At 41.4% G+C, this 263956-nt stretch overlaps 4 protein-coding genes across 7 annotated transcripts; 1 reads left to right on the top strand and 3 right to left on the bottom strand.

The window, feature by feature from the left end:
* Nucleotides 1-41035: 41035 nt before the first annotated feature.
* YAP1 (Yes1 associated transcriptional regulator) lies at nt 41036-120115 on the bottom strand (the record flags this gene model as incomplete). Of its 4 annotated transcripts, none has more annotated exons than XM_079542056.1 (9): nt 41036-41274; nt 41857-41969; nt 46449-46579; nt 55096-55137; nt 56628-56821; nt 68803-68916; nt 77158-77273; nt 117144-117391; nt 119798-120115. In XM_079542056.1, the coding sequence occupies 9 exons, from the start codon at nt 120113-120115 to the stop codon at nt 41036-41038; spliced, it is 1515 nt and encodes a 504-aa protein (XP_079398182.1). The 4 variants fall into 4 exon arrangements, with proteins under 4 accessions (XP_079398182.1, XP_079398183.1, XP_079398184.1 ...); XM_079542057.1 differs by having other exon boundaries at nt 56640-56821; XM_079542058.1 differs by lacking the exon at nt 55096-55137 and having other exon boundaries at nt 56640-56821.
* A 933-nt stretch (nt 120116-121048) lies between these two features.
* On the bottom strand, nt 121049-141096 carry CFAP300 (cilia and flagella associated protein 300; the record flags this gene model as incomplete). Its single annotated transcript, XM_079548017.1, has 7 exons — nt 121049-121174; nt 125742-125808; nt 131944-132116; nt 134279-134445; nt 138628-138700; nt 140534-140615; nt 140987-141096. 7 exons carry the CDS (start codon nt 141094-141096, stop codon nt 121049-121051), a joined length of 798 nt encoding a protein of 265 aa, XP_079404143.1.
* A 585-nt stretch (nt 141097-141681) lies between these two features.
* On the bottom strand, nt 141682-203889 carry CEP126 (centrosomal protein 126; the record flags this gene model as incomplete). Its single annotated transcript, XM_079548006.1, has 14 exons — nt 141682-141848; nt 165376-165437; nt 167946-168031; nt 168985-169049; nt 170901-171110; nt 171653-171740; nt 172052-172176; nt 173218-173379; nt 176594-178697; nt 189718-189916; nt 191371-191476; nt 192838-192983; nt 202987-203112; nt 203753-203889. 14 exons carry the CDS (start codon nt 203887-203889, stop codon nt 141682-141684), a joined length of 3783 nt encoding a protein of 1260 aa, XP_079404132.1.
* Nucleotides 203890-207017: 3128 nt separating this feature from the next.
* On the top strand, nt 207018-220245 carry ANGPTL5 (angiopoietin like 5; the record flags this gene model as incomplete). Its single annotated transcript, XM_079539438.1, has 8 exons — nt 207018-207116; nt 208882-209029; nt 209907-210010; nt 210577-210670; nt 212209-212309; nt 218160-218280; nt 219363-219548; nt 219926-220245. 8 exons carry the CDS (start codon nt 207018-207020, stop codon nt 220243-220245), a joined length of 1173 nt encoding a protein of 390 aa, XP_079395564.1.
* Nucleotides 220246-263956: the final 43711 nt, after the last annotated feature.

The raw sequence follows: 263956 nt of genomic DNA, 5'->3' as shown, positions 1-263956 counted from the left end.
CGGCAGCTCGCCCCCTTCAGGAAACGCGCCGTGGCACAGCCGGCTCTCGCCCGGTTCCCGTCACACGCGCAGGAGCTCCGTGCGCGCACAGCGCTGCGGCGGATGGAGCCGGCAGCCCGGCTCCCGCCGCAAACTGCGCGAACATCGCGTACTGAGGAAGGCACGGCCGTTCAGATGGCCTTAAGCCTAAAGGACCTTAGGCAACAGGGATTCAATTTTATTACACCGCCAGGTTAAAGCCACCAGACCCCCTCGTTTAGTTAAGCGCGACAGGCTCCACAGAAAAGCGTTGAAAGGACGGACGCGTCACGCCGACACAGCCCCGAAAAACCCCTCCGGAAGCGGTGGGCCGCTGCTTCCCCGCCGCCTCCGTTCTGCGTGCGGCCTCGGCTCGCCGCCGAGCCCCGATGACAGCGAGCCGCCAAGCGCGGCGGAGCTCGGTCGCTCTCCTGCCTGCCTAAAGCCGGCTGCAGCGGCAGGAGCGGCGCAGTCCGCGCGGCCCCGACAGCCGCCCCGCGGCCCCACGCTCCCGCCGCGCCGCTCCGCTCGCCCCCGGCCCTACCCTTACCTCCACGCCGACGCCGCGGCCCCGCCGGGTCCCCCCCCCGACTCACAGCCTTCCCCCGCGGCTTCCGCCGGCTGCTCCCAGCAGACGGGCCGGCCGCGCTCTATATGCGCCGAGGAGCGGCCCCCGGCCCGGGGAACTCCGAAGGAGCGTCAGGGCCGGGAAGCCGCCGGAAAGCCCCAGCGGCGCGCATGCGCCGCACGACGAAGGGGCGGCGACTCCGTCCTGTCCCGGCCGTGGCGGCGGCTTATGGCCTCGATGCTCCGCCCCACCTCGAGCCTCGGCCGCTTTCCCCCTCGCCCCCCTCGCCGTCCGGACCCCCTGGAGCCGCTGCGTCCCCGCTGCGTCCCCGCTGGCCGTTTGCTGAGCGGGGAGCGGTGCCGCGCGGCGCTGGGCGGGACGCCGGGTGCTTTCCTGGCGGTGCGGGGTTTCCCCGCACTCGACGTGCTTCCCCTGCGAGGCGGGCGGGGGTTTCCAGGCCGTGCCCCGGGCTGTGCCGCATGCTGCGCGCTCGCCACGCGGAGTTCTCCTCAGGGGGCTGCCGGTGCCTTCCTACCTTCGCGTTTGAACTTTTTGTTAACCTTTTCTTCGCAGCGTTGCCTGACACGGGCTGCTGTGGGAGAGGTTGAGTGGTGTCCGCTTGCGCTTCGGTCTCTGAAAGTCACGGGGGAACAACGGGAGGAAGGCAAAACCGAGTGCAAATTTCCAGCAGCGTGTCAGCGCATACAGAAAGCTGAGAACTTCCGCAGCGGGTGCTGCCAGATCGTGGTATGACATTTCCTCTGGAGAAACAGCAAGCAGAAGATGAGAAAGCCCCGCTTGGTTGTGTGGTGTCAGAATGATGGCAGGGCGTTCGCACCGCTGGGAGCTGCAGCGTAGAAACGCAGCAGGCGTTGCTGAAGGGTTCGTTATGACTCTGCCGGTAACCTCTTGTGGCTGTTCCAGTAAGGTGGATTTGTGGACGATTCATCTCTCTTCTAAAATGGGTTCGAATTTTCTGTCACGTGTGATGACATTGATAATATGTCAGATTTCGAACGTGTATAGCTGCAGTCAGGTAGTGCTAAAGCACCATGACATTTCACTTAACTCCAGACGTAGAAAAACTTCTCATTTCAGCAGTTAATTCAGAAAAAGCTTTTTTAAAGTAAATTTATCAGATCTCCGAGGTGTCACCTTAAGGAAGCTCCTGACATTCAGAAGACAACACTGATGCTGGAAAAATGGAGATAACTCCAGAAGTGCCATATCTGAAGGAGGATCAGGTGTGGGATTTCACATCTGTTGGACACAGGGAATTCAGTATCACATAAGGAACTGAGCTCTGTATGTGCATGTATGGTTTAAATTCTGCTTTCATGGAGAAAGATGGTGATGTTCCTATACTTCAGGCAGGCATTCCCAAATGAAGTTATACTGAATTCATTTCTGTCCATTCCAGGAGGCTTCTTGACTTTTAACCAAACATTCTCCAAAGTCAGTGTTCCTCTTTAACTCTATCCTGCAACTTCCTGCCTGTGCCATCCCAGCCACATCCCTGCCCTTTGCTCCTCCATACCCTTTGGCCTCCTCCGGATCCTGCAATAGAAACTGCCCTTTCCTCCCCTCCCAGGCTCCAGGCAAGCAGTTTCAGGCTCTGCCTTTCTGCTAGGCAAGCATCATGTTGCATTAAGGAAGAAGAGAGGGGGAGGAATGGAAAAGCAGGCTAAAACACATATAATAGCAGAAATAGTGTAGCTGGCCTGAGCTGCCAGCCTTCTTTTGCTTGCTCTGACTCTTGAGAATAGTAGCAGCTCCCCTAGTTCTCCTTTCCCAGCAATTCCTTTGCAATTACAAGGAAAAGAGACGAGGGAGCTTTTCCTGCCTTCTTAGTGATGGATGGTCCTTTCTTCAAAGGACATGAGCTCAGAGATAACTAAAGGTTTATTTTTAGGACTGAAATTCATGAGGTGTGATGCGTTATCAGCAGCATCCTGAGTCTGGCTTCAGCATCAGGCGAGGGAACTCCAAAGGCAGGGAGAGAAGCACAGCAGTGCTTCAGATGGATACAAGCTGACAGCAGTAGGCTTGAACTTTGGTTCTGAGCCTGTGGCATGGCATGATGGGGCTGTTCCTTTCACCTGCTGCCTCAGACTTCAAAGATCACAGTTGGACTGATAAACAAGATGCTCTAATCTGCAGATTATTTGCTCTGGAGAAGAGGCGAAAGGCTGATAAAGCTCTCCTCAACTGAAGAGAATTCTGCTTTCTGAGCAAGTCCCATGCACTCATAGAGGTCACAGTGCTAATAAAAGCGTGACTGCCACATTACCGGTGCTTGCGAAAATAAACCTAATGACAGTGTTGACTGAAATAGCGAAGGTGATATAGCTGGTTTCTGGAGGCGGAACACAGTGACCCTGCAGCATATGTGCATTAAGAATGCCAGCAATGAGTAGGTCGGACAGCCCAAGAAGCATCTGATACAACTGCACATCCAGAAATCTTCTCCAGGGGGCCTGATGAATGTAAATCTCCCCATGCTGCGATTCTTCTCTGCTCTGTTCTCCAGTTTGTTTCCACAGCGCTAAGACATCTTCCTTTAATGGTGCCTCTGTCACATATCCCTAAACAGCTCTGAAGAGAGGAAGGTGAAAAGGCGGTGTTGTTTCCCTTTCCCATTGCTACTGCTTTTCTCTCCATTACATTTGATCCCTTTAAGTACTGGAAGGCTGCAGTGTGGTCTCCCTGGAACCTTCTCCAGGCTGAACATGTTTAGTTATCTCAGCCCTTCATAGGGGAGACGCTCCAGCCCTCTGATCATCTTCGTGGTCTGCTTCTGGACCCACTCCAGATGGGGCCTCACAAGGGCTGAGTAGTGGGGACAGTCACCTCCCTTCTTCTGCTGGTCACCCTCTTTTGATGGAGCCCAGGATAGAGTTGGCCTTCTGAGCTGCCAGTGCTCACTGCTGGCTCATGTCCATCTGTTCATCCACCAGAACCCCCAAGTACTTCTCGGCAGAGCTGCTCTCAATGAATTCTTCTCCCAGTCTGTACACACATCAGGGATTGCCCCAACCCAGGTACAGCACCTTGCACTTGGCCTTATTGAACACCATTCTTAAGATGGAAACTTACCTGCATGCTCTGTGAGATCCAGTGCCCTCCTGACATCCCTGTTTGGAGAAGCAAAGCTGGAAAATTGCCAGAGTGAGAGGAAGACACCTTTTTGTAGCAAAGACCATTGTCACCAATTTAAGCAACAGGCACCCACCTGGCCTCAGTCTTTGACAGTAGCCATGAGGACTGAATCCCAAGCAACAAAGATGCTTTTGTGAAGAATGAATCACAGGATCTCAGTTATCCATTTCCCATGTCAGGAGGGTTCTGACATTCAGCCTCTTTAATGTATTTGTCTATTCTTTGCCATTCCCTACCAATAATCCTCCCATGAGATCCCAACCCACCCAGATGAAGAGCCACAATTCAGGACATTAATGCAGCCATTCCTTGGATTGGGAAGTGAGCCCACCATCAGTGGTCCTGCTGTTACATTCTGGGCAGCAAAAAAAATGCAACCTTAGCCCCACAGCCAGCAGCAAAGGATGCAGAAGAACTCTTCTGCAGGGACATTTGGGATGTCCTTGAAGAGGCTGCACATCCTGAAGAACAGGTTCCTTTATGCCTGGAGGGCTGACTGCTGGGACATGAGACTGCGTAAGCTCAGTCTTTCTAAATGCACTGGCCTTTAAGGTGGGAACCCCCTTGCTTGTATGTGCAAATATTAACATTGATTTTAATCTCAGATGTTCTCTGGAGATACAAGCAGCTCAAAGCAGCAAATTCATCATGTCTGTGTTACCAAGGATGAGAAACAACATAATCTGCAGTTTCAGTTATACTGCTCAGTCTTTAATAATAGTCAAGAATGTGCCCCTAGTTCCTTTTATGTTTTAGGGGAAAACATTCAATTAGGTGAAGAAAAAATACTCCCTAGAACTTAAGATGTATTACTTCAATTATATTTATGGCCTCCTTGGATGTCATTGTATAGAATCTACATAAAGTATCTAAATTCCAAGCTGCTTCAGGAGCAGGAGGCAAAATATTTCTCCAAAGCCTCACAATACTTCATCAGGAAGCCATGCAACCCAGCCAGGGAATGGAGACCCCGTGCCTGCTCTTTGCGAACCTAAACCCACCTATAAAACTCTGTGCTTGTTTTAAAAAGGACAAAGAATTGCTATCAGCTAGTGTTCACATTTTTCAGCTTCCAAAAGGTATCGAATGCCTCTGTGCAGTGTGTTCTGTCAGCTGTGCTGATGCTAATTATTTTAAATTCTGAGTCGGTAGCTGTTACTCGCAGTTCATAGGCATCATTGACCCCTTTCCAGGAGTACAGAGGGAGATATTGCATGCTAAACTGATCTAAGTTGGCAATTAGCATGCCAGAAAAGAACAGTGAGCAAATTTTCTTTGCAACATGTGGTTTCTCAGATGATGAAACGGGGGAAAAAAAAACCAGATTTAAGGGAAATTGAGGGTATGTCAGATTGAGACAGAATATTAACTCCAGATAAAGTATCAGGACCTCTTTGTTTTTCCAAATCCCAGGAGAAGAGTTCTGACATCTTGTAGGCATTACATCAGACAAGCTGATAATCTGTGTGAATGAAAACTGCTTCCCACTTCTCCAACTAAACACAGCAACAGGGCACCTACGTCTGGACCAGCAATACCTATTACTGTATCTTTTTTAATGAGACTATTAGTCACATTTGGGCATGTAGCAAATGAGAAAAAAAATAGCCTCGTGAAGGACAAATATATCTAGATAGAAGGGCATCGTGACTCACTGTAGTAACCTCAAATGTTTAAGCAAAAAACAAAAAAGAAGAAGAACAAAAAACCCCACAGCCTACATCTCAGCGCTCCTGTACTGAAGGTCAGTACATTCAACATCTGGAAAGTTTCTGCTAGCTTTGCAGCCCAACAGAGTTTTGCTTTGCACATCCTCCTACGCAAAAGATCGCAAGTGTAAATGTTAAAGTTTACCTAAATCTGTTGTGGGCTTTATTTTGTCATATTTACTGCAAAGAATATATTCTCCTGTAAGCCATAATTGGTCTCCAGAAGATATCAAAGCCACTCTGATTAAGCGGAGGCTTTTAAATCAATTAGAAACTCTTTCACTGTTACTTATTTGGAGAATAAAAAATGAGCTGGAATGAGCTGCAGGAAAATTTTGGCAAATACTGCAATAGTTTCCCCTTTTAGATTTTAGAGCTGTTGACTTTTCCAAGTTTCATTCTCTGTTTATAGGAAGACAATTAGATTCAGCAAGAGAAAAGAACATGAAAAATGCCAAAAGAGATAACTGCACTAAAGTGATCCGAGTTTAAGTGGGAGAGGGAACCATATATACCATGAGAATCAAAAGGCTGCTCTTTGGCTGTATCCATTTGTTGAAGTTCGGAGCTGCTCATCCTTAATAATACCTTACCCACAGGTATTATCTTTTTAAACAGCAAGTTGTCTGCTTTGACTCAAAGTTACTTCCTGCTATCGAATTAAGAACGTGTCTATAGGTCTTATTTCCTTCCATTTTTATTGCCCTTCATCTCTGCATGCTTTAGATCCTTCCCGCAGCCTTCAGTTTGCTTTAGCTGAACTAACTATTGCTATGTACAGTCTTGACAAGTGTTGTGGCTTTGGCTGGAATGGAGTATTCTCATAGAGGCTTGTATGGTGCTGTGTTTTGGATGTAAGATGAGAACAATGTTGATCACACACCAATGGTTAATTGTTGCTGAACAGTGCTGCACAGAGCCCAGGATGTTTCAGCTTCTCACACTTCCCTGCCAGTGAGCAGTGGAGGGTCACAAGGAGCTGGGAGAGGGCAGAACGCACACACTGACTCGAACTGGTCAAAGGGATATCCCGTACAGAATGGCGTCACACTGAGCAATGAAAGCTGGGGTAAAGAAGGGGGAAGGAGTTGTCATGGGAGTGATGGCATTTGGCTTCCCTAGAAAGCACTACAAGTGAGCCCTGCTTTCCTGGGAGTGGCTGAACATCTGCCTGCTGATGGGAAGTACCAACTGAATTCCTTGCTCTGCTCCGCTTCCATGTACAGCTTTTGCTTTACCTAGTGAACTGCCTTTCTTTATCTCAACCCCCAGTTCTCGTGCTTCTGCAGTTCCTGATCCTCTCCCCCATCCCATCGGAGCAGAGTGAGCAAGCAGCTGTGTGCCTGCTGGCTTTAACCTGCTGCCCAGAGAGGCTGTGGATGCCCCATCCCTGGAGGTGTTTAAGGCCTGCTTCAATGGGGCCCTGGGCAATCTGATTTAGTACTTGGACTAGAGGTTGGCAGCCCTGTCTGCAGCAGGGGGAGATGGAAATTGATGGTGCTTGAAGTCTTCCAACCCGAGCCATTCTGATTCTATAATTCTATGAATTACATCACAAGAGACCTTTTGACACCCACATGAGGCACAAAGGGTTCAAGGTGATGACAGATTGAAGTGTGCAGTATGTTAGACCAAATCTATAGAAGTTACAGCTGTTTGCTGCTAATTTGCAGGCTCCTGTCCTTGCCACAGGGCTTGCTTTCCTTACTGCATGTTGGAGTCAGTACTTGTTAGTGGCTGCTTTTGCTTCTACTGTTTGCTTCACTCCTTATCATCTTGCCTTTCTGTGCCTGGGAACATTCTGATAACAGCTGTGGCCAGGAGCCTGGCCTGGCAGCTGGCCGAGGCATTTCTGCTGCTCCTCTGCTGCTGTACTGGATGGCAACTGCAAACTGATCCCAAGTCAAGGGTCTGTGACCCACGGACAAGTCCACATGGGAGCACGTACGCTCCAATGTGATAAGACACAGATAAGTTCACTGTGGAGTGTGTACATGCCAAAGTGTCTGCGGCCATGGAGATATCCACGCTGCAGCAGGTATATACTTTGCAGTGCCTCTGGATGAGGCCATGCCAGGATACCTTGAAGCCTCTGTGGCTGTGGATAATACAACAGAACAGTGTCTGAAGGGACCTCTGAGGGATATATGGCCAATGGACAAGGCCTCGCCAGAGCCACACCTCCAAATGAATGTGTCTGTGGATAAGTCCATGCTGCAGAAGAGGTTGTGGTCCGTCAGTAAGCCCACACCAGAACAGGTAGACCTCAAAGCACCTGTGGATAATTCCATGATACAGTAGGTAGATCTCTGAAGGGACTGTGGCTCATGGATTAGACCTTGCCAGAACAGGTATACATCTAAGGAACTTTGGCCAACAGAGAAGCACAGGCTGGAGCAGAGGTGAAGGGAGGAGTTAATTGCAATGTTAAACCCTATATCCTGGTCCAAAAGGACAAAGGGTGGAGATGGTAATGGCTAAAGCTTTAGACTGTTGGAACCCATACTGTGAATTGCAGGACTTCTGTACTTCACATGCTGCCCTGCTGGTGAGGAGCTGGGGGTACGGCAGGAGCTGGGAGGGACAGAACCAGAACAGTGGACCCAAAGTGGCCCAAGGTGTATCCCGTACTGTATGGCATCACTCTGAGCAGTAAAAGCTGGGGTAAAGGAGAAGGAAGGAGCGTATATTGGGATTGAGTCATAGCTGTGAGAAAGTGTTCTGTTTAAAATTATGACGACATCAGAAAGTGTATCAGAGCTTTCAAATGTCACTTCAGTACATGGGAATTCACTAACTTCCAAAAGTCAGCATTAAAAGAGCAACTTCAGCTTTATGTTCCCATGTACAAAATAAAGCCCTAATTCCGGGAGAGATGAGAGCTATGTTCCTGAGTTCCCAGTGCAGCCATGGGGAACTGATCTGTGGTTTGAAACTACATACCAACGAGCTAGCAGAAATGCTCTTCACAAACTGATGACGCCATAAACCATCAGTAGAATCTACTTGAATAATGGTGCGCAAACATTTGTAGCAGATGTGGGATCTGATGATAGGAGTGGGAAATGCTTAGGTTAATTCTGCTAATGAACGACAGTAAAAGTGCAGTCTGAGAGAAGCTGGACTTTTCCTTTGAGGGTTCTGCTGTGTAATCCTATGTTCTGTAAGAGCATGTTGGGAAATGAGAAGAATCGCCATTTTAATGAAGAAAATGGTGAGCTGAGTTTGCTTTCAAATTTCCCCAGATTTGATATGAAAGCAGCAGAACGGGCAGATAGGTACATTCTCATATGAGAACAAACAAACAAAAAAAGGACGAGATAAACCCAATGCTAAAATCAGGCTGCACAGTCACTTTTGTTTTCCCCAGTGGAGCAGGAAGGAGGATCATCTCCTTCTGAATGAGCTGGTGTGCTCATTCAGAAGGCTCACTGCAGACTGAGTCTGGGTCTGCTGTTTAGTTACATGTGATAGTACAAAAGGTCACTCAACTTCTTGTTTTTTGAACAAAGCTTTGGGGGAAATTTTTTTTTATCCTAATAGAAACATTTTGGGGCCAGAAACTCAGAGTGGCAGCCGGAGTGGCTTTGTTCATTCCCCACAGTGCCACAGAGAGGATACAATAGCTTTGGAAAGGCAAAGGGCTGTTTATTACTGTGGAGCAGTTGTCAGCAGAGACCATTATTGGCTGGAGAAGTGCTGAAAATCTCTGGGATCAAAGTAGTGTTATCCTGTCCTTCCATTAGGTGAGATAGAAGTAACAAAACACCTCATTGCTAGCACAGAGAAGGAATATTTGCACCAAAAAAGACAGTTGATAAAATGTGATTGTACAGCACATAGTATCTTCAATAAGAAGCCCTGTCTCTGAGGCTATTTGATGTCCTTATTTTACAAAATACTAATATCCTATCCTCTAATCAAACTTTGCTAATAGTGGAGAGTTACCTGGTGGAGAGGTTCATGTGTCTCAATATCAAACGTTTCCAATCCTGGCTTGAAGAAGAGAAGGCTCCAGGGAGACCTCATTGTGGCCTTCCTATATTTGAAACAGGAGGGGGGATGACTGTTTACAAGGGTGGATAGTGATAGGACAAGGGGGAATGGTTTTAAATTGAGACAGGGGAGGTTTAGGTTAGATATTAGGAGAAAGTTTTTCACACAGAGGGTGGTGACACAGTGGAACAGGTTGCCCAAGGAGGCTGTGGATGCCCCATCCCTGGAGGCATTTAAGTCCAGGCTGGATGTGGCTCTGGGCAGCCTGGTCTGGTGGTTGGTGACCCTGCACACAGCAGGGGGGTTGAAAGTGGACGATCACTGTGGTTCTTTTCATCCCAGGCCATTCTATGATTCTGTGATTCTTCAGCACACAGCATCCTTTCTAGCACGACCTACACATTGAGAAATCAAAAAAAACTAGCAGTAGTAGGCTTATTAATGGCTGTCTTCACAGTTAACTTTCATCTCATCTGAAATTCTTCCCAATGCAGCTTTGAATGTAAAGGTGGTTTGTGTCTGAGCTTTGTCAAACACGTGCTGTAGGTCTCCTGAAAGCCATCTCCTTCCTTGCACACTTGGTTATGAATAAAATCAGCTACTGTGAGAAAGTACTCAAAATTCAGCAAGTTCTCCTCCTTTGAAAGAATATGTATCAATTTGGCATCTGCCCAGGACTGAAGCAGTTTCTCTTTTTTTCTGTGGGTCTGATTTTTTCACTTGGAAACAATGGCAGTATTCATTCCTGACCAGTTCATAAGGCTACTCCTTCTAAATAAGAAGCAGGAGTACAAGCTGCCGAGCATTTCAGGCCTTAGCACATTCCGTGTTGTGACAATGATTCCCCTTCTGCTCGCTTCCATGGGGTAATTCAAAAAGGACTTTGTTTGGATGTGAAACATTGCATGTACATACTTAGTTGCTCAATTCTGAATCCAGACATGTAGACCTATAGGCCAAGGCTTTGTAGAGCAAAATACATTTCTACTGTGAGCACTATTCTTTTATTTCTATCCTGTCAAATCTCTCTTTCCCCTTCCAATTAGCTCCTTTTTATCTAATGCTAATCTTCTGCACACAAAAAAATCCCCACTTTTATACAATATCCTGTTTTTTGCACACTGTTATCTCTTCATTTGCTGCACACAAGTACCCTTCAGCTGATGGGTTGTCAGCTGCATCGTTTGCAGGTTGTCAGGCCTCCCACAGCACAGTCCAGCCCCAGCAAGAAAGCCTGTAGCTTTTTTCATAGAAGAAGATAAGCTACAAAATTCATTGCAAACCCATTTCTTCTGCTCAATAGTTAGCAGAACAAAAGACAAGCCTATGCAAAGCAAAGTGTGTTTGTCCCCTGTAATACAACACTATATGATGACAGACACTACAGAAAGCTTTAGAAGGTAGGCATGCTACAGCAAGTCTGGAAACAAAAGGAACTGCCGACCAGAAAAACTCTTAGAAAACACCAGAAAATAGTGCAAAATTTTACTTTAATGCAAGAGAAGAACAAAGGTTACTGGGGTGCAATTAGCAAGAGAGAATCATCTAGTGAAATGCAGGACAGTAAGATAGATACCTCTGAGTTTGTCAGTTTTTATATTCAAATGGAAAGAAGAAAGGTCTTTTAAGATATTTGATGTGTTTTTCATTAAATCCAGGGTAAAAAAGAGAAAAAAAAAAAAAACAAAAACCCACAACACTTAAAATGTATTACATATCATGAAATACTATTTTCTCTCTTCAAAGAGGTGAGAGTGTTATGTCACTAGTAAGCCTATTTTGAGTCTGATAACAGAAATTGTTTTCATCTTATGTTTCTATAACATCAGAGGGAAAACAATAAAGAAATAAGTCAATGGTTGCTGCAGAGCTACATGTTTTTCAGTGTGAGGTTTGTGTATCAAAGGCAGGAACCCAATAACCTTGAAGGGAATCTTTGGTCTGCGTTGGTTATTCTACTGCAGTTTCTAGGAGCTGCACAAGGTACACTATGTCCTACAGCAGGAAGTTAGAGATAAGCACAACAGATCTGTAAATATGTTTGGTTTTTTTGTGTGTGTTGGTTTTTCTTTTTGTTATTACTGTTCGCTTTCACTTTTGTTTCATCAAGGATTTGATAGAACTGCAGAGAAATGAAACTGATCTGTTCGCTGTTGAGACAGAGAACCAGAACCAAAGAAATGACTGGTTTTTTAATGCACTGCTTTGGGATTTTTCTTGAGAGGACAATCTGGAAAGGGTCATTATTTTACTGGAAGAATGAGCAATGACATTTTCCTAGAAGTACGGTAACAAGTCCCTGTCAGTGTCCATTTGGCAGGCCTGGGCTCAGAGAAGACCATCTGCGTAACCATGGCTCCGGTCCAAAGGAGCCTCTACTTAGCATTGGGCATCCTCCCTACCACTAAGGGCATCGCTGTCCCCCGTACTGCTTGTTGGCTCCATCAGCTCTGATTTACAGGAATCAGTGAGTTAGCTCTCCTCTCCTGATACATCTCATTTTCATTCATGACCAGAAGAGAAATTTAAGGAAATTACAGAAAATGGTTCATATGCCATGTGTGAAAATCCAGGCACCCACCTGCTGTGGATGTTTTAGCAGCAATTCTGCTACCTTGTCCTCATCCCATATGTCTGACAAACAAAATGCAATTGATGTTGGCTGTTTGGGACAGGGAGAGAGAACATGGTGATAAACTGCAGGAGGGTCTGCAGGAAATCATGGTACCATACTTCACACATCAGGATTTTGGAAAGCTGAACAGTCTATGGGCTGGTCCACACACAGAAACTTTTAACTTATGACACACTTATGAAGCACTGCATGGTGCCAAATATGCAAAAGACAACTACTCAAGCTAATCAGAATGATCTGGCTATTCCCACCAAGAACTATTTTACAGAGCACGATCTATCATGCAGCATGACAGTGGCATTTCATTGCCAAACAGGCTTCAGTGAATTCATAAATGAGGTTTCAGATTGCTTTCTGGGGAATGAACTTTCTCTGGGATGGGGGCAGGAAATCTGGCAGGATTCCCCTCAAAGTTTGTGGGAATCATCTTCTGAGGCAAAAGGGATGTGAGAGTCCATGGACTAAAGATGGACCTCCCCAGCTTGTGGAACCAAGGGCTCATGGGGTGGAGGCACACCACTGTTGCAAAGCCAGACTGTTTTTGTTGCAAACGTGCTTTTCCAGCAGAACTATCATTAATGGGGAACATCCATCCCAGCAGTCGTCACAACTACTGCAGACCACGTATCTATGGAAAGCTGCTATGAAAATAGGGCAGCGACATTGCCAGGTGCTGATATCTTTCCCTTCCCCTCAGTGTTTATCCTACTCTAAGCCCTCACATCAGCACCTCCTGCTGCCAGTGCCATGGAGGCCATGGGTCCCTTTTTGTGTCCCACCAGTGAGTCACCAACAGTTGCCTCTTTAGGGCGGGAGACAAGGAGAAGAGTAGAAGTTCTGGAGTCTTACTGATCTGAAGAACAAGAGAAGCCAGAGTTCAGGTAAACCCATGCTTCCTAGGCAGCCTGTGAGCTGGAAGAAGTCCAGGCCTGGCAGAGCCCTGGCACCACATGGCTGCACACCCACACATCCTGTCATGTTACCCAGTGCAGAGGACAACCTGCCCACGTCCCCACCGAGAGCTGATTGCTGGGCTTCTCACCAGAGATTAAGTGGTTAAGAGGTCTGTGCGTAACGGCAGGTCATAAACTATAAATTAGGCCATTAACCCTGAATACTGCTTCTGGTCACAGGAAGTTAATAATCTAAACACTGGTATAAAGAGGAAGAACAAAGTGTAGCCTTGTCTGCAAGGAATTAACTGCCCATGTGCTGATTAGCACTGGGGATCCTTTTTTCTTAAAAAGGAGTCCAGAGAGATTGCTGCAGTTGTCCACACAGAGCTGTGCTGCAAGAGTTACTACAGTGAAAGTTTTTCTCACAGATTTTAGCTTCAAAGACTTTTCCTCTCAGACATGCTGGGCCACCCGCCATGTTGTGCATTTTAACCTGGAGAACTGGGGATAAGAAAGCCTTCTTGGCTGATCAAATCCTGACTGTTCTCACTGTGAGCTGCTTCGCATGAGATGGGTCCAGCTCTAGGCACAGGGCTCAGGCTCACCTTCCCCATCTGGAAATACCGAATTGCAGAGAAATTTGGGTCACAGGCAGGCTGGCTTCCCCTCCAGGACAGCTTGTAAATCCTAACTGAGAGGTCCAGGTCCAGGTGTAGCAGCTATGCTTGGGTAGAAATTGCTTAGCAAATGCAGTGGGACCAGTGCAGCTGGCACTGTCATGTCCCATCAGTGGCTGCACGTTCTGTGCTGCCTGGAGAAGGCTAGAGCTCCCACAGCCACTGCCTGCACCAGAGGTATGTAACAGCAGCCCTTTCCAGCAGAATGCCTCCCTTAGTGGTATAAACTGGCTTACAAATAATTGGACCTGAAGGAAGTCTGATGTGTCACAGATTAAATGTAGGGTTTTTACATCCATCTTTTTTCTTTTTTCTCGTCAGTTGATTCACATTTTCTTCCTCCCCCTCCCCCCCGAAACTCTGCCTTGGCCAGCTTTTTGAAGACAAAAATAATTTGGATACAACATTACCCCAGTCATTTTTCTTGGAAAACAAACAACACCAGATCACAAATTAATCAAATTCTAATCAGCAGCAGAGAAAAAAAATCGTGGGCTTCCCTGTGTGATTAGGCACAACAAGTGCATTGCATGGCTTATCTCCATGTTGCTGGAAGCAGAGAGCCAAGGCACAGGGCAACGATCGTCAGGTTTCCTGGCGATTGAGTTTGCAAAGGTAGGTCTGAGGCTGGAACTCGAACGTCCTCCAAAGACAGCAGACTCTCCCCCCTCGCCTGACACACGGCAGTGAGAAAATGCCAAAAAAGGGCTGGTGTTGTTTTAGCACCACCGAGTGGACAAATAAGGAAAAAAAGTTCATTTGGAAACTGGATGCCTAGGTGTCCCTGGGCCGCAGCAGCACGAGGATGGCTGGGCTGGAGCTCTGAGCAGTGCCCTCCATCCTGAGCCCCCCCTGTGGCTGTACGTCCCACATTCCCTACAGCTCTGGAAAAGACACTTGAGATTTCCGTACTTTTAGGACATATTTTTCCTGTGAGCTCAGCCTGTGACCCTGCATGGCCACTGGCTCCCACACCGAGGTTCACACACTCCTGCTCCAAACCCTTCCCCATGTGGCATCTCAGCAGAAGCAGCCCAAGGGCTAACTACAGAAATACCCTACTCATTTATTTAACATCTGCAAGAGGTCTCAAGAGCCTCAACACTCTGTAGGTCTTATTAATGTACTAATTGGTACCCATGTTCTTCTTATCATCCGGAGGTATCTTGGGAAACTTCCATACATCTCATCACCACATTCGTCTGCTTTGTTACTCTGCACGTAGTCCTGGAGTCTGGAAAGTGATTCCTGAAAGCACTATGCCTGTAACTATGAATGTAATATCTGTAATTAAAAAAACATAACAGCAGCATAGAGACAAACATAAAACCTGTAATTCATAATGCAAAATTTCAGCGTCCTCAGAAGCAGCCCAGATGCTGCGTGCTGTGCTCTGCCAGTTCTGTGCCCTTGCTGAAATCCACGCCCTGTTATCCAGATGACTGGGCTGTTACCTAAATCATAGGAAAAAAAAATCCTTAATGCAGTGTTTCAAAGTGTTCCAATACCCCAACCTTCCTGTGAGGTTTGAGGGCAGTAACTTGTATGGGTGGCTGTGAACTCGGGCAGATTTTCATGCTTTTTGCAAAAGGTCATGAAGACACATAGCAGCTATAGATGCATTAAGAGCTGCTTGCCCCTAATATCAGATAAGATAGCTTATGAAATTAGATGCAAGTGCATTCATCCCCCCTCTGATGTACTCTTTACCATCACAATTATAAATCTGTGTCCTGCTCTGTCTCTTATGACCTTTGGGTACTATTTGGGTTGCTCAAGAATGCATGTCCATCTCCCTGCTGGAGAGTTGTTGGTCTGCTGGGATAAGAGGGGATGGAAGGCACCCAGCAGTCTGTGTAGGGACAGGGAAAGCTGAGGCAGCCCTCCTAAAAAGCACCCTATCACAAGTTAGAGCTTGGAGTGGTGGCAAGCATCCTTTGGGTTACTCACCTGCAGCTCTTCAGACAACAGAGGTGTCCTGGGTCAATCACAGACACAGACTACACGCTTTTCACAAGTTCCACCTTTCATTATAACATTATAATGTTTGCTGCTTGCTTATCACAAGCTGGCTTAAAGTAGAATCATTTAAGACACTGCTGCCATCTTTGGCCCTCCCAGCTTTGAACAAAGGAGAAAAAATTCTTCAGAAATTGAAAGCAATGTGCTCGCTGCGTGCTCGCTGCTGAAGGCAGACACTCAGGGCCACATCTGGCAGCAGTTTCTCAGCTGCTGGAAGACATTTGAGTGCCTAAATCCAAATACTGCAGCCAAAGATAACTAGAGCCATGGGTCTAAAAGCAAGAAAGAGTCTGACTACTATTTTGCTTGTTACCACTTTAATATTTCCAGCTCTTCTCTTGGAGGCGTGAATTCCACTCAAGATCCTTTCTGTTTTACTCGATGACTGTTTCTTTGATATTGAGCTGATCTGGGAGAATCCACCTCCTGTCTGCCTGCCACTCTCCCATCCTGGGTGAGGCAATCACGTTCAGCCCAAGGATCTGCAGGAAGTTTGACAAATCAATCGTGGCACCAGTCACAAGAGTACAACTTTCAGGCTGAATATTAAGTAAAAAATTCTTCTCAGAGAGTGGTGAGGCACTGGCACAGGCTGCCTAGGGAGGTGGTGGAGTCACCATCCCTGGAGGAGTTCAAGAAACAGGGAGCTGTGGCACTGAAGGATGTGGGTTAGTGGATGTGGTGGTGACGGGCTGAAGGTTGGACTGGATGATCTTACAGGTCTTTTCCAGCCTTCACAATTCTATGATTCTGTGAAACTGTTGCACTTGGGCACTGCTGCAACTCATGGGACTGGAGATCTGAATACGTGGAGACACAAAATATTCAAAATCAGGAAGGTTGTAGAGCAAGTTTCTTTGATCACATGCAATACATCCTGTCATGATGACACCTACCATCTTTTCTTTCCTAAAATAGAATTGAACCTTTTCTCCTTGAACTGTGAGTAAACCCAGGCAGTGGAACCCTCAAACACAAAATCTTAAGCTCTGAACTACTCAATGGTTCATTCACACTAAACGACTTCAGATCAGGTAGCTCTTGCTTTTCATGCTGCCATTTTGGATCCCTGTGAGATCCTCTTGAGTCCTAAATGTTGCACATAGGCAAGGTGGGCACCTCAAGGAGTCCAGCTTCTACTCCACCTGGGAACCTCCTTCATGTCCAGCTTTGCAAAGTTCAATCTGCAAGCACATAAATAATCTTTTACATCTGGTTCTCAGCATCTGGGAAATCTATTACCAACCTTGTTTAGAAAACGTATTTGATCTAGGTTCTGGCTGGAGCACAGTGTCTGCATTTCATCCCTTCTCATCCTGTGCTGCCCAGCTGTTTGTGTACCAGCTTTCTGTGTAAACAAACCTGCTCCTTCCTGATTCATTCAGCAGTTTCACAACCCGGCATCTGTGACCTTGCAATTCCCAGGCCTTCCCTGGAACACAGCTGATTAAAGGAGAGCCTGAACTACCCCACAGCTGTCTCAGTACTTCACAGCAGTGGGAAAAGGAACAGAAAAAGAGGACCACAAATTCATTTGAATACAATGAATATATTGTTCCAGCTCACCCAGCTGTGGCAATGACATTAAGGAAACCAAGGAGTTTGTTCTTTGATTTTCATACTAGTGCAAAAGCTTTAAAAAGCACAGATGCAGTGTGTTGCTCTGGTCTCCCTTGATCCTTTTGCCACGTGGCTGGCTCAGCCTGGCTTGCATGCTGAAGGATTTTTTGGAGATGTACAAAGAGATTTATTTCCCTGCTGAACTCCAGTGGAAAATACAGCCCAGAGAGCAGAACTCCGTCAGCTCTGCAGCATCCTCTGTCCCACTGCACTCCCTTTGGAGACCTGCTATGTTCACCTGGTTCCCTCCCACCCTCTTTGGGCTCTGATCCTCCCCAGGAGGCACTTAAGAAGCAATTAAACATTCTCCTGAGCCTACAGAGCTGCTTCTTCTAAGCACCATCCAGTATTGTAGTAACAGAAAATAGGCATGGAAAGGGAACTAGAGGAGATGTGGCAGATGGCTTCCCTCAGCCCATGTGCAACACAGATTCCTATCTCAGTACATCCCTCCTGCACGCCACACTGCTGACCAGACTGCCCAACACTCTGCAGCCAAGGAGTGAGGAAAACAGGAATGTAAAGATGTAACAAGAGCTTTGAGTCATACAGAGTGTAAGGAAGTTCTTTAAAAAGAGCCTACAAGAAAGATGGGGAGACAGTTAGTCAAGGAATGTAGTGACAGGACAAAGGGCAATGATTTTAAATGGGGGAAAAAAAAAAAAAAAAGTTTCAGATCAAATATTAGGAAGCAGTTTTTCACAAGGGTGGTGAGGCACTGGCACATGCTGCCCAGGGGAGCTGCAAGTGCCTCATCCCTGGAGGTGTTCAGGGGGCTTTGGGCAACCATGGCATGGAGCTGAAACTAGACAATCTTTAAAGTCCCTTCCAACACAAACCACTCCACAATTCCAACTAAAACACCAATTTTCCTGCAGTTCCAATAGTTCAGTTTCAGGCACCTTCACAATGCCACCTGCAAACTTTGGAGCAGGATTCACCAGGTGTGTGAAGGCAAATGCCTCTTCACTTAAGTGCATTCTGTCATCTCAGTTTGTGGGAGAGAGATTTTCACCAACACAAAACCCAGGCAACCAAACTGATTAACAGATTGTAAATTAGTCGAGCAGCAAGTTACATCAATGAGCCTGCTCTTGAAATGCAATAAGCTATTTTCAAAACAAATGTTCCTCTTTTAACATCTGCAGTAAGTGGAACAGTCCACATCCCAGTGAGGAAGATGTTTTCCTGTTGGGTAACATCGATGTTCATTAGTGCTGCTGTGACAGCACTGCCAGGCTAGCTGGCAGCTGGATAACTGCACATCCCCAGCTCTCAACACCATTACAAAGGCGCCTGCTATTTAGGTAACTTCAAGTGCTCTCTAGTCACACCTACAGCTAATCTTGGACTGAAGCATTACAGATACAAAATCTGGGGGCTCATAGCTCTCACTGTGCTAAGTACACTGCACCATCCCAGAATTGTGCCTAGATGTTGGGTTTCTTTCAGGTTTGCTACAAATCAACTAAATATTGAAGGAAGGCCCAAGATTGAGTTGTGCAAGGCATCAGATCAGGTTTATAACATTGCGGGTTGGATTTACAGCTGGAAAACCACTAAATTCATCTTACAGCTGATGGGGCACAACTGTGTTGCCTGCAAACCTACGCAGACCGAAGCAGGAGTTGGACAAACCAATCAGTGAGTGGTTCCCACCCCTTGGTTGGTGAGCAACAGGCTCCCATAGATTTGCTGTTCCCATAAATGTGCCATTTGTATCTATTAGCATCTTAAAAAGAATAATAACTAGCAATAGGCAGTGAGGGAAGTGAAGTATCTGTTGGTGCTTCTGATTTTGGGAGCAGAATACAATTTTAGTAAATGTCTCTTGAAGATGGAGCTCTTCTAAGCTGAGATGTCCTTGAACTTTTGTAACTGATTTTTTATTTTCCCTTCTTGTAATTTAAATAATGCTTCATGATCAGAAATAGCTTTACATAAGCTCTCCACTGAAAGACAGCATCAAATATACTATCACGTCCATTTGTTAATAGAGTCACAGTCTCACAGAATCTTAGAATTGTAGAATCGTGAAGGTTGGAAAAGACCACCCCACCATGCCCATCCCCACCATGCCCACTAACCATGTCCCTCACTGCCATGAGCCTCCTTTTCATAATACTTTTTAAAACAAAATACAAATATTCTTAACTGAGTTGAGTAAACCAACTCATTACTCAACTTGAGTAATGACTACTAGGGTAGAATGAGGAGAAAAGTAAGAGCAAATGAGAAAGGCCCGTATATGTACATATACTTAACAGACAGCTGAAATTAGACAGCTGAGATAAGAATAGAGAGTGCTTTTCCAGATGGCAGAACTGCAGAAGTGGAAGAGCACAATGGCAAGGAGCAGCGAAGGGAAACTCATGGTGAATGAAGTAGGATGAGAACAGACACTGGAGGCACACTTCCAATTCTTCGGGGTATGTAAAATTATCTTTACCATTTTTGTACTTCCCTCTTTTCTTTCTGGGTGATGCATATTACAGATAGAGCGGGCAGTGCTGCTGGTAATTACCATCTCTTGACAGTTCCTGTTACAAGATCTCGCTTTTGGCTGCTCACGAGTTAGTTCAGTGTTACTCATCCAGGCTGAAATGTCTTCTGCCAAGGGCTGGCCTCGAGCTGATTCTTCTCCCTCCATTTTCTTTTAGGAGGAGGGAAGGGGAGGGCAGTTTCTGTAAAAATGGTTCTGTGGTTTCCAGGGCAAGATTAGGCAACCCTTTGTTTGAGCAAGAGCTTGAAAATTGGCGAAAGTCAAGGAGGTCACCCTGATGCCAGAAGACATAGCCAAGTTATAAATGTGTTTTTAAAAAGCCTCAGCTCACGTACTTCAGCAAGGACTTGTCAGATTGGCAGAGAGGCTTGAAGAGGGCTGTGCCAGCGCAGGGCATGTTCATCCCATGCTAGCATCCAGCCCTGGCAGGGCTGTCCCCAGCAGCCACCAGCCTGGAGCTGAGTCCCCCCAGAAATTTGGCTGCTGCTGTGCTGGGGGATGGAGGCTAAAGGGCTCCTGTGGCTGGGAGGAGGGGAACAGAGCTAGGTTACCAAGGTATAAAGGTGCTTGACTGTAATCTAGTGAGATCAAAACTGTGATGAAATACAAGGGCTGCTCTGAAAGTAGTACTTCCTATGTTATTATGTTGGCCCACAACATCAACGGCAGATGGTGGTGGTATAGCAGTAGAGATTGAACCTTCCCACCAGTATTCTGTTACATTTTGTTGCTGTGTGACAAATGGCAGCAGAAGGGCAGTCTGACAAATGGCATGTAGATGGAAGTGTGTACAAAGCAAAGATGTGGAAACGAATTCCTCTGTGTGGAAAAAATGGCACCCACTGACATTCATCAGCACTTGCTGAACAGTTATGGAGACCAAACAGTGGATGTCAGCGCAGTGAAAGCTCGACTGCATGGGCAGCATTTTCTTAGCAATGGCCCTGTCATAGCAGCTGTGAAGCAGTGGTCGTGTCCAGTGGTGCAGATTTTTACAAGTGTGGTATGCAGGCTCTCACTCATTGCTGGCACAAATGCAAAGACAGTGGTAGTGACCGTGTTTAAAAATAGTGCTTCCCCCTGATGGAGCACCACAACTTGGGATCAGGACAGACTTCTCTGTTATCTCCCATGCAATTTGTCTGCTCACACTGCAGTGGAGATGAGAAGGACGTGGGCGGGCAGTTGGACTGTCTGTTCTCCCTTCCTTGCTGCCTGGTGTGGAAAGCAGAGCAGCTGTTGGCAGTCTGGACTGCACAGGGATGAGGAAGGCCCTAATATCTCATGTTGCTACTCATTCTGATGAAAAAGAAGGAAGAATCCAGAGAAAGGCAAAAAGCAATGGCAATCATTTCCCGTATGTCCTTATGAGCTTTCACTTCACCCAGTCAACTAAGTCAACACTCAGTCTACTCTACCACCACAGCAGATCCTCACCCCGATATTTTCAGTCCATATGGTACCATATATCCCAGCATCCTCCCAGTTTCTCCACCCCAGTGACAGCACCCTGAAACCCTCCTAGCTCTTGCATTAAACCTGTCATTGATCAGCCTTTACACAGTTCACCCCCCCATGCTCCAGTCATCCCCACCTTTCCAATAACCCTGCTCACCTTATGAGTTATCTGTCTCACCCCAGTGACTTTCCAGCAGTCACTCTGTCATGCATGCTGCCGCCCACATCGCCAAGATCTAGGTCCCAGTATTATCCTGACACCCTTGTCCCTTGTCTGTTGTGCTCAGGGATGATCTGTATTGTCTTTCAAGACAGCATGGACAGTCTCCAAGGAATCAGTCTGCATGGCCAGCCAGCCATGGGTGACTTAACTCAGAGGGCTCCTGGTTGGACAGTGTCATCAGCACACAACTGTGCAGTACCATCTGGGGGCATAATCTTGGCCTCAAAGTATGGTGAAGAAGTCAGTGTGTTTCATGGTTAGGCATAGGAATGCTGTGTTGGTAAGCAATATTGAAAAAGAAAGAATAAGGGAAAGTTTCAGGCTCGATTTTTCCACAGTTTCCTTCCTTATTCCTAGAAAATGTTGTTCTCAGCCTAGTGTTACTTAAAATACATGTGCGACATCTTTTGTTAAAGTCAGTGTATTCCAGCTTGATCTGCTTGATCTGAGTGGTTTGAAAATTCTCAAGATGTGAGCACAGATGAGATGACGTGGAAAAATGCAGGCTGTGCTCATGCCTGGAAATCTCTCGGCAGTTTTGTCCGTCAGAAAATGATGGCGTAGGAATGTAAAGGCTCAAAGAAGAGCAGCAAAGTGGAGGAGGACCAATTTTGAGGAGAGGATACTTAAGGAATGAAATGAAAAACTACAGGTTTTTCATTTCAGAAATAGAGAGGACTAAGAAGAAAGTGCAAATAGAAATTAAAAATAAATAAATAAAGTAAATAGTAGTAGGAAGAAAATGAACAGGAAGCAAACATCCTCTCTTCTGACTCAAAAAGCATGACATCAGATGAAATGGACAGGGACATGAGAGACAATGGCTATTTGCACAGTGTGCAATTAGGCTCAGTGCTCTGCAACTCTTCACCACATGAGGCAGCCAACACTGACATGTTTGCTACGTGCCAGGAAAGCATCCAAAACTTCTACGCCTTCCCTCCAGAGCATGGTTCCTGATAACACTGCTGCATTCTGCACTTCTAACACCGTGCCCATCCTGTGCTGCTGGCGATGCGTTCCCACATCACAGAGCTCCGCTCCAGGAGTGCAGCTGTCCCCTGGGACACTGGGAGGGGTTGCTCAAAAATGCCTTGAATTAAATATAAAACAGAATTTAGAAACCAAAACAAAGTTTACTAAACTGGCACAGGCAAGTAGATCTAAATAAGATTTCCAGTTCTCAAAGTTTTACCGTAGTGTGAAACTCTAATAGTGATTTTCATTGTGCAGTGACACAAGGAAACCTGAAATACTATTATCTTTCAAAAATTAATTTATTCTCCATGTCTTTGACATAGTATGATTTGTTGCTCATTCAGTTTTCAGTATGCTTCTGTAAGGAGAATGATTTGTAGCCACATTTATTTGAAGGCTGCATGACAGTGACTAAGCATAAATACCTCGTAAGAGGAGGCAGTGCGGGATTGCCTGGCAACTTTCAATCTCTCAATCCCATGACTGATAACTTGGCAATCTTAACACGGCTCTTTGTGTAGAGCAATTTCTAAACCAAATAGTGTAATATAAACCAAACATACCAAACCTGAGATAAGGCTTTCATTGCCTACATGTTATTTTTCAATTCCATACAAGTCCTCAGTGCTGTTAAAGTGCCAAAGTTTCAGTCAATATGACTTTTATACTGAAGAATCTTCTTTGCTTAGTTTAGAATGGAGCTGTCACATCTCTGCTAGCAACAGGCCTGATGGTTTTCTTGAAGATATCAAAAACTATTAAAACTTCTTGAGAACCTGAAAATTTCTGCTGGGAAATAATACTGTTGAGGTGCCATGAGTCATTGCCAATTGGATAGAGTGAATTCTCAGCAAGTTTGCTGATGACACAAAGCTGGGAGGAGTGGCTGACACATCAGAAAGTTAAGCTACTATTCAGCGAGACCAGGGCAGGCTGCTGAGTTGGGTGGAGATGAACCTGACGAGGTTCAACAAGAGCAAATGTGGAGTCCTGCAGCTGGGGAGGAATAACCACAGGCGTCAGTGCAGTTTAGAGGAAGACCTGCTGGGGAGGAGCTCTGCAGGGAAGCACCTGGATGTCCTGGGGGACAACATGTTGGCCATGAGCCATCAGTGTGCCTTTGTGGGCAAGAAGGCCAAGGGCATCCTGGGGTGCATTAAAAAGAGAGGTCAAGGGAGGTGATCTTCTCCCTCTACTCTGCTCTGGTGAGGCAACATCTGGGGTACTGTGTCCAGTGCTGGACTCCTCAGTTTAAGAAAGACAGGGATCTCCTAGAAAGAGTCCAGCAGAGGGCCACAAAGATGGTAAGGAGCCTGGAGCATCTCTCTTATGAAGAAAGGCTGGGAGACTTGGGTCTGTTCACTGTAGAGAAGAGAAGGCTGAGAGGAGATCTTATCAATGCTTATAAATATCTACAGGCAGGAACCAAGGAGGATGGAGCCAGACTCTTTTTGGTGGCATCCAGTCACAGTACAAGGGGCAGTGGGCACAAACTGGAGCACGGAAAGTTCCGTGTTAACATGAGAAAGAAATTTGAGGGTGACAGCACTGGGACAAGCTGCCCAGAGATGTTGTGGAGTCCTTCTCCAGAGATATTCAAAAGCTGCCTGGGTGCTTCCCTGTGTAACCTACTTTAGCGAACCTGCTTTAGCAGGAGCTAGCCCACACAAGAACATCACCTACAAGCCAAAGCTCCACAAGGCTCCTCAGCACACATCTCCATCAGCACCAACCATGGCAGCTTTTCATGACATCTTGGACCCAACTCACTGAAATGGAGGGATATTGCTCCTTAATGTGCATCATCTGCTTTGTGAGGTGCTCTGATGCTTCCAGATGTCACAAAAAATGACATAAACGTTAATGCTAATTAAAATTTCCACTATTGAAAAAAAAAGCTAAAGGAACCACATCAGATTTGTAAATATCCACCATAAAATAAATAAAAATAGCTTAGGATGCTAGAAGCATTCCAAAGTAAACACAGTCTAAAAATAATAAAGCGAAAGCTAAATTTAACAGAAATCAGATATATGAAGGTCCAGAAAATAATAATCTAAAAAAACTTCTTTGCTTTGACTCTTCCAAAAGTTATTTCAGGATCATAAACAAAACTCAGATTTATACTGAGCTGGGAGTTTTGGGATGAATTACCTATATATATTCTTCTGCTTGAAGTTATGACCTTTAGACATTTAACCCTGGGCATTCATGAGGCAGTCACTTAAAATGGACACTTCCAACTGACTTACAGCTAGATGTTTTTTCTAGGAGGAAAACAATTGAGGAGAAAGGACATTCTTCAATTTAAGATACAGTCAGTTCAAAAGCTGAGCCCTGCTGCACGTAAGAGAATTTTGGTTACAGAATAACCAAATATTCATTTTGGAATAATGAAATTTTAAAACAAAGCTGAGAAATGTATGCTGCCCTCATATATACTTTCCCCTTGGTAAAACTAAGGCTCAAGCACACATTCAAGTCAATGTAATCATTGATGAGGATCTCTTCTGGCTTTCAAAACATCAGCAAGAGGACACTCAGGCTGTTTGTTCTGGGCCTGTGCTGATGTATGGCCTTCTCAAAATTAATTTGTGTGGTTGCTGCCAATATCTGAAAAGCACCAAGGTTTTGAATTGCTGTCAGAGTCATCTCATTCAGCTAGGGGCCCATGATTTTCTGGATGTACCAGCTATCCTGCTGCTATGTTTGATACATTTCCTTTTTCTTCTGTATGTGGGCAGCTGATGTGAACTCCATCTGCTTCAAAATTAGGCATTATGGTGTTGTTTGTTTTTTTTTCCTGGGAGACAATTTTTATCCATCCCATTACTGTCCGCATAGGTGGGATGAGGGCTCTGCTTGGTGAGTGGAGGGGGAAGACTTGTTTAGATAGGACTGTCTGCATCTACTTCAAACCCTTTGCTTGGGAAAAAGCACCAGAATTAGGCCAGAAGAAAATAAGTAAGGGAACTGCCAAAAAGTTCACAAAACAAAACAAAACATTCCCCCTACTCCAGTTTGTAGGCTGCTCCATTTATTCTGAATGAGAAGAAAAGATGAAATCCTGTTTTTTTTCCTGCTCCGCAGTGAATGACAGACAATCCCAGCCGGTTATACAGCAAATTTCCACTCCCTTCATCAATGCTGACACTCTTCCTGCCTCTCCCCCAGATACCCATAAATGTAAATGCCACAGACTGACCAAGTCAGCTCCCAGCACCCACTCTTACAGCCCTGTTCTGCCCTTGGCCTCATTTCAGAAGTGCTGGTGTTGCAGACCCGTCCCACCGGTAGGCCTTCACCAGAGGGTTCTCCAATCCACCCAGGCTGAGCCTCCTGGTGCTCAGCTCCAAGCTGTGCGGGTTTCTGAAACACTGCAGTGCTCTTCAGCAGAAGCAGCACTGCCAGAGGAGCCCTTCTCAGAGGCAGTTCTGTTTCCGGGGCTCAGGGAGTGACTCCCATCAGAACATGGGATTCCAGACCTGCACAGGATCTTCCGTCCACATGGGATCCTGAGCACATGTCTGGCATGGATTCTGGGGATGAGCTGCTGGTGGGTGAGGAGATCATAGGATCATGGAATGGCTTGGGTTGGAAGGGACCTCAGTGAACATCTAGTTCCAGCTCCCCTGCTATGGGTAGGGTTCCCAGCCGCTAAATCAAATCAGCTACTAGATCAAACTGCCCAGGGCCCCATCCAACCTAGCCTTGAGAACCTCCAGGGATGGGGCACCCACAGCTTCTCTGGGCAGCCTGTGTCACTGCCTCACCACCTTCTCTGTGAAAAAAATTCCCTGACATCCTCAATCATCCCTCTTTTAATTTAAAGCCATTCCTATTTTGTCCTATCGCTATCTGACCATGTAAAAAGTTGTTTTCCTTCTTGTTTATAAGCTCCCTTTAGTTACTGGAAGGCCACAATGAGGTCTCCCCATAGACTTCTCGTCTTCAAGCTGAACAAGCCCAGCTCCCTCAGCCTGTCTCTGTAGGAGTGCTCCATCCCTCTGAGGTCCCAACTTCTGTCCCACGTGTGTCTCTGCAGTGGGGAGGGCTGTGCTGGCAGGCTGCAGTATGCCTCACATGCTGGCAGCAGGACAGAGGGCTCAGAGCAGACTGGCATTGCAGCATTCGCATTACTTTCCAGTTTTTCCCAGATCTTACGAGCCAGAAATGGAATTTGTATTGTGATGTGAAGGTGAAAAACATGGGAAGGTTCATCATGCAAAACCAAATCCACTTTGTTGGAGGTCGTGTACTTGGCTCTGTGGTTTGCTTGAGGCTGGAAGCAGTGCTTAGAAGGCCTCACCATGGCTCTCCATTGCAGTGTGCAGAGCTCCCAGTCTATCTGACATTGCAGCAGACAAGTGTCATTTGTATGTTTAGGATCAGAGCAATCCGCTCAACAGCAAATCCCTCGGCTGGCTATGACAGCAGGGCAGCTCCAGCAGGATGTGCTGGGAGGCTGTTCTGCTGACCAGCTTCAGCTGCTGTTATGTTATTTAAAGCCAAGAGCAAGGAGTAACGTGAAGGTAATAAATGTAAGTGAATTACTGCTGTAAATTGCTTGGAAAAAATCCCACAAAATGGAAGAATCCCCTTTAGAGGATATATATATTACTGCTTCCTCAGCTATACTTCAATACAAGCGCCATTTTTTTGAGACAGAAAAATAAAATAGGAACTAAAACAAAAGATGTGTTATTAATTTGCAATTGTTGCACACCAGTGGTTGTCAGAAAGGTTGCTCATTTAACTACACTCATTTTCACTGGCCAAACTCTGTAAGGATGCACTCAATTCAGTTTTCTTTTAGTTTCGACTGTAGTCATGCCCTGATGATTGAACTAAACCAGGGACTGGGAATGACATGTACTTCTGACACCTGGCCATCACACCCTGCACCAAGGAATCACTGCAAAGATATCTTAATGATTTCTTATAAGTGATGACTGCACAATACTTACTGAATCAAGCAACTCACCTGTCAGCAAATGCATTGTGAGGTAGCTTTACAGGATTAGTAAAATCATGGGAAATAACAGATTAATGACTGCATTTGCATTGATATAATTGCATTGGGCATGCCTGCATGCTTAGTTGCACCTTTTCAACAGTGTTTTCAGTCGTGGGACTGACTACAGATTTCTGTTTCCCTTGTCTCACTGGACAGAACTGTATCAAACGTTTATGCTGAGCAGCAAGCACAACCAACATCCCAGAGAGAATGTCCCAGGGACAGTACTTCATGTTATCATTCATTTCTACAGCTGTGATTTGACTTAGCTGCATTTTGCTCTTGTTTCTTCATAGAAAAACATCCACTGTATGTAAAGCAGTACAGAGTCAAGGCGTCAGTTGGCCCAAAACGAGAGATGTCTGGCTTAGAAGACTCTTCTGGCATGCCAGGATTTCGTGACAGACCCGAATGCTGCCAACCATACAAAGGTGACACCACGGAGAAGTTAGGCCCCAAAAGCAGGCCCTTGAAATATCTCAGGAGAATAGCAGGCCAGGCACACCTGGGCTCCAGTGAGCCCTCTCCAGGTCAGGTTTTTGCACATTCAGGAAATATCTGAGTAGATCTTAGAATCAATCATAAAATCACAGAATTGTTTGAGTTGGAAGGGACACTTAAGGGCCATCTGGTCCAACTGCCCTGCCATGAACAGGGACACCTACAGCTCTGTCAGGTGCTCAGAGCTCCATCCAGCCTAACCTGGAGTGTCTCCAGTGACTGGGCATCCACCACCTCTCTGGGCAACCTGTGCCAGTGCTTCACCACCCTTATCATAAAAACTTCTTCCTTATATCCAATCTAATTCTCCCCTGTTCTAGTTTGGAACCATTTCCCCTTGTCTTACCTTAACCCTACAGTTTTGTTTTTTTTTGTTTGTTTTGTGGATGCTTTTTAGGAATGACTTGTCAGCTTTCAAGGGGAAAAAACGTGAACGGGTTTGATAAAGTGGGTCATCACAGCAACAAATGAGCTGTACCCATTTCACAAGTGGGACATATGAAGAGAAGAGGTTTGGTGAACTCCTGTGCTTCATCAGAGTTCAGTGCTGTGCTCCTGTGGGACACCCCCACCACTCCTCTCACGAATGACCACTAACTGGGCAGAAGTACAAAATCTCTGGTGTCACTTTTTGCTTTTCTGCACCAATTAAAAGTGCTTGATTATAAAACATGAGTATATCTTTACTCTCTTATTTTCCATATTAAAAAAAAAACACAAGAGAATCTGTGCATTCTATAGATCAGGCTCCTTGATTGCTGGCACCAGGTGTGGGTTGGGTATAACACAGTTAACGACTCAAAGGATAGGATGTCAGCTTTGCGCAAGACGGAAGCACACGTGTGCTGGCGAGCTCTCTCCTCTCTTGACTCAAACACTACTTGAAGGGAACAAAGCGTTCTCATCTCTCTATCCAAAAATAGAAAAGGGAGAGACAATACTTCTTCAAGTATTTGCCGAAGTGATAAGGGAGACCAACAGAAACCACTCCCAGCTGCTCAGCTTGAGTTTCAGCTCATCCAAACGCTGCCTCTCCTGCTCCAGTGCTGACGCTGCTCACCCCCCACATCCCGGCCCTTCATCGCAGGGGAGAGAGGAGCAGCAACAGAATCTTTGAGGAAATTTGAGAGAAAATTGAGAGGAAAATTTGAGGAAGAAATGAGAGAGGGCTCATGAAGGAAGCGACAATCTCTTTGACGGTGCGCTTATGCTGGCATGCCCCAGCTTGAAACCTCGCCCGCTCACATGTTGTTTGCTGCACGCTCAGTTCACTGAAGTACATCTTCAGGGAGAGGCTGTCTCCTGAAAGCTCCAAGATCTATCGCTTCCTGTCTCCCTCATCAGCTGTGCAGGAGGGTATATTTAGAAACAAAAGGGAGCGCGGCAGCTCTGGCAAAGGGGTTTGCACAGAGCCAAACCTGCTTTGGAAAAGTCAGGACGAGTCGTGTGTGTCCCAGCTCGGCCCATACTGCGGACTCGGAGCAGAGCAGTAAATTACTTGCATGCATTTTGCAGCTTTTGTCCCAAGAGGGCCTGAAGTGCTTTCCCTGACAGCAGCAGCTGTCGCGCACCCGCGCGTGAAGCAGCGCCCGCGGGGGCACACAGCAGCCATGTGGGCACGGTGCTGCGGGGCCCTCCAGCCAAACCAGGTGGGCACGTGCCTTACTTTGTCAGCTGGGAATGCAGCCCGGCACACAGGATATGAAATAGGCCCTGCTTGGCAAGGACTACAATATGTTACTTAAAGACCCTGAGCCGAAAACAGAGCATTTCATCTTAACTCCCTGGAATTGCTCCAGAGTCCCAAACAGGTTTATGTTCCAAAAATTGCCTTTCAAGTCTCTCAGGGCAGAACTGCAAGTGCCAGAAAGTCAACTACAAGAGAGAGACCTTCCTCGATGGGAAATTAAAAAGGAAAGAACAACAGAAGGGGAAAGTGTCTGGGGGGAACACACCCCTCCTTAAGGGAGCCAGATACCCATAATAAACGGTGCTGTGTCTGCAGGCCATCACTTTTACCACACGGCTCTGCACTGGGGAACGTGCCGAAGATCGTCCCATTAGAACAGACCACACACTTCTTGTGTTGGATTTTTTTCCCCTCTTACCCAGTTTGATGCTTTTGTTTTTGCCAAGATTGGTATCTGGGCTTAGCTTCAAGCTCAACAGTAGTTCCCTTAGAGCTGCAGCCAAAAATACAACTTTCCACAGAGGCTGGAGAACTTTCAGGATGATTTTTCTTCTCTGCAGGAGGTTTTTCTCCTACTAAGTGGGAGCTGTGCTCAATCTATTGTTTCTTGGCCATGCTTGGACTCTGCTCGCTGTCAGTTCAGGGGAATCGAACACATGCAGCGTGTTCGGCCAGAAGACAGATAACGCTAACATGCCCTTTACCACAGTGGAGATATTTTATCCAGTTTATTAAAGCAGCCAAGCCTAATTACAGCATGTAAGTGTTTCCAACAGAAGAGAAGAATCATAGAACACAAAATCATAGAGCGGTTAGAAAGGACATTTAAGGATCACCCAGCTCCAACCCTCTGCCATGCACTGGTTGCCCTACATCAGCTCAGGCTGCCCAGGGCCCATTCAGCCTGGCCTCAAGCACCTCCAGGGATGGGGCATCACAGCTCTCTGGGCAGCTGTGCCAGGGGCCTCACTGCCCTCTGAGTGAAGAATTTCCTCCTAACGTCTAACCTAAACCTCTCCTCTTTTAGTTTAAAACCATTCCCCCTTATCCTATCACTCCCACTCTATGTAAAATTCAGTCCTCCTCCTGCTTGTAAGTTCTCTTCAAGTACTGGAAAGCCTCAAACCCAGAGCCTTCTCCAAGCTAAATAAGTCCAATTGCTCTAAACTTTCTTCATAGGAGAGGTGCTACAGCCTTCTGAGAATCTTCGTGGCCCTCCTCTGGACCCATTCCAACAGCTCTGCATCCCTTCTGTGCACTCAGTTTGCCTACTGTGGTATATAAAAATCCTCTCACTGTTCTGGTAGCAGGCTGGATCCTAAGCAAGCCCAGCATGCAGTCCAAAGGGCTGACTCAAGACGTAAGGTCAGGGACTTCTGGCTTGCAAAGCACACTGGGCCAGCTTCAAGTACCTGGGCACCAGCTTGGCACCTGATACATCACTGCTGCTGTTCTACGAAAGGATGTGTGGGCACAAGGGCTGTGGCACAGAAATGGTTATACTTGAGCATGAAATAAATCCACATGTTAATACATTTTAAAACAGCCTGTGCCCACCCATGGAGGCAGCTTACATCCTCAAAACAAAAGAAACTCCAGCAACTGTCATGGGATTTGGGCGATGGAGAAACAATTCAACAAAACAGCTTAATCTCTATTTAAAAAGAATAACCCAAGCAAGTAGCACAGCATGCTCTGCATATCAGTGCATTGTGGCTCTCAGTTACATCAGGCACCCACTGAGGCCTCAGTCTCTGTCAGGAGCAAACATCTCACTCCATAACGCTCCAAGTCTCTTTGCTTTGCTTTCCTGTGCATGCATACATATGACCCTGCAGTTCCAGAACGTGCTTACACAAAGATGCTTGGACCATGTGTGAAGCCGGAAGGTAGACTTCAAGGTAGACAAATCTCACCTGAAGCCAACTTCCCTTATGTCCTAGAATAAAAACAACAGATATGCTTTCAGAGGAGAGGGAAGTGAGCAGCTGGACGGAGTGGCTGACACACCAGAAAGCTGTGCTACCATTCAACAAGACCTGAACAGGCTGGAGAATTGGGCAGAGAGGAACCTGATGAGGTTTAAAAAGAACAAGAGTAGAGTCTTGCACCCAGGGAGGAATAACCTCATGCGTAATTACAGGTTAGGGGATGACCGGCAGGAGAGGAGCCCTGCGGAGAAGGACCAACAACAGGTGGTCCATGAGCCAGCAGTGTGCCACTGTGACCAAGATGGCCAGTGGTATCCTGGGGCGCATTAAAAAAAGCATGGCCAGCAGGTCAACGGAGGTGGTCCTCCCCCTCTGCTCTGCCCTGGTGGGGCCACATTTAGACTACTGTGTCCAGTTCTGGACTCAGTTTAAGAAAGATAGGGATTTCTTTGAGAACTTCTGTACAAACATGCCAAAGAACTTCTTTACAGTAAGGGTGACAGAGCACTGGGACAGGCTGCCAAGAGAGGTGGCAGAGTCTCCTTCTATGGAGATATTCAAGACCCAGCTGGTTGCCTACCTATGCGACCTGTGTAGGGAACTTGTTTTAACAGGGGGTTGGACTCCATGATCCCTTCTAACCCCCACAATTCTGTGAACTTGGCTTCTCCTGCCCCAGTCCCTTTTTATTTCTTTTCAGGGGGTCCATAATTCCCCAGGATTTAAATTTATGTACATACATGTTTCTCCAGAGGCAGCACAGCTGATCAGTGTCTGCATTCCTCTTCTCTCGTTATTCATTTTGGTGTTAATTGCGACTGAAATGCTCCCACCTTGAAACCTGAAGGTTTGAAAATAAGCAATGATCATACAGATTGGAACAGGCTGCCCAGGGGGGTTGTGGAGTCTCCTTCTCTGGAGATACTCAAGTCTCGTCTGGATGCCTACCTGTGCGACCTGCTGTAGGGAACCTGCTTTGGCAGGGGGGTTGGTCTCGATGATCTCTGGAGGTCCCTTCCAACCCCTACAATTCTGTGATTCTGTGATTCTGTGATTCTGTGATTGCTCTTATTGCTTTTTTCTTTATGAGCCTGAATCAAGCGTCATGATGCACCTAAAGACCTGAGTTGTATTCAGGCACAAAATTAATGTACATATGTATGTGTGCATGGAAATAAACACTGAGAACTGCGGTTTGACATAGGATCATAGAATGGTTTGGGTTGGAAGGGATCTTACAGACCACACAGTTCCCATTTCCTGCTTTGGGCTGGAGCTCAGGCTCAGGCTGCCCAGGGCCCATCCAGCCTGTCCTTGAGAACCTGCAGAGATGGGGCATCACAGCTCTCTGGGAAGCTGTGCCAGGGCCTCACTGCCCTCTGAGTAATGAATTTCTTCCTAACATCTAACCTAAATCTCCTCTCTTTTAGTTTAAAGCCATTTTCCCTTGTTGCTTCCGTACTATACACCCTGGTGAAATTCTCTGCCACTGCCTTTCCTATAGCCTTCTTTAAGTACTGGAAGGCTGTAATAACGTCTACCTGAAGCCTCTTCTTGCCAGGAAGAACAAGCACAACTCTTTCAGCCTTTCTTCATAGGAGGTGCTCCAGCCCTCTGAGCACCTTCATGGTCCTTCTCTGGATCTGCTCCAACAGCTCTGCATCCTCCTGTACTGAGGGCCCCAGGCCTGGACACAGTTGTCCAAATGGTGCCTGATGAGGACAGAGCAGAGAGGGACAATGCACTGAGTGCAGCAGAGGGACATGTAGTAACCATTACCTCCCAGCAGTGTATTTGTGGGATTAAGAAATGCCCTGCTAAGGGCTGAGCAGAGCCCACTTCACGTAAGGCAGCACACCTGGCAGTGCATCTCAGAGCACATCTTCATCCTCGCCTCACCGTCACCACTGCGGTCACTTCAATAGCGTGGCCATCTGTTATAAGTTAATGACATTAAAAGTAAAATGCAAGCAAATGTGCAGGCAGCTCATTGGGACAAGCCCTGCAGATGTCTTCACTTCATTAGAGGCGAGGAGCTCCTACAGCAGCTGCAGCACAGCAGCACGGGGCTGCTGCCCTCACCAGACTTCACTCATTGCTTTGTTTTCATGGTGAGCGTAAAGCAAAACGCACGTCACAACAGCAAGCCTTGTCTGCACTGAGATTGGCTGTAATGAGCCCAAGCCTGACTGCCATCATGGATTTCTGTGTAAATGCAGCTTATTTCCCAAGCCTGGGCTAGCATACAGATGAGAGGAACTTGAGTATCGGTGTTGGTGTTTGGCTGATGGGTTTTTCTGCATTCTTGTTACTAAGCTGCAAAGAGAAATCTTTGGGTTTTGGCACTTCTTACATTCTGCAACTCAGAGGAACCTATATTCATACAGAGCCTCCCAAATGTGATCCACTAAGTGTCCCCAGGACGGAATGGATGCCTGCAGGTCAAAATCCTTCTGTCTGAGTAGGAATGCAGAGAATGCTGAGAGGAACGATCTCTCCTCTTGCTATTTTGAATGGGAACCAGGTACATATCTCAGCATCCAACAATAAATGTTTTTAGGGGAGACTCTGGGATATTTATCACTGAGAGGTCAGCTTTTCCTGAACACTGGAACAGGTTGCCCAGAGGAGTTGTGAACGCCCCATTCCTGGAGGCATTCAAGGCCAGGCTGGATGTGGCTCTGGGCAGCCTGGTCTGGTGATTGGCAACCCTGCACTTAGCAGGGGGGTTGAAACTAGATGATCATCGTGGTCCTTTTCAACCCAGGCCACTCTATGATTCTATGATTACTTCACACTCAAAAGGGTAAGACCGTGAAATGCCACTGACAGCAACCTTTAACAGCAGTCACATGGCAAAAAGCAAAAAGGAGCGAAGGAATGTGCAGTTTACAATCGCCCAAGCCTCCGCTCCAGTGGCAGCAGCACTCCACCACGACCACTGCTGTCACCTCTGCAGACATCCAGCTCACACCACACAGCACTGCCTGCCTGCAGGCCCTGCGCAGCTGTGGAGCGCTGCTGGGAGCCATGGCTCTGCCCCAGGGGCACCGCACTGCCACCAGCCCTACGGCCGTTTGGATCACAGAAACACCAAGGTTGGGAAAGACCTACAGGATCCCCCAGTCCTACATCCACCCATCACCAATAGTTCTCACTGCACCATGTCCCTCAACACAAAATCCAAACAATCCTTGAACACCTCCAGGGTCGGTGACTCCACCACCTCCCTGGGCAGCCCATTCCAGTGCCTGACCACTCTTTTAGAAAAGTAATATTTCCTAACATCCATCCCGAATCTCCCCTGGTGCAGCCTGAAGCCATTCCCTCTGGTCCTATCACAGTTACACGAGAGAAGAGGCCGACCCCCAGCTCACTGCAACCTCCCTTCAGGTAGTTATAGAGAGCAGTGAGGTCTCCCCTGAGCCTCCTCCAGACTGAACACTCCCAGCTCCTTCAGCTGCTCCTCATAAGCCCTGTGCTCCAGACCCCTCACCAGCTTTGTTGCCCTTCTTTGAACGCGCTCCAGGGCCTCAATGTCTTTCTTGCAGTGAGGGGCCCAAAACTGGGCACAGTACTGCAGGTGCGGCCTCACCAGAGCTAAGTCGCACAGTTTAAGAATGCAGTTCTGGGATGCTGCTGTACACCCACTAACTGTGGAGAATTAAAGCCCTGAATTACAGCAGGACCACTCAACGGCCTGCACATCCCTCTTCAGTAGTGGCTGATGGGGAGGAAAGGATTGCGGTGCCTGGGGAAGCCTGGCAGAGCTCTCCTGTCAGTCTGCATTACACCGCAGGTGTCAAGTGGGATGGATGCTTGTGGAGCTGTGGAGAGGAGGAGCCCCAGGAGAGCACACCTGGCACCCAGCGATCCTCCTGGCCAGAGCCCGCAGGTGTTACATCAGAGTGTGCAGGTGGGAAGGAAGTGTGATTAAAAGGCACTGATAAGTGGTTTGGAAAGAACAGGCGTAGAAAAAGGAGAAAGGGCATTTCAGGTGGGACAGAATATCCCATTTTTAATATATTTTGTTGTTGTATGATATTGGGGGGAAAAAAAACCTACTCTTAACCATTCATGCTTTTTCTTTCTTTCTTTTTTAATGACTTAATCAAAAGGTCAGGCAGCTACATTGCCCCGGAAATAGTAACTGGATCTTCACTGCTAACAAGGTATTGTGATGTGCGTGAGCAGCCCCATCCCCACACACAGAGCACCAACCGTCAGCCTCAGTTGTGGCCTTCACTGCTAGGACACCTTCATTTTAGAGAAGCGTGCCAGGAAAAGGAGAAGCTCTTGCGTTTCCCAGAGGGAGCTTTGTGAGATGTCCGGGTGTTTGTATCCTTATTCAACACACTTCCTCAACTTATTTTTTCTTTAGATGCAAACTCCCTCACTTGTTTTAAGAGACACAGAGTATGGGATGTGGTACATTGGCACACGGTTCTACTCTAAAGACTGGATTTCTCAGGTATTGGTTCTCCCATTTAAGGTCAGCTAGGATTCTCCTTACAGACATCGTCCTACGTTGCTAACACCTCTGCTCAGAGGGTGCAGCCACCATTAGCACTACGTTGTGATGGCAAGGGGCAAGCAGCAGAGCTCTCCTTTGCTAAAGGAGAACAGACTACGGATATGGATACTGCAAACAAAGTGGATGTGCCCACTTTACCTCAGAATGAACCTCCCAAACAGGAGGAGCTAGAAGGATTATAGCTTGATCTTCATTATTTTGTTAATGACCCTGGATGGAAAGTACTTTTTTTTCTCCTTGATAACTAGCACATTAGCATGAAGACTCAAATCTTCCTTGGAGACATACTTTTTCTGGCTTAGTAAAACCAATACTTCTTATTTTTGAACTGTTGAAAATATATCAGCAGGAATTCCCAAGTGAGCCCAGAACACCTGGACCAGATATCCTGCCCTGCTGTAATGAAGCATATTTAGGGCTGCCTCAGAAGGTCCCTCTGCTGCAGTACGTCACCACCTTATAAACAGGAGATAGTAATAGCAGCAAATAAGATCGGGGCCTTGCCACACCCTGGCACTGGATTTGTGCTCCCAGGAGTGAGGTAGAATAGGTTAGGTTTTAATTTAAAGGATCTGAGTGAGGCTCATGAGTAAAAGACACTGACAGAATCACTGAGGTCAGGCCCCTTATCATGGAATCATAGAATGGCCTGGGTTGAGAAGGCCCACAATGATCATCCAGTTTCAACGCCCTGCTATGTGCAGGGTCGCCAACCACCAGACCAGGCTGCCCAGAGCCACATCCAGCCTGGACTTAAATGCCTCCAGGGATGGGGCATCCACAGCCTCCTTGGGCAACCTGTTCCAGTGTGTCACCACCCTCTGTGTGAAAAACTTTCTCCTTTATCTGAGCTAAAGCACAACAGCACTGAATTTGGCAGGGTTGAGGCATTTCAGAACTGAGCACCAATAACTCTGAAGCTGCTAAGATGCAAAAATACAACTTCAGTTATCAAGAACTACATAGCATTAAAAAAAAAAAAAAAAAAAAAAAAAAAAAAACACCCTGAATTTCTGCTTTAGAGATCAAAATTAGTGTATCCCATCAAAACTTTTTAATTTGCACACTTTCAAATTATGTCATTGCATGTTTCGTATTTCATAAGTCAAAGCTTGAGGAATGAAAATAGCGTGCCTTTATTGTGTCACAAGTCACTGCATAGCTTTGAGCGAACCTTGCAAACCCATCTGCAAGAAATGGACGCGTGCTTACAGAAGGTGACAGATGTTCTGTCACCAGCTCTCACTGCACTGCTTTGCACAGCTGCAGCACTGTTTTATACCAACTGCACAAGGTTCACTGGAGTCGCTTTCTCTTTCTCACTGCAAGCACACTGAGATGAATACTTTAATGCTACGCCTTCACTGACTTCAGTAGGACTCCTCTGTCCCTTAGGTAAGCTTGCACACGATGCCTGCAGGACTGGAGTTTATGATTACAAGAGCTGTGACGAGGGGGACGAGAACAGAAACTAAGACAGGAATTCAACAGTTCAATGCATCTGTCTTGCTGGAGGAAATCAATGCCTTTACCTCCTACTGAACGTTAAAAACAAACAAAGATGTTTAAGCACAAAGTATATATTTATACCAAATAAAACAACTGAAAAAGTATTACATAAAGAAAAATAATGTAACAGAACGTACTTAGGTACCTAACTTACAGTCATGCTCATATCTAAAAAGTAACATTGGTAACTAATATATGTAATTTTTGACAAGGGTGCATTTAAGAGTTCTCTAACATACAACATTCTAAATGTGTAGAGTATTTTTTTTTCCAAGATACAGAAAACAAATTATTTTACACAGGCACACCTGTTAATTTGAATTAAAAAAAAACAAAAAACAAAAAAACATGCTCGTAAGTGAAAAGGTCACTTTAGTACTAATTTACCAGATGTGTGAAAGCTATGTAGTGTTAATCACGTTGAAACTGTCTCTTCTCCTTTTGCATTGGTGAGCGCCAACACTGAATGGTACAATATTTGATCCACGTGGTTTACTGACACTGCAACCTGTTTCCAAGCAGTCGCCCTGCCCAGGTGTTGAACAGCACAGCACGGTGCAGCCCCATCCGTCTGCATGTAGTGTATTCTGCCTAAAAGCTATTACAATTATTACAGTGATTTGTTTCAATATATACATCAGTATAAAATACTACCCCAAAACACTTTTGCATTTCAAACACTTTAACCACTTCATCAAACAATGCGTTTGCAGAATAAAAAAAATAAACCCAATTAGTGTTGATTGCCAACAGTACAGCATGTCTATGGTACGTTTCCTAGTAAATGAGAACGGAAATGTTTGAAAATCAAGGAAAATAAGAATCACAAAACAGAATTAGTGTTAGAACAGTTCAAGGATTCCCAGTCTGTCAGTATCTAGCCCGAACAGTGCTACCCAAACACAGTATAAGCCATTTAGTGTTTTCACAATGAGAAAAAAACACTCAAAATTAAAGCTGCGACAAACACACAAAAGCAAGGAAAGAACATCTGTTCTGTACACGTCTGCGTGGCACCAAGGCATGGCGTGCTGGGAGGCTGCACCCAGTGCACGGTGTGCTGTGATACCTGGATACAACTGTGGAAGACAACTGAAATGGAAACAGTTCTGTTTCCTTGCTGTTGTGGTTTCACGTTATACCATTCAAGTTATAACAGCTTCGTGTAATTTGTTTTCCTGAAGGGAAGAAGAGAGAAAAGTTCATAAGGAAATTTAAAAAATGCTACTAAAATCCATAAGTTGGACACAATATACTGCTTTAGGAGCTACCGTGTCATTGCACAATACAGAAGCGGCCTATCAACCGCTGAACTACTGGTGTAGTAGAACATGTTGGCCACTGTGTTTTGAAAACTGGGATTTTAAAACCTGCCAGCATTCCTTAACAAGGCAGAAACAAATCTGCGGGTTTCAAATACTACCATCCTTACGTAAAGTAGTAAATGTGCATTTCAAGTGGCAAAATTCAAATCTCTGCCTCTGCTGCTTCAGTTCTTAAAATGAGACTTTTATCAGTCTTTGTTCTTTTATATTATCCTGAAGCACGTTTATTTCTGAAGTATAAAAATGACAGTGATCATATGGGTCATTTGTTTTGCTGATCCATTCCTAACATGGAAAGGTAACCAGTTTCTTTAACAACAAAATAAAAAGCCATTAAAATCTCCCTCTGGGAGAAGTCCCCGTTAGCTGGGATTTTTCTGAAAACCGGGTTTCATGCTTACAGCATCTTTACAGTCATGTTAAACACCCTTGAAAATAAAGGCTTATGTTGAGAATAGCGATGGGCCCTTAGTTGCAGAGGTGCTAACTGCTGACTCGACTTTTAATTAGAAAAAAAACCAAAACCCCAGAAAATGTCATAGCTTATACTGAAAGTTTGATTCATGCTCATTTTGTTCATTTAAAAATACTCTTTGGAAACTGTCAACTCCTGCAGACAACTTAGTGATACATCTTTTCCTGTTAAAATAAAGATAACTCATATTCACCTCTATCCCATGCTAAGCTCTACTGCTAATATACACTTCATTACTTGCTCATGTCACCATCTAACACATATCTTTACAGACTTCTACATTGTGCCCAGGGCTTATTTTTCACCAAACGGAATTTGATAACTATTACACTTCAGAGTTTTTACTGAGGATTCTTGTTTTTTTTGGTGTTCTAGCCTTTTCATTGCAACTTACAGTGATATTCATAGTTCAGACCATTTTCCCACGCTCACTCAGGAGAAAATTTTCAGCAAGTTTTTTCCCATCAAAGAATCTAAACTCATTCAGATACAAAACTGAAAACCAGAAGAGAGATTGGACGCATCAGTCACTGTAAAATTGTTTCTGCTACTTTAAGATGCATTTCAGAATGGTAGATAGCACACTTAGCTTCTAATTCAGTATCTTGCAAAGAAACATGAAAAATAAGCCACTGGTCATGGATTCTAAGGATTACATTCAAAGCTAGCCTTTAAAAAAAATAGAAAAGTTGCAGGCAAAACGCACTGTTTTATGTACTCACTAGCTTATTGCGCTACAATAGCCATGGTTTGGGTATAAAAAAAGCAGACAATTCAGATTTAAATAAGACTATGTGAAATCAGAAAAAAATCTTAGATTTCACTATTTAAAAAAAGAACACCTAAAATTACTTCCCATCCTATAGCTACAGTTAAATCAACTAACAAAAATAATCAAACTATTTTTGACAAACAAGAGTTAGGCTAGAATAAGTGGCAACAATCAAAGTTCATATATGTTTCTATGTAAAATGACTCATGATTTACTATAACATAAAATATGAACAAAAGCACTTTGTGGCTAATGAAGGAGCTACTAGTGGAAACACTTAATGCCAGTTCTCAGCCCTCCTTTAAGTCATATCTCCAAATCAGTATTGACTTCATTTGACCAGATACATCATTTTTGGCTTGTCACCCAGTATGTCACGTTTTACCACTTTCCACAGGCAGCAGGAGACAACTAGCTGAGCAAACTACAAGCAGTGACATGCAGAAATTTACTCTCACATCTGAGTACTTAGATAAAAATGATATGCAAGCGCACACTAGGACAAAAGGAATGGCATTCGTCATTCAAATAGGCTCATCATTCCCTCCCCCACCCCCCAACAGTAGTTGCAACAGCAATAGAAAAAGGTCAAGAAGATGTCTGTTCTTCAGAGTCAACTGTGGAAAAAAGTCAGCAATATATAACAGCAGCGATGGACAAGGAAGAGCAAAATGAAAGAATCTTGCTGAATATTTGTTCATTTACTTTTTCTGAACACAAGCCAAAGTGTGCCACACTGACTTGTTCTGAACTTCAGATACAGATGTCCTATTCTCCTTAGATCCTTCACAGATTTAGAATTCAGTCTCCCTGAGGCCCCTATAACCAAGTAAGAAAACTCTCTTTATCTAGCTTGGTGGCTGCCAAGACAGATTCCATGTCATTTAGGATGTCAGAGCTCAAAGCCTCTTGCAGACTTGGCATCAGTTCTTCTCCTTCTATATTCATCCCATCTCCTTCCAGTGTCCCAAGGTCCACATTTGTCCCTGGAATGGCTTCAAGGTAGTCTGGGAATCGGTTCTGATGGGACGGTATGTTACTTTGGCTGATACTGTCACCTAGTTGTAACAAAAAGGAAGATGGATGTTCAATTTACTGGAAGTACCAAACCCACAATTTATCATAACTGGTTAAAGGTTAATCCTGGATCTCTTGCATCACTCGAGCACTGATTCATAGAAATCCATCGCAAAAACTGAAGATGACTTGGCTGCATGCAGATGTACAAAGAAGTTGCCTTTGTTTCAAACTTTGCATGTCTTAACCTGAATCTCTACAGATCTTTGATGTCTTTTAGCATGTTTTAATTTTTATGCTTAAAAGACAATACTGAGTCAAATATAATTTAGGTGCAACATTAGCAATAACGAATAAGACACAGTTCTTAGCTCAGAACAAGCTATTTCTTAAGAAAGCAAATCAGTATTCAAATTCCACATAACTGCAGGAATGATCCCAATAAAATTTACTACAAGGATGTTTTTCACAAATTTAACTGTAACAGCTCTGCGACAGAAACAGAAGGAAGTATAACAACTATAAAGAAAACATTGGAGCTTTTCAGAGCGCTGTTTTCACTGCAAAGCAGCTGAGCATTCGACACCAGCATAACTGAAAAGGATGTATTAATGAGAACAAACCTGTATCCATCTCATCAACACTGTTCAGGAAGTCATCTGGGGTTCTGGGTACACTGTAACTGCTCATGCTAAGTCCACTATCTGTGCTTTCATCTCTGGAGTGATATGTTCCACTGTAACAGAAAAAATGCAACAAAAAATGAGGGTACAGCAGAGAACTTAAAATACTTAGACACTTTGTTAGAAACAGTGCAGGGGTTTTGATAGCATGGCTGCCACAAGAAATGCTCCATTCTAATTAAAAGCTGAAGCCTGTGTGAGACAGCTGGTTTTTATTTTATGCTGACCTTTCTCAAGTAAGACCGTATTATTGAGATTCAATTTGACTCAGTAAGAACATACCTAAGCAGCTTTAAGAAACTGCCTATCAATGTTCCACACCGTTTTAACTTTTCACACCCACCCACAGCTAAAAACCATCAGAAGCATATCTCAGTCCTTAACCATTACAAAGTTTAATAATGGTGTACATTTCACACTTCAGTAAGGATTAAGAACATTCTGACCGCTAACGTCCCCTTGTTTAATCAGCCACCGAAGTGCATTTTTAGGTCAGTGCAGTTATAAATAGGAGCTACAGTTGGAACTCCTTTAGCAATTCTTCAGTTGCTTCCCGCTGTTGCATTACTACCAGTTCAGTCATACATGTCATGGCAAGAGGGCCCTGATATAAATCAAATACTGTACAGAAGCCATTCTGTAAACAAATCCTGTTCAGAACGATCTTGCTGACAGAACAGTTAGCAAGATGGCACAGGGCCTCACATATATTAGTTTTCTCATTGCCATCTTACTACCAGTGGAGCAAGCAAGACCAAGGGACTGCAATGGAGATTTGGGATGGGAGTGGGAAGAACAGGCCAATCAGATGAGCTACAGTCAGCTGGGGGGGGATCCAATTTTCAGCTGACTTTCTTGTAAGTCGCATAAACTATTTCTTTGAAAGTAGAACAATAGGAAAAGTTATATACAACAGTGAAAATCATTATCCTGACTGGAACAATTATTTTCAAAAGCAGGAAGGAGCTGCTACTTGTTATACATAGGCATACATCTGAAATATTTTGCTACAATAGCTAAAAGGATGCAAAGAGTCCCACCAGTCAAAACGGTCACGAGTGGAAGCAGCTGTAGAAATATAGCACTGCCTCCCTCCTCCTGTGTCTAACAGCCAAGCTTCAACTGGAAATATTTTCAAACAAAATTTCTTCCACCTGTGGTAGCATTGCTGAGAACGCTTACAGATTTTCCACCGTGAATCCTAAGTGCAAATCAGTCTGATGTACAAGCTGTACAATCAAGCTGTGCATTGTGTTGATTAGCATTTGGAGACATGCTGAGCTGTAGTGTATGCTTGTCAAGTATGCAGAAGCAAACAGAAGATAGCTGAACAGCTGTTCAATATTGGATGCAAGCAAAACACCATCAACCATGAACATATATGTTAGATTTCACAAGGTCGTCTTTGCCACACAAGAAATAAAGCTGGCATTTCTATATGGAGAGCCAAAGTATCACCACACATTTGATAACAATCATCACAAGTAGGCTATTTAAAACTTCTGTGAAAAAAAATTGCTGTTTACTTTGTGGGACAAAATACTAGAAATAGAACTGAGAGAACTGAGCCTATGCTGAACTGAATCATCCTGGTTGAGAAGGCTTTTTGGCTGGTGCTGTCACACTTGGAATGTCCAGACCTCCTCTTTCTTCAAATCACTCCTCAATAAACATTTCCAGCAAGGATTTCTTCGCTTAATAGTCACACCACCCAAAATTACTGCATGCAACTAAATTGCATTACCCAAAATAGAATGGATGCTTCTTCAACAAATACTTGTTAAAATATGTGTATACAGAAGAAGAAAGCCCAATTTAGGAGGGATACAGAATTGCCAACACAACCAGTATAAATTTAACAGTCAAAAACATATGCCAAGTAGCAAATCAAAAGCCAAAATCATATAATGTAAAGTCTAAATATTCTGCATTGCTGTCATATTTCACTTAAAAATGAAATATAGCATAAAGACAGAAGACATCAGGCAGAAGACTGACTACATAAATAAGAACATCACTGTGTACTTTCTCCATTTCCTCCAATGTAGCATTCTTTGATGCTTTTTGGATGTTCAGAGTATATAGGAAGTGGAAAATATTCAGCTACTTGAATTTCTGGAATGTAAAGTTAGGAGGATTGTTTCACCAGGAACTTTATCTACTCTGTGAAGAGAAAGGAGCATTTCTGGGTATCTGAATTAAAATATAAGGAACATCAAAACTACTGTATTGCTGCACCTAGGTCAGGGCCAGCAACCCACAAGTGTCCCTTAGAGAATCCCTTTCCCTTATGCATATCCCAGAATTAAACACAGTGATGTACACAGAATTCTCTAGAAGGGAACAATGCTTAAACTAAAATGTAAATTTAAAAAATTATCTGAATTGAGATGAGATACAGAGTTTTCAGTAGTCTGTGTGGGGTAAGGGCTACAAAAAACACAGCCAAGTTAAACATACCTGCAACTAGGCAAATGATAACTTCCAGTAAGTAGTCCTTGCTAATTATCAATCTGGCAAAAGTTAAAATAACTTTGTCCTTTCTAGCTTTTTTCCTACTTGTCATTAAAGACAAATCATTTTTTACTTCATATATACAGAAACACAACAAACTGCTTTAGTCCACTGCTGGAGTATTAGATGTACAGAGGAGTACAGTGGCAATCTAAAAACTAAAGATACAGAAAACAAGAGTAAGAAGTGAGGCTATTACATTAATTAAGGATAATATTCAAAATATACCCAGGCTTCGTGTATGATGGCAACAGCCTTCCAGGAATTCAGACTAGTTTGTTACTACAACATATCATGGTCTTCTATCTACAAGGACTTCTTCATTTATTTGTCACGCCACGGAAAATTACTGCCTGTAACTAAACTGCATTATTCAAAATGCAATTTGAGATAGATGGGTAGATAGTCACCTTTTCAGATTCCTCGTGCTTTTTATTCCTCGGCACAAAGCCAGCACAGCTGAAGATCACACCAAATTCCAGTATGAATTCCATGGAAAACAACCCCTCCCTCTAGCAGAAACTTACGCTTTCTAACCAGATCTGTTTTTGTAGGAGGCAGGACAGAGTATTTGAAGAGATGGACAGGACTTTTGGAGAAAACAGAAAATGAGCTCTCAGAATATCCGTAACTGGGAAAAGGTACTTTAGGCATCAAAAGCCCAGACAGGAGCGACAGGTAATGTTACTACAAGAAGAGATGTAGAATTGCAACAAAGGCTTACAAAGATTTTAAAGCTTTCAGTACCTAAGATGATGGCAGTTATTTAAGCTTGCCCAACTCCAAAACCATGTTAATTCTAACATGATGTGAATGTCCTTCCTTACAAGCAGATTTGAAACCCTTCTGGTAGCAAAAATATAAGTTACTCCTTGCACTGAAAGAATTTTGAATTTTATGTGAAATTTAGGTTAATTTTACAGGTTGGTTTTTTTTTGTTTGTTTTTGTTTTTGTTCTTTTTTTTTTGTGTGTGTGTGTGTGTATGTGTGTGTATAAGAGTGCACAATTAAAGAGAAGGATGAGCATATTATAATTCAAGAGCATTTACACTAAACATCCTAAAGTAATGCTAACATTTCAAAGTAATGTAGAAAAGCACCAATGAACTCTGATGGAATATGTAACTTTTCTCTTTTTTGGTAATGGATGCTGAGATGTTATCAGTTTAAACCACTAACAAAATATAGTTCAACAAAGCCCTACAAAATGAACAACTTCAACTACTGATACTGACAAAACTTAAATAGATTTTTTTAAACTCCATTAAATAAAAACATAGGTGGTTCAGAGATTAGATTATTTTGTCATTTTCATCTTTCCTTTTCAGCATGCTGAGTAAAAAATATAGATGCAACTTATCACAAGCTGCAGCAGGTTCTCCAAAACTGTGATGATTAGTACGAAGCATCTGTAAGCTGCAATTAGGACAGTACTTCCAAACAAACAAACACTCCTCAACTCAGAGGGATTAAGGAAAAAGTTATATAAAAACACTGGTCTATATTGTAAAATCCTAATTCTTGACTTAAAAGGTCCATACTTCAAAATAATACAGCTTATAAAATGAAACATGCCACTATTTGCAGTCCTGACGTTAACAGAGTAAAAATATTGCTAAATTAAATACTTGAAGTGATGGGGAGGGGTGAATGGAACAACCTTAAAATGAACCTCAAGGTGTAGTCCTAAATGTGCCTCACAGCTCATTTGATCTCATAGCAAGCTATTCACAAATTCTTCTGAGTCAGTAATTTGAAATGACTGTTAGTCAACAGATTATGCAAAGGCAAACATGTTATGACTTTGAATAAAAAACCTTCCTACAAGTCTGAACAGACTACTTCCTCCCACAGGAGACAGCTTTTAATCCTCAACTTTTACTAGACTTGCCATTTAAGGAAAGATTCATTTACAGCTGTGGCTTTTGGCATAGACAGATGTTCAAAATAAACTATTACATGTTCTGAACAGAATTTAAAATCAATTTTTTTTCCCTCCAGTAGCTACTCCTACAAACCTGTTAAGAAAGGGATCAGAACTATTTGTAGTCATTGTTCTCAGTTCCTGAGACATTCCAGGAGATGATACGGGATTTTGAGATCCACCATCTTGTTCCATTGTTGGAAGCTGGCTACGGAGAGCCAATTCCTAAAGCAGGGGTAAAGAGGAAAAAAGAAAAGATCTTGTTAGGCATTTGAATGTGCTTTTCAGATATGTAAACATATGACATTTCAGGATAATTGATGCTTTTAGTGTTTTCAGTTAAAAGATTTTAAATGCAGTTAAGATTCTGAAGACAAAGCAAGAATTTTTACTGGCTTCGTTGATAATGGAAGTTCAACCAGTCAAGCCCAGGACTACAAGGAATTCACTGTAAATATACATATAAATTTGTATGTGATCACATAAATCTTCTATGATTTCACTTCAACATTCTTAATAATTATTAAGAACAAGAAGAATTAGCACTACTCAATCCCTAACATATATCTGTTCTTTTTCGTGGAATGCAAGATGTATTCTACGTTTTCCTTTAGTATCAAGTTACACGTTTTGACTAGGTTTTCTCACACCAGCTGATTAGACCTTCACAGCAGAGTACGACCACACCATTAGTTTTTGGATCTGACACACCCAATTGCTTACCCAAGTAAATATAGTCCCCATCCAGCCTGTCCTGGAGTGTCTCCAGAGACAGAAGATGACCACCTCTCTGGGCAACCCATGCCAGTGCCTCACTGCCTGTATCATAAAAAACTTCCTTATATCCAATCTAAATCTCCCGTTCTATTTTGAGACCATTTCCACTTGCCCTATCACAACAGACCCTGCTAAAAAGTTTAATCTCTTCTTTCTTGAAGTCCCCCTCTAGGTACTGAAAGGCTGCTATCAGTCTCCCCAGAGCCTTCTATTCTCCAGGCTGAACTGCTCCAGCTCTCTCAGCTTGCCTTCGTAAGGGAAGTGTTCCATCCCTTGGATCATTTTTGCGGCCCTCCTCTGGACACACTCCAACAGTTCTATCTTTCCTGTACTGAGGACTCCACATCTGGACACAGTGCTCCAGATGAAGCCTCGCCAGCACAGAGCAGAGGATCACCTCCCTCGCACTGCTGGCCACACTTCTTTTGATGTTGGAGCCAGCGGTTGGCTTGCTGGACTGCAAGGGCACATTACTAGCTCATGCCCAGCTTGCCATCCAGCAGTACTCTAAGTCCTTTTTGGCAGGTCTATTCTATCCTTTCATCCCACAGCAAGTATCAATAGCAGGGGACTGCTGCAACACATTTTCTTACGTAATGAGACCAAGTGCATACACTACATGAGCTCTTAGTTTAAAACCAGGTTTACCAGTTAAATTCAGTTAAAACCAGTTTACCAGTCACATCAGACCTGATACAAAGAAGCTGATATGAAAAATTCGTTCTTGGAATGCTTCATAACTGGAGATCTAGGGAAGGTCTTTGATATCCCAGAAGAACTTGTGAACTGCAAAAACTGCTTGCTCACATCAAAATTTTTATGCCCTTCTTCCAGAGACCGAAAGTCTTCCAAACATCAGTTGAACTTTCCCTTCTCTGAGAAAATACCTTCATAAAATGCAACTACCTTTAACTAAGTCCATCTCAGTTTTCTGTCAAATGAAAAGCACAGGGGGTGGATATCACTTGGAATTGCAACACTGCTTTAAGCACCTTCTCAGTCTTGTATTCATACTTGGAATAAAGCACACTTCCATCCTCTACACTGATAGCAGATCTGTGCATCAGTGAGCCCTCCCCTCCCTGCTCCTATGTCTCTGTGGTAAGAACTCTGTGGCCTTCTCCCCTTACCTCAATTTGATCCCTATATTGCATTTTTATTTCATTTGTTTGCAGTCCCTGACTAGGATGAAGAAGAGGAGCCAAGTGCCTGCAGCATTCAAAAGAAGCTTCATCAGAGACCAGTGCCCCAAAGAGCAATAACAAAGCAAAATCAAAATGGAGTCATTCCTGCATATAGAGCATAAAGTGATATTTTATCTCATTGGGAAGACCTGACCTATCACACAGTCACAACCAATCTGAAAAGAGAAAGTTACCACTGTGTTTTCTAAATCTTTAGTGGGTAGGAGAGACTGAATGAATTACATTATACATATAATTTACATTAATACATTAATACATATAATAATGAATTACATTATACATATAATTTACATTATATGACTTTAAATAAATGTATTTCAGTTACTGGCCAGATACAAATGAAAAGTCACTTCTCACTTAAAGGCCTACCAAATAGGTGTCTCAGGCCAGGAGAGAGAACTACCTTTTCCTAGGAGTGAATGACCTAGTGAAGAATGGAATTAGTACTATTTTAGTCCTTATTTCAGTAACAGCACTTCTAGAAGTGCAAAACGACAACTGTTTGCATTAATGCTACTCATTGAGGAGGCAGAACTAGAGCTCTTCCCACTAGAGAGAATGTCATTCCATCATTCATTCATGTAAAACATTTATGTCAATCTGGAAGTCTGGAAGGGAAAGGCATTACCAAAAAAGCCAAGCTATTCAGAAACAAATACAGAATGATTTTTAATTCCTTAAGATGAGCACAGTTCTACAAGCCCTCAAAAGTACATTGAGTATATTTTTCCTTATAGATGCATGCAGTGGAAGCTAAACTTGTATACCCTGAAGAATGGTCCTTTCATTTCTTCTTCCTTTATAAAACTGACTTTCAATAAATAACCTTTTGCTTCCTGTAATTAAAAAAGACATACGGTAGCATAGAAGTCTGTCCTAGCTCCACATGAAGCAAAGTGAACTCCAGGCTTTTAATTCATGCTTTAAAAATATATCACTTAAAGTCCGAAGGCAAAAATAAAACCATGACAAAATTCTGGCTTAGATTTCTATAATTTCATCTCACTATATTTTCGTATGTATGCTAAACTTTTTTTTTAAGTATTTCTGGGTAAATAAAAGCTCAGCATAACTACTGTTAACACAAAATCTGAGTTTTGTATATGGTGTACAAGACCAAACGATCTGTCACCTCCGTAAGGATAGGAATTCAAAAAAGAAGGCCAGAAGTATGTAATTTTATCACACTGACTCTATCCAATTTTTTTTTCAGATTTGCATAGAGACACAGTTGTACATGGGGCTCAGGGTCATCTGCAGTCACTCTTCTGAGTGCATTTTTATTTTCATCATCTTTTATCACAGTTTTGAGAAAAAAAATACTCCCCTGTATATTTCACATACCATACTCTTACTGAATTAAACATAGAAGAAGGTGGTCAACTTAAACAGATACTTCAATTTATTTATTTATTTATTTATTTATTGTATACTCAGTTTACATGAGCTGAGTAACATTTCTGACTCTAAACACCATTCAAGAGTGAAAATTTTCGTGGGTTCACAGAGATGGAAGAGAGGTGTTAGGGGAATGAGGGGCCACTGCACGTTGAGCTATCAGTACCAGTTCTTCACTTTAAGTATTTATGTTCTTAATTGAGAGCCACAGAGTTAAAGCATATGTAGAAAAGAAAGAGAGAAAGAAACAGATGAAGACAAATGAATTCAGCAATGAGAAGTTATGCAATTAGAGAAGAGTAAAGGGAAAACTTAAATCATTCAGTGTTGCAATCATGAAAACCAGCAAAATTAATTCAAGAGGTGATAGTGATAGAGTGATAGGTAATTGCATTGTGTACACTTGGCATGGGACTCAATTCTACGTAATGTCTTCTGCGTAAAGACTCCAAACAAAAGCTTTTAAACAACACCTTTGCAAGCATGGATGGGGCAGCATAAACTGGAATCAACATCTCTAAATAGAGTCTGGTTTTGCAGTCCACTCTGTAGCACTGCTACAAACCCTTCTCACTGTGTATCAGCCCATGCCTCCAAACACTGCACCTCCCCAGTGTGTCCCCAGAGCTCCAGGAAGACAAGCATGTGTCAGCTGGAGTCAGCAATTAGCCAGAGCTGGATGGCCTCCCTCTCCAATTTCTGTTTGCTCCTAGCAAAAAAGGTGTTACGCACTGCCATCTCAGGCTCAGGTTAAAGTGACTCATCTTCTACTGACCAATTGCCTTAGCAGAACTGATGGCCTTTTTAAAATGCAAAAATCTTCCTTATAACTCTTTTTCTTGGGAGCTTAATACCCTTGATGAAACCAACACAGACCATTTTTCTCCTGTCAATCTAGGTCAGCTTCAGATCCCATGGAAGGATGGGAAATGAGAGCGTCACTGGATAACACTGGGATTCACTAAGAAACAAAACAAAAACATTTCAAATCTCAGTGGAAGTGGTGTACACACAAGTAAATCTTAAGTTGAAATACATATATGAAATTTAAAGCAGTTAAATCAAATGTACCAACAATACTTCCTACCTGAATCTTGCTTTCAGCTTTGGGATGTTTCCTAGGCCCAGCAAGAACTGCACTGTAATTCACTTCTCTCCCCTCCCCCCAAAAAAGAGGTGCAAGTAAGGACCAAAACACTAATCAAAAGAAATATAACAAATTAATGCTACTATTTTATCTTTTTTCTCATGAGATTTTACCTGGGAAAAAAACCTTATTAATACTTCCAGCTTCTCTGAATCCACGCAAGCTGACTGCAGAATGCAGAAGTGTTTGCTTACTAGAAAATGTCACAAACATGACAGTCAAACAGCTTTATTTTTGCATACGTGCAAAGTGACTAAAAATATTTTATTGAAAAATAGTTTCCTAGGAACACTTTCCTGAAATGCTTTAAGTGTTCTTGACTAAGCTGGTGAAAGGTATCAAACACCAGCTAAAATGGAAAAAAAAAAGAATTAGCAGAAATGGAAACAACATTTCAAAAACAGTCACCGTTTAGCACTACAAGTGCTTATAATTTATGCAGATAAGAGCAAACATGAAACAAGTAAACAGTGAAAGACAGGCCAAATGTCTGGGCAGATTCTTCTATGAATTGAGGAGTGTTCAGAACGTCCCTCTAAAGCTGATAAGAAATAGGCCTTGGGGTAACAGTACAGACAGTCAGAGAAGTACTTCACAAAAGGACAAAAAAGATGGAGATAACACCGTACACATTCCAGGCATACAGAACCACCAAGAAAGAAAGCAGCACAGAGGTACTAGAAAGGTAAGTCAGAGAAAGGAGCCCAGCAGACTGCACAGAAATTGGGGCCGTTTCTGGTTCTAAGACAGAACTCTTCGTTCAGAGCTGAAAAGAAGCATCAGACAGAAAACAAATGGCCGTATACAGAGAAACGGCTGCATAACAAGCTTATCTTATTAGAAAATGCCTTAATATTACTGGCAGAAAAATAAGAATCTCCCAATCTTAGCACAAGAAAGTAGACTGTATAAACATACAAGAGTAACACCCCTCTTTTTCCACTGTCTACTAGAAGGCAAGTATTACCTAGTTATGCATCCAATTTTATGATTTATACAGAAGTTGACTGACATCTACTTTAAATGAGATGTTGACAGTTGAATGCTAAATGTAGGAAACTGAAAGGAGAACTAATGGAGGTGGAAAGAAAGTCCTGTCATTCAATCTCTTAACTGGGACAGATACGCATCCTTAGGATGGCCACAGAGAAGTCACAATGATGAGAACAAGAGGATGGATGGTTGGTGTTCTCAAATTCCTCGGATAAAGCCATAGCCAAGAGTGCTTGCTTGCATGTAGTACAAGCGGAAGTCAATGTTTGCTTTAAATTCCTTTGAATTTGATGCTTTCAGAATTATAATAAAGCATGTCCTCGTTCAGAATCTTTTACAAGACTTAAGACGAAGGATGACTCTGAACAATTGTTTAATCTTTCTGGAAGATCCTTCAGTGTAAAGGCCTCCATACATGACACTGAGTATCAGTATCACTACAGGATACTACAGCATCATGGCAGAGGGACTACACCTAGCAAGGACGCAACATTTACTCAGAACCAGAAAACCTGAACGAAGATATCAACTTTGTATCCAAGTTAGGTGACAAAAACCTCAAGAAGCCCGGGCTACATGAAGGATGTTGAACTAGATGAATTCTGTCATTCCTTTCTAACATATTTGATGTTATGATTAAGAAAAGCTCAGAGATCCAGATCAAAGCTAAAAAAATGTTCTCAGTGTTCATTTATGTAAAAGAGATACCTTACAAAAGGCAAACTTCAAGAATGCTGGCGTGAGATAGTTTATTTACTAAATGAAGACTTTGACAGGCTCCAAAGTTAGACTGAATATAATTTAGACCTAATTCTGAGAATTCAGAGCACTGAACACTGGAAGATTTTACTTTTACTTATTCCTTAAAAGAACATACACAAATTAGCAAATGTGTATCTAATAAAAACAGAAAACTCCTCTAAGCCTCATGAATTTTATTCACGAAGGAATGTATCTGTAAGCAAGAAGAATTTGACTGGGTAATTCCTCTAAAGATTTTCCAGATTCACTAGGTTGACCGTGATCTAATGAGATGTACGCTTTAGGACTTCAATAACAGCACCACTACAGCAGACAATGTTTGATCCTATAGCATAAGGCATCAAGAAAGCAACTTCTAAAAATAGCTCTAATGGCTGTAAACTAAAAGAAGAAAATTTTAAGTTAGATATCAGGAAGAAATTTTTTTACTCAGAAGGTGGGTGAGGCCCTGGCACAGCTGCCCAGAGAGCTGTGGATGCCCCATCCCTGGAGGTGTTCAGGACCAGGTTGGATGGGGCGCTGGGCAGCCTGACTTAATGGGCGGCAACCGTGCACACAGGATGGGAGTCAGAACTAGATCTTTAAGTTCCCTTCCAACCTAAGCCATTCTATGACTCTAAACATCATCTTCCATACGCAGCTGATCATTACATTATTAAAATGGCTTACACATTTAGGTAAACACATTTAGGTGATACAACATGAATGACTAGTATTACAAAACTTAAGTTGACACGGTTACATACTTTTCTACCCACCAGAACACTCAAAGCTGGCTTGGCTCATTATCAAGTGCAGACTAAAACTGACCCCAGTCAGGTGAGTACAGATGGGAGCTTGCTATGAAGCAAGATTAAAGGTAACTGGAACTCTTCTGTTTACCTGAATCCTTTCACTGGTTCCTATCCCAAAGAAAATAGGCCGATCCATACATATTTTCAAATTACTGATAAGGTCCCTCGTTTTTACAGCTTTTTACTGATTTAAGCCAGAATCGCACTAAGTTTGAGAAATCAAATCTGTTGGAATTAAGTATGAAACTGATTCCAAAGACTTCCATTTGCTGCATATTTCTAAGCTGGCAACAGGAAGATGTTACTTTGAAAGAGGGAACAACAACATGATAGGGTTTCCAGGCATCCCAGGAAAGACAGAATCCAGTTTTGGCATTCAGCAAGAAAAGCATCACTCCTGAATGACCTAATTGTAGCAGAAGGTAAGGTGTTTCCAACTGGTGTGGAGGAGCATGTGTCTCTGCTTATTTCCTTTTATACCAGCAACCTCTAAGTAATTTTTCATCTGCCTTCTATAACCAGATCTAACAGTGATCGATGGGAACATTATATGATTAATACTCAGTAAATGAATCAAATAGTTGGGTAATGATTACAAATCAGGTTAAGTGCTTCGGTTTTAGTGCTCTGCTTATACTGTCAAAAGATGTTTTTCAGAACATCAGTACTGTCTCTGAAGTCTGAGTCTCTCATTTTGAGGATGACCTTCTCAGAAGAATTAGTAATGTATGAATTCTACAGCACACTTTAGAATGCGACAGTACACCAGTACTCATCACTTCCAAATACAGGGTACTTCCTTTTATTCTGGCTTTCCTGCATAGTGCACAATACTGTATTTCTTAAAAAAAAAAAAAAAAAAAAAGTACAATGCAAGCCAATATAAATATTGTCCTAAAAGCCAGTAGATTAAGAACAATGTCAGTAATAGCAAGCAATAAACTGTCTTAATATATCTATAAATCCACCCTTTCAGGGATTCATTTCATATTCAAGTGCCCAAAAGAAGCCCACTTTCAACTGTTTATTGTGCTACACATTTTGATCATTTTCATTTGCTCCGAGCTTGGACAGCTTCATAGAATTATTGTTCCCAGTGGAGAAAATGCATCTGTGCAAGAGCTGGCTAAATCTCAAAGTGGAATAATTATCTATTATATTGCCATAGCAATTACTTTATTAGTCTAATTTATTAAATGTTTATTACACTGCACATGCTTAAACATTTCAAGTGACTTTTTATTAACAGATTCACAGACACCCTTTAAGATCACACCTGCTTACGAGGAGAACATTCATATGAATAGAACTTAAAAGCCACAAACTACTACCTTAGCAACAATGAGAGGTTTGCTTTAAATACACATCTTGACGACGTCAGGACTGGAACAGCGGTACAGCGGTATCTTCAAGAATGCTAAACAAGAACACGGCTTTCAACGCAGAAAAATGTGCAATGAATTCCTCATTGCATTTATATATTGATATCGAGTTGTGGTAATGCAGCACTCTTAAAAAACAATGTTAGGGTTGTGATCAGAGAAATGGTTCAAAAATATGTATGGCAGAGCATGTTTTTTCTTAGAATGCCTTTACGTTCCTCAGCTAGTCTAATCTAATGCTTTCATGTTTCTAATTATGCTGAAACATCAGTTAAGAGCCTACCTGATGTTTTGGAGAATTTGCTGTGCTGGGATTCCGCATTGCCTATGAGTAAAAATAAGATGGATAAAAATTACTTTAGCTGCATGTTTTGCCTGTGCAGGCGGTCTTATAAACACCATCTTGTAGTATCAAGCCCCCAAGACAGGCCAGATGAGACAGGTTAAGGGAGTTAAGAAACTACAAAAATCATGAGATAGTGAAACAAAACTCACAGATTTACCAAGGATGTGTACTTGACAGAAAAGCTGGATGCCCAGAGAGAACAACATGAAGGGAGTTGGCTGTCACCTGGTCCAAAGTTAGTCAGGTTCTCAATGACAACTGAGGCAAGAAGAAAATTAGAATGCCTACCTAGAAGCATGCTAGCACAGGGTAAGATGTTTGTTGGTGGATTAATAGCAAAGCAGGAACAGCAGAGGCCCAAGTGCTTAAGCAGAGAAAGTCCTGACACCATCTTTGCAATGTACTCTTACCTAGAGTACTACAAAAACTAACAGCTTTAAGGATGACCCATCTTATACCAAGAGATGCTGAAGATTCTTACAAAACAAGCCTTGACTACAAGAGATAACGGGAGTCAGATTCCAGGATAGAATGCTGCAGGTGAAGAAGAAGGAGAAAAGCTGTCTTTGAGGACAAGATATTATTCTCTCCTGATACAAGACCCATCACCCAAAGTGAAAAGGGAACAGGGTAAGATTTTAAAAGCTTTTCCTCAAAGAAAAGATTAGTGTTTTCTTCAGTATCAAAAAAGAAAACAAAATCAAAGAACATCCTAAGTATCTTGCAGAATGGCAGTCACCTTTTCTTAAACACACAGATGGAAAAGTGGAAGTGAAAGGCTTAAAGTGAAAAGGAAGCCAAGCCCAAATACAAAATCCAGAGATTCCAATGTCCAGTGCTACACTTTGACATTCACTATGGCAATACTTGATATAGTAGAAAATGCTGAAAGAAACAGCTTGCAGCCTAATTATGAAATCTGAAATTGCTCGCTATAAGAAAAACAGTGGTTCAAAATGCAGCATGAATGCTTGAGTTGTTCCATGCTCTCTTCCACTGTTTCACAGATGAGCTATTTAGCAACAAGGTGTCTCTTCAATGTTTCTTACAAAAACTTAAAAAGTACTGTAGAATCCAACGGACTGACGTTCTTCTGAAAGTGAAATACTTTCCTCTACTTAAAAGGGAGAACTAACACAACTGTGGGAACCAGCTTCTTTTTGCATGACTCAGAACTCAATGACTATGAGACATATTCTCAAGAGCAATTTCCACAGTCAGACCAACGGTCCATGATGCCATCCTAACAGCGAAGAAACTTGACCTCAGAAAGTTCTGTTAGAGAGGGAGGAATGAGGGAGGAAGGCAAAATCCTTCAGTGGGGTCAGATGCTTTCACCACCAATCTGAGATCCACTAACAGAACGACTTCAGACCTTTTTAGATCTCAAAGCTTTAAGACTCAGCAAAACTTAGCCAAAACAAAACAAAATATAACATACAAAGAAATAGCGGAAGTAGGTGTCTAACCTGTGGCCTCACCTGCCGAAGCAGTTCTTGATGCTTCAGTCTCAGCCTTTCCTTCTCCATCTGTAGCTGCTGAAGTCTCATCTGTTGTTGCTGATTGGAGCTACTCCCACCCATGACGCCACCTTGGGGACTCTGAGGAGCCAGAGGGGGTGGCTGTTTCACCGGAGCACTTTGGCTGATTCGCTGATTCATGGCTAAGGAACCAAAACAATAAACGTTTAAAAATAAAATTCAAACAAATACAAGACAAGTACTATCCTCAAACAGGATACAGTAAGAAACTACAAGCCATGACCATACAAAACTTGCAGTCACACTGATGTTCAGCATGAAATGTATGCTCGCGTGTATTATTCCTGTGAAATCAACGCGACATTCTCACGTTAACATGTAATACTTGTTCTAAAAGCTCCTGAAAACAGAGTTAAATGTGCAAATTGGTGCAAAATGTCCAAGCGGTGGGAAAATAATTCCATTTTAATTAGAATGCTTACTCTCTCTTCTTCCCAATACATTGTTGTCAGCGTGGACACAAATAGTGCAAAAACACTTTTCTTGTTCACATGAAGTCTTAGAATCACCAAATGCACAGAATGACAAAAGAGATCTCACTTAGATCCAGCTACCTTGGTTACATGCTATACCTTTGCAATGGGGTACAGGTCAGACAACAACCACTCACATCATTTTTGGAATCAGTTTTGAATATTGCAGACTCCATTTAGACTTCTACTGCATCCTGACATGCAAAATCAGTGCTGGTAGAGGAATGGCAGATGAATTACACAGACAAAAATACTACCGTTTACACAGGAAATATTTTACTGATTTCTTCACTTTCTGCTTTCCCACAAGGGCTCCATGATGCACCTTTTCTGCTCAACTAATGCACAATGAGGATCCATGTTTCCTTCCCCCAGAAGGCAAGAGTTAAACTTATTTTGTTTTACAAAACAATGCATCTGCTTGACAGACATGATGTTCCCTCCACAAGAGTTGAAGTCAACAGAAGCACAGGAGTTCCCACAGTTGAACAGAAGGCTGGCAAAGGCTGAATACGTCATTAGGGCACTATTTTCAGAAGCTTTCAGTTTTGCAATTAGCTCTCCATCTTGTCTTCAACAGCTTGAATGTGTTAACATTAACAGCATGCTGCACAATGCATTTGTAGAAGCAGTCACAGGAGAGGTACCATTTTTTTTTTGTTCCTTCCGAGAATGAGGATTCTGGTTTATGGGAACTCAGAGGAAAAAGGAGTGTTTCTCTTAGGATGCCAGGTTGCTCTGGTGCAAAGAAAATCATATGCTGGCTTAGTTTGAATTAATATTTTCATCATAGAAAAGGGATTCCTGAAACATGAACACTTAAAGTTTCTTTCTTAAAATAGTTATCTCTGAGAATCTGTGTCACCTTTTCTCTCAGAAGCCCTTCAGTCTCCACTGTCTTTTGAGTGTTCAACTTAAGGTGCACAAACACCTTTCTTTTGCGCCAGAAAAGTCTAAAAATGTCTGTCTCACAGCAAAAATGGCTGTTGCTTCACAGCTTTGCTCCCCTCCCCTTGCCACAGCTCATCTTCCCATTGAGAGGCAATATAAAAAGAAAAATGTCATATTAAGAACAGAAGAGAGAAGAAAACAGTCAACAGCTATAGAGCCAACTCTCTAGTTTAACCATTCAATGATTCTCACAAAGACAACACTCTAAAGGAATAGCGAGTTCTATTATTTTCATCAGTCAATTCAAAAACAGCACAATGTGGAACTGATTCAAGTAATTTGAAATAATGTTTTATATAGTTACTCCAGAAAGAGTTTTATACATATGATCACAAATGAAATAAAAACTTCCTGTAAAGTTAAGTAAACAGGTGAAACAGGAATAGAAACTGCAACCAAGTGCAGCTAGAAGGAGTGAATACAAAAAGGCTGGAGATTCAACTGCAACCTGCAAGTCTCATCCTGAGCTAGTGAAAAACAAAAGAATAAGGGGCAATTAAAGATGCAGTGACTAGAGCTTAGAATGAAGCAGCTTGTCAGACATTTAGCACCTGAACTTCAGGAAGAAGTGACCAGAATCAGCCAACCTGCTTTACTGCGTGAGCTACAGCCCCTAGGACAGCAAAGGGAAGAGACAGGGTGGCTTGCTTCTCTGCTGAGCAGGTCCATGTGCCCTGAGACACCAGAAAATGCTAAGCAAAAGTTCCAACAGCACCAACCGCTATGCTGCAAAGGATGTGAGCAGCACACATAAGCTCCAGGAGCTCCTTAGATAATCTCCACTGGAAGAATGATAGCACTTAGGCTGCCTACATTTACCAACTTAAGGCAAAGTTGGAGCTACAGAACATGATGCAAGAAAGGATGTCCATGTAGCAGCTCTCAATAAGCTGAACGTGACACTACTGGACCAGGAAATGCATCTTGTCCTTCTTCCCTTTTTACTCAGAATCCAACACTGTCTAGAGCCAGGAGCATGCCTTTTGCTTTTTGTATCTTACCCTCCTCCTCTTTGAAAACAGACAACGATAGGGGCTTGTAGGGGAAAAATGAAGAGTCTTCTCCTGCTGTTACCTAATTCTGTAACTCCAGCAGAAGTCTGTGCTACACTTCAGAAGTTCCAGGACTCAAATCCTGTTATTAAACAAGATGGAAGTTCAATTACAGTTGAAAGGAAAGGGGAACAAAAGGTTATAAAATTAAAACTGCCCACAGAATTACCTGAAAAAGGCAATCTAAGTCAAAAGCAAACTACTCAGCTTATAAAAATTAAGTACCCAGAAACTGAAGAATATAAATTTTCATTTGGTTAAAAAGGCTCTCTTTATGATGTAGTCTCCAATTATATCATCCTGGTCCCAGAGTTCCTGCCTCATGCAGTTCACAGCCAAACTGTGTCACAGGTAACCTCACACACATACAGAAGTTTCTAACTTCAACTGGACGCTCAGGTATAATATTATTAACATCCCTTCAGCACATTCAACTGGCTTTTCCCGCTCACAACACACCAACAGTACTTCCATAGGTCTCTTCCACTAACATGTAACTTGGGGAATAATCCATTTTATTCCAATAAACCAGATCACTGAATTGCCTACTAATGTCCTTTATCTAACTAAAAGCGCATTTCAAACAGCAACATCACAAAATACCCGTAACTTCAGTGTATACTTAATATTCACCAATAAATACCTGCAGGCATTTAATTATATTATTTGTTAACAGAACCTGAAACAGAACTGAAGATCAAGCTTCTAAATTCCCATTCAGGTACTCACTGAAGTATTTTCTAAGTATTTTACCTACTGAAGAACAAGTGTAAGGACTTCAAATTCAGAACAGGTCACGGAGATGTTTTTCAAGCAAGGGGAATATTTTGCTTATGAAATTAAACTATAAGTTTGGAGACTGAAAAAGAAAAAGGACATAGCTAACTGAATTCTACTGACTTAAGAACGTACTCAAGTCAGAACCAGTGGGGAGAAAACACAGTCATCAGCCATTTTGACTGATTATGCAATTGGGCAATTTTCAAGATAAACAGGAAAAAGAATGTGATTTTCTATCATTTCCAACACAATATTTAATCAAAGGAAAGCAGGAGAACATCTTGTTTCAAGTGACAGGAAAAACAGAAGTTTTCATTTTTCTATAATTCTCAGTTATCCAGTACTTACTGAGGACGTGACTGCACAAATTTGCACTCTAGAAAATATGCTTATCAGTGGGATCTGATAGAAGCAGAATTATTTTCACACTTCATGAGTTTCTGATGATCCAGGCAGACACAGCTCTTTTAAAATACCTTGAATTCAAAGGCAGAGAGCTTCGTTCATCTATTAGAGTTAAGACTTATCAGATTTTCTAATGCATCCTGTTCCTTACCTTCCAGGAATATGGAAAACATTTAAATAAGGGGCTCTGCACCCACACAGTGAAGGCTGCAAAGACCTCACAGGCAGACAAGGAACAAACAAGTCTTTGTTTCTAAAAGAGGGGGATTTGAGGGAGGAGGAGGAGGGGCAGACAAGTTTAAAAAAAAAAAAAAAAAAAGGGAAAGGGGGGGGAGCACGGGCAACTTAAGACAGTAAAAAAGATCTCGCAGTCCTATAATATGGCTTAGATTTACATTCTGCAGAATGCAGTCAATCGTAATAGCTGCAATCTGCTTTTGGGAACAGGTTAAGAATTAGCAATTTTCAAACGTTAACACAATATCCGAACTCAACTCAGCAGGCAAACACTTGTACCATACTGTAGCAGATAATACTTGACAGTTACTGAAAGGAGTTTAGGCCACTGTCTATATCCTTAATGTAAAAAAACAGCAGAGAGAAATAATTACCAGGCATTGGTGCTAGAGAGAAAAGGCCAGCACACTGGTAACAACTCCGACATAAAAGGCTAATTCTCTCCCAAGATCTCATGCCAATTTCAATCATGTCCCAGGGCAGTGACAGTTTGTATTAACACAGTACCTTTCCTCTATGCAGAATTACATGCAATGGCTGCTGCAGAGCTCCCTTGTGGTTAACAGACACAGCTGAATATTTGATGGTTTTCCTTTTGTATTTATCATTCCAGTCACGAAAACTAAAACTAGTTTTTATCTCTAAATGTAAAGACGCTCACATTTATTTAAGCAAACAATAAAAAAAATCTTACCATCTGGACAAGCTGTAAAATTTACTGTCCTTAAGTCAGAATCAGTATTTTTGCTGAAGGAAACTGGAGAAGAGCACTTCTCCCCTTCAGGTTCACTTGGAAGTTACACAGGTTTTTTTGTGGATCGCTTTTAGCCATGGTCAGGTTTTTGAATGATGTGAGATTGCTCCACTACAACAGAGGCAAAAATTCTGTGTTCAAACTGGAAAGAGCTGTGACAAAAAAAAAATCACCGTCGGGATTTATAAGAATGACTCGTGGAAGAAATTCAAGCTGCTCTCTTTTTAGAGATACTTCATAGAATGGCCTGGGTTGAAAAGGACCACAATAATCATCTAGTTTCAATCTCCCTGCCATGTGCAGGGTCACCAACCACCAGACCAGGCTGCCCAGAGCCACATCATGATCACTCTATGATGAAAACACACTCAGACATGAGGTTTGGATTTTGGGTGGTCCTGCATGGAGTCAGGAGTTGGACTCGATAAAGATCCTTGTGGGTCCTTTCCAATGTGGAGCATCCTATGATTCCATGATTCTAAGAAGTATTCACATACTCCAGAGTTGGACTACCAGTTAAGATAAAAGCAGATGAAAACGTCATTTATTACAGAAGTGTGTCCAAGTTGTGGACTGGTAATTCTGTTTATTATTTGTGTTCAAATAAAATTAATATTTTTCAGTTTCTTCTTCTATCATTACAGTGCCACTGATAAAAAGTACAAATTGCAGTTCTTTTGTTCTCTTTTGATAAAAATCTTAGAAGTCTCTTTATATCCTGAAATGCAGAAGTGCACCAGTTTGATTGATTTAGCACCACAAAGATCTCCAGGCTGACTCTTAGCCCACTAGGAACTAAATGGAGTAAACTGCCGTTGTTCATGGATGTAGCTCTCTTCCCACAACAGCAGTATTTATGATACACTTTCGCTCAACTCCTATCAGATTCAGAACTGAAATATTCCACCCTCTGGCCCAAAGAGCAAATCTAAACAAGATTCAGCAGTAGCACAAATAGCTATAAGAAACTTCTGCTCAGTACACACAAGTGATGTTTTCCATTCTTTAAAAATTAAAATTATTTTCCTAATATTTGACCTTATTTTTAAATCTACATGCCAAATGAAACTTGACAGCACAATTATTAGTACTGTGGAAGAACTGCTTGGGACACACTGCATAGGACACATGATGAGGAGACCTCAGCTAATACCATTTAAGTTGAATGTATGAAACCCTGAAGACAGCATGTAGTGCAGGACTCTCAGCTGATCAAAGTCCATCCCTTTCAACTGAAGATGTGGCAAGGAGTATTTAATCAAAGCTGGTCTGCATTTTAGACCAAAGTTCAATCAGCAAAGAATATACAAACAGGCGGCGAACAGTTTCATTTCTCACTTTCCATACAATACTTGCTGGGTTAATTAAAACAAAAGACAAGCTTCCGTGTAACTTCTTGCAAAATTATATGGCTTTTTTGTTTTTTTAAATGCAGGTTTCCTTCAAATCATCTGTTCGCTGTTTGAAGTGCACATACCCTGTGTAAAACATGTAGAACCATCTACACCTTTTTTTCCCTAAATCTCCACCATAAAACTTTCCTGTAAAAAAGAAACTGAAATCGTGTTTCAACATGATTGAATTCAAAGAGGGAAAGAAGAAAGCTGACAGTTCTTTGAATTTTAGATTATATATGATTAGATATAGAGTATATAATTATTGTGTATATATACACTTAGATCACAGATAATGAGTGATCTGTTCAAAATGATGCATCTTCCATTTCTAACACTGTGTTCATTAACAGAGATATGCAAACTGCAGTGCTCAAAGAATATAGTAGGAGAAAAGACCTTATTAGGAGTACAGTTTTCTTTTACTGTCATAGCTGTTCTAGTTACAGCAGCGGAGGTACACTTTATATACTTTATTTATGCTTGCATAAATATATTGTTACCAACAAACCTCTCCTCAAACAGGCTTGAATAATTCTGAGGAAAAAGAATAAGCAAGTACAAACTTATGTAAACCTAATGCCCTGAGAAATCCTCAATGAAAGGGTTCTCATTTTCATTTTTAATTAGTATATGAAATACTCTACATCAGCTAGTTCACACAATAGTAGGGGACAGATTTAATGATATATTCAGTGAACTGTAGTCAGGGAAGATATCTAAATACATACATACTGCTTTTGAATAAAACAAGATTTCATTTTCTGATATGTGATAAACTAACAACCACTGACAATCACTACCATTTTAGAAGGGCAGCATCTTCAAAACAAAGGGGTGCTTACCAGTGAAGTTTCATCTGCCTTTGCAGATTCACATATGCTTACTTTGACAGAAGACACTAATTCAGTGAAAACTGATATTGCTCAGAATGAATACATTCTGACATGCATCACAAAGCAAGTAAGTCTTTCCCCATCCTAAGTGATGTCCTTAAATTGTTCTTCTGGAAAACATAAGTACGGAACAATCGAATAACAACAGCCCTTTCAGACGAGTAACATCCATTTTGTGTTAGTGACAGGGCTCATAAAGAGGTTATGTCACTGAATTTGCAGATCAAAACCAACTGTGGCTCACGTTCTGCTTTTATACGAAAATAGAAGGCGGAGCTCAAACTCAAAATCTGAAAGGCCACTGTGATCAGATGAAGGGTTTGGGCTTCTTTCTGACCAATGGCCACAAGAAGTATGGCAGCAGGAGTTCTTAACCTTGACAATCATAGACAAGACAAGCCAATAAGAAAAAACATGTACTAAACAATGTGTTAGACAAGGGATAAGAAAATAGCATTATGGAATACTTTTATTTTCTGTCAGCAATTCTTCGTAGTTCTTCTTTGTTTTAAAGATACAACGTTCTTCCATTACAAAAGAAAGAAGCAGAAAATGCCAATGTGTATACTGTATACTCCGACCTTAATCATCACTACTATTCCTTTTCCTACTTCAGTAGTTTAATCAGCTACTGGATACAGGGCCCCTGTGGCACTTTCCATAATGATGTTAAGCACCATCTTGCTATCCCTTCCCCCTCATCCAAAATTCATAGAGATCTCCATAAATTATTATCACGATCCTTAAGTGGGAGCGATAAAAATGTTGAGGCAAAGATTTCAATCTGAGGTCACACAATAACCCATTTGGCAGCTCTGACATATAAAAACCAAAAGAAAGGAGACTGGGATACCTAACACGAATTTGATCACTAGCAACAAACCTCTAAAACTGAAGTTCAGAATAGAACAACAATAAAATTGAAGGAATATTGTGTTTTACTTGAACTCCTGGAGACAGACTTGCCTAACTACCCGCATGGAGTACTACTATTCAAATTAAGATTTGTGTCAACCCAAAAGAGACAGACAAATCAACTGCCAGTTTCCAGTGTTTTTCCACTTCAAGTTCACCATCTCAGTTTTCAAACTAGGTACCCTCCAAAGGCAAATTATTTTTACTTGTGCTTCAAAAAAACAGTCCTACCATCTGCAAGCTGAAGTAACAGTTTAAAATCCCTTTAACGGGATTTGATACTAAAGCCAATTCTTGGAAACCTGTAGCAATAAAGCTGAATGATTCCAAACTTCCAAGTGGTTCTAGGAAATTTAATTTTATAGAAAAAGCAGATGTTCATCTACTTCACCCGTTCCAGCAACTAAGAATGCCTGCCTAGCTTCATACTGAGACATTCTTTAACTACCAAGAAAACATATCAGCATCATCTGGAAGGCCTAAGAAAAACATCAGGATCTATGAAGAATGACCAATGGACAATAGTGGAAGCTGGTAAAAGGCAAAGCTGCACAATATACAAGATTGATCTGGCCAGTTCCCTTAAAGAAACAACCTTATAAGTAGTAACATGAAGCCCTTTTCTAAGAGGCCTACAAAGACACTGAGAAAGGTTGGTCAGCATGTTTGTACCAGATGCTCCACTAGTACAAAGAATGCTGCCAACACAGGCCTGAGGAAGCCCTTGCCCATCCCCCTTCCTTTGATCCCATTAATCTTTTTATGATTGTCTGTGCTTGGCAGGAGAAGACCCTCCTTTAAAATCTAGGAAGGGACTAAATATGAGAGCTTATCATTTCTTGTACCTCAAAATTATTCTGATGCCAAATACATACACCTGAAAGACCAACATCTGAGCCACAAGACTTTAGAGTAGGTTAAGCGGTGCAGCTGACGACGTCAAGCCCACTTTGATCCAAGACTTGGGTCTGACAGATTTGAAGTTCTTATCTCCTACTTGGAGAAGTCAGATTTTAGACCAGCCTGCTGCATAGCAGGATATTCTCACCAAAACTCTTATCTGATCCATTAGTCTTAAAAGACTGCTTCAGAAATCATATCAGTGATATCATTTTATTTCTGTTTTAAACACATGAATGCAATATCCAGATTCTCTTCAGCAGTTAAATCCATAGGTGTGTCTGCCTAAAACAATTTCTTCAAACTTGGTCCTCCTTCTTCCCTCTTTTTTTAAGCCACTTTATGGAAAATTGCCAGCACTGCTTTTGAAAGGAGTATATGCACACCTACTAGGGAAAATAAGGATGAATACAAAGTTGCCATCTGATGATGCACATACAGAGAAATAAGAATGGTCTCCCTGGACCTAGGAATTCAGAATCAGAAAAGGCAAAGACTCTTCAAACCCTGTTTCTGAATACTGAAACAGAAGAGTGTGTTTGCCCATACCATTCAACAGCTTTGTTTTCAGTGGTTCTTCAGATGAGTTAAAGTGGCACTATCAAATGAAAAATCTTTTTTTCCCTCATTTTCAATTAGTGTTAGTATGATAATGATCAAAACCTTTAGAAATACAAAGCCGAAGTCACCTATGTTTCCTTCAGGAAGCATTAGTAGTAAAAAAAAAAATAAAAATAAAAATAAAAATAAAAAAATTTAAATCCAAGCCCGTACATTAAAACACATTGATAGAAAAAAAATGATGATGTAGGGATGAGGATTTTCAACATACATTGAGCACTGAAAAGTAAACTCCTGAGTCATTCATGTTCTATTTGGGGTCACAGCACATATTAGCTGAGATCTCTATGAGGGAAATAAACGCAAGCCTCGGTACGTTAGCTCTGTCAAACCGATTTTTCTTCCTTACTGGAGTAGCTTAAGAAGGTCACAAGTGCGAAAACATCAGGAATAAGATTTTCCATTTTGTTGGCTCAAATGACAAAAACATAAACCACAATACAATGTGTACAACTTCAGATTTCAAGGAAAACTCCTTCAAGCTCAACAGCAGCTAGCAGCTTGTCTCTATTTGCCGTCACTCCAGATCAGAAGAGCTCACATGCTTTTTTTTTCTTCTTCTTTTTTTTTTTTTTTTTTTTTCCTTTCCTGCCCCTTTTCAGTTACACTTGAGCTCTTTGACTGAAAAGGTCTGGAACAGATTAAAAGTCCGACCACAAAATAAAGAGCCTTGGCATGTACTCAAGTCTGTCTGGGATACACATACACAGTGGGCCCAAAAAGGGAAGCTATGCAGCAAGAAACCCTTATGCAGTCTTTTGGATATTTCTAACTTCTTACAGTTTAACTGCACAGCACATTTGATGGAGTTTCAGTATGTACAAAACAGGTTCCTTTCACCCTTATGGTTAGGCTGTACCATCTACAGGGCTGGAATATAGTTCTGAGAAGCAAGATCCATCTCATTCATGACTTCTGTCAATTAAAGTCTCTTCCCCTCACTCCTTTTTAATTCCAGCTGGTATGTCCGGCTCATCATTTGAAACTGCAACGTAATGCAAAGAAAAGCAATATGCTTATCTTGCAAGACTACTTAAGTAAATATAATTGACCTGATCATTTTGAATGCAAAAGGCAACACCGATTTTCAAAGTGACTGCTTCCTTTTCAGCCTTATTCACATATTATGTAATTGTGAAGTTGCAAGTTACCCACACGCTCCTCTTGCAACACGCAAACAGGTCTGCAGTTCTGACTGCTCTTAAAGCCAACATGGACATTTGCCAAAGTTGACAACCTTCAATGTAAGCCCCACCTTTGGCTCAAGTTGCACAGTGGTTCAACCTGTCTACAAACTGGAGAGCAGTTTATAAACAAAGTGTGACAATCCAGTGTTTACTCTAAGAGCAAAGGGATGTCTAATGTGAGCGCTGAAGCCTACAAAACAAAGGAGCTGAAGCTGCTAACAACCATTTCAGAAAAACAAAGACAAAAACAAAACAAAACAACCTAAAAACCAGAAAAGTGACTGTTGAGTTTTGCAGCTCTGTGTTTATATGGCATTCATGGAGTTAATGCCTCTCCCAAAAGGGGCCCACAGTTGTTGTTAGGTCAACCCCTGTAAAGCTTCAAAGGCTTTGTATCCCCTCAGCCTGACCTACTCAGTGATCTGCACACTGTTTTCATTTAGTTGCACTCAGTCCAAAACTAAAGCTTGAAAACCACAATGATCTCTTTTTTTTTTTTTTTTCCCCTCTCTCTTTTCTTTTTTTTTAACCCCTACTATTTCTTCCATGTCTCTGGAAAAATAACTAAAATCCAAAAGAGATGAAAATAGTAAGCTATTGGAGAAACAAATTAAGGGAAAATTAATGCATTCAATAAAGCTTACATACAGAGGTCATGACTTTAAACAAAAACTGAAGTTGTAATACTACCTTAAATACATCAGAATAACTACTTGGACTAAGAAACCAGTTTAGAGTTTATATGCTGCTGGTATTTCTATTCAGCAGTGCCAATATTTTATTGAAGTGCTTGCAGCTCTGCTTTTTCATACAGATCAAAAAATTGCAAAAAGTTGGTACCGGTTCTGCTTTGTTAAAAACTCACATCCAAACCTTGTGATCCCTAATTTCAGTTACTGTTTCTATTTTCAGTAATAGCAGTCTAATTAAAATATTTGTTACCTTACAAAAAGAGCATTAAAGTAGAAACCACTCAACACTTGCTTCTTCGTGGTTTAAAACAAAGTATCATCACGATCATCACTGTGACAAGCTGGAATTATAAGCTGGTATATGTTTCAAGTGTATTTAAAAAGAATGAATTATTATTTAACAATGCCCTTGTTAGGGTAGCATAAAGGAAAGTATTTATTTATTTGGGAATTAAAAATCTCTTCTGTTGCAAATATCTGCAAGTCTTTGGGAAGAATGAGCTTGGCTGAAACTGTGTTCACCCACTAAAAGGAACGTGTTTAGATAAATCATTTCTGAAGGCCACCAGTTTAGGAACTGTATGGATCATACGGCAAAATCCCAACCGCTAACATTAGAAACTTTGGTGACATATTCCTACAGGATGTATACTAATTCCTCTTTATGTTTCCTTTTAAAAAAAGGATTTAAATAAAGCCTATGTTTCAAATTAGAATACGTACTTCATATTATATTATAGTATAGTATATATACTGCACTATAAAGAGTTTTCAAACTATGACTGCAAAATTAAAGCTAAGTGAACTGAAGTGAATCAAAAACTCTGAAGTGAGATGAACTTTTACCAAAGCGTGGGTCAAGCCTTGGGTCTAGCCAAGATGTTGTCTTGTTCTTATGGTTTATGTAGTAAATTTCTCCATCCTGGGTCATAGCTTGTTCCCATCCATCGGGGAGTGGGCCTGCAATATAGAAGGAAGGAGTTCATGGTGGACTCTTGTTTGCTCCAGCTGAAATTGATCTACAAAAAATCCCAACATTTTACATATATAACAGTAAATGAAACAAAAAAGTTTCAGGTTTATGTCTAGCATTTCTAGGATAAGGACAAAGAAGTGGCGGGTGGAAAATCAAAGAACAAAAAGCACTTCTATCATCATTCTGATTTAGGATTTGGAGTTTTACTTATAATTTATGTCTTTTTGTATGCTTCTGACACTTCCTTTTGCTATGACATTACAGTACAAAACCAGCAATAAGTCAAGCCTGCCAGAATGAAACCAGCACCAGAAAAAAAGAATAAGCATAGAGATATCCCACCTTGTGTGGGAAAGTTTATCTAGTGATTGAGAGCAGCAGCAGCAAGAACACGACAAGACTCTGAAGTACTATTTCTCTGACTTTTCACAAACAGTTAAAAATAAATAAATGAAAGTGACGAGCCTTAATTGCACTTCATACCGTAAGCTGCGATGAAAGAGTAAGGCTTAAGCAAACAAAAACACAAGCCTGAAGAACAGGAGGCAAAAAAGCAACGAAATAGTAAAGGTAAGCACATCAGAAGCAGACAAGACAAAGTGCCAGGACCAGCAGTGCTATCTCTCTATGAGCAGGAAGGCACGCTCAGGGACACCTACATTTAGAAAACGGTGAAGGGTGAAGGGCAATACATCGTGGCAAAGTACTGGAGCCCAATGCTAATGTCTAAATACAGAGTTCTAAAGTGTTTCCATTACATTACAAAAGCAGCTTTGGAGAAAACAATCTTTTGCTCCTGTGCTGTTCAGAAACCACTCATTCCTGTCTCTATGTGATCACACACCTACATCTGTATTACACTTAGAATAAATAGTATTTTCTCAGCTACGTTCACCCCATTTTGTCAGGCAGGTGCTTTAAAAATACATGTTTTAGAATCAAAAAGATATGTACTTTAAAAATACCTGAATTAGAGGCAGGAAAATCTTGCCTGAACTCCTTTACATTTAAATATGATCTTCAGATGACACAGCAAAAAGATTCATTACAAATGTTAAGAAATGTAAAAGAAATTAGAACAGCATCTGTTCCGGGACACCATCATATTTCAGCCTCTCTTCTCACTTTTCCTCAGCATGATGTAACAACACACTACCAAAAGCCATCTGTCTGCCTGATTTAGACCAACAGACCATTCTGCACAACATAATGTTTGTGTTTATTTATGTCTTAAAATTTCACACACGAGATTCAAAGTACATACACCCAAAAATTAAAATAAATGCCTGAAATATCTACTACATCCATGTTCAAATTACATCAGCTCTTTGCCTGCCACATTGTTCTACACTCAAATTACTGCTGAAGATTTTCATTGCTTGAAGCCTTGGGGGGCAGGGACTAGATTTGTTTGGTTAATCTCAAAAGATGTTCCCGAAGGAATGTTTTAAAACAAAATAAATTAAAAGAGCAAAATCATCATTGCATTCCAGTAATACCCCAAGGCATAACAAGGACAAGAATTTCTTACTGTAGTCTTTGGCCCAAGAAATCCCCTGCATAATACATTTCTATCTCTAACTCTTTCATTTTGGCCCAGAATGCTATGCCTTTCTCTAGCACTCCACAATCGGAGCCACAGGCTGTCAAGTGAGGAAAAACAGCGCCCTAGCCATTGAATATTCCCTGCCTGCCCCTAATGCTCACAAAGCTTTAAAGGCTGCGTACAAGTAACAGCGGTACCTCCGCTTTTAGGCCAGTAAGCAGAACAGCAAGAGTGACAACCCTGAAAAATTCATAAACCCTAACACATCCTCAGTATAGCAGGACCCTGGGCTAGGTTACCGTACTCACAAAGCAGCCAACTGCACCATCAGATGCTATTTTATAAAATTCACAGGCACACAGTGATAGGCCACACATGATCCAAGTGCAGAAGCTGATGCAGGACCAACATTTTTTGCTGACCACTAAGCCCAACACCCTCGCCATGTGGGCAGACCTTCTCACTACCATTCTCCCTAGAGTCCTTCAAAGCCACAAACCCCTAGGAGATGAAACTCAGCAAGAAAATCTCTTTTGAAATGCAAAGCCAAAAAAAAAAAAAAAAACAAAAACAGCTGGCTCTAGGAAAAACACAACTACCCTTGGGGTGTGGGTCCTGCTGAACACTGAGTGAAGTGTATTCTGGTCCTGCATGTTTCTTTGCAGCAAATAAGAATAAAATGCCTTTGAAGCCAGATGCCAGGAGCTGATCAGTCCACCTACCTTCTGGAAGAACACTGCTTATTAGATTCAATGATCTGATGACTAGTAGCTTCCCAGAAACCAATGCAGGCAAGGTTCTCTGTCTGCTGTAGGTCTCCCTGCTCACCTGGCTGCCACAGCAGCTACGCTTCCTCCTTGCTAAGTTCCACCAACTGCTGCAGAAATAGAATGTTTTTCCTAGAAAATTTTTGGCATTAGGCACTATGCTGCTTTCTTCCCTAGCTGGTAATATGCTCCTATTTCTCTGCTGTTGTCGCTACGTGTTATAATGGTAAAACTACATGTTTCTGCTGTTGTCCCTACATGTTGAAAACTGATTAGTACCACCTTCTGTAATTTGTTCAGTTTTGTGAGCAGTTATGATACCAAAGATTGTCAAGACAAGCTCAGCATTACAGGCAAGTAACAGCAGAAAAACGAAAAACCATGATGAAGAGTAGCAGACAGAACACAGCGCACAGAACATCTAGGAAAATTCCTGCATCTCCATGTTTACTCAAAAGGCTCAACAGAAACAGAATTTCCAGCATTGCTCCAGTCCATGTTAGACAACAACAGCCATGCTGGGTGTAACCAGAAGTCTTTTTAGCACAGGCACCTGGTCTGAGTAGATGGACGTTTACTGTTGCTCAGTGAATGAAAGCTGTTTGCTGTCTATCAGACTCTATAATTTCAATAAAGCACTAAATGCGTATATAGATCCAAAAAGTATAGAGGCTATAACTTGCTTGGCCTCCAGGTATCTCATGTGAGTTCTGAGGCAAAATCATAGAATGGCTTTAGTTGAAGTGATCCAAGGATCAAGTCCCAACCCCACTGCCACAGGCAGGGCCACCGACTTCCAGATCTGGTACTAGACCAGGTTGCCCAGGGCCCTGTCCAACCTGGTCTTGAAGAGTCTGCCTATTTACTAGATGTCAAAGGGTCTCTTTTGCAAGTACTTTTCCAGTGTTTTGTTAAACCTTCATAAACATTTGGCATCCAATGGGAACCGGCTGAAAGAGTTGACTCTTCAGCTTGGCAAAGAAAAAGCTCTGGGGGGACCTCAGGGTTTTTTAATAGCGGCTTTCCAGTGCCTTGAAAGGGGCCTACAGGAAAGCTGGGGAGGGACATTTTATAAGGGCAGGCAGCGACAGGACAAGGAGAAATGGCCTTAAACTGGAAGAGAGTAGATTTAGACAAGATATTAGGAATAAGTTCTTTACTGTGAGGATGGCAAGACACTGGAACAGGTTGCCCAGAGAGGTTATGGATGTCCCCTCCCTGGGAGCATTCAAGGTTAGGCTAGATGGGGCTGTGAGCAACCTGGTCCAGTGGGAGGTGTCCCTGCCTATAGCAGGGCGGTTGGAACTAGATGATCTTAAAGGTCCCTTCCAACCCAAACCATTCTATGATATCCTTGTGGCATGGTATCCTTCCAGTTCTGTTTGATGCCTCCTTGGTCAACTGAATACAGCCACAAACTTACTTTCAGCTCTATTATGTTACTTGCAAAGGGAGAGACTAGCCTTTTAGTTCAACTCACCATTTATTGCCGTATTTTAAAAGAATGGTTATCCATAAATTAGATTCCAACTTCCAAATGGAAGCCATCCTTAGAAAAACACTGATAAGGCATTCCTCTTTAACTAAATATTTATATATTGCTGTAACTTAACATAAGTACATGTAATTTTAAAAGTCTTTGTGCATGTCTCTGTTCAGCTCGCGTCTCCATTCTTGATTGCACTTTCTCAATTTACCATCATTGCCATAAAAATGCAGAACTCACTGCTGGCAGATAAAAGGCAACAGAAAGAATAACTAAAGCAAAAACATAATATAAATTCAACCTATGCTGATATCACAAATAAATCTCACAAGTCCTTACAGTCTCTGATGTGCGGGTGTAAAATAAATGTAAATAAAACTGCATTTTAATTACAAGGTTAATGCATATTAGATAGCATCTCTAGCTATTAAAAAAAAAAAAAGCTCACAGATGACAAAGGAACTGAAACACCAACAGCAAGAATCACCATATGCAAACACTGACCTTCACAAACCTTCCTAATTTTCTTCTTTGAAATCATGGCACCATTGCAATTATCAAACTTTTTAAAATAGTATCAAACTGTACAGAATTTACCAGGAGTCCAACTTTATTCTGTCAGCTCAGTACAGCTTACAAAAAGCTACTATTAAAAATGGTAAGGAAGACATGAAACATTCATGTCATGCAGACACTTTGAAACTTGAATTTCACAATAGACCATATGCAATGCTGAATATACACAAAGTAGAATTTGTAGTATGACTGGTTACACAGAATGGAAGCCCACAAAGCATGAAGCATGAAACCATGAGAAGAGCTAGTTTTAGTATTGCTACATTTCTCTCTACTCCCCGCAGTGGGGAAAAAAACAACCAACAGCAACACAAACCACACAAGGCGACCTTAAGTTATGACTTTGAAAATTAATCTTCCTAACCAGTCTTAAACGTGGCGCTGCAACCTAACTTCAAGAGTCCATGGAATAACAGGGGGTATACAAACTTTCACCAGGAAAAGCAATGCAGAGTTGCAGTGCAAGGGAAGACGAGGACAAAAACAGGTAATCTGCTCCAGATCCAATGATCTGCTGTCTGCATGCAAGCAGAATAGGCTCAAGTAAGCAGCACTGTTAAGCATGACTCAAGAAAATAAAAGTAACTGAAGAAGGGAAGTGTATAAATGCACTTTATTTTATTCAATTCATATCAACTATCATTATTATAAGAAACAAGCATTGTTTATAATCAGATGCATAACTTCACTTTAGTTGGAACTGTACATTTTTGTTAGCGTTAAATGTGAATCAAGACAGATTGAGTATCACTTTTCCTGCATTATCTTTAATTTATCTTTAATTTAATTATCTTTATTTTTTAGAATTTAGAATTTAGAATTTAGAATTTTATTATCTTTAATTTAATCTTTAAAAATTTAAAATGGTTAAAAAAAACAGAAAATAATGAGAACATTCTAAACCAATTTCTATATATATCACACTGTTGGAAGAAACAAGCTTGTCTTCTTCCCATTATTACTATGAAAATGCAATCATATTTAGCAGAAGATTAAACAACAAATGTTATCTAAAAAAGCACTACTCTATACACACGGCACAAAACATTTTAGTAGATTGCACAATTTACTCGAGCAAGCCAGGTTCAGTAGAGCTGAGACAAAAACATACCAAAGAACCTAAAACAAAAACATTCTCCCATTCACACACTGATGCCTTGTGGTAGAGGATGTACGCTTACTAACACTCCTCAAACAGTCCATCCACAAAGTGAAAAAAAACCCTAAAAATCTCCATCTCATGCTAATCTACATCTTCCCTATGCCAGTTTCAATTTCAAACACTGCTGACCTGCCTTCATCCTTACCACAAATCTGTTTTCTCTCCTACTTCCTGAGCTCCATCTACCCTTCTCACCTAGAAAACTCAACAGGTTTACCTTCAGTATGCAGACAACAGATCTCCAAGTTCTGTTCTATCCCTCCTTCTCAGTTTGTTTTCCTGTTCTTAATTCTAGCTAATATACCCTTCCAGTGACTCTCATGGCATTTCCTAAAATCCCCGGCTTTCAGATTTCACCACAGCAACCTTACTTGCAGGCTACTACAACATTCTGCAATTCAATACACTAAAGATTGGTCTGCAGCTTCTGATGAAGGGCTACAATTCACGAGCACCATACAAGGATGCACAGAAAGAAAAACATTCGCTTGTGGACATTTTTATTGTAAGTCAGCGACCTCCAGCTGCCCCAGGACTTACACTTGCTTCTCCCAATCTCTCTCATGAAAGGCTCTCTCAGCACTAGGGCACGTTTCACTGCCAGCAGTACTTCAGAACAGGAAAATTCTGACTCGAAGAGGTCTCAACCTTATTTCCCAGTTCTTGAGGCCAAACTGCCGAATTAGAACATTAAGGAGCCCTATGTCTATATGACGCTGTCAGATTTAAATTCCACTGAGCTGAGTGGGTAATTACTTGATTTTTCCATTTTTCTCATTCTTTATGAGGCCATCAAGCAAGCACAAACCACCATAAACTCAGTAGTACACAGTGACAAAACCAAGTATAAGCAGCTTCAGTAGAAACAAATATACAGTTAAAGACTGTACATGAGGATTTACCAAATAAGGTATCAGAAATGGAATCATACAATAAATACGAGTTCAATATTATTTAATTCAAAACACTTGTTAAACACAATCAAGTTAAGCATTAGTGGGTGCACCCCCAAGAGCCAGTTCCAAATAACATTACCTCAGCTTAACAAGTACCCATGGAATCCCATTGCTAGAGTAACAAAATACAGGAGTTTCGCTTGCTCACAGACTTGCATCAATAACTTTTAATTTCTTGATTTTCTTTTTCACATAGCCCTTCATTACTAACTACTAGATTTATTTTTCAAAGATGCTTCCCTCTTAAAACAAACTATTTTGTTTACTTTTTTTTTGCTAAGAATGTTTTTTTTTTTTTTAATAAGTATACACAGCACATCTGACACTTCACTATCAACATTGTTTTTCTGCTAATACTATAATAAAATGGAAGGTTTGAGGAGTCATCTTAAAATACAGAATTTATGTCCGTAATAGACTAGCATATTCAAATAGACTAGTATCTACTTTATGTATAAATAAAATAAACCAAAGGCAAGACAGACCAGGAGAGCTGTTTCCTTTCTCCTATTTTCTGTTCTTCTGATGTGTCCCTACAAAAGCATATCATTCTCTTTTGCTACAGAAAAGAACAATAATCAGAGATTGTATTTTCACATTAGACACTGAGAGCTTAATTGTTCTGAATCATGACTTTCTGAATCTGAACTGAACTCTTTCATTTGTGCCGGGATAATCCAACCTCCTGGCCTTGCCAGCAAAAAGTTTGATCAGCTTCCATCTAACACCCAGTCATGAACAGCACAGATTGGTCATGCCTGTTAATCTTTTGGTATTGTCTAGAGCGTATGAATTGCAGCATGAAACAAAGCTGTCTAAACGGACAACAAAAAGCAGCACCAGAGAATAACTTTTGTGAAATACAAGAAAAGCAGACATACACATGAAAAATCAGACTGAAAAAAATGAATAACATGTCAACCTCAGTGACGAGACAGTGACAAAGCATAGAGAAGAGTGCAGCAGTAAAAACAGCATCTGCTTGCTCTCTGCACCATCAGGACAACAAAGCTATGTAAACATATAGCAAATTTTATAGTAAGAATAAGCATACCGTCCTGCTGTCGAGTAACAGACTCCCTTAGATCAGCTGAAAAACTATTCTATGTTCTAGGAAAAGACATCTGATTTCCTCAGCTGAAGAAATAATAATCAGCATACATTGTTTTGGAAATGATTGGAAAAGAAGAAAAAACAACTTTACTTCTAAACAAGACTTTCCAGGTGTTTGCTTTACTTGTTAAGTGAAGATGTCCATAACCAACGTGGGAATTATAAACGAATGGCAACACGCTTAGCATAATAAGTGAGCAAGGGAAGGCAAAACAAAACATAAAAACCAAACATTGCAGAAGCTCTAGCTTTGAAGCAAAATGGCAATACTTTAATGAAAATTCTTTTAATCAGTTTAACGGCATTTTCAGTCAGAAGAAACAGAGGCAGGAATTCTGTTTCTTCAAATGTTTGGATCATCCACTTGAAAAAAAATAAAACACAGACCCAAAACTTACAGCATGCTTTTTGCTGGCAAACACTATACGTTCTCTCACCTCAAGTGATGTTTGCTGCATCAAGATGCTTGATGCATCATTCTTCACAAATTTAAAGTTTAAAAATAAACAGACAACTGTGAGATTTCAACTCCTCTACCCCCCACAACATCTTCCCGATTAAAATAGCTAGCAGTATCTTCATTTGCATGACCTTCTGCACAAAAACAGTTTTTGCTTACCTGATGCTGAGTTCATTAAGTTCTGTTGCACGGGAGGACTGGTGGGAGCTGTAACATTCATCTGGGAAAGCATGGCCTTCCTGGGATCTTGCCATGTTGTTGTTTGATCAATATGACTACAGAAACAAAGCAAGAGTTAGGACAGTCATGCGTTCACAATAATGACCTGCTAGCACAGAAAGTTTAACAACAAAAGGTTAAGCATGACAACAAGAGCCACATTCAAAACCAAACAAGAGCTTTTTGGATTCTGTCCAAGCATTACTATACCTCGTATTCTCAAATACTTTACTCTGGTCACCATCATTTTCCCACCAAAGAGCTGCAGTGATTAGAGCTAGAGCAATGGAGAGATACAGCTCAGCATGAGTACTGGAAGCTAGACTGTTGTCCCATAATATATCCATGAATTAAACATTCTCTTCCTTTCCTTGCTGATTAGTTACTTGTCAGTTTTCAATGCAACTTGAGTGTCTTTCAAATCCAGCCAGTTATGCCTGGAATCTCAAGCACAGTCAAGTAGTTTGGCATGACGAGTTCATGCTCAGTGCCTGGGGAGCTGTAATGAACAGGCTGGTGAGTAATCATTAGTCTTCCCCAACATAGCCTACATTCTCAGGTTATTTGATGGAGTACTCCCCCCATCCCTGAGAACTGAACATCTGTGGTAACTTAAGTAACCAGCTGCACAAGAGTAGTAACAAAAAAAAGCAACTGATGTTCAGCTGCTTTTCTATTTCATACTAGAAGATGAGGACAGTTGGATTGTCAAGTAACTCAGTGAGCCCTCTCTAAAAGATAATCACAAAACTTTGGGAGCTTTGATGTATCTGTTTTGAAAAGAAAAACCAAAACCCTGGAAAGTACCTTCACTGTCATTCACAAAACTATTTAAGTCAATGAAAACACAAATGTAATGAATGATTACTTCATCTTCTGAGTATGCGATTAGCGTGCTTTGCCAATCTAATGAATAACAAATGCACGCTATTCACGAACAAGCATCATAGTATCTTGATGCCATTAATTAAGATTGCTCTGAAAAGCTCACATGGACAAAAATAAAAACCACTAACATGCAGTAAGCTTTGACGGTATCAATTCAAACTCATACTAAAATAGTTTGATTAACAATTAGAATCCAACACATCACTAACTTGATACCACTCTTTCATCATACTGAACACTCTTAAAGTTACTTCTTTGTGGATTAGTAGAATGTCCAGTTTCAATTTCTCCAATGAAAGTTCTACATTTAAAGTTGCACTGCAGATTGCACTGTGATCCAATTTCAAATCTCGGTACTCAATTCACACGCTTAATTTGTACCAATGTTTTGCATCGTTTTGTACTTTTTTTCATGCCTCAGTATGTGTACAGAACCATCAACTAGAGAGTACATTTTCCATCTTTATACTGGGATTTAAACAGTAACTGTGCAGAAACTCTTCCAGCTCAGAGCCGATATAACTTTCAGGTATATTCAAGTTTAGGAGATGGTGCTGTATTTAGACATGCTAAAGGGGCAGATAATTCAAATTTGGTCACCTCAACACTTACATCGATGAAAACACCAACATCTGGCCTTGCCACCCTGCTCTCCACTAACTAGAATGGAACATATGAGAGCACTGTTAGGATGCAATTCATTTGAGAAATTTAAGGAGGTGAATCACACCTATATTCTGCGTTGCAAAGGAAGCCTAAGGTAAGTGGGTTAAATACACTGACATTAGAGGTGGTGAATCCCAAACTTTGTTTGTGTGTTTGCATGACCACAGCATCGCAGAGTTAAGTCACATGTTAAGGCCTCATCACAGGTAAAACTGGACAAACAAAACAGAACATTATCTTCTCCTTGCTCTAAGCAATTAGCTACTATGACAAGAAACTACTAAGGAACCCTTTAATTCCAACTAACAAAAACGCGCTCCATCAATTTAGCAAGAGTTTTTAACATGTTCTTTGGTACTCAAAAATATTGCTTTTTTGTTTGTTTGTTTCTTAAACACCAAACACTAAGCTGTGTATGTGAGTATTAGGCATTTCCACTTGATTGAAATGAAGAAAGTACAATTTCAAATGATCATAAAATGGCTCATAGTCACTCAAACAATTACCTCCACGCAATTATTTATCACATTGGAACAGGAAGTCTCCTGAGCAGAAACTAGACAGTATCGCAAAGTGACTTGGACTAAGAAGTTTTATCTTAAGCCTTTTCTTCTTTCCTTGCATCCTACCCTCTTCAAACATACACAAAATTTCAGTCCAAAAGAGTTGTAGACATATTCCAAGAGAGACACAAAATAGGAAGGAATGCTTTTTCTACCAGAATGCAATAGTAAACAAAGCCTTACTCTGTGTGGCAAGTACTGCCTTGCATACAGGAAGCCACCCTGCTACAATAGGTTCAATTAAAATGGTGTCACTGCCACGTTAGTTTCCATGGCACACAATCATTACAGGTACTATTAGACATACTGTGCCTTTGCTTCCATATGTTTTCCAACATTCATCTTAATGAAGAAGCAGGCCACATGCAGCAAGGCCTCCTTAATTTTTCTTTTAACCTACTTATTTACAGAACAAGGAAAAGCATAGTAAAGACTGCCATATATACACCAGATCTTAATATGAAAAAGCAGTTTTCATTTTTTTGACGGTCAATTCTACAAGGCAATGAAAACAGGGAAAGATAATACAGACATAAGAACACAGGTAATGTTTCACAGACGGTGTGTTTAAGTTACAGCATCAGCATGCGCCACTTCTCCTCTCCATTTCAAATTTGATATATTTGCTCAGCTCCGTTCTGGGAACAGTGGAAACTGGGAAACCACCACTGTGCCCATGATTACACATTCTTTTGTTTCCATTTAACTCCTATGAAAATATTTGTAACACTATATGCTTATAAAGCAGATACCTATGGTACATATTCTACAGCCTTTGTTTTTATACACTCAAAGAGTGTAGAGTATAAAAAAAGAAGGAAAAAAATTGTCTCACTGCATTACAAAACCATTTGCACAGTTGCTACAGGAACACATGGAAGCAACAGTCACCAAGTTCTTCAAACATAACTGAGTAAGGAACAGACAAAGGAAGAAGCAATTTAAAAGTACGGCCAATTAGAGCACAGGGACAGCATTATCTGCTGCTTAATTACACGAGGCAAAGTAGTGCTCAGATGGAGTTGTTAATGTGGTCGGCTAGTTCAGACAGCAGCAGCTTCCAGCTTTGGCCTAGCTGGATATCCCTCGAGAAGTCAGCCAACAGAACTCCAACCAGCCTTCTTAGAAAAGAGCCACAAAAGAAAGGCCTCAAAGTAATCAAGTTGATTATGTTAAAATCACAGCAATCCCTAGGTTGGCTCATTAAGGCAACGTTGTCCCATCCCACACAGTTTTCTGCTTCCTGACCTACATACGCCTTTCCCTAACGTCTTCATTCAAAACCTGCCTCTTCAACTGCCTCCAAACCACAGTCCTCCCACATACCCCACCTCTCTATACAATGTCCTGAGTTTCTGAATGCTATATGGTAAAAAACTCCCCTAATACATCACAGCATATCAGTTCTCCTCCACAAGTTCCAAATTGTGCTGACCAACTGGAGGAACACAGAGCAGACTAATACTCATTAACATGGGTAAAATATTTAAGTAAATCTTAGCACGATGGTAAGGAATACAGGTCTATATTTTGGTGCAGCACATGCACCAAGGCAACTTAGTACAAGCATCATGTATTTCTCATAACCAACCATGGAAACAGAATGTTCTCTGCGGGTAAAGATCTTTCCCTCTGTTTTGAACATCAGTGCAGAAAAGGCCGAAAGAACTCTGACACCAGCACTGTGTTCTCTCTAGCTGCACCAAACAGATTTTTTCCATTGTAGCTTCACTGCATGCCTGCTGCCCCCATCCTTACATTTAGTATAATCACCTGAGCCACATTTTGCTGAAGTATCACTGTCAAATTCAAAAAAACCTTCATATATTAGTGACATATCAAATCCAATGAAATCCATCACCCAGCCAATACACAGCACTATCAAAATTAAAACTCTTCATGAAGTAAAATCACAGCTCTGAATTCTGTGCAAAAAATAGACCAAGTAAACCATCTCAGAATTAAAACCAATCTCTAGTATAATCAAAGAACGTAAGGCATTTTACTTCACAGGATAAAGTCTCAAATCCAGCATCTTGATACTTATCTCTAATTGTCAGGTCTGGTGTCAAGACGAACAACTGTTCCATGAAACACTCTCAGTCGCCCTCCACTAAGAGGCACTCCCAAAGTGCCATGGCATGCAAGGAGGACAAAGGACAAAGCTGCTACCATCACCTCCTATCAATTTCCAAAGTCATACAAATCACTTACCTCTTGACATGAACAGCTTTTAATAAAATGTTCTCATTTTATAAATACAAAGAGCGTTTCTACACTCACTAAGAACTGGAATTTCTAAGTGAAATAAATCCTTTTTGGTATTAGACATCATCACACACCAGAAAGATTCTTCAGATTCAATTTGTAACCTAATTTTGAAGTGTTGGGGGTTTTTATTTGCTTTTAAATCGTAAGGGGAAAGAAGCAGGAGATCTTAAAACAATTAAAATATATATATGCCAACCCTCATTGAAAATAATCTTTAGGTGTTAACAGATTGATAAAATAAAACCATTCCTAAAAACGGAGAACTGATCTGCCTTGCTCTGGGTGTGATGCACCTTCCCATTTGTCCTCCAGTTGCTTCACTGATGAGACGTATTGAAACCCACATCAGAAATGAATTAGCACAAAAAGGATGCTAAAAAATTTACTTTAATCCTTCAGTTAAAGGCCTCATTCATTAGGAACTATGTATCCATTCCAATCCAGGAATTACATGCAAACATACAGTTGTCAACTATAAATACTAATTTTGATATTCTGCATTGTTGCAATTAGAGTCCCTGTTGCTCAACATACGTTTCTCGAGGTACTCCCTTCACTTAATACAATTCTCAGTCGTGACAAAGCCATGATTCTTCGCTTACTCTTTTTTTGCCCTTATCTGCATATCTGCTATCATTCACAGGGATACTTCAGGGAGACCTGTCCTGTCGCAAGAAAGGTTGCTCACGGGAAGAACATTCAGAAAGGCAAGTTGTTATTCAATATTATATCATCATCATAAGATGCTTCTATGGCTGTACGTTTTAAAATGTAGACAGCCTTATGTTCTATGCCTGCATGAGAAAATTATTTCCAGTCTCTAGTAAAGTCACTGTGACTAACTTGGACTTCAGTGCTCAGAGCTTCGGGATGATTTTAAGAGTTCATTGGAAATCCTGTTTTGATTAAAAACCAAATAAAAACACAAGCACACACTGCTGACCAGACTGCGATACCAAAATTCTGCGCTTGGCACCGTGTAGTTTTTCTATTATATTGGGAGTGAATTGGGAAGTCTGAGTGACCGAGTATTTGTGCACAAACAAAACTAAACCCAACCTTCTCTAAAGTTGGTATGAAATTTCAGTTTCTCATTAATTCCCAAATGTGAACTGCTCCATCAACAAGCACGTCACCTATGATTCTAATTTACTTTAATCTTTCATATTTTTCCTTTTGTCTCCTTAACCAACTGGTTTCCTCAATCTACGTAATGCAGAATGATACGGAATATTTTCCCTTTTCCTTCCTCACTTAAGAGCTTCAAAAATTAGATGAACCAGAGTAAGGTACTCCTTGTAAATGGCATTACTGAATTATTTTAAAGCTCTTGCCAGTACATTCCACTGCATCAGAGTTTGAAGTAATATGCTGAAAGTTGGCTTTTCTCCTGCCACTGAGAGAAACTGAATGAATACATGATTGTGATAGGCTGACGGTTGGATAGATGATCTTAGAGATCTTTTTTCCAACCTTAATGATTCCATGATTAAATTACTATTTTTGCCCTTTAAATAAACATTTATTGTCAGAATCTCACAGAATGGCCAGGGTTGGAAGGGACCTCAAAGATCATGAGCGTCCAACCCCCCTGTGCCACATGCAGGGCCACCAAACTCCACATTTAATACTAGACCAGGCTGCCCAGGGCCCCATCCAATCTGGCCTTGAACACCTTTAGGGACTCCCTCTTCAAATTCAAGTCTTTGCTAAACATTATACAAACTTGTCCTGCACCTAGGAAGTACAGTTTACCTGCAAGATACCGACCGTGCTAGCAGGCAGAGAAGAAACAAGAGTGTGTACTTCTGCAGGGACCCAATCTCTACTGCAGAATCAAAACCGCGGTAGAGTGACTGTAGAGTCGTTGTGGAAGTGACAATATTTACTAATTCAACAAAAGAGCTGAAAGTAAATTCCTAAAAGAGCAGTTGGACTTTACAGATGTGCCAGGGGGCTGCACAAGCAAATTTTCCTAAGTTAGGTTTAAAAATGGGATAACATAAAAAGCTTAAGTAGCCTCAGTATGAAAAGCTTTTACCAGCACCCTCTAAAACTTGAGTGTAGGATGTAGAGCTTTCTGGGTTATGACTAATACAATACTCCTAGGATACTATTAAGCAGAAATAAATGGATTCAGCTTTGCCTGAGGGCAGAAGTTGTGACATTCTTTGTGCACTCTCTTTTCTACCCCACAAACACTATTTCAAGAAATTGAAAGATAGAAACGTGAAATAGCCTTCAGCTCTCCTGGTCAATTTATCAGGGGTTGCTGACTTAAAGGTGAAGTATGGTTCTCTGCAAATAGTTTAACAAAGTCACAGATTTATACCTTATCTAGCAATAAAACTCTGAGATGACAAATTTCAGTTCCAAGCAGCAACAGTAAAGAAAAAAGCCTCAAGGATAAATGAGACAGCTTTGTTGTTAGCAATTATCTCCATCTCCAGTTCAGTACTCCACAAACACTGTCCTAAATTTGAACCAGTTAGACCAGAAGATACAATTAAAGTGGCCTAAGGTTTTTTAGGAACTTTCCAATTGTCTCCTTAAATAAATAATTAAACAAACAAATGGAAAAACTGTTGTTCACAGCAATGAACGTCTGATCTGCAGCGACATGATATTTCACCTATTGCGTTGGAAAGCACTGTGTTTCTAGTTATCCCCTCCTGCTGATTTGCAAGGTTTCCCTAGGTCCCAGGACCATGACAGATTAATATGGAGCACACAGTAAAATTCACAGCATCTTAATATGACCTCCTCCCAAAACCGGCAGAATGAAACTGAGATCCATTACACAGTTTGTCTCAATAACAGTACTGCCTCCAACCACAGCCTAACTGCTTCAAAGAAATACAAACAAAATTTCTGAATATTGTTGTAATACATAATTTGGGAGCACTTTGAATTTTCCTTGTCAGATCTGTATATGGTAACAAAGCTTGCGTTGCACTACTCCACTCAGGCTACTGGAGACGTCCTCACCCAGCCATACCACAGGCATACGATGACAGAGCACACTTGCTTCCATGATGGTACAGACAGCTCTATCCTTTCAGCCTGCAAAAGCACATACAAAAGCAGCAGGCAATTGTTAAGCGTGCAACTGTGTTGTGTCACAGCTGTGATTTCAAATGACTCTGAAAAGAACAAAAGCAAAATTTATTATAAGAATGATGGGCACAAAAATCCTGTTGACAGCTACTTAGCCACTGATAGGACTTGATGATCTTTTCCAACCTTGATTCTATGATAACCAGGTAGAAAGAGGCTGTCAGAGCTCTATTCACTCCAAATATCGAATTGACCTCTGTCAGATAGTTGTTACCCTTCTAATGCCCTAATAGTCCCAGGCATCAGAAATTCATTCCACAAATTAAGAGTTTGAACCTCGATTAGTGCAAAGCAGCAAGGCAACTTAAATGCCTTAAATGTCTCTGACAAAAGTCTTAATTGGTGCAGAAATAGATTTTGTGAGAGTCAGTTAAATTCTTGGACAGATCTCTCTTGAATTCCTTCCCAAAGCAGGTCCAACTTGCTAAGAACTAACATCAAGTCCTGGAAGTATATCCCATGAAGCCATATACACTGGTATATGAAACAGAGCTTAAGATACACAAAATGCTGAAAATTATTCAATAGCAGCCTTTATTAGCACTGGCCTCCACACAGACAACTCTCACTACAGACACACTAAGGATTTAGTGTTCTTAAAAAACATGATTCTTGGATTCCTCTGGGGATCCCCCAGATAAAATATTATTGCTTTCGGAGTTTGAGAAGAAAGGAATGAGGACATTTTAATTTCCAGGGCTCTTTCCATTACTTTGAAAACTAGAAGAAAGAGCAGTATGTCTATAAAAAGAGAAGTGTCTATAAAAAGAGAAGTCCTAGCTTTTACATTCCTTGTGCCAACTCAGTCCTTTTCCAAACTCCATAGAGGACTAAATGCTATGCAACCCTATGGTTGATATCACCAGACTTGATTTTAAGCCTGCTCTCTCTGTTCCACAGAAGAAAAGGAGACTGCATTTAAAGGAAACCTCTCCTGTCTCTCCACCCTGTCCCCAAAGGTAAGAATTCTGTTCCCCACAGTTAAGCCACTCAAGACACTCATAATTCATGTTTCTTTCTCTCCTTAATTTCAAATAAAAGAGACCAAGATATCAATAAGGAGAGCAAATCTAAAGGAAGGGCTGCATCCACCTCTATTTCAAGTGAAATTAATGGATTCGTTTTAACTTTACAGTTGCCCTCCTACGCCTTTATTTAGGGAGGGAAAAGAAGACCTTCAGATGGAACCATTTTGTCTTCCATAACAATAAAGACAAGATTACACAAACACTAACTTTCACATTATTGAAGGCAGGACAGGCAATTTTCAGAAGTGATGGGCCATAGAAGCCCTTATCTTCTAGTCTTTCATCTCTGAAACTCCCTCTAATTTCTCACCCTATTTAGCTCTTAAATAGAGACAAAGAAAGCAACAGGGAAATCAAATGCATCTTTGCAAGATTAGGAGCCAAACAATCTTACGCCCCTTTCTACATCCCCTGTTTCTGGTTGCCTGAAGGTTTTCGAGTCTCTTAGGCTTGCCTAAGCATGCTGCAATAAAAGCTGCTAATAGCCAGCTCCCTTCGTATCTAAAGGGGGTTCCGAGCAATCCTGCTGAATAACCTTGAGGCTAACCACCACCAAGGAAAACAAAATATTAAAAGATTCTTCAGCTTATTTCCTTATTGCTCAAAGTAGGAAGTCTCAAAGACCAGTTCAAACTGTTTGCTCCAGTGTTCTGGCAGTGATCGCTCCCAGATGGCCCTAACAGGATGGGCTGACCAAAAAGCTGCTAGGTAGGACCTAATAGAAACAAACACACAGCTTTTGCTGAAAAACAACGGAAAAAAATAATCTGTTTTTCTAGCAATTATATTGACAACAATTCTTAAAAACATGCTTCAGAACAGCCACCTCACACTGCAAGACATGTTTAGATGTTCCTACTTACAGGCATATTAATAATCATATGGATGCATTAGCATTTTCTCATTTGAGATTGGGAAAAAAAAAAACAACATCCAAACCAAACATACTGTCATTTTCCTATGTCCTTTCTTCACACTTGTGATTTAGCAACTTCATCCATCCATGCATTTTATAATGCTATTATATAGCATTTTATAGTTTTCTTCCAATTCTATTGATGTTCTTTTCTTCCCTTTTTTCCACTTCCACTTCCTGCATTGCCATTTCTTTTCTTCCCTCTCCAATTTACTCCTACGATCACATCTCAGGTAAAGCTTGTCACACTTCCAATTCAGATAAACACTGAGGCTACTGAGGAAGGAGGCGATTATTTTTGTCCCTGAAGACTTTGCAGACAACCATGCAAAACAAAGAAAAATCTGCCAACAGCAAGTTGCTGCCTGAGTGGGTACGTGGCAGCTACCTGCACAGCCATCTCCAGGCAATCCTGCAACTAGATTTCTCACCAGCAGATTATTCTTTTTCATCCCCCACAGAGACAGATTTCCCAAGTTGAGAAGCATCAGAACTGATTTCTCAGCACCCAGATACAAAATAGTGTCCAAAGGCCTTGCTTTGAAAAAGTTAGTTTTATTTACCCATTTAACCTGAGCTGGCAATACAAGGACAATACAGAGCAAATGCACAAGAAAAGATTAAGGTATTTTAAACTATGTAAGCTAAATACTAGCTATAACAAATAAATGCGTAGTATTCAAAGCTATTCTATTTACTTAAGAATGGCCCAAAATGTTTTCAACCTGAGGATTTTCAAGTTCCAGGTTCTAGAGCTCCCTTCACCACTCAAAAAGAGAGTAAAAGCATTAGTTTAGAAAGTATTTTAGAAACCCACAGTGTTAAATTCAAGATAAAACTGATTTTGAATTCAAATGTCACTGCAAAAACTACCACGTGGAAGTTTTCCATTTGAAATGTCTGAAATAATAATATAATATATTCTACTGTTACGAATCTGAGGGAAACTCAGTGAAATCAACAAGACAAAAATGACCCCAAACAAACTTTCTGTCCAGAAGCAAAAAGCAAAGACCCTTGTAACCTCTAAGGCTAGTCTTTAAGAGATCTCCAATTTCAATTTATTTCAGGAAATGAACATTATAACACCAATAACGTAAAATTAAAATGGTTCTTAAAAAATGAGCTTCTTTTAGAGATAGGCAACATTTTCATCTCTGTAAAAAATGAATTACTTCACTATATGTGACAGCTACTATTCAGTAACTGCTCAGTCCTATCCTCAGATGCAAAGCAAACCATTACATATAGTGGATTCCAACTTCTACTGAATTTCAGGGCTGAAGTTGCCAATAAATCCTACATAATGAAAAATATCACCTTACTTAGAATAAGCTAATTCCAACTTTGGAATAGCTTTAATCCATCCCTTATCCCCATCCATCCCAGTGTTCAGTCATTACAGGCAGCTGGGGGGGATGCAGAAGAAGGAGGGAGATGAACATTCTATCCGCTTATCATCATTTTTTAAAATGGATTCATAAAATGTATGTGTAACATTTAAAAATCAGGTTTACTATAGCAAATTCTCCAATACAGTGAAGATAATTACATAGGTAAAGGTAAGTCCTCTCTAATACAACACATCCTAGACATAAAAGCAGGCCAGCTTAGAGGCTTCCCCAACACACATTTTGGGCTTGAATAGTTTGGGTTTTATTTTCCTTTTAGGAAGTGAGGCCAGCTCTTAAACACAAGAACACCATTCCAGTGTTTGCTGACCATTAGTCAGCACTTCCCCAGGACCCATCCCTTTCCTCCACTCCCTTTCAGTTCCAAATGCCACCATTATCAACTTCCAGCTTTTCCTTTTTGCCTACAAACCTCACTGAGTGTTTCAGAAAGTCCCTGGTCTGTGTAAAAGCTTTTTCCCACTTTGAACTCTGGGACAAACTGAGCTCAGTGTGTACTTATCATCATTCTACAGGGCTGCTTTTGACCTGGATTCACCAACCTCAAATCAAGCAAAACTGTAACTTCACAAGCTCTACAGTTTAAGTTCTGCCTATTTGCTTAGGTTTGGCCTATTCAATAACCAGCACATATTCTGAAGAAGAATGTATTTCCTTTATATTTATAAGCTGTGCTTGTAGAGGCACTGCTAGTGATTTCAGTAGTGCCAAATGAGCACTGTCACGTATCAGTGACTTCAGGAACTGAGTAATAGGACAGCACTCTCTTTAGCAGTGAATTAGAGATCCCAGTTAATGGACTAACATTCACACCAATTCCATTCCACCTTCTCACAGACAAGTCTTTGGACAGGTTATCTGGCACACACCTGCTGGGATGAGCAATGTGAACTGCAAACAAATGCAGCAACAGAGCACAAGCCATTGTCACAGCAAGCTTCAGAGTGTTTCCTCCACTGCCCTTTAAACTCAGCAACCTAGATTACTATCCAAACCGTAATCTCCAGACCAGATATAAACCAGTACTTGCAGGCAAAACAGAAGACATATCAAAGAGCAGAATGAAACCCACAATTTCTTTTTAATTAACATTCCCTAACAGTCACCCACAATCAGCCTGCAAGAGCCTTGCACTGAGCTGAAGTGATCCACTGGGTCTGACCTGCCCCAGTACTTGCCATCGTTCTCACAGGATGGCAGATCTGTTTTAGTAATCTGAACTAACTGCTGGCCACTGCATACTGAAAACTTTTAAAACAAATCCTATTTTCTCACATCCAGTTTGCATTCAGATATGGAAGAAGGAAGCACACCTTTCTGCGTTTCGACTCCCAGTTCCTTCGTTTTGAACTGAAAGGACAAGAAAGTAAACCCTGAGCTGACTGACTAATGCTCGCAGAGCTGTGCTTTAACGCTTTACAATTGCAGGCACTTATCAGGCAACTTCCTTCCACAATGTGTCACCTTCTCCAAGTTCAGCAGCAATCACGTACTGTTTAGTGCAACCTTAAAAATCTATTCTGTAATTGTTTTATATCCCTACAAAGGTCATAGCATCAAGCTTCACCTCAGAACTTCTTACAGTAAACTAGACATTAAAAAGGAAACAAAATAATTCCAGGTCCCACGACTGTAGTTCTAAAAATTGGTATATTGCAACTTCAAGTCTCCATTCCCTCATAGCTTATTATCCCTCAAACACGTTTTCAGAAATCTGTTTTCAGAAAGTTGTTACAAACACATTAAAATGAGGGACTGTTACAGATCTGACAATATCGCGTTCTTCTCTACAAGGAACCTACTTTTATATTTCATGTAGATGAAGAAGACAAAAATGTAACAGCATAACAAGAGACAAATACCACAGAACACAAAGAAAATACCCAATATAAAACTGTAAGAACTGAACAAAGCCCACGCGCTGAGCGGTTTTATTGCAGAGTCCCCATTTAACGTGCTTTGTTTCTCCTCATCTCTGACTTCCCCCACATTTGGAGCTCTTCAGCATTTCAGTCTTACCTGGCTAACTAAACAAGCCTTGACTGCAGCAGCCCTGTAATCTAGCAGTCTATCTTCTAACTCACATACTTTTCCTACAGGGAACAGCTGCCAGGATGGTGAGGAGCATGCAAACGACCCAATACCACCTTCTGTGCTGGAACATGCCCAGAGCTGGCTGAGGCTGGCACTGCCAGCACCGCCTCCACCTGAGCGAGGAGGAGGCCCGCAGGCACTGCACGCTCCTCTGCCCACAGACCTGGCCCACAACTGCTCTCTTCTGACTTTTTTTGTCGATGGAACTGAAGGGTGAGGCAGTAGGCAGGTGTTCCTGAATACAGTACCTGCAGAAAGACTGTATAGCACTGTTACACTGTAAGTACACACAAGACACAATCTCCTGGTGGGAGCCTCTCCGCTGCATTTCAATTAGAAACTGATCGGTGATGAGGGATTTCAAGCAAATAGATTTCTTATAAACCTTCATCAGATAATACAAATTTATCTCAATACCACTGCAGGTGCTGGAGTAACACATAGATGCCCTGCAGCTGAAAATTACTGAAAAACAGTTTGCACAGAAATAAATTGTCTTATTGGAAACGGAACTTGCACCCTATCCAAAAATGTGCAAGGATCTAATAAGCTGTTAACTCCAATACTGAAAACTTATAGCTGTTTTGCTAGACAGTGAAACTCATTTCTATTTCTGCACTTCCATAGAACTGAAGGGCACTTCCCCAAAACAATGAAGATACGAAGGCAGTTTACTTGGCCCAGAGCTGTGGAGTTGACTATTATCTACTTTCAGTCATAGAGAAAAATCACTGTCAGCCACTTGAGCACAGTACTGGGGTGATTAACCAGGGAGTGGCTGAGGAAAGGATGAAACATCAAACGAATGCGGATGGTGGAAGTCTTTAAGAGGAAATACAACTGGCACAGGAATCCAGCAATGTGGAATATCAACAACTTCTAAAGAGCCAAACTTCACAGGGAGAAGCTGAGACAGCAAAGGAAGGAGGCAGAAATTGGCAGAATTTACAAATAGCAGGAAGATTTCTTACCGAGAATGAACGAACTGTGAGTTCACAGGAACACACTGCTCAAGCAAATTGAACTGTGAGGCATACTCACTGAAATAGAAGGAAGTACTGACTAAAAACAACAGCAGCCCTCTCCTGCTCTCAGGCAGAAAAGCTTAAGCTCAGGTGAAAGAATTAACTCAATCCACTGAGCAGAAAGCTACTGCAGAGCAGAAGCATCACTTAGCAAACAGACTAGGAGCTGTAGTGGAAGGATACAGCTGCATTGGAAGATCAGCATCAGAAGAACAATAAAAAGAACACAAGGAAGAAGTGAAGCTAGAAGCTAATATCAAATATTGCCAATATAAGAACTAATTTTTCTTTTAAACAGTGGTACAAATTAAAACAAAATCTGACATACTTGCAAAGTAAAACCACTATTTCTTCCACGAGGCATCTGAAATGCAATGTAGGTAACAACTGAGAAACACACCACCATCCAAAGCCAGAAAGCAATATATTTCACAGTAAAAATATACACTGGCTGCATACAAGAAACACCTACTTCTCAGTACCAGAACTAATTTTAAAAGTATTGTGCAATGCCTTCTCTTTTGAAAATCTTGCCCCCAAAAATAAGAAAGAAAAGGTTCGCTCACTTTCACATTACAATCTAATAGATGAAACGCTTTCACTTTGCTGTAACTGTTAACAACCACAATTTTGCCTTACTTTTGAGAAGGATTTTCTAAATCTCAACACCAGATATCCCAAGACCTCAAAGAAACGTGCATGTCTTCTATTTAAAGTGGTAACGCTGCTCTCAGCGCAGAGAAAGCCAGCACTGACTTGGCAGTTTTGTGCACAAAGCTGCCCATTTACTCCTTGCTCTCCTTGTTTTTGCTTTGCTGATCAAAGCAGTTGCCAAGTTTTTTCTTTACCATTACAAGGCAGGAAAAATGGCTCTCCTCGGAGAGGCCCCTTGTGAAGGTCAGAAAGGTTAGCTCCACAAGCCCTGGAGTCTGCTCTGATGCTGGAGTGATTGGCTGGCTTCCCTGCAGTTACCCGGCACTTCCCCTCCTTCACAATAGTGCGCTGGTTATGGAAACTAAATATGAAAGAGCATGGTGGGGGAGGAAAGAATTTCTATGGAGACAGTAAAAACACTTCCAAAGTTCTACTTTTTCAGCAGCCTGGAAATCTAGCGCTCTGAAACATTTTATTGCTTCCTGGAAAACTCACAGAAAGACTTCAGCATACTCTTTTTTTTTTTTTTTTTTTTTTTTTTTTTTTTTTTTTGTGATCCTCCCTTCTTGACCAAAGTTGTAAAGAAAACATGAAAACATGTCAGTGAGTTCACTTTTTCTTAGAATGCAAACAAATGCACATTGCTCTGCCTTGGTCTGGAAAAAAAAGGTATTTCTTAAGATGTTTACTTGCCCCATCTTGGATTTAATCAACTGGATCCCACAGGTCACACCCTCTTAATGAAGCTTGAAATGAAGGCAACTAATCACAACCCAGGTTTGTGGCATCTTCCAGCGCTTCAGCAGTATCACACTGGACACATTTTAATACCTTACAGAATAATGGCAGCTTACTTAAAGGTACCAGACCCCAATCTCATCTAGGTATTAAAGACAAGTAATGAAAGCACCTTGGAACACCCAGCAAAACAACCGGTGCATTTCAGATGGTGACAAAATGCACTCCATGTACTCTTATAAATTCAAATCTACCACAACTATTTAGTTTTTCCTCTTAGGTTTCCGATACTTGAGTAGTGGTACAGACAACAAAAGATCTAGCCGCTCTGATGCATCCTCCTCAAAGAAACAGATTCAACATTAGTGTAAGTAAATGAAAATATAACCATTTTCTATTTTGAAAAGGGAGTTTGAGATTTCATACTTAGAGCCACAATTTTTTATCATTTTTAGAAATAAAATTGACTCTCAGCATTGTTCTCTTACCTCCATGAAAGTCAAGCCAGGCTCTCTCCACTCTAAAACTGAAGGCATCAAGTTGTGACTCCAGTGCCATCACTAAATGTTTGGACAGGTGTAGCTAATTAAAACCCAGCCATGCATGTGCTTGATGCTGAAAGCATCTCTGCAGCTGGTCTGAGTTCATTATGCTACCAGCAGTCCAAAGTACTTCCAGAAGGAGTCACGTTATGCATCCCTACTAACAAGGCATTGCAGTCTCATCATTAAACTACTCTCAGTATTTAACAACACAGAGCACCAGAGAGGCTGCACTGCCCTTTCTTCCTAGGAGGAAATCAACAGGCTTCCTGCTCTTACCACATCACCTCTGTTCATAACACATGTAGGAGAACCCCCCGCAATGGGAGGCAACACTACGTGACTGACAGTGACAAAATTCTAAAGCAACTAAACCAAAACCTGCAAAAATGTGTTGTTAAATAAGGAATACCATAGTTCATATAAAAGCAGAGAAGTGGGATTTTGCTCCAGTTATTTGGATTTGTTCATCTGTAAAAACATTTTGAGAAGTACAGACGCCTGTACTTCTAGAAGGATCTCTAGAACTAACCAGTCCACATTCAAATGCAGAAGCAACATTAAAGCAGGGAGAAATCTTCACAGTAGCCATACCATAATAAAAAGCCAAATGGTACACACAGCACAAAGATAGTGCATCTCCAAGCACAAAAAAAAACACCAAATTTTACTCTTCCTCTTTTGCGTGAGATCTTTTATGACAAACACTAGCACCTCTCAAGCCTCTTTTAGGGAGGGTACACCTTACACAGCATCATCTAGCTCCCATACAAATGTCACACACACAATTTGCTGGCCAGCATGAAGCACAGTCACCAGATTATCTGAACCATTTACAGTTCCAACAGATTGCTTACCCTCCCAACATGCCTCAACAATGAAGCCTGAGAGAGAGAACTGAGTCAAGAGTGGCACATCTGGACACCCACTGCCTTGCTAGCACACACACCTCTGATCACTTCAGTCTGGGACAAAAATTCTCACCTTTCTGCTGCTCTGCAGGCACAAGTCTCGCACAGCACACCCTGCAGCAGGCCGAGGCACTTCTGTTGGCCTGCCTCTGTTCCTCAGATGGTGCAGGACCTTTGGCAGAAACTTTTCTTTTGCCATCACCTACCAAAGTTACACTAGGGGGCTCTGCTGATGAAACCATATTTTTCTGAGAGGCACTTCATGATTTTGTTGACCCATGACTTCATTAATACACTTCTAAAGAACTACATGCGGTATACGGAAGAGGTAATGCAACATCACTTTATAGCGACTCCTGTATTCTTACAGTCACCATAGTTAAGAGAAAGAAAGAAAAAAACACTAACACTCCAAACCAAAGTACTTAAAATATCCAAGAGCATCAAATCCAACTGCAGAAACCAGAAAGTGAAAAACAGCAACAAAATCTCCATCGGCAGCAAGACCAGGACCCCACTCAGATCTCTGACATGGGAGAAGACAAATTCTTGGGACTGTTTTTCTAAGCTTTTATGTTAAAGGTTCAGATTGCAGTAATTGTTAAATGATGACACAACTGGGCCAAGGAACAGGCACATTGTAACAAGCCCTTTCTTTCTGCTCTGTGTAATGTGGGCAGAACTTCCAGGACTACTTCTGAGAGCAATCCCCTTCAGAAGTTTAGTTTTTAGAAAATGATGGGTACTTCCCTGATACAAGATGACAGCACTACAAAATCCATTATGTGAAAGTAGCACCAAGTGCTCTACAGTAATCCTGAAACAACAGAAGAAAGATGGCCAAAATGACTGCCAGTTTTTGAGCAAGTTAAAATTGGAGGAAAATTATTAAAAACAGCTTGAACGTCTTTTTTTCTCAACAAGTTATCTATCTGCAAAGCATTTAAAGTACGGCAAAAACCTTAAATATTTTGTTAGGTACCTCAGTTTCTTGTAGTTTTATGGCTTACAATGTAATCAGTGGCTCAGTAAGTTCACAATGTTATATATCTGTGTAAACAGATCACACTAAACATGAGAAGAGTAAGGACAGAAGCAAGGATACAGATCAAAACTGACTGGTTTCACAATTTCTGTTTCAGCAACATGGATGGCTCAACCTGTTATGTATCACATCTGCTCTCCATCAAGCTTAGTATTTTTTAAGTCAAACAATGCTAGGGCTTTCAGGTGGGTTTCTATTTGTTTTTTAAAATCATCCTGTGAACACCAGCTAAACTAACATTATGTTGTTTAAATGCAGCCAGTATTTCTTGGAAACGTAAATTCTCATATCATATAGAAATGCAGATAAAGTTTCCACACCAGAATAATGTAATGAATGAAAGCAGTCTTTTCACAATTTAGTTGTTCTTGCCAAACAATCCCACACATACCAGTGCAGGTGAACCTGATCAATATAAAAGCAAAACTGCAAAAAGTTTGCTCCCAATATTTTAAGGCATTAAGCTGTATGAGAACACAGAGATTTTCCAACAGCAAAGAGTAAAAGGATGCACCAACAGAAATGTGTACCATACTTGCTAGACCAGTAGTAGTCTGAAATATTTTGATCATGTACTCCCAAAATACATACATTTTTAACCTATAAGGATATAGTATGCACTTTCTAAAATACAAAAATAGAACATTAAAAAGCAGAAGATGTATTAAATACTGTCATTAAAAAATGTATCCATGGTACAAAAAGCATTTTCTTTGTGGAGCTCCTAGGAAGCAGTTTGACCACCTCGCTCTTACATATTACATAATCATTGACTAGGCTGATGAGAGCTGTACTTTAAATCAAAGATAAAAGCAGACATTTATTAAGAGAATCTTAGTATCAGACTTATCTTTAATGGGGACCATTTTTGTTACATTCCAACAAAAGTTTTGAGACTAAGTGGTGTAGAGAGAAGACAAAGCAAAGCTGGCAGCTGAGTACCATTTTGCTACAAAGCCAAGCCCAAATCCAGAAGACAAAACAAAAAATCACAGCCAACAACAAAGCCAGGCCTGACTTAAAACACGAAAAGTACAACAAAGACAAGGTTTGCCTTCCATTGTGTCTCTGCTGTAAAAAAGGAATCCTTTAGTTTGCCATGGTTTTAGTACCACCAACTCTCACCAGCTTTTAACTCATTTGCCTGCTGGGAAATACAGATGTTCTATTGAGGAAGCAGAGAGCTGACAATCTGTGCAGCTATTAAGCTCTTCTAGTCATTAATACTTCTTCCTTGATCAAATGAGTATGTATTTAAAATGTATTCAAGCTAACAAGAAGTGGGACAGGTGGATGAGTAAGCACTGCTGTTAGGGATTTTGAGTACGGGGTCCCAAGGCCCCATTTGTCCATGTGGATAAATAGAAAAATAGCAGAGTGGCACCACTGTGATCAGCTCCACCTTATCTTGATCCAACACTCCCTGGACATGTAGCAGTCCTACCCCACAGCAGTCATCAGAAAGACTCAAATTCTGCATCAGCACAGCTCACTCAAAACAAAAAAAAAAAAAAACAAAAAACAAAAAACACACACAAAAAAAAAAAAGAAAAAAGAAAGGAAAAAATAGAAAAAACCACTCTGGTAAAGTGGCAGGAGATATTATGGCCCACTTACCAAGCCGACGTGTTATGTGAGAATGCTATTTACAACATCACATGCTGGAACTTGTTCCCAAGCTAGCTAAACCTACATGCTTAATTGACTCAATAGACAATGCTGTATTGTCAAGACTAATCTTTTCCTACAGGCTACGGTTTCTAAACCACAAATGCTTTTATCCCTTTCTATTTTTCTTAGCACTTCCCCAACCAGAAAACTTCAAAATACACACATTCAGTAAGTATTTGGGTAAGTACTATATTGACTACTACTAAAATTCACATACCATGCTAACTGAGTCATCAGAAAATCCAAGCACATTGAAGAACAAGAGAGCCAACAGGTTCTTTAGGTTTGTATTTCAGAAATCCAAGACAGAAGGGACTAAGCTAGCAAGAAAGCCTGAAACCAGATGACTGCCACCAATATACACCACACGAGGCACGGAGCAGCAGTGCTTGCTGACCCACTTTTTAAGTATTTGTTCCGAAGTTACTTTCAAAGAGTCAGGTTTGGGAAAGAAGGAAATCTTCTGGTTGAAGATAAATTGTCTGATAAATTGTTCATTAAGAACTAATTTAAACAAAGATTTTCTCAGATGCTCCAGACTACCTTTTTTATTCATATTGATGACAAATGCTTTGAGGGAAAAGCACATTCAGAGAAAAAAATGCCTCACTCTAAAGACAGCCTTCAAAATGACAGATTCCAGTAATTGCAAGTTGTCTTGAATCCATAAGTGATACTGTTGAGGACGTTGTGCATCTAATGCACCACTGATAAAAACTTATATCTGATGGTCTGCCATCTCCCATACTCAATTAACTCAAGTTGAAAATAATCTTTTAAAACAATGGAGGGTTAAGTTAACAACCACCATGTCTTCATTCTACTGCGTTCCCTTCTGTCTCATTCTCCACACCAAAGAGTTGTCCTGTTTATATTGTAGTAAAAAACACCTTTGCAAATAAAGCATGCTACTCCCTTTAACAATGTGCTTAAGAGCATCTGGTTCCATTTGTTCCACTTTTCAATGATCTGCACAAAAGAAAAAAAAAAAACTATTATTCAACCTAACTGCAACAATTAAGAGAAAAAGCTGTAGATAGAAAATTATTTAAAGCACAGAAATTAAGACTCCAAAAAGCCAAGTCTTGTTGGAAAGATATTCTTTCAGTTGCTACAGGCTCTAATGATATTTTGACAAGACTGCAATTATGCTTCTGTTACAAGAACAGATCTCATTCTCCACTTCTTGCCAGGATAACACTGCTTTTAATTAATGCTTTTGTAGTGAAGTATGCCCTCCAGCAGTAATGAGTTTTATATAATTTCAGTATGCACCATGTATTCCTCCACATCATTTATTGAAAAACTCTCATCATTTGGTCTCCTAGATATTGCAGAAGCCTTACTTCCCAGAATTCTTCAAAACATTGTTAAACAGCGCTGTGCCTACCAACACACTGTTAAAACATGTCTTCACATCAACATTTTCCTCTGTTTCCCTCAAGAAAGGAACATTCTGTGCCTATTAGACTGGCACTACCACAAGAGAACCAAATTTGCTTTTAAACATTGGTCTCAGTTTCACTTGGGGAATCGGCACACACTGCTGAGGCCGCACCTCGAGTACTGTGTTCAGTTTTGGGCCCCTCACTACAAGAAAGACATTGAGGCTCTGAAATGTGTCCAGAGAAAGGCAATGAAATTGGTGAGGGGTCTGGAGCACAAGTCTTATGAGGAGCAGCTGAGGGAGCTGGGATTGTTCAGTCTGGAGAAGAGGAGGCTCAGGAGAGACCTCACTGCTCTCTATAACTACCTGAAGGGAGGCTGTGGTGAAGAGGGGTTTGGCCTCTTCTCCCAGGCCACGAGCAGGACACGGGGTAATGGCCACAAGTTGTACCAGAGGAGGTTTAGGTTGGACATGAGGAAAAACTTTTTGTCTCAGAGGGTGGTCAGGCACTGGAATGGCTGCCCAGGGAGGTGGTGGAGTCGCCGTCCCTGGCAGTGTTCAAGAGGCGCCTGGAGGTCCTTTCTAACCTTGTGATTCTATGATTCAAATGATTGATAAATGCTCTCAGTGTAATGTCTTTTAAACAGAGTTACAACCCCTGCCAAAGTGCCATAAGGTGCTGATTTTCAATTATGCTTACTGATCACCAAATGTGGATTTTATATAAATACATATACATATATACACACATACATACACACATGCACAACTGCAGCTTTTATTCTTAACATCCACTGCATAACCAACCTCTCCAATTTGAATGGTCTCACTAAAGGAAGTTTCAAACCAGTTTCAGCAAACAAACAGGCAATTACTGAAGCCGCAGAAATCTAGACACGTATTTATCCAAAGTGTGAAACAAGTAAAGTACTGTGTAGGAAATGTTATGAAATCCCTGTCAAGAAAGCTAGGCCTCAAATTTAATCCACTGCCCCTACCATAAACAGCTGTAAAGTAACCGAGTCGTTTCTAGGCATTATTACTTAATTAAACATGACTGTCTAATTAACTCTGCAAGAAGGTGGAAGTTCCAAACCGATTCTTATATGCTAATCAAAATTGACTTTAGAATACGCTTGGGTGGCTTGCAGTGACTTTGAGGAGTACAGTCGGTGCACAAGCTGCTGTCTTTACAGGCTGCAAGGAGCCATTTTTGTCTGCCACATGTGTTCTCTGACATTAAACAAGGTAAGAAATTAAAATTTTAAATCTCACACTGGAGTATTCATGCTATTTAAAATTAAAGGGGTATCTATATTTCAGTGGATTCAATTCTTCAGAGTATTCAGGCATTTAAACTCAGTATAAATTTACACCATTCTCAAAGAGGAGTTGACATTAAATACTATTTCCATTTCCTCTCCTCTACTTTTGTATTTTTCTAATAAACTGAATCCAATATCCTGCATGATCTCTCAAAAGAGAAATTAATGTCAGAATCCTGGCCGCATTTCATACAGAAACAATCCTCAGTTTCTTCTGCTTGATTCTTGCATTGCTTCACTGAAAGCAAACATTTAAGTAGGAAATGATTTGGTAAGAGCATTGCCAGAGAAATTCATAAATGACATTATTTGGCCTATATCAAGAAGTCCAAATTAGATGACAGCCATCTCTCCTGCTCCCAAACTCTCTTCCTTTTGCTGGAAGGTGCACCTGTCTGAAGAGAACCACTTGAATTCTAAGGTCAGGTGGGACAGTCTAAAATCTGACATGCCTGTAAAAATAACAGCATGTTGAACTCCAAGTTGCCTTAATTTGCAATTGCAAAAACAATCAATGCGAGAGTTCTAAGGCTTGCAACATCACAGAAAATGAAGTTATTTTGTCTATTTGAACAGCTTAACAGTTCTAAGAGTACTCACACATACAAACAATGGAATTGGGTATATGTTGATTTTTTTTTCAGAATCAAACCTCTCACAGGTTTTGAAACCTTAACTGCCAGTTTATTCTACACCTCTGAACCATTTGCCCAGCAATCACCTGACGGACTTAGTAAAAGAAGTCAAAGAGTAGCTAGACATGAAGACATTAAGTAAGGTAAGGTTACCTTACCTTAAGGTAACCTACCCTACCTTAAGGTAAGGCTTTCCTTACCGCTTGGACTACCACTATCAACAGAAAAACATTGGTTACCTCTGAACAGCATGCTGCAAGTATCAATTAAATAAGTTATCCTATGACCCCTTTTCTTGGAGAAGCCTGACTAGGTTACTCACTTCCAATATATTTCTTGGTATAAAGTAAAATGTAGTAACAGAATGCAAACAGATTCTTCTGACAGAAGCAGACTGACCAAGTACTGTTAAGATATGAGAATTCTGGTAACATCTTAGTAATTTTAATACTAAATCACTCACTAAAGAAGGTTTCATTAAAAGCAATCTGTAAATTAGTTTCAGTTAACTGTAAAATCAAGTAGTATCCGTCTTGACACAGTGCATTGTTTGAAAAGGAAATTAGTTATTAATTTTTTCTGTCTCTTACTAGGTGAAGCTTTTGATTTATGTATCTGAAAGGGAATAAAATATTCACAGCAGAGTTGAATACATCTTGTAATGAACACATAGACTGGAACTATTTGCCCTATCATCACGTAGTAGAAAAGTTAATTAAAGCACTCAAGGTTGACTTTGGTTTTACACAGCACAGCATTTAAACCAAGCAGGTCAACTGGAAGAACAAGTCATATCAAAAAAGGGCTGTGTTCGGAACGGAAGAGCTTGAATTCTTATTCTGGTCTTTGATATTAACTGTAACTACAACTGTTCACCCAAGGAAATGCACTGAACATCATACAATTTGTAAAACATTCTGTTTGTAAAATAGTAAGATACATGCTTGATTTCTTTGTTATTAATCAATTCCTCCAAGAATAAACCACAACCAACTCCCACACTAGCAGACCTACGCCTGCATATTCCTTGTTTTCTTTTTTCCCCACATCAACTCCCCTTGGTCAGCTGCTCAGTAGTTTTCCATCATTCTACCTAATAGGCCTATAGGAACAACAACAACTTGTATTTTCAGGAAGAAAAAAAAAAATGCAGCCTAAAAGCAGACCATCCCTCTTCTCAGGCTTCTAAATCAACTCTAACTCGACTATAGGAATAAAGCAGTAGTGTGCAGCTATGCCGCAGAGAAGAGTAACACACCGTATTGCACGGGCATAAGATTATCATTTTGAACTGTCATTTCTGCTTACAACTAAGTTAAATCATTGCCCATTTTATTGCTTTTGTGGAACAGTTTTGTTTCATACACAAGGGAGAAATGAAGAAATTCCAGTCCTGCCTTATTTCTCAGTTCCCTGTAAGCCCTTCCCACATCACCTGCTCTATGAATTTGTACCTTGCTCTACAGCCCAATTTAGCTGGTAGCTTTGCTTCGACAACCCGCAAGCTTCTGCTGTAGGTACAGTTACTAACAGAATGTGACTGCTCTTTCCTTATTAAAGCTCCATCTGGTTACTAATTGTTTTACTGACATATACTTCTATATCCGAAATTCTTCATATTCTCATCCCTCATCACAAGTTGTCTAACATTTCTTCTTACCAAGATTTAAAATCCCACTAAAGGGCTGAACAGATCAAAACCCGGTTCAACATTTCAACTCAAATTTATCTTCCTCCCAGTGCTTTTTATGAAAACACAGCATTTCAGGTCCTCCAATTTAGCCCAACTTCAGTTCCGATAAAATGCTGAAGAAAGTAAGGATTCTAGGCCAAGGCAACAAAATTTAGTTTCAGAGTTGCCTCGTTAGCAAATTAGCCATGTTAGCATAACACATTACACAGGCTAATAGCTCAATTCAATTCCCAAGGTTATTGCTTAGAATAAATATTAATAAATAAAAACACACACCTTGTTGACTTCAATTAAATTTAGTTCACACACCAAATTTGTAACCACAGCAAAGCCAAGTTTATGCATATAACTAGAACTATTTCAAAACAGCCTCAGACCTTGACATATCAGCTACAGAATGCATACTGCACACAGCTAAGTTTGTTTTTAAACTGCCAGTCTTAGAGTGTATATTTGTAGGACTGGATGAACTGAAGCTTAGTTCAGTTTCTGTGCAACAGGAAGGTGGTAACTGCACAGATGCGTACAATAAAACTTCTTCAGTTTCAGTGTACAAGCCAGACTAACACCAGTGCTTTTTTCCACGCAGCTGGTTAAGGACTGTTTTTACCCTTTATTTTACTTACTTAAACTACTTTTCACACCAATTCATCTGTACTATTTCCATTGTGATCCATGGATATATCACATATTCCCAGCAGATAAATGACATCTTCTGTTAGATGCTGAAATAGAACATCTCGTGCCACGTTTCAGATTTATCCATTCAATTAAATCTGTCATTCTATATGGAGCATGGGAACGTATATCCAACAACTGGAGGATCATTATAGAATTTGGATTCAAGAAGATATATATGTAATATGTATAAATGAGCCTGTTTCTTACTCTCGGAATGACTGTATGCAAAAATCACAGTGAGTTTGTTGACAATTAGCAACAGCAGAATACTGCTTAGAAATTGACTCAAGAATTAGACAGTGAGGTTTCAATAAAGTTTGCTTTTGAAATATCAATATAGCCTCTCCTGTACATGTAATTTTATCATTCAACTCAGCCATTGTACAGATGTTAAAAATATCGTTTCTCCAAATCACAGCACATGAGAGCTATGCAGGGCTCCTACGAAATCTCACATATCTATTGCAGACAATACAAATGCATCAAAACCTATTTGAAGCCACTCAGATGGAGCAATATAATACTATTCTAGTTCTCCATAAGAAATGGTAATAATAGGATGACTTGCAGATAGCAGTATTGGCAGTAATTCTATATAAGGAAAAAAAAACCAAAACAGACCTCAAAAACCTAAAAAACAAACCAACCCCTAAACAGCAAACCAACAAAGCAACTCCAATCTACTCACTATATCCCAAAGAGTAAAACGAAACTGTATTACTGGCTCCAAAACTGCATTTAGTCTTCTAGGAAATTATTACTATCAGTGCAAATGGGAAGGAGGAGACAACAACAAAAATCTATTGTACTCATTTACTACAATCCTGTTAAAGTCACTAATGCTGTACAATTATTTTAAAAGTTCCACGAACAACAAAAAAATGGTTTACAATGTCACTGGATATTAGATTAACAATTCTAAAATGCATTAGCAATACATTACAGTGTAGGGGCTTGTTTTGACTCAAGTAAAACTGGATTTCTGTATCAGATGGAATAACTCCACATGCATTTCTCCAACAGCCACGCTGTTTCAAGGGCTTAGGTTACTCTCACTCACAGCCTATCTCGACCTCGTCCTCCCTCCAAGCAGTCATGCCATGAATTGGTTTAGAGAACTTAGGAGGTGAAAAAAATTCCTTACCAAAAACAAGGTAATGTATGGTCCACATGACGTAACTACACAAGTAACCATCTCAGCTCAACAGCTATGACACTCTAGAGATGCTTTTGCAAAGTCTTTGCTGTTTTCCCATGAGTTTTATTCCTACCCTGTGCACTGTGACCCCCTCCCCCCCGCCTCCACTGACTTACAGGAAAAAATGAAGAGTAATTGTAGCAACAAGAAGCACAGATCAGGACCCAAGTACCTTGGCAAATGTAACTGCTGTGTGTGTGTTTAACTGCAGACACCTTGCACTATACAAACCCTGCTGGAACCCCCATACTGAATTCAGCTGTGAGGTTACACTTGAAGACTTTTTTTAACACATTAAAAACTAAGGGCACACTTTCTCAGTGGATTTACGTTTTTCTCTATTCTGTCTAGTCCAGAAACTCATAATTACAGTACACCAACAGTACAAATACGGAGGATGATTTCATAAACAAGTAGCAATTTCTTCTACAATTCCCTGTTATTATGACTTAAAACACACAGCACTGATCATTTAAGAACCATTTCACATGCTAGGTGAAATGTGATTACCAAGCTGCATATCCAGGAACCTGCCAGAGCTTCAAGTAAATTAAAACAAACTGCCTTAGTATGGTTACAATAGCAGGCATAAACCCAGAGAACTGATATACATCAATCAAGCATTCCAGGAAAGCATATGCAAGACTCTGGAGTACAGAAATCATTTGAACAACTTATTCTGTGCAAGATGCAAAGTGGGATGCCACCACACAATGCTATATGTTTGTACATCAAACAGTGATAAAGTTTCTTAATTTACTGCACTTAAAATACAAATGACCCGAAAAATCCTATCCAGATGTATGCTACTTCATGCACTTGGTTAGAAGAGAAGCTACATCTCATTTTAAAAGTCATTAGGTGTGAGTTGCTCATCAGGACCCGCACTAAAGGCTTCACTCTGTTGGAGAGAACCATTTTCTGAATGAGCACATTAATGGAAGAACAACGGAAAGCTCCCAAGCAAAATTAATCAACTTTCACAGCTGGGAGAAGAAAGCTTCCATCTCACCTGTACTTGAATTTCTCAAGATATATATTTTGCCCATCTTCCAAATACCTTGGTATCATTTACTTCAATGACAGTCAACATAATATACAGTCAATTAGAAACTTATACATTGTTAGTAGCAGCTAAATGGTTGATATTCCATTCTAGAAATGAATCTTTCATGGATTTTTTTTTTTAAATGATATAAACAATGCATCATTTTATCACATCACCATACTTCACTTTTGTTGGAGCAGCTCCCACACAAGGTCAAAGCAAGTACAGAAGATCTTTGCTTTAAAAGGTGAACACACCAACATTAAGTCTTCGCATCCCAGAGTTCATGCAGAAGACTCAAAATTCTGGAGACATAATCATAGCAGGCATTATGTTTCCCGAATTGGTGACTAGGAGATCTGATCTGATTAGTAACAGTAAGTTAAAAAAAAAAAAAAAAGAAAAAGAAAATCCACTTCCACAGGAGCCTATATACTAGTATATTTGCTGAAAAGATTTAGAAAAGATAATTTGCAGAATACAAGATCAATCCTGACAAGTACAGACAAGCATCAACTGTTCACTGTCACTGCCAAAATAAGAACTGAGCACTACTGATTGAAGCTGATAGGAGCCAAGTTTAAAACTGAAAAAGGCATTTCTTCATGCACTGGATAGATGACCAGTGAGATTTCTTGCCAAAGTGTAGAGTAGATGCTAAAAGCTCACATGGTGTCAAGAGAAGACAGCACAAGTCTTGGAGAATAGAGCTAGACAGAAATCGTGCCTGGATCATGATACTCCTGAAATGATAGTTGTAAACTGGAAAAGCACGCAGTGACGGTATCACGTATACTTACCCTGCTCTTTGTCCTTCCTAGAAATTTGCTCATGACAACTTGCCAGGAACAAGAAACTGTGCTGGACATGCACTTGGTCTGAATCAGCACGGGTATGTTTATAGATATACTTTTGTACAGGAGCAAAACTGGCAGGGCTCAGTTTTAAAACCTGAACATCCTATTGAGAACAGCAGATAAAAATTAGAATAGCTACTTGTAAATGCCTATATACTGCCAGCATTCCTATTTCCAAGCCAACCATGCACCTTCCAATGTATTTACTTTACATAATCACTATATTTGCACCTTAGACACATTACATAAAAATGCATATATGAAACAAAGCAACGTCGCCATCTGATTATGAGGTCAGCACTCCTATGTCTGTCACAAGCCAAAGACTGGCTCAGTAGAAACTGAGTAACAGTTTTTGTTGTTTTTTTTTAATATTCAACTTTTCTTTTTGGACCCATCAGTTTGACGAAGCGCATGCTTCCGAGAATTCACATCTTATTTAATTTTCTGTAGCTAGCAAAACAGACAAAGATTGTAGATGGAAGTCGAGAACTGAACCACATCATCTTCTTTTGCACAAAATGCATCTCAATTTGACTAAATCAAGCATACACACATGGATCCAAACACGGTAGGTGGGACTGTGCTATTTTAATCAACAATGGGTAAGTAACTGAATGCCTGAACTGAATATTATCCTCAGTGCTCATACCCTCCGATCACAACTGCAGTAGGGGCAATACAGACCAAGTATAAGTACCTATAGAGGTAGGCGGATGCTACCGACTTCAGCTACTTCTCAAGAAGTCTGCGATGGAGAGAATGAACCCCTCACGATACAGTCAGACTTGCTACTCCATGTGGACCGTCACAAGTCCATGGAGCCAGGGGAGATCCACCCGAGTGCGCTGAAGGAGCTGGCAGAGGTGACTATCAAGCTTTCCACCACCTATCAGCACTGCTGCTCAACCAGAGAGGTCCCAGAGGATTGGAGGCTTGCCAACATAACTTCTATCTACAAGGGTTGTGAGGAGGACCTGGGAAACTACAGGCATGTCAGCCTTACCTCAATGGTAGTGAAGGCTATGAAACAGATCTTATTGATTGAGATCACACAGCCCATGTGGAACAGTCGGAGGATCAGTCGGAGCACATTCAGAGAAGGGTAAGGAAGCGGGTCAGGGGTCTGGAGCACAAGTCTTATGAGGAATGGCTGAGAAAACTGGACTATTTAGTCTGGAAAAGAGGAGGCTCAAGGGAGACCTTATCACTGTACAACTATCTGAAGGGAGGTTGTAGTGAGGTGGGGGTCGGCCTCTTCTCCCATTTAACTAGCAAAAGGACAAGATGGAATGGTCTCAAGTTATGCCAGGGAAGGTTCATGTTGGATATTAGGAAAAAATTCTCCAAAAGAGGGGTCAGGCACTGAAATGGGCTGCCCAGGGAGGTGGTTGAGTGTCTGTCCTGGAGATACTCAAGAAACGCATAGATCTGGTATTAAGGAACATGGTTTAGAGGGCAGCATTGGATGGTTGCACTAGATGGTCTTAGGGTCTCTTCCAACCTTAATGATTCTGTGATTCTACATTAATTAAAAGCATCACATATAAGCAAATGTAATTCTGTAGATAGCTCATAAACAATTTTACAAAGTTACAGAAAAATTATGTGCAGATCTTGTCAAAGCAACAAGCATCAGAACCAAAATCTCACACATTTCAAATCAATCTCATACAAACTTGTTCTGTGTACACAAAAACATGCTCAGTGGCTTCTTTTGGAGATGAAGCAGTTTTTCAATTAAGTTTATTCACGTAAAGTCTACCCATTACAAAAGCCAGCATTTTCACTGTACTGACGTCCCTCACCATTTTAATAAGTTAGCTGTGACCTTGGTTTAGAAAGCACTTAAAATCCCCCTCCTTCAGTTTCACGGAGGGGCAGAAGTTGGCACTAAGTCTACACTCCTACTGCAGTAGGACTGCAGAGAATCAGTTAAAGCTCACAGGCGACCTCTACGTCGTTCACCATCACAGCATAAACAGATTTCAAACTGCAGCCTTGAGCAAAAGGCACACTAACTGCTGCACCAGAAGAAATGAACAAACTTCTGCCCACTCCTATTCCAATGCAACTTTAAGGAGATGGACAATGGAGGCCACAACTTTTAAACGGAAGAATATTTTTTTCCTGGAGACTTTTCCACACACAACTGTCCAGATTCCTCAGCAAATATCCATAACACAAAGCTGATCGTGTTAGGAGCCACCAATTCATTTAATAAATAATTATATTAAAAAAGCAGAAATATGAGTTGCAGAATATTTCTGATGAATATAATTAAGTTTTCCTTTGACCCTGCTAATAGATAGGCTAAAATGTTAATTCTTAACCAACTGTTTAAGGTCCATTTCACATTTTGTCTTCCTTATGACCTAACCAGTGACTAAATTATCAGGATATTGTAAAACATACAACAGATCTTTTTTCCAGCTATTAGTCATTACAGTAAAAACCACAATAAAAAAGCCCACAAGCATACAGACTGTAAGAGTTCTCTTAATCCTACAGATCCGAAAGTTCCTGTCTCTATGAACTAATAATTATTTGGTTCCAATATCTTAGTTCTCCTTCAGGACAGCTTCAAAGTATGATTCCCTTAAGAACGGAAAACCTGAAAGACCAGTTATGAAAGTGAACACTTCCTTCACTCCGAATCTTTAACTCACTGGATTGAAGAGTTAAGAAATTAAGTACATGTGTACTTAGGGACAGAAGCAGGAAAATGAAGCATAGGTCTACACTGATGACATGTAATTATGTCAACAGCAGTCTAAGAAACAGCTCTTAGAAATCTATCGGGATGCAAACTAGAATGCAGGCAATTTTAGCTTAGTCAGGCTCTTGCATACAAAGCATTGTAACCATGGAACGCACTGTTCACTGATCTCACTAAGACTGCAAGCCTTTAAAACCTTTTACTGTTAAACAAATGTAATTCATCCTGACCTAAAGACAAGCACAGAAGGGACGCTTAAAATGCAACAGTTTCTTTTTTCTTCATAGGCATATGTATTTTTTTCCTTATGTATCTATGAATGGCCTATAAAGTCGGATATAGAAGATCATATCTAAGCTGCCAGACTGAGAAGATTCACATCTGATATGGAACCATTGTTGCATTTTGAAACTCCAGCCAGAGACCAAAAAGCCGAGCACTGTCTCAAAAGGCAAACAATCTGCACTGTACCACACAGTCTACTTCCATTTTGTTTCAACAGTAAGACTTCCTCCACAAAATATTTTTACCAGTCTTCATTCCAAGAAAAGTTTTGTTGGCCACGATTCTTCAGTTTCACATTTTCTGTCTAATAACCTTTAATACTTCAGATTACACTTTTGTAAATACACCTCATTCCATATCCTTAATTCAGGGCAAAGCTGTTTACTCTGATAAAGTTTTCCAAATAACAGAACATTTAAAACACACCATTAATTGTGTATATACTGGACATTTACATCTACATCAACTATGCTATACATTCAGTAAGAGTGGAAGGAAGTTCCTTTGTGCTCTGAAGAGATCAGATGTTAGAATGAGCATAATTACAGAATGTGCCAACCAAACTTTTAAAAAATGAACGTCAGAATAGAAAAGATTTTTTGAGAAGCTGTGAGGAAAACATATTTAGTATGAAAACTCACCTATTGAGTTGCTCTTTTGTCCCCCTTTACTCAAAGAATTCCATTCTGCAGATACAACCTGTGCTCGTTTGCTTTCATATAATGTGTTAGTATGTTATAAATGTCTAATTTTACAACATGTCCAGAAATATGAAAAGTTTACTTAACAATTCAGTTACAAGTAATTAGAAAGGAAAAGGCATCCTTGAAGCAGTAACTATTTAAATAAACTCTTCTTACAGACAGAGTACCAAGAAAGCTCTCCATAAATCAGAACTGCTTAGAGATAAACTAGCAATAGTAAATGACCTTTATTTGACTTCCCTATAAAACAGTTCAGAAGGAAAAAAAAAAAGTCTGGATTCACAACCTCAGTGTAATAATCAATAACTAAACTTAGTGCTAACACTGCACTGAGCTAGCAAACAGCATGCCACAGTCTCAACAAAAGCAATCTGGTCTTTCACTATGACACAGCAAAGTCTCATTAGTAAAATTAAAGCAAAGTCCAAGACTGTTTTCAAGACAGCTTTGTTTCCTTAGCAACATCCATGACAGACAGGCAGTATACTGGTAAGATCTTACTCTACAAGGAAGCTTCATGTTACCTAGCTTTACTTCCCTGAAACACAGCCTGCAGTAACAGCGAACAGATTAAATCCCAGCTGAGTGAATCCCAGAGAAGAGACTCCAAGAAGCACTTCAGGAGGCCATGAAACAGTGACACAGTCTTGTTATGCTGGAACAAGCTTTGGGGCAGAGGGAGCCATCAGTCCGTGCTGGCCGCAGCCACCCTGTGCTTCTGTGTTCCTCACCACATCTGTGGGGCACTTGCCAGAGGACTGCTGCACACAGACAACTTTCTAAATTTCCTGCATGCAACCAAATGAAATTTTCTCAAAGAATTGCCAAAGAAGCCAGGCCATTTAAAAGTATGGGGGCTTACATAATTACACACAGCCTGATTGGAAAAAAAAAAACACAAAGCAAAACAAACACACACAAACAAGAAGAACCAAAACCAAAGAGGGGAGAACAATATATATATATATTTTACAAATTGCTTATACAAAATAGCAAAAGACAGTGAGTTCCACCATTAACAAATTTTACTGCATATGTATGCTTGTATTGTACAAACAGCAAATGTAATTACATTGGAATTCACAAAAACACTAGGAAAGAAAGTTAATAGAAGAACTGAGTAAGCTATCAGTTTCAAGAGGTTAAACAAAATCTAATTACATCATCTGAATTTGCTCCCATCTGTGAAGATAAACACATGCAGTGGTCTGGCCACATACAAGAACAGGAGAATCATCCCCATTTTGGTTGACGTCTCTCCATGGTTATTTACCTCAATTTTGTTTTTTTCCTTTGGTTGGATAAGGGAGGATCTATGCATCCATTCCAAATCAAGAGCCGAACTCAATCTGCTTGCAGTTAATATTGACTTGTTTTAATAGTTAATGTTGCATTTCAACACCAAGTAACAAATCTTCATCTCCTGGGCATCATCCGATTACTGCTGGCATCCAATACGTGGAAGCGTTTCCTCAGGAGCAAACTAGGATCAAATATTCTGCTTTCCCACTACATGTGACCCATTGAGGTCCTGCAGTCAGGCACTCCAGCGTACCCAGTGCTAACAAGTTACTTAGTCTGAGAGTCTGCTGCAGGAATGGATAAACTCGAGTGAAAATTTTGCTTGCTCTGTGTTAGCTTTTAAAAATACGCAGTTGATGTGCCACAAGCTCAGGGCTTTGCCTTTGGAATTTTACACCTACTGATTTTTCTCACTTGCAGAAAAGGAGAAATAAGGGAGCAAGAGACAAACGTTGTAAAAGTAGGCATGATTTTTTCCACATGCCACTCAGGAGTTCAACTGCATTTACCCATTAGGAATAGCTCTGATAAAAAGTGGGGGGGGGGCAGGCGTCTGTCTGGGTTTCACAGGAGATTTCAAACGAACAACATTCTATTATCTTACTGCTTTCCAGTGAATGGAAATGTTCATGATGAGACTAATAGGTTGCAGATTACCCTATGCCATAAAGGAGATGACTACAAAAAAAAAAAAAAAAACAAACAAATGACTGCAGTTCGTCATCTTCAACATTCACAATAAGAAAGGGTATGAAAGGATAAGAGAGTCTGGAAGATGCTCATCTTGATTGGTATTGGATTCTTGTTTGTATTTAGAAGAGGTCAATTGCTGAGCATTCCACAGTGGTACAATTGCTCCCACAGAGCTTGATGCTATTACTTCTTTTAAGAAAACAGAACTTGACAAAAATCTTTAAAACTGGAATAGAAGAAGCATGCTTTTTAAATATGGAATTCTAATTAAACCAGTAGTAGAAGCCTTTAAATACTAATCAGAGAGTCTCTAAGATTTGTCATTAAAAGAGAATGGTTAATAAAGATCTAGAATCATGATTACAGCTGTCAATGTATTACAGTTTTCAGACCACATTAAGATAAAACATCTCAAATCAGATGTAGGAGATAGGTGAGCATGACTACAAAGCAGTATTATGTATTTGAAGAATACAAAAAAAAAAAAAAATTACATTGGTGTTCTCGGTAGCAAAATAAGAGGCAATTCTGCCCAGTTCCATAACAGAAGTTGAAAGGCTTAGTTTTTATGCTTGATATTTGAAACAACCACTTTTTTCCATCTTAATGAAAACCGTGTTAATACAATCTTGCTCTGCCAGGTACGGTGCTGCCTTCGCTCTCCAGTGCGTGCACTCAGATCCTATCTAGATCTGGAAGAATTACATTCACCGTTTCCTGCAGCTGGCCCACGCTTCCCTCCAGCATTAGCAGCTCTCAGCACAAGTGTGATCCAGTGCCTTTTAGAAGCCATGGAAAAGTTTCAACAGGCACTGAATCAGACACTTACGCACAAAAGATTATTAACAGAGATACTACTGAGAGGCAAAACCTGAGGGAGGAAGAAGAGTACAGAACAGCAGACAATTAAAAAAATTCCTCAGAAACTTTGTTATCTTACAACTAACTGCCACAGATTCTGTATTTCTCTCCAGTTCTGTTTTCTTCTGAGGATGATTGATATTGATACACTTATAAATAAAAGAAAAATATATTAGTGAAAACCACAGAGTACGTTTTCTGTTTACATAAAATCACAACAGTTTATTAAAACTGTTTTTGGAACAGTCTTATGAAATTATCTTGTATGGAAGGGTACTGAATGCAAAGATACTATCAGTACATCTGCAATTTTTCTTAAGCAAAACAAAGCCAAGCACAAGAAAAGCACTGTGGGCCATGCCTTTCACTGATGCCCACCCACTAAGCTGCCTGCGCGTTCTCTGAACTGGCTGAACTGGAGGTGCACTTTCATCCTCCTCCCAGTCGCAGTATTAACACTAATCAGGAAGGTTTGCCCTTCTTCTTTCTCCCTTTTAAAGATACAGAAATCTCCAGTACGTGTTCAGAATAGTTAGTATCGTGGTTCTCTCAAAGAACAGATTTAAGAACTCAAGTAAGAGGCAGAAGGAAAAATATGCACTTAGTACTGATGTTCCAAGACCAAAAATCTAAAAATTGTCAAAAAAAGCCAACAGACCACATTCTGCACTACTTTAAAAGCCTTTTAGCTCATATCTCTCTTCTTTAGCTATGTTCGAAAATGACAGTGACTATTTTCCACAAATCTCTTGGATTCATTTTTTTTTGTCAGTCAATGACCTGAATGTTTTCGTAATCCACCAATACCAAAATAAAATTACTTTGACATTCAGCGAACAGAAAAAGCCTTCAACTTCTTTTTAAGCTAAAAAGTACAAAAATTAGTCAAACTCATCAAAAGCAGTGGTTGCGGCTTTGGTTTCCAACAGTACAGCTCTTTTACTGTCTAACTAATTTGAACCACAGAGCCATAAACACAAGAGCTCCCAGTAACTGATGATTCCAAACACGCACACATCGGTGCTCGGTAAAATGCACAAGTGTTGCAGCAACAGTTCCAGTAGAGATTTTCTGCCCTGGATGAAGATTAGTCTGGTGAGCTGAGGAAGAGCAGGAAGAAAGGCGCAGATGGTACAGCTGTCGCGGTTGGCTCCAGATAGGAACAAAAATAGAGATGTGAAAGAAATGTAACAGCACTGCTGGTTACTTCTCATGTAGGACAAAACACTCGCGTATACTTGGGGTCCCACGAGTTAAAGAAAGAAAACAAGTTATCAACAAACCTCCCTGCTATCTCAAAACCATTTTGCTTGGCTCCACCCAGCCATGCCTCTGTATGAAGCAGGTGAGAAATGTGTAACAACCATCTATTTCCAAAGCTTCTGCCAGATGGGTAAACACCTCCATCACACCCACAGATACTAATGAAAACCACCTTGGCCTCCCTCAGGAAGTCATTCAACACTTCACAGAAAAAAAATAGGAAGTTGTTGATAAACTGCTTGCAAGAACTACTTCCTGTAGGAAAAGTAATTACAAGACTTGTTTGCTGGACAATCAGTTAACTTTCCTTCACACCACGAAATGCAAAGCGTTGCACAACCTTTGTAAGAACCGAAAACATCACACTAAGTTAAAACTATACAACAGTAATTCTGAACCTGAACATACCCAGATTTCTTCTTTCTGGAAGTTGCTGTCTGCGTCTCCCCCAGAACGTTATCTTTTGCCTAGAGTGACCCGCTATCTTCCTCTGTAGTTCACTGAAATGTCAACCAGCAGCTGGCGAGCAGGAAGTGGTTAAAAAGCAATGCAGTTGACATCGCCACAGAAACCAAGCAAGCCTCCTTTATGGCATGCTTAAGAATGGGCTGAAGTGTACTGCACTGCAATGCTGAGATGACTCAGATGTGACCGCTCACAAACCAGGCGAGTCTCAACTGATCAGTTCTGTGTAAGTAGCAGTTTCAGTTTTAAAAAAAAATAAGGATAGTTTTACCAAAATCTGCATTTCCACCAGCGGAAAATTATACTCAAGAGTCGCTGTCATAACAATGAGATGAGCACTGAGGAGTGGAATTCCAGCAAATCTTACGTTGAGCATTCAGACATAACGGGGTTTATTTGTCTGGATGACAGACTGACTTCCCAGATCCTATACTACGACTCTCACCCTACTTTAACATGTACTAATGTGTGTGTTGTGTATCCTACCTACACACACATACACAGTTATTTGGACAAACAGCTATTTTCTTCCCCATTCCTACTATTATTTCACCAGACCAGGCTGCCCAGAGCCACATCCAGCCTGGCCCTGAAAGCCTCTAGGGATGGGGCATCCACTTTGACCCACTGATTAGTGGAAGTGACTAAAATCTTTGCAGTACAATACTCAGTTTTACATTACTCTATTTGCAATAAAGCATATTACGATAACTATAACCATAAGGCCTACTGACATCTGGAAAAAATCTATTACCATTACCTATTCTGCAAAGATCTTTCTAGAGCTTGATTACCAGACTGTTCACACAGTGGCTACAGAACAAATGGAAACAAAGAGCAACGCAGCTGAATGCTTGGAAGAGGCTGAAAAATCAGCATGTGGTAGAAGGAATCACATCACATTTATTCAGCTTCAGGATTTTCAGTCCTCGTGCTTTGAGCAGAAGCTTAAGGCACAACCAGACGAGACATGATTGTAACAGGTTTGCACATTTGAGACAGAACTTGTCACTCAACACTTGAGAAAAAACTCCTGAAACATAAACTTTCTACTTAAAATTTCTTTGAACTTCTTAAAAATCGAATACTAGCAAAACATTTGCTTTGTAATTTTTCTTTTATACAAATCTTAATGGACTCCAATGAATTTAGGGGATCTCACCTGCAGACAGCACCGAACGACCTTTTAGGGACAACAACCCTCTTCAAGCACGAACAGAACATAACAGTCTTCAGAACTGTCCTCATTAGACTCTCCCATACCACAGCATCACCCAAGGAAAGCCAAAAGAAAACAGCCCATTAAGCTGTTTAAAATCTCCAAGGTCAGCATGTGACCCAGCAGGGAGAGGTTCAGAAAGTACAGCCTTTATTTTCACTCCTAACAACCTGGTTTGTTTCCACTCCTTTCCCCTTCAAGACACATCCTTCACAGCTAGCAGCTCTTTCAATCATTTACTTTGGATGTCTGATTGAGAACAAACGATCTTGCTCATGCAGATGAGTTTGCCAGACTTGTGTGTACTTTCCAGTCTCAGGCTCTTTATTGTTCTTGTTGAAACCTGATCCTTTGAAATGGATACCAGAACACCAAGAGAGGACAGAAAAAGCTTGCAAAAAAAAGGAAAAGATTTTTTGGTGGCAATAATGAAACTGCAGAAAAGCTTTCCAAGATCAAAACTATCACTGATTTCACTTCAATAGCCACAATTAAAAAAAAAAAAAAAAAAAACCAACAACAAAATCAACTTTTACGTAAAGACACTTTGCACCTCTCAAACTGCTCCACTTTTTAAAAAAATGTTATCAGAAACAATTGTGACAGCAAACTTAAAAACAACTGCTTTCCGTGACTGGTAAGCTGCTCTTAAAGAGTTTTCACCAGCACAGTCAAAACAACTAAACTTGCTTTTCACTGAAGAACTCAGCCTGTGCTTTCCTCAAGGCCCAACCAGCTACCAATCTCGAATGGCACAAACTTGCATTGTTCCCAAAATTCTACTTGTGCCCACTGAAGAATGCATTCTGGAACACACTGATTTGTTAAAGTCTAGCAAAGAAGGCATCACATCATTGACATCTTTATGCAATTCTCATTTTTGCTTTTCTAACACAAAATTATTGTTTTCAAAAATTGGCTTTAAGGCTCAAACAATTTGACAACTGCTGCAACTCAGTTTGGGTTCTGATAAGTGATGTTAATTTCTCCTTATGAAAACACCACTGTAGGAATAAGAAAGAGTTTTAAGAAATTCTACAGTGTCCATTTTTACTGAAGGCAACAGATTAGTTTTAAAAGCAACATTTGATTGAAGTATCTGAGTTTGTATCAGTGATAGCTTTAGCAAGAAAGGTAGGAATACAGATATTTTATTTGGCAGAAGCAAGTTTTACGTAAATAACACACTGTGCTGCCTCTCCCCTCTCCCAGCCCTGGAAACGACACACAATGGATTATTTAGAGCCTTCCAGTTCAATAAAATATTCAAAATACAGTCAAAGTATCTGAAGGCCAATCACATGTCCTGGTGGGCACGCTTTCAGAATGAAGGACAAGCTTCTGTTGTTCTAGGGATGGAAAGAAAACCCAACGCTCCCCAATGGTCTGGCTGCCACGCGGCTGGCATATGCCACCTCTCCTCTGTTCTACGGAAGGTGGTAGTGATTTCACTGCACAAAAAAGCCACAGCCAGAAGAAGAAGAAACAGCGTTAGAAGTTCTGCAATTCCCATTTCACTGCAAGGAAGGCAGATGGGTTCAGAGTTACAGACCCAAATACTGTTATCAAACACATACGTTCATGTCCTCATGAGTACAGAGCAGGCAAAAATGTTTTGACTCTGCGTTTACACAATTGTACTTAGTGATAAAATAAGAAGTCCTGACATATTCCCGCCACAACAGAGTCTAAAGTTACTTTATTAGTTTTACATCTGTAACATAAAAATAAGGTATAATGTATTTTGACCCAAATGAGAACGCTGGCAAGATCCAGCAAGTGGAAGAGTCACGTCGTTCAAAAATCTCTACATGCATTTCACTCGTTTTCAGTGCACAATGTAACAGACAACATTCTTCAACCAAGATTAAGATGGGATAAATACTCATTGAGCATCACACAATTTCCAGAAAGAGTAGAACTGATATGGGAGAATTCCTAAGTGGTAGGATCTTTTCTCCTACTAAAAATCAGGAGGTTGTTTTTAAAACTTGTATTTCAAAGAAAAATTCAAATACTTAAATAACAACGACCAAAAAAGTATACTTACTTAAGGAAGTATCTCTGTCCAGATGGTGTCTTGGCCATCTCCCAGCCCGGTGGCAGAGGTACATCATCAGGGATCTCAAACGAAGACTGGCGGAGATGCTGAGAAGACGGCGCTCCAGGTCCAGTCACTACTCCAGAGGGTGTGAGCGTGCCAGGGGACACGGCCCCCAGCTGCAGGGATGCTGGAGAGGAATGAGCACGGACGTGCTGAGGGGTCAGGGCTCCTGCTGTCCCTGCATCAGTGCTGGCCTGTAGGGAGTGAAAGGATTCCCATTCAGATTTCTGTACTTCAGCAGAAATGCATCTGTCCTGTTGCATTTCTGTCCAAAGGCACTGCCCTTTCAAGGAATCTTTCAGATGAAATTCCCGAGTTGGTCTTTCTAAAGTTACGCGTATTTTGCAGTTGGTTAATTTGCATCAGACAAGTCCCCGTACAAGCCAAGAAATATCAACTATAAGTATTCAGTAACTGCTTTAAGTTCTGTGTTGAAAACTGAAGTTCTTGCCCCTTGGTGCAGGCTTCGGGCAGCCTACAGCCAGCACACTGAGCACGGCACGCTGCGTGGCTCATTGCTGGACTGCACCCACCCATCACCATCACTTTCTGCTGACGGAGGTAATTTTCCATCCCCTTATTGAAATGGGGGTGTGGGGTGCAAGGACACCCACACATAAACCTTCTGCATGGGTTTAAGGAACGGGCAAAGAGAAAAGTAAGAGAGATGTGTCCACTGATGGCAATGAGCTCCAAGAGACAGAGAACTCCTGAACTCAACCACCAGAGCTACAAAAGGCTGAGCACAGAATTTCCTAACCTGCACACCAACTGCTCTTTAAGGGCACTCACAAAGAGCCTGCCAGTGCTTTATCTAAAGAAAGCTTCCGCAAACTGTTTGACCAGTCAATCAGAAGTGACTCAGAGACCATTCACAGAACTGCCAGACTGAAGCACGAGAGCTTCTTTGGCAGTAGGAAATATATGTCCAAAGCCAAAAAGACAAAGCAGACCTGAAAGCTGGGTTTAAATCCTTTTTTGTGTATTTATCAGTTAATTAAATCTCATAGATATCCCAGAACAACACGGCCACCTGCATTAAGATGCACACAGCAGTCCAGCCACACCTCTCCATGCCGGTATTGCACCATACGAGGCCCCACTTACACTCTCCTATGGGGACATTTTGACACATCTGTATGTGAACACAACATTGTTTACATTGGAGCAAGCAAGCTTACTTTTACATTTAAGCATTTACATACACTTTACATTTAAGTGTAAGAGATGCAACTGCATGGAATTTGAGGAGCTTTAATTCTTGAGAAAAAGAGAAGTAGGAAGTCCTTTCCTGATTAACAATATTTTATGTCACACATGAACAAACAGGGAGAACTGGAACTATCAAAAGATGGCCAACAATGGAGTAATGGTTCTCTGCCTTCAGCTGGACCTCAAGGTTGCACTGTTGGAACCCCCGAGTGGGATGAGAACTCAAGGAAGGAGCACACACAGAGAATGCGGAGCCAAAAGTAAAAGCGCAACACCTGCATGAAAATTAAATGTTTTCTGAACACGATACTTATTTAACTGCAGGTAGATACTGTGTTTACTAAGACACAGCAACAAGTAGCAGCTGAGCATGTGCAGCCCACACTTCTGCATAGCCGAACTGCGATACAACTCACACCAACGAGAGCAATCTGAAGGAACCCTGTTCACTGTTGGATTCAGAGTGCAATTAGGAAGTCTGCAGCTCAGAAGCGAGGAAAAAAACCACAGGAGCAGCTCAGCCCCACCCCTGCTATTCCCTCTCCGGTCTCACGGTGCGAAGGCCGGGCTGCTTTTCGAGTAGGTGGGAAATGAATTAACCCGTGCCGCGGCACGAAGCGCCGGGAGCGGAGCCGCGATCGCAGCAATAGCGAAGGCCTTCGAGAAGCGGGCGCCGCGACACGGAGCGAGTTTCGCTCCGGCTGCACAGACAGCGCCAAGGGGCCGACAACAAAACCGACTTTGCAGCTCAGAAAGAAGGTCGTTACTTCGCAGTTACGGCTGAGCGGCACCGGGGAACGGCGGCGGAGCGCCGCTGCCCTCATCGCGGGGCACGCGGCAGCCCCGCGGCCGGAGCCGACACAGCGCGGCGACGAAATGGTGGAAGAGCCACATCCATATTGCTTGGGGAAAAAAAAAAAAAAAAAGTTTGGCACGGCCTCACGACACCCCCCACCGGCGGGCCGTCCCGCAGCGCGGATCGGAGCCCTCCATCGCGGCGCTCCCCGCACCGCTCCGAGGCCTCCCCGCGCTTTTCCCCCCGGCCGGGCCGCGGGGCGGATGCGGAGCCCGAGGACCGCCCGGAGCCCGGGCCGGGACGGTGGCCCCTCGGAGGGGCGGGGGGAGCGGGGAGAGGAGGAGGAGGAGGCGGAGGAAGGCAGCGCGCAGCCGGCCCGCGCCCCCCGCCCGCACTGAGGGCGGATTCCCGCCCCGGCCCCTTCCCTGCCCCGATTCCCTGCCTCCCTGCCCCCCCAAACACTCACACACACACTCACACTCACTCACTCACGGGAGGAGCCCGGCGGCGGCGCGGAGGGAAGGAGGGAGGGAAGAGGGAGGAGGGAGATCCGAGATCGCGGCGCAGCGCCGGGCCGGCCGCCCCCCCTTACCTGGCGGGAGTGAGCCTTAGGCTCGGGCGGCTTGAAGAAGGAGTCGGGCAGCTTGCGGAGCCGCATGGGCAGCGTGTGCGGCACGTTGGCGCCCTTGGGGTTCATCACGGCGTTGAAGAGCGCCTCCAGGTCGGTCTCGGAATCGCCCCGCACATGGACGATCTGGTGCCCCGCCGGAGGGGGGCCCGCGCCCGGCGGCTGCGCGGCGCCTCCCGGAGCTCCCGACACCGCGCCCGGGGGCTGCGGGGCCGCCTGCTGCGGGGCCGGGGGCTGCGCCGCCTGCGGCGGCTGCTGCGGCTGGGGCTGCCCGGGATCCATGGCTGCGACGGGACCCCCCGGCGCTTCCTCGCGAGGCTCGGCGGCTCAGAGCGTGCGGGGCCGGCCCCGCATGCCCCGCGCCACGGCTCGTCCCGCCGTCTCCGGCTCTTCCTACCCCTCGGCGGGGACGGGCGAAACGGCTCCGACCGCGCGGCGCTGCCCCGAGCCCGGCCCAGCCCGGCCGGCGCCTCCGTCCCGGCGGCGGAAACTAACTCGCGCAACACTCCAAACAAAAGTTCGCAGTTACGCCCGCCCGAATCGCTCTCGGCGGCCGACTCCGCCCCTCCTGAGCCCGCCCGCACCGTATCCGACCGAGACGGCCCTGCGCCGCGCGGCCCTCCTGCTCGCGCCCGCCCGCACCGCCTCCCGCCCACCGGGCGCCGCGGAGCACGGGGAGCCGTCCGGCCCCCCTCCCCTCGCGGCTCGCGGTCTCCTCACGGCCGGGCTCGTCCCGCCGGCACAGCGCCGCTCTCCGCGCGCCCGCCCGCCCCGTCTTCCTTCTGCCGCCCGCCCGCCCTTCCCGGCCGTGGAGGCGCGCCGCCAACCACAACTTTTATTTCTCCCTAACTTCTCTCCCAACTTCCAAGCTCCCGCCGAGGGGGTGGGGAAGAGCTGCGACGTTCCCCTCCCCCGCCGCCCCGGAAGGGGACAGCCCCCCTCTGTGGGAGATGGGGGGGGGGAGGAGAACGGGGGAGCGCGACGCCGCCCGCGGGAGCGAGGCGGCGAGGCGCCGGGCCTCGGCCTCACCTGGCGGCGGGGCGGGAGAGCGGCCCTGCAGCTGGAAGGGACGCGCGCGCCGCCACATCTGGAGAAGTTACTTTTATTAGGTTGGCCAAAACTCGGGAAAAAGTAAGGAAAGACGCAGGAGGGTCAAACCCCAGGAAAACAGCAGCGAGGGCCGTGCCTGACACGCGCCTCGCACGAAGCCTTCTGTCACCGCCCGCCGCCCCCGAAGCGGTGGTACAGCGCGTGCACGTGGCGCCGGGCCGGGTCCAGCAGCAGATAGCAGAAGGTCTGGGCGTGGGCTGTGCGCGACGGGTAGCACAGGCCGCTGCCGTCCTGAGGGGAGGGAAAAAGCGGCGGCGTTACGTACAGCGTGGGTCCCGCCGGGAGACTCCGTGAAACCGGGGTGCGATGCAGCTTTATGCTCAACTCCGACGAACTTACGGCGCAATGGAAGGAACGCTGTGGTTTATGGCAGTAGCTTTTTGTCTCCGTTACAATACTCACAGTACAAAATGCAGATCATCAACCTCGATAACTTTATAACCTTGTGATGAACGCGATGTTAATACAAAATGTAGAATTAAGCACATAAGCGTAGGATTGGAGCCTAAAGTCCAGCTGATTAAATACACAAAGATCCCATCATATACCATTAAAATACAAAACATAGGTTTGCATATTAATGCATAAAGCCCTTCTACCAATGATTGTTTTTCACTTGGCACTTAAGGAAAACCCCTCTGTAATGCTTTGAATGTCTCCGAGCTGTTACTGAAAGCAGTTTGTGTGCCATTGGTCACAAAGTATGCGAGGAGAACCTGGACACCCTGCTCTGAACCCAATTCTGGAAGAACTCCCTCAGCTGACAGCAGGCTGCAGTGGGTCCACAGGTCAGCACCCACTTCTGCTGCCCGGCTTCCCGGGCAGCACAGCCCAACACACAGCACAGCCCAGGACCCTGAGGGGATTGTTTGGAGGTTCAGTTGGTTGGGTTTTCATGCATTCAGTCTGGCGATTGAGCAGCCAAAAGATCAAGAGATATGTAGCTCACACATCATGTCTCTGAAAACACAATATGGTTTCCTCCTGCCCCACAACACCTTTTTGGACTAAAGAATCAGGAAAGTTGCAACCTTCCCTTTGTTTATCACTGTCAGCTCAGAAGGAAAAGATTTGGGTTCTGATTTCTGCTTCCAGGACCTTCTGTGAAGTGCATCCAGTAGCTGTTGCAGGCACCCCAATTTTGCTCCTGTTATTTCAGAGGATGAAACCCCTGCTATACGCTGTGATGTCTTCCTTTGAGTGATTATTCAAGACCGTAAATCTTAAATTAAGATAAGCACCACCATAAAAGCATTGTTGAAGACAGGTAGAGATTTGAGATGTGTATTCACAGCATTTTCTGATGGTAGGCAAATGCTGCCAGCTAAAAATAGCATTCTATTTTTAAAGAACCCAGCACACAAGATCCATAGCTGTCAGGTTTAGACACCTAACTCTTTATAGATGTTTTATGGGGATCCATGTGTATCAGATACTGGATTCTCTATTGCAGTAAAGAGAGCAAGCTTTAAGACGTAACATCATTCAGCATCACAGTGCCTTGGAGTGTAACCCAAAAGTGACCTCAGCTCATGCACAAAACAGACGTAACTCAGAACACTGACACTGGGATACAACTGCTGGTTACACTTATTTGTATTGCTTCTGAAGATCCCAATTAGCAGTCCTTGCTGAATCAATCAATCTCCACTCCATTTTTTATTGTTTAAAGGCAGCAGCTGCACACTGGAAGTTTACACATCAACTTAAGAACAAAAATAATTAAGTTCTGATGGTATTTCATAGAATCACCAAGGTTGGAAAAGACCTACAAGATCACCCAGTCCAACCATCCACCTATCACCAATAGTTCTCACTGCACCATGTCCCTCAACACAAAATCCAAACGTTCCTTGAACACCTCCAGGGTCGGTGACTCCACCACCTCCCTGGGCAGCCCATCCCAGTGCATGACCACTCTTTTAGAAATGTAGTATTTCCTAACATCCAGCCTGAATCTCCCCTGGCACAGCTTGAAACCATTCCCTCTAGTTCTATCACAGTTACACAAGAGAAGAGGCCGACCCCAGCTCACCACAACCTCCCTTCAGGTAGTTACAGAGAGCAATGAGGTCTCCCCTGAGCCTCCTCTTCTCCAGACTGAACACTCCCAGCTCCTTCAGCCGCTCCCCATAAGCCCTGTGCTCCAGACCCCTCACCAGCTTTCAGGAAATTCCAGAATATAACGTACCTGGGATGAGGAAAATAATCTAATCAAGTTATTAAATCTGTCCTAGTTAGTTAGGGGGCTATTTAAAACAAAGAAACAACAAGAAAAAGCACCTAAAAGACTTGAGTGTAACAGCACTAGAACGTACTAGCGTTACTCTGATCATTATAGGAAGGGGTAGGTGTACGTGGACTAAGAGTCATCCCAATTCAATCTGCAGTTTGGTTCAGACATGCAATGGATGTAATAGCTGATTTACTGATACAGACTAGGATCTTTTTGTTTTTAATTCGTAGGCATACAGGTAATCTGCAGATGGCTGAAACGTGCAGCATACAGCTGAAATAAGGATATTGCTGAGCATCTCAGAACAGCACTGCTTAACCGTCAGTTCAAAAGAAGTGTTGAAGGAGCCATTTATCACATCGATTCCCAGCACCGCTACAGTTGGGGTTCAGGTAAAGAAATTTGCATCCAAATACTTCAGCTATAAGACAGTTTCATTTTATGCCAGCACCAGAGCTTACTCACTCTTGCTAGTGTTTGCTCACAAGATTCAAAGTATTTCTCCCATGATGATCGGTTCTACAAAGTTTTGATGCCAAACAGATCTACAGACATTCATAAAGACACCCTACCACTCTGAAATATTGAGATCCGACTACTCTGTTCTAAACTGCTTTTAACCATGCCATACTCCTTTCATCATCAGTTTCCATCACTGTTTTTGATACGATCACACTACCCAGTTCTGTATCTATGGACACAGACTTGTTGAAAAGGAGGCATGACTCACAATGTTCATACAATATTGTTGACAGCTGGTTCAACCTCTGTATTACCCAATTTTAGTGGTGTTCTTTTTTTAGACAGTTTCCTAAAGAAGGGCTTACTGGCCACAATGTAAAAACCAAATAAAAGGAAAGCGATGCTGTCAAGATGACATCATATAAAACACTTAATTTCTGATTCCACTTGCATTTCTGCAAACAAATGAAGTGTATTTATTTGTCCATTTATTAATTCAGTTTGCAAAGATCAGTTTGGACTCTTCTAACTTACTGGCTGCTTTTCAGCTCACTTTTAGCAGAACAGCTTTCTTTTACGTCAGGCTAGGAGGTTACACCCATTTCTTTCAGATGCAAACCAAGAGAATACGGTTTGTAAACTGTTACCTCAGCATTAAAATGATCCCACCTCAGATTCTGAGTTCATTTGACAAAATAGCTGCAAATTATCTACTGCAGAAATAGGTCATCTTGAGTGAATGTTTTCCTCAGAACCACACAAAATTGTGTTCTGGTAGGTACCCTGCCTGGAATTTCCAAGTAGAGTTTTAGGAGTTTGGGATCACAGAACCACCAAACAGCCCAGAGCTGCTTGTCTGGGACTTCTTATGTTCTGAGGGAAGATTCTTCAGGATTTCTTTAGTGGAAAGCAGAGTTTCCAAGTGCTCTTCCACCTCACAAGTTTACAGAATATGCAGTAAAAGCCAAATTTCCCCCTATGGGAGGGTGTCATGCTCTGTATTTATCCTGGGTTTTCTTTTGCCCATCCATTTTGTTTTCAAAATGTTGCTGAAGGTTGCTTTCTTTTTTTTTTTAATGCTGATGATATTTGATGTATGGCAAATACAGCTAAAGAAGCTCTTAAATATCTAAATATCTACCAAAATACAGGAGTATGTAAAGCACACATCAATGCATTTGCCAAGCAAATGGGAGAAAAGCAGTAATAAAATATCAGAGTTTTGTTTTTTTACGGTATTTTTTTTTACTGAAGCCTGCAGCCTGGTAGCAAGATGAATTGTGATCCATAAGTAAAGTGCCTATTTGTAGAAAACATTTCAGAAACCTTTTTGAATTACACACAGTACTTAAAAGACGATGACCCACAAATGAATAACCGGGCTATTGGTAAGCCAAAGGGAAGTTTGTGCAGTCTGAAATGACATCAGCTATTTCTTTTGGATGTGGGAACATTATCTGGTTACGTATTCTGGTTACTCAAGGAGGCTTTGGAGTAGTTAACAATTAAATTACAGATATGCTGAATCTAGTAAACATGCAACCAGTTCTCAAATTTGTTGTGATGGCAAACGTGATGATTTTGCAAGAGAAACAGAAAGGAGTGAGACTTGTCTACAGAGAGGAAGAGAGGTTAGTAGACATCTCGCTGCCCTCAACCTTTTGTACACTACATTTCCTTGCAGTCTTTACAGAAACAGTTGCAGTACAGGCTACTCATACAGCTCTAGAAACATTTCTAAAAACAGAACCATACAAAGTCACGAGTAATCCTTATTAATCCTTATTTCTATCTCAAGTAGATCTAAAAATAGAATTACTCAGTCCTAAATAAATATATTTTTTTTATAAACCAGTTTCTGGATGACTCTTATGACTTAAATTGTAATCCAGTAAACCTATTTTTAGAGAGCTGGTGATTATTGATGAAGAGTTATTCAAGAGTGCAAGCAGGATGAGATCAGGCACAGAGTTCATGAATTAAAAAACAAAACCAAAAAAACAGCTATGGAAAAACAACTCCTTAAAATGTAATATGTGTAAATATAAATTCAGTATTTTTAAGTTATGCATCTTCTTGCAGCCAAAAATTAATACTTACATATGCAGACACTCTGAAGACAGTAGAAGTAATGCTTATTTCTTTTGTTTCAGGATTCTTTTGAACACTGAAATACAAGGGAATGATACGCACTTAATATTAATCACAGGAATCACACATCATTGCAATCCTTCACTAAATACAGTTTTAACACACGCACTGTGTAATATATTTTTAACACACACACTGTGCCTTGCTCAGAATTGATCAAGTTCAAATTAATGGTTAAAATTCAACACATGTTACACTGACCATGAGCAGCCATATTACTGCTCTTAGACACCATGGATATCATGACAGCTGAAAACTATAGAATGAAAATGAATCTGGTCATCTGAGGTTGTGTCAGTGTTCTCAGCTACTAAATCTCAGCAATATTACCAGGCCTAAATGAGTCCAATATAAAATTTGCATTCTGACAGCTTAGAAAAGTCATTCAGCTAAACATTTTTTTAAGATCTTTTCACATATTCTTCATGAAAAAGCTGTAATGTAAACTGCATCTTAACAGGGACTACAAGAAGCATCAGCAGAATTTATAAAGAAATGCAAACTTAAGGTTATCTTTAATATATAATTGTTTAAAATTCATTTTTAATCCTTTAGAATGTTGCATATACAGACAGCTATACAAATTAGGATGGTATTTTTTTCTGAATTTTCATATTCCAGATGTGCTGTGAAGTCTGACTTTTCTTCCATCACCATTACCAATACTAAGATATTATTACTAACCAATTACTATATTACCAACACTAAGATGTTATTGCAGAGAGGCCAATTACCTCAGCAATGTATTTTAAACTGAGATATCTTAAGATACGTTACTTTTCCTCAGGTCTTCTTTAAGTGATTCTTATATTTCTTTTTTAGTTAGCTCACACACTTCTATCAGTTGATCTGATTGCACAGATTGCTGTTTAAATTGATGCACCGTGGAGCAGTTGAGCCCTTACACATTCCATATTTATACAGTTCCCAGAATCTGCTGAGAGTCGGCCTTGTGACAAACAGGTTCAGTTCCTGGGAAAGGTCACAGAATAGCCAAATTGCAAGAGGGTGTGTTAAAAGCAGCCCAGTTGTCCACCTAACCAGCTCCAAGCTATGACAGCAGTCCCCTATTACTACTGCTTTCACAAAGCTGCTTTTTACAAGAACAAACAAAACCCAACCCACGTTATTTTTTTAACCAATTGAAAAATGACTTCAACTGATTTCATCTGCAAAGTAATGACAGTTGTGGAGGAACTAAGTCTGTACTGTGAAGCAGTTCTTTCCTGTGGTGAGTCAGTAACGAGGCTTTCTCAGAATTTTTTGCTGTAACTCACATGTTGATATACACAACAGTGGATTAAGACAACAGTGCTGAAACTGGTACTGGCCCCAGTTGTCTGCCTTACCACCCCTCCAGAGATTACCATCTTCCCAGCAGGGACAGCTCAACTGGTTCGTGACTCAGCTTCTGAACCACTGCAGTTTACAGAGCAGCATAGTAAGATAAACTAAAATAGATGTCAGTTTATGCTAACATGCTGGGCTGTAAACTGCAGCACCGTGTCTGCTGAAAGGGTGACAAGTTTCTGACCAAGGTACAGCAGGTCTGGGCTCAGCGACTTCTGCCATATACATCCAGCCTCAAAAACTACCTCTGTTCTTAGGTTACTCTGGCTTCATTTTCTTCTATCTGAAAACTTTCAGGTTCCTTAAATCTTATGTTATGCATAGGATACCAAAGCAAAGGGTGACAGAGAGTAAATCTTATTTATTCCATTGCCTGGAGAAATCCTCCCCATTTGCTTAGCTTCCTGTAAGCCATGTTTATTTCTAATGCTTTGATTAACTTTTAGGGCAAAATAATATATCTGCCAAAATCAGATGAGATTCTGCTCTTGATAGCTCGAAAGAAGCCAGGATGTTCCGTCTGACAAGCTCTGCTGTGTGGGGGTTATTGGTTTTGGTTTTTTTTTTCCTAAAAGATTTTAGAAAAAGAATACCTTCTCTTCCTGAAAAGAACAGTATTTCCATTAAAACACTGTCTCAATATCCACTTTGTTCTTCCAGATTGTTAACTCCTAAACCATTAATCGAAAATGGAAATTCCTTTGTCATTGTAATGTGCATCTATCCTCTGGCTACAATGAGCAAACTTCCTCATCGGGGATCAATTCACTTTGAGTTCTAATTACATTCTCACCTTACTCACTGGCAATGTTTTATTAGGCTTTCCAACCATTAAATAAACAACCCAGTGCTTCACATAAATTCACTTATCACAGGGGAAAGGACACCGAGGAATAAAGAGAACAATACTGAGAAGATACGACAGCGGTTGTCACCAGAAAGCAACAATGTCAGAAAAGACAGGACTCAGGTACAGAAGACAAGATTTATCAATTCAGAAGATCACAGAGTTTAACAGATGATGTTTTCATTGCCCCACTTCTGCCACGTAAATGAATTAGCTAAAGCAAAAATGCTACAAATGTTTTTAATTTCTTCAGGTGACATAGAACACGACAGGCTGAAAATCAGGATGGATTTCAGTTGGTCACAGGATAATTACTGCTGTGCTTGTATCAACTGTGAGTAAATTCACTGTGAAAAAATTACTCTTTTTACAAAATAGAAAATCTCTTAATACTTTTATTTGAAACTTCTTAGCTGTGCTTGTCAAATATCTACAGCAGTTAATTCCAAAAGATTATCAAATTCTATCATAATAAGAACATATGCCTGTGAGTGCTTTAGGAAAACAAAATGTCAAGATGCTTTAGGAAAACAAAATGCTGACTTTATTTTGAGCTCTGGTGCCTTGCAGTCAGAACTCAGGATCAACCAGAAGAAGCTGTAAGAAAAAGAAGCGGTAAAGACTCCTAGGAGGTCTGCCACTCTGCAGATCCTGCAGAAGTTACACTTTTGTGGTGCTCTTCATATCAAGACTCTTTTGCTTAAGAAAAAACTGTTGTGGACCAAGCACCAACGTGTGTACATGTCTACAGTTATATCACGATTTGACTAAAGCCATCGGTGCCAGCCAATGTTTCAACACACATTCGCTAACAGCCAGTAATTATTGTCCTGTCCATTTGTTTTCTACCAAGCTCAGGAGCTGCCAAGACAAAAATAATTTAAAAAGAGTACAGTCCGCAGAATTTCTTAACACTGTGATAAGTTTTCAGTATCATATTTCAAAGAGCAGAATGTATCCAATAAGATTGCAATTCAGGATGCAACAAAAGCAGGCAGAGGGTAGCTGTCTAGAATAGAAGGATTTAAAAATAGTTGGGCTTCGACAGAAGTTTGAAGGTGAACGGTTTGGTTAAAGAATTTAAAGGACCACTGCTGCTGTGAACTGTTGTTTCTGAAACTACAGAGATCATAAGGAAGTAATTTTAATTGCTTTTCTGTATGGTGTTATTTGTGCAAAGAATGAAGTAAAAAAACATACAGTGCAGACTGGAAATCAGAAATCAATTCAGTCAAAATTGGTGTACAAGGGTACCTCTTCAAAGCTGTATTACTCACCCTTTAATGGCTTTTTCTCTCTTAATAAGGTAGTAACAACAGCAGCAACAACCACCTCACATTCCGGATAAACTACAGGCAGGATGAAATGAAGGAAAGGAAGAGATAAATGTGACTGTGATCTGGGAGAGAAGGTCGGAAATGTCAAGACTGAAAGCTCCTCTGGTTAGACATCAACTTAATATCAAAGGAGCAAGATAAAAGATTCAGTTATCTTGTGGCTCACTTTTTCAACTGGTAAGCAGTGTGAATACCTGTCCCTGGCAGTGAGAAATCGACAGACACTGCAGGCACAAAAATGGAGAGACACACAGTAGATAAATACCAAAGAACAGTTACATCATTAGGAGTGGATAGGTGTATTTTAAAACTTTGATGGACAGAAAGCAAGCTGAAAACAGTAAAACAAAAACAAACAACGTTAAATAACAAAAAACAAACAGAGCCAACGAACTAAACAAAAAAAAAAAAACAAAAAACAATCAGACCTGGAAATAGTTTATGCTGTTATAAAGTAAAGGGAAGATGTAGCACAAAGAGAAAATACCTAAAGGGGAAAATAGGGAACAGGTTGAGAAAATAGAAAAAGCAAAAAAGGTGAGGGGCTTTCCCTTTTTGGGGGGGGATTTGGGGACTGGATAATAAGAACTACTTAACATCCTTATCAGTTTACAGGAGGAAAAAGAAGGGAAAAAGGCTTAGGGAGACATGAAGGGAAAGATGAGGAGTGGCTCAGAACAAAACTGACATGTTCAGGAAAAACAACAGCAGCCAAAAGAAGCAAGAAAGTGAATGGCTTGGTTCAAGTCAAGAGATATTCAGGTGTCTAAGAGTCACTGGCTTTAATCCTTTCATCTTTGTTCAGATAGAAAGATTTTATTCTTGTTTAATGAAAGGCATTTTAAGAACAGATCTAACGAGGAATATAACTTACAGTTTGTTTTCTAATGTTCATGTGTATAATCTTAAACAGGAGATGAAATAACAGTTGATATTCAGACCATTCTAAATCACAGAATCACAGAAACACCAAGGTTGGAAAGACCTACAAGATCACCCAGTCCAACCATCCACCCATCACCAATAGTTCTCACTGCACCATGTCCCTCAACACAAAATCCAAACGTTCCTTGAACACCTCCAGGGTCGGTGACTCCACCACCTCCCTGGGCAGCCCATTCCACTGCCTGACCACCCATTCAGAAAAGTAGCATTTCCTAACATCCAGCCTGAATCTCCCCTGGCGATACAGCTGAATAGAAAAGAAATCCTACTCTAAGTAATTTGAAGTCTTTGTATGGTTCATTCTAATACATTACAAAGTACAAGAAGTCTGATAACATAAATACTATGTCACATTTCAGAGATCTGTAATTGTTTTCCATTGCTTAGGTTCACATTGTTCTTCATGTCCTACCAAAATGTAGTAAGAGTAGTAAAATAGAGAATAAGAATATAGTATAACATTTTTGTAGTATTATCAATGACCTTCACATTCCCATCAGCTCAGACAGGAAAGAGTCTCTGCACAACTGACCATTACGTTCCACTTCCCACTAAGAAGGAAGTAAGAAATGTTGCTAGTTAAAGAATCCTCGTATGGGAGAAAAATTGAAAAATGGCTTTTTTTTTTTTTTCTGAATTGGCATCTCTAGTCAGTCACCTCTAATCTCAATCACAACATACATTAACAATTCTATACAGCAGTCCTGGCAAAAAAAGTGAGTGTTAGCTCACTGGTTAATCCTAACAGTCAGATTCTACCATCCTTATTTTTACAAAAAGTATATTATTGGAATAAAGCATGCCAAAATTCATTTTTAATTTAAAAAGCAATAATTAGATGGATTTACTAAACATTTCAACTAACATGTTTCAATTTTTAAATCCTAAAACAGTATAGCTCGGCAGTAGTGCAAGGCTATCTACCCAAGACCAATTGTTGACTTTTTAGCAATGACAGTGGGAACACAACCTAGTTCCAATGGCATGCAACGTTTTCATTAGAGGACTATGGAAACAAAAATCTTTAAAACAAAAGTGAAATACAAAACACCGATGGTCGTTTGTGTGATACAACAAAAAGATTTTACAAAGGACAGCTGCCATTATAACTGCATATATTTTGCCACTGAACTACTACCATTGTTTCAGAGTACTTTAATAGTTGAACGCAAATAAGCTTGCAGATTTATTAAATAACAGCCCTATGTCTGAAGCAGTAATGCACACTTAGAATCATAGAATCACAGAATCACAAGGTTGGAGAGGACCTACAAGGTCATCCAGTCCAACCGTCCTCCCATCACCATTGCCACCACAAGCACTAAGCCATATCTCGCAGCTCCTCATCCCGGCGCCTCTTGAACACTGCCAGGGATGGCGACTCCACCACCTCCCTGGGCAGCCATTCCAGTGCCTGACCACCCTCTGAGACAAAAAGTTCTTCCTCATGTCTAATCTAAACCTCCTCTGATACAACTTATGGACTTCTCCTCAGATCCTGTTTGTTGCCTGGGAGAAGAGGCCAAACCCCTCCTCATCACAGGAAGTTGTAGAGTGCAATGAGGTCTCCTCTGAGCCTCCTCTTCTCCAGACTGAACAATCCCACTGACTGACACAAAGTACCTATGCACAGCACGCACACACACAATGGTATAAAAGTGAAAACACTCACCTCACCAAGTCTTTATATAAAGCCTTTGTAGTTTCTAAGTATGGGCCAAGTACATCTTCAAACTGACACAGAGTTCCTCCAATACAAAGATGTTTAAAAAGACAGAACAGAAATTCCTTGCGGTCTGATTCACTAAATATGTCATAATGATCTGAATCTTCCAGAAGCAAAACCTTATGGAACAAGGAAATAATAAAAGTAGTAAAATAGACAAAACAGAAAAACCTTATTTGAGATGAAGTATATAAACAGTACAGCTACTTTGCTTTATGTCATACAGAGTTTGTGTTCATATAAAATATATGAGGTAGGGATGGAAGTAGGTGCTTTTTTCTAAATGCTTCTTTCAGTTATGTTTAAAATTTATAGATACAGTAAGAAGCAGAATCACAGACTGTCAAATTTGTGCTCATGAGTTCTAATGGAAGATCCTTCAGGAGTCCTGTAATACATTAGTTAAATGCTCACCATGCAAATGAAACAATCAATAATCTGAAAATAATCTGGCTATTTTGGTCAGTTGATCAGTGTTGATTAGTTTGCCTTTGGTAATTTTGACCACATTTGCTTTTTGCCTCTAAACTTACACAGTTAGCTCACATTCCTAGAGGAATCCCAGAGGAAATCACTGGAATTCACAGCACTCTTTACTGCCAATTCCAGTGAGCATTAATCTGCTGTGCAGATAAGCAAGACATGCCATCCAGTTGTTTCCATGTGTCCCATCTTCTGCTCCAATATTATGTGAACACAGAGGGTCTTGCAAGATTAGTCCCAACACTGCCAGCTGTACGGGTGGACAGGAACCGTAAGAGCACGACTAATGATTGAGTCACATCAGCCAAACTGCAGATAGCAGCACAGATACAGACAAACAGGTCTAAGATAGATTCGAGCTTAGTGCTGTGTGGCCCTCTGTATAACATCATTGCATGTCTGAGCAAAAAAGGGCCAGGACAACAATCTCCTTCTTGGCTGGAATAAAAGAAGCCATGGCGGGTAGGAATGAAACATGAAGTTTTGCAGCTGATGCCCCCTACAGTCTACCATCCTAGAGTGCTGACTAATTTAGCCTGCAGCTTTGAAGTTGATTGTGGAAGATTTTGACTCTTAATTCTTTCTGCCATCTTAAGTCTTATGAGTAGGAGTCATCATTTCTAACAAACATGAATCTTTCAACTTAAAAAAGCAGCCACGTGGATTTCTTCCAAGGGAAGGAAAGTGAAAAGAGACCAAAACTCCAATTACTTATTTTAAATGTTGCCTCTAACTTTATTACGTCAAATACACTTAATTTTCAGAAAACATTTCACACACACCCAACTTGTAAGTAAATAGAAAGTATTTTGAGCTGCTAGGCTACAAACCATAACTGAAATTCAAACCTGAGCTTGAGATCTCTCCTTTTCCCAGAACTTTACAAGACAGACCAGTATTTCAGGTCACATCCTGTAACCAGTGTCACTGGTTCAAACATATCGTCTTCAAAGGATTTGCCAAGTGCAAACGAGTGCAACTCTATAATTATTAAGTACTTAAGATGATTATGTATACAAGGAAGAGCAAAATCCAGTTCTCCCACACTGTGTTTTGCTAATGCTAAACAAACATAAGTAATAAAAATTTGTTTTAGCTTATGAAGTCAAAAGAAACACAGTGAAGACATATGTTGATTAAGATAGTGACACTCTTAGATTCTTTTCCAGAATCATCTGCTCTCTGACAACTCCATTGGAATGTGACAAAAAGAATTTTTACCTTGCAGGCCTGTTGTACTTAAGGGTTATACGTAATTCCAGTATTGCACTACAAAATCATTTTCCTTTTCTTAGTTTTCTCTCCTCTGTTTCAGCTCAAAATATCACGATACTTTTCACATATGATATGGTCAGCATTCCTAGCCAGGAATGCTTCAGGATGTAGCTATCAAGGGCACACAATTTCATTAGCTGGAGGGACAGTTGGGTGAGCCTGCAGGTCTGGGCACCATGGGACTTCTCCCTTGGCACCATTTGTCTTCCCCATCTAGGATAAAGAGTATCTGGATTTCTCCACACACACCCAAGCAGTGACTGACTGTTAAAAGGGCAGGTGGAAATTGTTTTTACCTTTTTCTCCCACTTACAGAGGGAAGAGGGCCCAAATGGAAAACAGCTTCATATCTTGACACTCTCGGTTACTGCAGTGCCTCAGTCATTTCTATCACATGGTAACGATTCCCATTTTTATCTTCAAAGGCATTGCCAGAAAAAAAAAAAATTCAAAACCCTGGAAACGTGTCCTTCAGTATCTAACAGAATCACAGCGTTGTAGGGTTACTCATTGCAGTACTGACCTTCCTTAATTCATCAGAGATAAGGATATCATCGTAATATTCATCGTAACATTTTACAATGACTCCATTTTCTCTAACAATTCCCTCAGTGTAGAGCCGATCAAAAAAAGACATGGAAGTCTGTGTACAAGGCACTAATGTAGCTTCAATTTTCGTCACTTTGGAATCTGGAATAGAAAGGAAAGATTCACTTGAAGCCTTTTGCGATAAATTAAAAAAAAGAGGGGGGTCTATGAACTGTAATGCTTCTAAGCCCATGTATCGCTTCCTTCTGATCCTGATCTTTGCACACGTCGCATAAGCTAACATTTCTCTTCCCTCTATGTTTCCAACAATCCCTGACGTTTCTCCCAGATACTATCCATAGAAATTATTCATAGGTTAATTCAGATCAGCATTTTGATTCATAAATCCATAGAATTCCTACCACCTATCCAATCCACTCTAAGAAAAACAATTAAAGAGGAGCTTGAAAATATGCTTGAAAATATGTTTATTTGAGCTAAAAAAGCAAAGCAAAAAAAAACAAAAAACAACTTGTATGCCAATATGATGTAGAGAAAGTGAGTTATAGTGAAATGCTTGGTGTTTAATTGCTTAGCTTCACATCCAAAGATATGGCATGAAAAAAGGTACCTTTGGTTATTAAAAAACAATAACAAATGTTTTGGACATTCTCTTAGCTGCCCATACAGAAACTATCAAGTCAAATTACACCTCCGAAACCACCAGATGGAAAAAGCATGACTTCAGGCCTTATAACCTAAGGGGAAAAAGAGGTTTTTTCTTCACCGATTTATTCATTTTCACTAACTTCCAGTCCTTTACCCACAGGCTCCTCTAACTTCTAGTGCTTTGGATTCCTTCCACAGGAATAGAAATTTAATTTTATGAGATTTAAAACAAGCTAAATCAGCCTCTAACATAGAAACTGTTTTGTAAAGACCTATGAATCAATAACCGATTCAAGATTAATAAAAATCAGATATCAAATGACTTGAAATAAAGGAGACATCTTATATTTTCCCAGTTATTCAGCTCAAGTTATAAGAAACTGAGCTATTACAGGCTTTTGTATTGGGGAAAGGGAGAGGGTTTGTGTCCTATTCAGTAGTTCAGAAAAGTAAACTGCAAGTGGAAAAGTTCGAATGTACTGGAAGCCCCTATTCTCCATCTGAGACTTGAGAGCTGAACCTCGAGATTCAGAATTTCCTGGAAAAGAGTGACCAGTTTTACAGTGTTATAAAAGTGAGCCATAAAATAGGAAGAAGAAATGTCTTGAGAAGTACTGAAGTGAAACATCTTAGTTCTGGGACATCTATAAAGTGCTGCCAATATACTTTTAAATGAACATGTCACATACATGGTATATGGGAGATAAACCCCAGATCAGACATATCTAGAATTCCTCCACTATTTAAAAAAGATTCGTACCTCAGGGAAACCTTGTGCAACTTACTATTTACAGAACAGCTGATATAGAACATATAGAAAGCAAGTTCAGTACTCAGTAATAAAAAAATGGTACTTCAAAAGTAAAAGGTGCAGCTTGACAGTGTACAGGTTCTATAGGTTCAAATGACATCTAGAATTTTTGTAAATGAAAACCTGCAGCAGCACTCTAAAAAATACTGATTTAAGATTGCCTCTCAGATTATTAAACCCAATTCCAAAGACAGAAATCATTAGAGCTTCAAGTTCCTATCACAACTTAGAGTCTTACCTAGGAAAATACTAAATTTTTACTTAGGGGAAAAAAGCAAGCATCCCTATCCCTTTGAAGATAACTTTTCAAGTGTTAATTGAGCTTAAGCAGATACAGTCCTGCCCCCTCAGACTGCTGACAGGTGCAAGGCCAGTAGTGTGTCAAAAGAAAAACCACTATTTAGTTTTCATTGAAGCTATTTAAAAATACAAGAGACGATACATAAGTGGGAATGCATCAGATGTGTTCCTTGTGCTGCTTCTATTTTAGAAATATGAGAGTAAGAGATGAAGGAAGCTTAAAGCACATGAAGAACGCTCATGCACTCTGCTACAGGGTTGGGAAGAAAGGAAAAAACATCCCTACCACACAGGCAAAAGGGCACAGTGTGAGAAGAAGTGATGAAGTATCTGTCTAATCAGAAGAAATAAAAGAGAATAAACTTGTTTCTTTACCTGAAGTGTCACTGAGAGAAATATTGTTGTGGGATTCTACTGGGAATCCCAACACGTAAGGCAGCTGATGAGAGAGGGATGCTTTGCTCTCCCCAGGGAGAGCACCACCATTTGATCTAACAGATGGAGACTGAGGACATTATGGTCTGATAAAATAAAGGTGAGGATAAAAAGCAGCAGAAAGGGAATGAAACTGAGATTGGACAACAAAATAAGAGCAATAAGGAACTTTTAGAGACATATTTTAGAGAAAGGAGATGGACAAGTAACAGAGAAGAGGTGGAGATAAATATGAAAGTGAAACCACAAGCACTGAATTCATAAAGCAAATACATTCTCATTGAGAAGGTAACAGGGGACGGCAGCCTGAAAAATGCAGGATTATGAAAAAACTCTCCTTTGTAAAGTAACATTATGCTGATGTCTTATAGAAAGCTGACAGATTTTTTCCGTGAGTCTATAAATAGTTTCAGCCCCAGCTCATGCTGGGGAGAAGGGAGAGGTTGCTAAGAACCAACATAAAGCCCACTCACATGGTGCACCATCCCCTGCAATGAAATCTCACTGTTTTGTTTGCAAGACACTAAACACAGTATTAGAGTCAACCTATATTGTATCATTTTCTTCAGATTTTCCACAAAGCAATGAAATCCAATTTCTGATGTTTCATTCAGGAATAGGAGCTTTTTTTAAAAAAGGTACTCCGTACTGGCAAGTAAATTGTATATCTGGATTAACATATCGGAGTGTCTGAAGAAGAAAACACCAGATGATTTTGTACCTCCTACTCAAAGCAAATTCTTACTATACTTTCAAAAAATGCACAAGAAGACTAAGTATAGAAAAATGTGCCAACATTCCTCACCAAAAATAGGCAAAGAAAGGGAAGATGAATCTTTAGGAGCAAATGGGGTATACCAGCTGTTCAGGATTTAAAAAGGGAACTCTTCCAGTCCTCAGAACAAAATGCTTTACTTCTGTACAGAGGAAGACTGAGCAGAATCAGGAGTTATGCTGGGATACTTGGCCAGTGACCCTCCGCTCTTAACATGAGGTATGTAACCTACTGACCTTCACTACAGGCTTGACAGATAGTCTACAAAGATTCTTGTCCAAAGCAGGAAAAGATTTACCCATGCTTTGAAACATATCTGTCCTCTTTTTGCCTGACAGAGTAAAGAGGAGGTACCTGAATAGGAATGTGAGATTTTTTTTCCCCCACTTCTTATGTAATTTAATTGTTTTAATAGCCAGATAGTTTGTAGTGGGGAAAACCTGTATACCAAATCCAGAGACAAAATGGAAAAGCTAGAAAATTCCCAGTGCCCTGTGAAATATTCACACACAGTAAATTATTTGCAGACAAGTCAAAAGAATGAAGGACTTCATGCAATACCCTTCCAAAATATTCCTATTAAAGAGAATCATTTTGGAGATAGCAGAGCTCACATTACATAAAAAATCCCATCATGTTATCATATGCAGTTTCCATTTTTTCATTTACATAATCAAAAATGCAATTTCAAGTGTTGCTATAAAATTACATGCTATTTGGTTTTGGACCTCCTTCACAGTCTCACCTGCATCTACAGGTCTATAATCAAGCATTATAGGTATATAACGATATGGTAACAAATAAGAAGTCAATTTTATGCCACAATTGCAACTACAGTAACCTATCATACGGATCATCGTCTGTGCTTAGATAACTTTTATGGTAGGGATAGAGAGCCCTGAGCTTGTCTAAATACACTATCTAATCTTCTGTTCACTCGACTTTAATTTGTAAGAGAACAGTAACCTACAGCCCTAAGTTAAGTGGCTGCATCTATTGAGAAATGTCTCTCCTGAAATGTTATCTCCAAATAAGGTAGAATCATAATTCAGTTTGTTCAAATGAAGAAGAAGTTGATAATGTCTGCATACACGGTCAGGAGAACTGAGCAAAAATAGCTTTAGTAGCTTGTTTTATGAATCAGTGCAGGCATCAAGGAAAAAATGTGTAAAATTTGACAATTTAGTAACAAACTAAATAAAAATCCTTTTATTATTTAGGATAAGAAGTCATTCTAAAAATACTTCAATCAGATGAAGATACAGACATATGAATTGTCATTACAAAGTGGTAAATGAGCAGAAAATAGTTGCAACACAGATATTTTTAAAAGATTAATTTATTCTAAAGTTACCCAATGTAGTCCAATGTCCTGAAGCTGAGAGCAACTTTAAATTGGAGATCACATTCTGATCATTAAAAAACGCCTATAATATTCAAATAAGAGAATAAGAGTTAATTTAATTAAACGTAAAATCATCATAGACAGTGCCATAGATTCTTTCAAAACAAACTGCAGGGATCCAATTAGTAAGTACATGCTGTGTGATCTTTCAGTCTGATACCAAATACCACCAGATACATGTTTCTGTAACTTTGTGTAGCTCAAGTCCTTTATATATGCAAGATATCCTCACCAGCATCTATATGTGTAATACGAAGATTTTACATTAAGGATTTACAGTCCAATAACAGACAAAAAAGATTAAAGAAATCCTTGGAAGTTCAGAAAAAGGAAAAAAGGATGAAAGATTTCTACATCTGCATGGAATGCTTTAGAAATTAAAAAAAAAAAAAAAAAAGAAATACTAAAATTTACATTTTGTAAATAAAGTTGAAGCGTGGTCAAACGTAAACAGAAATGATTCAACAGATGCAAAATACCCAATTATGTTATTGAAGGGATGGAAAAAACATCCGACAGTGAGATTTGAATATTGCATCTTAATAATTCATATCAATAAAAAAGAAAAATGCATAGTATTGTTGACAGCCAACAAGTTTAAATGATAGATAAGTCAGTTAAGAAAACATACGGTTATGCATATGTTCACAACCAGGGTGAAAAATCACTAACAAACTGCTAAAGAAAATGATGGATTTTTCAGTCTCCACATCATCAAATCTCTTTATCACCTTTCAGGGACACAGAGAGATCAGACTATGTAAAATAATGGTCCTTTCACTCTCAGTTAATTGACAGCTACTGAGAATTTATCATTTCTTAGTGAAATTTTAAAACTTTTAATTCAAAAGAGACAAGCGTTGAAAACCTAAATGCATACTTGGAAAACTTCAATCATTTGCAATGTTTTTCAGTGGGAGATGAAATATTGGTACGTTTCCATCTGAATTCCTTTAAAATACCAAGAGGCCCAATTATTCAACCAAGACAGCAATATAAAGTAGACATAAACTGAATAAAAAGTTTCTAAGTCAACAAAGTTTAAAAAAAAAGCCAAAAACATGCTGTTTTTGAAGTGATGATTTGGGTAGATGTCAGGCAGAGGGCAGTGAGGCCGTGGCACAGCTGCCCACAGAGCTGTGCTGCCCCATCCCTGGAGTTGCTCAAGGCCATGCTGGATAGAGCCTTGGACAGCCTCAGCTGGTGCGGGGCAACCAGCCCATGGCAGGGGCGTAGAACAAGATGATCTTTAAGGTCACTTCCAACACAAACCATTCTGTGATTTTTTTCTACTCGCAACCAGATGAACAGATTTTCAGACAAGTCGAGAACAAGTCAGCAAGATAATTGAGTCTCAGAAAGCCGAAAGCTCACAAATCTACCATAAATAAAGGTATCCAGTTAATTTAAAAACATTGCAATTTTCAGACACGTGGTACCACGCCTGGCTGCACTGTGTATTTACCAGTGCGTAGCAGTCACAGCTGTGAGCTAAGAGACAGACTGCACGTAAGCTGTGTAAAGTCAGACCTCGGGCAGATTTCCCAACTTGAAGTGTGGTGGCTAAAGCCAGCATCCAATTCAGATTGCCATTCCGAGGCTGGAATGACTAAACTGTTCCGTCTTAGAACAGAGTAACATGAGGACAGACTGAAATACTTTCAGAGAACAGCACAGTTAGCCCACAAAACACGACTTCGGGCACCGTGCCTCCATCACCTGCTTTCAAGGGGAAAGCGAGCAGGCAGGGAGCAGTAACACCACTCCAGCACTTTTCATCTCGTCGGCTTCCAACAGGTATCATTTCAAAGTGGGAGAACGAAAAGTGTTCAATATATAAAGAGCTCAAAACTACCATAACGAACTCATCCTTTTGATAGGGCTTAAACTGCTGGTCGAAGCTGAACGCTTGTGCTGCGATACTGCCTTGCATTGACCTGAAATGGAGAAAACGAGCAGCAATATCGCGCACAGCACTGGCTGTTTACCGCGCCGCAGGCCCGCCCGGGCGCTTCGCTCACTCGGTGCTCAGCGCACCGACCGGACTCGCGGTTTTCCTCTGCCCTTTCCGCCCTCACCGACACCCCTCACCGCTCCTCGGAGGGGAAGGCGGGCGCGGCGGCCGCCCGGCAGCACCGCGGGCTGCGTCGGGCTGAGGGCCGGGGACGAGCAGCGCCTTTCGCCTCGGCGCCAGAGTGCGGCCCCGCGGAGCCCGAGCCGGCAGCGACCCTCCGCGCCACACGCGCCTTCCCCGCCTCTCCCCACCGCCCTGCCCGTCCCGGGGCCCGGCGGGCCTCCCCCCTCCCACCATTTGAGCAGCCGCTCCCGGACGTTCCTATCCTGCAGGCAGGGAAAGGCTTTCTGGGGCAGGGGGCAGAACGCGAAGCCCGCCGCACCCCGCCGCTCCCCGGCCGCCATCCTTCGGCGGCTCCGCGGCGGTTGCCATAGGGACGGCGCCGCGCGGGGTGCGCAGCCGCCCGCTCCCGCCGCGGGGCTCGGCCCCGTAACGAGCGTTCCGCCGCGCGCCCGTCCGCCCTCCCCCTGACGGGATTTCTTTCGGTTTTCGCTATAAATCTTCCCAGTTCAACGTCAGTCCTCTCCCCCGTTCCCTCTACTCCTATCTGTGAGCCAGGAGAACTCGGGCCCCGAATGGGACCCCGCGGCTGACCGAACCCCGCAAAGCGAATGAGGAACGCCCTCAGTCGGGAATGATGAAGCGGTGGTGAATCAGAGCTTCTTCCCACTTCCCAGGGTGTTGAGCCATCTCAGAGACGTGAGGACGTGCTTCCAGGCTTTTCCCAGTGGGAAATTGAAAGGCAGGACGTTGTTACCGAAGGAAGTTATTTTTAATGCAGAGACACCCGGAAAATGTGGGGGATTTCCTGCCCTCGGCAGGGACACCAACGAGAGCTGAAGGCTGTTGCACATCTTCTGCTACATCCTCCATCAGTCCACCCCGCTCCAAACCCAGCTGTTGCTTTGCTGGAAATCTCCACAGAACCGTCATTTCCCCATGGATGCGCTGCTTCGGCAAACCGCGGGCCGCTTGCTGAGAATCTCAGCAGCAGTTACAGCTCTCGCGAAGGCACAGCGTGCGCCGGAGACCAGAGTGGAGAACAGAGATAAAGCCATGGGCACTGACCACTGAAGGACATCCCGTGCATTTAACTCTAGGGTTCAAACAAACAAACAAAAAAATATCACGGGATAGAACAAAAAATGTGCCTTTCTACTTAGTACTTAAGTGCAAACAGAAAATGTGACACCTGCAACAAATAATTATAACCTTAATCTCATCATGTCTCCACCTACTCCAGCGTTACCCCTTATGGTAAATTCCTCTTGCCACTAATATTACTAGCTGCAAATTAAACAGCTCAAGTGAAAGAACTGGTTTGGGCAGGGAGTGACGTGTAGCAACAATGACCAAACACATGCATTCTCAGCTTCAAGATGTGTAGACTCAAATATGGGGGACAAAAAAAGAGAAAACTAAAAGGAGAAAGAAAAGAAAAAGAAATAAAAAAGAAAAGGAAAAAGAAGAAGGAAAAGAGGAAAGGAAAGGAGAAGAAAGGAAAGGAGAGGAGAAAAAAAGTGGAAAGAGAAGGGGAGGGAAGGCAAGAGGAATGGGAAGGAGGGAAGGAAAAAAAGGAAAAAATATATACTGGTTTTGGTCAGGATTTTCTCTGATTTCTGTGTCGAATCAACAAACATGGGCTTAAATTGTTCTAAAACACAAATGTATGCTTAAATCTCACTGAAATCAAGAGCATTCAACTGCTTTCATGATTCAGGAGTAAAGAAATGAGTAAGAACTTGAGGACTGGCTCAGGAGGATCAAAACAGGATGATCTACGCTATGAAATTAATGCCTTTAATATTGTGCAATCTACCTTTTGCAGATCTACAATTGAACATTTCTAATCTTAAGCAGTTCACAGTAATAAAAGTTAGACTGGGACTTTGAGTTTGAACACTAACCTCATTTTCCTGTGCTGTCATTCACATATCACAAAACAGAAAATCAGGCCTAGTACCCTTTAGTACTCATAGTACTCTTTTAAACATAAAAGTTTGATTTTTTATTTTTTTTTTTTAAGTTCATGCTGTTCAGGATTTTATGGTCTCAGGGAAGATATTTTGAAGGAGGAAAATATGTTTTTCTGCAAAGTCCTGTAAGTGTGTTCTATTAAGCAATAGTAGTGCCTCATTCTTTGCCAAATCTATTTTCAGTATCATTTTTCATGTATTTACTTACACATGATTTTGAAGAGTTTTATGGTCCTGAAAAAAAAAGAAAGCAAACAAATGAGCTTTTCTTTGGCAAACAAAAATCTAGTTGCAGAGAATTGGCCTTGCCACACCTTTGTGAAGTGCATCAGTCTTGGAGGCAAGGATCAGCAGGAGGCAGATCAGCATCTGTTGCCAGGCAAGGTGGCAAAGAACCTGAGCAGCAGCTCCTGCTCTGCTGGCAGAAGTCTTTAGCATCTTGAAGGGATAGTTAAGCTGCATTAATTAGCCAAACAGAGGAGGAAAGGGATAATTGTCATCACACAATAGTGAAAGAAATTATTTTTTCTAGTACTGAAATCACAGAATCACAGCTCAGAGTAGGAAGAGCACAGAATAGGAAGCATTATGTGCAGTGATGACTTCCAGCATCAGCAAGGATATCAGTATTCAGTTCTAGGCACTTGGACTGATAAAAACTCCAGAATCACATGTTCACGAAAGAGACAGAATACCAGTGAAAATGGCTAAAAATATCTGTAAGATAGCAAATAGCAAAGATTATGGCATGCCTGAATTCCCCCTATTCTCTACTCTCATCCCAACTGCTGCCCTTAGTAAGGCAAGGCTGCAAGGCAGGAGTCCCTGTTCCCTCCAGAGACAGGCTCTGGATCCTCAGACAAAGGGAGGCACCAGCACCTCTGCCTGTAGGTTACTGCCACAGTTTTCTCCTAGAGCACAACCAAAGAGCTCAGGGTGGCCACTTTCATATGATGTGACCAGAGCTCCTTCCCAGAAAGAGGGAGATCTGCTTTTTAGCACTTCTCAGCATGAGAAGGTCCAATCTCACAGCTCTTAACTCTGAAGTACCTCAGCTACTAGAATTGGTGTTATTTCTGGATCGCAGTGTCCAGGCCCTGAGGGGAGGCCCTTAGGAGACTTGGCCAATGCTTTGCCCCATCAGTGTGCCTGCTGGCACTCAGGGCCAGCTCTGCAGTGACCGTGGGTCAGATAGCTTCCAGAAGAGCTGAGTGAATCAAAGCTGTGAGGTGTCTCAGTGGGAGCCTAATCCTCTTGGTCCAGCTCCTGCCCTTTCTCCTTGCTGGATCTGCGTGGACCATATGCTTGTGAACATCATCCATCCTGAGACTGACCTCAGACTCAACTTATCTCATCGCTATGGACTTGTCTGGTGATCTGAACTCATGGCTGAATATGGTCACTGCCACTGAACTGGCTTTGCTGTGCTAGTTGGGGTGCTGTGTGACTGGGCAGTGCTGGAAGGCCTCCACCCTCAGCTCATCCCCCTTTACACAGCTGCCTGCTCCTGCTGCTGCCTGACACGCAGGACAGGGTGAAGAGACAGTTGTGTTCATTCTAGATTTGTCCATGTTACCTGTTTGGTTTAATCAACACTGTATTTAAGTGACTGCTCCATGAATATTTCTTCTTTGAGAGGACTTGTGATGTATTGCTTTATACATGCAGTGCAGCTTGTTATGAGTCTTAATTCAAAAAGAAGTCCCAAAATAGAAAATTTACAATTTGCCTCATAAAAAGTGCTTAGAGATAAGTAATAAAAGAAGACATATGAGGCTAAATACCACAGCTGAGTTTAGGCATCAAAGCAATAGGCATTGCAATACCTAAAATTTTTTTGATCCTTGAAAAAGAAATGTGAGATGCCTGAAGATGCATCATAGGAATTAGAGTGTGGCCCAGAAAACTCAAGATGGTGTGTGTGACACCATCCAGGCCTATCTAAGGAACAGAAGATTCCCAAAACCAAAGAGGAAACAGAGAGCATTGATGCACTAAAGTCTCATCCCTCTTTTACAACTGATTTACTGCCTTGGCAATTTACTTCCTTACTGCTCATCCCTGATGGCTGGTGTGGCTGGTGTCTACACACCTTCTTTTTTTTCTAAATTAGATATGGTTTACAGTTTCATTTAAAAATAGCAGAAGAGAAAAGGGTTACTGAGCTGCTGTTCCCCTTTTCAAGCAGGGCATAAATTGTTCGTATACACAGGCACGAACTGGGATGCCCAGTTTCAAATTCATCCAGTGCTTTGAGAATTCACTGTTATATCCCCATTCTTCTAGATATACAAGACAATAATAGTGCTTGCATACATAGTTTTCAGATCAAGTTTACATATAAAAGATTACAATGGATCTGTATAATTGTATTTCAGAAACTATTTCCCTATATAGAAAATAATGTTTTACTGTAGTTGTTAGAAAACACAAATGTGAATTTGTCTGTAACTTCTTGGTTAGGGCTCTTAGCAGGGAGGGGACAACTCGGGGGTCTGCCCAGGTGCCAAGCACTAATGCTTTCATCCAGTGACTGCTTGGCTAATGAGAATTGTTGAAGTGATTTTGGATTTAGACATGCAAATTCTTTAGCAATACTGCTTTGAATTTTTCTTATTGATCCCAACTAGATTTTTGTTATCTGTAGGAGTAACTGAAGTTTTGGATGCTGGAGGCTTTACTCAGTTGCTTGATTCCTCAAGGAACTGAAACATCTTCATTGGGCTGTCAAGTATGATACAAGACTGATAGGAAACTTGAGCTCTTCCAATCTCGTGGCTGGAGGTAGGGAGGGCATTTCAAATTACACTAGACCTACAGATGAGAGCTGAGACTTGGAGATGTCATCATTAGAGATGTAACTTGAAGCGTCTGTAAATATTTTGAGGTTGGCAAAGCTTCCATTATCATCTAGGGAGGTAAAAATCTCAATTTAATTACACAAAGAGATATTTCAGATGCTCAGGAAATCTTTCAGACTGCCCCAGATATTTCTTTTCTAGTTTCCTGGAAGGGCAGCTGAGGGCTGAGTCTTAATCTATCTGCCAGTTCCATAAAAGGAAACTACTTTGCCTCAGAAGGAACTAGATGTCCATGTGTAGGTGACTGAATTGAGTTTCAAATCAGTACTGTCTTTATGGTTTACAAGCTTATTTAGTTGACAAAATGTTTATCAAATGGTGAGCTAAAAAACATCCTGAACTCAATACTTGAGATGTATTGAACAGATGATACCATGGATGCCTAATGTGCATGTTTCATACATGCAATCACCAAACATCCTAAAGTTAAGGTTCAGGGATTTCAGCTGGCTGAGTGGCTGAAATAAAACAGTACCTCCTACTGCAAAGGTATTTAATTTTCCTCTCAGCTCTGTAGCCATATTCTCCTCTTGTACCGTGGGTGAAGGGCGGGAGACTATTCCATTCCCTAACCAGTGTTCTGCACATCTCACTTAGCTCAGCCCCTCCCTGCCATACCTACAAGCAGTAGTGGCTCTCTGCATGGTCCCTGATCCTGTCACTGCACTCGCTCCCTCCCACAGCTGGCAAGGCATACCACAGCGTGGGTTACTTGGTCCCTTCTCCCCTCACTCACCCTCAGGAATCTTTGCATCCTGTGCCACTTTCTGCACTGTAGCCTGTGTGTTTGACAGCTACACATACCAAATTCAGGCAGTTGTTGGCTTCATTAATAACAGGGAGCAGAAATACAGCCACTATCTTCTTCACCACTTTTTTTCTTCCCTGAAAGGGACTATATTTGATAGTACTATTTTTATCAGATAGAAGAGGATTCTTTTTGCACTTGTTATATTTGACTACTGAATTTAAAATGAGCTATAAGAACATTAGTGTTGTGTACTCATTTGCTAGTTATTTTGTTACATTATTTACAGTGAAACTCATTGGTTTTCTGTTGAATGGGAGTTTTTAGGGGTTCAGTTTTTGCATTATCAAATATGAAATTCAGTTGGCACCGAAGGGGTAACATGGAGTGGCACTGCATTTGAGGAGCTTATGAAACATTTCAATGGGGAAAAAAGAAAGCTTCATTTCAAAAGGAAAATGAGTGTGGTTTTCCAGTGGGATATGTTTAGAAAAAAATATATTTTTTGTGACAGGATAAATCAATATATGTTGAAATCAGCAAGCAACAAGCAAGAGCTTGCCTACAATATTGCTTTTACACTGGGGGCACAGAGGTACACAATGACAAATCTCAGTGTAGTTTGGCTTGGATGGTTTGAAATCAGCATGCTTAAGTACCCAAAGGGACCTGGATTTCTGTCCAGTTCAGTGTGAGCTCAGTGTTCACAAATGTGTCTCATGTATGCAAGCTCTTTGCTTTGAAAAATTTACCTAGTGAGGAATCAGAGGTGTCTCATATACAATAAAAGTCAAATCTATGAAGGGTTAAGCATTTTATTTTTTTCTCAAGAGGGTGGAGTTATGGCAATGGGGAAAGCTATAAACACGTAAGATTTGGAATGTAGCACTGTAGCCTAACAAGACCTCTGTCTTTGACATTAAATTCAGTCTTTTTCAGGGCTGGCAAGCAAAGCAAGTTCTATTGCTCTTTTAAAAGCTGGGTAAGAGGTCATGTGACTGTTTTGCTTTCATAAAAATAGCTTTTATTGCAAAATCCAGTTTCCTTTGTCTACTGTTTATACTGTTCAAACAAAGTTTAGAAAGCATTATAAAATAAGGTACCCAAATGTCATCTTCCACTCAGTCTGATGAACATCCTTCATTGCATAATCATGAATCTTACTTAACCTAGAAGCTGGCACTCTAAAGCCTCAAACAGACTTGGGAGGGTGGAGAAACTGCTCTGTTTTCAGTTCTGTTTACTAAAATGGTTAGGTCTTTGCTGAACTGCAGTATTTGTTCTTTGACCTTTATAAAATGCCTTATGCTTGGGGTTTTATTTTAAGGTATTTAGTCTAAATTCCTATGCAGACTTTTTTTTCCTTGCTATTGTTTCTGATGGTATAAGGAAATCTATTCTATTCTGTTCTTCATAGGAAGGAGAGAGAAATACAGGCTTCGCTATGAACTGCATCTTAGGAGCTTTGGAGAACTGAAGTCAGTTTCCAGTGTGACCATCTAGCATTAGATCCACAAAGGACATAGGAGGTAGCATTGTTGGGCTGAGATGCCTATCAAGATCCAGATTCTTGGTTACATGTCTGGTCTATCACTACAAAATAAAAACAGTTACAGAGAATCTCCCGCCCCCCAAAATGTCAAAACTACTTAAAACAGCAACTGACAAAAGGAGAAATTTCACATGAGTAATGAGAGCTCAGATGTGCCTTTACACTGAAGTCTGCCTGATTTCAGTTGAATATTCTAACCACTAATTTTAGATTCATTCCTATGCTCTTCAGCCCAACAAGTATTACACTTTTATTCAAAGAGAGACAATTGTAACAGCAACACTGATGGAGATGAGTGCTATACTGCTCTCTGATCTGGAATTTATAAAAGGGGTGGAATTATGTATTTCACCTATGGGTAAAGTCCAGCTTTACCTTCACAGATGAAAGGGTAAGGGCAGTGCAGACTCTGGCTGTCTTGGTTTGTTGGAGAGTCTGTCTGCGAAGAGAACTTACTGAGTGACACAGAAAGCTCAGTGCAGTGGATCTTGATCATATTTAAGTGTACAACAGGTAATTAACTATTCCACAAAGTCAAGATTAAGGTTGATGTAGACTTGTCCATTGGAACAAAGAAAATACAACCCCCCACCTTTGGAGGGAGGACAAATCTTTATTTTCTTGTGAAATGTTCCAAGTATTTTGCTATTTTCCTCCACATTTATGACTTCCAGAATAGCCAGCAGAATATCTACTGAGACATTTTTTTCAAAGGTAATGCCAACTACCTTATGTCATGAAAAAGGGGGAGGATGAGAGATACTGTGTGGAAATTAATCTGCAACAAGTGACATTAAGATTCTGCCAGAGCTGGCAATAATGAGTTTCATCAGGCGCTGTGACTGTCCTTGTTCACCTCTCCAAATCCAACCCCAGGACAGGCAAATATGTCTAGGAATCTATGGTTAATAAACACTTGGGAACAGACTGGCACCCATGTAAATGTCTGAAGCAAAAGCTTCTTGTTATTCTACACAACTTAGGAAACAGGCTGTAGCAATCAGGACTAATTGAAGAGCCAGGGCAACCTTTCAAGGATATCTATTTTGGATGCATTAGGGTAGCACAGCCTGAAGTCAACAAGTATAGGGCCAATTTAGGAAACAGTGCTGTTGTCAAAACAGAACCATCACCTAGTTAGAACAAAATCTTGACATTTCTACATTTCCCACAGAAGAAACATTCTATGGACTGCATTTTGCAGGAAAAAATAGCCATTTTTGGGGCAGGCTGTTTTCAGTGCTATGCAGAGAAAGGGCCAGGGGCAATGGGCACAAACCGGAACACAGGAAGTTCCCTCTGAATATGAGGAAAAGTTCATTTAACTTGAGGGTGGAACAAGCTGCCCAGGGAGGTTGTGGTGTCCCCCATTCAAAACTCATGGATGCTTTCTTGTGTAACCTACTGTAGGGAACCTGCTTTAGCAGTGGGTTGCACTGGATGATCTCCTGAGGTCCCTTCCAATCCTTACAATTCTGTGATTCTACTTGGACTTCTGGGAATTATGTGCCTACATCTGCTCTATTGGATGAATTTGGCTCTTTGCTGCTAGGGTTGCACAAATTTTCTAGTAATCAGGAAAATTCCATGGAGTCTCCCAGTGAAGAACTGAAAGTCTAAAACCTGGGTTCCACAGCTTATGCTGGGGATCACCAAGTGTCCAGACCTGATCCTTAGTGTCAGGGTGAAGTCCTCATTAGAGTTAGAAAGTTTAGGCTGTGGGAACCACAATATAGAGTCTAGAAATCCAGATCTATCTTCACAATAGATCTGTTTTGAATTGACAGGCCATAAAAGCCCAAGTTCCCGATTGTTCTGCCAAGCAGTGTTTTCTTGGTTGCAGGAAATTAGGAGGGCTTTTAATCAGAACTCTGCATGAGTGTTGTTGAAGTTGATCTTGGTTTGTACAAATTGGAATTATCTAATAAAAGCTGGCTTACCGAAAACCTCTTATACAACAGAATAAAACAACATATCAGAGAATGTGATTGCTACATTACCTTTACAGGCTCATCCTCCTGGAACAGTTGGTGGTTTTTTTCCCAGTTTTCTATTCCAAGCTGCAACTTGATTTGCTATGCAGTGTTAAATAGTGGTCTCATGGTAGGAGCACGCCTCAGAAACCATGCTGAATGAAACTATTCCTCTGCCCAGAGGCAGGTCCAAGTGTGCAAGGAGTGTGGCTCTCTGACTTACAGATGTGAAATGCGTGGCCTAAATCTTGTGCATGTCCTATGGAAAGAAAACAAATGAGAGAGCACACCACTTTGTCTGCAGATGCCAATCAGATAAGAGGATATGTACGCTGGTTTTGCTTCATTAATTTATCTGGTGAGAATAAATTTATACCTGCAAAACAAATTAACAAAAGGGCTGCAGATCCACAGTGATTATACATACAGGATTGTATGTTAGGCAGATGTATACATTTCTTTCGGAATCTGTCCTTACATTGTCTTCCCCACCTGGTGCTTCCCTCTCCTTTGTTCCTTGGATCCTTCAAATTGTTCTGTGCAGTCAGTATGTCAGCATGAATCCCACCCTCCCTTTGACTCCATTTTGAAAGAATCGATATAAAAGAAATGAGCTTCCTCATAGCCTTTCAAATAAGTAACTATGGCTCGGTTACTGAGGCATTGCTGTCTTGATAAGGAAATGACAAATTCATTCTAAGATACAGGCTAGGTGAGTCTCCCTTGTTTGTTATTCTGTACGGTATCATTTGAATAAAATTATATGCAAATCTTTCTTAAAGTGTTTCCAGTATATATGACTTCTACTTGGAATAATAACAAGTACAATTGAGCCAGGCTCAATTGTATGAAAATTGGTAGAAACCAATCAGTTCCTTCCCCTGCAAAAAAGACAGGATTGTCCTTCCTGTTCAGCTGACATGGTGAAGAATGGATAATCTGCTGTTATTAATGTGGTCTGTATTTCAATTTCTGCGTTGAAATTCTCATTGCTAAAGCTTAATCTAAGAAGTGGAGGTTGGCAGCCCTGCATGCAGCAGGAGGGTTGGAGCTTGATGACCCTTGAGGTCCCTTCCAACCCAGGCCATGCTATGATTCTACGATTCTGTGAAGTGATTGATAAAGGTTTCAACTTACAAACTTACCAAAACCAGAAGTCCCAGCAGAAGGATGTGAGCTCTCTTCCTTATGAAGTGCCCAGCTTGGCTCCCAGAGAGGGCAGCGGGATCACTGCCATTTCTCTGAAGTTTCAGTTGTCCTCCTAATCATGTTGTAGTTCAGTTGAAGATTATTTAGACTAGAGCGGTAAATGTTTGGGTATTAGGAACATTTTGGGAAAAAAAAAAATTAAGGGAACAGCATTTGGAGAAATTATTCATACGACAGACCAAGAGACCCTTGCCAAAAACCAGAGTGGTGCCAGACATGCGCATACACTAAAAGCATTGGTAATCTGAAGGAGATGTGTTAGCCAGGACACAGCAACTGGGAAATGATAAGGTGCTCCTAATAAACCCTTCCTTCAGAGTGTACTAAATTGTCTTTTAAATGTAAACATGATGGTACAAAATCTTATGCTTTATAATTCTATCAGGAGATATCCATACATTTTAGACAATATTATTTAATTTTCTAGAAAGCTTGTAATGCAAACATGCATTCTTCTATTCCATGAGTGCAAAGAGATACCAAGATTTTTCTGAAAGATTTTTCTAACACAACTTTTTTTTTTCTTGAAAGGTAAATGTAAGTTAATTCACGAACAAGCACTGTTAACATGGTTTTTGTTGCTGTTATTCGTTTCTTTTGGTGTAGTCTTTTTTTCTCTTTTCTTTTTTCTTTTTTCTTTCTTCTTTCCTTTCTAACCATTTATCTTCTCCATTTTAGGTCCCTGAAAATGTTTCAGATGCTATTGCCACTACAGTTATTGGAGCTCTGCCTTTCATTTATTCACTTGTGAATATCTTTGTATGCAGATACATCTTATTGGTGGGTAATTAAATTTTCAATCTCAATATATAATTTTTCGGAACGTACTTTTTAAAGTTAGATTTATAACATACATTCACTATTAGTGAATGAATAGCAAGGCTTTCAAGGCATAAACAATGAATCTTAGGAAGCAGTTTTTACAGCTATATTTTATATTCTTGTATTTTATATCTATGTCCTCATATAAACCAGATCAGTAGTCCTGTGACCTGCAAAGCTGGCGTATCATCTGGCTGTAAGGTAACTTTTATGAAGTTGGAAGTACTGAAGATCACATAAGTTGTGTGAGATGACCCTTTTATAGAAGTGTTCAAAAAAATGTATCTTCAAATGCACTGACATGTAGTCCCTGCAGGAAACTGCAGACGTAGTCAAAGTTAACTTACTCCCATTCATTATGCAGTAAGCATGGTTGGCAAGCTCTTTCCCCCTGGTCAGAAATAAATATAAAATCAAAGTGAATGCTCTTTCTGGGATCTGAACATCTTTCTCATTCCAGACTTTTATTTTGCCAATATTAACATGTTGAATACCTGCTAGAGAATCATTGCTTGTAAACCTGAACTCTTCCTGTAACATTATCAGGACAGACAGTGTTCTCAGGCTCTTGTCCTGTCTTTGGACAAAAGCCCTCAGCTAGACAATACAGCAGTCATCTGTGGGGAAGGCAGCATTAGGAGCCCTAGATCGGTGTTAAATGGAATCAGAATTGTTTGCTCTTTTTCATCTCATTGAACACACAGACCGTTTGGCTGTGTTTATTCTGCTGAGTTGATTCAAGCCTTGGGGCTGAATAGCTCTGACTGGCTTGTGGCCATACTCTGCAGGGTCAACTCCCTCTAGAACTGACATCTAATGAAAACTGGAGTTTCCCAAAACAGAGTGAAGGAGGGCACTAACTATTAAGGAATGGGACAGTAAGTGGGAATGTCTGAGTTCATTACTTGGTCCTCGTTCATTCAGTAGTATAGATACGTACCAAAGAAAAGAAATATCTGGTTGCTGAAAACTTAAGCACAAGCAAGCAGTATTGATGATGAACCCTTTAGATGTGTGATTCCATATGAGCAACTGTAGAAAGAGAGTTCCTCACTTCACATCTATGAAGCAAAACTGAGAACTGCTTCTCCCGATCATGGTCACAGCAATTATGGATTGGGATGAACTCCACTGCAGCACTTATTCCCAGGATCACAGCATACCTTGGTGATTGGAAAATGATGGAAAGATGGACAGATGAAGGCTGTAAGTCCTTATGTGGCCCAGGAGGATTTATCCAAGGGCTGCGTTCCACTTCTGCGCGTATGCATGCACACAGACACACTCACCTCCCATCTCTACGGAGCCAAATCTGACGTGAGTCACACTTGGCCTGTATTTCATGCCATGTGGGATGGGACACCAGCATACAGCATCTATAACTGCTGCTTCCCAGCCCGAAATAACTGAACTTGCTCAAGAGTGAAGCATGAGGGTGAAGTAACAAGCAGTGTGGACATTGGGAAGAGAAGACTGGGGCACAACAAGGACTCCATGATACAGGTGTATCTTTTGTTTGCTACATTTGAAATAGCTCTTTTCCTGTGCTAAACCTTCCATCTAGAGCAACTCAGAACTTCGTAGTAGAGCTGGTCAGATTGAACTGTGAAACTTAAATAACATTGAACATTCTGCCTAGAAAATACAAAGGTGTAATATTGAAATTCCACTCCAGTTTTAGCAAGTTTGAGCTTGCTAAAGTAATATATTCTCTTCCCCAGATATGTTCGCAGTGTGGGACAATTCTGAAAATACAGCTGAAGGTGTACACCAACAGTACCAGTGGCACCAAACATCTTAGGAATTCAGATGCAGAGATTTCAGCCTCAGTTTAGGTTTGGAAGCACGCTTTTTTAATTTACTTGTAGAAACACTGATTTCCAGTTACTTGAATAAAGGAGCATTCACTGCAAGTGAAGAAAGTCATACCTGTAGAGACATGAGCAGTTTAGTCAGGATATGCTGCAGGAAACACTGGTGATAATCAAGACATCCCCTTGTAGCTAACTTCAGCAGCTAACTTCAGCAATCTAGGCTTGAAATCTAATGGAAAAACAAAAACAAACAAACAAAAAACCCCACAGTATGCCAAATGAAAAAGAGAAGTCAGTAGACCTATTCTGGGTCTGGCCTGCAATGGCATTCATGCTATCTACCTTCAAACATCTACACAGTGCTTAAACCTGAGCCAGTCTCTTTCAAGTCATTAGAAATGAACAGACAGCCTTAGGTACCGATTCCCTGGACCTGTTTTAGATACAGACCTCAGGGGCAGATGAATTGTGCCTTAAAAGTGCCCATTTCTCTCCAGTAGTTGCAAAGGAAGCGGGGCAATCCTCAGCTACACCATTTCCACACATCTGTAAGAGCCATATGAAACTTTTAATTCCTCAGTCTATTTTTCAACATTTTCTTCCAACTTTCTAAATAAATCACTACACAGCACACCACAGGGCAGCTCTCAGCTTGCGTCCAGCCCCGCCGTGTTGGCCCGGCAATGGAGGGCGGGGGTACAGATCTCACAGGGATGAAAGTGACACGTGGTGGCCCTGGGGGCAGCTTGGGCTCTCCTTGCTCAGCACATGGCAAACAAGTGGGCACAGACCTGGTGGGACTGTGTCTCTGCCATGGCTGCAGATCTACAGCATGCTGAACCTCCAGCCACTCAGCTGCCAAAGGAAACATGAGTGGCCGCAGTACTTACATTCCTTATAGGAAATGAACAAGCACAAAAGGGCCATCTGATACCCGGCTTGCTAATGTGCGAGTGCTGTCTTATTTAATGACAAAAGAGATCTGAGGAGCAGGAAGAGAAGTGAAATATAGCGCTCCTGCTTTTTAAAGTACGTTAATAACTCCATCATCCTTAACTCTTCAGTTTTTCTCTTCCACATAAAAACACTTTTCTGCTCATTAAGTTTAATATATCTTGCGTTTAATGTGTTTAATAGTTCCTGAAGGATTTTAAAATGCTGTATTAATTATGGGCCAGATGTTACAAGTCGTGCCAAGCTATATTGATAGGACTGGTCAGGGTGGTGTGCCCCAAAGTTGTGTAGTCACAGACAGCTCTCAGGGGAAGGCTGGCAGCTGCAAAACTTGGAAAGAGAATTTTGACAGGGAAAATCTTCAGAGATTTAAGAATTGTTTTGTTTTATAAAGCCCCTTCTATGAGAGTTCTGCAAAGGATTTTCACTTCAGTACTGAGGAACTGAACAGTGTGTATTTCCTTTGGATTCACCTTGATCTGCTGCCATCTGTTCTATACATTTATTGCTCCCTTAAAGGAAAAGCACTGTTCAGATGCTGTGCTTGTACTTGGTTTATAATCATACGTGAGATTTCACATCTTTCAGAAAAATGTGGACACCCTATTTCCATCAAAATAAATGGGAACTTTTTACCCTGTCCCTTCAGATGTCACTAAATTCCTATGAAACTACCTTTTAAAGCCTTGAACTATTATAATACTGTCAAAAAAATATTCCTTTCAGTATATTGAATACTTTATTCCACCTCTCTACTTCCAAATGGAAAAACAAACAACAAGCACGTAATTTAATGATTTCTTGCCAATGTATTTTGTCTTGAATTTGGATTTCTATCAGTATCACAAATGAAATTGCTCCATACAGGCTGGTGGCACTTTTCTGCAGCATCTTCTGGCTTTTACATTGCAAAGAAAAGTAATCTCACCACAAAACTCTAGGGTGCTTTGTTTTGCTCCTCATTTTGTAGAGAACATCAGTACAAAAATAAGTCTGTAGCAGTATTATTAGCTACATGTAACCATGGAATTGCTGGAATTGGAAGGGACCATGAAAGGTCATCTGGCTGAACACACAAATGATTTAATAGTTTATACATGACAGTATTATGAAGTGTCACATAATCATAGAACATCTGAGTTGGAGGGGACCCACAAGGACCATCAAGTCCAACTCGTGGCTCCACACGAGTACCTAAAAAGTAAACTGTATCAAAGCAAAAAGCTCTATGTGTATATGACAGGTACCAAAGTCAAGGCCAGATTCTTTACAGGTGCAAGGGAGTGATTTTGGATTGTGCCGGTTAAAGATACATATTTATAAAATAAGAGTGTAGCAAAATAGCTTCTATAATTCTCTCCCTCCCTGTGGAGTCTTAGATTCTCAGCATTTTGAAAGTCTGTGAATGCATGAATGCATTCTGAGTTATCAGCATTGAGTTGCTTGTGACATCTGATTCCCCAAATGGCATCCGATCTATTACACTAGATTTGTTCTAGAATGTAATCATACTTAACAAATGTCTACTTGGATTTAGTGACTCCCAGTAATCTCCTTCCTCCCTCCCAAAGTAACAGACCTTACCCTGCGTATCGCTTCTTTTAGAAATCCTTGATATGAAGAACAGAGAGTGGGCAAAGCCCTTTGCTGAGCGGCCTGTTTGCGTAAATGTCACGATCTGAAAAGGCCACTTGCAAACAGAGGCAAAAGCATCTGAGCATTTACTGTTCTTGTTGGAATAACTGAGCGCAGGTGGAAACTCAGAAAATATACCTGGAGACCCTCTGCAGAGAGGTGGAGCTGGTGTTCCTTCCCGCTGTTCTCTGTTGGGTTTTAAGTGAACCACGGGGGCTTTCCTCTGTGCGGGATTTCTGTTGTTTCACGAGTGGCAGAAGCAAAACAACTTCAAATTGGTCTCGGTGTTTTTGGGGTTTTTTGAGTAAAGAATGGAAATGAGCCACTCTTTAAATACTTTTGGAGTAACTTTTTTTTCCAGGCAAAATTTGTCCCGGTGGTGTTCTCATCATTTGTGCTGCTGTAATGCAAAACAATGCAATTACATTTCTACTGAATATCTCAAGCAGTATGTACACTGTAGCCATTCTCAGGAACCAGGTGAGAGAAAACAGGAGACTGGATCTGCTCTAAATGACAGTGAAAAGAAGCATAAAGCTAGGGGCAGTATAACCCCTCAAGCTAGAGTGCATGAAGGACAGTTTCATTGGACCCTACATGGTGAACAAAGTAATACGGTGAGCCCACAGCTGTGCTGGATGCAGTTCAGTAGATCTGGTTGTTTAAATTACAATTTGTGCCCAAAGTGCCAATTAAAAATGGCTTCAAGCAAACTCTGCACCTTGCTGCAGGGTCTCCTGGGAGCAATGCTGCCTGTCCTCAGCTCAGTTTGCAACTTCCCTTCCTCCTCTTCCACCCCTGCCTGCTTGAGCTCAGAGCCAGAAGTCTCTGCCCTGTGGCCATTCACCCTAGGCACTGATGTGGCAATGGATTTAAAGACAATAAAGAGAGAGAGGAAAAAAAACTAACAACAAAAGGCATAGGCCTTAACTAAAAACAAAAGCTTATTCTAACTGCAATCGGAAATCCTCAAGATATTAATCTGTGTAGCCACACTCTTGATACACAGTGCTGGGTGCAGGCTCACAGTTGGGAGGGGTCTTTGTGCATTGCTCCTTGCAGTGCCAAGTCTCTCCTTTCCTGTCACTGGAGGCCAGAAGGATGAAGCAGCCACTGGGTCTCTGTAAAGAAGGCAAGGTGGGTGGGTACTGCAAGCATTCCTTTTGCAAGTGTGCATTTTGTTGTTGCTATTGTTGTTTTTTTGTTTTTGTTTGTTTTTGTCCTGTTATCTCTTTTCTGAATATCCCATCTGATATCACTTGAGGATAGCTAGGCAGACAGCACTGCTAAAACACATTTTATTTCCAGTGTTTCCCATGTCAAGGCTTGTGATTCAGAGCCCCAAGGCACCTCCATTCCAAGCCCCAAGCACTGAGTTATGTGTCCTGGGCCGCTATGTGTGGCTGAGCAAGGACAAGCTGTGCGTCCTCCCATGGGGACACAGGACTGCAGAGATGGGAAGGATGGACAGAAGAGGCTGTAAGTCCTTGTGTGGCCCAAGAGGATTTACCAGAGCTTGTGAGCAAGGGACCAAACGGGGCACTGGCAGGACTAATCTGCGCAGTTGGACCATGGCAAAGGAAGACTCTGGAGACAGCTGGACAGAGTAGCATGTAACCTCAGAAAGGCTGGAGAAGGCTTCTATTCTGCTTCTGTGTCCTGGTTCACCGAGATAACATCTGTGGGGAGACAGCACAACTGCTATGACTGTTCATATGTGGAGTGAATAGAGGAATAATACTTATTAGATCCCTGAAGGATATTAACTTACAGGAAAATTCACGTGTCTAAGTGGATAAATAAGCCCAGTGCAATAGCCCAGTGCCTAATTCATGCCCAAAGTGTGATTCCTGCTCATGTACAGAAATGCCTTGAATCAGTCCTGGGTGCAAGGACTTTGTGAGCACACACCTACATGTCTCTGAGTATGTGCTCCGAAAAATACGGTACCCTTAAAGCACATCTAAGAGATGCAGGTAACATGGAGAACAAGTCAGAGCAAGGCCAGGGCTGGGGAGGGAGTGCCTTTGGTGTCAGGGTTCAGTGATTGGAGCTACTTCTCCGGCAGTGAGTTTGCCACAAACCTTTCTGATTATGATTTGCTGTTACCAATAGGATTCTTTCTGTCATGTTCATGTTTTTCAAAATCAAAGTGCATGCATTCCAGCACACAGCTCTTTGCTCATTTTGATGGAGTATGTGAATACAAAGTTGGATTTCAGAATCTCCCATATGGAGTTCAATTTCAAATTGGAGGGACTCTGCACCTGGTCTGGGTCCTCAGATTTTGGAAGAAGGGCTGGGTGATGCTGCTGGAGGTACTGCAGTGGGAAGGTATGAAAGGCACTGAAAAAGGTTTCCAAGAAGGGAAACACAGAGGGCAGCTGAAAATGGCTTTGCTTGCAAAGGTTTAACAAAGGATTAATTGCTTCAAGCATTGCCTTGTGGGATTGTGGCACTGTGACAGAGCTTTCATAGCTGGACTAGAACAAACACCCTGGGTTGTCTCTTCCAGATTTTTGTACTAACAGAGGCATAAAATGCTGGAAAAAACTGCACTTGGATAGGAAAGCTGTAAAACAGAAACTTCCTTGATGGGAAATAAGATTTATGGGAAGTGTGGCTGTGAGATAAAGAAAGGAGGGGAAAAGAGAAAGAACACTGGGCATTTTCCTGTCACTTAACACCAAAGGAAGAAAGGTGGGGATTAAGCTGAAGACTGCCATGGTTAGTTAAATCTTATCATTCACATATTGCCTAGAAAATGTCATCCGCTGCTGTCCTGATTATTCCATATTTGGGCTGTCTGGCATTCAGCGACAAGTCATTAGCAAGATAGAAATGCTGCTATTGCAGTACAGTCTGAACTCTTTTGGAAAAAGCTTGCAAAACAATGAACAGCACAGAAAAAGTGAGCAAGATGTTCCTATTTCCCTGGGCTCAGCAGAGAGCGAAGGAATATGATATGAAGCTGAGATAACTTGAACCCACTTCAAAACCTATTTAAAAAATAAAATAGCAAACACTCTTCTGTACAAGAATCCTGGGGTCAGGATTTTATTGTGAGGATGCCGTGCTATTTTTTTTCTGATCTGTTGTTGGAGGTCAAGCAGAGGGGACCAAAAGGCAGATCCAGCCACGGTCCTTACAGCAGGACGTGAGAGTGTTCTCTGTCGTCGATTCAGCATGTGCAGGCTCAGCTGTCGTAGCCTTTTACAGTAGGAACTGCCTGTACCACACGTGTAGCTGCCGGCATTCCCAACAGCAGCCCCCCCCACCCCGGCGCAGCACAGCGCTCCTCTGCGCACAGTGGGCTGCCGTTCCTTGTGCAGGAGGTGCCAGCGAGCAGCGCTTTGCTGCGATGTGGAGCCGGCTGCCACCCGAAGGTTCACCCGCTGTTTTTTTCTGCGCTCATCGGCTCTCAGCTGTCCAACGCGTGTAAACCGGCCACAGAATCCGGGTCTGGGGGCTGCGCGTCTGCCACGAGGGTCAGCTGTCGGGGAGGACACGGCTCGGAGGAGCCCTCCAGCTCCCAGTGTCAGCGCTGTGAAGGACAGGCCGGCGGCGGCACCCAGCTATTTATACCGCGGCAGCACGGCGGGCTCTGCAGGTGGAGCTGGGAAGCCGCGTGCCTGCTAACGATAGACTGCCTGCATTCCACAGCACGATGGCAGAGCCGTGCTGTCAGCTGGGTGGCACCTACTCACTGTGGCGGCTCCTGAGCTCCAGCCAGACCGTGCTTTCATCCCCAGGAGCCGTGCGGGCCCTCGCTGTGCTGTACAGCCCTGCCGAGGAGCCGAGCGGCCGCAGGCCCTGAGCTGCTGCCTGACCCATGGCCAGACCGAGCTGAAGCACGACAAGGAGCAGGATCTCTGCTTTCTTTCCACTTGTGCTTAGGCCAAATTGCCTGGCAGCAATATTGGTGCGCTAATTATCGTGCTGGGCATCTTCTGCATGCAGAACGTCGGCTTGGTGCAGGCCCCAGGTTGGTGTCCTGTAGCACAGAGGCTCTGCAAACTGCAGGCAGGGTGGCAGCTCTCGGGTGTTGCTGTCAGTTTATCTGCAATGGGTCTTCTGCACAGGGAGAAAATTCTTTCGGTGGCTATGCATGCTTTGCAAATAATAAGCCATCTTAGAGTGACTCAACCGAGGAGCAATATAAATATGTGAAAAGGTGTTTTAAGCTGTGTCTGCAAATCTTTAAATTGAATGAGCTTGAATACATTTGATCCAGTAATCACGCCAAGTCTTATTAAGGCCAGAACGTAAGCACAGTAAGTGCAGGTTAGGACCACTTTATATTTGACTAGATATTTTCCTGAGAACTGCCTGACCCAACTGTGTGACAGAAGCTTTCTTTTTTTTTTAAATAACTTTATGAATGCTTGCTGGCATGGCAAACCACAAGAACAAGATACAATAGCCTCTTGGTATAAATCTCTGTTAATGAGATCAGGACTAGAAACTTCATTGTTCAACCCGCATTCTGTCTGAACGCAATCTGCTTCTCAAATTATAAATCAGGGGCAAGACACTGTACCATTGTGTAACCCTACACCCTGGCTCTGGAATGTTTCCTAGTCACAAGGGGATTGTCATCGTTTCATTTATGAGAGAGCTATCAAACAGGCTTGGGCCATGTTTGGTCTACAAAATCCCCTCACATGAAGACAGATCCCCCCCTCCCTTCCAGCAGGGTATTTGTGCAGAACAGCACAGAAGCAAGCATTAATCACATGCCACATCCTGGAATCTAAAGAGGAGAGCAAAAAAAGTTATCATCTGTCTCACTGTCACAAGCAGCGCTAGCTACTGAGAACTAAGAATTTATTTATGCATGTCATATACACATCCATCCCTCTAGGAAACAACAGCACATACTTGTAATAAGATCACCGAACTGGAAGGTTTAGTTGTGCCTGCAAAAGCATATTGTGTGTGAAGACAGTGCCATCCCACAGGCCCTGCTTCAGATAGGAGATCCCTTCTGGAGAGCTCAGTCCACCAGCGAGAGACTTAACCGCAGGCTCCAGATGGTGCAGCAATTTTGAGAGGTGCGAAGGACGTAACGGTGTGCACGTTTTCATCCAGCCTTCTAACAACTTGAGGGAAAGAAGAAAGACTTAATAATGGTTACTGGGTTAGATGTTGCCTAGGAAATCCCAGTGTCACTCTTCATGTCCACTGAACGCAGGCTGTTAAATGCTTACCTTAAACATACAATCTTTCTGGTCAGACAAACCACCTTTTGTTTCTGATTGGACTAAAGCTACAAGAACACTGTCCAGGAAGGAAAGGTTCAGCCAGTGCAACCTGGGATCTGCCTCCCTGGTTCTGCAATATGGAAAAAGGTCTGTGTGCGTACCGTCCTTCCCTCCAGACACCTGCTGCCTGAAACCACACGGTTCTGCCCCAGCTGCTGAGCACTGCTGGTACTGCCACAGCAGTACAGTGCATCTAATTACAGCCCGAGTCTCCAAAGGGGACTGTGGGCATGGGCTGGCCAGAAATACTGTGGTCAGTGGTGCAATGTGAATAACTATGGGAAAATAACTCCAGCAGACCGACCCTGTCATCTCTGAAGGCTGTGTTCTCCGGTGCCCAACCCTCTGCCTACAGCAAGAACAGAAACTCAGATCTCTTGAGAAGGCAGCACAAATAATTGTTGCTTTTAATCTGAGAAGTCAGCAGGGGAAATAATTTCCATTGACAAAAGATGACCAAAAGATTTAAATGGACCTGAAACTATACATTTCCACATAGCCTCCAGCTGATCTGCTTAAGTTAAATTTAGTTTCAAAACCTTGTCTAGAAGTGTGGAAATAGACTTCTACATAAGAGAATTTTAAATGTTCTCATTTATATTTTGTTTGACCAAAACTCTTTGCTAAATGTGAAGTAATATTTTCACATATTTCACTTCGCTTAATGGCACAGATCTTCAGTGGCCATCAGCTAACAGACAATGGTCCATGCTGTTGGTGCATTTATCTAACAGTGTAAGGCATTAAAGAGATTCAGCATCTTCTAGCATCGCATTCCAACACCAGGAGGAAAAACTAAATATGAACAGACACTGAAAAATGGAGGAAAGGCAATTTGCCCCTCTTCTTCTTCCCTTCCCTCCCACTCCCCCCCCTTCTTCTCATTCTCTCCACTCCTCTGCTCTTTTCTATTCTTCATCCTGCCACCCTGAAAGAGCATGACTATTGAATGCAGATTAAATATTAAAGCAGAACAATTCCTTCCTTTTCGAAACAAACACAAAATTAATATATACAATTATAGAGAGATTATATGTAGATTTCTGTCACCCACAGTTACTTCTGTCACCTGGATCACTGCCACCATTGTTGCTGGCTTGAGATTTTTATTTAATATTGAAGGAATCCTGCAGCTACAATTTGAAATACAACTCCAAAAGCATTGTGGAGTCATCTCTAGTTAGATGGAGTCATGTTCATGCTGGGTGAATTCTCGTATAAAAGTAATGATTTTAGAGCAGGAATCGTTATGAACCACTCGATTATGAATATTATGATGAGAATGATTACAGAATATGGAACCTCTTGCCTACTTGCTTGAGCAGATTGATGTGTTTCAGTGCATTTAATGACAAACAGGTCTAATTATTCCCACATACTGACGGCCGCATTTTCAATGCTGCTCCCTGCACCCAGCCTGCCCGGAAGTTTTCTGCTTTCTCTTCATGCACATTGTCATTCTGTTTTTTTTCTGCAGACTTCAACAGCACCAGTCACGTAAATGCAGCTTCCAATGGTGTCTTTTAGTCTCAAACATTTTGAGGCACCCTTGGTCCCAGCAGGGTGCAGTTACAGCAGCCAGAGGCCTTTCCCACCCTGTTAAAGTGCTCAGACCTGTCGCCTCCTCCCACTCCAGAACCCGGCTGCAAGTGCTGGAGCAGGTGGTGGCATGGAGATACACAGGATGCTCATCCTCTTCTGGGCTTTGGAGGGTGCAGCGTAGGAGGTGGAGCAGAAGGAGACTTAGGCCAGGTGCTTTTGTGCCCTACAAATCCCTGGTGGGTATCAGGATTTGTCACAGCCAGGCGTGCCTGGGCAGTAGCATTTGTAGTACAGGGCGTAGGTTGATCTGAAAGCAATGCCTCCTATTTATTTCCATAGAAACTAGAACAGATACAAAGAGCACAAAAACGGTATTTGGTAGAGCAAATTCTCAGCTACCAAACACTTCTTTTCAACATAGTCACTGCCATTAGAGGGAAACTGACTGTCAAGTGGCAAATTTATTTCCAAAATGAAAAGCTTCCTGTGAAATGTTGAGGTTCACTCTTACCAATGGCCAATTAATTTTGAGCTTCATCTCTGCTGTGGTCACTTAATGTGACCTGTTGGACTTCAGCCTTTAGCTTAAAGTATACTTCACCTCAGAGCAAAAGACAGTACTTGAGGATTTAAACTTGTTTTAAAGACATATTTTTGTTCTGGTTTTTTATATGTTTTCATGCCAAAATTTGTTTGTAGAAAGAATATGGACTAATTTCTTTATAAAGCAGTGAAAATAGCAGTCAGAGTGAAGAGTTTTAAGAAGAAATCTAAGGTACCCAAATTTTAATGTTCACATTCAAGCCAACCTCACTGATTTTAGCGTCATTACTTTTTCTTCATACTTGATCAATACAATAGTCTGCTTTTTAAAGTAATTCTGTGCGATGTAGAGAAAGCCTTAAATATCAGTCTGAAGGGTAATCATCGATTGATGGAAGGAAAAGGATTTGTTGGCTCTTCCCAAGTGCTCAGAATCCAGCAGCTGCCTCTGGGCTCACTGACTTAATGCACATTCCTTGGTTCTGAGAGTCACGCTGCTCAGACACCTAAACAAAAACTGTAATATTGCCAAAGGAATCAAAGCAATCTAAGAAACAAAGCTATCGTCTTGGAGGAGAACTCTGTAACCCTAAATCGACTATCCTACTTGAAAGGATTTTCCTAGGAAAATACAGGCACCTGTTTTTGACAAGTCTTTCCCTGTAATTAAGAGAGGAAGCTGACGCATGGCCTCTGCTTTTGCCACCTAAACCGATTAACAGCAGAAGGATCCTGGCTGAGCTGGCATTCTGGCCTGCTGACTAGCAGGGTTGGTTTTGATCCATGGTCTCTGGTATTCGGACTATTTGCTTTCCCTTTCTTAATCTCTGTGGGGAAACTTTCCCTCGCTATTTAAATATTAAATCCTCACCATGCTGGAATGTTGCGGTATAGTGCATACAAACAGAGATGTAAGGGCTTAGCTTTTAGAGTGCAAACCAATTCTACAGTCAAACTCAGAAGGCCTTTGTTTGTTTGCTTAGAGGGTACACAGATGTCTTCAGTGGGGAATTTGACATGTCCTTGAGCACCAAAGGCCCAATAAGCAGTAACACATATCACAACCCTTTAGGCATATGGGCTCCAGCTTCCCCTTCTGGCCACTGGGACAGGACAAATGACAATGGCAACCATAAAGGGACACCAACTTTCAGCAGTTTTGATGTTTAAATACAGTTTATCTTAAGAAGGTCCATATTGAATTCATCCCCTTTCATGTCTGTCAGATTTTCTCCCCTGACTCACTGCAATGCTCAGGTACAGGAGAAAGGTAGCAGGATTCCATTCTTCAAAGTGCTATTTACAGAAAACCAATTTTTCCATAAACGTTTGTTGTCAAATTTCTGTTGCTATTTCTACACATGCAGCTAGACTTAATTTTGGCTGACATCACTCAATAGGAGGTAGTTTGAAAAATTGTCTGTTGTAAGGAAGGGCATAGTGGTTCTTATCTCCATTTTATGGACTAGTTCCCTCCTAAGCAATGGTGGCACTAATTAAAGATACTGATGTGATGATTTTCCCCATGTCATCATGGGGCATTATAAAGTTTGAAAAAAAGTATTTTCATCAAATATTATTTGATTATCTTCTTTTGGGAACGTGAAATATATCCAGGGAAATTCTTCTGAATTGTTCTTCTGAGAGCAGGTTTTCATGGTTGCAGTGGTACCACAGAATCACAGAATGGCTTCAGCTGGAAGGGATCTTAAAGATCATCTAGTTCCTACCGCCTTCCGTCAGCGGGGTTGCAGTACTGTGCCCACCAATGAAATACAGCTCTCTGAATCTCCTATACACATTAACAAAGGTTAGGAATAACACTGAGTAGCATTCGGGGATCTACTGACAGAAACAAGTCCCAAATCCCACAGTTCCTTCTGGATAGATACAAAAGGAAAATCAGACATCTGATAGGGAATTATAAATCCAGAGCACCAGTAAAGTGCTTTTGCTGCTTCTTGCGGCTGCTTAGCAGCTTAGATCTGTTGGCTGATTCTGTTCACTGCGTGTACTTTTTATAGCTTTTGCAATGTTTGCTTTGCACTGAAACAGCAGAGGTAGAGCGAAAGAGAGGAGGTTAAAAAGTTACTGCTCCTTAAAAATTAACAAACTTCACAGATTTAGGTAACATGCTAACAAAACGCCTGTGTTCTAGAACTGATGGAACAATGCAGACAAGTTCAAAGGGATCTAGATAAGCGGGATCACTGGGCTGAGGTGAATGGGATGAGGTTCAACAAGGCCAAGTGTCGGGTCTTGCGCTTTAGCCACAACAACCCCATGCAGCATTAAAGGCTTGGGGACGAGTGGTTGGATGACTGTGAAGAGGAAAGGGACCTGGTGGTGTTGGATGATGCTTGGCTGAACATGAGCCGGCAGTGTGCCCAGGAGACCAAGAGGCCAACGGCATCCTGGCCTGCATTAGAAATAGTGTGGGCAGCAGGAGCAGGGAGGTGATCATCCCCCTGTACTCAGCACTGGTGAGGCCTCACCTCGAGTACTGTGTTCAGTTTTGGGCCCCTCACTACAAGAAAGACATTGAGGCTCTGGAGCGTGTCCAGAGAAGGGCAACGAAACTGGTGAGGGGTCTGGAGCACAAGTCCTATGAGGAGCCATAGGATCCCTATGGGATTGTTCAGTCTGGAGAAGAGGAGGCTCAGGGGAGACCTCATTGCTCTCTACAACTTCCTGAAGGGAGGCTGTGGTGAAGAGAGGTTTGGCCTCTTCTCCCAGGCAATGAACAGGACCCGAGGAAACGGCCACAAGTTGTACCAGAGGAGATTTAGGTTGGATGTGAGGCTTTTTCTCTCAGAGGGTGGTCAGGCACTGGAATGGCTGCCCAGAGAGGTGGTGGAGTCGCCGTCCCTGGCAGTGTTCAAGAGGCGCCTGGATAAGGAGCTGCGAGATATGGCTTAGTGCTTGTGGTGGCAATGGTAGTAGGAGGATGGTTGGACTAGATGATCTTGTAGGTCTTTTCCAACCTTGTGATTCTATGATTCTGTGATTCTTTAAGTTTATCAGCAAACACGACAAATCCGTTGACGCGTTAATAGTCACACTACAAGTAAACTTAAAATCAAGGGACCAATGTACAACCTACCAGTCCAAGAGTGCCAAAACAGAACTGCCCTCCAAAATAACCACTTACAAAGATAACTGCAAGTGGACCAAGCTCTGCAGAAGGTCACCTAGACATGTTCTTAGAACCTGTATGTCCTTATGCAGGATATATTCGTACTTGGCTCCATCTATGTATGTTAAGAACAGGAATGAGCCTCAGCTCTTAGTCTGTTGTCCCCACTTTTGGTGCTTGTTACTCCGCTAGCATAGAGATTGTGTAACGTGTAACAAAGCACGTGAGGAAAACAGAACAAAAAAAATCCTTTTGCTGAAATAGGATGCTGAGGGTACAGTCAGCTTGAGAGCCATCACATGTACCTACTGAATATGGGCAACAGACAGCACACAGCAATTTGCAATGCTGCCGCCAATATAAAGAGCAAAGGTGAAACTTTAGGCATTATTGACTGACAATCAAATAATTTGATGATTTATCACTTACAGCTGTAATAAAATATATTAGGAAATCTTAAAAAAAGAACACCAGGAAATTAGGAGAATAGTTTACATGTAATCTTAGTAGCAATTTTTTCCCCTTTTTTTAATTATGGTTATAGGAAATTTATACTACCAATACAAATGCTGAAAATATGAGAATATTTTCATTCTTTTAATATGCAGTACTTTAAATTACAGTTCAAAGTAAAATAGACTTAATTATCCTAAAATGCTTACCAATCAATTAACATTTATTATTTAAATTCCTGCATTCATCTTTATTCTGTGCCTAATTTTACAGAGTCAAATAATATACAGATGAAATACTAAAGCTGCAATATCCCAGAGCAGCTTGTTGAAAACAGTATTTCCTGCACAGCTGCTAGCTGATGTATTCTGGTACTGCTGTGAGGTTACTGCAGTATTCACCAAGGACGAGGAAATATACTGCCAAATACTCTATAAAAATGGAGAATGATGAGAAATACAAATGTAAAAACAGAAAACAAGAAACCTCCTTTGATGATATTACGTGATCTGTTTTCAATTACACATGAACAACTGTCCAACCTCTGGATTTAAATGCTGGCTTTACAAGGCATAATGCTATTCAGATGAACATCCATTCTTTATCTGGATGCTCTGAAACTAAGCTGAAAAAGATGGTCCTCACAATGAAGAAAAAACTGAAAAATTCCATTGCTTCTCATAGCATAAGAGTAGATAAAATCTCAGTTACCCGTTTTCTGCAGCTGGGAGCTTGCACAGCAGAAGTTCACTCGTCATCAATAGTTCCAAGCCAGTACTTGAGTACTGCTTCTGTATCTACAGGTAGACACAGCTGTTTGAATGCTGAAGTACTTTTACACTCGTACACACTTGTTGAGAAAGAAGGCTCTTAAAGATCCATCAGAGAACTTTGAGAGACTGGGCAGCCTGAGCAGTACTTAGTGTTTGTATCTTATTCCTGCAGTCATGTAGCTGACGAATTTGTGGGAGAAAGCCTTGTCACAAATCAGCCATCCAAGTCTGACTACTGCAAGACAGGAAAATACAGTTGTGTGGAAAGCAGCCATTTTTTCTAAAGTAGGACAGGCTTTGAAAAAATCCCCAGAGATACCTATGGGCTCAAAAATACTTCAGTACAGGTCCAATAAAGGCAACTAAGCTACGTTAATTGCTGAAAAACACACTTTTTTTTTTGCTTGTTTAGCCATAAATTTGTAAGATAGGAGGCAGAGGAGGTGAAACTGAGGTTCCATTTCACATCTACTAAGACCCAGAAGCACAGAAATAACAGTGAGTTGTGTGTGCTTTTTACAGCCCCACTTTAAAAACAGGCAGCTGTTTTGAATTGGTGGCCCTCAAAACTTTTCTTTTTTTTTTTTAGTTTCAAACTCTGAGAGCATTTTTTCTAATATTTTTTGTAACAATTTTTCCAGTAAAGTATTTGAAGGATGTAAAAGTAAATTAATAAAGTATATGAAATTGATGAAAGACTCAACATGAGCCAGCAATGTGTGCTTGCAGCCCAGAAGGCCAACCGTATCCTGGGTTGCACCAAGAGAAGCGTGACCAGCAGGGCGAGGGAGGTGATTCTGCCCCTCTGCTCTGCTCTCGTGTGACCCCACCTGGTGTCCAGTTCTGAAGCCCCCAACACAAGGACATGGAGCTGTTGGAGTAGGTCCAGAGGAGGGCCACAAAGATGATCAAAGGGACAAAATAAGCCATCAGGTCAGTTTGCAGGACAGTTGAACTAAAACAAGTTAAACACTTACAAAAGGGGTGATTTTCTGTAAAACTCCTGAGATGGATGGATTTCTGGTCATGGCTTCTTGAACACCTAAAAATAGCATCAAAGTATATGATAAATTCTATTTAAAGCAAACATTAACATGGAAAAATGATTCCACCAAATATTCAGCACAAACGTTCCCCAGATTATAGAAACGTAGTTTAATAGAACTGTTCTTTCTTCCTCTGCTAATATCTGTTCAATATATGCCCACTGCTATTTTAAAAGATGTGCAGCTAGATATTGGTATCTGAAACATACTAACAAGTAAATAAATCAGCATGTCTGCAAAGAAATCCAGAGCTATGGGAAAGAGTGTGAGCTGCTCTAAGCTAGCAGCAAAAATTCTAGGCTTAGACTGGGCAGTGATTAGTTGTCATTCATCAAAAGTTACTGCGATGGAGCACAAGCTTGGGCATTTAATTTGGTAACAGACGAAAAACGTAGTCAAACATGTCAGGTACTTCACTTCCAGTTTACTTACTTAGAGGAACATACTTGTGCTTACATATCTAATAAGCCTACCTGTAAAATTCCGTAGCTTCCTATGACAAATTTTTCTAATAAAGCAAGCTAAATTTAAAATACATACATATGCATATCTCTTTAATTTGCAGTTATTTCATTAATAATCTTTAACTTCTTTCATTGTTTCTTCAATATTCCTTATGTACTATTCTTACAACTTTCAGTTGTACTTTTCACACTTCCTAAACTCCAGCTTTATTGCTTCCAGTTCCTTTGCTGAATTTACTTTTCCCTTTATTTTCTTATAATTTCCCTGTTATTCATACAGCAATTTCTTCTGCTTTTTTTCTTGCAATAAAGCTCATAGCTACTTTCTTAACTTGAATACATCATACCAAAACTCTTGTCTTACAAATGAAAGAATTCTTTACTTCTATTTGCTTCAAAAGAAAAGCAGTGAGGTGCGGTGTAATGAAATTCTGACCCACAGCCAGATGGGAGGAGGAATTGTCTGCTGCAGTTGCACAAAGTTTGTCAGTAGTCACAAAGTTGTTTTCTCCTGTGGTTGCATTTCACAGAAAAATGAAGTCTTTTTCCTCAAGGTCCAGAAACCCACTGTTTGATGTAGTGATGAATAGTGGGCAGGAGCTTAATGGCATAAAGTAAGCCCAGGTTTGGTATGATTCCGCTCAATAGGAACTATTGGGGTAAACTGGTTAACTAATGAAATTACACAGACTTTAAGAAAAATAAGTAGAATAGTAAAATAAGATCAGTGGACTTCAAGGAAGCAGAGTCTTGTAAACTTCCATAATTGGCAAGTGAAATTGTGTATAAAACAAATCCAAATAAAAAGGAAAGTCAGGGAGATTTGTCAGTTCCATAAAGGGCAAAAATGACAAGCAGAAGTAATTGCAATGATACAGAAAGCCATGCAGACCAATGAGGAGACTCCATGGACAGTTACAAGCTTCCCAGTGACCTCCAGTACAGGACCACAGAATCACAGAATGACAGAATATCCTGAGCTGGAAAGAACCCACAAGGATCACTGAGTCCAACTCGTGGCCCCACACAGGACCACATGGCTGAGAGCATTGTCTGAATGGTGCTTGGAAAGGATAGAGTGCGCAGAATAGAGAAAATGTCCATCTACTGAGAATTTGTATCAAAGATCTGCATGACCAGAGAATCACTGAAGTTGGAAAGGACCCTCAAGGTCAATTCCAACCATCCACCTAACGCTACCAAGTACACCTCTAAACTGAGTCTCCAAGAAGTATATCCACACCTCCTAAATTTAACTCCAGGGATGAGAAGAAAAAAGATTTTATCACAAGATTCTTGTATTTAATCCACAATAACACATGACAACAAAATATAAAGTTACTTAATCACTTGATGTAGGATTCTTTTTATTATTAAACTTACTTTGTAGCCTTCGATTGAGACGATCAAGAGACTGGAAGATCTTCTCTTCTTCTATTGAAAGCGCACTCATGCCAGGCCGTGGAGCTGTGTTAAGCAGTAGGGGCTGTCTGGCTGGTTGCACACTTCCCATGGCTGCCAGGATTTCATCTTCTGCAAGTGCTGTACTTGTAAGTTTTTCTGCCATAAGAAACTGAGCAGTGCTTTCTGAAACTGATGAGATTACATGGTAAATGAGAAGAATGATGAGATTACAGAATAAATGAGAAGAGCTCACGACATTTAAATATACTGCTTGCTTTCATGAGTATGAGTGTCTGTGAAACAAAATTCACATTATAAAAATCAAATAGGTGGCAGTCAAGGAGCAAGATATGTTAGAAAATGGTATAGTTAAGGTCACTAATGTGTCCTACAGTGGAGATCACTGGGGTGAGAGCAAGCTCTACTAGCCTTGCTTATATATGTGTAATGACAGCAACCAGTACCTGTCCATATTATACTGCCATGTATCATACACACAGCTATCTTGCAGTCAGTTAAATACAAACTGTAGGTTGTAATGCATTTATAGAACTATTACTGTCAAGACACATGATGCCATATCTTATGTTTCTCTGAAAAAATTAGACCTAGACAACAAACCACCTTTCTTACTTTGAAGCACTGCTGCCAAGAGATGCTACAAGAGATGTTACGCTATATTAGGTCAGTACTTCATGTTTAGAAGTAATTGAAGAGAGATGTTACTATACCTTCCTCAGCCTTATAGGTGCCATTCATTTTTTGTGCTGGATCAAATGCAGACTGAACAGGACGCAGCTGGGCGGTACGTAACAAATTCTATCGAAAATATTTTCAGAGTTTTAAAAACGTAATTTAAGGTAACAGTAATTCTTTCTGACCATTTTAATTTATTACTTCATATTGCTAGATGTTTTCAAGTGCGAAAATATTAGTATATACTAATACAGTAAATGTACTGTAATTGGTTTTATTACTTTTATTAATTCTGATGGCAAGTTGACTTAGCACATTGATTCAAAATTCTGTGACATAGAACAAATATTTGATATTCCTGAGATTCTTTCAATTTTGAGGGTAAACAAGCCTTTTTTTTTTTTTTTTTTTTTTTAATAGTATCCAATATTTACCTGTGTGTGATGAGCAGGCTTCCATCGTTTAGAATCTGCAGTTTGCCTTCTCTGTCTTGTAAAAGCTCCGTGTTTGTTTTCAAAGCTGTTAAAAATCTGCCTTTGTTTTGTAACAGGAACAACACCTTAAATAAGATGCATGCAGAAATAACATAAAAAAAAATGTAAAAACATGATAAAGATACTAGAAGCAAAACTAGTGATGGTGGGTAAATTTCTGTCTCAGAGCTTCAGAGTTCACCTTACGTATGCTTACAGCATATCTTGCTGAAAGTATTTTCTTAATGTGAAGAGAGAAACAGACAAGTCTAAAGCATGTTTAATTTCATCTTAGGATAATGCTATAAAATCCAGATGTAGAATAGCATGCACTCTGTAGTAGTTTTCCTCAAATAGGAAAAGACCTGACTTAGATATTGAACCTCAAATTTATCTCCATTTTGTCAGTGCATTTTCAAAATTTAGCAATCAGGTTTCAAACTTAAAAATTAAGTTTTAAAATAAATTTCCATGCATACAAACTGGGGATGTAAATCATTATTTCCACATGCAAGTCAGGATCTGCATATTCAAGGATACATTACATTCTCATTAGTAAATACAGTTACTTGATTTTTACTTGGAAATATAAATTAATTATTTGTTCCTCTAATATCATGTGCAAATGAATGTACAAATCTCATGAGGAGCAGCTGAGAGAGCTGGGATTGCTCACTCTGGAGAAGAGCAGGCCCAGGGGAGACCTTATCACTCTCTACAGCTGTCTGAAAGGTCGGCCTCTTCTCCCAGGAACAGCAACAGGATGAAAGGGGATGGCCTCAAGTTGTGAGGGGAGAATCAGGTTGGATATTGAGAAAAGTTTCTTTTCTGAAAGAGAGAGGCATTGGAACAGTCTGCTCAGAGATGTGGTGGAGACACCATCTCTGCAGGTGTTGAAGGACAGAGAATGTAGTACTTAGGGACATGGTTTAATGGACAACATTGGTGGTAGGTGGGTGGTTGGGCTACATGATCTTAGTTGTCTTTTCCAAGCTGAACAATTCTATGATGCTGTGACTCTATAAACAGAAGTTTATGATTAGGCCAAGAGGTCTTTCAGTGATTTTAACAGAATTTTATTTCTTCACTTGTTATTATAGTGATATTTAACAACGCAGAATTCTTACTGTTTGCCTGGAAAAAGCCCCATTTGTTCATCCTAGAAGAAACTTTGAAACAAGTCTTCTGGCTGCTGTCCCCAGTGGGAATATGGGATACAGGAGCTTTACAGGGCTGGCATTTAGCTGGATGTGAATTGTTGTAATGTGACATATGATGTTGAGTGATACCTGAAAAGAAAGAGAAATGTAATTGTGTTACATTGTATGCAGGCAGAAATTTAACAATTAAAGAAACCTCTTGTTATATTAGTAATCACGTGATCTTTTCCTGAAAAATAAATTCCAAAGTTACTCTATTGATGCACATCAATCTTTAATTGAATCAGTTCACAAGGCATAGTAGGTCTGTGACCAGGAAATACTCATGTAGGAAATTTAATTAAAAATATAATAAGTAATAATATCTGTAAGGGCATGAGATACTGAGATATACCTGTTTATCTATAAGCATGTGAACTATGGCCAGTATTATCATACAATCATAGACTCATTTAATTTGGAAAACACCTTCAAGATCATTAAGTTTGTCATTAACCCGTCCTACAGAGTCTCATCACTAAATCATGCCCCTTATCATGCCCTCAAGGCATTATTTGTCTCAGGCTAAATGCTAAACACATTTTCAAACCTTACTGACTGAATATTAAAGAACTTAAAATAATTCTTGCGTTTAGCAACAGAGAATAACTCGTGTCAGCCAGGAAATACAGATTTTAAGCCTGGAACCACAATACGAGGAAGATCCCCATGTACAAAAATTTTATTTACTCATCTTGCTCTCACTTTCTGTAGCCTACATGTGGGCACACATTGCAACAGATGACATTTTCTTATGTCCTCAGAGACCTCATTGAGCTCAGCAACAGTGTCACAGCAGACAATTTACTCAAGAGCAAAGCAGTATTCATTCTCATAGCAAGCACTTCAGGACAAAACCCACGGTGATCCACGTGCATTTGCAGGCAATAGAAGAAATAATAGCCAGCCATTAAGAGTAATTTAGCGCATTTAAATAAATAAAGCTTTCAAACCACAAAATGTAAGCAGATACTGAGAAAGGGCCGCCTGCCTATACCTTAAAGAGAGTTTTCTCAGCCCCTCCTCTAACAGAGCTGGAGCTCAGTGACACCGGGACCGCTCAGTGATCTGATGTGCAAATCAGGGCATCACCTCTGCTCCAGGCCACGTATGGTAATGGAAGGCTTCATTCACTTCCAACGTAAAATCAAACAGGTTAACTTAAATCACGCATAGTTAAGCTCATCTCTTTGCCTTTGAACTGAATGGACAAGGAGATAAAATTTCTCATTTCTCATCTCACTTCCTTCAGGCCAAGAATATTCATCTAGCTCTGTTCCCATCGTTAAAACTATATGTTTACTGTAGATAAAATGAGAAACTTAGTTTCTTAATCCACGGGAATCCTAATTTTGCTAGAAAGTGTCTCCGAGCTGCACGCCGATCACAGCACGGTACCGGTTGGTGCTGCGGGCCTTTCGGGAGCCGGGCCCCAGCTGCTGCCACCAAGAGGAAGCGCAGCAGAGCACAGCGCACATTGCAGGCAGAAGCTGCCACAGCTGGGCTGCAGGGGAGACAGAAGGGAAACTGCAAGTCTGAAACAGTTCTGAAATGTAGAAACCAAGAGATGAATCTCCCACGGCTTTTCTTCACCTTCCCCATCACTCTCTGCAGCACACTGTTCCCAAGGTAATTCTTTTTTTTTTTTTTTTTTTTTTTTTTTTTTTTTTTTTTATAAATAAAATGTGAGACTGGTCCTAAAATTTCTTAATTTTTGTAAATCCGTATTTTAAAATTCTTTACAAATCAGGCATTTTGCAAAACAGCAGCAGTTGTCTGGTAGAAGCTTTTAATTTTTTAAGTTTATATGTAATCTTTTTGAGCATTAATCATACTAATGAGGGCAAGATGTAATGATTTTAGGCATATACAGTGTCAGCATTATAAAAGCAAACAGATGTGCACTTCTTTCACTCTCAGCTGGCAGTGGCTGTCAGACTGCAAGCTGTGGTTCCCAGTTATCACAGAATCATTCCTGAGCTGAGCTGGAAGGGACCCATGAGGATCACTGAGCCCAGCTCATGGCTGCACACAGGACAACAAAAGATCACTCTGTACGACTGTTATCCAAATGCTCCGTGAATTCTGGCACTGGGGCCGTGCCCACAGCCCTGGGCAGCTGTTCCATGCCCACCGCCCTCTGGCGCAGCCCCTTTCCCTCACCCCCAGCCGCCCTCCCCTGACGCAGCTCCATGCCGTTCCCTGTCGCTGTCACACAGAGCAGAGCTCAGCGCTGCCCTCCGTTCCCTGTGAGGAGCTGCGGCCTCCATCAGGCCTCCCCTCAGCCTGCTCTGCTCTGGGCTGAGCATACCTAGGCAGCTCAGCCGCTCCTCATACGCCTTCCCCTCCAGGCCATTCCCCATCTTTGTAGCCTTCCTTTGGACCGTCTGTAATAGCTTTACATCCTTTTTGTACTGCGGCATCCCAAACGGCATTCAGTGCTGGTGGTGAGGCCACACGAGTGCAGTGCAGGGTGGGACAGCCCTCCCCGCCCGGCGGCACTCTGCCCTGGCACTGCACGGTTTGGTTGCCCACCCTGGCTGCCAGGTCACTCTGCTGACTCCTATTCAACTTGCTGTTGACCAAGCCCCCCAGATTCCTTTCAGCAGGGCTGCTCTCCAGCCTCTCATCCTCCAGTCTGTATGTACAGCCCAGGTCTCCCCTTCCCAGGTGGAGAATCCAGCAGTTCCCTTGTAAAACTTGCTTATAAAAGCCCACTTCCTCTTATTTCATTATTTAGACCACCTGTCACGTCTGCTCATTACTCAGGATCTCAGGGAAACAACTTCATTTAATATTGTAAAGGACTTATAAAAACAAGGATCCACATTTGAGAGGCCCCTGGGCACCACTAGAACAGAAATGATGACAAATGGCAGAAATTTGTTAAAGCTGGCTGCTTGGTGTGAATGGATGACAGGCTGAGTGTTTTAACTGAGAACCAATCTGTGCAATTTAAAAATCTGTTCTTATGAATGTCCCCAACCCACAACCATCACTTTTACTCAACTCAAAAAATCAGAACTTTGTTTTTTGCCCAATCCTCTCCCCCAAAGAAGTGAGACTTTGTCTTCCCATGTCATGTTGTCAATATGAAAATGTGAGACTTCCTGTTTTGACCTTTTTCCACCTCAAAAAAGTGAGATCTTGGGTTTTGATGTCATGTTTCCAATGCTAAAAAACAGAACTTTGGGTTATGCCCAACACCAAAGATCAGAACTTTGGGTTTTACCTAATTCCCACCCAAATAAGTGGGATTTTGGGTTTTGATGTCCCATTCTCAATGCAAAAATGTGGGACTTACCAGCAGCTGGCTCCTTGGGAGTGAGGGCAATACACTCTCCTTTCCATGCAGTTGTTTCCTCAGCAGTTGGGATACGATCAAGATGCAGTCTGTTTTCTGTGTTAGCACATCGCTCAGCACAGGTTACAGAACAGTGCTGGCAGCCAGTTGTTGGCACACGGCTCACAGAACCACTATGTTTTGCCAGAGGTTCACAGGACGTGCTGCAGAAAGGTGTGGACAGCACAGTTGCCACCTCAGAACTACAAGTTATGCTCTCACAGCTTCCTGGTGTACTTTTATTTAAAATTTGATCTGCCAACAAAGCTTGCCTTTGATTTAAAGAGTTCCCATTTGTAGAGGTAGCTTGAGGACAGGAAGAAGGCAGGGGCTGTCTCGCAGCTGGGCTGGCTCTGGTTTTGCCATGTTTGCTTCCCGGCGCAGGTGCAGATGGTGGCTGAGGTGCCAGCATCCTCCCCTCAACTGCTTGGCCTTCAGTGGCTGACCGCAGTCGAACTGCAGTGCCAGGGCCTCTGCTGCTCCTGGGCACAGAACATAACAGGTCTCTTATAGGTCTTGGTCTTCTGATTGTTTTTGCCTTATTTTTGTGTTGATTCTCTTTGTGAATTTCATCACTGTTACAACATTCTGGGGATTTGCCTTCTTCATGTTTTAATACCATCCAAACTTTTTTAGGACAAGAGGATCCAGTAGACATAACCGTATTCAGAGAGGTGCTTTCTTTATTTGATTTTGCAGAATTGACATTTGGTTTTGATATATGCGAATTTTTGTGACGATTTTCTGTGCCCATGGTGTTTGAAGGGTGAGCACCCATACATGAATTAGCATAAGGAGCATTACTTACAGTTTGAACACAGTGAAGCTGTGCAGAAGATATTTCACTGGTGCCCTCTTCATAGCGACTTTCATTATATTTTGCTATTATCGGGTTAATTTGATCACACCATTTTAGCTTTCTACTGTTTTTTGTATTTTCTGCACTTTTCTTTTTACTTTTTGCAAGTTCTAAACTGTCTCTGATAGAAGACACAGGCCGAGTTCCAAAAACGATCCCGTGGTTCATAACCACAGCTTTAGCTTCCTTCTTTAAGATACTTCTGAATAGTTTTGCTCTTTTTCTGTCATAAATGTTGTTTTTCTGGGAGTTGTGCTGTGCAAGAGTGCCAAAACCCAGCTCTGTGTCAGACACCCATGACATAGTTTCAACCACATTAGCCTTTTCTTTCTCCTTGTTATTCTGTTTTTTAACATTGCACAGAGCTGAGGCATTTGATGCATCCTGAAGCAAAAATGATCCTTGGTCAACGTCATCAATAGATTTAATGTTTTCTTCTTTTCTTTCCATCACTTTTCCTAAAGTATTTTTAAAAAAATCAATGCTGACATTTATGTCCTTTGGCACCACATCAGCTGGGCTGGAAATGCCAGAGAAACACCTCTGATTAGGAAGTAAGATTCTGGATGTTGCAATAGGTTCAGTGGAAGTTTGCACAGACTTACTTCCTTTTTGTGGGGTCATTTTAAAGCTCTGATTTTGCATCAGATCCTGAACTCTTTGTCCTGGAACAGAATCGGGGCTGGCCCAGGCTTTGCTAGAACTGAAAACAGGATTAGTTGCTAAAGTGCTACGAACTCCAGAAGATGAATCATTCCTCTCTTCTTTTATATTTTGCAGAAAAGGAAATGCTTTATTTATAGAGCTTTCTTGATTGCCAGAAGTAGAGAACTCTGCAACTTTTTTTCCAGATCTGTGAGAAACAGGTGGTTCCTCTTCTGTATCATTTGTATGTTCAGCAAGAGTAAGAACGTTACGTTTAGCTAAAAGGTCCTCAGTAGGTAAGTCATTGTGGTTGCTTTGGAAATCTAAATTTCTCTGACAATTATTTAGATGCAGGTTTTTAGAAGTATTTTGAGCTGCATAAAACGCATCGTTACTCCTAGTCTGTGACTTTGCTGGAATATATGGGGCACAGTCACAACCTGTAGTGAAAGTTGATTCACTCGCTGGAGTGTAATTTCCGTTTTGTTCTCCGGCCTCAAGACTGTCAAGACTTGATAAGCTTTCTGAATCGTCTGTCCTTTTGACTTCTTTATGAAAATTCTGTAATACAGACATAAAACAGGACTGCTAAATTTATCAGAAATGCTTGCTGCTTTTTTTTTTTCCCCACTTATACTAGCTTTTCATTAATGAGAGCTTAGACCAAAGCACAATCAATAGTGTACCAGGTGTTTTTATGACTTAAGGGCATAGCACCAAAGCTTCCATCACGTCAAAATTTATCTGCGTTCAATTACAAAAGAAAATGATGTGCTTTGTGGATCAAACTGAGACAAATGAGCTGCACAGTTCAACAAGTTTAATTGCATGTATTATATCAATTCTTCAATATAAAAATGGAATACTATTTGGGGAATCTAAACAAAACTACTGTTTCTGGATTATACTGTGATACACAATGGTTCATATGGTCAGGATAAATTAATTCCAACATGCAAAGGAGCTTACAAAATGAAAGAGAATCCAAGAAAATAGAGATTTGTTATTGAATTTTCTCCAAACTATATTTTTTCTAGACTGTATGGCTATGTTTATTTTTATAAAGACTGCCGCAAGTGATGATGATTTAAACCTCATCATAGCAAACATGGCAAGCATCTCACAGCTACCCTAATCACACTGCTTAATCCCCTTCTTCTCATCTTTCAGAAAAAGGGAAGTACTGTTTTCTGAGTGAGAGCAGATCAGGTCTAAGGGTGTGGGAGATTCCACCCACTCCCCCAGCCATTTCATCAACAATAACACAGTGATGGATGAGAGTGACGGGCACTTCCGAACTGCCAATGTGAGCACTTCATGTATTTACTGTACAGCTAATTTCTTCACTAATACTTCTCCATCCAGACACTGAGATGCATGATATGGATGAAAATTCTAAGGTTTGAAAATGCACATAAACATCAAGGAAAAGAGCATTTTATCTATTTTCAGATTCCCGTATTCTCTCTCTGTTCCACACAGCTGAGCAGCTGGAGTATTTGGTATCACACACTAGAGAAAAGCCTAAGAGAAGCTGTCTTAGATATAAAACAATGACAATTGTTTTATTAGTGACTTTAAAACAGAATGGTTGCAAGTAGCAAAGTCTGTTCACCTCAGTAAGAGATTATATACTCTCTGGAAATAACAACAGAATTAATGTTTCAAAAACTTACTAAAAAATGCATAAAGCTAACTGGTGTGTAAGAACATATTTTTGCAGTAAAACTGTTAATTCTACCAAAAATGTTGTGCCATAATATTGCATAGTTTATAGCTGCACAAATATTTTAAATTGCAGAATAAAAAGCTCAGTGAATCCTGAAAGACTTTTTATGATTGAATTAAACTGTATCTTGCATTAGGTGTTCAGAAGTTGCTGCAGTCCTCTACTACAGTTGTGATCTGAGATAAAGAAACTAAATACAAGAACAAAGAACCACGTGTAGAGAAAGATCTCTGTAGGGAATGTTTTCAAATTTAATTTGAAAGCTATACAAATCGGTGTCTTTCTAAAATAGAAGAATAAATAATGCTTCGTTGGTTATTTATTAACTTTCATGTTTGGCTAAATTATATTTTTAACCTCTGCTTGAACTTAACCAAACAAGGAAAAACCACATACCCAGAGATTTCTGTACCAGGTCAAATTTAAGAACTAACTCTGGAATTCCCAAATGGGAAAAGCAAAGCCAACCAAACCAAACAGACGATAAAAAGAAGTTATCCATGTTAGGTTATTTCTTCTTTAAACTAGAGATTGCACCAGTAAGATGACTAGGTTAAATACAGGAGAAAAATTGTAATTGCTGAATAAAACCCAACTCTGTGTCTATAGCAGGTAAGCTTAAACTACTACATCTAGAGGGTGTAAGAAGAGCTGCAACAAAAGACAAAACCAAAGCAATTCAAGCACTTTTGCTCCAGAGGTTGAAAACAGAGTTTATTCTGCATTGTATATGATTTTATTGTCCTTGTAAAACAGAACTCACGAGGACAAAAGTTCCAGTTGAAACAGCCTCCAGAAATAGGTTCAGAACAAAAGGATAAAGATGTCCTCCTTGAAATGCACAATCACTTTTAGCTACTTGTGTAAATAGTTCACATACATTTATTTTGTTGTATTGTGCAGTTTCATCAATTCACACAGAAAACTCCTAATCATTCCAATTACAAAATTATGTACTTTGTTTTGTTTTTGTAGCTTGCTATGCAATGATAGCGAATGCCAAATTTTCTGCTAAAAATGCATAACAAGTACTATGTATATAGACCTCAAAAAGCATTCAAGAATTATTAATTCTTTTAGTGGTCAATAACTGCTCAGAAATAAAACTGAGAATCCCAAACATTTCATTAGGTTTCATCTCTAAGAATATTATCAGATGATAAGGAAGCAAAAATGTTTGTAACATATATTATCTCTTTGTTTTCTAGATTTGCATATCTGTTCTCATAGAATCAAGAATCACAAGGTTAGAAAGGACCTACAAGGTCATCCAGTCCAACCAACCGTCCTCCCATCACCGTTGCCACCACAAGCACTAAGCCATATCTCGCAGCTCCTCATCCAGGCGCCTCTTGAACACTGCCAGGGACGGCGACTCCACCACCTCCCTGGGCAGCCATTCCAGTGCCTGACCACCCTCTGAGACAAAAAGTTCTTCCTCATGTCCAACCTAAACCTCCTCTGGTACAACTTGTGGCCATTTCCCTGTGTCCTGTTTGCCTGGGAGAAGAGGCCAAACCCCTCTTCACCACAGCCTCCCTTCAGGAAGTTGTAGAGAGCAGTGAGGTCTCCCCTGAGCCTCCTCTTCTCCAGACTGAACAATCCCAGCTCCCTCAGCCGCTCCTCATAGGACTTGTGCTCCAGACCCCTCACCAGTTTTGTTGCCCTTCTCTGGACACATTCCAGGGCCTCAGTGTCTTTCTTGTACTGAGGAGAATACATAAGTACAATTTATTTTATCATCTGCTGCCTCTATTAACTTATGTCCCTTATAGATGAAATCTAACCCCAGCCTATCCGCACACTTGGCACTTTAGGAAAGGGAGTACTTATCAGGAGTTACAGAGGTCACTTGTATGTCTTAGGCCTCAGAACAGCTGTGGCAAACAATTTCATGTTGGTAACACACTAAAACAAAGACAAAACATGACCCCGAGGAAACTTTGATGATGACAGTGAAGGAACAACGTTGCAGTAAGTAAAATTTTAAGAGAAGCTGACAAGTGAATTCTCTGCCACTGCAATCTGTCAGGACTCCATTACACCAAAGGGCTGCTCTGTGTGCATTTGACATTTTCTGCAGAAATGCTGACAGCTCACAGCTCCAAGAGGTGAATAAGGATGCTCATCTGAAGATGAACGCTGTAGAAGCATTACCTGTTCTGAAAATCCAGGCTCCTCACTTCTCTCTTTACTTGCAATTTTTGGTGTTTTTGACTTTGGCTTATTTACAGGAGTTCTTTGTGTGTTATATGAAAATAATGCTCTCCCTCACATTCATCATGAAGCAGAAGACATCCATGTTCATGATGATACAAAGCGCAAAGCCAATGGGGTACATAAACACCTTCACTGACTTTGAGCTCATCAAGTATTTCTTTTTCCAGTAGTTAGTTCATTTTATTCGAAGGAGATTGCAGTGCAAATGCCTTAGTAGCAATCATAATCACTTCATATACACTTTTATAGCCATATTAGAAAAGTGAACATTAATTAGAAGCTTTGTATTTCCACTATAATCATGACATTGTTTAAGCTAGTCATACATTTACTACTCAACATTTGGCATACACACTAAGGAAGAGGTTATCAGAGAAACTGCCTCTTAGAAAGGACATGCTTGTGCTTAAAAGGGTTTAGAATTAACAGCTTTTCAACCTCAAAGTTCTGTTGTTGGTGAGGAGTAAGGAGTTCTTGCCACAACACAGGAAGGGAAGTTTCATTTAAATAAACTGTTTTAAATAAACTTTTGTAGTGGAATGTAGAAATTAAACTGGAATGGTAAAGTCCATTAGAAAATTAATAATGCTGCCAGTGCATGTTTGAAAGACATGTAAAATTAATGGCACTACACTATGTCGATTTCACAGAAGATTTGGGCTGAGCCAGTAAAGCAAATCCCATTGAGGAAGGACTTTGGTGCTTGTGTTACACAAAAGATTCAGAATACTCCACCAAACCCACCAAAGAAGCTATGGAGCACAGGATGACCAGAGAAGAACTTCCTACCAATACCCTTGTCTTTCCTGGACTAATTCTAGCTTCTCTCTCCCCCCACCTCATCTAGGAAACAGAAACTAGCTATGAACTGATTATTTAACAGGACTTGATCTGTTTGTCTGAAAAGCTCTCAAAGGATGCTACAAACACAGTCTCTTAACTCCTTGCAAAGAAAAGAACTCCTTTCAAAACTCTTAGGCCATGCAGCACTTCAGTAATTGATGCTGAAAGACTTTGAAGGCAAAGTGACCTGAATGCTCATTATCAGGGTTTTGAATCTTAACTTACAGATGTAATGAAGTCCTGAGACAAGTGTACAAGACCATGTAGGGAATGTATTCAGCCATATATTTCTCTCTGTTGCTCTCTGTTAGCAAATACAGCATTCCTGTACTGAGTGCTTGTTCTCAGGATCTCTGCTCCAGATGCTTAATTATCTCACGGACTAACCCAGTCCTTCAGCCCCAGAAATGGAATTCATAATACTACTTCTTAGATATTATTTACATTATCAAATGATTAAATGTTGAGATTCTGGGGATCACAATGCAGGAGTTCTCTTTTTATTTCTAATCCATTCATAAATTTTCTTTCAGGAAGTGGCACCTATTGTGAAAATTTAAGAGAGAAGTCATATAAAAACTGTATGGAAAAGTAACCTGAAAACTATCAGAAGGCAAAATTTAGAAGAATTAAGCTCACATATGCAGCATAAATTGTAAGGCTACTTAGCTCAGTTGCTTTATAATTGTTTAAAAGTTATACATAAAATGCAAGGACATTGTTTAATGAGCAGATTCATAATTGTTTATCTATCTATGTTACATTATATTCCATGTCATTTTGGTTATCCCAAAAAGGAGAAAGGAAATCAATTAATTCCCATCCACTTAAACTTTTTGGAATTTGCAGATTGCAGGATAAATGTTTTAAAAAAGATTTTGTAGATAAAGCTATTTCTAGACAGTATTTTAAACAGAAAGGAAAGCAAATAACTATAAGATTTTCTACCAAATTATAGCAAAGAAATAGTCTTCTCTCTCTCACTTATGTTTAAGGTTTCAATGATGGGATATTTTCCAGAAAATGTTTCCATCGAGATCTGATGCGTGGTGAAAGGAGGGAAGAACAGCTGATGGAAGAAAGCGTTTCTTCATCTTCTGTAAAAATCAGAATCTGCCTTTCCTGTGCATCCTTATTCGGATTCTGATGCAATGCATACAAATAAGGCAAAGCTGACAGATTGAATCAACTGGAGCTGTAACACCAGAAACAAATATAATAATACTATCTGAGCAGTACAGACACCTCCAAAAACACTCACAGCCATACTGTGTGTGAATAGCATTTTCTGAATTATTTGGAGTTCAGATCTCTCTGACTTGCAAAAAAATTACTATAAATTCATTATAAATTTTATTTATGAATTTAAATGCTATAAAAATGAGAATTACCCTTTCTTTTGCAAATGTAAATACATTGCAATGATAGAACAGTTTTGCACCTATTTCCATACCATCTTGTGTACTTCACAGCAGTAGCCATGGTAAGAGGTGAGTTTACATCAGCAAATCCTAAAGGCCAGCTATACAAATGCTCTTCTAATACACATTTATGCCTCTTTAGAGACAAATTTATCTAACTAAATTTCATGCAATTGCCAGCACTCATGGCATGTTTCATTTATCTCATCACTTACACTAGTTACTTACTGTTACACATTACCTGCTTTACAAATCTCAGTTTTTTATCAGATATTTTTCAAGTCAAATATTCCTCTTAAAAACTTTGCAGAATATGATTTATAAGAATACGGGTCATAGTTTTGGCCAATGAAACGTAAAAGATTTCAGCTTCTATCTTCCCCTAAAAAAAGCCTGCTGAATTCAAGAGCTGATATTTATGTGCTTATTTTGACACTATCTGAAAGCATAATTATGTTGTCTGTTAAGAGATCTGTCAGCCTCCTCGGACCCAGCTGTTCTGTTTGTTCCTGTCCTTGAATTCAGAGTGTCTGGTTTAAAGCTTTGTCTCCCAGCTGGTGACTCATGCTTCCTTATGGAGATGTGCAACTACCAGGCATAAACTGCACATCGACCTCAAGCTACAAAGTCCTACAGCAGTGCTGCAAGGGTTTGATAAGAATTAATATAGTACTAAATTGAAAGAGGTGACCAAGTTGCTTGGTTCCTAGGCCACCACGAGCCTACCAGGATAGAAGATGAAAATTTGAAGAAAATGGTTAAATTTTACTATGTTTCCCACTTCACAAGTAGGGGTTTATTTCTGGTAAAATGAAAAAGAAAAAGAAAAAAGAAAACCAAAGCACAGCTCTGTCACCTTCAAAGTCGAAGTTCTCCAGACAGTGATACTTCAATCTTGGTGGGAAAGCAAGAGATCTCCCAACTTTCCCTTGAGGCACTGGTATATGCTCTTTCTGACATGACCAAATTATCATAATTAAAAATAAATGTCAGACCAGAATGCACAAACTTTTTTATTTTCCACTCCCATCTTGAAAGCAAATGTTTTATTATTGCTATAACTGAAGTAAACTACAGAGCAGATACTGATGTTTTTCCTTCTGTTCCTGTCCTTTTTCTACACTGATGAATATTTTACTTTATTCCAATAAAACAAGTCACTTCAAAAAGATTCTGAGGTACAGGAAAAATCACTTAGTGCATATCTATACATATTTGGATGCATATGAATATAAAAAACCGAAGGCATGGTAATGAACAATAGCTGTTCTTTTGAAAACGTCCATGCATAGAGAGAAGGTGCAGGTATATATTAGATGACAATTCTCCATTTCTCTCTTTTTATGCTTTGTGATGAATGTTGTGTGTATAACGATCACAATGTTCCCACAGAGTCCTACTGATGTATTAATCTACCACTGAAACAAAGCCTTTCTGTAGTGAAAATGCTGTTTCAGTACACATCCTCTATTGCCATCAGTTAAAGTAGGGCTTTCTTGAGGCAAGGTGTTCTTCAAATCACTGAACAGCCAGATTGTTAGATATGAAGCTTCTAATGTCATTTTCTACAGCACCAACTTGGAAACAAAGTACTACTTTACCTTAAAAATGACTACTTGGAGGAATATATAACCAAAACAAGTCCAAGTATCTAGGCAGAGTAAGTTAGTCTAGAGATAAATTTCAATTTGATTAGCAGCCCTTACAGCAAATGTGAACTTATTTTGAATCAGGTAATAATGTGGAAGATAATGGTATGTTGCAATACTGGTTGAAAGCCAATAAAAACTGCAGCCCCTGATCTTGCTAAAAGAAAACTAGTAGGGAAATCACTTGAGTTTGTTATAAAATTCAAGTAACCAACGTAAGAGATGTTAACATTCACAGTTAAAAGCTAAAGATAGTCAGAATGTTTTGGTTTAAGGTGACTGCAGAAAACTTCAAGTCTTTGAATGGTCTCCCCAAAACAAATTCTGAATTCCACTCGGATTCCTTGAAATCTTTTTTCCTGCTAACTAGTCCTGACCATTTTAGAATGTCATGACTCTTGGGAGAGATTTTGTACTCTGACACTCCTTTTTTCCATGCTGGCCTTGCCTATGCCTCTGAAGAATTTGAATGATACAATACATATTGCAAAAGGAACCCTTGTTTATCTCATTCCAGTCATAACAGAAAAGCACCTGAAAATGAATTCAGTGATTCCATCAGCTCACAGGATCACAGAATTGCAGGGGTTGGAATGGACCTCAAGAGATCACCAAGTCCAAGTGCTGCTAAAGCAGGTGCCCTGTGCTTCTGCATACTACTTGATGCATTTCCATTTCATAGACACAGTCCAACCTCAAAAACCAAGGGACGCAAACAGCTAACACTGCAGGGCAGCTCATTCATGCAAGCAGGGCTATGTCCATACATGCCCAATAGATGTCCAAACATCTATTGCTTTCACTCACTGTAACATCACAGCTATTCTTCTGTATTTCCCAGATGCTTACTTAATCCTACACATAGCATGAATAAACACATACCATATAAGAGAATACAAAATGTTACTGGATTAGACATAAGCCTCGTGGTTCAGTTTGCAGTTTCTGAGAAATTCTATGTGTTCTAGTCCCTGCTTCAATAATGAATATAAAAAAATAATAAATAATAACTTCAATAAACAGAGAATAATTTACTCCACGAGGAACCATGGAAGGACCAATAATGAGTACTTCAACGGCTGCACAATATGCTTGAAAACAAAAGGAGAACCAAAGTAAAATTTCTGTTTCAAATCAATCAGAAGAGGAATCTGCATTTGGATTTCACCGACACTGCTTGAATAACCTAATTATAGTCATCCGGAGGAAGGAAAAGGAAAATGTAGTCTCCATCTTGTCATCTATACATATTTTGTTTGTGAATTCATTCTTCCAAGTATTTTGTTTAAAAAGTGCAATGATAGAGATAAAATGTCAGTCAAACAATTTTTTCAACTATATTGTGCTTTTCTGGAATAACATAAAAAATACTCAATGATCAAAACAGTTTTAGATGGTCACTGAATTGAAGAGGTGATAAAAAGACAAAGATACATGAATCAAATTATTCCTGAGCACAGCTGAACCATTCCGAAGGGAACTTTCTAAATTCTTCAGTTCAAGGCAGGTGCTAGAAATGGAAAATTTCAACCTGTACAGTTAACATTTGGCAAAATGATATGCAGTCGTGGGTTATGTCTTCCAGACAAAAGCTGCAGCAGCCTAGCTAAAGACACTGCTATCAGATCAAACTTAAAGATTTTATTTATGCCTCAAAAGCAAACAGAAAAGTACTGTGCAACAAAACCTTTGATTGTGAATGAACATTAATAATATTAATGTCTTCAAGATGGAGCATATTTCTGGACATAAATAATAATTTGATATATTGGCTCAGTAGTAACTGTTGCACAAAATATAAACTATTGCTCTCAATTTTTTAAGCTCAATAGTTCTGGAGAATGGTGGAAAAACCTTGCCTTACTGCTGAAACTGTACAAATCTTTGGGGTTGGAAAGCAGGGAACACACCAAATCTACTGGTAAGATTCTACATAGAACTTTATTGCCCTTTAGGAAAGAAAAGAATTTTAAGAATCCTTCTAATCCTGCTGGGCCTGTAAAAACAGAAACATAGAGGTCAAAGGATGTCAATGAATGGTTAGACTGCAAAGCATGTCTCAGTGCAATACTTTGACATCCATTTTGGAAAGGCAAGTGCTGTTGAAATGGCTTTGGACAACAGACAGTAACAAGGCTGCTGAAGACCATTCATGGCAGTAACATTAGGAAGAGCATTATAAATACTGCTTCAGTTTGCAGAAAGTCATAACACACATGCACACTGCCCAGTCCCACTATTACACATCCAAACCCCAGACGTTAGAAAAATGACAACAGCTTTCTTGACTATTTTTCTAATCAGATTCCAAAACATGAAATTTAAAGAAAGCACAAACGTTTCAAGTATAAGTAGTTAGAACTTGAAACTATTTGTCAGAGGGAAGAAGCTGAGCAACCCCTAGTGGTACTAGAAAAAAAAAATTCTGAAAAAAACAGCAAAACTTTGGATAGGATCAAAGCATTCTCAAAAAATACACAAATTTGAAAACACATTAATTTGTGAACTCTTGTATTACATTCTGTGTCTAAAGCTGATTACACAGCATAAGAATGAACATTAATCAACAACTTTTCTAGTACAAACTGTACCATCTGCCTCTTCAACTTTTCTGAAGTCTACTCCAGTTGAGTGAGATTTTCTCTATTGGCCATCACCTTCTCAAGGTTCTCACAAACACCCATTGGAACAAAGTGGGTACAGCGTGCTTAGAAAGGTCAAGATCAGAGAACTCCAAATATAAGAGCTGCACTCAGTTCTTCAAAAGTTTTCCATACAGATGTATTAAAAGGAAAAGCCCTTGCTCTGTTGCTACTAAAGATCCCACATCTCCAGCCATTATCAATGTAAAAATGATTGCTCCTCATTATGTTAAGGTGATTTCAGGTCCACAAATCCATACACCAGTAGATAATATTATAGAAATATGAGTGAGATCAAAATTATACACTTGTTTTTGGAAAAAAAAAATAAAAAATAAAGTAACATTAAAGAAAACACTTCCAAAATCAAAGACAACATTGACTGACCTAAAGTCACACTTAAAAGCACAGCTGAAATTATTTTGAATCTCATTTATTCTTGATTTTCACTGTATTTCTAAAGTAGCTTTTGAAATTGATTTGCATTCTAAAAGTGAACATGGGCACAAAGTTAAGGAGTATTCTGGGCTTTTTACAAGAGCACCTGTGTCTGTACCAAAGATGACAATAATAGACATAGAATCTCAAGAGACATTAAGTGAATGCACAAGAAATCACCACTGATCACTGGGAAAGAAAAATAATTAACTCAACCTTTGATCTACCATAGTTGTATTGCTATAGCACTGTAGCAACCAGCAAAGCAGAAACTTATGTGTGTTAGTGGAAGCTGCCAATTTAAGGTTGGAGCCACCAGAGGACCCTGTACAGACTAAAGCCTAGCAGCTACTCCAGAGCCAGGAATTCTGATATACAAATCTTAGGTTCTTAGAAAAAGACAGCATGACTGACATCTTTGAGGTATTTATGGAAAAATCCTTACAAACATTTTTAAAGACTTCTGAATTCTCACTGAGCATTTGCAAAGTCATGCTATGAATTATCTATTGGTACAGCCTGGTGCAGAGCGCTCTAATTGTTAAGTTGTGCTTAACAGCTCTCATTTTTATTCCATTCAAGAAAGTTCATATTATATTTAAAAAGCATTCTTTAACAAGCCAGATAAAAATATCATACCTCCAAGTTGCTGAGATGCTGTTTTTCAAGCAGCTGCTGCATTTCTTTCAGATTTTTCTGGAATAGAAGTCGGTTATTATCCACACTTGTTCTGCTGCTCTCCTGCATTGTTTTGTCCAAGCCAACCATTGCTGAAATCTGCTCCTGATGTGAATAATCCTTCCTTGATGCTGATGAGTATGAAGTGTCATCTGTGGTTCTTGATGAAAGTGAAAAAATTATTACTTTGGCTTATTTCTATGTGCCAACTATACACTTTCAAGCACGTTGCTTTCCAAAAGTAAACATCATCAATAAATGCCTGGCATGTGAAGGACTGCGGAACTACGTGTAACTCCAGGTGGTGCTGTTTGTACTGTCCTGCGTTAAAACTGTCCAGCACTTTCCATTTTAAAGCTTCTCTAATTTATAAATTGTCAGAGTTGTGATTGGATTGTTGGGTGACTGCCTCAGGCTGAATTAGTCTGGAAAATGTCAGCCAACAGTTTGGTCATCTGCAGGACTGGAACGTGGAAGTCTTTTGGTTTTGTTTTTGTTTTTTTTTTGTTTCTTTTAAGGAAAATGGCCTTTCTTCTTGAATTTTTTTTTTTCTTACACGTGGCTGGTTTATATAGAGGATGACTATATACTGATGCTGTCAGATATTCCCTTACTTCAAATAGCAAAAAGGCTTAATTGTATCTGAAGAGCCCAACTCTACTGATAACCTGCAATGGCATTAATGTGTGACATTAAGGAATTTGTATTTGCTACCTGAAATAAAAGTCTGCAGAGTAACTACTGTAGATGGGTACTGTGGTCAAGGTGAGCTCAGATGAGGATTGTGGAAATCATAGGTTTACAGAGGTTGAGAATTATCTAGAACCGTAGGTCTGGCTGACACTGGGAATTAAAACCAAGATGCATGGGAAACCAAATGACAAGTAAATGTGCAGTCAGAGACTGGGAAAGCAGGAAATCTATAGCAAGATACATTCAAGAACAAAATGTGGACAGAACTGGAACAAGGCTGGGTAAGATCACTAGGAATAGGAACTGAGTCCTAGAAAATGACAGGCAAAAGCTAGGTAGCTATCAAGAATGACAAAACCAAGAAACAAGTACCTTTAGTGAATAGAAAATGCAGGAGTTGGACTTGGTGATCCTTATGGGTCCCTTCCAACTTGGGATATTCTATGATTCTGTGATAAGGCAATGCATCTTAGAAAAAGTGCTTTGGGAGAGTGAAGCATTGATTTCAAATGGTACGTGATGTAAGAAGAAATTACAGGGGAAATTGTTATATGCAAACTGCACTATCTTTGAGTCCAAAGAGTAAAATCAGGATGAGAATAAGAAAGCATCCTGACAGAATGCTTTATTCTTCATAGAATAGCTTGGTGACAATGGCAGTCTGAGTCAAGCATAACTGAATGTGGACTAGGTTCACCCTGCCCATTCCCAAAATTCCCCTGAAGAGAAAAGATTTGTGTCATCAGCTCTTCTGCTATTTTATGTAGTGGATGCAAACAACTTAACGATGTTTCATAATATTTTCATTGGAACAGTCCACAGAAGCACTTCCTTTCCACAGAGGGAGTAATCATCTGCTGTTTATTGAACACAGTAGGCAACTTACTTCTGTTGATCATCATAGTAAATGTTTATGCTTACCTGCAGGCAGTTTTATTTCTGCTTGGCAAGCACAATCCTGATGTTAAAACTGATCCTTTAATTTGTTCAAGAGCTTCCTTTAACTGAAAAGCTGCTTTTGTCTGGACTAGAGGTATTAACAGAAAAAACAAATTGGAAAAAAATCTTGAAATTAGAATATTTTACCATGATGTTTTGGTTAAAATTCTTAAGTTTGGAGAGCCTAAATTCAGACTGTTACAATAAACTCAGGGTTTTATCATTGTTAGGCATGCTGGAACATCTCTAGTTTCTGTGAAACAAGGTACAGTCTGTTTAAATCTTTATAGTAATGAATTTATTCAGCAGTTCTGATATTTGGTTTTAGACTACACAACTGAGAAAGTAGGTGGTTAAAATATCCAGCACTAACTTTGTTTTTACACCATGATTATTACGGTCATTCACTAAGCCAAAGTTATGGCTTGCAAGCATTTTACAGAGGCCAAATTGTGACTTAGGAATTGAAGCAGTGGAGAAAGAAAAAGTCCAGATTGGCCCAAGGTGTTGCTTCTTACAAATAAAGAAAGGTAAGACAGAAAGGGGCAGAGACAGAATTACTATTAAGAAAACCAACAAAAAGATTGTGATTCATCATATTGCTACACAGTCTAGTCTGTGAGTAGAGCTCCGAAGAAGCCCTAAAACAGTACTGTCCTGTTTTGTTATTTTATTCTGACATTTGATCTTGAAGTCAGAGACGTTACCTCACAGCTGGCACAACTGCAGTTGGAGGAGTAAATCCTCCAACTGGAGTTGAAGAATTACTAAGTATTATACCATATCTTCAGAGTTTCAACACTGGAAAGTTGACTGGAAGTCAGACTTGGCTGAAGCTATTCATAACTCCTGCCAATCTGCACTCATTCCAACGAAGAAAGCAGGAACTGAGTTGCAATGATCACTTCTTTCCAGCAGTGAAAGTATAGCTCAAAAAGCTGACTAATTCAGCAAAAGTTATATAATACATTAATATACACTAGGACTGCCTTTTCCTAGTGATAAACAAAAGGCATATGCTTGAATATTTTGTATTCAGGGCTTCAAATAGGGAACCATCTGAATAACTCACAATGACTTCTGACATCTTACACAAAACTCTGAAATTACATTGTTATAAGCAATAAAGACCCTGCAGCAAAACAAGCGGAGAAAAAAAAGGGAGCTGCAATACCTCTGGGAGATGATTGCATGCTGCGATTGGAATGGAGTGAAATATCTCAGTTTTTAGAAAAAAAGAAAACACCAGCCCTTATTACTTCATTTGTTTTACCCACTGTTGTCATACATATCAAATCCGTGCTTCTTGTCAGTTATGTTCTGCTGACACTAATTAATTCAATGAATTTGAGTGAAGTTGATTGTTCTATTTGGTTTCAATAATGTTCTATGAATTAAAAAAAGAACAACACGCTATACTGTGAACAATGAACATTTTCATTTACAAACCAATCTGCTTGTGTTGGGAAGCAGGAAGATGAGCACGCTGAAACTTCTCAGTTGTTTCCCAAAATTTGATTTTCCTTTGTTGCAAGACTTGTTCTCTAAATCTTCGTTCTTTTTCTTCTTTTTGCTTCTGTCTTTCTTCAAAGGCTCTGTATTTAAGAAGAAAAGTTAGATGATATTTATGCTTTCTAATTACATTTGCAATAATATCAGCAACTTGTCTATTATCTGGTGGTGTTTGAACAAAAGCTTGTCCATGAATTAAATGCTACAAACCTCAACACAACTGAATTATTATAGTCAATATGAACCTAAATGGGACGGTGGGTGACAAAGAAATGCACTATAATATTTTTATTTTCTTAGCTTCAGCCAGAGATGTAATGATTTCTAGTACGGGAATTAACATGCAGGCTCATTCAGCTCATCACTGATGTCACTTTCACCACATTCCTTACATTACCACATAAATGTGTAACAGTGGGCAAACACACAGGATGATGAACTTCAACTACTGTGTGTCTGTAACTTTCAAGAGCTTAAGAGTTGTTATCCAGAAGCAGCACACAAGAGCAAGAGCTTTAACCTAGAAATATGTAGGAATTGTACTGACTTCCAATTGTTGAGAAAGACAGTCAGTGCAGTAGGACAAAATGGGATCCAAAGCTCTAATTGATCCTCTTGGTTCTCAATACCATACATGCTTAAAATGTGTCCTTCTACTGACTGGAAAGCAAAGCAGGATCCAGTTGAAAACAAGCATCACCACAAAGCTTACCTCCTGTAGGCACAAGCTTGATGAATGTGGAATTTTCATTCCTGCTGACAAATGCATCAGCTTTTGCTGACAAACTTACATTGGCTCCTTGAGTGAAATCTACCCTCTACCTGTAACCTTATTGGCACAGTGCCTGCATAGGCAAACTATTACATAAATACATAGCTTATCAAATTCAACCTCTACAAAGTCTGCCATGGAGGGATCACTACAACAGAGCTACTCTGTGACTCAGGCTTTTTTATTTATTCTTCCTTTTTCTTCCAAGGGAAAAAGTTTAAACTGGGAAAACAAACAGAAAAATAATTTGAAACAGGTACTTTTTGTTTTTAGAAGCTTAAAGGCTGTAATTGCACAATAGTAAAAAAAAAAAAAAAAAAAAAAAAAAAAAAGGAAAAGAGCCAACTAATTCCCAAAATACTCCCTTTTACAGGCATATCCTCTTTAGTGCACTTGAAAGACAAAGCGTAGCAGACATTTCTGCTATTTTGAAAATTTCTGTAGGTCTGGTTGTCAAAACACACTGAAACTAAAACCAAATCTCCCAGTTTTGTGGACCAATTATTGCATTTCGTTAGTAGAAAGTGACGACAAAAGATGCACTCCTATAAAATTGGAAAAGCACTGTGAAGAGATTCCATGCAGCTACTCATACCTGAAGTCACATATTTGCTTTTCTGATACCATGGCTATAATTATAAATGCACCTTAACACTCTCCCCCACATGATGAGGAGAACAAGAGGTTGTTATATATGATCTTCCAGCAAGGTGGACTGATTTGACTTGAAGCATGGCATGAGGCCCTAACAGCAGTTATCCAAGAACAGACCAAATCTGCAGAGAAATACAAGCACAAAGGACACAACAATTTGGTTCAAGCTTCACAGGAGCTTTAATTGTTCATACACTCCAGAAATTTCAGTACTAGAACTAGAATTTACTGTCAACTTTTAGTATTCTGATATTCACTAATGGTAAATACAGAAATCTGCACTATTGAAACCCCTTATCCTGACTGAAAATATGGGAAAATCACAATAGCAGAAACAGATTTGCTTATCCTAGGAAGTATTTTAAAATCATTCTTCTACATCTCCTTAATTTTTCCAGAAGTTGCTCACTAAGGCCTTCAGTTGAACTGTAGCTGTTAAATTCAGATGTGGGAAATTATACAACTTTGTGCCTGGAATAATTCCAGTGTATAACTCCAAAAAGGAATGAGTAAATTCTGACAGAGTCTTTCACTATTAATTTTTTTTAAAGGATTCTGGAATATGACATAGCTGCACTGTTTCACATTCCTTATATTTGGAATCACCACTACTCATCATGATCTCTGTTTGGCTTGGAGTAAGACACGAGGCAGAAATGCATTAGAGATATTCTATGAAGTCTGTGTCATTAACTTCTTGACCTCACAGAATGTAAGTTGGGAAATCCAGGTGCATTATGTAAAAGAAATAATTCTACAAATGCACAGTGACATCTTACAGAAAAGTACTACAAAACAAATGTTTGTTCATCTACTTGCCTTAAGCCACCAGCTTAGGTAACACTGGCAAAAGAAAGTGGCTTTAAGATGAGGAGTTACCACAAGAATTTCCTGACTGATGTTCTTTTAACCTGTTTTTTTTCTGTCCTATTAACAACCCAGTGGTGCAGCAATTTCTGCAATGGCTGCCCAAATGTTTATAGCAAATGTGGAATATAAAGCTTAAAAGATTTAGCAGTTTCGCATACACAGACATTACGTGGAAAGTATTTTCAAGCTACAACCAGTATAACCAGATGGTGAAACTATTTCCTTGTTAATGTAACTAACTTATCTTCACAGTGAAGTGATGGATGCTACATTTGCAGGTGGACTGAATGCTTATTACTACCTAAATGCTTATTTCTACACAGTGCACATGGAATGCTATGAAATGAGCTGTTTGATGCCGAGATGATATTCATTGGGATACAGTTATTCACTGCCATAGCTTCTTTGCAGATCAGTGCATGTTAATTTTAAAATTGATGTAGATGGGTATGCGTACAGTTGATGATGACTACGGCAAGATCAAGAAAAGGGCAAAATGGGGTGTTACACTCTAAATCTCAAGTGAAATACTTACCAGGACCATAGGAACATAGATTAATTGTATTTCCTCATCTCCTCTGATTATCGTATGCTGAATAAGGACTGACCAAAATTGCTGTAAGGGCTTCAGAAAGATCAACCCTGAGGGCTCACAGAAAGCTGTCTTCCAAAATGCCCTAATGGTTCACAGCAGAATTGACCACACTACCCAGCAATTTGTTCCACTCCAAATCATGTTTACTAGCAAAAAGGAAACACTCCTCACATAAAGCCAAGATTTTTGTTGTTGTTAGCAAAATTCACGTCTTAAGGGACTAAACAGGTCTAATTGTCACAGAAAAATAAATATTATTCTGGAATATTTCTAGCCGAAGAAAGCCTCAATAATAGTATAATAGTTTATAGTTTTATTTGTACTCTTATTTTCTCCTCCTTTTTCTGATATGCTCATTCTTCCAGTGCTCTTCTGGGTCCCAATACTGGTAATTGCATTCTGATGGTCTTGGTGTGTTTCAGAGAGTTGTCAGCATCTGGATCCCTTCTTCAGAAGTAATGAGATGTTCATATTCATGTTTTCTTCTTTCTCACCTCAGGATCCCCTTGGAGTCATTTTTATGCTTCCTACCACACTTTTACACCTTTGCTCTTCTTTAACAGATCCACAGGTTCACAGTCCATCCAAATATTTCACACAGGGTGCCTTTAACATTAATTTACATGCCACTTCGTTGTTCTCTTTGTTACAGCCAGTTTTGTCAGATCCAGGTCTGCACCTCCTTAACAGACTAGTGGTGAGTTGTTTATAGCTAAGGGGTCTTCAGTACCAGACCTGCGTTCCGTCCACTATCATCCGTGCTTGCATTTCTCTTTGCCACACTCTGTGCCTCCAGTTCTCAAGACCTCTGCTCTTGTACCAGGCTTGGACTATTCTGCGTCGATACATTAGTCATAAATATTCCATTCTACATAGGATTATAGCCTGTAACTGCTGCCTATGTAAAACTATGATCATACAATAAAAGGATAAAGAACAGAAAATAAATTAGCCACTGGCACCTGATCAAACTAGAGAAATTGCTATTACCCCTAAACCAAGGAAAACAAAGGTCTGGGCAGGTCAAGAAAAGTTCAGGCAGAGAAAAGACAGTACAGTCCTGTAGCTGGCAACCAGCAGTGGCAATTCTGGATTAGAGGTCTGTGTGGTTACAGTCACCACTGCCTTCTGAATTTTCATTCTAATGTAGAAGGCAGCACCGAATTCTTAATACTCTTCCTTCTCTGTTTACCAAGTGCTAACATCTTTCTCCTGTCTCTGGCACCAGCCTGCTTTTCGTCTTCTCTCAAAGAAAGATGTTGATGAATAATTTAAATAATCAGTGATAATCAGCCAGTAGGTGGAGCACAAAGCTTGTGCATATATGTTTTTATTCTTCTCTTTCTTTAACAAAAAAAGAAGCAGTGAATAGATTGAAAACTGATACAAACTTGGAAAATATTTCCTTCCCCAGTTACAGCAGATGGATTAGCTATTCAGATTCAAGGTAATGCAAAACACTCAGCCAGGGCAGCTGACTGTAAAGTTTAAAAATGCACGCAGACAATCACAGGAGAGTTTGTGTTTCCTGAACCTACCATCTACCTGCAACCAGTAACACCACAGTGAAACTCAATACACGTTTAGCACTGAGCAGTAACAGCAGGATGCTGCACTTCCAACAGGGTGACAGCTGGTATTTAAAATGCACTGAGGTGTACGAACACAAAATACGATACTCTATTCATCTGTATCAAGAATGTGCTTAGGCAGTGCCTCATATTTCATAGAATAGTAGAATCATTAAGGCTGGAAAAGGCCTCCAAGGTCACCCAGTCTAACTGCCCACCTACCACCAATACTCACTAAACCACGTCCCTAAGTACTGCATCTACTGTTTAATGAAACATCTCCAGGAACAGTGACTCCCCCACTTCTCTGGACAGCCTGTTCCAATGCCGCACCACTCTTTCAGAGAAGAAATTCTCCCTAATATCCAACCTGAACCTCCCCCTTCAACGTGGCACAACTTGAGGCCATTCTCTCTTGTCTTATTACTAGTTATATGGGAGAAGAGGCTGACCACCACCTCGCCATAATCTCCTTTCAAGTAGTTGTAGTAAGCAATAAAGTCTCCCCGGAGTGTTCACTTCTCCAGACTAAATTTCCCTCAGCTGTTCCTCATAAGATTTGTGCTTCAGACCCTTCATGAGTTTTGTCTCCCTACTCTGGACACGCTCCATGGCCTCAGTGTCTTCCTTGCAGTGAGGGGCCCAAAGCTGGGCATAGTATACAAGATGTGTCCTTGCCAGAACTGATTACAGGGGAACAATCACCTCCCCAGTCATTCTGGCTATACTGTTTCCGATATAAGCCAGGATGCCTCTGGTCTTCTTGGGTGCCTGGGCACACTGCTGGCTCATGTTAACCAAGCAACATGTCAACCAACACTCATAGATCCTTTTCCTTCAAACAGCTTTCCAGACACTCTTCCCCAAACCAGTAGCTCTGCCTGGGGTTGTTGAGACCAAAGTGCAGGACTCAGTAACTGCTCTTGTTGAACTTCATCCCTCTGGCCTCAAGCCCATTGAACCAGCCTGTCCACATCCCTCTGTAAGGCTCACCTACTCTCACTGCAGGTCAACACTTCCCCTCAACTTGATGTTATCTGCAAACTTACTGAGAGTGCACTCAATGCCCTCATCCAAATCATCAATAAAGATATTGAACAGGATGGGTCCCAATATCCACCCACGGGGAGCACTATTCGTGACTGGTCACAAGCTGGATTTAATTCCATCACCACTCTCTGAGCTCTGCCATCCAGCCAGCTTTTTATCCAGCAATGACTGTGCCTACCCACTCCACAGGCTGCCAGTTTCTCCAGAGGAATACTGTGGAGATAGTGCTTTGCTGACGTCTAGACAGGCTACATCAACAGCCTTTCCCTCATCCACCAGGTGAGTCACCTGGTCATAGCAGGAGATCAGACTGGTCAGGCAGGACCTGACTTCTATGAACTTATGCTGGCTGGGCCTGATCATCCGGACGTCCCACACATGTTGTGTGATCTCACTCAGCATGCTCTGTTCCATAACCTTCCCTGGCACCAAGGTCAGGCTGAAAGGCCTGTCATTCCCCAGATTCTCCTTTATAGATAAGGATCACGTTAGTAAGCCTCCAAACCTCCGGGGCCTCTCTGATTGACCAGGACTGCTGACAGATGGTGGGAAGTAGCTTGGCAATCATGTTCACCAGCTCAGCATCCTCAGATGGATTGCATGTGGCCTCATGTACTTTTGACAGTCCATGTGGAGTAGCAGGTCTCTAACTCTCTCCACCTGTACTGTGGGGAATTCATTCTGCTCCCACCATATTTCAGTACAGGCATCTAAGTCATAGAGGTAAGCCATTATGTCCGACATAATGGCTTCCACCTCCTCCTGCTTGTTGCCATGCTGTGTGCACTGGTGTAGAAGTACTCCACCTGAGCCGTTAGCCCTGCATCCAAACCTGGCACTGTCTCACCAGGCTCATCTCTCACCAGTCTCATTTCGTCTCCCCCCCCTTTCATACCTAGCTTAATTTCTGGAATGCTGTTATTTAAACAATATCTGTCACCTACTGCCACAGAGGATGTTTGACTATTAAACTGATCTTGAAATTGCAACTTCACGTGTGAGACAGTTAGTGAGACGATAAAGGAAGGATTTTATTGTTACTCAGGAAACTTGTGTAAAGGTAATCTGGCTAGTTCATAATATTGAAGTGCTGCTGTTAATACAAATTCAAGAATTCAAGATGCAAAGAAACTGATGCTATCAGATATGATACAGATATGAACAGTGATTCCTTTAAGCCTTCACCTTGAAGAAGATCTCTGATTTTTGCTATTGAGATTTTACTTTCCAAAACAGTACCTGCTTTTTTATATGCAAGTGAACTTTTGTTTTTCACTAATATATTAATTAACTGAGCACATCTTGTCAGGATTTGAACATTTTTAATGTTGAGGCTGTTGCATTTTAGAGGTATTGTTTGAAAACAAAAGACTTCAGTCTGCATCCTGTCTGTATATGGAGTTCTCATTAGCTTAAAAAGTGCATAAAACAAGACTGAGAACAGAGCAGAGGTTCTGCTACATAATTCCTAGGTCTGTTAGAGGAAATTCACTGCTTTACTTTTCAAGAGAGGCTTTGTAAATTTAAGGCTGGCCTTAAATCTGGTCATGCTCAACCAACTTTACAAGCTTCTATGATCAAATGACCAGCTTTGGAGATAAGGGGATAGCAGTGGATACTGTCTACCTAGTAAGACAATAAGTCTAGTAAGGTAGACAGTAAGACTCTAGATACTGTCTCCCATTAGATCCTTATAGAGGAGCTGTTGAAATATGAGCTGGATGTGCAGACAGAAGGGTGGGCTGAAAACTGGCTGAATGGTTGAGGGCAGAGGATGGTTACCAGAGGCACAGGAAACTAACCTCTTTTTCCCAGGAGTCAGTACTGCATCCAGACCTGTTCGACATCTTCACAAATGGCCTGGTTGATGGAGGAAAGTGTACTCAAAGCAAGGTTGCAAATGACACTAAACTGGAAGGAGTGGCTGATATGCCAGAGGGTCCTGCTGCCATCCAGAAGGATCTCAGCAGGCTGGAGAAATGGGCTGACAGAAATCTCATGAAGTTTGACAAGAAGTGCAGATCCTGCACCTGGGGATGAGCAACCCCAGGCATAAGTATATGCTGGATTGCATCCAGCTGGAAAGGAGAATAGCAGAAAAAGTCCTGGAGGTCCTGCTGAACACTAAACTGAATATGAGCCAGAAATGTTCCTCTGCAGCAAAGAACCCTAACAGTGTAGCATTAGACAAAGTACTGCCAGCAGGGTGAAGGAGGTGATCCTTCCGCTCTACTTGGCATTGGTGAAGTCACACCTGCAGTAAAGTGCTGGACTCCTCAGTACAGGAGAGACATGGACATCCTGCAGAGAGTTTAGAGGAGAGCCTCCAGGATGAAGAGGGGACTAGAGAACTTCTCCTGTGAGGAGAGGCTGAGTTGAGCCTGTTCAGCCTGTAAGTGAGGAGGCTCTGGGGGATCTCATCAATGTCCAGTAATACCTGAAGGGATGGTGCAGAGAGGAAGAGCCAGACTCTCTTCAGTGGTGTCCAGTGCCAGGACAAGAGACAATGGTCACAAACCGAAACACAACAGGATCCTTCTGAACACCAGAAGCACTTCTGTGCTGTACAGGTGATGGAGCACTGGCACAGGCTGCCCAGAGAGACTGTGAAGTCTGCTTCTTGGAGACCTTCCAAAGGCACCGGGATGTGGTCCTGAGCATCCTGTTTTGAGGCAACCTGAGCAGGGGTTGGACAAGATGGCCTCCAGAGGTCTCTTCCAACCGCAGCCATTCTGTGTGAAGGCTAGAAGTAGCAATTAAATTGCTGTATTTCACACAGTACCCATCTATGCTGCATATGTTGAAAGAAAAAAAAAATACATTGAAAGGAAATTCCAGTTTTGAGAATATAAGGGAGCAGTGCCAAGAATAATTTTTGATGCTTGCCTATAAGTCCTGCCAGAGCATATTTAAGGTGCTGCCATGTGAGAACTCGGAGCTTAAGGAAGTCACACAATCCTTGAGAAGCCATCATCAAAGCTAGCACCTTTACAATATGTTACAAAGATAGTATCTCTTGGCTCATAAGCAGAGTTGAGACATAACCTGATGGCTGAACCATCAGAAGACAAATCACTTCCTACCTGCATAACTTTCAGGAAAAAATATTCAATTTCAACCAACTTTTAAATTCCAAATCACTTTTCACTATATATGCTCTTGGTTTTGAATTATATATCACAGTTTATTAATACTATATGCACTTAATACCTTTCTAACATTTGACAACTACCTCATTTATAGCTAGCAGAATACTTGTCCTCACAGATTTCCATCTGAACTGCTTATGACACTTATTCTCAAATATCACAAATGGAAATAATTTTCTAATTTTTTAACTGGCTCACTTGGGTAACTTGGATTTATACTGCGTAATACACTTAAGGCCATAATGAAATTCATATGGAAATGTATTTATATATCAACATGTATTAGTTTAGCTACTTCAGTCTGTCAAAAATATGCAGGTTGTCTGCTGTTTGCTTTTCCATCAGCGCATATTTCAAGATCAGTAATATGATAAATAGCATTCATCTGAGAAGAGCAGTGTCACAGTGGTGCTGTTCCATAAAACTAAAGAAGATATTTAATCTTTCAACTGAGGCTTGGTATATTATTATCTGCAAGGGTTGTGGGTCTTTAATCATACCCAAGTGATACTTTCTCTTCATTCTTCTTTTTATTTCAAGATGTGTGCTGACAGCACAGCACGTCAATCTTTTGTGAAGCTAAAACAGCAGTATAAATAGTGTCTGCTGCCCCTGATGACTTATCATCTTATCATCCTATCATCCTATTTCAGGAAATAAATGTACAAAAAATCACCTGATATGGAACTAAGGGGGAAGAGTGTTTCAGGGAGTTAACAATGGGCAGAAGTTGGTTGGAGGCTGAGGGCTTCTTCTGAAAAGACTTCAGTAGGAGCCCATCCATCTGTATGTTATACAGAGCCACTCTCCTGCACATGAATGCTAGGGAAATGCCTACTACTTACACCACTGCACTCAAAACCTCAGTGTACATTTTACTCAACCCACAGGTTGTAGAATTTTTCATGACTTTGCGCTTTCACATATGAGAAAATGCTGAATATTTAAAGCTCTGTTTAAAATGTCAATACACAATAACTCCATTACTAATATACTTCTTTTCTAGAGAGGCTTAGCACTGCCTTTACTGGGAAGTGGGAACACCAAGCCTTATCACAGGGGAAGCTGTGCACTGCCATTGCATGTGCTCAGAAGCACATACACTTCAGCAAGCAGTGACAGCTGCCTGCCCAACGACTCCTGGATGCCTGAATTCATTTGTTACAACCCATCAAAGATAACAGAAATGGAAGAGTAACATAAGTGCAGGTCAGAGCCACAACAAGTGGTTTTGGTCCAACAAGTAGCAGCTCAGAATGTTGCTCCCTTATAATTTATTTTAGGTTTAGTGAATTTTTTAAGCCTAGGAAAAGCAGTGAGGCTGCTTAGCAAAGTGAACGTGCACACTGTAGAAACACACTGACCTGTCTCAAACTTCTCACTCTGCTTTTTCTAACCTCCCACAGCACAGCCCTTGTTACTCACCTCCTCCTTCTGTTGGTCTCCTTTGAATACTTTCGCGCTCTGCTCCGACACAGCCTTTGATCTTCTTTCAGCGCCCAGCGCTCCTCTTCTAAATCCCATCCCAAGGGAAATGCTAAAGCTCTGTCCCTGGCGCTGTGTTAAGGACAGTGCTGGCTGTGTCTCCAGAGCTCACGACAGATGCAGAAGCTGCTGGATGGACTTCACGCACCTTTGTGAGCAGCAAAGGTCAAACTTCATCCCATTACATTCAAGATGCTGATAGACTGTTTGGTTAATCACACAACAGATGCTCCCATAAATATGTATTATGGTCATAACTCATTCAGTGTTCATCTGGAAAAACATGTACTTATATTTTACTGTTTACAGTCATTTTAACACATCACAGAATCATAAGATTGAATTGGATGGGACCCTTAAAGGCCATCTGATCCACCTCCCCTGCAGTGAACACGGACACCTGCAGCTCCATCAGGTGCTCAGAGCCCCATCCAGCATCCCTGGAGCGTCTGCAGTGACGGGCACCACCACCCCCTGGGCAACCTGTGCCTCTCACCACACAAATGGCGCCCCTTATGCCCCACACTATCAAAACCGTTTTTCTTCTACCCAGAAGAGAAAAAAAAAAAAAAAAAAAGGTTGGGGAACGCCGGCTGCCACACTGCCGCCCCGCACCCCCGTCCCCACAGGGCCCCACCCCGCCCTTCGGCGAGCAGCGGGCAGCCATTCCCGGGCAGCTGCCTGCGGGCGGCTCGCGGAAGGATACGCGCACGGATCCGCGCCCGCCCCGCGTCCCGCCGGTTGCTGGAGGTCCCGCCGCCACAGCGCTCCGCCGCCCGTCCCGCCGGGCTCCACGCAGCGCCCCGGCACTGCCGTACGCTCCTGTGGCCGCACCGCCGCCATCGTAGCAACGAGAGACGCCGCTTCCTTCGCGACGGGGCGGGGCGGCGGGGAGCGGCCGAGGGGACGGCCGAGGGGCGGCGGTTTGACCCGAACAGCCCCGGTTGGGGTTCGGGGTGGCGCGGGGGCACGACGGGCGCTGGCCCCGGAACGAACTTTATCAGCTAGATCTGTATATGAAAAGTTCTGCCGCCTTAAGACGGAGAGGATATGCTAGAATGGAAGCGCTTCACCTCTAGTTCAGAGGAACAGCTCCAGACTCACCGCTTTGCCCAGTGTTGCAGGCAGAAGGCTGGTTGTTGCTTCTCTGCCTCCAAGCAGACCTCTTCAGTTCTTTTCACACTCCGAAGACCCCAGTCTGTCTGATAAATGCAGTGTTTTACTGAGGAATAGACTCGTTTGAGTTGGAGAAAACCTTTAAAGGTTATCTAGTCCAACTCCCCTGCAATGAACAGGGACACCTACAGCTCCAGTGTGTGCTCAGAGCCGTCCATAACTTCTAGTGTCCCAGGGATGAGGCATCCAACATCTCTCTGGTCAGCCTGTCCCAGTGCCTCACCACCATTACCATAAAAATATTTCTTCTTATATCCAGTCTCAATCTCCCCTCTTTTAGTTCAAAACCATTTTCCCTTGTCCTGTCACAACACACCCTGCTGAAGAGTCTGTCCCCTTTAGATACGGAAGATACTGCTCTCAGGTCTCTGGAGCCTTCTCCAGCCTGTACAGCCCCAGCTCTCTCAGCCTGTAAAGGATACCTTAAAAGACTTTACTGAGAACAGTCATGCAAATGGGACAAAATCATAGCTGTGAGACAGCTACCAAATTTGAGCTTATGTCATGCTTAGAAAGAATTTAAACTTCTTAGGCTTACTGTAAATTTTGACCTTAGCCAGCAAAACTCGTAACTGAATTGTAGTCATCTTCTGAAATTCAGTATTAAAAATGCCTTTAAATCTCTCTCTCTCTCTCTCTCTCTCTTTTAACAGCTTTTTTTTTTCTTTGTTCTTCTTCATAGCCCCACTTTGTAGCTCCTCCAGGTCATTAGCTACTTTTCTTGGTAAATAAGCTGAGCACCATGTACTGCAGAGCTGTATGGTTATTCTAGGACAGCAAACAGCCTGGTCTCAAGTGGTTACAAAATGGAAGATCCCACTCTGGCAGCTGATTTGGAAGAGGTTTCATAAATTTTAATGTGAGCTAGTGACTGATATTCCAGTAAAGGATAAAGATCAACTTTTAAATCCTTGTGGGACAGACTGAATTTATTACTAATCTGATTTGAAGGTTGGAGCACAGCTATGCTGCTGCAGAAACACATTTTTCTTTCCTTCTTGTTCCAGAAGGGATTCATCTGCTAATGCCCTTTAGTTTTCCTCCAAGCTTCAGTTTAACTGTATAGGGAAGGGGTTCAGCCAAGGTTCTGCCCATCATAACCATTCCTTCTTGAAATTTGCCTTCTCTTCCTACTTCTGCGTATAGGAAGAGGAGTGAAAACCATTTGTTCCTCCTTAGTGTCATATGTAGTTAGCAGTGAAAATCTTTTCTCCTTAACTCCCTGAGTCTGTAAAACAGATCATAACCTGTGACTTTGTAAGCAAGCATCAACTGATGCACTAGTAACATTCCAGAATTCTTCCTTGGAAAGCTACAAAGTGCTCCAGAACAGGTTAAACATTTGATCACATCAGATACTGACTAACAGAAGTTGCTAAAAACGTCACAGAGAACTTCCACGTGTGTGCTGAAAGGGGCCAGTTATGGGTGCTCAGTGCCCTGTAGCTACCAATTTTGAAACAAAACATTGCATTAAAAACATGGTACAGTATGTGGATTTAATACTGAATTTATCCCCCTCTTGCAACTGCTGTTAAATCTCCATTAAAGGCAATTTGCAGTGTATGCCAGCTTCGGACAGGGAGGTGAACACAGCACTGAGACCAATGTAGGGCATTGGCTGTGCTAGTTCGAGGTGACACTCAAGAGTTTGTTGTGAAAGTGATTCAGACATGACATATCCTGGAGGTGTGGTACAAACTGAGGTTTAGAAATAAGCCATATCTAGTGTTCTGCCACCCCACCAATGAAAACACCTTCAGTTTAATGATAAAAGTCTTTTAAAAAGTTAGAATCGTAGAATCATAGAATCACAAGGTTGGAAACGACCTACAAGGTCATCCAGTCCAACCGTCCTCCCATCACCATTGCCACCACAAGCACTAAACCACATCACGCAGCTCCTCATCCAGACGCCTCTTGAACACTGCCAGGGACAGCGACTCCACCACCTCCCTGGGCAACCATTCCAGTGCCTGACCACCCTCTGAGAGAAAAAGCCTCACATCCAACCTAAATCTGGTACAACTTGTGGCCATTTCCTCGGGTCCTGTTCATTGCCTGGGAGAAGAGGCCAAACCTCTCTTCACCACAGCCTCCCTTCAGGAAGTTGTAGAGTGCAATGAGGTCTCCCCTGAGCCTCCTCTTCTCCAGACTGAACATTCCCAGCTCCCTCAGCTGCTCCTCATAAGTCTTGTGCTCCAGACCCCTCACCAGTTTCGTTGCCCTTCTCTGGACACGTTCCAGGGCCTCAATGTCTTTCTTGTAGTGAGGGGCCCAAAACTGAACACAGTACTCGAGGTGAGGCCTCACCAGTGCTGAGTACAGGGGGATGATCACCTCCCTGCTCATGCTGCCCACACTATTTCTAATGCAGGCCAGGATGCCGTTGGCCCTTTTGGCCACCTGGGCACACTGTCAAAAATGTTGAAAATTGATACCTTTTTTTTTTTCTTTCAATGAGCCTAAATCACTCACTACCAAATACAAATACCAGGGCTCAAAACCAGTGTGTAAGAAATTGTCGTGCTTTTACCACAGTGCAGAGATATGTTTGGTGTGTCATGTGCAGGTAATGAGCAGGAAGTGCTCTCAGGAGACAAGCAGTGCATGTATATAAACCTACTGTGCAACAGAGCTGTGTTTTATTAAATGCAGGCATTAAAGGAGTGATGTGTTGGCTGCTCTTTGTGCTGTACACATTCCCGAATAGTTAGCTCAGCACTCTGTAGTGTACAATTCTTTCCGCAGAAATGTGAAACTCGTCAAAACATTTGCATTGCTGCAAGGAAAAGATGAAGAGCTTTGGGGTAACTTCATTAATTTCTCTTAGTGTTCTTTTGTTGGGCTGGGGAGAAACTGTTATAAGTGATGTCAAGCCTTGTTCATCTAAGGTAAGACTTTCAATTACTTTGCTGAGATAAGGCAATGAATGTAACTGAATAATTTCTTAGAAAAGCGACAGAGAAATAGACTGCTTTGTTCAGGATAGGTATGAGAATATGGAAGAATTATGTATTTTCAGAGAGAGTGCATTGAAACTGTAGAAATACAGTACAACAAGAAAACATTTTTGTTTTAGCATCTTTTATAACAGTTCAGTTGTTGGGATGTATTTTTATTGTCATCTGCATCCCTGCGAAGACACAGTAACTCCTGGTGTAGGCACAGTCCAACCTGTGACATGAACTCCCAAAGTCTGATTTAATGCCTGTTTCATTTTGCCTTTAGAAAGAATTAATACTGATTAAAGTATTTTCTTAACATTACTTAATTGAACAGCTGGTGGATAGCCGTGATAAAGCCCAGAACAACACTTGGCTCCACGTGATCTATTTATATGTTTCAATTGGTCTTTTTATAACTGTTGCTGTTCTTTTCTTCCTTTATTTTGTGCTTATTTCAATATCAAAGAAACATATTGTTTCTGTTCTCTAGCATTTATTCCTCTCTAGACACAAAGTGAAATCAAATTAATAATTCAGAAACTTTTTTTTTAATCTGCCTGTTAACCATTTAATGTAATATTTATTTTCAATTTTAAAAGGCAAAAATCAGGAATAAACTGTTCAGAGCTTTGTCAGTGTAGTGCCAAAACCAGAAAGAGAAATCTGAAGCTGGAAAGGAGAGCAAGTAGTCAATTTGGTCAAGACTAAGTAAGTTTCCTTTTTAATTAGAATCTTTAAGTTTCTAAGCTCCTATTTACATCTGAAAGTACAGTATGAGCATGTTACAGTGCCTTGCTGAGATTATGGAATTAATAAATGAAGACTTAGCCTGTTCCTTAGCCTTCTTACAAGGAGATTTTTCAGGGATCATTTTGGCGTTTCTTTAAGCGATGAATCAGAGACAGCCCTGTATTTTATGGCACCATGGAAGAAAAAATGTTAAATATGAAAATACTATTTTGAAATAACATTATTAGGTGTAGTAGTATGAAACTACTTTTACTGATGCTTTTATTGTTACTATTTCAGATAATTCTATCCCTGCAAATAGTGTCTCTTGAAACCTTCCCCAGCAAGAACATTTGAAATATTTTTTATATGTTGGATTTGTCTGCAAATCTGTTTGAGCCTACTTGTGTGCCTAGATTAATAACTTGGGGAATCGTTTCCACAAACAAACTCTTAAGTTCTGAATTTGGAGACTTTGCAGAGTGAAAGTGTTTTTGTAATACGTGGTAAATCCCAAATCCCTCTCCTTTCCAGGGAAAATATCTTTGTGGGCATTTGAGATGTCTGTTGGGTGTGGCAAGTCTTAAAATGCGAGCTTCTTAAATGCAAGTATTTGCAAGTTTTGGCCTGCAGGTCACTCACAGAGTATTTTAGCAGAAATTTTGGTGTATTTTAAAAATTTATAGAGGTTACATACCCAGAGATGTGGTGGATGACACTCGAGGTCAAGCTGGATGGGGTTCTGAGGTTTTGATTCTATAATTCTGTGATTCTCTACTTCTGACACCCTTGCAAGACATGGCTAAGTAGAAGATGCATAACAAGCCTTGACCTCAGCTCTGTCAAGTATTGCTATAAAGCTTTTAAGAAAGCAGGTTTTAAAAGAAGATCCATGGGGTAATCAGCTTCATTTTGACAGACTGAGCAGTTTAACATGTGTTTGTGATCAATTTATTTCCCCCTCCATTGTCTGGTACAACAGGGCACAAGGAATGTTGGAGCTGTGGAGGAACCACTCAAGGCAGAAGAGAAAAATAAATCTGCAGATATTTCAAAACAAAAAGAACAATGCCTTGTACCATGTGATGTTCAAGCTAAAATTTTACGAGGGGAAAAACAGTATATGTGCAGTATGTATTCATACAGAATACTCTAAACAACAAGCTATGCAATGCCCTGCTATGCATTCCTCTGCTACGCTACGCTATGCTGTGCTGATTTATTTTTTAATCTTCTTGAGCACATGTGGCAGGCTTTGACCAAGCTGCCCACTCTGAATGTTGTTCAGATTTGGGATGCTGTGTGCAGCTGGGATAAATGAAGTTAATCATGCTGCTTTCTCTTCATAATTCATAATTCTCTTCATAATTGCTGTTGGGACAGGCGAATCCAAGCAGTAGCTTATCCCACCTGTCTGTGTTATCCTCTGATTATCTGTAGGTCTCTCCATTTGAGAGAAAGGCTCGAATGCCTGTTCCTTATTTAAATGCTGTACTTAAGTGTCCAAAATTAAGTGGGAAGAAATCTGTACTTGAGCTTGCCTTTTGTAGATATATATGCAGGACATATCTTCTGTTCATCACCTGGAAAAACTAAACAGCAACTGACATTATCCAGCCTCAGAAAAAAATGTGTCAAAATTCTTGCCTTTCCCATATGATTTTCATTATGTATTATTGATTACATGGCAAGTGTAGTTTCTATATTTTTAGCATCAGGGGAAAACAAGGAACCTGAATAAATAGCACAGTGAATAGACAAAATGCAGAATGGCAGGAAACCTTACATATCTATCCTTTTTTCAGATGTATTTAAATTTCTGTGTTATCCATTAACTGGTTATCCCAGTAGCTGAAGGTTAGGATGGAATTCATCAAATCTTACAATTTGTAAAGCTGAAGTTCTTAGCATCTTTGTGTTTAGATATCACAAATAGATGGTCATTATTTGATCGAGACTATTTCTAAGTTTGTGCTAACAAGGTGAATGAACATATTACTTTTAAAGGGAATTTGCAGAGCTCTCTTGTTGAATATGCAAGAAGCACAAAAAAACTGGTGAGAAACATGATGGATGATCAACAGTCTTCCTTGGATTACCTTTCTAATCAGGTACTTTTTTCTTTATCATAAATATTATTTATTATTTACACTATGATTACCTTCTAACTGAGCTAATTAATTATTTACTTTGTCATTAACACAGTAGGACTGGAGTCTCTGTTGCACTGACTTCAGGAGTGATGTCTTGTAGCCCGGCTAAAGGGGGAGGCCCAGGGAGCGATTAGCACCACGTGGTACACGACCTAGTGGCACATGTGGCAGTAGGGCAAGAGGCTGTATGCAACCCTGTTGTACTTGTGCACGTGACTCTTGCACGTGACACAATTACATTATCATTAACTGGCAGTAGTTTGTAAACACCGTGCTCACTCAGTGCAGATAAAAAGCCTTAATCAAATTGAAGGGCTTCCCTCAATTTAATTGGAGTTGTGCCTGAAAGTGACTGTGGATGCAGAAAGTAAAAAATCTGACAAATTCACACTATGAAGTTACAACTCACTAACATACCTCAAAAATGACCTTCAGATTTTGTTTACTAGGAATCAAAAAGACCATCCTTAGAATATAAAATACTTCACTGCAACCTGTTTTAAGATATTTATTTAAACTTACAGGTGAATGAACTCATGAACAGAGTTCTTCTTTTGAATGCAGAAGTTTTAAGAAAGCATTTGGATCCACTTCCTTACAAAGCAGTTCAATCTCATGGTAAATATTTCCCACATTTTATCTTGAGCTTTTTCTTTTTATCTTTGAGAGAGTCTTAACAAAGAACAAATTACAGGTAAGCAGTTTTAACATGTACAATACTTATTCTGTGCTAGAATGCACGCATAAAATATGAAAAATTAGTGAACTATATAAGAATCTCAGTGGAAAGGGCTGGTTTAAATAATTGGCAAGAGGATAATTTTGGGCATAGCATCTTGTTGATATTTATGCAAAATACTAAGCATTAGTTCTTAAGTGATTTAATGTAGCTAAATAGCACTTTCTTTTGTAATGAGATAAAGCATGCTCAACATTTGCAATATCTTTAAAAAAACCAGAACAACAACAACAAAAACTCAGAAGTCAAACTGTGCACTGGACAGTTCATATCCTTTACAGTTCCCAACCCAACTACAGTAAACATTACCTTCTTCAGTCCTACCAGCCTTAGAAACTCGAGTCTGACACACACTTAGCTTAACACTAGGCAAAAGATTATATGCTTATATATAAATCATGATAGAAGGGCTTGTATGAGTACATATACAAACATTTGCAGGAAGAAGACATCCTTCCTTGGGTAATATGTGTTTTTACTCTATACAAATGTTAACCAAATCAAATCTATGAAATAAGACCTGGATATATGTAGGCTGCTCTGAAAGTAATGCTTCCTATGAAAACTACAGCAGATACAATAGGCATAATGACACTATTTGATAGAGTAAATTCTTAGCCACAAAACATATTTTTCAACATAGTCACCATCAGCCAACCCGTGCAGATGAGCTGATCAAGACACGCTTCATTTCATGGTGTGAAAGCTGTGTATGGCTTCCTGGAACACATCACTGTCACCTCTGCTGAAATGCACCACACAGCACTTCACTCACTATGCTTACATCCACCATTTGCTTTCCATAAATGTTCAGCAAACATCAGTGAATGTCAATGGATGCCATTTTTTCCTCATAGAGGAATTCCATTCCACACCTTTGCTTCGTATACACTTCCATGTCAGACAGCATTTGTTAGACTGCTCCTCTGCTGCTATCTGTCACACAGCAACAAAATGGAATGAAATACTGGTGGGAAGGTTCAATCTCTACTGCCAAACCACCAACATGCACCTCTGATGTTGTGTGCCAACAGAATAAAATAGGAGACATTAGCTTTGGAGCAACCATCATATAATCTTTCTGTGTATCAGTTAAGATTAGAACAAACTTTCTCAATAAAATGCAATTTATTATTCTTTCCAAGCTTAGTGGATCTCAGAGAATTATCATTCCATAGAATCATAGAATGGTTTGGGTTGGAAGGGCTTAAAGATCATCTAGTTCCAGTTCCCCCAAGGTGAGGGTATATAAGGTAAATTCCTGAGAATGCATATTTTAAATTTGCACAACAAAAAATTGTATTTGAGATCATTCAAAAGTTCCCAACAAAATTTGTATTTCTCCACTTTAGCTGTATTTGTGCTCTTTTTAAAAAAATATGTGTTAATAAGCTTCATCAAATAATTTATTCTCCAGGGTTGGATTGCACTGATATTAAAGATACCATTGGTTCAGTTTCAAAAACTCCAAGTGGTCTGTACATCATCCATCCAGAAGGATCAAATTATGCATTTGAGGTAATAAATTTCTCTCTCGTGATAGCTGAAATTTGCTTGAGAATATCCACTTAGAATGTATTTAATAACGCCTTCCATGATAATTTTCCAACCAATGAATAAGAAGTGTATTAAATCATCCAAATGAGTCTGCCTTTGCTACAGTTTTGAAGAAAAAAATCAGTTTCTACATTGAAATTTAAGCTCTGATATAATATCTCATCGTCAGTTTTCATATGTAGTGAAAAATGTACCAAGGAGGAAAACTGAAGAAAACTCTCCAGCCCTGCTTTTGGTGACTGAGAACTGCTCTTCTCTTCTGTATTAGAGATGGAAACTGAAAAGACAAAAGACTGATCTACTTGTCTTCTAAATTATTCTACTGGGGAAGCTTCAAGGGTTGCCTTCTCTTGAGAAGTGATGCTGCTGGTAACTGTATCTTGAACCATGTTTTTTCTGGACATCTAAGTGTAGATGCAGATGTACATCTATTTGAGGAATAAGTGCTTAGCTTTTGTCTGAGCACCATTCTACTCAGCTGTAGGACAGAGAGCATCTAAACCTTCTTATTCTTATTCTGTCTGTGGGACATATGCAGCTAGGATAAAAAAAAAAAAAGAAAGAATGAAATTAATTGTTATAGAATCATAAAATGGTCTGGGTTGGAAGGCACCTTTAAGATCATGTGGTTCTTACCTCCCTGCTATAAGCAGGGATACCTCCCTCTAGACCAGGTTGCTCAAGGCACCATCCAGCCTGGCCTTGAATGCTTCCAGGGAGGAGGTGTACACAACTTCTCTGGGCAACCTGTCTCACCACCCTCACAGTAAAGAATTTCTTGTTAATATCTAAATCTATTCTTTTCCAGTTTAAAGCTGTTTCTCCTTGTTCTGTCTCTACGTGCTCTTTTAAAATGTCCCTCCCCAGCTTTCCTGTAGGTCCCCTTCAGGTGCTGCAAGGTCACTGTGAGGTCCCCCCAGAGCTTTACCTTCTTCAGGCTGAATAGCCCCAGCTCTGTCAACCTGTCCTTTTAGAGGAGATGCTCCAGTCCTCTGATCATCTTTGTGGCCCTTCTCTGGACCTGCTGCATTGGAGCTGCATGTCCTTGTGTTGGGGGCTGTACACAGTACTCCAGGTGGGGTCTCATGAGAGCAGAGTAGAGGGGCAGAATCACCTCCCTCAACCTGCTGGTCATGCTTCTTTTGATGCAACCCTGGATACAGTTGGCCTTCTGGGCTGCAAGTGCACATTACTGGCTCATGTTGAGTCTTTCATCGATGGACACCCCTAAATCCTTCTCCTCAGGACTGCTCTCAAGCCATTCTCTGCCAAACCTGCATCCGTGCTTGGGATTGCCCTGACCTGCAGGATGTTGATTTGGCCTTGTTGAACTTCATGAGATTGGCATGGGCCCACCTCTTTAGCCTGTTCAGGTCTCTCTGAATAGCATCCTTTCCCTCTAGAGTGTCAACTTCACTATTCAGCTTGGTGCCATCTGCAAACTTGCTGAGGATGCACTCGATCCCACTGTCCATGTTGCCCACAAAGATGTTAAATGGCACCGATCCCAGCACCGATCCCCAAGGAACACCACTTGTCACCAGTCTCCATTTGGATACCGAGCTGCTGACCACAACTTTCTGAGTGTGACCATCCAGCCAGTTCCTTATCCAGTGAATAGTCCATCCACTAAACCATTTTTCTCCAATTTGGAGACCAGGACGCCATGCAGGACAGTGTCAAATGCTTTGCACAAATCCGGGTAGATGGCGTCGGTTGCTTTTCCTGTTTCCACTGATGCTGTAACTCCATCTCAAAAGGACACCAAGCTTGTCAGACATGACTTGCCCTTGGAGAAGGTGTATTGGTTACCACCAATCACCTCATCTTTATTTTCCATGTGCCTTAATAGAGTCTTGAGGAGGATCTGCTCCATGATCTTGCCAGGCAAAGAAGTGAGACTGACTGGCCTGCAGTTCCCTGGATCTTCTTTTTTTCCTTTCCTGTTAATGGGGTTATGTTTCCCCTTTTCCATTCAGTGGGGACTTCCCCACCATGACCTTTCTAATATGATGTATAGCGGCTTGGCAACTTCATCCGCCAGTTACTTCAGAACTTGTAGGTGGATCTTGTGAAGTACAGCAGTCATGTTTCCTGTCACCAGATCCACGCAAACATTAGGAAAATTTTTTATTGGATGTTTACTTCCATTGCAGTCTGTCCATAAGGCTTCCTTAAGAAGAAAACAGATATGGCACTGACTTATACTGGTGATGATGGAGATAAGGCTGACAAGCCTTTTATTTTGCAATACATGTTGGGGTTATTACTTTTTGGAGGAAAAAAATGTAGAGTTTTAGCCAGCAAGTAAATAGCAAAATGTAATCACTACTTTTAAAGTCCTCTTTTGTATATAACAAAGGAAGAGTGAATCCCTTTATCTCTGGCCAGTTGGAACCTTTAAAATGCTATGAAAAAAGAGCTCAGTATTGTTATGAAAGACTTCAGAAGTATGCCAGGATCTCAAAAGTAAAAATAGGTTCTGGTTCTGCAGACTCCTGATAGAAAATGCTGTTGTTTTCTCTGTACAGTGCAGTGAGTGAAAAAATCTGTAACTCATCATCACGTTCTTTCCAGGTAAAAGAAAAGCAAAGACAGAATTTTTCGCAGAGAACTTATGTGTATGCCTAGTATGAAGAAAATGCTGTCTGCCTCACTCCCAGCTAAACTATAGTACAAAATGCATTTGTTTCAGAATTTCTCTTGGATTGAGGAAGATTCCATTGAGGAAATATTCATATCTCACCCAGATTACTTTTACTAGAGATGGTGTGACTTAATCTGTGTGAGAAAATGTAAAACGGTAAATCTCCTTTAACTTTAGAAGTATTTTTGACACTCGTCCACATTTGAAATTACTGCCAGTGTCCCAAAGAACTAAGAATCAGTTATGTGAGTGGAAAGGTTCCTTAAGGAGAACAAAAAGCAAAAGGAAAAACTGTAATAATTTGATTTAAATCACAAGGTAATAATAAATAATAAGAAAACTCTGCACTCCTGAAATGAGTGTCTCATTTCTTGCCTGGTAGATGTTACACAGAAATGAAAAGACAGTGCCAAAAAGTTCTCAGAGAAAAATATCTAAAGGATGTGTGTTCCTTCCAGAATGTTATTTTAAGGAAAACTGTTTAATGCAAATTTTTCCGTGTGTTGAAGGGCAAAAAAAGTACCACAGAAATGGTGGATGAGCAAAAAAAAGTTAAGACATTAAAATGAACTGAAATGCGTTCAAGAGACTGATAGCCAGGAGTTTGGAAAAGTTTGAATACTGGGACAATAAAACAAAATTATGAAAAGGCAGAGAATCATAGTAAGAGAATTTAAAACAGAAAACAAAGCCACATGAACAACTCATTTGTAGGACCTTTTCAGCAACGAAGCATGGGTATTTCTTTTCAGCCCCTTAAATGTGTTTGAAACTGTAACAAAGTGTCTCTAGAATGATCTGCATAAAGATATCAGATAAATGAAGAAAACTGTTTTAAAAATGTCTCATGTTTTCATGTCTTCATATTTTCAGAAGTGAGTGTAGATTTTGGATGCTTAACTTGAACTGATCAAAACTAGATTTCAGGAGCTCTGAGCATATCCAGTTTCAGCATGGGCTGCAGGTTCTTGTCGTCTCAGAAAATTAGTCCCAGATGGGTTTTTGTGTGAGCATTCAAACATGAGGCAATTAAAACCAGTTTCACTTCTGGAAAACTGATCTGTGCTCACTTTCTGCTGCATTTTTGGATGAGTACGTTTAGATCAGTGAGTTGGAGAAACTGAATGGCTGTTTGAAATATACTTGCTATACACACTAAATATGAAAAGGGAAAAATACTCAGTAGAAGCCCCCTCGTGCTCATTTAATTTAACACTGTCACGCCCCTGGTACCTTGCACAGTATGAGACATAGAGCAATTTGTTAAGTGGATTGCAAGGCTTTAAGAAGGGAAACGATTGCATCGTTTACAGCATGTAAAAATTAAGAAATATAGCAGTGACTGTTTTTTGTGTACCTATCTCATTTTCCTGCTTAGCTGGTGCCTGTTTGGTGCCATTTCTAAGTAACATGCTGATGACCTCTCTTGTGGATCCAAATCTTATTCTTCTGAAAATCACCACCGCTCCCACTGATTTGTGTAGGCTCAGAGCTTGATGTTGTGACTGAGCGGGTTCCTCTTTGTATTTCTGGCTCATGGTCAGTAGCAAAGCACGCCATCATTTCAAGACGGTGACTGAGTCAATAGGATTATTTTAATGCATTTTAGATATTTGTATCTAACTACCCATTTTGGAGTCATGGGTATTTCTTTTTATTCCTTGGTTGAAATAAACATGTGACACTCTAGGGAGAAAAGCCCATCATTTCCCAGGTGCACTTGCATGAACACGATCCTTACTGTGATTCCTCCAGTGTTTGGGTTGTAAGAATTGCTCAAGGCTTCCAATGGCACCTCGAGTAATGAGGACCAAAACTTGCCCAAGCTGTATTAATTAGATCACGCTGCAGCTCTGTGCTGCTGCTTCCTGTGCTTCACAGAGAAGATGTTACGTGACACAAGTTCTTAGTATAAGGTCAAGGTATTCCTCCACAGAGAAAACCTTTTGTTTTGTCAAAAGTATCAGAGTTGTACCAGCCAATGGAGAAGCAACATGTAAAACGCAGACTGCTGCTTGGTTGATTGTAACATCTAAATGTGCAATGCACAACTTTCTACATCAGGATGACAAGTATTGCTAATTTGTGTTACAGATGGTCAAGCAGTGGCACTGCAGACACACTTGAAAAATACCCAGAGTGACCTGGATGCATTCCATTTAATTTTAGACCCTTACCTGATATCCCAAGAATGCAGCCAAGGGTCTGAGGGCCCTTCTTTTGCAGACAGTGCAGGTAACATCTGCAGAGGGTGATTTAGATCTTACTTTTCCAGACCCACACTGTGAGTGCACATTTTTCTCTATGAGGGGGGATTAGAAAGCAGACAAGGACAATTTGATACCCAACTTAGGGTGGTCAGTCACGTGTCTAACGTTAAATGGGCTGAGGAGAAAATGTGCCCTGCAATGTGATACTCTGTGGGAGAACAGAGAGCAGCTGTACCGTTGTCTTTTGACATACCACTGGGCACAAATTTTAGTGGTCATTAGTGGTTTCATCAATCTTAGAGCTGATCCCAAGTATTCAGTGGGACTGCTCAGCTTCAGGCTGCTAAATACTCATACTGAGACTTCCCTGGATTGAGGCCCCCTTTTATGTGACGTTTTCTACTGCTCCAGGATAAATTATTGTATATTGTGTTATCACTATCACTTAATTCCCTAACCTTTATTAAATGCTCTGCGTTTCTCAGGCATCACAAACAGTGTTTCTGGGTGAGAGGGTATGATGGTAGAAGAGAACACAGAAGAAGTTTTGACTCTGCTTTCCTGAAATAAAATGTATATTTGCTATTAGTGCCCCCATCTGTGTTTCTTGCAGGAAACTATCCCCTTGCTATCCCATGTTGCTTCCACTTCATGCTATTATTAATACAAAGTACAATTTAGCAAAGGACATTTTTTATATTTAATGTGAAGAGGCATTTGCACATGACAGCTTACACTGATTGAGGTAGTCTCCAAATTAAAGTCTCCGTAGAACATAAAAGAAAACACTGCAGTTTGTTTGCTTAATTTTCTCTGAGCTTTTTGTTAAAATGTTGGAAGGGTACATTGTTTGGCAAGAACCTAAATAGTCCACTTCTATTTCATTTAAAAACTTTTTATTTTCTTCATTACAGATGTCTCAAGTGTGCTTAATCGTGCCTGTGTCTGTTTTAGGTATTATGTGACATGGATTTTCAAGGAGGTGGGTGGACTGTGCTTCAGAAAAGAACTGATGGAATCATTACATTTCAGAGGACGTGGTCTGAATATCTGGATGGATTTGGTGATCTTTCTGGTATGAGTTTTAAATACTCTTAAGTGCTTTGGATCCAGTGTTCCTGCTGTATTTTTGAGAGCTACATTCCCACTAAATTGTATTGCAGTTTTAGTAGCATGCAGAGTAAAGTTCCTGTTTTTTAAAAAGTATTTTGTTTAATACTCAGATGCTTTGTTGCTTCCCCAAAACTATTGTCTAACCTTCTCAACAGTGACCTTCACCCTACTGGAATCCTTCACCATTACCCATCCTTAGTCTCACAAGAAGAGGTTAATATGATGGAATATTTTATATCTGAAATTATGTATAAGTTGTATTTCTCTGTGACTTTTTTTTTTTGTTATTGTCATTATTATTTGTTTGTATGTTCGTTGAGATTTAAGAAAGACTGAGTTGCTTTTAATCATGCTTGCAAAATATTTCCGTGAAGGAAAGAACAGTCAGTAATATTTCAGCACTGGGAGTGATTAGAAAGATAATGGAAATATTTCAGTAGCTAACACCAATACAACAGTTGTATTATTTTTTTTACTGTCAGCTGTAATCTGTCAAGTCTAAAAGCAGCGGCTGCTTTTTCAGTTGTCCATTTGGAGTAGAAATAAGACTCAAACTTTTCAAATTTACAAACCGCTGCAGGTCAGATGGGGCAATGTTTCATGGGAAAAAAATGTGAGGAAGCAAATCTTTACAATTAGATTTGATTTTTGTTGCATTTTGTTGCATTTCACATAATGCTGACCTTTGTCATTTCTCAGTATAGTCTTTTGGAGCACCACTGAATTCTGGCTAGTTAAGTGGATATTCAGCACATCCAGTGTCTGTGGCCTTACAAAGTGTGTTAAAGTCGAACACTTGAAAGTTATAAAATTTTCTGAAAATGTCATGGAGAAAAAAGATGGTGCCCTTATGTGAGTTCCTTCCATGCATTTTCCCAGTGAAGTAAGGAGACAGCTCTGTCCCTCTGTTGGCCTTTCAAAGGAATACATGCCGATCAGATATTTTTGTTACACTTAGGTCAGGAAGGAAAGTAGGAAAAATAGAAAGCATTATACTTTTTGTTTCTAGATGTTTATTGAATGTACATTGCATTTTTGCTTTAGGGGAATTTTGGATTGGCTTAAGGAAGATTTTTTATATAGTAAACCAAAAAGCAACCACTTTCAGTCTTTACGTGGATTTGGAATCAGAAAATGACAAGCATGCCTATGCATCATATGATGCATTTTGGATAGAGGATGAAGCATGTTCTTTTAAAATTCATTTGGGACGTTATTCAGGAAATGCAGGTAAGAACTTCCTTTCTTAATATGTTTAAAGATACCAACTCTCTTTTCTCTTAGTGTATTCAAGAGAGTAACATTTGGAGTAAGGGTCTTTGAGGACAGAAATCTTTACCTTCATAGTTAGCAACACTAAAAGCACCGAAGCAACAAGAAGATAAAGATGTTCCATCATTTCTTCCATACTTCTGAGTATTTTGTATTTTTTTTTCCCTATGTCTTCAACACATACCAGTGTAGTGCTGCCTTGAACTGCTTTTGAGGAAATCCATTTTTGTAATAATTTCAGATGAAATGTTTGTGAATTATTAAGTAAGCAAAAAATATTCTTTTTCTCATAAGTAACTCCTTTATCATCATTCCATTTCATCTCCCGTGATTAGGTGATGCATTCAGAGGATACAGAAAAGAAGATAATCAGAATTCGATGCCTTTCAGCACATTTGATGTCGACAATGATGGATGTAGGCCAGTGTGCATTGTTAAAGAACAGCCTGTAAAGAGCTGCAGTAACTTCAGTGATAACACTGGATGGTGGTTCAACCAGTGTGGCCTTGCAAATCTTAATGGTATTCATCGTTACACAGGTAGATTTCTTGCAACTGGGATTCACTGGGATACATGGACAGTGAACAACAAGCCAGTAAAAATTAAATCAGTCTCAATGAAGATTCGGAGGAACTATGACCCATATTTCCATTAACCTATGAAAATAGAAATATATCTATTCTTGCTGTTACGTGGGATAATGTATCAATGCAACATCTTCCATTTTCACTTAAGCAGTTCAGTCTTAAATCTTTATTAAATATTTCCATAATACAGTTACTAATTTTTATTATGAAATATCAGCATGTGTAGTGGTTCCACTTGAGAAAGAAGGTCCTAAGGAAAGGATTTCCAGAAAAACGACGAAGCTCAGTGTTTACAAGCTTTTATTTAGCTGCCTCATATGTAATCACAATGGCAGGTCCAGTGGAAAAGTTGTAAAAAGAGAAATGCTGACTTTTGAATGTATTTCTTCTATGCTCTCTGCAAATCTAAATTGCCAAGAAACTGCAGGAAATTTTCTTTTAAAAAAGTAATATATCAGTCATTCTAGTAATTACTTTTCATAAAAATACCTTTTCTTCATGTTAATTTTCCAGAATCAGCTTTTTATACTGTATTCCTTATCAGGCAAGATAATATTAACTTATGTCAGCACATGTGTAAGGTCCTTACCTGTAAAGCTTGTAATACCTTACCTGTATAAAAAATGTTGCCCTGAGAATACTGTCCAGAGCCTGAGTATTGCATACTCTCAGGGATTGATTCTTAGAAAAGTAAGGTACACTGCAATATGCAAGAGCTATGGCATATTTTCTATTTGATTTTCATAGTCCATGTATTTAAGTTTCAGTTTAAGATTTGTCATTTACACAATTCACTAAAAATGAATACTTTTTCCTCAAAGAGAAAGAATAACATCTCAGATTTTTGGAGTTTTGGTTTTTGGATGTATGGGCATGAAATTATCTTTTTTGTTCTTACCGTTACTCACTTTGTGAATGTTTTTTTGTAATAATGAACAAAAGATTGAAGTTGTATAATTACATTTTAAATATGCAGTGTTAAGTGTTGGAATTACTGTCAATAAAAATGGAGTAATATGAAAAACACGTGTTGTCAGTACAGCAGTGTTTGTGGAACCTACCATCTATTCTGTAGCAACTGGGCATGGAATTTGTCATACTTGCTTCTATTTCAGAGGATCTGTGGCAATATGTGGTATTGAATCAGTTAAAAACTCCATTATTCATTTTTACTGCCTCACACTTTGTATAAGCATTAGGACAGTGAGTATACTTAAAGAAGTCTTTCTTCTTGTCCTTGACATCAGTGATCAGATTCCATTCCATTTAGGCTTTAGCTTTCCTAACTTCATGCTTGGATGCTTGAACAACGTTTTGGTATCCTTACCAGGCTACCCATCCTTGCTTCCACTCTCCCAATACTTCCTTTTTGCATTACAGTTTGGTCAGAAGCTATTCGTTCATCCTTGCAGGATTCCTGGTGCTTTGCCTGACTTCCTAATCGACCACACTTAAGTTTGAACTGCCATGTTTTAGAAAGACATAAATTAGGAGGAAATGAAGCTTCTGATAGTGTCTATGTTCTCTTACAACGCTAAGGGAGATGAGTTAAAGGATAGCTTAACTAGCTTAACCATCAAATATTGCTGCACTAGCAACATCACAAATGGACTCTGTGTTCACTGTGGCTTAGTCTTCCTTCCCCTTGCAGATATTTTAAGTTAACCCTGGTAGGTATCTGGGCCCCACAGGGCTGCCACACTCCCTCAGTGGGATGGGAAAGAGAATTATAGAATCATAGAATAAAAGGTTGAAAGGGATCTTAAACACCATCTAGTCCCAACACCCTGCCATGGGCTGGTTGCCATGCACCAGCTCAGGTTGCTCAGGGTCCCATCCAACGTGGCCCTGAGTACCTCCATGGATGGGGGACCCACAGCTTCTCTGGGCAGCCTGTGCCACTGCCTCATTGCCCTCTGAGTAAAGAATTTCTGCCTACCAACAAACCTAATTTCTCCTCTTTTACTTTAAAGCCATTCCCCGTCCTATCGCTACGTAAAAAGTTGGTCTCCCTCCTGTTTCTAAGCTCCCTCAAATATTGAAAGAAAGCAATGAGGTCTCCCCAGAGCCTTCTCTGAGCTAAACAAGCCCAACTCCCTCAACCTTTCTTCATAAGAAAGGTGCTCCAGCCCACTGTTCGTCCCCATGGTCCTCATCTGGACCCAAGGAGATGAGTGAGACAGACAGTTTGATAAATAAGACAAAAGCTATTCAGCATTAAGTGAAACATTTGTGTGTTACCAACCTAAAATGTAGGACCATACAAGCTACTTTGAATAAAATTAACTATCTCTGTCAAAACTGGTACAATGAATCAATTTTGCTCCAAGTTTGATTCCAGAGGGTTTTGTTCAGTATTTAGTGCACCCTCAGCAAGTTTGCTGATGACACCAAGCTGAGTGGTGCATTTGACACGGTGGAAGGAAGGGATGCCATTCAGAGGGACCTCAACAGGCTTGAAAGGTGGGCCAGGTGAACCTGATGAGGTTCAACAAAGCAAAGTGCAAGATTCTGGACTTGGGACAGAGGAATCCCAGGCATCTATACAGACTGTAAGGAGCGGTGCTTGAGAGCAGCCCTGCAGAGAAGGACCTGGGAGTCCTGATAGATGAAAAGCTTAACATGAGCCAGCAGTGTGCTCTTGCAGCTCGGAAAGCAAATGGTATCCTGGGCACCATCAGAAGAGGGGTGGCCAGCAGGGACAGATGATCAGGGGACTGGAGCACCTCCACTATAAAGACAGGCTGAGGGAGCTGGGCTTGTTCAGCCTGGAGAAAAGAAGGTGACCTCATTACAGCCTTTCAGTACCTAAAAGGACCCTACAAATAGGAGGGGAATCAACTCTTTGAAAGGGTTGATAACTGCAGGACGAGGGGAAATGGTTTTAAATTGAGGGAGGGGAGATTTAGGTTGGATGTCAGGGGGAAGTTCTTTACTCTGAGAGTGGTGAGGTGCTGGAACAGGCTGCCCAGAGAGGTTGTGGATGCCCCGTCCCTGGAGGTGTTCAAGGTCAGATTGGATGGGGCCCTGGGCAGCCTGCTCTAGTATTAAATGGGGAGGTTGGTGGCCCTGCATGTGGCAGGGGGTTGGAGATTCATGATCCTTGAGGTCCCTTCCAACCCAGGCCATTCTGTGATTCTGTGATTTATAGCTAATGATTCCCAACCCATTCATTAGCTTTTCATTAACTTTTATTTAGGACTGGTAATGAGCCATTACTGACCAAGCAGACTTGTCTCAACTGAATAAAAATGAATGTGTGTGGTGCAGGAAATAGTGTGTTCCAAATGAAAAGGAGCTTAGTTAAACTACATTTAGTAACTACTGCAGGAATGAAACTCTGCACTATGAAAAACTGTCTTTAAAGGATGATTAATCTCTGATGTTATGAAATGGCATTTCTTTTGTTTTCTTTTTTCCAAGAGTGTCTTCAATTTGTAAGCCTGAATTTGGTGAACTCAAATGATTTGACCCAGTTCTTGATGCTAGAGAAATACAAACAGCAACACAGTTTCCATAGCCTGAATACTACTGACGTGGCAGTACAGAGCATTAGACATCTGGAAATAAGGAAACAGTACAACCAAAGGCATTTTACTTTCCACTTGGAAAGGCCTTACATGGACAGTGAAAAATCCTCTAAACTACTTAGATTACTTGTTTCTCTCTTATTTATTTATTTATTTATTTATAACTGTAAATTCTGGTATTGATTTAAAACTTTGTAATCAGCTGTGTTTCATTTATTTTACTGGTGTCTGTTACAGAACCTATTAATGGAACTTAACATTTATATATACTGTAGTCTTGCTTTGCTACAAAATATGTAAAAAAAACAAAAAGTAGTGTTTATGTACAGTACTCCAAGCTGTAAGTCAGAAAGTCAGATGTAGAGCTCAACTACTTAGCTGGTTGCATGCAGAAGAAAAAAAAAAAAAAAAAAAAAAAAAAAAAGTTTTCCAAGTTATTTAAGGATCTTTAATGTAATACACAATATGCAGTAATTTACACAACCATCTCAAGAACTCTTGCTACGATCTCTTATGTTGGATGTTCTACAAATGTTGGCAGTGTGATCCTTGACACTGCTGCTTGTTCTTAGTGTCCAAGATCACTATTCTTTTAATGGAAGCTGTAAATTCCTATTAAATATAATCATGTAAATGCTCAATTCTAACCTCAGCTTCATATGGGATCTCTGTTCAGTGGCTAGCTGGTGTAGAGCTGGTTAGTTTTTCTACTTAAGTGAAAGTGTACGAATGAAGCTCACAGCTAGCCTAATACAGGTGGGCTCTCATTCTCCTCAGCCAAAGCTGTTGGGTGATCCAGTAAAACAGAGACAGTCCTGACTCATCTCAATCTTCTGAGAAAACAGCGGTCCTTTTTTGTACAAGTCATCCAGAAATACCAGTCCCAGCAGGTTCTGTCAGCCTTCATCTTCAATAGAAATCTTTAATAGGTTCTAGCAGCTGTGGTGAGATGATGTTGTTGGGTGTATCTAGGTAGAACTAGACTCCATTCAGTCTTTATAAACACGAGAGAGAAAGCTTACGCCCCTTAGCACAACTGTGTGTATGCATGCGTGGCATTCCACAAGTTTTGATGCTTTAATATGTGTTTTCTAGGAAGCTTCACTATAGCCCTTATGTTCTCTCATCTGTTCTAGCTGTTTAGCTGCATTTTGTCATGGTGCATGTAAAGAGTTTAGAGACAGCAATTTTAGCTATGTGAGGTATTAAGATGAGGCACAGTTTATAGAACTGAAGAATCATAGATGACTTCTGAAGCTTACCTAGTCCACCTTCCTCCTAAAAGCATATCTAATTAATCAGGCTGTTCATAGGTGTGTCCTCAACCTCCAAACACAAAACAAGCTCTCTGGGCAATATTTTCCAGTATTTGACCACTCTCATGGTGAATTTTTTTCCTAACATTTGATTTAAATTTTCCATATTTCAACTTGTGTTTCTTGCCAATTGTTGTATCCAAATTGACTGACTTTTTGTGTATGTCTTAACAGTTAAGCGATCCTTAACTCTTTTACTGCTTCACTCCCATAGATTCTGCTCATAGACTTGGGAGACAAAGGACAAGAGTCAGTGAAAACTGAGGCAAAAAAGGTGTCAGTGTATTCGTAAATCCTTTTCTTGTTCACTTTCACATCACTTGCTAGTTTCATCTTCAGCTTTGCAAACCCTATGTGCAGGCAATTTCACTGTGTTCTGTCCAATAGCCCGATAATGCTTCCAGCTTCTGGGTCCTTCTTATATTTGAACTCAGTCAGGAGCTCCATGTTTCCCCACACTGTCCTTCTGCCATGCTTGCTCAACTTCCTGTGCTTAGGAATGCATAAGCACATGTATGTATTTTGGGGTAGTTATATGGGTTCTAAAGCTCTTTCAAAATCACTTTCCTATGGATTTTCTTCTTTCTTTTTATTTTTTAATGGAAATTACAACAGAGCTGGAAATCATTTCTACATTTCACCTACAAGACCTTTACTTTTTTAGGAATTCATTGCCCCTCTTGCTGGAGAAAAATTAGAAAAATTAAGACTTTGATTAAAGCTCACCTCCAAGCTCACTTCAGTGCAATTATCTGCTGTGGTGGTGAGGTCATCCTGGTTGCAGAACCAACGGCCCGCAATAACATCATTTTCCTTTGTACAGTCAATTTTCTGCAATGAGTCTCTAATTCATAGGGAAATACATATGAACTCTTCCTGTCATAATAGTGAACTGAATGTGTTTGCTGGGAATTAAACAGGAAAATAGGACTGTTCTTTTCAAATTTTAAAATAAATCCGTATAGTTTCTTCATATAATTGTATTTCTTCCATACTTCCAGATTTGAAAGATGACAGAAAATGGCACAATGGCAAAAAAATAAACCCACAGCATAACAAAATTAGCTTATAGCTTTTCCAAATTAAACTCTTCAAATAAGTACTAAAATTGCACTGTGGTGATTTTGTTTATCCTTAATGTCTGTCTAGATTAGGAATTAAGGAAAGGTTCAGCTGCTTAGCCCTGAGCAATGACATGGCACTCTTTTTGTTTGCCAGTGTTTCAATTTCCCTTAAAATCCCTTAAAATCAACTGGGAGAGATCACAGAATTGTCCTGCTGTATTTGAATGTCTCCTCTGCTGTAGTTTCAACAACCACGCTGGGTGACTTCCTCCAACATTCAACCATCACAGTAAAAAAAAAAGTGTTTTCCATATGCTTTCCATTTTTTCAAGTCCTCTGGAGAGAGTTCCAAGGTATTAGTCCCTTCATTGATTACACAGTACAAAAGCAGAAATATTAGTGCCATCTTTTGTTCACCATTCTTTTCATGAGTATAAATTTAGATTTTATAAAAAAATGATAAAAGTATTGGAAGTTGGCACAATGGCTTACAGTTTTCAATGTCTAAAACACTTTATCAGGAAGGAGGGATTTAGGTCAGTCTCAGGTAAAAAGTTGAAAACAAATCACTCTAAGTGCCAGTAACTATAGGATCTATGGTAGCTTTTTTTGAATATGGGCACTCAACAGTTGCAACTGTAGGAATCAGGGGTTGAGGAAACTTTGTATGAAGGACAATGACTCACAGGAGGAATGGGAGGCTTGCTACTTGGATTATAAGTGAAGGTGATTATCGATAGACTCCAGGCAGATAAGGGACAAATGTAACGAAGAGACGCTAGATTTCCTTCAGTACACCTTAATGCTTTGTTTCACATGTTCTTTTTCCAAGCTTCTGACACTTGGGTACCTGATGACAGTGTGCTGGGCTTTCCCATCAGGAATAAAGTTTTTTCTTTTTTTTTTTTTTCCAGTAAGAAATCAGGTTAGACAAGGATATTGTTCTTCTGGTCTTATTGCTGAAGACTGCCTAGAATGTAAATGTTCCACTTAGTGGGTGGTTCTGAGGCTTTGCAACTCTTTAATGGTCCTGACAGATTGTTTCCAGCTCCACTGATATAAATGAGTGTGATGTGATGAAAAAGGAAAGAATGTGTGCTGCCTGTGAGTGTTTTGCTAGTCTCAACTGAGACATGAGAATAGTGAAAAAAGTAGCCCAGTTACAGTAGAATACTTCGATGTGATTTTTGAGAAATTAAACTAATTTTCTGATGCTGCTGTAGTTTTTGACATTTAAAAAAGCAACATGGCCCCAGACAATTGCATTTTGAAAGTTAGATTATATTTCTATGAGCTTGCTAAATGCTGCAAAATGGACTACGGGCATAAAAATTCAAATGTTCAATAAGATCCCATAAGCAGGATTATTTCCATTCCTGAAAGCATTCCACACTTGCAGATACAAAAAATGTCTCTGGCCTCCTATTTCAGTTGTTCAGAAATTGAAGAGAAGAACCCAATAAAACAAAAAATTGAAGCTGTGTTGCTTGGATGGAAATTGAACAGAATACAACCCTTAGTGACTGGGCTGGACGGTTTGTAGCTCCGTGCTTAAAAGAACACTATTAGGGGAAAGTTGCTGGAGTTGCTCACAGTAGGCCTAGCCCTTTATTGGCCTGTGAGCGTTGGCCTCAGCTTCACGGAGAAGCTGGAAACAGGCTTGGGGTGGAGGAGCAGTGGTGCCCGAGGGAGGCTCCAGCGCTGACTGGGCAGGGACTCCGAGCGCTCACTGTCGGCGCGTGCCATGTCCAAAAGGAAGCAGAAGACCTCCAACCCGAAGGTTGAAGGTGAGAGCAAAGGATCTCTGCGTGCAGCTCCCTGCCGGGCAGAGGGGCACTGCGGGCTCTGCCTACTGTGTGCGAGAGGGGAGGCGGGGGCAGGCAGGGGCTCCCCACACACCGCTGGGCATGGCCCCTCTGCCCCTCAGCCGGGTTGGCCTGTGCGTGCCTGCGGAGACCGTTGGGCCTACAGCGGCCCTTTCCCCCTCGCATCATCCAGCCCTGCCCCTCATCCTGCATGGCAGACCCAGGGCAGGCCCCTGGCAACAGTCCTCAGGGACGCTTGGCACTCACTCCTGCTTCTCTTTGCTCTCTCCTCTTCAGTATGCATGCTGTGTCGCCGAGCAGATGTTCACCCGGACGCCTGCGGGCCCATGCTTGGCGAGAGCGGGCTTTGCGTCCACAAGTTTTGCTTGGTGAGTTCCCTCAGGGCTCCTTCCGCCCTCCAGCAAGGGATGCTCCCTCTTTTCCATCCTGTCCTCATGACATCCTGCTCTTTTCTCTGCTACAGTTTTTTGCCGATGGCCTTTACGAACACACTGCCGGACAGAGGGCGGTTCTGAAGATCCCCCTTGATGCCATCAGATGCGCAATCGAGGAGGCAGAGCAGAAGGTGAGGATCTCAAGGAACGGGGATGTTTGTGCCAGCACCAGCTAAGCCTGGAGCCTAAGCAAGCAATGGCACTCTTTCCACCTAGCACCAGGACACAGTTCTTGATTAAACGAAGATAAACTTGTCTGCTGGCGCGTCTGCAGAGCGTGACCCAGCGGTGCCTGCATTCTGTGCCCTGCCTGGAGGCGTGGCGTTGGCCTCAGAGGCCCTGAGCCTGCTGCTAATGGGGGCTGCTCTTCTCTTTCCAGCACTGCTTCGTTTGTGGAGACAAGGGGGCCTCCATCTACTGCGCAGAGACAGGCTGTGAACGCAGCTTTCATCTGCCCTGTGCCACGGATGGGGAATGTGTCACGCAGTTCTTTGGGCAGCACAGGTAAGGGCTGTCAGCAGCAGCCAACCAAGGGAGGAACCTGCACGGCTGCTTCCCAGTGCTGAAGCATGCAGCAAACTCCTTTGTGTTCCTCTGCTGACATCTCAGCACTTCTCGGCTCACCCATCCTGTCCATCTTCCCCCAGGTCCTTCTGCTGTGAGCACCGCCCTCAGCAGGCCGTGGAGGCAGCTCCAGAGCAAGACACAAACTGTGTCATCTGCCTGGAGCCCGTGGGGGACAAAAAGTCCTACCACACCATGGTGTGCCCGGTGTGCACACAGGCCTGGTTTCACCGGAGCTGCATCCAGGTAGGAGCCCTCCCTGCCCTTGCTCTGCAGTCACAGCAGGTGCTCAGCTGCACCAGGCCCCGCTCACACTCTGGCTGCTTGTGTTACCGCTGCAGGGACAGGCCATGAGTGCTGGCATTCTGCGCTTCCGATGTCCCGTCTGCAGAGACAGGATGCAATTCCAGAAAGAAATGCATCTCCTCGGGATCCAAATCCCAGCCAGGTTGGTGCCTTCTGCCCAGCTCTCCAGATGCTGAGGCGCAAGTGCTGTGCCTGCCCAGGGATTGCCCCCAGCACGCCCAGCTGACCCTCTGCTGTCCCACGAGCCTTGGCCGCAGCTTCATGGAGAAGCTGGGAATGGGCTTGCGCTGGAAGAGCAGGGATGTCCCAGATCCGCTCTATGCATGGGGTCCTGAGGACTCATCGCTTTCTCTCCTTTCTCTGGCAGAAGACCAACATGGGAGGACAAGGAGAGCTATGAAACTCTGCACAAGATACACCAGCGCTGTGATGTCGGCGAGTGTCTTCACACAGAAGGCAGGGAGCGAGAAGAGGAAGACGGGTGAGTTACCACAGCAGCCCTGCGTGGGATCTCAGCCTCCCCCCAGGCTGGGGAGCAAGGACTGAGCTCAAGAGCTGTGCCCGCCACTCCCTGCTTGACTCATTTTGTGCACACAGCTACAACCTCTTTTTTTTTTTCCCCAGGCCCTGGGAGCTGCTCCTGTGCACCTCGTGTGCTGCGCAAGGCACCCACCGGCTCTGCTCTAATTTGAGCAACAGCCTGAGCAGCTGGGAGTGTGACAGCTGTGCTGGCGTGGGCACAGGTAAGAGGCAAAGAGCCGTGGACTGCTGCCTTGGGGCCAGGCAAGGCCTGGCACAGCCGCTCCTCAGTGAGTTTCTCTGCCCCGGGAGGGCTGGGTTCCTCTCCCTCCACGGGGCTGCCGGGTCATCCTGTTGATCTTCCTGCCTCTCCTTACAGCCTCCAGTGCTGAGTCGCAGCTTGCTGGTCCCAGCACTGCCAGCCAGGAGGCGCCGGGACCATCTCATAGCTCCCCAGCACCTGATGACTGCAGATCTGCCTCCACCAGCCAGGCAGCATCGGAGTCATCTCCAAGTTCCCAGCTGCCTAAGCGCAGCAGCCTGTCCAGCCAGCCCAAGACAGGACAGAGGAAAAGCCCACGACGTAAGTCCAACCAAGAAGATCAAGGGAGCAGCCAGCAGGAAGTGGGGTACTCCGGCAGAAGGCAATCCAGGCAGCAGGGCACAGGCCGGACAAGAAGCCGCTCTCCACTCAAGGGTCGTGCCTCAAATTCCCCCAGCCAGCTCAGAAGACCACCTGGCAGCAGACGCTCTCCAGCCTCAGGCGTTGGGAGGACCTTACGCATCTCTGTCAGGCAGGGGGCATCCAACAATTCCCCAGGGGCTGCCTACATCAGATGCCCAAGCCAGGGACAAAACCAGTCCTCCCTACAAGGACCAGCATCAAATCCCTCGAGCCAGCCCCAAGGACGCCGTGGCAGCAGAATTAGCCCGGCCCAAGGTGCTGGGAGCAGCACCCAGAGCTCTGCTGGACAGGTGGCGTCGAGGTCCTCCAGGGATTCCCAGCTGCCAGAGCGCAGAAGACGTTCCAGTGTTCTGCAGCGAGGGCAGAACCAAGATCGAAGCCGTTCCCCACGGGATCGTCGGCCTTCCAATTCCCAAAGACAGTCGGGAGGAAGCCGCAGCCCCCGTTCCAGGCAGAGGCGGCCATCTCAGGCACGACGCCACTCCCGGGACCAGCCCTGAAGACACTGCAGGAGCAGCCATGGACCAGAGGGAAGAAAAAGAAGCGTTAATGGCTTATGAGCTGGTCTGGCACGGCCCCGTGACTATAGAGGCAACGGACTCGTGGGCCCCAGGAGAAGCATACGGAGGTTGCAGACGGGTCTACAAAAACTACCAAGCAGCGGCAACCATCTGACGAGTCCGCGAGAGGGAGAGCGGCCGGTGTCCTGCCAGGAGCTGCAGCTTTCTTCCTCTGAGCCCAAAGTCCTCTGGGGAATGCCGCTCCTCCTTTCCCCTCCGACAACCAAAATGCCTCAAAAAAGCAGTGCACAGAACCAGAACATCAACTCTCCAACTCCCACCGCTTTACGTGATGTTCTGATGTGGAATACCAACAACAAAAATTACAACACCACAACAAAAATTACAACACCACAACAAAAATTACAACACCACAACAAAAATTACAACCAAAAATTTACCCCCAAAAAGCTGTCTAGTGTCTACTCTCTAAACCGGGGGCTGAATACTCCAGGTACACCGTTAGAGCTCTGAAGATGAAGAAGGATCAAGGGTATATCCCCTGCATAAGGAGCAGGGCAGATATCTTTACACAAGCACAGCGCTTCCAGGAGGACTGGTCAGAGAAGATCCAAACAAAGGCTTACAGGCAACACAGGCTCTTGGCATATGTATGTAGCTTCATTGCCAGAGCAGGCTGATTTTGCACAACTATGGCTACGCTACACCCAGCCTGTCCTAGCTCATACTGAGCCCCCTTGGTAGCCTCCACACGCAGCAGCTCTTTGGTGGTGTTCACACCCAGCATGACTGCAGTGACTGCAAGGGGCCCTCTGCTGAGCTACAGCCCAGTTCAGCTGCATCTCAGCGCTTGTCTGAGCACGCATCCGTAGGTAAAAGACATGCAATCAGACACCCCTGATGCAAGAGGACAGAGAAACTGCACTCACTCACTTCATTGCAGTATCTCCCTGCCTTCTGTCACCAGCTGCTCTTTAACCACAGGCCCTCTGCAACCTCTCTTGACGTCGGATGCCAAGATCTGATGTCAGCAGTGCCAACCGGAGACTGAAATATTCCAGCTGCCCACTGCCCACCTCTTCTTACTTCCAAACCTAGCAATTTGTGCTAGGTGCATGCACACACAAATGCTGTCGTTACAGCTCTGCTCTCAGCAAAACTAATGAAAGTTAACTTGAATTACATCAGCGGAGGCCGAGCTCAGTTTTTTATCAGAGAAAAGTTGAAGGAGCTAACACAAAGGAGATGCAATGAACTATTTCATGTACCTACTTCTGGCAGTAATACTAAGGTACTGCCCATACAGTAGCACTTACAGTCCTGGCCCCGAGACTAAACAGGCAAGGGAATGAATAAGAGTCCACTACGAATAAAATAATAAAAAAGCATATCATAGCTCCATAAGATTGGAAGCAATTCAGGGAAATTCTAAGATCATTACATCATAGAGTCATGGAACGGCTTACTTTGGAGGGGCCCTTAAAGATCATCTAGTCCCAATCGCCCTGCCGTGGGCAAGGCTGCTGTCCACCAGATCAAGCTGCCCATGATCCAGGCCAACCTGCCCTTGAATGTCTCCAGAGATGAGGCATTCACAGCCTCTCTGTGCAACCTGTGCCAGTGCCTCACCATTCTCTGAGTAACAAAACTCTTCCTAACGTCTAATCTAAATCTCCTCTCTCTTAGGTTAAAGCCTTGTCCTATCACTATCTACCTGTGTAAAAGGAAGGTATTCCTCCTACTTGTAAGATCCCTTGAAGTACTGGAAGGCCGCAATGAGGTCTCCCTGGGGCCTTCTCTTCTCCAAGCTAAATATGCCCAACTTCCTCAACTTTTCTTCACAAGAGAGGTGCTTCAGTCCATCAGTCATCCTTGTGGCCCTCCTCTGGACGCAGTCCAACAGCTCCACATCCTTCCGCTACTGGGGGCTGCAGGCCCAGACACAGTACTCCAGATAGGATCTCATGAGGGCAGAGTAGGCAGGGACAATCATCTCCTGCAGTGACTGCAAGGGGTCCTCTGCTGAGCTACAGCCCAGTTCAGCTGCATCTCAGCGCTTGTCTGAGCACGCATCAGTAGGTCAAATAAATGGAGGGGGAAAAAAAAGTGTTATTGGGCCTGTCCAGCACAGCCCAGTGACTGATGAGGCAAGGGAATAAATAAATCCAATATGAATAAAATGAATATATTAACATCACTTTTAAACCATTTCACCTTCTTTTATTTTTCATGTGCTTTTCCCCCCCCGTCTTTGCTTTTCCCCAGGCTCATACATTCTGGGTTTTTGCTTTTTATTTCTGCATAGTATCGTCCTTGGCAGATGGCACGCAGACCTGGCTTTACCAAACACAAGGCAGCAGAAGCTATCATCAGGAGCAGCTTTCAGACAAGCAGAACAGTGTTTCAAAAAACATCCATGTGCTTAAGAATTTTTCCAGGTGCATAGTTTTTTTCTGCCAACTACTGACAACTGCCAAGTTCCTACAGTCCTCTAGATATCAAATCTCGGGAATGTAAGTGACGAGACCCACTCTCATCCAAAGCGAAGGGGTTGCCAAGCCAGGGACGAGAACTTTATCTGCCTTCTGCCCTGTACCTCCAGGACAACTCCAGGGCGATAGGAGCATTGGGCCGGGGCAGCCGCACCGACCCGGCGGGCTACAGACAGCGCAGCGCCCGCCTGCCTGCAGGGGGCGCCAAAGCACCGGACGCGGCGCTTTGTGGCGCAGCGGCTACCGCCGCTCCCCTCCGCCCCCGCGAGCGCCCGCCTCGCCGTGCTGGCATCGGTCTGAGAAGGCGGTGATGTAGGGGCGGAGGGGAGGAGTTGTACCTACCTGCCGCACGCGTTCTGCTTTCCAAGAAATACACTATTTTTTTCTCTTATTTATTTTTAATTTTTTCTCTCACGTTTGGCCTGCATTATTCTCCAGCTCCTACAACAGTTGTTCTCCCTTACATCAGCCCCGAGTGCACATAAATCGCTTTTTGTACACCGACATTGATTGTGGCAGAAAGCTCAGCCTGTACTGGGCTCTCTATGCAGCCTTGGGCTGCGCTCATCCCTGTCTGCTTTCCTTAGAAAACCCCTACAGCTCACACCGATCCTCAAAGCTCCCATACACTGCAGTTTTATGCATCTCCCTTTTATTATTGTATGCCTTTGTCTTTACTCTCTGTGGTGCAGAGGGATGCTTTATCCGGGGTTCATGTCAATAAATCACTCTTACAAGTGGCCATGCTGAATTCTCTGCATCTGATGCTGTGCAGACAGACAGCACTGAACAGTAACATAGAAGATAAAAGTGTAGTTACACTGAGTATTTCCAAATTGTGGTAACCGAAGTCACCTTCATAGAGTATGTCCATAGCATGGCATGGAGGCAACTGAGGATACTGTGGGATTCTGGATGGGTGATGGGACTTCAGTTCTGGAGCGACTGGGAATCATAGAAACATAGAATGATTAAGGTTGGAAAAGACCACTAAGATAATCTAATTTAATGATCAGCCCATCTCCACCATGCCCGCTAACCGTGTCCTGCAGCACCGCATCACAGTTCTTGAACACCTCCAAGGATGGTAACTCCATCACCGTTATCCAGCTTTAAGAAATTCATGTCTGTATACAATACATCAGATAAAACAGGGAAAGAGATAGATATCATCAGATATAACAGGGAAAGAAAACAAAACAAAACAAAAACAAACAAGAAAACAATAAACTTACCCCATACTTTCCCAGAGCCCAACAGACTCCCCGGAAGAACAGTAAGCCAGGCAGTCTAATGGCCTCAACATTCATCTGACTTAGCTTCTACCACTTAGAAGCTACTGCAGACAGTCCTAAACCTTACTTGCCCTTGTGCTATAAGCTGAACAGAATGGTACAAAAGAGACCCACTATCAGAATTAAGTTTGCATCCTGCTCAAATATGGTATGCAGCTGGTTTGACACTGTGGCGTCAGAGGATGATACAAGCTACAGAGAAAGAATATGCAAAGAAAGAAGGCACAGTGAGGCAGAGTAGGGAATGGCTTCCATGTGGGAGTGCGTAAGTAGATTAAGACTCAAATAAATTGCCTCTCTTACAGAGCAGGGAATATAATAGGGAGCTAGTGACATGGAAAGGGTGAACAGGAACAGATGTCATGTATCTTCCAAATTAAGACCTAGTAAATAAAATCAGGAAGTTCAAAATGAACAGAAAGCAGCATGTCTGCACACAATTAATTGTGGAGCTTTAGAGTTTGCTAAAAGACAGTAAAATTTTGCATGTGTTCAAAAAGGGCTTGGGGACATTCAGGGAAGAGGAATGTGTGAAGGCTCTTGTATTGACAGACACTGACACTGGATCAGGAAGTGCCTGCACCAGAGGCTGATGAGGCTGCATGTGTGCTGCTGTTGGCTTCTATCATGCATGGGGCTCACTTAGGTGGACCTTTGGATGGATATTCTGTAATGGGAATGTATGTGGAGGGTAATATCCTTTTGTAGGTGTTGTAGGTGTTCAGCAGTTGCCTTTAAATGTAGACAAAGGAAGCACTTCCTAGTCCCTAAGGTGGCAGTAGCTCAGTGCGTAACTACATTTTTGCTTGGCTGCAGATCAGACCCTTCTTCTACTGACAGGAGGAGAGGTAATGGCCTCAAGTTGCACCACTGGAGTTCCAGGTAGGATGTTAGGACAAATTTCTTCTCTGAAAGAGTGGTGAGAGACTGGAATGGGCTGCCCAGGGAGGCGGAGGAGTCCATGTCTCTGGAGGCGTTCAAGAAATGTGGAGATGTGGCACTGAGTGGGCATGGCTTAGTGGGCATGGTGGTGATGGGTCAATAGCTGAACTGGGTGATCTTAGAGGTCTTTTCCAAACTTAACAACTCCATAATTCTGCAGTTCTCTTATGCACTGGGTTTCTGTAGCCTCAGTTGTTCTGTGGTACATAGCTGCAGGTAAATAATGGCAGTCACACCAATTAATTTTCTTCAATGAGTGCATATAAAATAGAAACTTCTCCACTTTTTTTCTTCTTTTTAAATAAGCAATATGAGTTATGAAGCTGAACTCAGACATGAAAGTATTTCAAAAATAAAGGTTCATTTTGTACACCTTCTGATTATGGCAGCAGATTCATTTCAATGTGTAAAGCTATTCTATTTTGCCTCATAATATTCAATAAAGCCCTGAATTATAGCAAGATCGAGTATATTGCAAATCTTCCTTTTCTCTGTTTCTCTGTGATCCAGCTGCATAGACCAACAGTCCACCAAAATGCAGAGAAATAAGAACAGAACTGAGCAAACAAAAGCGCCGAAGCTGAAAAGATCCAAGTAATAAAAAAGATTATTTTGGTACAAAACATATGAGATAATACAGTTTTAATAAATTTTTTTTTTCTCATTAGAAAATTGCCTTCAGAAAGAAGGCACATTCAAATTCATGTGAAATATTTGAAGGAATCCAGCTATTTAACTGTTCAGGCTTTTTTCAGTTTTGCTTTATGTCCATTTGCTAATATCTTTTTATGTGTTTAAGTAATTTGTTCCAGCTTCCTTTCTGTCCTTTTAAATTAATAATTAGAAGGCAGACACAGAAATAAGTCCTTTATTCTAATGAAAAAGAATGAGTCATTAGTGCTTATCATTCTAAAACACCTTTTACTCTGGGAATTTTCAGAAGATTTTCAAGTGTGACCTACTGTGCAAATTGCTGCTTTTGCCACGGTGTAGAGCCAGTAGTTGCTCTGACATCCTGCAGGCTGAGTAGGGCTGGGGTGCTGTGCTGTCAGGTCTGGCTGCAGGAAGGATCTGTGTCTGCTTCTTCCACAGATCCTTCCCAGCAGGGCAGTTCCCCATGCCCTATCCAGCCTGGCATGAGAAGGCAGAAGAATCTGTCCTCCTTAGCTGCCTAAGGACTTCATCTCTCTCCTTGAGCTTCTTCACAACTGTAGAAAATGGAAATGCTTTCTTTGCTGTTTGGATCCACTTCCACATGTGTGTGAAAGCTGAATGAGTCGGTGCTGGTTCACTCAGCCTGGCTGCCCCTGCAGACCACCAAGGTCCCCTCTGCAGGGCAGAGCAGGTGAGTTTTTGGGGACTTCAGGGAGATAAGCCAAAGGGAGATAAGCTCTAACACAACTGAAAGGGATAAAGTTTGGTACCATATTCTCATTCTGCTATTTAATGCAATTATAGGATCTTAAAGGTTGGAAAAGGCCTCCAAGACAATCATGTCCAACCATCAACCCCCACCCCATGCCCACTCACCACGTCTCTCAGCACCACATCAAACTTTTTCTTGAACACTCCAGGGACAGTGACTCCATCACCTCCCTGAGCAGCCTGTGCCAGTGTCTCACCACTCTTTTACAGAAGAAACTTTTCCCAATTCCCAACCCAAAATCTTCTTGGCTTCAAGTGAAAGATAACTGAGGCCTGAAAGTTTGGGGACAATTTTATATCTGTTTCTCGAGAATGACTCAAGAGATGTCTGCTTCCAGGTTGTCTGCTGGACTAGATTAAGTTTAGGGGACAAAAGAAGTCTGTTCTTAATCATAATAAGATTTAAAAATGGTACTGAAAATATAAAGTCTAGAGAAATAAAAGTACAAATTCAATTTAGATTTTATCTAATTTTATCTATTGTTTTTTTCCCCAGTAACAGCCATTTTTTAATTTCTCAAGAAGTGTTCCCAATTAACCAACCTTAATACCTTTTAGCATCTTTCTTATTAGTCTGTGACTATGTAAAGGGAGCATTCTACCAATTTTCCCATGCATACTTGCTTATTATAGTCATCCCAGAAAAAGGCAATTTTTTAGAAGAAATAGAATCACAGAATCATAGGAAGCCATCAAGACTGGTCTCCTCCAGGGATGGGGCATCCACAGCCTCCTTGGGCAACCTGTTCCAGTGTGTCACCACCCTCTGAGAGCAAAACTTCCTCCTAATGTCTAACCTAAACCTCCCCTGTCTCAGTTTAAGACCATTCCCCCTTGTCCTATCACTATCCACTCTCATAAACAGACGTTCCCTTTTATGTTTATATGCTCCCTAAGTAGCTTCAGGGCTTGTTTTCCATACCACTAAGAAAACTGAATGTGAATGAAGTACATGGGAAGTGATAGATAAATACATACCAAGAAAGAGCTAATTGTCAAGAACATTGTCCTGTATTTATTTTGCTATAACTGTGGGTGGAATTTTGTCCCATTGCCTCAGTTTAATTTCTGTGGCAAATGTTATTTAGCCATAGAAAATAGTCAAAGCCTGTGGCCAACTGTACTGAAAATTCAATTCCTTCATTACACATAAAACAATTCCATGGAGAGATCTGTAAATAGAACGTTTTTCTGTTCTTGTCTTGAGACAAAATTTGTATAATTTTAGATTTTAGTTTATCCTATTCACTGTTGATTTTTCTGGTTCAGCTAAGCTTTTCTGTTCATCCTTAATGCAGCTGAAAAAACAGAAGGATGGAGAGTCTATTTATGATGTGGCAACTCTTGACTCTTTGCTGTATTGCAATTACAGCCCCATCTCCTAAAATGAGATGAAAACCTGGGTGAAATCAGAGATTAATCACAACCAGGGAGGCGGCTTTTGGAGATCTTTTGGATACTTATGGAGGTAGGTATCTGGGAAGATCTGGAATTCCTTGCATCGGGTGCATCTGTACTGGGTATCTGGGGACACCTGGGCTTTCCCTCTTTTAACCCTAAGAATGGGTGTTCTTTCTGCCCACCCAGGGCTCCACTGGTGCACACTTCTGCACCTTGCACAACCTGACCTGAAGCACCTTGGGATACCCTAACTAAATGCTTGTCACCGTCAAAGCTGAAGTCTCGGTTTAGGCCTCAGGATTATACGATCAAGTTAAAGGTTTTTTAGAGGAAATTTTAAATTAAATTTAGTATCTGATATATTGGTGCAAGCTGTTCCTTTAAGTTACATTTATAGAGTGTATTCCTGTTTTGTTATAAAGTGAAACCTTTTTATGCTCTTCCTTAATGTGACATTGAGCTGAATTAGCTATAATTAAATCCCTTCATTGAAGCAGGGATACAATAATTTTAACCCTGTAGGGCATATATTTGTGTTGCCTTTGAAGAATACATAGAAGAAAGTTATATACTGATAATGCTGTCATTCTTCAGTTGAACCCTGTCCGTGTGCCTGGGGATGTGGGCGATCACTACAGCCAGATGTAAAAGATCACACTCACTCTGGAAGCATGGTAAATCAGGCAGGGAAGACTGGACTAGGCAGGTGAGTGGGATGATAGCCTGAAAGACATCAACAAAGTAAAATGAGAATATGTAGGATAAAAGGTCATAAAAATCCCAATGATTTTTATGACATGCTTATTTACTCATACTGGTTCCCTCCTCATGCAGAGAACACTCACAGTGAAAATCTGGAATTTGTGTTGAAGAAGAGAGCAATGTGATTACTTCTAGGTAAAGTCTTGCAATAAAACTAGCCATATGGCTATAATAAATAAACAGCCATATGGCTTTCAAGTGTGTGCCTGGAATGAGTGCAGCCATACAATGAAATGAGACACTGTAGTCACTGAAGAAAGAATCTTCATTTAAAGATTCACCAATATCGCAGAATCACAGAAACACCAAGATTGGAAAAGACCTACAAGATCATCCAGTCCAACCACAACCTAACCATACTACCGTAGCAACCCTCTGCTAAATCATGTCGCTGAGCACCACATCCAAACAGTTTTTAAACACATTCAAGTTTTAAACACATGGTGATTCAGCCACCTCCCTGGGGAGCCTATTCCAGTGTTTAACAACCCTTTCTGTAAAGTTTTTCCTGATATACAATCTAAACTTACCCTGGTACAACTTGAGGTCATTTCCCCTCATCTTGTCACAAGTAAGAAGAGACCAGCCCTGCTCTTGCTATAAGCAGCTTTCAGATATTAGAAGAGGGCAACAAGGTCTCCCCTTAGCTTCCTCTTCCCCAGACTAAACAGCCCCAGTTCCTTCAGTCTCTCCTCATACGGCACATTCTCCAAGCCCTTCCAAGCCCTGTTGCCCTTCTTTGGACCTGCTCCAGCACCTCAGTGTCCTTTCTGTACTGAGGTGCACAAAACAGAACGTAGTATTTGGGGTGAGGCCTCACCAATTCCAAGTACAGAGGCAGGATAACTTCCCTATTCCTGCTCACCACACCATTCCTGATACAAGCCAGGATGCCATTGGCCTTCTTGGCCACCCGGGCACACTGCTGGCTCATATACAGCCAACTGTCTGTCAGTGCACCAAGATCCCTTTCCATCAGGCAGCTTTCCAGCCATTCCCCCCCAACCCTGTAGGGTTGCCTGGAGTTGTTGTGACCAAAATGCAGGACCTGACATTTTGTCCCTATTGAAACTCATGCAGTTTTCATTGCCCTATTGATGCAGTCTATCCAGGTCCCTCTGTAGTGCCTTTCTGCCCTCCGGCAGACCAACACTCCCTCCCAATTTGGTGTCGTGTGCAAATTTACTGAGGGTGCACTCAATGCTGTCATCAAGATTGTTAATAAAGGTGTTAAATACATCAGATGATGTTAAATACATCTGATGTTAATATATCAGTAGCACTTTTAGATCATTAAGGTGCTCAGTGAGAGAATTTTCCATTAAAATTAACATGAGCTCCAGACTTCGTTTTGCCTAATATTGGGTTGCAAACTAGTTGGAGCTCACATCTGAGGTTAGCCTGTGCTGGATAGATTTTCTGTGAAGACTTGCTCATGTGTGCTGTGGAAAAACACAGGGTGTGATTCTGAACAATGTTGTTTTACAGTAATTTAAGTCAGCAACTCTTATCTGCCTCTGCTGCAGTCTTCCTATGATGTAAGAAATGAGAATTAATAATATATAGTGATCTTAACTTCTGCTTACTTATTCTTACTGTAAAAGAAGGTTAAAAATATATAGTTGTAAATATTGTAAAAATTAGGAGAGGAGATCAGCTTTTGGGGATTTTAGTAGCTAAGCTGCTGAAGGTTTAAGAAAGAATTTTAGAGTCACAGAATGGCTTGGGTTGGAAGGGACCTCCAAGATCATCTAGTTCCAGCTCTCCTGCTGTGCCAGCATTCCCATTCACAAGATCAGACTGCCCAGGAAGCCATCAAGCCTGGTCTTGAACACCTCCAGGGACGGGGCATCCACAGCTCCTCTGGGCTGCTGTGCCAGTGCTTTAGCCCTCTGAAAGATGTGACATTTGATTGCTGAGTGTCTTGAGAAATTTGTTTTTTTGTGCTCTGATAATTTTTTTTCCAGAAGTTTTTGTTGTATTCACTTACTGTTTACTTGCTTTTTGCTTTCACAAGGTAATTTTCATGATATTTTTCCGAAAATTTCTCTTGAGTAACCCTGATTATCTTGCACTTCTATAAATTTTAGTTAACCAGTAAACAATTTTGTGTGACCATTATCCAGTTTCATCATAATTATGAAAAACTAGAGTTGCGTGAGTGAGTGAATGTGGTGAGTGCCTTAATGAGGCACCCTTTGTTTCCAAGTAGTTCCTGAGCACACTGAGTTAGTTCTATAGAGCATTAATCTTTGTTTTCACTTCCTGGCAAGTAGCAGTAGTGTAATTTCATGAAGAATGATACCCAGTAAAATGGGGATTTTCTAACTCTGCATAATAATACCCATTCTGATCTGCAGCAAATTACTTTATGATTTATACAAGTAACACTTTTTATTCTGTTTCCTTCCAGAGGAGTGGTTACACATAAGGCCAGAGGCTGTACTCTATACACAAAATATAACAAGTTGGCAACAGTCAAAAGTCTGTCTCAAATAGGAAAAGACTGATGATAGGATAACAGACATTACCTCTTGATATCTTTTTTTTTCTTTAATGATGCTTTTTTTGTTTCTTTCTTGGGGTGGAGTGGGGGATTATAAAGTGAAGAAAGCAGTGAATTAAAGCACTGTGTCAGTGTTATGGACTTACACTGGGAATACTATACTTTGTAGGTTTGTAGGTACTTATACAACCCTCCTTGCTAGGGTAGCATTCAAATGCCTTACTGTTTTTATTATATTTTCTTTCACTTGTAAAACAGGGAAATGTTTACAGTTTAGAAGTTGGGATCTTGAGCCACACACGCACAAAAAAAAAAAAAAAAAAGAAAAAAGAAAAAAAAAAACAAACAGAGATTTTGAAGGCTTATATTTCTCTTAAATCTCGGTCTTAATATCATCTACTGGATATTTGTGATGGCCATGCAGTTAACTAGACCCAAACAATTAGAAAATTAGTCATGGAGAATTTAAACTCTTTGACCATGGCCTTTCGTGATTCATCTGCCATCTCATTAGAAACTTCTGGTAATGACAATGTCTTGGAGGTTTATTTATCCCGGACTCAACATCATGCCTTTACAACCGGATCATCAGATGTAACTTTGCCCTAAGGAGCGGGAGACATGCAATTTGACTAAATCCAAGTTCCTTATTCAGATTACTCACAGATTTTAAGCAATATACATAGGTTTAACCAAAAAGGTCCTTCCGTGAACATGATGTGAAATTGTGCTGGAGTTTGAGCACCTCTGTGAGCTTTCTGAGTTGTAAGAGGGAGTGAGTCTGTAGCCATTCATTCAGCAGAGGGAAGTGGGAATTATAGTAAGCCCTAAGAAGGCCTACTGTATTCAAACAAGCTCCAGGATTTATCTCCCTGGCTGTTTAAATTTGTTATCTTTGTGAGATCAGTATAAATGTTGTAGTTGACCAATGGGTTTACAAATTTTAGAAGGGTGGAGAGAGAAGAGCAGGGAAGATTGGCAAGCTGACAAAGATGAAGACAATGAAATGTCATGCACACACAGAGAAGAGCTGGACACCATCACTGTAGAACAGGATGCACTGTTTAGAAGAACTAACTACTATTTATGTGTTAATAGTGTAATACCACTGTAAGACATTAAGCTTTGTTATGATGTCTGTGGCATTAGAGGGACTGTCCTGTGTACAACACCACAGATTGTCATACTGGTGGGCGTTGGCTTAGCCTCTTCCTATCTTACATACTGTCATCACTTAGTATGATTTTGAAAGAAAAGAGAATAAGCAGTAGAATTTTGTGAAAAATACATAATGGAGAGTGATAGAATTAAATTATGTGAAAAATATTTTCTACTTGCCAAAAGAGTACATGATGTAAAGGCTGTTCAGGAGGCCCACCTGGCTGGGGCAGGCTTTGGGCTGGGCGCATGTTCATGTTCAAATAAAAGGCATTCTTCCTGAATGTGACTATGGTAGGGACAATGATTTTCTTCGGGTAAACCATAACATCATTGAATACGTGCCTGTTCCACTTTTGATCAGTCTTCAGCTCTACTGAAACTCGGGTGTCTAATGCCAGTGGAGACATGGGGAGGATAATAGGGGTGGCCAGTTTGCCTGGCCACTGGTATTTTCTGATTTCATCATTGTTTGAACAGCTGAGAATCAGGACAGAGGTCACATTGCTGAAATAACCATTTTGTACAAGTTGCTATTGTGCTGATGTCACCATTTGCCTCCGCAGAACTGACTAATGATGGAAACGCAGTTGATCACTTCTGTGATTTTCAGTTTTCATCAGCACTTTCAGTGTTAAAATTATCCAATCCTGATGTTACACTGGTTTTACGCCATCCATTTTGAAGAAGAGACACTGATCTTAGATTGGCGTGGCTGTCTTGTCTGCCATGATCCTGCTTTCCATCTCTTTGATAGGTATATTGGTTAGGAGAACTCAATGCTACAGTTGGACACTAGAATAGAAATACTTGTTAATTTTTTTGCATAAAAGAAAGAAAGTTGGGAATGATTAAGATTTTTTTTTTCAATGGACATTAAAACAAAAGGCAAACCTTGATATTTTGTGCCCAGAGATCTTGAGCTCTAGTAAGTAACACAGAAGGGATGAGAGAACTGATATTAAATTCTGACATACTGGATCTAGATTATGTAAATACCTGTGTTTCCCAACACAATAAAAAGAGATTTACATTCTTATCATGAGATTTTACCTGCTGGAACTTCAGAACAAAATAGAAATGTATTTGGTGTTGTTCATAAATTGGAACATTTTTACCCCTGTGATTTGTGCTGCATGAATAAGTCTTTGTTAGTATGCTTCTTTTCATATTAAAAATAAAAGCATGAGCTTTTGTCACCCACCACATGCTATTTAAAAAGCTTCTTGGTATTTAAGGTCACTGGCTTTCCAATAGGAAACGGAGGCATGCTATGGGAAAAATCTCTAGTGTAAATGTTTAAATAATAGTGAGATTATGTAAAAATCAACCACACTTAAAGGACTGAGAGGTAAAGTCTGAGTATTTGTGTGCACCAAGATATAAAACCAGCATTTGTTTATAAATTAATTATTATGGCTGTCCTTGTTATTTCTGTTACTAAGCATCATCTTCCGGATCTAAATTCAAGAATTTTATAGGCCCAGTTGGGATTAGCCAAGTGAGATCAAGTTCCAGTGTAAAATGATGAGGATTATATCTCCTTTTGCCACCACCAGTGCTGGTCCGAACAGCAGCTCCCACTGCAGTTACAGGGTGGTGCTGGCTGCAGGTCTCTGATGAGGCCAGGTTTTGTATTGTCCCTTCTCAGAAGAAAATCTGTTATTTTCCACTAGGAAGCTCAGTCTTTGATGGCAGACTCCTGATGTTATGTTCCTTTAACATGTCTGGATAAAGATGACCTTCAAAATCCACCAAGCGAATGCTAAAATTGGCTTCTACCTTAAGTTTGGCATTTCTCTTTTCTTTTTCTCATTCCCACTGGGTACCTTGACTTTCTCTCCAAGATTAACTTTGTAGATCTCTCTAAGCAGCTATTGTGGGAACATGCTGACACCGTTTGTTACCTGTTCATCCTCATTCCTCAGAATGCCTATTTAGCCACTCTCGTTAGCCACTCCTTGGCTATTTTCAATGTAGTTTTGTTCCATCACTGTCTCTTTTTTATGCATTCTTTATAGACTCACTGTTTGCACTCATCTTTTTAGTTGAGAGTTCCACAAAAGTACTTTTTACCATGTTGGCTTACAAATTCTAGCCAGGATTTGCCTTTTTTGGCTTGTTGATTGACAACCCACCATATTACGAATACACTTTGTGGGAAAGAGTTATCATAGATATGCAGGTGATATTCTACATGGATGTTCCAAAGGTCCATTATACCTCATTAACTCAGTATCTTTATTTGAAAAGAATTACTATTGACAGTGTAAAAGAAGTGAGATCTAATCTACTTAGACATAAATGTACAGTCATCATAGACTTTATTAATTAAACGTTAGAGGTTGGGGATCAGTGCAGAAATTATAATGTGTGTGATGACCTAAGTGAAAGAAGGAAGTGCTCCTAACTGAAGGGTAGGAGTCAGTCTAGAGGGATTTTTACTACTAGAGTTCCTCAAAGATGACATTTGTGATGGCTTTATTTTTATTTTAATGATAATTCAATCATGCACACATTCGCATGATTGTGTGACTTGGCCACAGAACCTTTAGACTATAAAAGTAAAGTGGGAAATGGTCACTGGTGTTGATTAAGACGAGAAAAGTGAAGGCACAGAAGTTAAACACTGAGTGAGCGTTGTTATCTGTTACATACCAGCAGTGAGCATAGTTACCTCAATTTGAGGACAACCGTGAGTCTGAGACCTTCTAAACTCTTCTTCATGAAGGAGTCTGCCTTTCTGTGCTACTTCTTTCCAAAACATTCTGTGCAAGTTCATAATGAAAATCTCAACACACTACTGAAGGGATCTTTCATGCTGTGTAGAAAGTAAAGTTCAGACAGATATCGGTGTTTAAAATCTCAGCTACACAAAGAAGAGAAACTCTTTGGGTTTTCAGTCATCATGAGATCTCTTTAAAATCTGCAAAAATGCTGAGTAAGAATTACACGACTTTATTGTACTGAAATGCAAATCTCAAGGAATGGGCTTCTGTGGTTCAAGATGGGCTCCAGAAGATGAAATCTAAGAGCTTTAAAGCAACCTGGAGTTTGGTACAATGTCAAGTTGCTTCCTCTGTTCACTTCAGTTACCAAACCTGTAACTTTAAACAGAATTTCTATTTTCTGGTGCTAACTCTGTTGTTTGATATATCCTATCTGCATGCTTGCCTCCCTGAGATTGATACTGATAACGCAAGGATTCCTTTAATTCAGAAGGACTTCTGATGAATTTCTACAGGAATGTTTCTCAGCAGCAAACACCTCATCCCAACCCTAACTGCTACAACACCATTGTACTGCTAAAATGTTGGTAGTGATATATGAGGAAGTGAATTAGAGAGACTATTTGTACATCTTCATAAATCCTCTTCCACATGTGCTGAAGATTTTTGGCCAGTGTAGCCTTCTGGACATTTAAGGAGTTGATTTCATATTTCTGAACACTGCTGTTACCCACAGTTAACAAAAAATTGACCTTTGTCCTTTGGAAAACTCATTAGACTTCTGGAAAGGCTGACCTGTTGAACTTGGGTAAAGGGTGACTGATGAAGAGGGGTGTAACTTTGTGACTTGGTCAAAAATGGAGTGGAATTTGGTATCCTGTCCGAGAACTAAATGAAAGCAAGTGAATGACTTTTCCTAAGACTTGAAGGATCAGCATAAACTCAGAACTCTTCTCCATATTAGTAACATACGTAATTTTAGGTTACTTGAACTTATTTGAGCGAATAGTAAAGTATGTGATACTTCCATAGCAATATGAACTCTCATTTATGTTCCATGAAGAAATCATGGGGGGCAGCTGACCTTTGGTGATATTATATATAGTTAACATATTCATCTATTAATTCCTGCTATGCAAATCTCCAGAGGGTGGTTCATTACATTAGTGGCAGGCAGCTGAGTGCCAGCCTTAAGCTGCAGTTTGCTTCTCAGCATCATTTCTGATATCCAGAACTTAAGCGACAGTCGGAAATATCTGTGCTATTTTAGGGTGAGGCTGGGAAAAAATGATTGCTTTCTTCATCTCTCTGAAGGATGGCATTATACAATGATCTGCATTATTACTACTTTAACTGGATTTTATTTTTCTGCAAAAAGTACATCTGGACTGTATTTCGTGTAAATCATAAACAGTTTAAATATAGTTACAGCAGTATAACATTGTTGAAAATTGGTAGATTTATTATACATTACATACATATACATTAATATACATGATTAAAGTTTTAAGATTATTCACTTTTGTAAGAAAAAAAGTTTCAGAACACTGTCAGTGTTAAGAATCGCAGCAATACTAAAACTCAGTACTTCTGGTTCAGATGCTGAAGTATGCTATACTTACACACTTATATTACACCAATAATTGCATAAGAATTATTTGAAAATATCAAGCTTTAAAAAATGTAAAACATTCAAAAATCTAGGATGCCTATGTGAAAATGACTGTTGGTCATTTCCATTACTGCCAACAATTACTTGGTAGTAATTGTATTAACACCAGAAATGATCATTCAACTTGTCTAGCTGCTAGAGACCTTTTCAATTCATTCTGATATTCAGCATTGCGCTGAAGGCCTCAAATACACTTTTGAATCCATAGAGGCAGCCCAGCAGTGTGTACGCACTGTGTCTGTGTGCAGCTTTTACTTGTGAAGTATAAAAATAGCTTCATCCCACAGCTTTGCTTGCTCTCCCTGATGCACTACAGGAGGAAAAAGCCCCAGCACAGCTCTCCCTATACCTGGTTCATTAGGCCTAAGTGGTTGAGAAGGAAAATTATCACTGTCTTCAGTTGGAAAGAAATGACCATGGAACACAGATTAATTACTAGCAGAAAAAGTTTTAGACTAATGCTTGCATAATCCTTGAGCTAGCAAACAAATGAGCAAGCAATGTCATCATTAGTTAGCGATTTAAAGAGATCAGAAGACTATAAAATTGCTTTAAAAGTTTTTTCTCAAGGAAACTCTGGTGCTCCAGACTAAATTGTTGTTATTTGATAGTAAGAGGAGATGCATTTGAAAACAATTTGGATTTGCACAAGAAAAGAAAATTACATAATCACAAACAGTGGCTGTTTTGTTGATGGAGCCCTTCTGATTTCTAGTGTACTTCCTGGAGAGCAGGTTTGCTGGAGTCACTGCCGCTCTGAAGCCCATTTGCTTATTAGTTTGGATTATATCAACAGGACTGCTGAGAGCTTGTACTTTTTTAAGTGGAACATATGGTCCACAAATATCACTCTTTCTTTCCAGCTAATGGGCAAAAGGATTGAATACCAAACTAATAATGGGTCGTTTCTCTGCAGAACTGTTCACTGCTTCCATGGAGACCGTGGCAAGCAGCAGGATTGCACCTGGTGACTATTCATGGTTCAACCTCAACAACAAAGCCCAAGCATACTTTTTGTACCCATCAGGTGAAATAGACTGAGAAAGATTGAGCTAAGTGTAGCTTATTTTGAACTCAGTCATAAACAAGTTTAAGCATCTTTTTTACACAATGACCCTGTAAAAAATTGTGTTTCTGCTAGTAGCAGGACATGTGCCTAATGCTGAAGGCCCCAGTCTAGGCTTGTTACCAACTTGCTATCTGAACTGGAACATGCTATTGTGTATTTCCTTCTATGATACAAAGCTGAGGCAGGCAATGACACTGAAGACCTTGAAATTAAAAGGCACGGGTTGAAGAGAGGCCTGAGAACTATGAACAACTAACTGATGGTTACCTGGCCAGTGGAGAAGGGCAAGGATAAGATCTGAAAAGACTGTTTTTGCCTTAAGACAAGAAGTTGCAGTAAAGCAAGAAAGAAAAACAGCCAAGTGATGAAAAAAGCCCCTGCTAAAGCCTGGAAAATAACCCTACTGAACACAGCAAAGTCTGTAGTTCATGAACAGGGATAACAGGTTAAGAACCATCCTGAGGCTTAAAACTCTTATAAAAGGATATCTCAAATTGAGGGCAATGGGAGAGGAGAAATGTGAGGTCTGCTCAAGGTCTAGTTTCCCTCCTCAAGGAGCTGTAAGTCTTGATTACTTTCACCTGGGTCATTGAGACCATCAAGGACCATAGCAATTAGTGCTGACTGTGTGGATTCAGCCTCATGGATTCAGCTTTACTACATTATATTTTTATTATCAGTCCTTTCAGTACTCTCACACAACAGTCAATAATTTGTAGGTTTATACGTAAATTCAACTGCAAAACCAGGCAAACAATGAAGACATTTTGTTTCATATATTTTTGCTGAAAGTGTTAGATATTCCTTATTATGATCTTAAACCCGCCAAGGTTAGATGTGTGATGATCTGATCTGTCCTCTGTGAGATGTTAACCAAACTACTTCTCCCACTATTGCTCCATGCCATGTGTTCATTGGGACAGGCCTGTTACAAAGGGGGGCTATAAGATGGAAGGGGACAGTTTCTTTATCAGGGTCTGTTGTGGTAGGACAAGGGGTAATGGTTTCAAACTAAGAGAGGAGAAATTTAGATTGGATATAAGGAAGAAACTTTATTATAACAGTGGTGAGGATTTGGAACAGGTTGCCCCATCCCTGGGGACACTCAAGGTCGGGCTGGACCAGGCACTGAGCACCTGATGGAGATGTAGGCGTCTGTGTTCATGACAGGGGAGTTGGACCAGATGATCTGTAAGGGTCCCTTCCAACTCGTATGATTCTAAGATGAACTTCAGCTCTGTTTTGCGACATTTGAAAATGGAGAAATGTATCTATTTTATCTCACCATTACGTGGGCTGTTACAGAAGAGAGAATTTTTATGCTAATCTGGCGGAATTTTCGCTTGCTTTACCTTGCTTTTGGTGGACTGCAAACACTGCTCAGACCTCTTTTTTATTAATTTTAAAAATACAGGATCCTGAATGCTGTTCCCACATGTGCAGTCATGTTACTACGACTACATCTCATTTTCCTGTTTTTTATCTGCTTTTGCAAATGCTAATTGTATTTGCCTGTATTTTATGTCAGTATTTTTGCATTGTCTGTGATACCATTACTAAAGATGATTTCTCAGCAATAACTATGATTTTATTAAAATTTACAGTCACCACAAAGAACATTTATGGTAAGACTAAATCTCAGCCACTCTGGACTCATTAATTCCAGTGTTTCAAATCAGCACAGGACACAGCTTGCTTTCTGTTCTGAGCGCTTAATTCAACAGAGAACTTGTCCATTTAATATCACAGTTAAGGCTCTTAAGTGCAACATTATTACTGGGATCTAGTCTCACCTAACTTTTATATCTGGCTTTGACTGTTATATCTCATCCTAGCTATATATACTTTAGCCAAGATTTATCTTGATCTAATGAGGAACACCTTGTTTTTCAAGTCTAGTCCTTGGTAACCAGTAAAATCATGAACTTTTAGCCTGGGCAGCTCTGCTCATGTGTAGTTGCAGATATACAGGGGCAGAATTCAGCTGCCTTGGAGTAGGATTGTATGAATGGATGTGTCTCCTGAATGACTGGATCCATTAGGGCTGCTTCTTACAAAAGACGCTCTTAACCATGGTGGTGTCTGCCTTTTATAGTACCAAGAGCACTCATTCAAATGTGAGTTCAAAACCGTAAGCATAAGATCATCCATCTGCTGTACATTAGATTACCTCACCCAAAATGCTGCCTGCTAAGCTACAAGCAATTACTTTCCAATATCTCTGCTGAAGTTCCCAAGACTCTTGTAGTCCTCTGTAGCAAGTGGTCATGGTATTCAGCTATGCATGTGAATGCTAAACTTAATTTTCTTTACCTAGATGCTTTAAACATTTAATATAGGGACTTCTTAGTTATATAAGATCTGGACGTGACACCAGAAACCAAATTTCCTTTGTAGATACTTTACAAACCTAGGTGTGTATTCCCAGTTCCTGTGAATCTGGTAGTCACTGCTGTAGTCATCCATCTTCAGCAGGAAGAGAGGAGAATCAGACCAACATTCTTTACAACAGGCAGATATGAGAGAGGTCTTAGAGAAAAGATTTTGGAGTTCACAGTTAGAAACAAAAAGTTTCAGAAACTTCTATGAAAGAGGTCACCTCTATGTCTTCTTCCTTTTCACCTCTATGTCTTCTTCCTTTAATGCCTATAATAATTTTCTCTGGTAATAGTTTTCAAAAATATATGGAATTCCAAAGAGTCTGTTGTTTTTCAACCCATTCAAATTATTTCCACATCATAAAGAGCAGAAAGCTATAACTTTGAGGCAGACAATGCCTAGAACATATGAATTACAGGGGAGTATTTTAGAGGCATCCCCTGCCTTTCAAAGACATCCATTGCATGGGACAACTGGTGTGAAACATCTCAATGTATTTTCCAAGTGTATAACGTGAAAAGAAAAACAAGCAGGTGGTAATGCAGGAATCGGAAGAGAAGCTTCCCAGAAGATGGAAGTTCTTATGAATTTTTGGTTAAATAGTTGTCTTTACTTTTGTCTGCATCTCTCAAACATATATTCAGTATAGTCTTGATATAAATGTTGACAGGAATCTGGACTTTCTAAGTTTCAATAGTGCTATGTTTCAGTTGTACCACCTTTCTGTACTTTAATTTTCCTAGCTGTAATTTGTTTCATAAAGGTCTAGGATAATTTATCTGTTCATCTGAGTGCTTTGAGATCCTTGGCTGAGAAATATGCAGGTTGTTGTTTCATCACTGTTATTAACTCATCTCAGTTGGAAATTACTTGCTCTGTATTTTACAACTCTATACTAAAAGCTGCCTTAGTATCCCGAGAATCAAATGGTGAAAAAAAGGTAGGAAAAATGCAGGAGAAAAAAGCAGAAATACGCAGAGACATAGAATTTGATTTAGCCTCTGATTTTTTATACTCTTATTTTTCGTAGCCATCCTTTTTCTGTATATAAAAATACTAATAGACTGAAGAAGTAATGTATCTGTCAAGAACTAAAAAAGAAAACATGAGTCTTAAAGAGCTGATCCATTACAGCTGCTCCATTCTGATGTGTTTGCTCGTTGAAGCCCTAGCCCTAGGAAGCTGGAGAGTACAAACTTCCGATCTTTACTCATTGTTTGAAGAAAAAGAGGAAGTAGTTGCTGAGAACTTCTCAGTGCTTATATTATTTGTATCATTGGAATTACACAAACAAATCTAAAGCAGTAATCTTCCTTCGATGAAAATGATAAACCTATAAAATTATTTTATACTGGAAAAGAAATACCTATAGGAATAGAATACAAGGCTGTGGGGAGATATCCACTCAGCAAACAGCTTTGAGGGTTGACAATTTTCAGTCCTTTTGCAGAAGGTTACAGCTGGTATAACTTTTCCTAAGAGCGGTTTGGTGGTGTGCCCAGCACTCCTCTCCAGGCAAAACTCAAACAGTTTAACAAAGGGTCTGGATCATTCTGATTGAAGGGAACTGGGGGGAAGTCTGTGAGGCCCTTCTTGGAGGAAAGCCATAGAGACAGTCACCTTCAGTGTCACAGAACCTATTTATTTCCAGCTCCATTTATAAAAACCAACAGAATGGGCAATCGACTGCTGTATGGTGAGGGGTATTGAGGACCGTTCGCAGTAAATCTGCAGCCCTGAATGGACTGGAAAAAGTAAATGTAATAACTATCAACTTTGTTTAAAATAACAATAATGCCTTGGCTCTACTGGCTCGTATTTCCTCTCAGCTGGGTTAAAGTACTAAACCTCTTATCAGGCATTCATTGCAAAGAGTTTTAACTGAATTAATGGCTACAGGAGCTGGCATGTTGGCTTGACAGTGCATCAAACGGGACTTGAAGGGGGTGTGAATGAAATCTCATTGCTGCTAATGAAGGCTGTAATGCCATGTTAAGTGTTGGGAACCCTGGAGATGAGGATTGTCTGGCTGCAAGTGGTACTGTATGGGCAGTACCTTAGTATTACTGCCAGAAGTAGGTACATGAGCAAGTTCATTGCATCTCCTTTGTGTTAGCTCCTTCAACTTTTCTCTGATAAAAAACTGAGCTCGGCCTCCGCTGATGTAATTCAAGTTAACTTTCATTAGTTTTGCTGAGAGCAGAGCTGTAATTGCTAGGTTTGGAAGTAAGAAGAGGTGGGCAGTGGGCAGCTGGAATATTTCAGTCTCCGGTTGGCACTGCTGACATCAGATCTTGGCATCCGACGTCAAGAGAGGTTGCAGAGGGCCTGTGGTTAAAGAGCAGCTGGTGACAGAAGGCAGGGAGATACTGCAATGAAGTGAGGGAGTGCAGTTTCTCTGTCCTCTTGCATCAGGGGTGTCTGATTGCATGTCTTTTACCTACGGATGCGTGCTCAGACAAGCGCTGAGATGCAGCTGAACTGGGCTGTAGCTCAGCAGAGGGCCCCTTGCAGTCACTGCAGTCATGCTGGGTGTGAACACCACCAAAGAGCTGCGTGTGGAGGCTACCAAGGGGGCTCAGTATGAGCTAGGACAGGCTGGGTGTAGCGTAGCCATAGTTGTGCAAAATCAGCCTGCTCTGGCAATGAAGCTACATACATATGCCAAGAGCCTGTGTTGCCTGTAAGCCTTTGGTTGGATCTTCTCTGACCAGTCCTCCTGGAAGCGCTGTGCTTGTGTAAAGATATCTGCCCTGCTCCTTATGCAGGGGATATACCCTTGATCCTTCTTCATCCTCAGAGCTCTAACGGTGTACCTGGAGTATTCAGCCCCCGGTTTAGAGAGTAGACACTAGACAGCTTTTTGGTTTTTGGTTAAATTTTTGGTTGTAATTTTTGTTGTGGTGTTGTAATTTTTGTTGTGGTGTTGTAATTTTTGTTGTGGTGTTGTAATTTTTGTTGTTGGTATTCCACATCAGAACATCACGTAAAGCGGTGGGAGTTGGAGAGTTGATGTTCTGGTTCTGTGCACTGCTTTTTTGAGGCATTTTGGTTGTCGGAGGGGAAAGGAGGAGCGGCATTCCCCAGAGGACTTTGGGCTCAGAGGAAGAAAGCTGCAGCTCCTGGCAGGACACCGGCCGCTCTCCCTCTCGCGGACTCGTCAGATGGTTGCCGCTGCTTGGTAGTTTTTGTAGACCCGTCTGCAACCTCCGTATGCTTCTCCTGGGGCCCACGAGTCCGTTGCCTCTATAGTCACGGGGCCGTGCCAGACCAGCTCATAAGCCATTAACGCTTCTTTTTCTTCCCTCTGGTCCATGGCTGCTCCTGCAGTGTCTTCAGGGCTGGTCCCGGGAGTGGCGTCGTGCCTGAGATGGCCGCCTCTGCCTGGAACGGGGGCTGCGGCTTCCTCCCGACTGTCTTTGGGAATTGGAAGGCCGACGATCCCGTGGGGAACGGCTTCGATCTTGGTTCTGCCCTCGCTGCAGAACACTGGAACGTCTTCTGCGCTCAGGCAGCTGGGAATCCCTGGAGGACCTCGACGCCACCTGTCCAGCAGAGCTCTGGGTGCTGCTCCCAGCACCTTGGGCCGGGCTAATTCTGCTGCCACGGCGTCCTTGGGGCTGGCTCGAGGGATTTGATGCTGGTCCTTGTAGGGAGGACTGGTTTTGTCCCTGTCTTGGGCATCTGATGTAGGCAGCCCCTGGGGAATTGTTGGATGCCCCCTGCCTGACAGAGATGCGTAAGGTCCTCCCAACGCCTGAGGCTGGAGAGCGTCTGCTGCCAGGTGGTCTTCTGAGCTGGCTGGGGGAATTTGAGGCACGACCCTTGAGTGGAGAGCGGCTTCTTGTCCGGCCTGTGCCCTGCTGCCTGGATTGCCTTCTGCCGGAGTACCCCACTTCCTGCTGGCTGCTCCCTTGATCTTCTTGGTTGGACTTACGTCGTGGGCTTTTCCTCTGTCCTGTCTTGGGCTGGCTGGACAGGCTGCTGCGCTTAGGCAGCTGGGAACTTGGAGATGACTCCGATGCTGCCTGGCTGGTGGAGGCAGATCTGCAGTCATCAGGTGCTGGAGAGCTATGAGATGGCCCCGGCGCCTCCTGGCTGGCAGTGCTGGGACCAGCAAGCTGCGACTCAGCACTGGAGGCTGTAAGGAGAGGCAGGAAGGTCAACAGGATGACCCGGCAGCCCCGTGGAGGGAGAGGAACCCAGCCCTCCCGGGGCAGAGAAACTCACTGAGGAGCGGCTGTGCCAGGCCTTGCCTGGCCCCAAGGCAGCAGTCCACGGCTCTTTGCCTCTTACCTGTGCCCACGCCAGCACAGCTGTCACACTCCCAGCTGCTCAGGCTGTTGCTCAAATTAGAGCAGAGCCGGTGGGTGCCTTGCGCAGCACACGAGGTGCACAGGAGCAGCTCCCAGGGCCTGGGGAAAAAAAAAAAGAGGTTGTAGCTGTGTGCACAAAATGAGTCAAGCAGGGAGTGGCGGGCACAGCTCTTGAGCTCAGTCCCTGCTCCCAGCCTGGGGGGAGGCTGAGATCCTACGCAGGGCTGCTGTGGTAACTCACCCGTCTTCCTCTTCTCGCTCCCTGCCTTCTGTGTGAAGGCACTCGCCGACATCACAGCGCTGGTGTATCTTGTGCAGAGTTTCATAGCTCTCCTTGTCCTCCCATGTTGGTCTTCTGCCAGAGAAAGGAGAGAAAGCGATGAGTCTTCAGGACCCCATGCATAGAGCGGATCTGGGACATCCCTGCTCTTCCAGCGCAAGCCCATTCCCAGCTTCTCCATGAAGCTGCGGCCAAGGCTTGTGGGACAGCAGAGGGTCAGCTGGGCGTGCTGGGGGCAATCCCTGGGCAGGCACAGCACTTGCGCCTCAGTATCTGGAGAGCTGGGCAGAAGGCACCAACCTGGCTGGGATTTGGATCCCGAGGAGATGCATTTCTTTCCGGAATTGCATCCTGTCTTTGCAGACGGGACATCGGAAGCGCAGAATGCCAGCGCTCATGGCCTGTCCCTGCAGCGGTAACACAAGCAGCCAGAGTGTGAGCGGGGCCTGGTGCAGCTGAGCACCTGCTGTGACTGCAGAGCAAGGGCAGGGAGGGCTCCTACCTGGATGCAGCTCCGGTGAAACCAGGCCTGTGTGCACACCGGGCACACCATGGTGTGGTAGGACTTTTTGTCCCCCACGGGCTCCAGGCAGATGACGCAGTTTGTGTCTTGCTCTGGAGCTGCCTCCACGGCCTGCTGAGGGCGGTGCTCACAGCAGAAGGACCTGGGGGAAGATGGACAGGATGGGTGAGCCGAGAAGTGCTGAGATGTCAGCAGAGGAACACAAAGGAGTTTGCTGCATGCTTCAGCACTGGGAAGCAGCCGTGCAGGTTCCTCCCTTGGTTGGCTGCTGCTGACAGCCCTTACCTGTGCTGCCCAAAGAACTGCGTGACACATTCCCCATCCGTGGCACAGGGCAGATGAAAGCTGCGTTCACAGCCTGTCTCTGCGCAGTAGATGGAGGCCCCCTTGTCTCCACAAACGAAGCAGTGCTGGAAAGAGAAGAGCAGCCCCCATTAGCAGCAGGCTCAGGGCCTCTGAGGCCAACGCCACGCCTCCAGGCAGGGCACAGAATGCAGGCACCGCTGGGTCACGCTCTGCAGACGCGCCAGCAGACAAGTTTATCTTCGTTTAATCAAGAACTGTGTCCTGGTGCTAGGTGGAAAGAGTGCCATTGCTTGCTTAGGCTCCAGGCTTAGCTGGTGCTGGCACAAACATCCCCGTTCCTTGAGATCCTCACCTTCTGCTCTGCCTCCTCGATTGCGCATCTGATGGCATCAAGGGGGATCTTCAGAACCGCCCTCTGTCCGGCAGTGTGTTCGTAAAGGCCATCGGCAAAAAACTGTAGCAGAGAAAAGAGCAGGATGTCATGAGGACAGATGGAAAAGAGGGAGCATCCCTGGCTGGAGGGCGGAAGGAGCCCTGAGGGAACTCACCAAGCAAAACTTGTGGACGCAAAGCCCGCTCTCGCCAAGCATGGGCCCGCAGGCGTCCGGGTGAACATCTGCTCGGCGACACAGCATGCATACTGAAGAGGAGAGAGCAAAGAGAAGCAGGAGTGAGTGCCAAGCGTCCCTGAGGACTGTTGCCAGGGGCCTGCCCTGGGTCTGCCATGCAGGATGAGGGGCAGGGCTGGATGATGCGAAGGGGAAAGGGCCGCTGTAGGCCCAACGGTCTCCGCAGGCACGCACAGGCCAACCCGGCTGAGGGGCAGAGGGGCCATGCCCAGCGGTGTGTGGGGAGCCCCTGCCTGCCCCCGCCTCCCCTCTCGCACACAGTAGGCAGAGCCCGCAGTGCCCGGCAGGGAGCTGCACGCAGAGATCCTTTGCTCTCACCTTCAACCTCCGGGTTGGAGGTCTTCTGCTTCCTTTTGGACATGGCACGCGTCGACAGTGAGCGCTCGGAGTCCCTGCCCAGTCAGCGCTGGGCTTTGTCTTCCACACTCTCCTCTGCCGACTCTGTGGGAGAAGCAGGACGAGAGTGAGTTGGCAGCTCAGGCCCCAGGCCCTCACTGAGCAGCCTCAGGCAGCCCCTCGCTCCCTGCCCTCTCCTCTCCTCACCTCACCAGGTCTCACTGACCCACGGTCTGAGCCTGGCCTGGCCTGACCCGGTCCTGGCCCCATAGGTCACAATGGCTGCTCCATGACACCCGTGGTGAGGCAGTCGCTACGTCACAGAGGGGTGAGGGCGTGGGCCCTGGGCACCCAAGCAAGATGGTGGCTGTTGCAGGCAGTGCACAGAGGGGTGTGCTGCTGGCCATGAAGCGGGGAGGAAGGTTGGCCTCCTTCCACCTGCTGGCAACACTTTTCTACTATCTATGATGTAATGATCTTAGAATTTCCCTGATTTGCTTTCAGTCATGGCAATATCATATATATTTTTTGATGTTATTCATACTGACTTCTTATGAAGCTGATTTTTTTTTTTTTTTCTATTTTACAAATCATTGATATTTATGGAGCTATACTTTTTTTTTTTTTTCTGTTTTATTCACTTTGAATTCTATTTTCATCTCATTTAATGCTCTGTAATTCCTAACAATCAAATTCATTTTGTCTGCTAGTAAACTGATGGAGATAACAAACAGTAGGAGACAGCATTGTTACAGAGAGGAGTAATAGAAATTTGACTGAAATAAGTTGACTGAGAAAGGATTTGACAGTGTATGTAGTTTCTTTCTTATCAAGCATTAATATTGCTATAACAAAGGCATTATTATAAACAAAAAATGGATTCTTCTGATATATAGAGTGTCTCAGTTTTGAAAGTATGTCTGATGATCACCTACCGTGTCCATGGAAGTGACACAGAGAAGGCTGCACAGAGTGTGTCCAAATGGGCTTTGAATATCCCCAAGAAGGAATGCTTCAGAGCTTCTCTGTACAACCTTTTCTAGAATATGATCATTCTCATGGTACAAAAGCTTATTCCTTTATTTCAGTGGATTTTCTTGTATATCAGTTTGTTACTGTTTCCTCTTGTCACATCACCTGATACCACTGAGAAGAAACTGGCCTATGTTTCTTACTCCTGCTGTCAGATATTTATACTCACTGCTAAGATCATCTTTTTCCTCATAACTTCTTTATTTGCACATGCTTAGAATAGATTCCTTTCCACAAGTGTTGGAAATGATGTCTTTGTTCTATATAGTCAGTTGTGTCAATCTCTTAACAGCAGTCTTCAGTCTTCAGAGAGGATCTTATGGTCAGAAAAAAAACAAATCACTAATTGGTAGCTCCTACTGTATAATTGCTTGTTGACCTGCATGATCCATCTCTTCAGCCTCATGTCCTTTTTGCTTACAACCTTTCTCCTCACAATCTTCCTACCGACAGGATTCGTAAGATGCCAGCTAGGCTCCCACATCACTGACCACTACCTAAGAACCATGTTGTAATATGTGATACTATTCAGGTTCCTGCTGGCCACAGAATTGGTGCTGATGTGGAAAAGCAGCAGAGGATCACAGAGCAACAACTGGATGAGCCTTGGAAGCCTCATCTTCCATGGCACTGAATCTCCTCTGTAGCTGCAGATGGAGCGGGAGCAGGAGGTTACCAGATCCCAGAGTGTACCACTGTGGAAGTCTTGGTTTCCCAAATCAATAAGCAGAGACACTGGAGATCCCTCCCTTGATGGTTCGGTACTCCTGAGCATGCGTTACTCCAAAGCTCTGCGAGCTGTAGGCCTCCCCCAGCTTTAAAAACATGTGAGCAGTCACAGCCAACTTTTCCCAGCAGCAGGCACTGTGGTGTTTCTCAGTGGGCTCCCAGGAGTCCACTGACGATCTCAGTAAATGTTCCCAGAGGATGTGCAGAGTCCCATAGTTGAGCCTAAAAATTGCTGCTTGAACTGTCGTGTCCTCTGGCTGCCTTGATGAGCTGTGCTGAGGGGCTCTGTGGGACTGAAGGGAAAGCAGCGACTTCTGTCATGCAATGCTTTCAGAGAAAAAAAATGATCTGAACATCAAGGAAAGCTAACCGCAAAGAGAGGAAGATAAATTATTCTGTGGACATTAGTAAACACTTCTAAAAATACTTTTATAGCTCTTATCGCTCCTTGAAATTTAGGAGATAATTTTTGAAAACTTTTAGAATCTCAATATTTGTATATTATTACATTAAAACCCAGTACTCTTTGTTTAACAAGGACTTTGGAGAAGATCACTGTAACAATACGATAGGAAGAGTACTGAGATGTCTTGGAAACAACAGGATGGCTACTGACTGACACCAGATTACACACAAATTAACAAATATAAACCTTTGATAAGATTGTGAGCCTGGAGTACACGGCCAATGGGGAAACAGGGGAGCAGGGTAGGCAAGGAGGGAAACAAGGTACAAAAGCTGTCATTGTGTCCATAGATGTGCTCCTGCTCGTGGGATGCCCACCATTGCAGTCGTGAATAAAATCTGCATTTATCAGAGATACCGTCCTGACAACATTATTTGGATATTTCCAACAACTTTCATTAGGTTTTATCACGGAAAACTCTAGTAAGAAGCTTCTTTTGGCTTTATTGAAATGAAAATCCAGATCATATCCAGCATTTCTGAGGTATACCTTTTCTAGAAATTTCTCTGCATGGGAGATTTTGACATTTTATTTCAATTTCTGCCAAAAGAGAACAGCAAAGAATTAAATGGCCACATAGAACATAAATTCCAGAGTTTCGTCACCTCTGACATACTCTGAGCTAGAGATTGTGGTGTTTTTCTTCTTCTGCCTTCTCTATTCATTTCATATCTCTTGTCAAGTCACATTTTAGAACTAAAATCAGTATTGAGCAAGCAGATTTCAGCATGTGCACTAATGAGCTCCATGTGGGAATAGATAGTCTGTGTCTGTAGAGCTGCTTGCACTGATCTTACATTTCTGGTTGCATCTCTTATGTTATGAGGCCCCACTGCTGAATGGCCCAGAATTTGCCCACAGCTTCTCGTGAAGGCTGATTTGCTTTCAGAAACAAGGTGAGTGTTGTTGTGAGAAACTGCAGTTTAAATGCTTTTACATCCAATATATTCAACGTTTTCTCCTAGAACGATTAATTACAGTGAATCTATTTTCTGTTGCCCTTGACCATGAAGTGATCAAAAAGCTGGAGTGAACAGAACAGTGCTCCAAAGAAATGTTGTATTATATTCAATGAACTGATGTTTGCTAGAGAATGTATACATACAGAACTGATTATTGAAGCAGAGGTCTGGATTCGGTTTGTTCTGTTTCATTTTGCAGAAAATAATTTCTAATCTGCTTTTACAATAGCTGTCTTCTTTCCTGGAAGTTGTAACACTTTCATTTGAAGATATTTTCCCATTTCAAGGTTCATCTTATTATAAATAGTGCTCATTTCTGCTCTGGTGTGACAGGCCCATGAAAATAGAATTCAATGTGAGGGACATAATATTTAACGATGATCAGATCAGCTTGAAGTTAAACCTTGAATCTAAATCTGAGGGTAAAGGACAACACAAATAAGCACACTCTTTTCTCTGATATTTCTTCATTTTTCCCTTATTAGTGTTTCTTAGAAATGTCTCTACAATTATTAGGTTTGGCTATGAATTTGCACCTCTTGCTTCTTCCTCTATCAAACCTTTCACATTCTTGTGTTCTACTGCAGCCTCAAAGTAAGCAACTACAAGTTGCTGGGAAGTTGTCTCTTCAAATGAGTCCACACATGCTAGAAAAAAATGGATATGAAGTTGCAGTAGGAAGGAGATAATGTTTAGTTCTGAACATATTCCCAGTCCTTGGGGATCTTTCTGCGGTTTCCCGAAGGAGGTTCTAAGAGGTTCTTTCTGGGGATTCTTTTATTGAACTAGCATAATAGGATCTCGGGGGTCAATGAGAACTCAATAGTCTTTATGAAACAACCCAAAAGAAAGTAAGGGAAATACTTTACCTTCCTTTACATGCCCACAAGGTGTTGCCACCCTCTTTTGACAGCACATGTAGAAAACCAGATCTAATTGCAATGTGAATGCCTGAAACAACTGCCTAATGCTGGATTTTATGCATCTGTGTCACTGTTTCCGAACAGTAACAGAGAAAGAGCTGGCACTTTGTTTACTAATGCAGGAACCATCACAGGCCTTTGTTTTCTCTAAGCTGAAGGTTCCATTCCATTGCAAATTAGCTTTTCTTAAGCAATGTGATACATCTCTGCAGCTGTTCAGGTCGTACATCCAAGCTTCCCAGCTCCACCTGAGGTCTAGGAGCTTTCAATGAGCTTTCCGAGGAGCATGGGATTTTTTAGGACTACGACAAAATGGCCATCTGAGGTTTCTTACAGCATTAGATGATCACGGAATGAGTGGTATGTAGCTTGCATGGCTGATGCTCACCTACCTACCCTTTCAACCATCCAGGTAATCATCAGTACAATTTTGAGCATGGTTGTCAGCACTTAAGGACGGGTGACTCACAAGTGGGCTACTTACAAGTACTTCATCTCACTTGCAGATCTTGCATTACCTTTAATTGTTAAGAAAGATGTTATTTTCAGTTGGGACTCTCAGGCAATAGCTGTAGAACTTAGGATTTAGCGATGTGCTAATATTTAAAATCATTCTGTACTTGTCAAATTTCACAGTTCTTTTTTGCCTATTCTAATGTTTGTTGTAAAACTTTTGAATATTTTGCTGGCTTTGATTTACCTAGTATCCCTAGTGTTGTGCATATTTTAAAGCAAGATATCAGGAAAAAGACTTTTTATCCCTACTGTCACAATTATTATTTATAAATGGCTTTTTTTTGCCTTATCCCTGAAATCAAGAGTATGTTTTTTTTAACTTTGTCACAGTGTTTATCATATTTTTGCCATGAGATACTGAGAGAAATTTACAGAAAGATTGTGCGCTGATTTTTGGATGTTCATGCAAGATGCCAAGAGTTGGAGTTGATGATCCTTATGGGTCCTTTCCAACTTGGGATAGTCTATAATTCTATGATTCTTTCATTTCAAAAAGATTTTAATGGAAAATCAATACTTTTATTATGCAAAATTTAATGAAAACTATATCCACCTCCCCCACCCCATTTTTTAGCAAATATAATGTAAACAGTAGAAAATAAAGCTTGTTTTATCCTTTCTCTCAAACTTCAAATGAATGATGAGTTAATGAGTGATTTATTCCATGTTGAACAATTAACAATTAAAATTCAGTTCAGCAAAGTACTCCACCTGGAATCAAAAGACTGATTCATCTTCTTAAGTATTCCAAAATTGTTGGTTTTCAATTGAGACTACTAAGTGGGGTCTTGACCAGAATGAAAACGCATTCTGATTTTCTACACCCCGTGTGAGACCTTCGGTAACCAAGTTTTATTTATATGTCGTGGCACTGTATATCTGGTGTGCCTCTTTTCTGTGAGTAACATTTCGCTGGATATCTCTAAAATATGACTACTGTGGGTCAAGATCATTCAAACCATATATCTCCAGGAGACACATTTTGAGTATCTGTCACAAAGGGCCTCAAAATTTTACATTTATTATTCATCCCTTAATTCTATCATTGTCCTACACTTACCTATGAAAAGAAATGTTAAAAAAAATGAGAATTTCACCATATTTTAATATAAGAGGAAACCTAATGTGGTTATTTGCCCATAAACAAAACTGAAATCATTTGAATAAACAAATTTCTAAAGTATAAAGTCACTAATTTGGGAACAGATTTCGAAGTGTATTATTCCTGCTCATAAGAATACGCCAGAATTTCAAAATGCCTCACAGGTGCCAAAATATATTGATGCTAAAAAACATTCAGCACCTACTTTACTGCTGCTAAATCCAGCAATTTCCACTACAGACTGCATGACTTGTGTGACTGTGTCTGATAAACTGAGATGACAGAGTGACATCAGTCCTGAGACCTCTGCATGATGGGTTATACCTGACCATTTTTCAGGTAAGTTGATTCTTCCTTTAAGAGCTGTATTTTTAAGGAGTTCATAGCTCTGTAGCACCATCTGCAGCACCCAAAGCTAAGATTAGGGTTGAAAAACTGCATTCCTATGGATGCTTCCTCCCAAAGGTCTGAAAAACTCAATAGTGATGCTCCCATGTGAATTGGTCTTGTGAATAAAACAATGCTAACCTAATACAGAACTGAACTGCTAACTTTGTCATTGCTAGCTTGGAAGCATCTTATCCAACTCTGCCCTGAACAAAGGTTAGAAGACTTTAATTTTTGTGTAATTCAGTTTGCCTTCTGAAGAGGTTCCAGAAGTGGAAAAGGAATTGCACAACTCAAAAGTGAAGTGTATTAACAGATCTATGTGTTTAAGTGTTCACAGTGCCTTTTCTCTGAGCCTATATTAAACAAAGGCTATTAATAGGACGGAAATGTTTTGGATAAATCCCATGAACTTTCACATCAGACTCAAACGGGAACTTCTTTAAGTCTTGAAAAAAAAAATTGTGTTCTTTTCAGTGACTTGTTTTGCTTACCTCTGTGCTTCTTGTCTACTAGAGAAAAGAAAGAAGGGAAAGTTCAAAATGCAACCTGAGAAGCTACTTATGACTGCAGGTATTGCTGCAAGCATTCAGCATTCAAAATAAACAGGCAAATTATAATAAACTGTGCAGAACACTCTGTGAAAATCTGGTTTTAAATCTGAAACAATTTCACAG

Source organism: Tetrao urogallus (genome assembly GCF_951394365.1).
Source record: "Tetrao urogallus genome assembly, chromosome: 1".
NCBI classification, from domain to species: domain Eukaryota; kingdom Metazoa; phylum Chordata; class Aves; order Galliformes; family Phasianidae; genus Tetrao; species Tetrao urogallus.
This window is presented reverse-complemented; position numbering and strand designations above follow the sequence as displayed.